The 243065-nt window shown below is 45.6% G+C and overlaps 1 protein-coding gene across 1 annotated transcript; it reads right to left on the reverse strand.

Annotated features, from left to right (window-relative positions):
- Positions 1-383: 383 nt before the first annotated feature.
- LOC143805878 (cytochrome P450 2G1-like) lies at positions 384-220396 on the reverse strand. The gene is made up of 9 exons (XM_077285619.1): positions 220150-220396; positions 216701-216863; positions 150510-150659; positions 146621-146781; positions 98990-99166; positions 94430-94571; positions 31965-32152; positions 5815-5956; positions 384-2589 (listed from the first exon to the last, which is right to left on the reverse strand). Exons 1-9 carry the CDS (start codon positions 220327-220329, stop codon positions 2396-2398), a joined length of 1497 nt encoding a protein of 498 aa, XP_077141734.1. The 5' UTR covers positions 220330-220396; the 3' UTR covers positions 384-2395.
- Positions 220397-243065: the final 22669 nt, after the last annotated feature.

Raw genomic sequence — 243065 nt, forward strand, 5'->3', positions numbered from 1 at the left:
AATATATTTTGATCTAAACTATCCATTGTAGCTGTGGCAGAGTGTTTGGATTCGTTGTCCTACTGGAGGTTGAACCTACTGTATGTCCCAGTCTCAAGTCTTTTGCAGCCTCTAATATATTTTCCTCCAGGATTGCCATGTATTTTGCTCCATCTATCTTCCCATCTACTCTAACTAGACTTGCTTTCCTATCCCTGCTGAAGGAAATCAAATTCACAGCATGATCCTGCCACCACCATGGGTGAAGGTGGGATGGTGTTTTCAGGGCGATGTGCAGTGCTATGTTTCCCCCATACATAGTATTTTGCATTTGGCCAAAAAAGCTCTACCTTGGTCTCACTTGACCAGAGCACCTTTTTCCACATGCTAGCTGTTTCCTCTACATGGCTTTTTGCAAGCTGCAAGTGGGACTTTTTATTGCTTTCTTTTAAAAATGTCTTTCTTTTTGCCAGTCTTCCATAAGGCCCAGGTTTGTGGAGCACAATATGTGTCCTGTGGACAGAGTCTACCACCTGAGATGTGGATTTCTGCAGCTCCTTCAGGGTGACTATGGGTCTCTTGGTTATGTCTCTAATTACTGCTCTGCTTTCTTGGGATATCAGTTTAGGTGGACAGCCATGTCTTGGTAGTTTTGCAGTCCATACTGCTTCAATTTTTGGGTGTTGAGATTAACAGTGCTTTGTCGAATGTTCAGAACTTGGGCTATTTTTTTTTTTTTATAACCTAAACCTGCTCTATTCTTCTCTACAACTTTATCCCTGACCTGGCTTGTGTGTTCCTTGGTTTTCCTGATGCGGCTTGATCCCTAATGTTCTTATACAAACCTCTGATGCCTTCACATAACAGCTTTAGTTATACCAAGAATGAATTTCACACAGGTGGACTCAATTGACTAATTATGTGATTTCTAGAGGCAATTGGTTACTTAGGATTTTATGTAGAGGTACATGAGGCTGAATACAAATGCATGTCTTAATTTTCTGATGTATTTTTTATAACATTTAGATGACCATGTATCATTTTCTTTACACTTCACAAATACTTGCTGCTTTGTTTTGGTAAACACATAAAATCCTAATAAAATACATTTATGTTTGAAGGTATACCGTATATGCTCGAATATAAGCTGACCTGAGTATAAGCCGAGACTCCTAATTTTGCCACAAAAAACTGGGAAAACTTAATGACTCGAGTATAAGCCTAGGGTGGGAAATGCAGCAGCTACCGGTAAATGTCAAAAATATAAAAAAATAGATACCAATAAAAGTAAAATTAATTGAGATATCAGTAGGTTAAGTGTTTTTGGATATCCATATTGAATCAGGAGCCCCATATAATGCTCCATACAGTTCATGATGGGCCCCATAAGATGCTCCATACAAAATATGCCCCATATAATGCTCCATAAAGTTTATGATGAGCCCCATAAGATGCTACATACTAAAATATGCCCCTTATAATGCTGCACAAATGTTGATTATGGCCCCATAAGATGTCCATACAGACATTTGCTCCATATAATGCTGCACAAATGCCAATTATGGCCTCATAAGATGCTCCATACAGACATTTTCCCTGTGTAATGCTGCACAAATGCAGATTATGGCTCCATAAGATGCTCCATAGAGATATTTACCCCATATAATGTTGCGCAAATGCTTATTGTGGCCCCATAAGATGCTCCATAGACTATTCTGCCCCATGCTGTTGCTGCAATAAAAAAAATTACATCCTCACCTCTGGTCACTCAGTCACCGGGCACCGCTGTGTCTTCCCCGTCCTCTGCACTGACGCTCAGGCAGAGGGCGAGCACTAACCACGTGATCGTGCCCTCTGACCTGAGCGTCACAGACAGATGATGCGGAAGACTGCGCCCGGTGGTGGAACGAGGAGAGGTGAATATCTCCGTGCTCCCCCTCCCCATTATACTCACCTGCTCCAGGCGCGGTCCCTGGCAGCTTCTTTGATGGACTCTCCGGGCACGGCAGCTCTTCCAGCTTTGAGCGGTCACATGGTACCGCTCATTACAGTAATGAATATGCGGCTCCACCCCTATTGGAGTGGAGTGCCGTCTTAATTCATTACTGTAATGAGCAGTACCATGTGACCGCTCAAAGCTAGAAGAGCTGCCATGCTTCCATTGGAGATGCAGGGACCCCGCCAGGAGCAGATATGTGACAGCCACCACTCCTCCTCCCAAGCTGACCCCCCAGGGACAATGACTCGGGTATGAGCCAAGAGGGGCACTTTCAGCCTAAAAAAAATGGGCTGAAAATCTCTGCTTATACTCGAGTATATTCGGTAACTTGAAAAAAATTGGAAAGGTTCACGGGGTATGAAGGCACTGTTAATGGCAGTTTGGTCTGTTCATGCAATTACACTGACCTAACTTGACCTAGATTTCCAGGGTACGAGCAATGAATTGAATTTTATGGTGTGGAGGAATATTTTCAAAACCACTTTCTGTTGGAGTGATATCAAAGTCCTTGAGGTCCACTGTAGGCTTCAAAGTGAATTTTTGCAGGATGAAAGTAAAGAAAATAAAAAGTTCCTGGATCACCAACCTTTCGGCGACGCATGCTCTCTTTCCTGCAATGATGGGAATGTAAAGTACAGTAAATTAGCTGAATAAATCGCTCAGATAAGAATGCATTGAAATATTGACATACAAGACTATGGAGAATTTGCAACATTGGTAATATATATATGGACTTAAAGAGGTTTTTAAGAGCTAACATATTGATTTTTAGGAAACGTTATCAATATCAAATCAACGGTGCTCTGACATCCAGCACCTTCATCGATCTGCTGTTTGTAGTTTCCATGGTGGCTGCATGTAAGCAGTGAACAAAGCTAGAACTGCTCAGCTCTGTGTACTTCACACATCCATCTGACTTGGGAGCTGCAAACAGCTGATAGGTGGGGCTCCATCAAATTGGTATGCATGACCTTCATTAAGGCTGGGCCATCAGACCTCTTTAAAGAGAAACTGTCATCTGATCCATGCTGCCCAAACCACTGGCAGCATAAATCAGAGACTGTCAGAACAATTGCACTCCTGTATATTTTCTTCTAAAACAATTCAGCGTTTTAGAGAAATTAACAGTTGAAGATCCAGCTCTTCCCTGGGCTGTTTCAAGTGTTCGACAGGTCTCTCCCTTTTGTATACATAGTGAGAGACCTGTCAGTCACCTGGTGCAGTGCTGGGAGGAGACGGCTGAAGAAGTCCCGGACCAGTCTGGTCACCGGCTACCTAAGATTTGAACAGCATGAATCAGAAGACAGGATCCCTTTAAGTTTGGTGTTCAGAAGACGTAGACTATGCTATGTAACAGCCAATATTTTTGGAAAGGGAAATCAAGTTATTTTCTTTGTAGCTTTATATTTTATATGCAGATGCCATGCTACAGAGTCACAATTTATGGGATTGTCCACCTTGTACAGCTTGGTTTCTAAATAGTAAATACAGGTGCTTCTCACAAAATTAGAATATCATCGAAAAGTTAATTTATTTCAGTTCTTCAAAACAGAAAGTCAAACTCATATTATATAAAGTCATTACAAAAAGAGTGATCTATTTCAAGTGTTTATTTCTGCTAATGTTGATGATTGTGGCTTATAGCCAATGAAAACCCAAAAGTCATTTTCTCTGAAAATTAGAATACTTTATAACACCAGCTTGAAAAAGGATTTTAAAATCTGAAATCTTGGCCTACTGAAATGTATGTTCCGTAAATGCTCTCAATACTTGGTCGGGGCTCCTTTTGCATCAATTACTGCATCAATGCGGTGTGGCATGGAGGCGATCAGCCTGTGGCACTGCTGAGGTGTTATGGAAACCCAAGTTGCTTTGATAGCAGCCTTCAGCACGTCTGCAGTGTTAAGTCTGATGTCTCTCATCTTCCTGACAATACCCTATAAATTCTCTATGGGGTTAAGGTCAGGCGAGTTTGGTAGCCAATCAAGCACAGGGATACTGTTGTTTCAAAACAAGGTATTGCCACTTTTGGCAGTGTGGACAGGTGCCAAGTCCTGATGGAGAATGACATTTCCATCTCCATCACTGTGTCAAGCCACTCATGACCAATAGACAACGCCGGAAGCGCATTACCTGGGCCAAGGATAAAAAGAACTGGACTGTTGCTCAGTGGTCCAAGGTGTTGTTTTCAGATGAAAGTAAATTTTGTATTTTATTTGGAAATCAAAGTCCCAGAGTCTGGAGGAAGAGTGGAGAGGCCACAATCCAAGCTGCTTGAGGTCTAGTGTGAAGCTTCCACAATCACTGATTGTTTGGGGAGCCATGTCATCTGCTGGTGTAGGTCCACTGTTTTATCAAGACCAAAGTCAGCACAGCCATCTACCAGGAAATTTTAGAGCACTTCATGCTTCCCTCTACTGACAAGATTTTTGGAGATGGAAATTTCATCTTCCAGCAGGACGTGGCACCTGTCCACACTGCCAAAAGTACCAATACCTGGTTTACAAACAACAGTATCACTGTGCTTGATTGACCAGCAAACTCGTCTGACCTTGTATTGTCAAGAGGAAGATGAGAGACACCAGACCCAACAATGCAGACGAGCTGAAGGCTATCAAAGCAACCTGGACTTCCATAACCCCTCAGCAGTGTCACAGGCTGATCGCCTCCAGGCCACGCAGCTTGAAGCAGTAATTGATGCAAAAGGAGCCCCCACCAAGTATTGAGTGCATTTACTGAACATACATTTCAATAGGCAAACATTTTGAACTTTAAAATAATTTTTTCAAGCTGGTGTTATAAAGTATTCTAATTTACTGAGATAATGACTTTTGGGTTTTCATTGGCTGTAAGCCATAATCATCAACATTGACAGCAATAAACACTTGAAATAGACCACCCTGTTTGTAATGACTCTATATAATGAGTTTCACTTTTTGTATTGAAGAACTGAAATAAATTAACTTTTTGATGATATTCTAATTCTGTGAGAAGCACCTGTATATAATTCAGAATTGCAAAATACATTCTGGCAGCAACCCTAAACCAGGGAACCTCCATCAATTATGTCAAGATGCCACAAAAGGAGAAATAAAAATGGAAAGTTCCTAGTGTTCTCATACTGTAAGTTCACAAAAGTTCTCTGAGGTCTGGATATCACCCAATAGAGATGAGCTAATTAGCAGAAATAAGATTAGCCAAATTAGCTCTGGCTCCTGTTTGTTCTTCCATCTTCAGTCTTCTTCCCTCTTGGGCTCCTGTCTGGGTCTTATATGATGTCATGACGTGAGGCACCCCATGACATCATGACGTCACATGAGACCCATTCAGTGCCAGAAGCGCCGAAGAATCAGAATGGAAAAGAACACCAGATCCTTAGAGAGGAAATGAACTGCGGATGACTAGGTGGGAATCTGTAAGGCAAGTGCTATGAGTTTTGTTTTTACCCCTGCCTTTCCCTAAAAACAATCAAGGCTGACATTTTATTTAATTTTAGTGAATTAAATTTGCCAAAAAAAATCCATGAAATTCAAAGTGCATTTGATTCACCTTGATTCAATTGAATCGTGATTAAGAGCCATTCATAGCTTTAAAAAATATTTTTTAGATGAAAATAATGAAAATATTTCAACCATATTCACAATAGAGATAGAAAAATTAAAGTTGGAAGGGGGTGGACTGAATACTAGTCAGTGACTTGTATTTGGTTGGCTGCTAATTGCTTTCAAAAAAACATTAGGAGATTCTTTGCATGCCGAGTTTGTCTGAGATTTGAAGACATAGCATAATATATCAGCACCTGTAAGAGGAGTACTGTAAGTATAAAATATACAAACCTGCAGACAATGGCATAAATGCATTATTTTTCTTAAATGTATTGTTTTCATCCAAAAAGTGATTGACATAGAACTCTTCTGGCTTTTCGAATTGTGAAGGGTCCCGCAATACAGTCGTCAACATGGCAAGAACTTCTGTACCCTGAGAAAAAAGATAGAAAGGAAGAATACATGTAACTCATGGGCTGTCATCTGCTGATTGGTTGTGTCATGGAATGCGTTTTATGTCATTCAACAGACTAAAGGCTGCCATAAGCTGTCTCTTATATGGAATCTATCTTCAAGGTTTTGCTATGTAATCTGAGAGCAGCATTATGTAGGGACAGAGATGCTGATTCAGTGATATGTCACTTACTGGACTGTGTGTTGTTATTTCAATACAATCACTGTTTTATCAGCAGGAGATTATCACTAGAAGAATAGGTATATCATGCCTCCTAGTTCTCCTGCTATGTAACCCCACCCCCACAACTGATTGGCAGATTTCCATGTGCACAGAAAGCTGCTAATCAGTGGTGTGGGTGGGGTTACAAAGAGCTCTGCAATTCTACGTCTGCTAGATTTGAGACAGAGAAAAACTGGATTTTATAAAAAATGACAGCATGTAGCCCAGTAAGTGATGCATCTCTGAAATGAAGGTCTTGGTCCCTACTAGTGTTGAGCGATACCGTCCGATACTTGAAAGTATCGGTATCGGAAAGTATCGGCCGATACCGGCAAAATATCGGATCCAATCCGATACCGATACCCGATACCAATACAAGTCAATGGGACTCATGTATCGGACGGTATTCCTGATGGTTCCCAGGGTCTGAAGGAGAGGAAACTCTCCTTCAGGCCCTGGGAACCATATAAATGTGTAAAAGAAAGAATTAAAATAAAAAATATCGCTATACTCACCTGTCCGACGCAGCCGGGACTTCAGCGAGGGAACCGGCAGCGTTGTTTGTTTAAAATTCGCGCTATTACTTGGTTACGTGAATTCCCGGCTTGTGATTGGTCAGGTCGGCCATGTTGCCGGGACGCGGACCAATCACAGCAAGCCGTGACGAAATTACGTCACGGCTTGCTGTGATTGGTCCGCGTCCCGGCAATATGGCCGCCCTGACCAATCACAAGCCGTGACGTCACGGGAGGCTGGACACGCGCTCATTTTAAAATGGGCGCTTGTCCAGCCTCCCGTGACGTCACGGCTTGTGATTGGTTGCGCCGCGGTCAACCAATCACAAGCCGGGAGGCTGGACGCGCTCATTTTAAAATGGGCGCGTGTCCAGCCTCCCGTGACGTCACGGCTTGTGATTGGTTGCGCCGCGGTCAACCAATCACAAGCCGGGAGGCTGGACGCGCTCATTTTAAAATGGGCGCGTGTCCAGCCTCCCGTGACGTCACGGCTTGTGATTGGTTGCGCCGCGGTCAACCAATCACAAGCCGGGAGGCTGGACGCGCTCATTTTAAAATGGGCGCGTGTCCAGCCTCCCGTGACGTCACGGCTTGTGATTGGTTGCGCCGCGGTCAACCAATCACAAGCCGGGAGGCTGGACGCGCTCATTTTAAAATGGGCGCGTGTCCAGCCTCCCGTGACGTCACGGCTTGTGATTGGTCAGGGCGGCCATATTGCCGGGACGCGGACCAATCACAGCAAGCCGTGACGTAATTTCGTCACGGCTTGCTGTGATTGGTCCGCGTCCCGGCAACGTGGCCGACCTGACCAATCACAAGCCGGGAATTCACGTAACCAAGTAATAGCGCGAATTTTAAACAAACAACGCTGCCGGTTCCCTCGCTGAAGTCCCGGCTGCGTCGGAGAGGTGAGTATAGCGATATTTTTTATTTTAATTCTCTCTTTTACACATTTTAACATTAATGTTGTTGCGATACCCGATACCCGATACCACAAGAGTATCGGAATCCCGGTATCGGAATTCCGATACAGCAAGTATCGGCCGATACCCGATACTTGCAGCATCGGAATGCTCAACACTAGTCCCTACACCATGCTGTTCTCAAATCCTTATATACTTACCTTGTAATGTCTTCACATCCTGTTCCATCCAGATGTGTCCAGATCCCAGAATTCCAAGCGACGAAAGTTCACCGACCTCCATATTGGGACACCCAAGTGATTTGTGTCTCAATATGGAAACTGCTGGTGGTACCAGCCTCTTGCCCGATACCACTGGGGGAACACCGTCGCAACCCACACACAAACACACTGTATACCCAGTACGCACCACACGCACACACACACAAACGCACACTATATATGCCGTACACACTACACACTGTATACATCGTACGCACCACACACATACACACACTGTATACGCCATACGCAGCCTCTTGCGCGGTACCACCAGCGGAATACCATTACGAACACACAGCCGCTGGGATCAGCCGAATGATTCACTGACTGCCGCGATCTTTGTACAGAAGGAGCGCATGCGCAGTTTTAATGTGATCTCCGCTATTTGTCTGCACAAAGATGGCGGTGGTCTGATTTACTGTGCCTGCGTGAATTCCACGCAGGCACAGTGAATCATTCGGCTGATCACAGCGGCAGATGCGCGACGTGTCTACAGGAGGGAAGAAGACAGCACAGTGGTGGAGAAAGAGAGAGCAGACAAGGGGGAGATCACATGGGGTACACAGGTCAAAGAAGAGATGACATGAGAGGAGAAGACAGCAGATAGGGGAGAGAGAAAGCGCACAGGGGTGAGAGACAGAACACAGAGGAGAGACAGCTGAAACGGGACAGCACATGAGTGGAGAACACAGCACAGGAAGGAGAGTGACAGCAGACAAGGGATAGCACATGGGGTAGGCAGGTCAAAGAAGAGAGCACAGACTGGAGAAATCAGTACATGGGGAAAGAGAGAGTGGATAGGTGGGTGAGCACATGGGGGGGGGAGACATTCTCAACGCTGCAATGCCTGCCCCCATCGTGACATTACCGCCCTCCCAATGCGATAGTATCGGGCCTCCATCTAGGTATATAATAAACTCCTGGTGATGGATTCCCTTTAAAGGGATTGACTCATCTTCAGGAGCATGCTGTTCCTCTGCCTTTTGCTTTCCTGGGGGGCAAGATGCCCTCCTGATGATTGACAGTTCGTGCGACTAGCCCAAACTGTGCACTCTCCAATGCTGCAAGCAAACACAGTTTTACCTTTGCAGCATCAGAGGAGCACATGAGAAATCCAGTGATCGATTTAGCATTAGACCAGTGATTGCAACCTCTGTGGCAAAGAGCTTGTATGAGCTATTTTACTTGCCTAGGAGACCGTCCACTGCTGATAGACTTCAGAGATGGCCGGTAGCTTAGACAGCAAGCAATAAAAACATAAAAATTAAAGGTAAATAGTTTTTTGATTTTACAAGCAGTTTGGAATTTTATCCATTTATCATGTTAAAATTACCCTTTCAGCTGACAGGTTTTCAAGGTAAACTTAGTAAATTTTGGAGTGTATTTGCTAATATATTTGTGATCTGATTTTTAGGCTATGTGCACACGTCGGGAATTGCTGCCGAAATTTCCGCAGCAATTTGGGAACTCCCTGCCGCGGGAAATACACATGCGGAATTAGCATGCATTTTCCTACTAAACACTAGCGTTTTACAAGCGTAATTAGCTTGCAGAATGCTAGCGTTTTCCAAGCGATCTGTAACATCGCTTGGAAAACTGATTGACAGGTTGGTCACACTTGTCAAACATAGTGCTTGACAAGTGTGACCAACTTTTTACTATTGATCCTGCCTACGCAGCATTGATAGTAAAAAGATATAATGATAAAAATAATAATAAAAAAAAAAGGTTATTCTCACCTTTCGACGGCCCCCGATCTCCTCAGCGGTACACGCGGCGGCTTCTGTTCCCAGGGACGCTTTGCGCGAAGGACCTTTGTGACGTCACGGTCACGTGACCGTGACATCATCCCAGGTCCTTCGCGCAAAGCATCCCTGGGAACGGAAGCCGCCACGTGCACCACTGAGAGGCGGGAGGACACCGTGGGCTATCGGAAGGTAAGTATATCACTATTTTTTATTTTAATTCTTTTTTTCTTTTTTTTTTTTTTAACAGGGATATGGTGCCCAGTTCGTGGAGGAGAGTCTCCTCTCCTCCACTCTGGGTACCATCTGCACGTGATCCGCTTACTTCCAGCATGGTGGGCATAGCCACATGTGGGAAGTAAGTGGATCAATGCATTCCTATGTGTGCGGAATCCCCGCGATTCCGCAAAATTAATGAACATGCTGCGTTTTGTTCCAGAATGCATTTCCGCTCTGGAAAAACAAGCAGCATGTGCACAAAAATTGCGGATTGCATTCTAATAATATGATGCTTAATGTATGCATTTTTTTCACGGTTTTATTGCGTTTTTATAGCAAAAAAACCTCGAAAAAAACCGCAAAAAATCCGGAACATGTGCACACAGCCTTAAGAAGGACTTTTTCCATGTCTATTCTAGGAACTACTTGAATTATCTTTAGCATAAAAAATATGGAGCATCTTTTCTTAGATCTCAGTGGAATACTGTTCCTCTGTTATTTCTCTTAGGTATGTTTGAATGAATTGATAAATTGGGTGTTTCCAGCAGGGGACATGTCCCTCTGTTATCTGACATTGTCCAATGAATGATGGCAGCATTAGACTGTAGGTGCACACTCCTTTCACAATGGGAATGTTAACCCCCAGATTATAGACAATTCACATATTATTCTGGTGGAATAGCAGAGGAATGACTGGTATTTTTGCTATCTCCATAAAAAATGCATATGTCAAGATGGATGATAATTTTCCTTTAAGGCATAGTCATTTTTTGTAAACTTCTGCTATTTATTTGTCCAAACTTCATTGGTTGCCTGGAAACCACTCAGCAGTTTGGTGGATGGGTGTATATCTTCGTAAAATCCAACTTAAAACCTGAGCTCTATGAAAGCATTGGGGGAGTTACAGCCATGTAGAGTCACTATGGGTAAATGTACATGGGGATGGCAATAATGGAAAGCTGCTGATTGGTGTTTTCTACAAGCCTCCTAATACTGCTGAAGGCCTCTTTCACCTGTCAGTGTCTCCGGTACGTGTACTGAGTTTTCTCACGTACCGGAGACACTGACACACGTAGACCCATTCAAATGAATGGGTCTATGCACATGTGCGTGTTTTCACACGGACCGTATGTCCGTGCTGAAAACACGTAGACATGTCCGGTTTCTACCGGCAGCGCGGACCACAATACGGACAGCACACGTACACACGGAGAACAGTGTGCACTCTCCTCCGTGTGCACGTACCGCCTGCAGGAGAGACAGCGCTACACTAAGCGCTGTCCCCCCTGCATGTGGTGCTGAAGGCAGAATTCATCTCTTCTCCCCCAGCGTTCGTTGGAGAGAAGAGATGAAAGATCTTTTTTTTTTTTTTTTTGGGGGGGGTGAAAAATAAAGTTTGCATGTGCCCCCGCCTCCCCCCTCAGTGCGCCGCCTGGCCCCTTGCCGCAGAAATACTCACCTAGCTCCCGCGATGTCTCCTCTGTCCTCTCCGCGCTGGCAGCTTCTCCTGTGTGAGCGGTCATGTGGGACCGCTCATTACAGTCAGGGAATATTCACTGACTGTAATGAGCGGTCCCACGTGTGGTCCTCAGGCGGCACACGGGCGGCACACGAATGCCGCACATATGTGCCACTTGAGCACACGGACATACGGACACGGATATCTCCGGTACCGGTTTTTCCGGTACCGGAAATATCAGGACGTGTGAAAGAGGCCGAACAGGTAGAGGAGAAATGCTGCAACAAATAAAAAAGGCAGCAAACAGTAATAGAGTTCTTATAATGGAGGATTTTAACTGTCCAGACATTCAATGGGACATAGAATCTTCTGGTTGTGCTAAAAGCTACAGGTTCTTATCCACAGTTTAGGACAATTGTCTCTCTCAGCTGGTAGATGAGTCTGACCCAATCAGGGGAGGTAATCTGCTGGATCTGGTTCTGTCAAATAAACCAGATTCAATTTCAGGACTACAGGTCAGGGAGCATTTGGGAAGCAATTACCATAACATGGTAAGTTTCAATGTAATTTTCAATCAAACATTCAAAAGGGGAAATGCCAAAACTTGAAACTTTAGGAGAGATGATTTCAACAAATTAAGGGAAGACTCTGCCAAATAATTTAATAGATAACAGTTTTTATTAAACAATTAAAAAAAACAAATTGCATTCAGTGGGTAGATACACATAAATGGACCTGACAACACAGGTATGATTACTCCATATGTTTGGTTAGGACTGAAATTAATAACAGAGCAGATATCCTTCAACAATATTTTTATTTAAATAGACCTAGGAGAGTGTACAGTTAGTGCTTATAAGGCTCTATATGTAGGTGAGTTACATCCTATTTACTCAAAGTGCAGTATGTGTTAATTATAATTTTTGTTGATATCAGTATAAGTGTGCAAATTAGGGAAAATAATTTGCCAGATGCTTCCGTCTGTTTATAGGTTCAGTGATATTTGGAAGTGCCATCGTTAGCTAGGTCAATTACTTTAGGTTATAAATTAAGGGAATAACTTAATCGTGTAGACTGAGACCATGTCATGGTAATTGGGCATACAGAACATAAATGTTGCATTTTTAAGGAAATACTACTATAATCCTGCCAAAAACCTATATCCTCTGTTAATAAAATGTTGACCAGTTTAATGACGATTAAGAACAGAATTATTGAAGACAAAGAAAAGGCTGACATGTTAAACAGGCACTTTTCATTCTTGTTCACCAATGAACTGTCTGTTACAGGGATCATTCAACAATGCAAAAATCAAAGTTCACTACCTGATATATCTAGTTTAACACAAAAATAAATACACCTACATTAGGGCAATTTAAACATTAACAAAACCCCCGGCTCAGATGGCATTCATCCACAGATAGTGAGGGAATTTAGCTCAATAATTGACAGACTGCTGTATCTCACATTCTTAGACTTTCATGTAACAGGGGTGGTGCCACAGGATTGGAAGATGGCTCACATGGTACCAATATTTAAAAAAGGTAAGAAGGTGGATTCAGGCAACTACTGGGGGAAACTATGTGCAGATGGGTAAGGAATTGGCTAAATGACAGGAAACAAAGAGTTGTCATAAATGGTACGTTCTCGAAATGGGATATAGTCAGCAGTGAGGACCGCAGGGATCTGTGCTAGGACCAATTATTTTTAACCTATTAATGACCTTGTGGATGGGATTGAGGGCAAAGTGTGAGTCTTTGGCAATGACATCAAGCTATGTAGGATATTAAAATGTTACCTTGACATTACAATATTGCAAAACGATCTGAAAAAGATGACTGAATTGGCAAACATTTGACAAATGAGATCTAATGTAGATAAATGTAAAGTAATGCACCTGAGTAATCCTATTGATGCATATACATTAACTGGGAGCATACTCAGTACTACAGAACAGGAGAAGGACTCGAGTATTCCAGTATCAAATAAGCTGAGTAGCTGCAAAAGCAAACAAGATTTTAGGGTGTATAAAAAGTGAGATAAAATCCCGCAATCCCAACGTATTGTTACTAGTGATGAGCGAGTATACCTGTTGCTCAGGTTTTCCTGAGCATGCTTGGGTGATCTCCGAGTATTTATGACTGCTCGGAAATTTAGTTTTCCTTGCCTCAGCTGGATGATTTATGGCTGTTAGCCAGCCTGAGTGCATGTGGGGGTTGCCTGGTTGCTAGGGAATCCCCACATGTAATCACGCTGTCTAGTAGCCGCAAATCATCTAGCTGTTGCAAGGAAAACAATCTCCGAGCAGTCATAAATACTCGGAGACCACCCGAGCGTGCTCTGGAAAACCCGAGCAACCAGTATACTCGCTCATCGCTAATTGTTACCCCTTTATAAATCACTAGTGAATCCACATCTAGAATATGAGATCCAGTTATGGGATCCACATTTTAAAAAGGATATTCAGAAGGAATGTCAGAATGTCAGGAGGATGTGTTCCATCCCAAGGTCTGAGTGGGTCCTGGTTTCCCCTATGTTAACCAAATGTGCCGTCAGCAAGATGTACCGTCCCTGCCAGCAAGCACTTGTCCACATGTAGGTGATTAGGTGGACTTTCCCAGTAACTGCACTCTTGAGGGCACAGCTAATGTTGTGGCACACATGCTTGTGTAATACTTGGACGGCACACCGGGAGAAATAGTGGCGACTGGGGACCGAATACAGAGGGACGGTTGCCGACACAAAGTTGCAAAAAGCTTCCGTCTCTAAGGTAACATTTCAAGCGCAAGCAGTCGAGAAATGTGGGAATTTACTAGTGTGGCCTGTGAGGCGCTGGGCTGCGTATTTGTGCTTGACTTCCAAGGACTGGGGTATGGACATCTAAAAGCTTCACTGAGACAAGGACGTGCTTGATGATGGTGCTAGTTGAGTGTGTGCAATGACAGGTGCAGGGCAGGAGGCATTATCACATGCACCATGGACAGGGTATTAGCTTGCATAACAGTGGAAGAAGCAGTGGTGTCACCCACAGATGTGGTGCCCCTGAGGGTCCAGTTGCCACAGAGTTACTGCACCTCAGCCAAAGGTGTGGTACTCCGCACTCGTGTAAGGAGGGGACACTACCCAGTACCCACACACTAGCATCCAACACTAGACCTTTCCAGGCCAGGGAGGGACTAGGTAGAAGGTGTGGGTGGAGAAAGTAGAGAAGAGGAAGAGTTGTCATGGAGACAGGATGGAGGAGTTAGAGAGTCTGTGAGAAGTGGATGAGAGCCCTGGGGCCTAGCTCTACCTGTTGAGAGCTGTAACATCTCTGCTGCATCACCAACCACCCTAGTGGACCTGAATCGCAGTGTCGGCCATTCTCTTATTGCAGAACACCACGGGTGGCATCACAAACTAATCCCCTATAGACTTCCCTTCCTCTTCCTTTAATTGACTTTTATTGGATGCCCAGGGCCATGGACTGGGTCACCGCTGCCGTGACCACCCCCTTAAGTACCATTGGACCCAGCCTGAGTACCCCACAGCCCTGGCGGACACTCCACAGACACTGTTCCTTGACCCTGGGGTTCATCCCACAAAGTCGGGTGCTTTGCTGCCATGTGCCTGATCATGCTGGTGGTGGTCAGGCTGGTCATTTTGCTCCCTCTGCTGATGCTGGCCTGGCAGGTAGTGCAAATGGCCTTTTAGGGGTTATCGGCAGAATCTTTAAAAAACAACCAGACTCGGGAAGACCTAACAATTGGACTGGCAACTTCTGTCGTGTTGATGTTATGGGGAACGGTTGCCCGCCTTCTGTCTGCAGCCACTACACTGCTTTTTCCTGCCTGATGGAGTGCTACACCTCCCTCCCCCTGTGTGCTGCTGTCCTCATTCTGCATGTCCTCCATGTAAGTAAGAGGGTGGTGCTGTTATGGACAGTAAGGAACACACTGTCACTTTAAGAGGCTGCAGCCCCTTGTCTGGCGTGATGGAATGTTCTTCTTCTCCCCTGCAATAATCGTTGTAATGAACTAGTCTGTGCAGCGTGTGTGAGCTGAGGCTGGTGCAGAGAGGACTTTTTGTGCTGATAGCTGAAAGAGAGAAGAACTGTGTCCTGATATAGCTGCAAGAGAGCCACGAAGATACAGAGGAAGGGATTTACAGTTTCCAGGAGCATCCCTAGGATCCAGAAGCAAGGAGAAGACCACGTTTCACAGAGCTGACAGAAAGCCGTGCGCACCACCATATTAGACTGCTGGGGGCCCCCTGGGACTGGACCTGATCCTCCAACATCACCGTGAGTTTGTTCCTGTTTGGTGCACCTGTTGGGGCCTAGTGCAGGCTTCAATAGTCAGTACACGGGAGCTGTGTGGCCTGCTTAGTAAAAGCCAGGGAGGTTATACATAGAGTAGCATCATCACTCGTTTATTGTTTACATTTGCTTGTTAGACATATTTTGAGTCTGCAATAGTTGTAGAACCTTGCTGTTTTACGGAAAAGTTAAAGTTCATAACTCTTGTAAATTGTCTGTTGCCATTGTATATTCCTGTTTGCATCTTCCTCATTCCCTTCATTCCTTGTCCTCCAATAAATCTACCCTTTGTTGTTTGCACCTCATCTTGTGTACAGTAGTCTTCCTGCACCGTGATGGTCCCCCGGCCATCGCTTCAAGTGGCGCTGTGCGCAGGGTACTGTCACCAAGATGGAGGCAGCAGACAGCAATGGCGGGAATGCTTATGGTAATGGAGATGCTGTGGACATTGGTGGCACCCCTGCAAGGACACTCCCTATGGGCACCATATTTAGTTTGCTACCAATGTTTGATGGCAAGAATATGCCACTGTCCGACTGGGTGACCCAGCTGCAAAGCACCCTGAAGATTTATAACATCAGCCCAGACATTGAAGTGGATATTGTGTTAACTGCCCTAGAGGGAGAAGCCCGTAGAAATGTCTGCCTACAACCAGAACTCACCCGAAGTACCCTGAAGGAGCTAGTGAAGTTCCTGGAAGAGATCTCCGGCGAGACTGCTAGCGCCGGACACCTCCATGCCAAATTTTTCTCTATGCTGCAGCGGGAAGAAGAAGGAATCTCTCAGTATGCAACAGCACTGCAAGAAGTGTTAGTAGAGGTGCAGAGAAAGGAGGAGGATGGATTTGGTGGCATGGGCTCTAAAGACCGGATACTCCCAGAGCAATTCATTCTGGGACAGCACAGCACATCCTTGAGGTGGGCACTGTCAGAACGGGTCCAGGCAGATCCAGCTCTTACGTTTCGTCAAATCCTGGCAGAAACAGTGGCCCGAAGTAAAGAAGAGAGCTATGCATCTGGGGTGATGCGTGTCCAGGGCGCCAATACCAGAGGGGACCCAAACCATCAGGAGGTGCTGGTCCAGGTGGTGCAAGACTTGCAGCGGTCCCTTGTCAACATGCAAGAGAAACTGACCCAGATGGAGAGAAGAGTGGGGGAACTACAACAGTCTAACCCACCGTACTCATGCAACCATTCTTCAGCCCGACCGATAAGGGATCAGTGGGAGCAAGCCCAATCCCATCAGGCATCGGAGGCACGAGGACAGGCTCGAGGTACCCCTCGGGGAGGAAGAGGCATCCAATGCTGGGAATGTGGAGGACAGGGGCACCTTGCCAGAGATTGTTGGAACTATACTCAAGGCCAGTGGAAGCCGCCATTAAAGCACCAACCCCCGCAGTAGTGCGGCACTCTGTGGGGGAGGCAAGAAGAGAGGCTGCTCCATATCATAATGGACACTTGATTGTCGGATTGCCGGAAAGAAGCAGGGCGCGTCCGAGGGTGAGTATATACCTAATAGGATTATACTCACCCTCGGCTTCTTTCCGGCAGCCTTCCTTCCTAAGAATGAGCGCGTTCAGGGCCTTAGATGACGTCACGGCTTGTGATTGGTCGCGGCCGCCCATGTGACCGCCACGCGACCAATCACAAGCCGTGACGTAATTCTCAGGTCCTAAATTCCTAGAATTAGGAATTTAGGACCTGAGAATTACGTCACGGCTTGTGATTGGTCGCGTGGCGGTCACATGAGCGGCACGCGACCAATCACAAGCCGTGACGTCATGGAAGGCCCTGAACGCGCTCATTTTAAGCAAAGAAGGCTGCCGGTTATCAGCGGTAAGGTCCAGGCTGCGTCGGAGAGGTGAGTATATCAATATTTTTTATTTTAATTCTTTATTTTACACATTAATATGGATCCCAGGGCCTGAAGGAGAGTTTCCTCTCCTTCAGACCCGGGGAACCATAGTATCCCATTGCACTGCATTGGGTTTCGTGTTTCGGCCGACCCCGACCCCGACTTTTTTATAGGATCGGCTGATTTCACTCGACCCGACTTTTGAGAAAGTCGGGTTTCGTGAAACCCGACCCGATCCTATAAAAATAAAAGTCGCTCAACCCTAGTACTGGGAATGAATATCCTACGTGAACTCGATCAGATTATGTTTACCAAACGGGGACCTGGATATTGGAAGAAGGCTACTACACATAAGCCTACCCAAGAAGCCCTTCAATGACTGATCCACGTCTGTGGGACGCAGAAGAGTGTGCCATCTTTTTAGATGGTAGGGGTCATCAGGGCTCCTGGTAAAGAACCTGTAATCCTACCTCCCGAGCGAGAAACTATAGTATACCTTCCACTGGGGACTCACCGCAACCTTGATGGGTTGGAAGTGGTTGTTCAGCCTGTGGTAGGCAGAGGAGTGGACCAAGAAGTCATGATAGCTCGTACGATAGCTGTGGTCCAGCGAGGACATGTCCCCATAAGAGCTTTGAATGTGGGCCCCGGGGAGGTCACCTTGCCACGAGGGACAAATCTGGCCCTGGTGTACCTACATAAGGGTGAAGTGGTGAGTCAGAAGAAGATATCTTTTTCACCGAAAGAAGGCGCGGATTGGACCCTAGCAGTTACTGCGGGAGACGAAGAGATGCCATCCCCGGAGTGGAGTGGACGGGTCATCCTTGATCAAATGGAAGTGGATGTGAAGGCTCTGGGCCCTGAGCATGTGCAAGCAATAGAAACTATGCTGTGGGAAAATCAGGTCACATTCGCCCGTCACGCCGAAGATTTCGGCTGTACTGAAGCCATCACGCATGAGATACCGACTATGGAAGCTTGTCCAATTCGAGAGCGATACCGGCATATCCTGCCCAAGATGTATCAAGAGGTGAAAACATTACTGAGGCAGATGCTGGATTCAGGAGTGGTGCAGAGTAGTCAGAGCCCTTGGGCAGCCCCGGTGGTGCTCGTCAAGAAAAAGGATGGGACCCTCCGGTTCTGTGTAGATTACAGGAAACTCAATGCCTGCACTGTTCGGGACTCGTACCCGTTGCCCCACATCGAGGAATCCTTGACAGCATTGGGGAAAGCCAAGTACTTCTCCACCCTGGACCTAGCAAGCGGATACTGGCAAGTAGCCGTGGCAGAGAAAGACAAAGAGAAAACCACCTTCATCCTCCCTATGGGGCTGTTCGAGTTTACCTGGATGCCCTTAGGGCTCTCCAATGCTCCAGGCACATTTCAACGGCTGATGGAAAAGTGTTTGGGAGACTTAAATTTTGAGGCTACCCTGATCTATCTGGATGACATCATTGTGTTTTCGGCCTCATTCGAAGAACACCTTGCCCAACTTGGACAGGTACTCGGAAGACTGCAGGCTCATAACCTGAAGCTGAAGCCAAAGAAGTGCCACCTCTTCAAGAGAGACACCGAGTACCTGGGCCACATAGTGTCACAAGATGGAGTTCTACACTCGCCAGAAAAAGTGGCTGCTATCCAGAAGTGGCCAGTCCCTCGGACCGTGAGAGAACTCCAGGCCTTCCTGGGACTCGCTGGGTACTACCGCCAGTTTGTTAAAGACTTCGCAAAGGTGGCGGGTCCTCTCAATGAGTTGCTGAGGGGGACCGCTGGAGTGCCGAAGACCGAGTGCATCCCCTGGGCACAGGGACAAGACAAAGCCTTCCAGGCTATAAAGAATGCCCTTACTTCAGCCCCGATTTTGGCCTACACAGACTTCGATCAACCGTTCCTGTTATACACAGATGGTAGCCTTCATGGACTCGGTGCAGTACTTTCTCAGATACAGGATGGACATGAGAGAGTCATCGGGTATGCCAGCAGGTCCCTGCGAGACAACGAAAGAAACCCTCACAATTACAGCTCCTTCTGGTTAGAGCTCCTGGCCATGGTATGGGCCATGACGGAAAAGTTTGCAGGCTTCCTGACAGGTACCAAGATTCAAGTTCAAACAGACAATAATCCCCTGGCCCACCTTGAGAGTGCTAAATTGGGGGCCTTGGAACAACGGTGAGTGGCTCGCCTAGCCAAGTTCGACTTTACTATCGGTTATCGCTCTGCTACCGAAAATGCAAATGCTGATGGGCTGTCAAGAGTGACTGTGGAGACTCCAGTGGGGGATCTTGATGAGCAACTCGAAGAGGAGGAAACCCCAGACTTTCGTAAGTTTAAGCCTCCATGTTTGATGTTACAATTAGGTTTGGACAAATTAAAAAATCGCCAACTTTCGGCAAAGTCGGATTTCACGAAACCCGACCCGATCCTAGTGTGGGATCGGCCATGCGGTCGGCGATCAGCGTGCCAAAGTCTCGTTTCGTATAACGCGTTCAGCGCCATTTTTCAGCCAATGAAGGAGGACGCAGAGTGTGGGCAGCGTGATGACATAGGTTTCGGTCCCCACCATCTTAGAGAAGGGCATAACAGTGATTGGCTTGCTTTCTGCGGCGTCACAGGGGCTATAAAAGGGCGTGGACGCCGACCGCCATCTTACTTCTGCCAATCGTAGCATAGGGAGAGGTTGCTGCAGCTTCATCAGAAGAAGGGATATAGTTAGGGAGGGAAGATTAACCCCCAAACTGCTTGTGGTGTAGCGATTTCCACCGTCAAAAACCCCCTTTGTTTTGCAGGGACAGTGGAGGCTATATTTTTGTGCATCAGCTCTGTAGCTTATTAGGCTGCCTTATAAGGCTCCCTGATAGCTGCATTGCTGTTTGCACTGCTGCTGTGCAAACCAACTGCTTTTTCAAAAGCAAAAAATCTTGTTGCTCCTTTCTGCACAGTTACCTTGTTTATTTGTCCACACTTTTGTGTGCAGCAGTCCTTTTTATTGCTGCCATACTTGTCCTGAGATCATTGTAGGTAGATTGAAATTGTACTACAGTCCTTGTATTTTTTCATATATCTTCCAGCCACTTGCTGCCACTCACATTGCGTTGTTTTATACACTGAGCCAGAGTTTTGGTTCAGTCTCCCCCCCAAAAAAGAGAGATTCAAATTCTCACAAAGTGGATATATTTCAGTCCTGTTAGTTTGTCGTATATCAGCCAGCCACCTGCTGCCACTCACATTGCGTTTTTTTATACACTGGGCCTGAGTTTTGTTTCAGTCTCCCCCCCAAAAAAATGGAGATTCAAATTCTCACAAAGTGGATATACTTCTGTCCTGTTAGTTTGTCGTATATCAGCCAGCCACTTTCAGCCACTTACATTGTGTTGTTTTATACACTGGGCCTGAGTTTTGGTTCAGTCTCCCCCCAAAAAAAGGGAGATTCAAATTCTCACAAAGTGGATATACTTCTGTCCTGTTAGTTTGTCGTATATCAGCCAGCCACTTTCAGCCACTTACATTGCGTTGTTTTATACAATGGGCCTGAGTTTTGGTTATGTCTCCCCCCAAAAAAGGGAGATTTAAATTCTCAACAAGATTATATACACCTTCTACCTTGTTTTACAGTACCATATAACAGTTGTTATTTTGGTTAGATTTTCCAAAAAATGAGGAAGTCTGGTGGAAGAGGCCGTGGGCGTAGGTTGCCAGCTGGTACTGATGGTGGTGGTGCAACTGGTGGTAGTGGCAAAAGCACAATAGCACCTAAGGCTGGAGGTGTTGAGCCAGCGTCATCGTCTAGCTACACAAGGCCTCGAAGGCTCCCTTATCTGGGAGTAGGAAAACATCTTTTAAAGCCGGAGCAGCAGGAAAAAGTCTTGGCTTTCCTTTCTGACTCAGCCTCTAGCTCTTTCGCCTCCTCTTCAGAAAGTTCCAAATATAAAAGCAGCGAGTCATCAGTGGATGCTCCCGGTCAGGAACAAGACGTTTCCTTGTGTCCTTCACCCAAACCAAAAGTGAAGGATGCGTCAGGCGACACTACAGGTTACTCCATGGAGCTCTTTACACATACCGTGCCTGGGTTAGAAAGGGAAATTGTTAACTGCCCATTACAAGATTAATCGGACATGGAGTGCACTGATGCACTGCCACAGATAGATTATTATGCTGTTCCATTGACTCAGATCACTACATTGCCCTCGCAGTGTACTGAGCCAGAATCTGACCCTGATGAGACTATGGTGCCACGTCCCGAACGCTATAGCACCTTACACGATGACACAGAGGAAGGTGCACATGACATTGAAGAGGAGGTGATAGATGACCCAGTTGTCGACCCAGATTGGCAGCCATTGGGGGAAGAGGGTGCCGCTGCCAGTAGCTCAGAAGCAGAGGAGGATGATCCGGAGCAGCCATCTACATCGCAACAGCTGTCATCTGGCAGGCCCGTATCAGGCCAAAAACGTTTGTCAAAAACAAAAACAGTTTTAGGACAGCGTGGCCATCCGGTGAAAGTAGCACAGCGTGCAATGCCTGAAAAGGTATTCCATAGTAGGAAGAGTGTAGTGTGGCAATATTTTAACCAAGATCCGAATGATCAGTGCAAAGTTATCTGTAAGAAATGCTCAAAGACCTTTAGCAGAGGGAAGAATCTTCAAAATTTAAATACAACGTGCATGCTTAGACATTTAATCAGCATGCACTTGCAAGCCTGGAGTAACTGCCAAATGTCCCATACCGTTGGTGCACCTGCTCAGAATGAAGGTAGTCAGCAATGCTACATTGCTTCCCTCACTGTAAGCCCACCAGTTAGGACACCACCAGCAGCAAATGTGGAGGTATCGGCGCAAGGCCAAAGCAGTCAGGGAATCACAAGGTTCTTGGTAGGAAACACTGTATGTAGGCCAACATCAAGAATACCATCACCAACACTCTCTCAATCCGCCATGTCCACCCCCACCGCTAGTTCCACCATATGCAGCTCACCCTACAATAGACTCTCATTAGGAAAACAAGTACTCATCCTCTCATCCGCGTACACAGGGTTTGCTATACTAATCTCGTTAGAGATGATGCCCTACCGGTTGGTTGAAAGCGAAGCTTTCAAAGACCTGATGGCCTACGCAGTACCACGCTATGACCTACCTAGTCGGCACTTCTTTGCGAGAAAAGCTATCCCAGCCCTTCACCAGCATGTCAAAGACTGCATTGTCCATGCACTGAGGCAATCATTCAGTGGAAAGGTGCACCTCACAACAGATGCATGGACCAGTAGGCATGGCCAGGGACGTTACGTGTCCATCCCGGCGCACTGGATTAATGTGGTGGATGCAGGGTCCACAGGGGACAGCCATAGTGGGACAGTTCTGCCTAGCCCACGGTCTAGGAAACAGTTGGCAGTAGGCGTTCGCCACCCCTCCTCCTCCTCCTACAGAAGCGAAAGCTCGTCCACAGAGCGCAGTAGCACGACCACTCCATCCGCAGCTGCCAGTGTTGCACACGAGGTGTTCCATTATCGAACAGCTAGTGGTAAGCGTCAGCAAGCAGTGATACAAATGAAGTGTTTGGGCGACAATAGACACACGGTGGAAGTACTGGCCGAGTACTTGCAGCAACAAATGCAAACATGGCTGGGCAGTGAACTTGAGGCAGGCAAGGTCGTCAGTGATAACGGAAGGAATTTTATGGCTGCCATAGCCCTTTCAGAACTGAAACACATACCTTGCCTGGCTCACACCTTGAACCTGGTGGTGCAGTGCTTCTTCAAAAATTATCTGGAGTTACCAGCCCTGCTTCTGAAGGTGTGAAGACTTTGCTCGCACATCCGCTGGTCGCCCGTACACTCCAGCCGTATGCAGAACCATCAGCGATCGCTGAATCTTCCCCTGCACCGCCTAATAATCGACGTTGCAGCAAGGTGGAACTCCTCACTGCACATGGTTCAGAGGCTGTGCGAACAGAGGTGTGCTTTAATTAATTTGTGGGAGGATACACATACACATACACGGGCAGGCACTTGGATGGCAGACATGGAGTTGTCTGGTGTGCAGTGGTCGAAGCTAAAAGACCTCTGTCAAGTCCTTCAGTGTTTTGAGGAATGCACACGGCTGGTAAGTGCAGACGATGCCATCATAAGCATGAGCATCCCACTAATGCGTCTGCTGATGCAAAGTTTGATGCACATTAAGGAACAGGCGTCTGCAGCCGAGGAGGAGGGAAGCCTTGATGACAGTCAGCCATTGTCTGCTCAGGGAACTCTCCTGGACGAGGTGGCAGACGAAGAGGAGGAGGATGATGGGGAACACAGCTAACTGCTGAGCTGATGGCAGTCAGTGGTCACGCACCCAGAAAAGCACACAAACACTCCTCGCCGGTATTCTAGGGGCTTATTTCAGCCAGGTCCCTGAATACACACATACAGGCGCGACCACAAATAACAAGCTCATGACATGAGGTGATACTAGCGCATGGCCGTGCGACCATGCAAACCTTTTATAGCTGAAGCAGCTTCAGGACCTTCCTAGGGAACAATGGAAGATGCTACAGTACCTGAGCAACTTCAGGACCTTCCTAGAGGACCAATGATAGCTGCTGCAGTACCTGAGCATGTGACCCCTGACCTCCAATGAGAGGTCTTACATTGGGCATGCTCAGTGTGTGCAAGGCAGGACTTAGTCCCAGAAAAGCCTGCTCGCCGCTGACCTGTGCAGGCTACACAGCAGAGCCTGGAAAGGCGGCAGTAATCCTTTGCACAGTATCAGACCGAGCGAGACGCTGGGACCGACGTCTCCACTGAGCAGGCTCCACTGCGGTCGATGTAGAATGGGAGACCGTAGCAGACATGGCTTGATATTCCCCCTGTGCAGCAGCGGGAACTCGACTCCTAACATTACCCCCTCTCCTAGGGCAACCCTCCTTGGGCCTCGCTACACTCAAAGGCTGCAATGAGGAGCGGAACCCGAATGTGCTCCACAGGTTCTGTCCTCTGGGCCATGACCCTTCCAGTCCACCAGATAATATTTCTTGCCACGTACCACCTTGTATCCCACGATAGCATTCACCTCAAACTCATCCGTGGATGAACCCGATATCCCAGCAGATGACTCGGAAAAACGGGACAAATAGACAGGCGAGAGAAACGTGAAAGGTGTCGGTGATACCAAGGCGTGGAGGAATAGCCAAACGGTAGACCACAGGGTTGACCTGTTCCAGAACCTTGAAAGGGCCTATGTAGCAAGGCGCAAACTTAGTTGACTCAACTCGCAGCTTGATGTTACGGGCGGAGAGCTACACTAAGTGGCCACGAGCAAAGGTCGGAGCGGAGCGCCGTGGTGCATCAGCAGAAACCCTCATTCTCTCCTTGGAGGCCCGGATGGCATCCTGTGTGCAGTCCCAAATGTCACAAGCCTCCACCGCCCAGTCTGCCATTCTAGAAATCGGTGGACGACACGGGCATGGGCACAGGAACACGCGGATGCTGGCTGTAATTAAGGAGAAAAGGAGTCTGCCCAGTAGAGTCGGCTACGGCGTTGTTTAAAGCAAATTCCGCCCAAGGTAGCAAAGATGCCCAGTCATCCTGTCTGGCGGAGACAAAATGTCGTAAGTATGTGACCAGAGTCTGGTTGGCCCTCTCTACCAACCCATTCGTCTCGGGATTATATGCAGAAGAGAGTTTTAGCTCAATGCTGAGTAAACGACAGAGTTCTCTCCAATACCGAGACGCAAACTGAGGACCATGGTCACTCACAATTTTGTCAGGCATGGCATGTAGACGGAAAACATGTTTGATGAACAACGCTGCTAAAGCCCATGCAGAAAGTAACCGTGGAAGCAGAACCAAGTGCACCATCTTAGAAAATGGTCGGTGACTACCCAAATAACTGTACAGCTATGAGACTTGGGTAAGCCTACCATGAAGTAAATCTCGACCATCTCCAAGGGCCTGTCTGCCACTGGCAGGCGGTAAAGTTGCCCAGCAGGCCGTTGCCGAGGAGACCAATTCTTGGCACAGGAGACAAACGCCCGAATATAGTCCCCGACGTCACAGGCCACATGCGGCCACCAGTATGTCCTTGCCAAGAACTCAGATGTCCTCTTGATCCCAAAATGTCCACCCACCCTGGAGGAGTGAGCCCAAGAGAACCTCTGGTCGCAAATTAGATGGAATGAAAGTCTTACCTGGGGGCACAGACTCTACCGAAACTGGAGCCACAGTTCTCAGGCTCTCAGAAGGGACAATAAGCTGAGGCTCCTCCTCCTCCGATAACACTACAGAGCGGGAGAGAGCATCGGCATGCACGTTCTTCTCCCCAGAAAAAAATGGAGGGTAAAATGGAACCGGGAGAAGAAAAGGGACCATCTAGCCTGATGAGAATTTAGCCGCTGGGCTGTCTGTAAATACACCAAGTTCTTGTGGTCTGTGAACACCTGGAAGGGAAAGCGAGCTTCCTCCAGAAGATGTCTGTACTCTGAGAAAGCCAACTTCATAGCTAGCAGCTCCCTGTCCCCAATGGAATAATTCCTCTCCGTTGGTGAAAAGGTCTTAGAGAAGAAGAAGCAAGGATGCTTCCGACCTTGAGAATCCTTTTGGAAGAGGACTGCTACAGCACCAACGGATGAGGCATCCACCTCCATAATAAATGGCTTATCTACATCGGGGAGATGTAGGATTTGGAGCGCTAGCGAAGTGTGACTTAATCGAGAGAAAGGCCTTGGAGACCTCCTCCGACCATAACTTGGGATTTGCTCCCTTCTTGGTGAGGGCAACCAAGGGAGCTACCAAAGTTGAGAAGTGGGGAATGAACTGGCAATAGTAATTAATGAACCCCATAAAGCGCTGCACTGCTTTGAGAGAATGGGGTTCTTGCCAGTCCATCACGGCCTGTAGCTTGGCAGGATCCATAGCCAATCCCTGGGCAGAGATGATATACCCAAGGAAAGGCAAGGACTCCTGCTCAAACACACACTTCTCCAACTTGGCAAAGAGGGAGTTAGCCCGTAGGAAGTCGAAGACCTTGCAAACATCTCTCCGGTGGGAGTCTATATCTGGAGAGTAGATGAGAATATCATCCAGATAAACTACGACTGAGGTGGAAAGCATATCCCGGACAATGTCGTTTACAAAGTCTTGGAAAAAGGTTGGCGTCTTACAGAACCCGAAGGGCATCACCAGATATTCATAGTACCCATCCATGGTGTTAAAAGCCGTCTTCCATTCATCCCCCTCACGGATACGAATCAGGTTGTAAGCACCCCGCAGATCTAATTTTGTAAATACCCTTGCTCCCCTTAGCCTATCAAAAAGATCAGATATCAAGGGTAGTGGGTACTTATTCTTAACGGGGGTTAAGACCCCTGTAGTCTATGCATGGACGCAGATCTCCACTCTTCTTCTGTACGAAAAAGAACCCAGCCCACACAGGTGACACTGACTTCTTAATGAATCCTCTTGTCAGATTCTCTTTGATATACTGTGACATTGCCTCCATCTCCGGGAGAGGCAATGGATAGACTCGAGCCCGGGGAGGCTGAGCACCAGGCAAGAGGTCAATAGGACAGTCATAGGGGCGATGAGGCGAAAGGGTCTCCGCAGACCTTTTGGAGAACACGTCCGCATAGGGCCAATATTGCTTGGGAAGAGAGAATAAATCTGCGGGTACCTCAGATGTAACAACCTGAACGCTTTCCCTCTGACATCTACCCCCACAAGATTCACCCCATCCTAAAATTCTGCCTGTGGACCACTCGATATGAGGAGAGTGATACCGTAGCCAAGGCATCCCTAACAGGATCTCATCAATTCCCTCAGGAATGACAAGCAGAGATATAATCTCCTGATGAGATGACGACAAGGACAGAGCTGAAAGGGATGGTCTGGTGCGTCATCTGTGAGGGCAGTGTCGACCCATTCACCACTCGTACAGTTACTGGTTGAGCTAGCATTAACAGGGGTATTGCTTGACGTTGGGCGAAGGCAGAAGACATAAAATTGCCCTTCAAGCCAGAATCCACGCAGAGCTCTACCGTGTGAGTGAATGAGCCTATTCAGGAGGCAAATGTCGCTGTGTCTAGTGTACCTCCACCTACTACCACTAGACACTGACGTTTCCTCGACCACTGTGAACATCTGGTGGCAAGATGTCCTGACTGCTGGCAAACATGGCAGACCTTGAGTGCATGATCGGTCCGGGACTTAGATCCCGCTCGCGACACTTCCATGGCATTATGTGACTCAGGAACCTGGACCGGAGATTCCAAAGGTTTGGCGAAGGTGGGAGCCAGCCAAAACCTCTGCCTACACTGGGCCCGCTCTAACCTCCGCTCGTGAAAACGGAGGTCAATACAGATAGACAGTGACACAGCTATTAACTCCTCCAGTGTGGCGGGAATCTCCCTTGAGGCCAGAGCGTCCTTCACATGGTTAGCCAGCCCTCTCCAAAATATAGGGATAAGGGCTTTATCTGACCACTCCAGCTCAGATGCTAGGGTGCGGAAGTGGACGGCAAAATGGCTGACCAAAGACGAGCCCTGAGTCAATGCCAACAGTTGGAGTGCTGTATCATGGGTGACTCGCGGCCCTAAAAAGACCTGTTTCAGAGTGTTCAGGAACAGCGGAGCACTCTGCACCACATGATCGCCACGCTCCCACAGCGGTGTAGCCCACTCCAACGACCTGTTTGACAGGAGAGACACAATAAATCCCACCTTTGCCCACTCTGTGGGGAAACGTGTGGCCAGGAGCTCGAGGTGTATAGTGCACTGGCTCATGAAACCCCTACAATATTTACTATCACCAGAAATTTTTTCTGGCAGTGGAAGGTGAGATAGAGTCGGAACAGGGGTGGCAGAGGACAAGGTTGCTGCAGCCACGCTGGCAGCCTGAACAGTAACTGCGGTAACATCCACAGCTGAGGTTGTGCGCTCGAGAGCCGCCAACCTACCCTCCAGCTGCTTGATGTACTGCAAGGATTGCTGCTTGTCCGCCACTTACTAGCCAGACCCTGGCGCTAGTATTGTGTTAGGGTTGGCGGAACGCACCGAGTATATATATATATATGTATAAATACGTGCGTTGGCAAACCGGGGTCCACCATGCAGGAGAGGAACCTGCTGCTGGAAAATGGCGGCGCTATATGGCAGTAAAAGAGAACTCTGTTAACTTCACAGAGTCGCTAGAAATAAGATGCTGTGCCCTGTTAGCGTCACAGGGGAACACAGCTAACTGCTGAACTGATGGCAGTCAGTGGTCACACACCCAGAAAGGCACGCAAACACTCCTCACCAGAGGTGCAGGTATTCTAGGGGCTTATTTCAGCCGGGTCCCTGAATACACACATACAGGTGCGACCACAAATAACAAGCTCATGACATGAGGTGATACTAGCGCATGGCCGTGCGGCCATGCAAACCTTTTATAGCTGCAGCAGCTTCAGGACCTTCCTAGGGAATAATGGAAGATGCTACAGTACCTGAGCAACTTCAGGACCTTCCTAGAGGACCAATGATAGCTGCTGCAGTACCTGAGCATGTGACCCCTGACCTCCAATGAGAGGTCTTACCTTGAGCATGCTCAGTGTGTGCAAGGCAGAACTTAGTCCCAGAAAAGCCTGCTCGCCGCTGACTAGTGCAGGCTACACAGCAGAGCCTGGAAAGGCAGCAGTAACCCTTTGCACAGTATCAGACTGAGCAAGACCCTGGGACCAACGTCTCCGCTGAGCAGGCTCCACTGCGGTCGATGTAGAATGGGAGACCGCAGCAGACATGGCTCGAGATTCCCCCTGTGCAGCGGTGGGAACTTGACTCCTAACACCATGCGCCCAAGTTCTTGCATCTGGATGTAGCCTTCCAGAACTCGGTCAAACTTTTGGCTGAGCAAATGACTGCTGGGTTCAACATGTTGAACAAAAGCATCCTTGAACTCGGCAGTCGTCTGGATAGGATGCATTCAGATGCAAGTAGGTCGCCGAATCATTTTTTTTTTCGGGCAGTCCTCGCATGCATGGAAAATCTAACTCCTGATCAGCAGATGCATGTAATGCAAGGCTGTCATGTTGCTCTAACGCAGGCCACCTTTCAAGCCCCTCCACCTACCCCCGTAGTTCCTCCCACACCTCCCTCCAGCCACTGTCCCTCCTACCAATCCGTTCCAGTTCCAAAATCTGCCCCAGTTCCAAAATCTGCCCCAGTTCCAAAATCCGCCCCAGTTCCAAAATCCGACCCAGTTCCAGATGCCTTCGCCACAGTTGCCTTCCCTGTTACATATTCCTTCCCTGGCCCAGCTTCCTGTACCTTATAATTTCCCACCTACACCAACCCAACTCCCCGCCCAACCTGTCCTGCCTGCTCAACTTCATGTTTTCTCCACCCCTTCCACTTCAGATCAACCCAACCCGATCGCCTTTCCCTCACTATCGATGTGGTCCACCCTGGCAACCCCTCCGATACTATCTCCACCCAACAGTTTACAAATTTGTAAATATTTGTTAGAAAAAACATTTTTTGGTTTAAAAAAGCATTTATTGTCAATAGCATTTATATAACACTTTGTATAAAAGGTACAAAACATACAACACTATTTTTAATGGTAAAATAAGGTTGATTTAGGAAAAAAACTTGGGTAAGCTACAAAACTTGGTGTAATACAAAAAACATGGTATAATCACAAGTGTAACTTCAGCAATAAGTTTAGTACACTCAACATACATTCTATAAAATCACAAACATATCAAACCCTGTCATCCTGCCATTCAACTCTTCCTCGAGGTGACAAAGTAATCAGCAAATTTGTCCCTCATTCGGGATACTGCCACAGCACTCCGAAAAGTTATATTTTGATAATCAAGCAAGGTGGTTTCAGACACAGTTTCCTCCATGGCAACCTCTTCCTAGGATAGGACAAAATTGTGCAGGACCACGCAAGCCTTCACCACCTCATCCACAGTCTCAGTTTTCAGTTTGATAGCGGTCAACAGTACTCGCCATTTTGCTGTAAGAATCCCAAAGGCACACTCCACCACTCTTGCGCTCGAGTTAAGCAATAATTAAATACTATTTTTGTTTGCGTCAATCCACTACTTGCATATGGCTTGAGCAGGCGTGGCGAAAGTTGGAAGGCTTCATCACCAACACACACAAATGGCATTGGTGGGCCAGAGGTTCCAGGGAGTGGTCTTGGAGGTGGAAAATGAAATGTGGCTCCGTGTAAACGACGCCCCATTGCAGACATTTTAAAAACCTGCAAATCATTGGAGTGGCCATATGTACCAATATCCACCGCTATGAACTTGCATTCGGGGGCTGCAATGGCCATCAGCACAATTGAAAAATATTTTTTATAACTAAAATATTCTGAGCCAGATCCAGCAGGTTTAACAATCCTTATGTGCTTGCCATCCACTGCACCCAAGCAATTAGGAAAATGGCAAATCTGTTGAAAATTATTGTCAATCTCTAGCCACCTCTTCGCTGTTGGATGTAGGATGTACTCCTTCAGTAAACAATACCACAATGCCCAGCAGGTCTGTTTTACTATCCCTGATATTGTAGAAATCCCAAGCCGAAATTGATAATGGAGGGAGGAAAAGGATTCACCAGTTGCAAGGAATCTATTTTCTATGCCTTTTTTAACAAATTAATACAAACTACCAGCAACAACATTGCAGTTATAAGTCTGCTGAATGATAAACCATAAAAAAAAAGGCTTACCGAAGAGTCACCATCAGACGCTCTGCCGGTGATATGGAAAAGCAGCAATAGGTGTCCTTTCTCCTGATAAGCTCTCCAACCCATTCCACCAAAACATCAAAGTTTTCAGCTCTCATGCGCACATAATTGACGAATTTCTCTGGGTTTTGCCTCAATTCCATATACAGCGTTGAATAGACCCTATGGGTCAATTGCTGTGCAGTGATCAGATGGATCCAAAGACGTCAGCGACGCCGCAAAGTATGCGCTGTCTTGCTTCCCCCCTTTCCCGAACAATCACTGCCAACCTATTGGCCTCAAAAGCAAAATCTGCATAGATGGTCACAATATTTGCTAGAACTTCTTCCATTTCTGCCACTTGCTCTACAACCTCTCACAGATGGGGTATTAAAACACTCAATATATAGCTTTCCATTATTTTACAGTAGCCAATCCCGTTTGGGAGCCTCCCATTTAGAGATATGAAAAAACGCATCCGTTGAAAAAAATGGCTGAAACGGATGTAAAAAAGGATGCGACAGATGTAACTGATCCTGTTTTTCGACGGATCAGTCGAAAAACGGGATCCGTTGTTTTCGTTTTTCACTATTTTTGACGGATCTGACGCGATGTCGGATTGTGACTGATGCCAGAAGACGGAAGTATGACAGAGGCCTTAATAGTTTCGAAATTTTGAAAGATCTACATAACTGGGTGAATATTGCCCAGTTATGTTTCCCCATTGTTGAAACCAACAAAGTTGGAAGCCCTCTTGAAAAATCCATCCTTAGTCTTGATGTCACTTCATGAATTGCACAGGCTTACCTTGGGGATGCTGTAGCCATGAATGTTCACATGCTTTGTGGTGCATCGAGGTGCACCCAATGGCATGACATCACTATATCTCTGCATCTCATGTAGGAAAGCAATTGTATATTGCATATGTTTCCTGTCATCTGCCCTGGGCTCCTTCTCTCGTCCAATCACTTGGTCAATCTCTTTATGTACTTTATCTGTAGGTCAATAAATAAAATGTACAGATAGTTGGCTTTTGCTGTTTTAAGCTTCTGCAATGTCTTATATAGAAATGAACAATGAAGGAGATAGATATGAAAAAAAAGGAATGAATATCCCAAAACTAATTTTGGCCAGATTCACTCATATCAGTAGAAATTTTGTCCAGATGGCCTGCATTGTTCTGGATTAACCCCTTAGTGACAGAGCCTATTTGGTACTTAATGACCGACCCAATTTTTACAATTCTGACCACTGTCACTTTATGAGGTTATAACTCTGGAACGCTTTAACGGATCCTGCTGATTCTGAAATTGTTTTTTCAAGACATATTGTACTTTATGTTAGTGGTAACATTTCTTCGATATTACTTGCGATTATTTATGAAAAAAAACAGAAATATGGCGAAAATTTTTAAAATTTTGCAATTTTCAAACTTTGTATTTTTATGCCCTTAAATCAGAGAGATATCTCACAAAAAATAGTTAATAAATAACATTTCCCACATGTCTACTTTACATCAGCACAATTTTGGAAACAAAATTTTATTTTGTTAGGGAGTATAAGGGTTAAAAGTTGACCAGCAATTTCTCATTTTTACAACACCATTTTTTTTAGGGACCACATCACATTTGAAGTCATTTTGAGGGGTCTATATGATAGAAAATAACGAAGTGTGACACCATTCTAAAAACTGGACCCCTCAAGGTACTCAAAACCACATTCAAGAAGTGTATTAAACCTTTACGTGCTTCACAGGAACTGAAATAATGTGGAAGGAAAAAAATGAACATTTAACTTTTTTTTGCAAACATTTTAATTCAGAACCATTTTTTTTATTTTCACATGTGTAAAAACAGAAAAGTAACCATAAATTTTGTTATGCAATTTCTCCTGAACACGCCAATACCCAATATGTGGGGGTAAACCACTTTTTGGGTGCGCCGCAGAGCTTGGAAGTGAAGGAGCGCCGTTTGACTTTTTCAATACAGAATTTGCTGGAATTGAGATCGGACGCCATGTCACGTTTAGAGAGCCCCTGATGTGCCTAAACAGTGGAAACCCCCCACAAGTGACACCATTTTGGAAACTAGACCCCTTAAGGAACTTATCTAGATGTGTGGTGAGCACTTTGAGCCCCCAAGTGCTTCCCAGAAGTTTATAACGTAGAGCCATGAAAATAAAAAATCGCATTTGTTTACACAAAAATGATCTTTTCGCCCACAAATTCTTATTTTCCCAAGGGTAACAGGAGAAATTAGACCACAAAAGTTGTTGTGCAATTTGTCCTGAATACGTCGATACCCCATATGTGGGGGTAAACCACTTTTTGGGCGCACCGCAGAGCTTGGAAGTGAAGGAGCGCCTTTTGACTTTTTCAATGCAGAATTGGCTGGAATTGAGATCGGACGCCATGTCACGTTTAGAGAGCCCCTGATGTGCCTAAACAGTGGAAACTCCCCACAAGTGACACCATTTTGGAAACTAGACCCCTTAAGGAGCTTATCTAGATGTGTGGTGAGCACTTTGAACCCCCAAGTGCTTCACAGAAGTTTATAACGTAGAGCCGTGAAAATAAAAAATCACATTTTTTCTACAAAAATGATCTCTTTGCCCCCAAATTTTTATTTTCACAAGGGTAACAGGAGAAATTAGACCACAAAAGTTGTTGTGCAATTTCTCCTGAGTACGTCGATACCCCATATGTGGGGGTAAACCACTGTTTGGGCGCACCGCAGAGCTTGGAATAGAAGGAGTGCCGTTTTACTTTTTGAATGTAGAATTGGCTGGAATTGAGATCGGACGCCATGTCGCGTTTGGAGAGCCCCTGATGTGCCTAAACAGTGGAAACCCCCACAAGTGACCCCATTTTGGAAACTAAACCCCCCATGGAACTTATCTAGATGTGTGGTGAGAACTTTGAATACCCAAGTGCTTCACAGAAGTTTAGAATGCAGAGTCGTGAAAATGAAAAATATTTTTTTCCCCACAAAAAAGATATTGTAGCCCCCAAGTTTTTATTTTCACAAGGGTAACAGGAGAAATTGGACCACTAAAGTTGTTTTCCAATTTATACCGAGTACGCTGATGCCCCATATGTGGGGGTAAACCACTGTTTGGGCGCACGGCAGAGCTCGGAAGGGAAGGAGCGCCGTTTTGGAATGCAGACTTAGATAGAATGGTCTGTGGGCGTTATGTTGCGTTTGCAGAGCCCCTGATGTACCTAAACAGTAGTAACCCCCCACAAGTGACCCCATTTTGGAAACTAGACCCCCCAAGGAACTTATATAGATGTGTGGTGAGAACTTTGAATGCCCAAATGCTTCACAGAAGTTTATAATGCAGAGTCGTGAAAATGAAAAATATTTTTTTTCCACAAAAAAGATTTTGTAGCCCCCAAGTTTTTATTTTCACAAGGGTAACAGGAGAAATTGGACCCCAAAAGTTATTGTCCAATTTATCCCGAGTACGCTGATGCCTAATATGTGGGGGTAACCCACTGTTTGGGCGCACGGCAGAGCTCAGAAGGGAGGGAGCACCATTTGACTTTTTGAGCGCAAAATTGGCTGTCGTGTTTGGAGACTGTTATGATCCGGTGACTTTGGAGTCGCATGAACTTTCTCTGGAGTAGGTGGAAACTGTACTGACCGCAAAACCTGAACTAACACCGCAACTAGAAGTAGCCGTGGGGTGTGCCTAACAAACCCTAGACACCTCGACACAGCCGGAGGACTAAATACCCCTATAGATGGAAATAGGAATACTACCTTGCCTCAGAGCAGAACCCCAAAGGATAGGCAGCCCCCCACGAATATTGACTGTGAGTAGGAGAGGAAAGACACACGCAGGCAGAAAACAGGTTTCAGCAAAAGACGCCACTCTAGCTAAATAGGGAAATATAGGACAGAATACTAAGCGGTCAGTATTAAAACCCTTCCAAAAATATCCACAGCAGATAATACAAAAAGTTCCACAATCTAACTAAAGACATGGAATGTATATCTGCCACTCCAGAGAATCCAACAAGACTGAGAAAATACTGACACAATCTAAGTTGGACAATAAAACACTGAATAGCACAGAATTATTAAGCACTCAGCATGTGTGCCACAGAAACAAAACCAGACACTTATCTTTGCTGATTTGGCAGAAGGCAGAAGGAACCAAACCAGGACCAAAACCTCCCACAACCATGGACAACTGGCAAGGACTAATGAATCCTGCACGCCTAAATACCCCAGTCAGAACTGCAATCAGCAGATACACCTGACCAGGACTGCAACTCAGGGACAACTGCATTATTACCTACAACCACCGGAGGGAGCCCAAAAGCAGAATTCACAACAGGAGACCCCCTGATGTACCTGAAAAGTGGAAACCCCCCAATTCTAACTCCAACCCTAACCCCAACACATCCCTAACCCCAACCCGATCCATAATCCTAACCACAACCCTAACGATAATCACAACCCTTACCCCAAAACAACCCTAATGTCAACCCTAACCATAACCCTAATCAAAACCCTAAATCCAACACACCCCTAATCCTAATCTCAACCCTAACCTCAAACCTAACCCTAATCCCAATACACCCCTAATCCTAACCTTAACCCTAATCCCAAACCTATCCCTAATCCCAAGCGTAACCCTAATGCCAACCCTAACCCTAATACCAACCCTATTCAAAACCCTAACCCTAATCCCAAATCTAACCCTAACTTTAGCCGCAACCCTAGCCCTAACTTTAGCCCCAACCCTAGCCCTAACCCTATCCCTAAATTTAGCCCCAACCCTAACCCTAGCCCTAACTTTAGCTCCAACCCTAACCCTAGCCCTAACTTTAGCCCCAACCATAACCCTAGCCCTAAGGCTACTTTCACACTTGCGTCATTCGGCATCCGTCGCAATCCGTCATTTTGGACAAAAAAAGGATCCTGCAAATGTGCCCGAAGGATGCGTTTTTTGCCCATAGACTTGTATTGCCGATGGATCGCGACGTGCACTGTTATGACCTGGTGGTTAAGGAGCAACACTGATATGACCTGGTGGTTAAACATGGGACGAGCTCTGAGGAGGTGGTATCTTTACTGACCGCAGTTCCTAATCCTAACGCCAACACTAGTAATAGCCGTGGGATGTTCCTGTCACTCCCTAGACACCTCGTCACAGCCTAAGAACTAACTACCCCTAAAGATGGAAATAGAAAGCTATCTTGCCTCAGAGAAAACCCCAAAAGGAAAGATAGCCCCCCACAAATATTGACTGTGAGTAGAGAGGGAAATGACATACACAGAAATGAAATCAGATTTTAGCAAAGGAGGCCAATACTAATCTAGATAGACAGAATAGAAAAGGATACTGTGCGGTCAGTATTAAAAACTAAAAATCCACGCAGAGTTTACAAAAATGATCTCCACACCGACTCACGGTGTGGAGGGGCAAATCTGCTTCCCCAGAGCTTCCAGCTAGCCAGAAAATATCATAATGACAAGCTGGACAAAAAGAAACATAAGGAGCTGAGCAAAAGTCCACAGCAAATGGACAACCAAAGAACTAGCAAGAACTTATCTTTTGCTGAAATGGACAGGCCATATGAGAAATCCAAGGAGAGATCTGAATCCAACCCAGAACATTGACAGCTGGCATGAACTAAAGACCAGAGCCAGGTTAAATAGGAAGGCCAGGAGAAATGATAAGTAAAGGCAGCTGCTATGGCCAAACTCAAGGAGCAGCAGTTCCACTCGAAACCACCAGAGGGAGCCCAAGGGCAGAACTCACAAAAGTACCATTCACAACCACAGGAGGGAGCCCCAGAACGGAATTCACAACAGTACCCCCCCCTTGAGGAGGGGTCACCAAACCCTCACCAGAGCCTCCAGGCCGATCAGGACGAGCCAAATGAAAAGCACGAACCAAATCGGCAGCATGGACATCGGAGGCAACAACCCAAGAATTATCCTCCTGGCCATAACCTGTTGTGAATTTGGATTCTGGGCTCCCCCGGTGGCTACTGGTGGAATTGAACTGGTGTCTTCATCTTCTCTGTTCACCTGTTCCCATCAAGATGTGGGAGTCGCTATATAACCTTGCTGCTCTGTTAGTTGCTTGCCGGTCAACAATGTTATCAGAAGCCTCTCTGTGCTTGTTCCTGCTCCTAGACAACTACTAGATAAGTTGGACTCTTGTCCATGTTTGTTTTTGCATTTTTGTTCCAGTTCACAGCTGTAGTTTCGTTACTGTGTCTGGAAAGCTCTTGTGAACAGGAATTGCCACTCTGGTGTTATGAGTTAATGCCAGAGTTTTAAAGTAATTTCTGGATGGTGTTTTTGATAGGGTTTTCAGCTGACCATGAAAGTGTCCTTTCTGTCTTCTGCTATGTAGTAAGTGGACCTCAAATTTGCTAAACCTATTTTCATACTACGTTTGTTATTTCATCTCAACTCACCGCCAATACATGTGGGGGGCCTCTGTCTCCTTTCGGGGTATTTCTCTAGAGGTGAGCCAGGACTAATATTTTCCTCTGCTAGTTTTATTTAGTCCTCCGGCTGGTGCTGGGCATCTAGAATCAACGTAGGCATGCTACCCGGCCACTGCTAGTTGTGCGTTAGGTTTAGTTCATGGTCAGCTCAGTTCCCATCTTCCAAGAGCTAGTTCCTATATATGCTTATGCTATGTTCTCTTGCCATTGAGATCATGACAGTTTGACCGGCCATCAAAGTGTTAATTGTTTGGGCTGAAGCAGGAGAAAAAGAAGTGTTGAAGGGAAATTTTTATTTTTTTTTTTCTCCCCTCAGAGTTTTGCTGCCTAGCCCTTAATTGCTGTCTAGCTGCTTCTTACCTCCTCTTAACCCTTGAATGGCTCTGTGTCCACCTGTTTGTAATGGATCTTCAGAGTGTAACTGCAGGTTTGCATAATCTCGCCACGAAGGTACAAAATTTGCAAGATTTTGTTTGTCATGCACCTGTATCTGAGCCGAGAATTCCTTTGCCGGAATTTTTCTCGGGGAATAGATCCGGGTTTCAGAATTTTCGAAATAATTGCAAATTATTTTTGTCCCTGAAATCTCGCTCTGCCGGAGACCCTGCACAGCAGGTCAGGATTGTGATTTCCTTGCTCCGGGGCGACCCTCAAGACTGGGCTTTTTCATTGACACCAGGGAATCCTGCGTTGCTCAATGTGGATGCGTTTTTTCTGGCCTTGGGGTTGCTTTATGACGAACCTCATTTGGAGCTTCAGGCAGAAAAAACTTTGATGTCCCTATCTCAGGGGCAAGATGAAGCGGAAATTTACTGCCAAAGATTCCGTAAATGGTCTGTGCTTACTCAGTGGAATGAGTGCGCCCTGGCGGCGACTTTCAGAGAGGGTCTCTCTGATGCCATTAAGGATGTTATGGTGGGGTTCCCTATGCCTGCGGGTCTGAATGAGTCCATGACAATGGCTATTCAGATCGATAGGCGTTTGCGGGAGCGCAAACCAGTGCACCATCTGGCGGTGTCCACTGAGAAGTCGCCAGAGAGTATGCAGTGTGATAGAATTCTGTCCCGAAGCGAGCGGCAGAATTTTAGACGGAAAAATGGGTTGTGTTTCTATTGTGGTGATTCTACTCATGTTATATCAGCATGCTCTAAGCGCACTAAAAAGCTTGGTAAATCTGTTTCCATTTGCACCTTACCGTCTAAATTTATTCTATCTGTGACCCTGATTTGCTCTTTGTCATCTATTACCACGGACGCCTATGTCGACTCTGGCGCCGCTTTGAGTCTTATGGATTGGTCCTTTGCCAAACGCTGTGGGTATGATTTAGAGCCTTTGGAGACTTCTATTCCTCTGAAGGGGATTGACTCCACCCCATTGGCTAATAAACCACAATACTGGACACAAGTAACTATGCGTATTAATCCGGATCACCAGGAGATTATTCGCTTTCTGGTGCTGTATAATCTACATGATGATTTGGTGCTAGGATTGCCTTGGCTGCAATCTCACAACCCAGTCCTCGACTGGAGAGCTATGTCTGTGTTGAGCTGGGGATGTAAGGGGGCTCATGGGGATGTACCTGTGGTTTCCATTTCATCATCCACTCCCTCTGAAATTCCTGAGTTCCTGTCTGACTATCGTGACGTCTTTGAAGAATCCAAGCTTGGTTCGTTACCTCCGCACCGAGAGTGCGATTGTGCCATAGATTTAATCCCGGGTAGTAAATACCCAAAGGGTCGTTTATTTAATCTGTCTGTGCCTGAACATGCTGCTATGCGAGAATATATAAAGGAGTCCTTGGAAAAGGGACATATTCGTCCATCGTCATCTCCCTTAGGAGCCGGTTTTTTCTTTGTGTCAAAAAAAGACGGCTCTTTGAGACCATGTATTGATTATCGGCTTTTGAATAAAATCACTGTTAAATATCAATACCCATTGCCGTTGCTGACTGATTTGTTTGCTCGCATAAAGGGGGCCAAGTGGTTCTCTAAGATTGACCTTCGTGGGGCGTATAATTTGGTGCGAATCAGGCAGGGGGATGAGTGGAAAACCGCATTTAATACGCCCGAGGGCCACTTTGAGTATTTAGTGATGCCTTTTGGTCTTTCTAATGCTCCGTCAGTTTTCCAGTCCTTTATGCATGATATTTTTCGCGATTATTTGGATAAATTTATGATTGTGTATCTGGATGATATTCTGATTTTTTCGGATGACTGGGACTCTCATGTCCAGCAAGTCAGGAGGGTTTTTCAGGTTTTGCGGTCTAATTCTTTGTGTGTGAAGGGTTCTAAGTGTGTTTTTGGGGTACAGAGGATTTCCTTTTTGGGATATATTTTTTCCCCCTCTTCCATTGAAATGGATCCTGTCAAGGTTCAAGCTATTTGTGATTGGACGCAGCCCTCTTCTCTTAAGAGTCTTCAGAAATTTTTGGGCTTTGCTAACTTTTATCGTCGATTTATTGCTGGTTTTTCGGATATTGCTAAACCATTGACCGATTTGACTAAGAAGGGTGCTGATGTTGCTGATTGGTCCCCTGATGCTGTGGAGGCTTTTCGGGAGCTTAAGCGCCGTTTTTCCTCTGCCCCTGTGTTGCGTCAGCCTGATGTTGCTCTACCTTTTCAGGTTGAGGTCGACGCTTCTGAGATCGGAGCTGGGGCAGTGTTGTCGCAGAAAAGTTCTGATTGCTCCGTGATGAGGCCTTGTGCCTTCTTTTCCCGTAAATTTTCGCCCGCTGAGCGGAATTATGATGTTGGGAATCGGGAGCTTTTGGCCATGAAGTGGGCTTTTGAGGAGTGGCGCCATTGGCTTGAGGGGGCCAGACATCAGGTGGTGGTATTGACTGACCACAAAAATTTGATTTATCTTGAGACCGCCAGGCGCCTGAATCCTAGACAGGCGCGCTGGTCATTATTTTTCTCTCGGTTTAATTTTGTGGTGTCATACCTACCGGGTTCTAAGAATGTTAAGGCGGATGCCCTTTCTAGGAGTTTTGAGCCTGACTCGCCTGGTAACTCTGAGCCCACAGGTATCCTTAAGGATGGAGTGGTATTGTCAGCCGTTTCTCCAGACCTGCGGCGGGCCTTGCAGGAGTTTCAGGCGGATAGACCTGATCGTTGCCCACCTGATAAACTGTTTGTTCCTGATGATTGGACCAGTAGAGTCATCTCTGAGGTTCATTCTTCTGCGTTGGCAGGTCATCCTGGCATTTTTGGTACCAGGGATTTGGTGGCAAGGTCCTTCTGGTGGCCTTCCCTGTCACGAGATGTGCGAGGCTTTGTGCAGTCTTGTGACGTTTGTGCTCGGGCCAAGCCTTGTTGTTCTCGGGCTAGTGGATTATTGTTGCCCTTGCCTATTCCTAAGAGGCCTTGGACGCACATCTCGATGGATTTTATTTCAGATCTGCCTGTTTCTCAGAAGATGTCTGTCATCTGGGTGGTGTGTGACCGTTTTTCTAAGATGGTCCATTTGGTTCCTCTGCCCAAGTTACCTTCTTCTTCCGAGTTGGTTCCTCTGTTTTTTCAAAATGTTGTTCGTTTGCATGGTATTCCTGAGAATATCGTTTCTGACAGAGGGACCCAATTCGTGTCTAGATTTTGGCGGGCATTCTGTGCTAGGATGGGCATAGATTTATCTTTTTCGTCCGCTTTCCATCCTCAGACGAATGGCCAGACCGAGCGGATTAATCAGACCCTGGAGACATATCTGAGGTGTTTTGTGTCTGCTGACCAGGATGATTGGGTTGCTTTTTTGCCATTGGCGGAGTTCGCTCTCAATAATCGGGCCAGCTCTGCCACTTTGGTGTCCCCGTTTTTCTGTAATTCGGGGTTTCATCCTCGATTTTCCTCTGGTCAGGTGGAATCTTCGGATTGTCCTGGAGTGGATGCTGTGGTGGAGAGATTGCATCAGATCTGGGGGCAGGTGGTGGACAATTTGAGGTTGTCCCAGGAGAAGACTCAGCTTTTTGCCAACCGCCACCGTCGTGTTGGTCCTCGGCTTTCTGTTGGGGATTTGGTGTGGTTGTCTTCTCGTTTTGTCCCTATGAGGGTCTCTTCTCCTAAGTTTAAGCCTCGGTTTATCGGCCCGTATAAGATATTGGAGATTCTTAACCCTGTTTCCTTCCGTTTGGACCTCCCTGCATCCTTTTCTATTCATAACGTTTTTCATCGGTCATTATTGCGCAGGTATGAGGTACCGGTTGTGCCTTCCGCTGAGCCTCCTGCTCCGGTGTTGGTTGAGGGTGAGTTGGAGTACATTGTGGAGAAAATCTTAGACTCTCGTGTTTCCAGACGGAGACTCCAGTATCTGGTCAAGTGGAAGGGATATGGCCAGGAGGATAATTCTTGGGTGAATGCATCTGATGTTCATGCCTCCGATCTGGTTCGTGCCTTTCATAGGGCCCATCCTGATCGCCCTGGTGGTTCTGGTGAGGGTTCGGTGCCCCCTCCTTGAGGGGGGGGTACTGTTGTGAATTTGGATTCTGGGCTCCCCCGGTGGCTACTGGTGGAATTGAACTGGTGTCTTCATCTTCTCTGTTCACCTGTTCCCATCAAGATGTGGGAGTCGCTATATAACCTTGCTGCTCTGTTAGTTGCTTGCCGGTCAACAATGTTATCAGAAGCCTCTCTGTGCTTGTTCCTGCTCCTAGACAACTACTAGATAAGTTGGACTCTTGTCCATGTTTGTTTTTGCATTTTTGTTCCAGTTCACAGCTGTAGTTTCGTTACTGTGTCTGGAAAGCTCTTGTGAACAGGAATTGCCACTCTGGTGTTATGAGTTAATGCCAGAGTTTTAAAGTAATTTCTGGATGGTGTTTTTGATAGGGTTTTCAGCTGACCATGAAAGTGTCCTTTCTGTCTTCTGCTATGTAGTAAGTGGACCTCAAATTTGCTAAACCTATTTTCATACTACGTTTGTTATTTCATCTCAACTCACCGCCAATACATGTGGGGGGCCTCTGTCTCCTTTCGGGGTATTTCTCTAGAGGTGAGCCAGGACTAATATTTTCCTCTGCTAGTTTTATTTAGTCCTCCGGCTGGTGCTGGGCATCTAGAATCAACGTAGGCATGCTACCCGGCCACTGCTAGTTGTGCGTTAGGTTTAGTTCATGGTCAGCTCAGTTCCCATCTTCCAAGAGCTAGTTCCTATATATGCTTATGCTATGTTCTCTTGCCATTGAGATCATGACAATAACCCTTCCACTTGACCAGATACTGAAGCTTCCACCTCGAAAAACGAGAATCCAAAATCTTCTCCACTACATATTCCAATTCCCCCTCAACCAACACCAGAGCAGGAGGATCAACGGAGGGAACCATGGGCACCACATATCTCCGCAACAAAGATCTATGGAACACATTATGAATGGAAAAAGAAGCTGGAAGGGCCAAACGAAAAGACACCGGATTGATAATTTCAGAAATCTTATAAGGACCAATAAAGCGAGGCTTGAACTTAGGGGAAGAAACCTTCATAGGAACATGACGAGAAGACAACAAGACCAAATCCCCAACACGAAGCCGGGGACCAACACACCGACGACGGTTAGCAAAACGTTGAGCCTTTTCCTGAGACAACGTTAAATTGTCCACCACATGAGTCCAAATTTGCTGCAACCTGTCCACCACAGAATCCACACCAGGATAGTCAGAAGGCTCAACCTGCCCCGAAGAAAAACGAGGATGAAAACCAAAGTTACAAAAGAAAGGCGAAACCAAGGTAGCCGAACTAGCCCGATTATTAAGGGCAAACTCGGCCAACGGCAAGAAGGTCACCCAATCATCCTGATCAGCAGACACGAAGCATCTCAAATAGGTTTCCAAGGTCTGATTGGTTCGCTCCGTTTGGCCATTTGCCTGAGGATGAAATGCTGAAGAAAAAGACAAATCAATGCCCATTCTAGCACAAAAGGACCGCCAAAACCTAGAAACAAACTGGGAACCTCTGTCAGACACAATATTCTCCGGAATGCCATGCAAACGAACCACGTGCTGAAAAAATAATGGAACCAAATCAGAGGAGGAAGGCAACTTAGGCAAAGGTACCAAATGGACCATCTTAGAAAACCGGTCACAAACCACCCAGATGACAGACATCTTCTGAGAAACAGGAAGATCAGAAATAAAATCCATGGAGATATGCGTCCAGGGTCTCTCAGGGATCGGCAAAGGCAAAAGCAACCCACTAGCACGGGAACAGCAAGGCTTGGCCCGAGCACAAGTCCCACAGGACTGCACAAAAGAACGCACATCCCGTGACAAGGAAGGCCACCAAAAGGACCTAGCAACCAAATCTCTGGTACCAAAAATCCCAGGATGACCAGCCAATACTAAACAATGAACCTCAGAAATTACCTTACTAGTCCATCTATCAGGAACAAACAGTTTCCCTACTGGACAGCGGTCAGGTTTATCAGCCTGAAACTCCCGAAGCACCCGCCGCAAATCAGGGGAGATGGCAGAAAGAATCACCCCCTCCTTGAGAATACCAGCCGGCTCAAGGACTCCTAGAGAATCAGGCAAAAAACTCCTAGAAAGGGCATCAGCCTTCACATTCTTAGATCCCGGAAGATACGAGACCACGAAATCAAAACGGGAGAAAAACGGGGGGCGTGGCTAGCAGCTGAAGGAGCAGGACGTGTCTCCATTAGGCTCCTCTGCTAGCTGAAACTATCCGTCTGAATCTGCGGCTTCAATAGCCCATCCATTAGCTCCAAGAGCTTAATACAACTACTGATTAACCCAGGAAACTACCCTGCCTCTTTGGTCTCACAAAATTGGATCAAAGTGCGCTCCAAGTCTGAGGCCTGCACACAGACACGAGGCCTGGGGGGGGGGGAGTTCCCCTCTCACCAGAGGTGTGCTGCAAGCGACGCCTGGCTCAGAAACCCAGCTGGACTCACTGATAGTGAAATCCCCTGGTACATTCTACAGGAGAGACTCCGGCTCGTCGCCTGAGGGGCTCTGCGGTGCCCAAGAGACAGATCTGCGGTGCCAGGAGGAGGTAGGAAGAACGGTGAAAGGAAGTACACCTCGCGACGCTGCTGGCGGCACTACCCGCCGAGGCCCCTGCGACCTCTCCATGCTCCCCGCTGTGGACGCGCTGTATAGATTCCCACCGAGAACTTACCCGGCGGCGGGACGCACCGGGAGTAGCCGCGCCACCTTTGCGGCGGGACCCCCGACCAACTGAGTTGCCGGCGCTGACTGGTGAGAGCTGCGGCACTGGTTGCGGGGTGGCTGCATCTGAGTGCGCCCTTCATAGCCCCTGGTGGTATCCCCTGCCGCCAGCTCCAGCCTTCTGACGCCAGTGGACTAGGTGCCTGTAGCAGCCCACGGGAAGCTTACCAGTGTGGAGCGCGCTGCCTCTCTGGCCTGGAGCAGGGACCCGGCTGAAAACGACCTGAAAGAGATTGGAGGTAACTTATACCCTTTCTGCCTCTTTTTTCCCGCCACTCACCGCCATTTTAGCAAGCCATTCCTTTATCTGAAAGCTCCTTGTGACAGAGTCACTGGAGCTTGTAACCTACGGGAGGGAAAGATTTTTTCTCCAGAACTGAACAACCCACTACAGACTTGTAATTCCTACTGTTTCATACCTATCAGGGGCAGAGACTCCATAACCCTGTTACATGTTATGTGTATGCCTGAGATGCCAACTTTACATCTTTCAGAGTACACTAACGAATAGCATAGAAGGAAGAGCAAAATCTCTTTGCTGAACTGCTCAAAACAAAAGAAGCTATTACATGGTATTCTTCTGCCACCTAGTGGTAACATAAGATTCAAACTTTGACAAGATACTAAATGTGCCGCAATATCTATATCACTACCCAGGAATTGTGCTTTTGTTAACCAACGATTTAGCATTATGTCCATCCATTTAGTGGTAATGTCCACCACTAACATGCCCACCTAGCTTTTCTCTTCTTATATGCACGAGTGATGATCTCAATAGCACGCGCTATAATAATAAAAAACGATGGTTAAAATAAATAAAGAGCGTGGTAAAAACCTGGATACCGCCCTATACCAAGGCAAGCAGGGAGAGATGGACAAATTTTTGAAACAAAAATCGGCATCGAACAGGGCCACCCCAAAAAATTCTTACTCTAATACAGGCACGGAGGATCGTGATGATGACTCTGACTCAAGTGACGGGGCCTCGGGCAGTGACATGGCCCAATCTGACTCTGGCAAACTCTCCAAATCTTTCCTAAAGAAATCTTTAGCCCAAGCCATGAAACCGCTGATTGCAGAAATATCTGGCATGAGAGCAGACCTACTCCAAATTGGCAACAGGGTAGAATCACTTGAAACGTCTCAGTCCTCTCTGATTACCCACTCTAATCACATGAAAGACCACTTAGACTTTCATAGAGCACAACTGAATACTTAATTTCTTGCCCTGGAAGACCAGGAGAATCGAAGCCGCAGGAAAAATATAAGAATAAAGGGTCTGCCCGAAAGCGTCGCCACAGAAATATTGGAAAAAGCAACAAAAGAGATCTTTGCCCTTTTAATCCCACAGGAGAGATGCAACCAGATTGTTATAGAAAGGGTACACAGGTCCCTCAGACCCAAACCGAAATCTACAGACCCTCCAAGGGATGTGATATGTGGCTTGTTGAACTACCTTGACACCTTCGCTATCCTATCAGCTTCGAGAAACTCCAAGTCTCTTTCTTACGAGGGGACACCTATTCAGTTATACCAAGACATAGCTCCGTCAACTCTAGCAAAGCGAAGGATCCTCAAACCTCTCCTGGATGTTTTGCGCTCCAACAAAATACTCTATAAATGGCTGTTCCCGTTTGGCTTAATGATACACGGAGGTGGAAAACAGGTCACAGTTAGGAGTCCGGGAGATTTGCCTAGAGTGTGGGACACCTTCAACTTAGCCGAAATGGACATCCCCTCGTGGTTGCCTCTAGATATGGACCAACTCTCACCCTCTCCTCTTCATACCTTCGCTAGTGGCCAGGGCGATTGGTCACCGGTGAAGAGGCACATGTCCCCTAAGCAGGGGAAAAGCAGAATGAAGAAAAAACCACCCCCCTGAGTTAGCTTAACATCTCTTGGACACGTCACACGACTCATGGTCTACTGGCCTGAAATATATGATAGCTCTGTTCTTTTGAATATGTTATTTGAATGTTTTGCATTACTTGATAATAGTTCTCTCTCCTTAAAATTCACAGACTGCCACTCGTGCACTTATTATTTTGCCTATCTGCAATGGGAGGAAGTTCTGACCCCCCGCCTCTGCAGCGGATAGGTATCTTTTTTGTATATATAAGTTGTATTACTTGCTTGTTCACTGTTAATAATATTGACCTCATTGATTTGTTGGCATGGAAAGCATACAAAAAGCTTTTCAACATGTTACTTACACAACATGGCAAAGGATGACACTTCAGCCACCATAGTAGTGGCTTCTTACAATGTCAAGGGTATAAGATCACCATGCAAGAGAGGTCAAATCATGAATCTTTTGCACTCTAAGAAATCCCATATAGTCTTCTTACAAGAGACACATTTTAAGAAAGATAGAGTCCCGGACACGTCTAGATCTCGCTACCCAACTTGGTTCCACAGCACATGGGGTTCAGCCTCCAGGGGAGTGAGCATAGCTATCAAGAAAAATGTACCCTTTACCCCACATGATAGCCTATCGGACCCAGAAGGTAGATACATTATGCTAAAAGGCCTCCTGGCAAACACTAGGGTCACCTTGTGCAATCTATACGCCCCAAATAAAGACCAGGTTAGCTGGTTATGTAAAACACTAAACACAATAAAATTGTTCTCTGAAGGTCTTTTAATACTGGGAGGGGATTTTAATGTATCCCTAAACCCATTCTTAGACACATCCTCTGGCAGGTCTACTATCTCCCAAAAAACTCTGAAAAAACTTCATCTCTCTCTACAAAATCTAAATCTTATAGATCCCTGGAGATCTCTTTTTCCTTCCCGTAAGGATTATACTTTTTTCTCCCATCCACATAAGTTACCATAGGATTGATTATCTACTAATACAATCACCGAACCTACCATTAGTAAAATCCGCAGAGATCGATATCATTTCCCTATCTGACCATGCTCCCATTTTCCTGGAGTTGTCCATTTCGACGTTACCGTTATCCACTAGGTCATGGACACTAAATGAGACACTGCTCGACTCTAGTTTTCAGCTCACAAAGTTATCAAGCACTCTCGACCTTTACTTCCAGGAAAATATACACTCAGGCCCACCCATACCTATAGTGTGGGAGGCACATAAAACGGTGATAAGGGGAGAACTCATTGCACTAGGCTCACATTTAAAGAGAGAGAGGCTGAAACAGACATTATCCATCTTACATCAGATTAATTCTCTTGAAAAGTTACACAAAAGGTCTCAGGCAAAAGGGGCACAAGAAGAATTGTTAACTCTTAGGAACGATCTTAAAAATCTTTTGAACATCCAATCAGCCAAAATCTATATGAGGAGCAAACAAAGGTTCTATCTCCATGGCAACAGAAGCAGTAAGCTTATGTCTTCTTTGCTCAAGAAACGCAAGGATAAGACTTTTATCGCTCAGCTTAAAGCCGAGAATGGCTCTTTGCTGTCAGAAACTGCCGAAATTGCCAGGGAGTTTAGGTCCTTCTACGAGAATCTCTACAACCTAAACACACCAGATCTTATGCAGGACCCTGCAACAGCTATCGAGAAAATTAATGATTTTCTGGCTCCTTTAAAACTCCCTAAATTAACTAAAGAGGGTCACCCTCTGCTGACATCCCCTGTCACCTCTAAGGAAATTTTAGACACTCTCTCTACTATTCCTAACGGCAAGGCCCCGGGCCCAGACGGTCTCCCCATCATTTATTATAAAAAACTCATAAAACCTCTATTGCCCCAATTGGTCACCTTATTCAACTCCTACCTTCAAGGCCAACCTATACCCCAACAATCTTTAGAAGCCTTTATTACTGTTTTGCCGAAAGAGGGAAAAGACCCCAACCTTTGTTCTAGTTACAGGCCCATATCGCTACTAAACACAGACATCAAACTGTGGGCAAAAATTTTAGCGGGAAGGCTCAGTAACATTTTACCCAAATTGATCCACTCAGACCAGGCAGGCTTTGTTAAGGGTAGAGAGGGCAGGGACAACTCGACCAAAATCATACAGGCTACAATGTTCGCTAGGAGTCGTAATGTCCCTTTGGTTCTCCTGTCAACGGACGCTGAGAAGGCGTTTGACAGGGTGAGCTGGAGATTTATGGAAAGAGTTTTGATCAAATTCGGCCTGCCAGAGCAATACATTTCAGCAATTCTCTCCCTCTATTCCCAACCTTCAGCTAGAGTCCGAATTAATGGCACCCTGTCTAATAGCTTCCATATTAATAATGGGACTAGACAGGGGTGCCCGCTATTCCTGTCATTATTCATATTGGTAATAGAGACGTTGATACAGAGCATTAGACAAGGGGAAGGGATAGAGGGACTGAAAATTGGCTCCGTGGAACTTAAAACGCTAGCTTTCGCAGACGACCTGCTCTTTCTCATCTCTAACCCGCTTCAAGCCTTCCCAGCCATCCTCAAGATATTTCGTCAATTTGGCCTTCTCTCAAATTTTAAAATTAACACGGAGAAATCTGAAGCGCTGAATGTCACTCTTTCAAGATCCCAAATAATTTCTCTCAGCACTAAGACCCCTTTTTCATGGGCCAAGTCCTCCATTAAATATTTAGGAATTTTAATAACCGGAAACCCTCTGGACCTCTTCCAGGCTAACTATCCCCCATTGCTAAAAAGAGTGGAGGCTTTAATGCAGTCTTATGGATTGTCCACACTATCCTGGATGGGACGCATTAATATATTTAAGGCATACATCATGCCAATAATACTATATAATTTAAATATGGTTCCTATACATATACCTTTGACCTTCTTCAAGAGACTAAAATCAATTATTTCCAAATTCATTTGGAAGTCAAAACCAGCCAGGTTACCCTATAAATCAATATCCTATCCCATTTCCTCGGGGGGACTGGGAGTACCTGATCCATACCTTTATTATAGAGCTATACATACTCAGAACTTTCTTTTCCCTCTTTTGAGATGCATTCAACACATTGTGGGCCAGCTGTACTGTTATGACCTGGTGGTTAAGGAGCAACACTGATATGACCTGGTGGTTAAACATGGGACGAGCTCTGAGGAGGTGGTATCTTTACTGACCGCAGTTCCTAATCCTAACGCCAACACTAGTAATAGCCATGGGATGTTCCTGTCACTTCCTAGACACCTCGTCACAGCCTAAGAACTAACTACCCCTAAAGATGGAAATAGAAAGCTATCTTGCCTCAGAGAAAACCCCAAAAGGAAAGATAGCCCCCCACAAATATTGACTGTGAGTAGAGAGGGAAATGACATACACAGAAATGAAATCAGATTTTAGCAAAGGAGGCCAATACTAATCTAGATAGACAGAATAGAAAAGGATACTGTGCGGTCAGTATTAAAAACTAAAAATCCACGCAGAGTTTACAAAAATGATCTCCACACCGACTCACGGTGTGGAGGGGCAAATCTGCTTCCCCAGAGCTTCCAGCTAGCCAGAAAATATAATGACAAGCTGGACAAAAAGAAACATAAGGAGCTGAGCAATAAAGTCCACAGCAAATGGACAACCAAAGAACTAGCAAGAACTTATCTTTTGCTGAAATGGACAGGCCATATGAGAAATCCAAGGAGAGATCTGAATCCAACCCAGAACATTGACAGCTGGCATGAACTAAAGACCAGAGCCAGGTTAAATAGCAAGGCCAGGAGAAATGATAAGTGAAGGCAGCTGCTACAGCCAAACTCAAGGAGCAGCAGTTCCACTCGAAACCACCAGAGGGAGCCCAAGGGCAGAACTCACAAAAGTACCATTCACAACCACAGGAGGGAGCCCCAGAACGGAATTCACAACAGTGCACTGGATCAGTTGTGTTTTGGCGGACCGTCGGCACAAAAAAATGTTCAATGTAACTTTTTTTGTACGTCGCGTCCGCCATTTCCGACCCCGCATGAGTGGCCGTAACTCCGCCCCCTCCTCCCCAGGACATAGATTGGGCAGCGGATGCGTTGAAAAACTGCATCCGCTGCCCACGTTGTGCACAATTTACACAACGTGCGTCGGTATGTCAGGCCGACACATTGCGACGGCCCCGTACCGACGCAAGTGTGAAAGAAGCCTAACCCTAAATTTAGCCCCAACCCTAACCCTATATTTAGCCCCAACCCTAACCCTAAATTGAGCCCCAACCCTAACCCTAACCCTAACCCTAATTTTAGCCCCAACTGCTTTCTCCTGCCAGCCGGCAGATGGTGACAGATGGCGGGCGCACTGCCCATGCGCCCGCCATTTTGTTTCCCAAAGAAGATGCCAGCGGCCAGGAGAAGAAGCAGGAGGACCCAGGGACATCGGTGAGTATAATAGGGTCCCCGATTCCCCCTATTTCTCTGTCCTCTGATGTGCGATCACATCAGAAAACAGAATTACCGATCGCTTTTTTTTTTTGCGACCGCCGGTAAACAGTTAATTACCGGCGATCGCAAAACAGGGGTCGGTATAACCGACCCCGATCATGTTCTTTTGGGTCTCGGCTACCCCTGGCAGCTGAGACCCCAAAGATCCTCCCTGTGCCGGCCGGCCATTTTTTTTTTGACGGAAAAAGATGGCGGCGCCCATCGGGAGCCACGAGGAGCACCGGGGGAGACAGGTGAGTATCGGGGGGCTATCGGGGACCCCTTTCCTCTGTCCTCTGATGTGCGATCACATCGGAGGACAGAGAAATTAAAAGGGAAATCGCTTTTTTTTGCGATCGCCGGTAAACGGTTAATTACCGGCGATCGCAAAAGCGGGGTCGGTAAAAAAAACCCCGAATCATGTTCTCTGGGGTCTCGGCTACCCACGGCGCTGTGGTTTAAGTACCCTTAGCGGCCGCCGTTAAAAGGCATATCGGCGGTCGTTAAGGGGTTAAAGCAAATTAAAGCGCAACACATTTAACATTTCACAGAATCTCAAATTTTTTGCAACTTAGGCTAAAATTTTATTAATCAAGAAATGATTTGCTCATCTGAAATAAGCAATAATTATTGGAGATGATTTTCACATCGGCAACTCAAAAACGGTAATGCAATAGCAGTTGGGTATTATTTACTATATGGTATTCATAAAATAATAGAAAGGTTTAAGGGTTTTTAGGATTACAATATTGTAAGCATATCATAAATATATACACATGATCAAAATTGTTCGTATCCCTCGTTTAACCCCTTAAGCCCCGAGGGTGGTTTGCACGTTAATGACTGGGCCAATTTTTACAATTCTGACCACTGTCTCTTTATGAGGTTATAACTCTGGAACGCTTCAACGGATCTTGGCGATTCTGACACTGTTTTCTCGTGAGATATTCTACTTCATGATATTGGTAAAATTTATTCGATATAACTTTCGTTTATTTGTGAAAAAAATGGAAATTTGGCAAAAATTTTGAAAATTTCACAATTTTCCAACTTTGAATTTTTATGCCCTTAAATCACAGAGATATGTCACGCAAAATACTTAATAAATAACATTTCCCACATGTTTACTTTACATCAGCACAATTTTGGAACCCAATTTTTTTTTGTTAGGGAGTTATAAGGGTTAAAATTTGACCAGAAATTTCTCATTTTTACAACACCATTTTTTTTTAGGGACCACATCTCATTTTAAGTCATTTTGAGGGGTCTATATGATAGAAAATACCCAAGTGTGACACCATTCTAAAAACAGCACCCCTCAAGGTGCTCAAAACCACTTTAAAGAAGTTTATTAACCCTTCAGGTGTTTCACAGGAAATTTTGGAATGTTTAAATAAAAATGAACATTTAACTTTTTTTCACACAAAATTTATTTCAGCTCCAATTTGTTTTATTTTACCAAGGGTAAGAGGAGAAAATGGACCCCAAAAGTTGTTGTACAATTTGTCCTGAGTACGCTGATACCCCATATGTGGGGGTAAACCACTGTTTAGGCGCATGGCAGAGCTTGGAAGGAAAGGAGCGCCATTTGACTTTTCAATGCAAAATTGACTGGAATTTATATGGGACACCATGTTGCGTTTGGAGAGCCCCTGATGTGCCTAAACATTTAAACCCCCCACAAGTGACACCATTTTGGAAAGTAGACCCCCTAAGGAACTTATCTAGATGTGTGGTGAACACTTTGACCCACCAAGTGCTTCACAGAAGTTTATAATGCAGAACCGTAAAAATAACAAATCATATTTTTTCACAAAAATGATCTTTTCGCCCCCAATTTTTAATTTTCCCAATGGTAAGAGAAGAAATTGGACCCCAAAAATTGTTGTGCAATTTATCCTGAGTACGCTGATACCCTATATGTGGGTGTAAACCATTGTTTGGGTGCATGGCAGAGCTCGGAAGGGAAGGAGCGCCATTTGACTTTTCAATGCAAAATTGACTGGAATTGAGATGGGACGCCATGTTGCATTTGGAGAGCCCCTGATGTGCCTAAACAATGAAACCCCCCACAAGTGACACCATTTTGGAAGGTGGACCCCCTAAGGAACTTATCTAGATGTGTGGTGAGCACTTTGACCCACCAAGTGCTTCACAGAAGTTTATAATGCAGAGCCGTAAAAATAAAAAATCATATTTTTTCACAAAAATGATCTTTTCGCCCCCAATTTTTTATTTTCCCAATGGTAAGAGAAGAAATTGGACCCCAAAAATTGTTGTGCAATTTATCCTGAGTACGCTGATACCCTATATGTGGGTGTAAACCATTGTTTGGGTGCATGGCAGAGCTCGGAAGGGAAGGAGCGCCATTTGACTTTTCAATGCAAAATTGACTGGAATTGAGATGGGACGCCATGTTGCATTTGGAGAGCCCCTGATGTGCCTAAACAATGAAACCCCCCACAAGTGACACCATTTTGGAAGGTGGACCCCCTAAGGAACTTATCTAGATGTGTGGTGAGCACTTTGACCCACCAAGTGCTTCACAGAAGTTTATAATGCAGAGCCGTAAAAATAAAAAATCATATTTTTTCACAAAAATGATCTTTTCGCCCCCAATTTTTTATTTTCCCAATGGTAAGAGAAGAAATTAGACCACAAAAGTTGTTGTGCAATTTGTCCTGAGTACAACGATACCCCATATGTGGGGGTAAACCACTGTTTCGGCGCATAGCAGAGCTCGGAAGGGAAGGAGCGCCATTTGACTTTTCAATGTAAAATTGACTGGAATTGAGATGGGACACCATGTCGCGTTTGGAGAGCCCCTGATGTGCCTGAACAGGGGAAACTCCCCAATTCTACCTGAAACTCTAATCCAAACACACCCCTAACCCTAATCCCATCTGTAACCCTAACCACACCCCTAACCCTGACATACCCCTAATTCTAATCCCAACCCTGTTGTCAATTTTGTCCTGAGTACGCTGATACCCCATATGTGGGGGGTAACCACTGTTTGGGCACATGGCAGAGCTCAGAAGGGAAGGAGCGCCATTTGGAATGCAGACTTAGATTGATTGGTCTGCAGGCATCACGTTGCATTTGCAGAGCCCCTGATTTACCCATGCAGTACAAACCCCCCATAAGTGACCCTATATTGGAAACTAGACCTCCCAAGGAACTTATCTAGATGTGTTGTGAGAACTTTGAACCCCAAAGTGTTTCACTACAGTTTATAACGCAGAGCCGTGAAAATAAAAATCTTTTTTTTTTTTCAGAAAAATGATTTTTTAGCCCCCAGTTTTGTATTTTTACAAGGGTAACAGGATAAATTGGACCCCGAAAGTTGTTGTCCAATTTGTCCTGAGTACGCTGATACCCCATATGTGGGGGGAACCACTGTTTGAGCGCATGGCAGAGCTCGGAAGGGAAGGAGCGCCATTTGGAATGCAGACTTGGATTGATTGGTCTGCAGGCGTCACGTTGCATTTGCAGAACCCCTGATGTACCCAAGCAGTACAAACCCCCCCACTAGTGACCCTATATTGGAAACTAGACCTCCCAAGGAACTTATCTAGATGTGTTGTGAGAACTTTGAACCCCAAAGTGTTTCACTACAGTTTATAACACAGAGCCGTGAAAATAAAAATCTTTTTTTTTTCAGAAAAATGATATTTTAGCCCCCAGTTTTGTATTTTTACAAGGGTAACAGGATAAACTGGACCCTGAAAGTTGTTGTCCAATTTGTCCTGAGTACACTGATACCCCATATGTGGGGGGGAACACCTGTTTGGGCGCACGGGAGAGCTCGGAAGGGAAGGAGCACTGTTTTACTTTTTCAACCCAGAATTGTCTGGAATTGAGATCGGACGCCATGTCGCGTTTGGAGAGCCCCTGATGTGCCTGAACAGTGGAAACTCCCCAATTCTACCTGAAACTCTAATCCAAACACACCCATAACCCTAATCCCATCTGTAACCCTAACCACACCCCTAACCCTGACATACCCCTAATTCTAATCCCAACCCTAATCCCAACCGTAAATGTAATCCAAACCTTAACCCTAACTTTAGCCCCAACCTTAACTTTAGCCCCAACCCTATCCCTAACATTAGCCTCAACCCTAACTTTAGCTCCAACCCTAGCCCCAACCCTAACCCTAGCCATAACCCTAGCCCTAACCCTAGCCGTAACCCTAGCCCTAACCCTAGCCCTAACCCTAACCCTAACCCTAGCCCTAACCCTAACCCTAACCCTAGCCCTAATGGGAAAATGGAAATAAATACATTTTTTTAATTTTATTATTTTTCCCTAACTAAGGGGGTGATGAAGGGGGGTTTGATTTACTTTTATAGCATTTTTTATATCGGATTTTTATGATTGGCAGCTGTCACACACTAAAAGACGCTTTTTATAGCAAAAAAGTTTTTGCGTCTCCACATTTTCAGACCTATAATTTTTCCGTATTTTGGTCCACAGAGTCATGTGAGGTCTTGTTTTTTGCGGGACGAGTTGACGTTTTTATTGGTAACATTTTCGGACATGTGACAGTTTTTGATCACTTTTTATTCCGATTTGTGTGAGGCAGAATGACCAGAAACCAGCTATTCATGAATTTCTTTTGGGGGAGGCGTTTATACCGTTCCACGTTTGGTAAAATTGATAAAGCAGTTTTATTCGTCGGTCAGTACGATTACAGCGATATCTCATTTATATCATTTTTTTATGTTTCGGCGCTTTTATACGATAAAAGCTATTTTATAGAAAAAATAATTATTTCGGCATCGCTTTATTCTGAGGACTATAACTTTTTTATTTTTTCTTTGATGACGCTGTATCGTGGCTCGTTTTTTGCGGGACAAGATGACGTTTTCAGCGGTACCATGGTTATTTATATCCGTCTTTTTGATTGCGTGTTATTCCACTTTTTGATCGGCGGTATGATAATAAAGCGTTGTTTTTTTGGCTCGTTTTTTTTTTTTTTCTTACGGTGTTCACTGAAGGGGTTAACTAGTGGGACAGTTTTATAGGTCGGGTCGTTACAGATGCGGCGATACTAAATATGTGTACTTTTATTGTTTTGGTTTTTTTTAGATAAAGAAATGTATTTATGGGAATATTATTTTATTTTTTTTCTTTATTTAGGAATTTTTTTATTTTTTTTTTCTTACACATGTGAACATTTTTTTTTTACTTTTTTCCTTTGTCCCAGGGGGGACATCACAGATCGCCGATCTGATAGTTTGCATAGCACTCATCAGATCGGCGATCATACTTTCATCAGAGCAGGCTGCTCTGCAGCCTGCTCCGACCCGGAAGTACTCCCTGCAGGACCCGGATGCAGCCCCGCGGCCATTTTGGATCCGGGGCCTGCAGGGAGGAGACGCTCGGTACAAGGTGAGTACATCACCTTGTACCGATCGTGTCAGGGAAGCCCGCAGGGAGCCTCCTCCCTGCGCGATGCTTCCCTGTACCGCCGGTGTGCCGGGGGTTAATGTGCCGGGGGCAGTCCGTGACCACTCCTGGCACATAGTGCCGGATGTCAGCTGCGATAGTCAGCTGACACCCGGCCGCGATCGGCCGCGCTCCCCCCGTGAGCGCGGCCGATCGCTGTGACGTACTATCCCGTCGGTGGGAATTAAGGCCCACCCCACCTCGACGGGATAGTACGTCATATGGGATTAAGGGGTTAATGACAGATAATCCCACAATGGTCACAGAAATAACTTGAATCTGACAAAAGTAATAATAAATAAAAAATCTAGGAAAATGAACAAATGAAAGTCATACATTGCTTTTCAACCATGCTTCCACAGAATTAAAAAATAAATAAAACTCATGAAATGGGCCTGGACAGAAATGATGGTACCCCTGAAAATAATGTGACAAAAGGGACATGTTAAATCTAGGTGTGACCAATAATTAGCATTATAGGTGTCTACAATCTTGGAATCAGTGAGTGGGCCTGTATAGAGGAATACAGATACTCACTGTACTAACTGTGTTGTTCGGTGACATGGTGTGTATCACACTCAACATGGACCAGAGGAAGCAAAGGAAAGAGATATCTCAGGAGATTAGAAGAAAATTATAGACAATCATGTTAAAGGTAAAAATTATAAGACCATCTCCAAGCAGCTTGATGTTCCTGTGACTACAGTTGCACATATTATTCAGAAATTTAACCCCTTCACAACTTTGCCCTTTTCAGTTTTTTGCGTTCTCGTTTTTTGCTCCCCTCCTTCCAAGAGCCATAACTTTTTTATTTTTACGTCAATATGGCCATAAAAGAGCTTGTTTTTTGCGGAACAAGTTGCACTTTTCAACGACATCATTGGTTTTAGCATGTTCTGTACTTGGAAACAGGAAAACAATTCCAAGTGCGCTGAAATTGCAAAAAAAAGTGCAATCCCACTTGTTTTTTGTTTGGCTTTTTTGCTACGTTCACTATATCCTAAAACTGACTGGCCATTTTGGTTCTCCAGGTCATTACGAGTTCATAGACACCAAACAAGTCTCAGTTACGTTTTATGTAAGTGGTAAAAAAAAAATTTGCTAATTTTTTTTTTTTTTAGTTGCACAATTTTCCAATACCTGTAGCGTCTCCATTTTTCGTGATTTGGGGTCAGGTGAGGGCTTATTTTTTGCGTGCAGAGCTGGCATTTTTAATGATACCATTTTGGTGCAGATATGTTCTTTTAATCGCCCGTTATTAAATTTATTGCAATGTTGCAGTGACCATAAAAACGGAATTCTGGCATTTCAAATTTTTTTCTCGCTAGGCCATTTAGCGATTAGGTTAATCCTTTTTTTTAGTGATAGATCGGGTGAATCTGAATGCGGCGATACCAAATATGTGTAGGTTTGATTTTTTTTTATTGTTTTATTTTGAATGGGGCGAAAGGGTAGTGATTTAAACTTTTATATTTTTTTACTTTTGCCATGCTTGAATAGCCTCCATGGGAGGCTAGAAGCTGGCATAGCCTTATCGGCTCTGCTGCATAGCAGCGATCATCAGATCGCTCCTATGCAGCTGTATTGCAGGCTTGGCGCTCATAGCTATCCGGCATCAGCAACCATAGAGGTCTCAAGGAGACATCTGGTTGCTATGCCGATGTATCGCTGACCCCAATCATGTGACGGGGTCGGCGATGCGCTCATTTCTGGCCGTGCTGCCGGAAGCGCCGGTTTAAATGCCGCTGTCAGCATTTGACAGCGGCATTTAACTAGTTAATAGTGGCGGGTGATTCGCGATTTCATCCGCAGCTATTGCGGGCACATGTCAGCTGTTCAAAACACCTGACATGTCCCGGCTCTGAGGTGGGCTCAGCGCCGGAGCCCACATCAAAGCAGGGGATCTGACCTCAGCAGTAATAGTACGGTGGAGGTTGGTAAGGGGTTAAGCTCCATGGGACTGTAGCCAACCTCCCTGGACGTGGCCGCAGGAGGAAAATTGATGACAAATTAAAGTGCTGGAAATACGAATGGTAACAAAAGAGCCTAGATAAACTTCTAAACAGATTAAAAGTGAACTTCAAGGTCAAGGAACATCAGTGTCAGATCACAACATCTGTCGTTGTATGAGCCAAAGTGGACTTCATGGCAAATGACCAAGGAGGACACAGTCTCCTTCAGCAAGAAGATCGTTCGGTACAGTCGGGACCAGCTGCTTGGAAAGAACCGCCAAACCAGGGATTGAAGCTTGAGGAGGTCAATTTGCATATTCCAGGTGCCTTCTGGGAAAAGCGAAGAGTCTCCCTCAGCAAGAAGATCTTTGGGTACAGCCGAGACCAGCTGCTTAGAAAGCATTGCCAAACCAGGGATTGAAGCATGAGGAGGATAATTTGCATATTCCAGGTGCCTTCTGGGAAAAGCGAGGAGTTTCCCTCAGCAAGAAGTTTGTTGGTTACAGCCAAGACCAGCTGCTTGGAAAGAATTGCCAAACCAGGGATTGAAGCTTGAGGAGGCCAATTTGCATATTCCAGGTGCCTTCTGGAAAAAGTGAAGAGTCTTCTTCAGCAAGAATATCGTTGGGTACAGCCGGGACCAGCTGCTTGGAAAGCATTGCCAAACCGCACGCCTTACGGAGCGTGAATTTTTTGCCTTTGGTACATTATTGCAAGAAAGCTTGGCTGATTGAGTAGATTACACAAGAAGGAAAAGACTCAGCAGATTACACAAGAAGGTTACACATAGTAGATTACACAATATGGAAGACACACAGCAAGGCAGCAGGATCTAGGAGCAACATGGCAGATGTGACAACCTACATGGTGAGCTGCAACTTGTGCTATGTTCACAGATCGACTAGAAGAATCCAACTTCACCTGCCAGAAGTGTAGACTACTGGCCCTTTTAGAAGAAAAGGTGCGGGGTCTGGAAGAAAGAATTGCAACTTTCAAACGCATCAAAGAAAATGAAGACTTCCTAGATAGAACAGAAGCATCTCTACTGGTCACAGAAGGTGACGAAAGTGGCAGCAAACCTCCAAAAGCAGACTAGTGGAAGCATGTGAATAAAAAACAAGAAGACCATGTAGACATCACCAACCACACAACTGAAAAACCAATACCAAGGCCTTGTGGAGGACGAAGATGGCACTCCTAAGGATGAGGCACTACCAGAAAGCAAGGAAGAAAAGGGCACACAACATCACCCAGAAATGACAACAAAAAGTACAGCCAAGAAGTGAAGAAGAGTGGTAGTGGTGGGAGATTCACTACTGAGAGACACAGAAGCAGCCATCTGCAGACCGGACATAACCGCAAGAGAGGTATGCTGCCTCCCAGGTGCAAAGATCAAGGATGTGACTGATAGGATACCAAAGCTCATCAGTTCCAAGGACGTCCATCCATTTCTTCTGATACATATTGGCACTAATGACACGGCAAGGAAGGACCTACAGTCAATCTGCAAGGACTTTGAAGAGTTGGGAAAGAAAGTAAAGGAACTGGATGCACAGGTAATTTTATCTTCTATCCTTCCAGTAGATGGGTATGACACCAGGAGATTGAACAGGATCCTTGATGCAAACAACTGGCTAAGACGATGGTGCAGACAACAAGGATTCGCATTCCTGGACTTTGGTGTGAATTACCTGCATGATGGACTCCTTGCCAGAGATGGACTACGCCTCAACAAACCTGGGAAACACACATTCGCCAGAAGACTAGCTTCACTCATCAGGAGGGAGCTAAACTAGAAGAAGAGGGGATGGGAAGAAAAGCATTACACACGAACATGAAGCCAGAAAATATACAGATGAAGGATATGATGTTATGATTTGTGGCAAAAAAAGACCCTAGACAACATACTCCGAAGGGAGGTAAGAAAATTTCTAAAACAATCCACAGGGAGGAGATTGGAACAAAACAAAAATCGTCTAAACTGCATGCTTGCAAATGCCAGAAGCTTGACAAACAAGATGGAGGAACTAGAAGTAGAAATATCTACAGGTAACTATGACATAGTGTGAATAACCAAGACATGGTTAGATGAAGCTATAACTGGGCAGTTAACTTAAAGGGTTACAGTCTGCTTAGAAAGGATTGTAAAAATCTGTAAAGTCTTGTCTAAAGTCTGCTTTAAGGGAGGATATTAGTAAAGGGAATGAGGATGTCGAGTCCATATGGTTCGAAATACATGGAGGGGAAAAAATTTAAATTCTCATTGGGGTCTGTTTCAAACCTCCAAATATAAAAGAAACCATGGAAAGTATAAAACTAAGTCAGATAAATGAAGCTGCAGACCATAAAGAGGTCCTTGTCATGGGGGACATTAACTACCCGGATATTAACTGGAAAGCAGAGACCTGCGAAAACCATAGAGGCAACAGATTTCTGCTAATAACCAAGAAAATTTATCTTTCACAATTGGTGCAGAATTCAACCAGAGGAGCAGCACTTTTAGACCTAATACTATCTAATAGACCTGACAGAAAAACAAATCTGCAGGTCGTCGGGCATCTAGGAAATAGCGACTACAATATTGTACAGTTTCACTTGTCTTTTGCAAGGGGGACTTGTCAGGGAGTCACAACAGCACTGAACTTTAGGGAAGCAAAGTTTGACTACCTTAGAGATGCCCTAAATCTGGTTGACTGGGACAATGTCCTCAGAAATAATACAGATAATAAATGGGAAATGTTTAAGAACATCCTAAATAGGCACTGTAAGCGGTTTATACCTTGTGGGAATAAAAAGACAAGAAATAGGTAAAACCGAATGTGGCTAAACAAAGAAGTAAGAGGGGCAATTAACAGTAAAAATAAATCATTTAAACTACTAAAGCAGGATGGCACCATTGAAGCTTTAAAAAAACTATAGGGAGAAAAATACTTTATGCAAAAAACTAACTAAACTGCCAAAAAGGAAACAGAGAAGCACATTGCTAAGGAGAGTAAAACTAATCCCAAACTGTTTTTCAACTATATTAATAGTAAAAGAGTCACAAGTGAAAGTGTAGGCTCCTTAAAAACTTGGGAGGAAAGAATGGTTGTAGATGACAAGGAAAAAGCTAATGTATTAAACACCTTCTTCTCCACGGCATTTACGGTGGAAAATAAAATGCTAGCTGAAATCCCGAGAGACAAAGAAAACCCTATATTAACCCCTTTCTGCCATTGGACGTACTATTCCGTCCATATGGGGTGGGCCCTACTTCCCAAGGACGGAATAGTACGTCCAGCGCGATCAGCCGCGCTCACGGGGGGAGCGCGGCCGATCGCGGCCGGGTGTCAGCTGACTATCGCAGCTGACATCCGGCACTATGTACCAGGAGCAGTCATGGAGCGTCCCCGGCACATTAACACCCGGCACACTGCGGTCAAACATGATCGCAGTGTTCCGGCGGTACAGGGAAGTATCACACAGGGAGGAGGCTCCCTGCGTGCTTCCCTGAGACGATCGGTACAAGGCGATGTGCTCACCTTGTACCGATCGTCTCCTCCCTGCAAGCCCCTGATCCAAAATGGCCACGGGGCTGCATCCGGGTCCTGCAGGGAGGTGGCTTCACAGCGCCTGCTCAGAGCAGGTGCCGGGAAGCCTGGAGCTGTGCACGTCAGATCGCCGATCTGACACAGTGCACAGCAAAGTGTCAGATCGGCGATCTGTCACTTTACTGTGATGCCCCCCTGGGGCAAAGTAAAAATGTAAAAAAAAAAAAAAATTACATGTGTAAAAAAAAAATACAATTCCTAAATAAATAATAATAAAAAAAAATATTGTTCCAATAAATACATTCCTCTAAATAAATAAAAAAAACAATAAAAGTACACATATTTAGTATCGCAGCGTCCGTAACTACCCGACCTATAAAACTGTCCCACTAGTTAACCCCTTCAGTAAACACCGTAAAAAAAAAAAAAAAAAAACGAGGCAAAAAACAACGCTTTATTATCATACTGCCGAACAAAAAGTGGAATAACATGGTGTTTATGAACTCGTAATGACCTGGAGAATCAAAATGGCCAGTCAGTTTTAGGATATAGTGAACGTAGCAAAAAAGCCAAACAAAAAACAAGTGGGATTGCACTTTTTTTTGCAATTTCAGCGCACTTGGAATTGTTTTCCTGTTTCCAAGTACAGAACATGCTAAAACCAATGATGTCGTTGAAAAGTGCAACTTGTTCCGCAAAAAACAAGCCCTTTTATGGCCATATTGACGTAAAAATAAAAAAGTTATGGCTCTTGGAAGGAGGGGAGCAAAAAACGAGAACGCAAAATACTGAAAAGGGCAAAGTTGTGAAGGGGTTAAATTTCTGAATAATATGTGCAACTGTAGTCACAGGAACATCAAGCTGCTTGGAGATGGTCTTATAATTTTTACCTTTAACATGATTGTCTATAATTTTCTTCTAATCTCCTGAGATATCTCTTTCCTTTGCTTCCTCTGGTCCATGTTGAGTGTGATACACACCATGTCACCGAACAACACAGTTAGTACAGTGAGTATCTGTATTCCTCTATACAGGCCCACTCACTGATTCCAAGATTGTAGACACCTATAATGCTAATTATTGGTCACACCTAGATTTAACATGTCCCTTTTGTCACATTATTTTCAGGGGTACCATCATTTCTGTCCAGGCCCATTTCATGAGTTTTATTTATTTTTTAATTCTGTGGAAGCATGGTTGAAAAGCAATGTATGACTTTCATTTGTTCATTTTCCTAGATTTTTTATTTATTATTACTTTTGTCAGATTCAAGTTATTTCTGTGACCATTGTGGGATTATCTGTCATTAACCCCTTAATCCCATATGACGTACTATCCCGTCGAGGTGGGGTGGGCCTTAATTCCCACCGACGGGATAGTACGTCATAGCGATCGGCCGCGCTCACGGGGGGAGCGCGGCCGATCGCGGGCGGGTGTCAGCTGACTATCGCAGCTGACATCCGGCACTATGTGCCAGGAGTGGTCACGGACCGCCCCCGGCACATTAATCCCCGGCACACCGCGATCAAACATGATCGCGGTGTACCGGCGGTACAGGGAAGCATCGCGCAGGGAGGAGGCTCCCTGCGGGCTTCCCTGACACGATCGGTACAAGGTGATGTACTCAGGGCCGGCCTTTGCCCTGTGCGACCTGTGCGGCCGCACAGGGCGCCAAGCAGTGGCGTAGGAAGGGGGGCGCAATGCGGGGGGCGGCACAATGCGGGGGGCGGGTCGCCGGCGGCGCAGAATTTACCTGTTCGCATGTCGGCTTCCGAAAAATGGCCGCCGCGATCTCCATCTGCGCATGCGCGGCATCCCGCGGCCATTTTCCTGAAGCCCCAGGCAGCAGAGCACTCCACCTGCGCACGCGCGGCCTCAGGAAGATGGCCGCCCCCACCGATAACCAGACAGAGCAGGATCGCGGTCAGGTAAGCAGAACTTGTTTTGTTTTTTTTTTATTGAGAGCGGCGATCGGGGGGGGGGCCCAGGGCAGAAAGCTGGACACAGGGGGGCAGAAAGCTGGACACTGGGGGGCAGAAAGCTGGACACAGGGGGGCAGAAAGCTGGACACAGGGGGGCAGAAAGCTGGACACTGGGGCAGAACGCTGGACACAGGGGGGGGCAGAAAGCTGGACACTGGGGGGCAGAAAGCTGGACACAGGGGGGCAGAAAGGACATTGGGGCAGAACGCTGCACACGAGGGCAGAACGCTGGACACGGGGGGCAGAACGCTGGACACTGGGGCAGAACGCTGGACACGGGGGCAGAACGCTGGACACTGGGGCAGAACGCTGGACACTGGGGAAGAACGCTGGACACTGGGGCAGAACGCTGGACACTGGGGCAGAAAGCTGGACACTGGGGCAGAAAGCTGGACACTGGGGCAGAAAGCTGGACACTGGGGGGCAGAAAGCTGGACACTGGGGGGCAGAAAGCTGGACACTGGGGGGCAGAAAGCTGGACACTGGGGGGCAGAAAGCTGGACACTGGGGGGCAGAAAGCTGGACACTGGGGGGCAGAAAGCTGGACACAGGGGGGCAGAAAGCTGGACACAGGGGGGCAGAAAGCTGGACACTGGGGCAGAACGCTGGACACAGGGGGGGGCAGAAAGCTGGACACTGGGGGGCAGAAAGCTGGACACTGGGGCAGAACGCTGGACACAGGGGGGGGGCAGAAAGCTGGACACTGGGGGGCAGAAAGCTGGACACTGGGGGGCAGAAAGCTGGACACGGGGGGGGCAGAAAGCTGGACACTGGGGCAGAACGCTGGACACAGGGGGGGGCAGAAAGCTGGACACTGGGGGGCAGAAAGCTGGACACTGGGGGGCAGAAAGCTGGACACTGGGGCAGAACGCTGGACACAGGGGGGGGCAGAAAGCTGGACACTGGGGGGCAGAAAGCTGGACACGGGGGGGGCAGAAAGCTGGACACAGGGGGGCAGAAAGGACATTGGGGCAGAACGCTGCACACGAGGGCAGAACGCTGGACACGGGGGGCAGAACGCTGGACACTGGGGCAGAAGGCTGGACACGGGGGCAGAACGCTGGACACGGGGGCAGAACGCTGGACACTGGGGCAGAACGCTGGACACTGGGGCAGAAAGCTGGACACTGGGGGGCAGAAAGCTGGACACTGGGGGGCAGAAAGCTGGACACTGGGGGGCAGAAAGCTGGACACTGGGGGGCAGAAAGCTGGACACTGGGGGGCAGAAAGCTGGACACTGGGGGGCAGAAAGCTGGACACTGGGGGGCAGAAAGCTGGACACAGGGGGGCAGAAAGCTGGACACAGGGGGGCAGAAAGCTGGACACTGGGGCAGAACGCTGGACACAGGGGGGGGCAGAAAGCTGGACACTGGGGGGCAGAAAGCTGGACACTGGGGCAGAACGCTGGACACAGGGGGGGGCAGAAAGCTGGACACTGGGGGGCAGAAAGCTGGACACTGGGGGGCAGAAAGCTGGACACGGGGGGGGGCAGAAAGCTGGACACTGGGGCAGAACGCTGGACACAGGGGGGGGCAGAAAGCTGGACACTGGGGGGCAGAAAGCTGGACACTGGGGGGCAGAAAGCTGGACACTGGGGCAGAACGCTGGACACAGGGGGGGGCAGAAAGCTGGACACTGGGGGGCAGAAAGCTGGACACGGGGGGGGCAGGAAGCTGGACACAGGGGGGCAGAAAGGACATTGGGGCAGAACGCTGCACACGAGGGCAGAACGCTGGACATGGGGGGCAGAACGCTGGACACTGGGGCAGAACGCTGGACACGGGGGCAGAACGCTGGACACTGGGGCAGAACGCTGGACACTGGGGCAGAACGCTGGACACTGGGGCAGAACGCTGGACACTGGGGGGCAGAAAGCTGGACACTGGGGGGCAGAAAGCTGGACACAGGGGGGCAGAAAGCTGGACACAGGGGGGCAGAAAGCTGGACACTGGGGCAGAACGCTGGACACGGGGGGCAGAACGCTGGACACTGGGGCAGAACGCTGGACACGGGGGCAGAACGCTGGACACTGGGGCAGAACGCTGGACACTGGGGCAGAACGCTGGACACTGGGGCAGAAAGCTGGACACTGGGGGGCAGAAAGCTGGACACAGGGGGGCAGAAAGCTGGACACAGGGGGGCAGAAAGCTGGACACTGGGGCAGAACGCTGGACACGGGGGGCAGAACGCTGGACACTGGGGCAGAACGCTGGACACTGGGGCAGAAAGCTGGACACTGGGGCAGAAAGCTGGACACTGGGGCAGAAAGCTGGACACTGGGGCAGAATGGAGAAACGGGGCATGATTGGAGACACGGGGCAGGATGACAGACATGGCGTCATGACTGGAGACACTGGAGGCAGGATTGGAGACAGATGGGGCAGGATCATGGGGCAGGATGGATACGATGGAGACAGATGGGGCAGGATGGGAAGATCATATGGGGCAGGATGGATACTCATGAGGGCAGGATGGGAGAACATATGGCTGGAGCCAGGAATGAGACACACGGGGGCCAGGATGGCGAATATTATTACCACAGGGGCTAATTAAGGGATATTATTACTGCAGTGATGTATTTATTTTATTTTTTGAGTATACTGTTTTAAATGGAGGGGCAGTCCTATTACTGTGAGCGTGACACTATGTCGCCTTCTTCATGTGGTGTAATGTAGAAGTTGGGAAAATTAAGTAATGTGTTCTGCAAGTGGAACTCGTGATAACTGTTATTTCCTGCAGAGACGAGTCCTGGCTGGATGAAGTGATGGCGGTCTGTGCGGGTTGAAAGATGAAGGACTTCACCTAGAGATGTCACTGGTGAGTCAGTGTGTTACCTATACACTGTATACTATATACTGAGGTCCTGTGTATGTCACCGGTGATCACTGTATTACCTATACACAGACGCTGCATACTAAGTACAGATCTCCTGTGTATAATGGCACTTATGGTGATAGTATTGTGGGTTTTTTTTATTATTGATCAGTATTGTAGTATTCAGTCACTAAGTGGTGGTAATATGTGGTCTGGTCATGATGTTGTGGTATTTGTTCCTTGTATTTGATATTATTCGATCACTGTGGTGGTAATATGTCATCTGGTCATGGTGTGGCAGTATTTGTGCCTTGTAGATAGTATTATAGGTCACTGCGGTGATATGGTGTCTGGTCTGTCTATTGAACATCAGCTGAGTGAAGAAATAGACTTGTTGTCCTGACTATTTTTGGTAACCTTTGTGTGTATTGAGCCCGGGGGGGGGCGCCAAACTCGGGAACAGCCCCGGGCGGCAAAAGCTCTAGCTACGCCCCTGGCGCCAAGGCTCGTTAGCATACAAGGTGCGCATTTATTGAGCTCAGCAGATTAATGTCACATTACATCACAATGTAGATGCTTAATGGCCTGAGGGCGCCCGCACCTCTTGTGGCGCCCCCCGCCGCGCCATTTGCGCTATCTGTATCTGCTGCTCGCCTGCTCCTGCCCAGTGCCGCCCGCCCGGCGCCCGCCCTGTCGCTCGGCTCTCTGCGTGTGATGTAATGTCACACGCGCAAGCCGTTCTCCCCGCTGGGCAGGGACAGCACGCAGAGGAACTTTAGTTCCGCCTTCTGCTGTCCCCGGCGGGAGAGAACGGCTGCACAGCGTGTGACATTACGCCACACGTCCCCGCTCGTGCCCCGCCGCTCTCTTCCCGGCACTGAAGAGCAGAGCAGAGGTGGACCTGAGGAGCCAACTCAGCCAAGCAAAGCGTGAGTAACCACCTCACATGGCCCAGGCCTCCACTATGCTGGCGGTCGCCCCGGGGGGGGGGGGGGGTTGGGGTGCAGCTTGCTTTTTTGCAGTGTGCGTGTGGGGGTGGGGGGGTGGGGTTGGGGTGCAGCCTTATTTTTTGGTGTGTGTGGAGGGTGGGGTGGGGTTGGGGTGCAGCTTGCTTTATTTTTTGCAGAGTGTGTGGGGGGGGGTGGGGTTGGGGTGCAGCTTGCTTTATTTTTTGCAGTGTGTGTGTGGGGGGGTGGGGTTGGGGTGCCGCTTGCTTTATTTTTTGCAGTGTGCGTGTGTGGGGGGGGTGGGGTTGGGGTGCAGCCTTATTTTTTGGTGTGTGTGTGTGGGGGGGGGGGTTGGGGTGCAGCCTTATTTTTTGCAGTGTGTGTGTGTGGGGGGGGGCGGGGGGGGTTGGGGTGCTGCTTTATTTTGCAAACGTATTATGTGTGGGGGGGGCGGGGGGTTGGGGTGCAGCTTTATTTTGGAAACGTATTATGTGTGTGGGGGGGGGCGGGGTGGGGTTGGGGTGCAGCTTTATTTTGGAAACGTATTATGTGTTGCCGCAAGCAAGGGGCCCATCCGCAAGCATGGTCGCTGTGACTGGGTCCGGACACTGTGGCTGGGCACCATTGCTGTGACCCTTTTGCAGTGGGGCCCATTGTGTGGCTGGGCACTGTGCTTGTGGCAAAAATAAAAAAAAAGGACACACCATGGATGCGGGCGGGCGGCACTGGGCCCCCCCAAGCCACGGGCCTGGGTGCTTCCGCATCCGTCGCATCTATGGTGTGCATATGGCTCTAGGAACACAAAAGGGTGTTTAGCCTGATTTTCAGGCGTCCTATGGGTCTACCATGTAACATACTACTATGTCCAGGGCAGAAGGGGCTAAAATAGCCCTATGGTGCCTAACCTAACCATGGCAACCGGGGGGGCAATTGGGGGTTAGGTGCATTGCTCAGGAGCCACCCTACTCTCACTTCCTCCCGCTCCTCTCTGCTAAATGTATTCATCCATCCTTCTCCTTCTCCTTCTCCCCCTCCCACTCTTCCCAGACTTTGTGCAGTGTACAGTGGCTTACTTGTTTCTAGTTACTTATCACCTGCTCACCTCTGCCACCTTAGGTTTAAATGAGCAGATAGATGGTTATAGTAGTATGTGGACTGCACTAATAAGACTTTTGGTCCACACCTAACCTTTTCAGGGAAGAATAACATTTGTCAGGCAAGATGAGCCCTAAGAAAGCATCTGGTGCACAGAACAGAAAGCGAAAGGCCTTAGCAGAACAGGCAAATCAAAAGCAAGCAGGGTCTTTAAAAAGACTGTTCGAAAAATCTTCTGAACATGGTGGCACCAATGTACCGAGCACTGCTGAGTAGGGTTGAGCGACTTTCATTTTTTTAAGATCGAGTAGGGTTTTGGGAAACCCGATTTTGTCCAGAGTCGAGTCGAGTGCAGTCGGCCGATTATCGCTAAAAGTCGGGGATCGACCGAAACACGAAACCCAATGCAAGTCAATGGGGAAGCATAGTCGGCAGTGAGTGGAGGCCAGGAAAACACCTACAGTGCCCATTTTAATGCCAAAAACATCCATTCTTGTTTCTGAAGCTTGCCAATCTTAATTAACTGTATAATAATAGTTGGGCATAGGGAATTGGGTGAAAGTTGTGGGGGGAGTAGGGCTGGCTCAAGTTTTTCGTGGGCCCAGGAAATGCGGACTACGTCACGGCGGTGTTGCAGGGAAAGGTAAGTATTTAAAAGTTGCAAGTGCTGTGATCCTGAGCAAGCAGGGGGGGGGCCCACTCGTTCGCATTGCCACTGGCACAGGGCCCCTCAAAGTACGGCGGTGTGTTTGCATGGCGGGGGCGCCTCCCACCAGCAGCGACACTTTTGCGTACTCTGAGGGGCCCTGTGCCAGTGACGTCGCCAACGAGTATGCCCCCCCACCTGATGAAGGAACCTGCACTTTCATCTGCACCTTCCTCTTTGTCCCTGTGTAAGGTGGTATAACATGCGGGAAGGGGAACCTTACTTTCAGCAGGGACAGATTCTGGCTGTGTAGAGTACAAGGGGAATGTAGTGGTCTAGGTCAATGTACCAGCAGACTCATTTAGCAGTGGCTGGGCAATGGGCAGGATGAGGAGGAAACAGATATAGGGCCAAAGAATAAAGTAGGCTACATGCAGTTCAAAATTGGTAACAGGACTAAACAGGCGGCATTGCTTTGTTCAGTGGAGTAGCAAACCCAAGAGCAGCAGACACTGTTTCAAGGGCCTAACCACACTAGTAGGCCAAATGCAGTTTAATATCTGATAGTATAGGGCGAAAGCCAGAATGTGGAAGCTCAGCTTTGTTCAGTTGAGGACAACACCAGGGAGGGGCAGACACCTTTAGTAGGCCGGAAAAGCCTATTGCATTTTTTAAAATGGTAATTTGGAGCAGAAGGTTGAAGCTCAGCTTTATTTACTTGAGGGCAACACCAGGGAGGGGCAGAAGCCGTTAGTAGGCCCTAACCACCATTTTTTTTTTTTAAACCACATAATGAGAGCCGGAAGGTTGAAGCTCAGCTTTATTTAGTTGAGGACAACACCAGGGAGGGGCACACAGACAGACACCTTTAGTAGGCCTGAAAAGCCTATTGCATTTTTCAAAATGGTAATTTGGAGCAGAAGGTTGAAGCTCAGCTTTATTTAGTTGAGGGCAACACCAGGGAGGGGCAGAAGCCGTTAGTAGGCCCTAACCACCATTTTTTTTTTAAAACCACATAATGAGAGCCGGAAGGTTGAAGCTCAGCTTTATTTAGTTGAGGACAACACCAGGGAGGGGCAGAAGCCGTTAGTAGGCCCTAACCACCATTTTTTTTTTTAAAACCACATAATGAGAGCCGGAAGGTTGAAGCTCAGCTTTATTTAGTTGAGGACAACACCAGGGAGGGGCACACAGACAGACACCTTTTGTAGGCCTGAAAAGCCTATTGCATTTTTCAAAATGGTAATTTGGAGCAGAAGGTTGAAGCTCAGCTTTATTTAGTTGAGGGCAACACCAGGGAGGGGCAGAAGCCGTTAGTAGGCCCTAACCACCATTTTTTTTTTAAAACCACATAATGAGAGCCGGAAGGTTGAAGCTCAGCTTTATTTAGTTGAGGACAACACCAGGGAGGGGCAGAAGCCGTTAGTAGGCCCTAACCACCATTTTTTTTTTTAAAACCACATAATGAGAGCCGGAAGGTTGAAGCTCAGCTTTATTTAGTTGAGGACAACACCAGGGAGGGGCAGAAGCCGTTAGTAGGCCCTAACCACCATTTTTTTTTTAAAACCACATAATGAGAGCCGGAAGGTTGAAGCTCAGCTTTATTTAGTTGAGGACAACACCAGGGAGGGGCAGAAGCCGTTAGTAGGCCCTAACCACCATTTTTTTTTTTTAAACCACATAATGAGAGCCGGAAGGTTGAAGCTCAGCTTTATTTAGTTGAGGACAACACCAGGGAGGGGCACACAGACAGACACCTTTAGTAGGCCTGAAAAGCCTATTGCATTTTTCAAAATGGTAATTTGGAGCAGAAGGTTGAAGCTCAGCTTTATTTAGTTGAGGGCAACACCAGGGAGGGGCAGAAGCCGTTAGTAGGCCCTAACCACCATTTTTTTTTTAAAACCACATAATGAGAGCCGGAAGGTTGAAGCTCAGCTTTATTTAGTTGAGGACAACACCAGGGAGGGGCAGAAGCCGTTAGTAGGCCCTAACCACCATTTTTTTTTTTAAAACCACATAATGAGAGCCGGAAGGTTGAAGCTCAGCTTTATTTAGTTGAGGACAACACCAGGGAGGGGCAGAAGCCGTTAGTAGGCCCTAACCACCATTTTTTTTTTTAAAACCACATAATGAGAGCCGGAAGGTTGAAGCTCAGCTTTATTTAGTTGAGGACAACACCAGGGAGGGGCACACAGACAGACACCTTTTGTAGGCCTGAAAAGCCTATTGCATTTTTCAAAATGGTAATTTGGAGCAGAAGGTTGAAGCTCAGCTTTATTTAGTTGAGGGCAACACCAGGGAGGGGCAGAAGCCGTTAGTAGGCCCTAACCACCATTTTTTTTTTAAAACCACATAATGAGAGCCGGAAGGTTGAAGCTCAGCTTTATTTAGTTGAGGACAACACCAGGGAGGGGCAGAAGCCGTTAGTAGGCCCTAACCACCATTTTTTTTTTTAAAACCACATAATGAGAGCCGGAAGGTTGAAGCTCAGCTTTATTTAGTTGAGGACAACACCAGGGAGGGGCAGAAGCCGTTAGTAGGCCCTAACCACCATTTTTTTTTTTAAAACCACATAATGAGAGCCGGAAGGTTGAAGCTCAGCTTTATTTAGTTGAGGACAACACCAGGGAGGGGCACACAGACAGACACCTTTTGTAGGCCTGAAAAGCCTATTGCATTTTTCAAAATGGTAATTTGGAGCAGAAGGTTGAAGCTCAGCTTTATTTAGTTGAGGGCAACACCAGGGAGGGGCAGAAGCCGTTAGTAGGCCCTAACCACCATTTTTTTTTTAAAACCACATAATGAGAGCCGGAAGGTTGAAGCTCAGCTTTATTTAGTTGAGGACAACACCAGGGAGGGGCACACAGACAGACACCTTTTGTAGGCCTGAAAAGCCTATTGCATTTTTCAAAATGGTAATTTGGAGCAGAAGGTTGAAGCTCAGCTTTATTTAGTTGAGGGCAACACCAGGGAGGGGCAGAAGCCGTTAGTAGGCCCTAACCACCATTTTTTTTTTAAAACCACATAATGAGAGCCGGAAGGTTGAAGCTCAGCTTTATTTAGTTGAGGACAACACCAGGGAGGGGCAGAAGCCGTTAGTAGGCCCTAACCACCATTTTTTTTTTTAAAACCACATAATGAGAGCCGGAAGGTTGAAGCTCAGCTTTATTTAGTTGAGGACAACACCAGGGAGGGGCAGAAGCCGTTAGTAGGCCCTAACCACCATTTTTTTTTTTAAAACCACATAATGAGAGCCGGAAGGTTGAAGCTCAGCTTTATTTAGTTGAGGACAACACCAGGGAGGGGCACACAGACAGACACCTTTTGTAGGCCTGAAAAGCCTATTGCATTTTTCAAAATGGTAATTTGGAGCAGAAGGTTGAAGCTCAGCTTTATTTAGTTGAGGGCAACACCAGGGAGGGGCAGAAGCCGTTAGTAGGCCCTAACCACCATTTTTTTTTTAAAACCACATAATGAGAGCCGGAAGGTTGAAGCTCAGCTTTATTTAGTTGAGGACAACACCAGGGAGGGGCAGAAGCCGTTAGTAGGCCCTAACCACCATTTTTTTTTTTAAAACCACATAATGAGAGCCGGAAGGTTGAAGCTCAGCTTTATTTAGTTGAGGACAACACCAGGGAGGGGCAGAAGCCGTTAGTAGGCCCTAACCACCATTTTTTTTTTAAAACCACATAATGAGAGCCGGAAGGTTGAAGCTCAGCTTTATTTAGTTGAGGACAACACCAGGGAGGGGCAGAAGCCGTTAGTAGGCCCTAACCACCATTTTTTTTTTTAAAACCACATAATGAGAGCCGGAAGGTTGAAGCTCAGCTTTATTTAGTTGAGGACAACACCAGGGAGGGGCAGAAGCCGTTAGTAGGCCCTAACCACCATTTTTTTTTTTAAAACCACATAATGAGAGCCGGAAGGTTGAAGCTCAGCTTTATTTAGTTGAGGACAACACCAGGGAGGGGCAGAAGCCGTTAGTAGGCCCTAACCACCATTTTTTTTTTTAAAACCACATAATGAGAGCCGGAAGGTTGAAGCTCAGCTTTATTTAGTTGAGGACAACACCAGGGAGGGGCAGAAGCCGTTAGTAGGCCCTAACCACCATTTTTTTTTTTAAAACCACATAATGAGAGCCGGAAGGTTGAAGCTCAGCTTTATTTAGTTGAGGACAACACCAGGGAGGGGCAGAAGCCGTTAGTAGGCCCTAACCACCATTTTTTTTTTTAAAACCACATAATGAGAGCCGGAAGGTTGAAGCTCAGCTTTATTTAGTTGAGGACAACACCAGGGAGGGGCACACAGACAGACACCTTTAGTAGGCCTGAAAAGCCTATTGCATTTTTTAAAATGGTAATTTGGAGCAGAAGGTTGAAGCTCAGCTTTATTTAGTTGAGGGCAACACCAGGGAGGGGCAGAAGCCGTTAGTAGGCCCTAACCACCATTTTTTTTTTTTAAACCACATAATGAGAGCCGGAAGGTTGAAGCTCAGCTTTATTTAGTTGAGGGCAACACCAGGGAGGGGCAGAAGCCGTTAGTAGGCCCTAACCACCATTTTTTTTTTTTAAACCACATAATGAGAGCCGGAAGGTTGAAGCTCAGCTTTATTTAGTTGAGGGCAACACCAGGGAGGGGCAGAAGCCGTTAGTAGGCCCTAACCAAAGTTGAAGGCCAAATGCAGTTTAATTTCTGATACTATAGGCCGAAAGCCAGAAGGTGGAAGTTCCGATTTAGACAGTGGAGGACAATTTGAATTAGGGACTGCAGACAGACTTAGTAGGCTGTCCCCTGTGGACCATGCATCCACCACATTAACCCATTGCGCCGTAATGGACACGTAATCTTCCGTGGCCATGCCTACAGGTCCATGCGTCTGTTGTCAGGTGCACCTTTGTACTCACAGATTGCCAGAGTGCATGGACAATGCGGTCTTCTACATGCTGGTGGAGGGTTGGGATGGCTTTTCTCGCAAAAGAAGTGTCGACTGGTTAGCTTGTAGCGTGGTACAGCGTAGTCCATCATGGCCTTATTAATAGTAAATAAAATATATAACTAGGCTCTATGAACTTTTAAATAGGTTCCAGGGGTACACGGGCAGCATTGGTGTGGTCAGTGGAGGAGTATTGCAAGTAGGGGCTGCAGACAGGCTATCAAAGGCCTAAAATAACAAACAGTAGGCAGTCATGGCAGTTTTACATCGGTTACATGGATACACAGGCAGGCACTCCAGGCAGCATTGTGGTCAGTGGAGGAGTATTGCAAGTAGGGGCCGCAGACAGGCTATCAAAGGCCTAAAATAACAAACAATAGGCTCATGGCAGTTTTACAGCGGTTACATGGATACACGGGCAGGCAGCTTGGTGGTCAGTGGAGGAGTATTTAAAGTAGGGACCGCAGACAGGCTTCAAAGGCCTAACATAAGAAAATGGGCTGGCTGTAGGCACTTTATAATTGGTTCCAGGGGTACACGGGCAGCAGTGGTCTGGTCAGTGGAGGAGTATTTAAAGTAGGGACCGCAGACAGGCTATCAAAGGCCTAACATAACAAACAATAGGCTCATGGCAGTTTCACAGCGGTTACATGGATACACGGGCAGGCAGCTTGGTGGTCAGTGGAGGAGTATTGCAAGTAGGGGCTGCAGACAGGCTATCAAAGGCCTAAAATAACAAACAGTAGGCAGTCATGGCAGTTTTACATCGGTTACATGGATACACAGGCAGGCACTCCAGGCAGCATTGTGGTCAGTGGAGGAGTATTGCAAGTAGGGGCCGCAGACAGGCTATCAAAGGCCTAAAATAACAAACAATAGGCTCATGGCAGTTTTACAGCGGTTACATGGATACACAGGCAGGCACTCCAGGCAGCATTGTGGTCAGTGGAGGAGTATTGCAAGTAGGGACCGCAGACAGGCTTCAAAGGCCTAACATAAAAAAATGGGCTGGCTGTAGGCACTTTATAATTGGTTCCAGGGGTACACGGGCAGCAGTGGTCTGGTCAGTGGAGGAGTATTTAAAGTAGGGACCGCAGACAGGCTATCAAAGGCCTAAAATAACAAACAATAGGCTCATGGCAGTTTCACAGCGGTTACATGGATACACGGGCAGGCAGCTTGGTGGTCAGTGGAGGAGTATTGCAAGTAGGGGCCGCAGACAGGCTATCAAAGGCCTAAAATAACAAACAATAGGCTCATGGCAGTTTTACAGCGGTTACATGGATACACAGGCAGCTTGGTGGTGAGTGGAGGAGTAGTGCAAGGAGTGTCTGTCCCAGTACTCCCAAAATATAAATAGATGTTAATGTCTCGCAAAACAACCAAAACAAAAAAAAAAGGTGGCATACTTAGGTACAGGGGTGGGCTCATCTACTGAGTTTCTGACATAGTAATTTGGCAGTAACTATTTAATGGTGCCAATATAGGACACAGACACAGACTACTTTAAGTTGCATCATAGATGTCTACAAATTTGTATTGTCAGTGCCAGACATTGAATGATGTCAGCGAATAGACTAAAGATTGGTGGAGCTGTGCGACATAATTTTGCACGTGGTAGAGCACATTTTGAGCTGGGGTAGGGGGGAACTCTCTTGAGGCCGGCGGGACCGCCCCAGGGCCCCTCATGTTACAACGGTGTGTCTGACGTTGGGTGCGCACCACCACCGCCAGAGACACTACATTGTACTATGAGGGACCCAGTAGCAATGCCGTCAACCAAAAGCGAGCACACCCACCTCTTCAGACAAACAGCAGTCTCACGGGTGCTTGCGCCAAGTCGCGATACCACGGCCCCGTGTGGGGAGTTTTGCCATTTAGGGAGGTGTAAACATGTCGTATGCTGTACAATCAGCTGCAGCAAATTAGACATTAGAAAAGTAATTCACAGGCAAGAGCTTTTCATAGGAAAGCTAGGTGTCGGCCGGGCAAGGTGGGGCAAAAGATTTCGAAATCCAGTTGTGGTTCATTTTAATGAATGTTAGATCGTCAACATTTTGGGTAGCCAGACGAGTCCTTTTTTCGGTTAATATTGAACCTGCAGCACTGAATACTCTTTCTGATAGGACACTTGCTGCCGGGCAAGCAAGCTCCTGCAATGCATATTCTGCCAATTCTGGCCAGGTGTCTAATTTGGAGGCCCAGTAATCAAATGGGAATGACGGTTGAGGGAGAACATCGATAAGGGATGAAAAATAGTTAGTAACCATACTGGACAAATGTTGTCTCCTGTCACTTTCAATTGATGCAGCAGTACCTGTCCTGTCTGCGGTCATAGCAAAATCACTCCACAACCTGGTCAGAAAACCCCTCTGTCCAATGCCACTTCTGATGTGTGCACCCCTAACACTCCTAGTCTGCTGCCCCCTGGAGCTCGTGTGAGAACGATCACGTGCGCTGTGTGCTGGGAATGCCTGAAGCAAACGGTCAACAAGAGTTGATTGTTTGGTTGCTAATATTAGTTCCAAGTTCTCATGTGGCATAATATTTTGCAATTTGCCTTTATAGCGTGGATCAAGGAGGCAGGCCAACCAGTAATCGTCATCGTTCATCATTTTCGTAATGCGTGTGTCCCTTTTTAGGATACGTAAGGCATAATCCGCCATGTGGGCCAAAGTTCCAGTTGTCAAATCTCCGGTTGTGATTGGTTGAGGGGCAGTTGCAGGCAAATCTACGTCACTTGTGTCCCTCAAAAAACCAGAACCCGGCCGTGACACGCAACCAAATTCCTGTGCCCCCGGGAAAGGTTCGGCATTAAAAATATACTCATCCCCATCATCCTCCTCGTCCTCCACCTCCTCTTCGCCCGCTACCTCGTCCTGTACACTGCCCTGACCAGACAATGGCTGACTGTCATCAAGGCTTTCCTCTTCCTCTGGTGCAGACGCCTGCTCCTTTATGTGCGTCAAACTTTGCATCAGCAGACGCATTAGGGGGATGCTCATGCTTATTACGGCGTTGTCTGCACTAACCAGCCGTGTGCATTCCTCAAAGCACTGAAGGACTTGACACATGTCTTGTATCTTAGACCACTGCACACCTGACAACTCCATGTCTGCCATCCTACTGCCTGCCCGTGTATCCTCCCACAAATAAATAACAGCACGCCTCTGTTCGCACAGTCTCTGAAGCATGTGCAGTGTTGAGTTCCACCTTGTTGCAACGTCTATGATTAGGCGATGCTGGGGAAGGTTCAAAGACCGCTGATAGGTCTGCATACGGCTGGCGTGTACAGGCGAACGTCGGATATGTGAGCAAAGTGCACGCACTTTGAGGAGCAGGTCGGAGAACCCAGGATAAGTTTTCAATAAGCACTGCACCACCAGGTTTAAGGTGTGAGCCAGGCAAGGAATGTGTTTCAGTTGGGAAAGGGAGATGGCAGCCATGAAATTCCTTCCGTTATCACTCACTACCTTGCCTGCCTCAAGATCTACTGTGCCCAGCCACGACTGCGTTTCTTGTTGCAAGAACTCGGACAGAACTTCCGCGGTGTGTCTATTGTCGCCCAAGCACTTCATAGCCAATACAGCCTGCTGACGCTTGGCAGTAGCTGGCCCATAATGGGACAACTGGTGTGCAACAGTGTCATCTGCCGATGGAGTGGTTGGCAGACTGCGTTCTGTGGAAGAGCTGTAGCTTCTGCAGGAGGACGAGGAGGAGGAGGAGGAGGGGGTGCGAACGCCTACAGCCAACTGTTTCCTAGACCGTGGGCTAGGCACAACTGTCCCTAAATTGATGTCGCCTGTGGACCCTGCATCCACCACATTCACCCAGTGTGCCGTGATGGACACATAACGTCCCTGGCCATGCCTACTGGTCCATGCATCTGTAGTCAGGTGCACCTTTGTACTCACAGATTGCCTGAGTGCATGGACGATGCGCTGTTTAACATGCTGGTGCAGGGCTGGGATGGCTTTTCTGGAAAAAAAGTGTCGACTGGGTAGCTCGTATCGTGGTTCAGCGTACTCCATCAGGGCTTTGAAAGCTTCGCTTTCAACTAACCGGTAGGGCATCATCTCTAACGAGATTAGTCTAGCTATGTGGGCGTTAAAACCCTGTGTACGCGGATGCGAGGATAAGTACTTCCTTTTTCTAACCAGAGTCTCATGTAGGGTGAGCTGGACTGGAGAGCTGGAGATCGTGGAACTTTCGGGTGTGCCGGTGTACATGGCAGACTGAGAGACGGTTGGAGACGGTATTGTTTCCGCCGGTGCCCTAGATGCAATATTTCCTCCTACAAAACTGGTGATTCCCTGACCCTGACTGCTTTTGGCTGGCAAAGAAACCTGCACAGATACTGCCTGTGGTGCGGAAAATGGTGGCCTTACAGTGACGGAAGGGATGTTGCGTTGCTGACTAGCTTCATTGGCCGAGGGTGCTACAACCTTGAGGGACGTTTGGTAGTTAGTCCAGGCTTGAAAATGCATGGTGGTTAAGTGTCTATGCATGCAACTAGTATTTAGACTTTTCAGATTCTGACCTCTGCTTAAGCTAGTTGAACATTTTTGACAGATGACTTTGCGCTGATCAGTTGGATGTTGTTTAAAAAAATGCCAGACTGCACTCTTCCTAGACTCGGATCCCTTTTCAGGGATTGCAGACTGAGCTTTAACCGGATGGCAACGCTGTGCTCCAACAGGTTTTGGCTTTGACACGCGTTTTGGGCCAGATACGGGCCCGGCAGATGTAACCTGTTGCGATGTTGATGCCTGCTGCGGCCCCTCCTCCACCTCCGCTTCTGAACTACTGCCGCCTGCACCCTGTTCCCCCAATGGCTGCCAATCGGGGTCAATAACTGGGTCATCTATTACCTCCTCTTCGAGCTCGTGTGCAACTTCGTCTGTGTCACTGTGTCGGTCGGTGGTATAGCGTTCGTGGCGGGGCAACATAGTCTCATCAGGGTCTGATTGTGGATCTGTACCCTGAGAGGGCAATGTGGTGGTCTGAGTCAAAGGAGCAGCATAGTACTCTGGCTGTGGCTGTGCATCAGTGCACTCCATGTCAGAATATACTTGTAATGGGCATGGCCTGTTAAATGTTTCACTTTCTAAGCCAGGGACGGTATGTGTAAAGAGCTCCATGGAGTGACCCGTTGTGTCGCCTGCTGCATCCTTCTCTCTTGTTGTAGTTTTTGCTGAGGAGGACAAGGAAGCGACTTGTCCCTGACCGTGAACATCCACAAGCGACGCGCTGCTTTTACATTTACCAGTTTCGGAAGAGGAGGCAAAAGAGCTAGAGGCTGAGTCTGCAATGTAAGCCAAAACTTGCTGTTGCTGCTCCGCCTTTAAAAGCGGTTTTCCTACTCCCAGAAAAGAGAGCGTTCGAGGCCTTGTGTAGCCTGACGACGAAACTGGCTCCACAGCTCCAGACTTAGGTGGAATATTTTTATCCCCACGACCACCTGATGCTCCTCTACCACTACCATCATTACCAGCTGACAATGAACGCCCACGACGACCTCTTGCACCAGACTTCCTCATTGTTTTAAAATCTTAACCAAAGTAACTTTATTTGTTGCTGTCAAACAACTTACACGGTGAGCTATAACTTCAGTATGATTTCAATATCCCTTAACAGGTTGGTGAGACCACAAGGAAAATCAGGCACAATGTTACACACTCTGTTTTCTGTGGCACAAAATCACAGAGATGACACACACGCAGGACTGTCACTCAAGCACTAATGTCAATATTAATCTCCCACCTAATTTATTTTTTTTTTTTTCTCAGGGAGACTTTAGAAACCAAATAATATTAAAAAAAAAAAAAAAAAAGGCTTTCTATGGCCCACAATTAGAGAGAGAGAGGTGGCACACCCAGGAGTCAAGACTGGCACACAAGCTGAGAGGGCAATATTACTCTCCCACTGTTTTTTTATGTATTTTTTGTTTTTTCAGGGAGACTTTAGAAACCCAATAATATTTAAAAAAAAAAATAAATAGGCTTTCTATGGCCCACTGAATGAGAGGGAGAGAGGTGGCACACCCAGGAGTCAAGACTGGCACACAAGCTGAAAGGGCAATATTACTCTCCCACTGTTTTTTTAGGTTTTTTTTTTTTTTTCAGGGAGACTTTAGAAACCCAATAATATTTTAAAAAAAAAATAAATAGGCTTTCTATGGCCCACTGAATGAAAGGGAGAGAGGTGGCACACCCAGGAGTCAAGACTGGCACACAAGCTGAAAGGGCAATATTACTCTCCCACTGTTTTTTTATGTATTTTTTGTTTTTTCAGGGAGACTTTAGAAACCCAATAATATTTAAAAAAAAAAATAAATAGGCTTTCTATGGCCCACTGAATGAGAGGGAGAGAGGTGGCACACCCAGGAGTCAAGACTGGCACACAAGCTGAAAGGGCAATATTACTCTCCCACTGTTTTTTTAGGTTTTTTTTTTTTTTTCAGGGAGACTTTAGAAACCAAATAATATAAAAAAAAAAAAAAAAAAAAAATAGGCTTGCTATAGCCCACTGAATGAGAGATAGCACACACAGCAGTGGCACACAAGCCCTGACTGAGGCCAATATTTTTCTCCCACTGATTGATGTAGTGTTTTTGTGTTGAGGTAGAATTTAGAACACAAATCACGGAAAAAATAAATAGGCTTTCTATGGCCCACTGAATGAAAGGGAGAGAGGTGGCACACCCAGGAGTCAAGACTGGCACACAAGCTGAAAGGGCAATATTACTCTCCCACTGTTTTTTTATGTATTTTTTGTTTTTTCAGGGAGACTTTAGAAACCCAATAATATTTAAAAAAAAAAATAAATAGGCTTTCTATGGCCCACTGAATGAGAGGGAGAGAGGTGGCACACCCAGGAGTCAAGACTGGCACACAAGCTGAAAGGGCAATATTACTCTCCCACTGTTTTTTTAGGTTTTTTTTTTTTTTTTCAGGGAGACTTTAGAAACCCAATAATATTTTAAAAAAAAAATAAATAGGCTTTCTATGGCCCACTGAATGAGAGGGAGAGAGGTGGCACACCCAGGAGTCAAGACTGGCACACAAGCTGAAAGGGCAATATTACTCTCCCACTGTTTTTTTAGGTTTTTTTTTTTTTTTCAGGGAGACTTTAGAAACCCAATAATATTTAAAAAAAAAAATAAATAGGCTTTCTATGGCCCACTGAATGAAAGGGAGAGAGGTGGCACACCCAGGAGTCAAGACTGGCACACAAGCTGAAAGGGCAATATTACTCTCCCACTGTTTTTTTATGTATTTTTTGTTTTTTCAGGGAGACTTTAGAAACCCAATAATATTTTTAAAAAAAAATAAATAGGCTTTCTATGGCCCGCTGAATGAGAGGGAGAGAGGTGGCACACCCAGGAGTCAAGACTGGCACACAAGCTGAAAGGGCAATATTATTCTCCCACTGTTTTTTTAGGTTTTTTTTTTTTTTTCAGGGAGAATTAGAAACCAAATAATATTAAAAAAAAAAAATAAATAGGCTTTCTATGGCCCACTGAATGAGAGGGAGAGAGGTGGCACACCCAGGAGTCAAGACTGGCACACAAGCTGAAAGGGCAATATTACTCTCCCACTGTTTTTTTAGGTTTTTTTTTTTTTTTCAGGGAGACTTTAGAAACCAAATAATATTAAAAAAAAAAAAAAAAAAATAGGCTTGCTATAGCCCACTGAATGAGAGATAGCACACACAGCAGTGGCACACAAGCCCTGACTGAGGCCAATATTTTTCTCCCACTGATTGATGTAGTGTTTTTGTGTTGAGGTAGAATTTAGAACACAAATCACGGAAAAAATAAATAGGCTTTCTATGGCCCACTGAATGAAAGGGAGAGAGGTGGCACACCCAGGAGTCAAGACTGGCACACAAGCTGAAAGGGCAATATTACTCTCCCACTGTTTTTTTATGTATTTTTTGTTTTTTCAGGGAGACTTTAGAAACCCAATAATATTTTTTAAAAAAAATAAATAGGCTTTCTATGGCCCACTGAATGAGAGGGAGAGAGGTGGCACACCCAGGAGTCAAGACTGGCACACAAGCTGAAAGGGCAATATTACTCTCCCACTGTTTTTTTAGGTTTTTGTTTTTTTTCAGGGAGACTTTAGAAACCAAATAATATTAAAAAAAAAAAAAAAAAATAGGCTTGCTATAGCCCACTGAATGAGAGATAGCACACACAGCAGTGGCACACAAGCCCTGACTGAGGCCAATATTTTTCTCCCACTGATTGATGTAGTGTTTTTGTGTTGAGGTAGATTTTAGAACACAAATCACGGAAAAAATAAATAGGCTTTCTATGGCCCACTCAGTGAGAGATGGCACACACAGGGATGGCACTGTAGCAGAAATGCCAATCTTAATCTCCCACAAAAAAAAAAAAAAAAAAAAAAAAAAACTGTCCTACAATTACTATCTCCCTGCAGTAATGTAAGCCAGGTATGGCAGGCAGCAATAGGAGTGGACTGATGCACAAATTAAATAAAAAGTGTGGACAAACAAAAAAGATAGCTGTGCAGAAAGGAAGGAACAAGAGGATATGTGCTTTGAAAAAAGCAGTTGGTTTCCACAGTGGCGTACACACAGCAATACAGCTATCACGGAGCCTTCTAGGGCAGCCCAATGAGCTACAGCGCTGAGGGGAAAAAAAAAAAAAAAATAGCTTCCACAGTCCCTGCACACCGAAGGTGGTGTTGGACAGTGGAAATCGCTGCAGCACAAGCGGTTTGGTGGTTAGTGGACCCTGCCTAACGCTCTCCCTGCTTCTGACGAAGCGGCAGCAACCTCTCCCTAAGCTCAGATCAGCAGCAGTAAGATGGCGGTCGGCGGGAACGCCCCTTTATAGCCCCTGTGACGCCGCAGACAGCAAGCCAATCACTGCAATGCCCTTCTCTAAGATGGTGGGGACCAGGATCTATGTCATCACGCTGCCCACACTCTGCGTTCACCTTCATTGGCTGAGAAATGGCGCTTTTCGCGTCATTGAAACGCGACTTTGGCGCGAAAGTCGCGTACCGCATGGCCGACAAGCACAGGGGTCGGATCGGGTTTCATGAGACGCCGACTTAGCCAAAAGTCGGCGACTTTTGAAAATGATCGACCCGTTTCGCTCAACCCTACTGCTGAGGAATCAACATCAGATATTCCACAGCAAGAATGTGAAATAAGGAGTGGTATGGATACAATCCCATTGGAGCCAGGGGAACCATCAACGTCATTGAAAATTAGGATCAGCGAAGTTGACCAAGAGTCTACCATAGCAGACGTTTATGAGGTTGCAGTAGAACAAGATCAGTCTACCACACCAGCCCTCACATCAGAAGGGGATAACACATGCCAGCATGTGGAGGGCATTGATGAGGCTGAAAGCAGTGAAATTTCTGCAATCATTGACTCAGATCCTGCACTTTGGCCTACATTAAATTCTTCATCAATTGATCTAATCGTAGAAGCTGGCCCTGTGCAACTTAAAAATATAGAATTTAAGAGAGATGAGAGGAATCGACATTTTTCAGAGGACTTTTACTCTAGAATTTTGGACAATGGCGTGAAACGAGCAAGAAAGTGGTTGGTGTACTCCAAAAGTTTGAACAAAGTATTTTGCTTTTGTTGCAAACTGTTTGATAGAAGATCCCGTACGGCACTTGCATTGGATGGATCACAGGATTGGAGCCATATGAGTCAGATGTTAAAGGCCCATGAAACTTCCATTAACCATTACTCAGCAGAAACAAAGTGGATAGAAGTTCAGCTTCGCATGAAAAACAAAAAAACAATTGACCATCAGTTACAGAGCAGAATACAGAAAGAGCAGCAGCACTGGAGAAACGTACTGGAAAGACTCATGTGTATTACTCAGTTGTTGGCTGAACGGAACTTGGCATTTCGAGGATCTTCTGATCGTCTATACACCGCAAATAATGGAAATTTTCTTGCTATAGTACAGTTATTAGGAAATTATGACTTTGTAATGGCAGAACATCTGCGACGAGTCAAGTCAAAGGAGACATCTGACCACTACTGTAGTAAAACTATTCAAAATGAAATAATTAATTTGATGGCCAAAAAGGTTATTAGTGAAATTCTTGAAAGATGCAAAAAGGCAAAGTATTATTCCTTAATTCTTGATTGTACAACTGATCTAGCCCATCAAGAGCACATGTTTTTTACCATCCGTTTTATTGATGTTAAACTTGGGTTATGCCAGATCAGGGAACATTTTCTTGGATATGTTGCTGTAACAGACACAACTGGTAGAGGATTATCAGATATTATTCTTAATTTCCTAATTAGCAAAGAGCTAGATATTGATGACTGTCGTGGCCAGGGCTATGACAATGGTGCCAATATGGCAGGCAAAAATAATGGTGTTCAAGCCAACATACTAAAAAAAAATCCAAGGGCGTTTTTTGTACCATGTGGATGCCACAGCCTCAATTTAGTGGTTGGAGATGCAGCAGAATCTAACATAGATTCTATAACCCTGTTTGGAATTATTCAGCATGTATATACTATTTTTGCTGGGTCAGCCAAGAGATGGAAGGTTTTGACAGACCATGTATCAGGTCTTACTGTAAAACCTCTATGTACCACAAGATGGGAATGCCGGATAAACTGCCTCAAACCACTGATCCAAAATCTAGCAGGTATACAGGAGGCATTATTTGCCCTTTCTGAAGACAGCAGTACAGAGCCAAAAACAAAACATGATGCTCTAGAGTTGTCCCAACATATCCTTAATTTTAAATTCATGGTGTCCTTAATTGTGTGGTATGACATATTATTTCAAATCAATATTGTGAGCAAAGCTTTGCAAAACCAGACCGCCAACCTCATCACAGCAGCAGACATGATTGAAAAAACCCATGATTTTCTTAAGAAATTCAGGGAGAATGGTTTTGAAGGCTCTTTCCAAAGAGCAAAGAATATAGCAGAGGAAAATGGTGTGGACCCCATATTTAAGAGTACCTCACGTGTTAGAATTAAAAAACCCACTTTTAGCTATGAAGGACGGGATGAACCAATTGTGGATGCAAAGCAGAAATTTAAGGTTGAGTTCTTCAATGTGTTGGTGGATACTGCTTTAAATTCAATGGAGGAGCGTTTCCAGCAACGCAGTATTCATAATAAAAAATGGGGCTTTTTGTACGATATAAAGAGCCATGAATCACGGGAAGACTTGTTGGCACATAGTGTAGAACTGCAGAAGTCTCTGACTTATGGCAATAAGTCTGACATAAATGGTGCTGAACTTTCTGATGAACTCTGGCACATTCGGAATGTGCTCCCTGATGATGTTGAGACTCCGCTGCAGATACTTGGTTTCCTCACCAAAAAAAGAGTTTACAGAGCACTTTCCACAAACCTGGACTGCACTTCAGATTCTGTGCACCATCCCGATTTCTGTGGCCTCAGGAGAGCGCAGTTTTTCAAAACTTAAGCTCATTAAGACATATTTAAGGTCCACTATGACAGAGAGCAGGTTATCCTCACTTGCAGTCTTGTCAATTGAAAATGATGTGTTGGCATCTCTAGACTTAAATGAAACTATTGATGAGTTTGCCAAAGTAAAAGCACGGAAAGTTGCTTTTTAAATCAGTTTATGTAGCACGTTATTATGTTCTTGTTGTTGCTGGATTACAGTATAGTGCACTTTATTTTTATTTTTTTGTCTTGAAGGTTGAAAATTGTGCACATATTTAATGACAGTTTTTCTCATGTATGTTGCATATTTATTATATTATTTATATTTGATATTTTAAGATATTTTATTTAGTATTAAGGTGGATCAAAAGTCATAGAATGACTCTTGGTCCGCACGGCACCCGACCTGCTGCCACCCGTCCGGAACTCTTCTCCATGCTGGCCATCATCTCTGCACTCCGATTGGCTGTCAGCGTTGGGCTGACAGCCAATCAGAGTGCAGGGCGGTGTTTGGCCTTGCAGGCCGCCGCTCTGCACTCTGATTGGCTGTCAGCCCATATGGCTTTGGACCAAGCGTCATTTTTTCCTTTTGGTCCGCTTTAAAGCACTTTATAATTCCCGTTATTGCAATATTAGTGTTTCTTCAAGTGTTTTGCAGGGAAACACAAGTTTTCTAAGTAAACGTGTTGTTGTGAATATTAAAGAGTTATTGTTTTCTTTCAAAGTTTGGAGGGGGGGGGGGCGCCGTCCTGCAGTCTCGCACAGGGCGCCTTTTGGGCTAAGTCCGGCCCTGGATGTACTCACCTTGTACCGAGCGTCTCCTCCCTGCAGGCCCCGGATCCAAAATGGCCGCGGGGCTGCATCCGGGTCCTGCAGGGAGTACTTCCGGGTCGGAGCAGGCTGCAGAGCAGCCTGCTCTGATGAAAGTATGATCGCCGATCTGATGAGTGCTATGCAAACTATCAGATCGGCGATCTGTGATGTCCCCCCTGGGACAAAGTAAAAAAGTTAAAAAAAAAATTTTCACATGTGTAAGAAAAAAAAATAAAAAAATTCCTAAATAAAGAAGAAAAAAAAAATAATATTCCCATAAATACATTTCTTTATCTAAAAAAAACAAAAAAACAATAAAAGTACACATATTTAGTATCGCCGCATCTGTAACGACCCGACCTATAAAACTGTCCCACTAGTTAACCCCTTCAGTGAACACCGTAAGAAAAAAAAAAAAACGAGTAAAAAAAACAACGCTTTATTAACATACCGCCGATCAAAAAGTGGAATAACACGCAATCAAAAAGACGGATATAAATAACCATGGTACCGCTGAAAACGTCATCTTGTCCCGCAAAAAACGAGCCACCATACAGCATCATCAAAGAAAAAATAAAAAAGTTATAGTCCTCAGAATAAAGCGATGCCGAAATAATTATTTTTTCTATAAAATAGCTTTTATCGTATAAAAGCGCCGAAACATAAAAAAATGATATAAATGAGATATCGCTGTAATCGTACTGACCGACGAATAAAACTGCTTTATCAATTTTACCAAACGTGGAACGGTATAAACGCCTCCCCCAAAAGAAATTCATGAATAGCTGGTTTTTGGTCATTCTGCCTCACACAAATCGGAATAAAAAGTGATCAAAAACTGTCACATGTCCGAAAATGTTACCAATAAAAACGTCAACTCGTCCCGCAAAAAACAAGACCTCACATGACTCTGTGGACCAAAATACGGAAAAATTATAGGTCTGAAAATGTGGAGACGCAAAAACTTTTTTGCTATAAAAAGCGTCTTTTAGTGTGTGACAGCTGCCAATCATAAAAATCCGATATAAAAAATGCTATAAAAGTAAATCAAACCCCCCTTCATCACCCCCTTAGTTAGGGAAAAATAATAAAATTAAAAAAATGTATTTATTTCCATTTTCCCATTAGGGCTAGGGTTAGGGTTAGGGCTAGGGTTAGGGTTAGGGTTAGGGTTAGGGCTAGGGTTACGGCTAGGGTTAGGGCTAGGGTTAGGGCTAGGGTTATGGCTAGGGTTAGGGTTGGGGCTAGGGTTGGAGCTAAAGTTAGGGTTGAGGCTAATGTTAGGGATAGGGTTGGGGCTAAAGTTAGGGTTGGGGCTAAAGTTAGGGTTAGGGTTTGGATTACATTTACGGTTGGGATTAGGGTTGGGATTAGAATTAGGGGTATGTCAGGGTTAGGGGTGTGGTTAGGGTTACAGATGGGATTAGGGTTATGGGTGTGTTTGGATTAGAGTTTCAGGTAGAATTGGGGAGTTTCCACTGTTCAGGCACATCAGGGGCTCTCCAAACGCGACATGGCGTCCGATCTCAATTCGAGACAATTCTGGGTTGAAAAAGTAAAACAGTGCTCCTTCCCTTCCGAGCTCTCCCGTGCGCCCAAACAGGTGTTCCCCCCCACATATGGGGTATCAGTGTACTCAGGACAAATTGGACAATAACTTTTGGGGTCCAATTTATCCTGTTACCCTTGTAAAAATACAAAACTGGGGGCTAAAATATCATTTTTCTGAAAAAAAAAGGATTTTTATTTTCACGGCTCTGTGTTATAAACTGTAGTGAAACACTTTGGGGTTCAAAGTTCTCACAACACATCTAGATAAGTTCCTTGGGAGGTCTAGTTTCCAATATAGGGTCACTAGTGGGGGGTTTGTACTGCTTGGGTACATCAGGGGCTCTGCAAATGCAACATGACGCCTGCAGACCAATCAATGCAAGTCTGCATTCCAAATGGCACTCCTTCCCTTCCGAGCTCTGCCATGCGCTCAAACAGTGGTTCCCCCCACATATGGGGTATCAGCGTACTCAGGACAAATTGGACAACAACTTTCGGGGTCCAATTTATCCTGTTACCCTTGTAAAAATACAAAACTGGGGGCTAAAAAATCATTTTTCTGAAAAAATTTTTTTCACATGTGTAAGCCCGTAGAAGCTCAGAGGAGCGAAACGATCGTCTTCATTAGGAACCACAGTTCTCCCTGTAATATCCTGCTTTTTTAATATGAAGCTGCAATAAAGGAAGACTTTTGTACAGATGGTGAGTGCTCGTTTTCTTGCTATTACTGCTATATAGACATTGTTTCCTGTTTTCACGAGCACCCGATTCTGTTGTGGCAGTAACAACGCCTGGTTATTTGCTAGTGAAGCACAGGTGGGTCGATGCTGATAGTGCGTCAAACTTTTTTTCTTTTTTGTTTTCTTTCGCTGAAAATGTTATCTTGTCCCGCAAGAAACGAGCCGCCATACAGCATCATCAGCGAAAAAATAAAAAAGTTATAGTCCTCAGAATAAAGCGATGCAAAAATAATTATTTTTTCTATAAAATAGTTTGTATCGTATAAAAGCGCCAAAACATAAAAAAATGATACAAGTGAGGTATTGCTGTAATCGTACTGACCCGAAGAATAAAACTGCTTCATCCGGAACTGTATAAACGACCCCCCAAAAAGAAATTCACGAATAGCTGGTTTTTGGTCATTCTGCCTCACAAAAATCGGAATAAAAAGAGATAATAAAAAGTCATGTACCTGAAAATGTTACCAATAAAAACGTCAACTCGTCTCGGAAAAAACAAGATCTCACATGACTCTGTGGACCAAAATATGGAGAAATTATAGCTCTCAAAATATGGTAATGCAAAAAACATTTTTTGCAATAAAAAGCGTCTTTTAGTGTGTGACGGCTGCTAATCAAAAATCCACTAGAAAACACACTAAAAATAGTAAATCAAACCACCCTTCATCACCCCCTTAGTTACAAAAAAATGAAAAAATTTAAAAAATGTATTTATTTCCATTTTCCCATTAGGGTTAGGGCTAGGGTTAGGGTTAGGGCTAGGGTCAGGGTTAGGGCTAGGGCTAGGGTTAGGGCTAGGGTTAGGGATAGGGTTGGGGCTAGGGTTAGGGCTACAGTTAGGGTTGGGGCTAAAGTTAGGGTTAGGGTTTGGATTACATTTACGGTTGGGAATAGGGTTGGGATTAGGGTTAGGGGTGTGTCAGGGTTAGGGGTGTGATTAGGGTTACAGTTGAGATTAGGGTTAGGGATGTGTTTGGATTAGGATTTCAGTTATAATTGGGGGGTTACCACTGTTTAGGCACATCAGGGGCTCTCCAAACGCGACATTGCGTCAGATCTCAATTCCAGCCAATTCTGCGTTGAAACAGTAAAACAGTGCTCCTTCCCTTCTGAGCTCTCCCGTGCACACAAACAGGGGTTTACTCCAACATATGGGGTATCAGCATACTCAGGAAACATTGGACAACAACTTTTGGGGTCCAATTTCTCCTGTTACTCTTGGGAAAATACAAAACTGGGGGCTAAAAAATAATTTTTATTTTCACAGCTCTGCGTTATAAACTGTAGTGAAACACATGGGGGTTCAAAGCTCTCATAACACATTTAGATGAGTTCATTAGGGGATCTACTTTCCAAAATGGTGTCACTTGTGGGGGGTTTCAATGTTTAGGCACATCAGGGGCTCTCCAAACGCAACATGGCGTCCCATCTCAATTCCAGTCAATTTTGCATTGAAAAGTGAAATGGCGCTCCTTCCCATCCGAGCTCTGCCATGCACCCAAACAGTGGTTTACCCCCACATATGAGGTATCAGCATACTCAGGATAAATTGGAGAACAAATTTTGTGGTCCAATTTCTTCTCTTACCCTTGGGAAAATAAAAAATTGGGGGAAAAAAATCATTTTTGTGAAAAAATATGATTTTGTATTTTTACGGCTCTGCATTATAAACTTCTGTGAAGCACTTGGTGGGTCAAAGTGCTCACCACACATCTAGATAAGTTCCTTAGGGGGTCTACTTTCCAAAATGGTGTCACTTGTGGGGGGTTTCAATGTTTAGGCACATCAGGGGCTCTCCAAACACAACATGGCGTCCCATCTCAATTCCAGTCAATTTTGCATTGAAAAGTCAAACGACACTCCTTCCCTTCCGAGCTCTCCCTTGCGCCCAAACAGTGGTTTACCCCAACATATGGGGTATCGGCGTACTCAGGACAAATTGTACAACAACTTATGTGGTCCATTTTCTCCTGTTACCCTTGGTAAAATAAAACAAATTGGAGCTGAAGTAAATTTTTTGTGTAAAAAAGTTAAATGTTAATTTTTATTTAAACATTCCAAAAATTCCTGTGAAACACCTGAAGGGTTAATAATCTTCTTGAATGTGGTTTCGAGCACCTTGAGGGGTGCAGTTTTTAGAATGGTGTCAAACTTGGGTAGTTTCTATCATATAGACCCTTCAAAATGACTTAAAATGAGATGTGGTCCCTAAAAAAAAATGGTGTTGTAAAAATGAGAAATTGCTGGTCAAATTTTAACCCTTATAACTCCCTAACAAAAAAAAAAAATTATTTCCAATATTGTGCTGATGTAAAGTAGACATATTGGAAATGTTATTAAGTATTTTGTGTGACATATCTCTGTGATTTAACTGTATAAAAATTCAAAGTTGTAAAATTGCGAAATTTTCACCATTTTTGCCAAATTTCTGTTTTTTTCACAAATAAATGCAGGTAATATCAATGAAATTTTACCACTATCATGAAGTACAATATGTCAGGAGAAAGCAGTGTCAGAATCACCGGGATCCGTTGAAGCATTCCAGAGTTATCACCTCATAAAGGGACAGTGGTCAGAATTGTAAAAATTGGCCCGGTCATTAACGTGCAAACCACCCTTGGGGGTAAAGGGGTTAAGGGTCACCAATCTAACCCAAGAAGAGGTGCAAAACCGGCTAAATAAGATTAAAATAGATAAATCTCCGGGTCTGGATGTCATACACCCACGGAACTATGAGAACTAAGCAATGTAATAGACAAACCATTATTTCTTATATTTAGGGACTCTATAGTGACGAGGTCTGTTCCAGAGGACTGGCGCATAGCAAATGTGGTACCAATATTCAATAAGGGCTCTAAAAGTGAACCTGCAATTTATAGGCCAATATGTCTAATTTCTATTGTTGGTAAAATATTTGAAGGGTTTCTGAGGGATGTTATTCTGGATTATCTCAATGAGAATAACTGTTTAACTCCATATCAGCATGCATTTATGGTGAATCACTCCTGTCAAACCAATCTAATCAGTGTTTATGAAGAGGTAAGCTATAGACTGGACCACGGTGAGTCAATGGACGTGGTATGTCTTGAGTTTTCCAAAGCATTTGATACCGTGCCACACAAGAGGTTGGTACACAAAATGAGAATACTGGGTCTGGGGGAAAATGTGTGTAAATGGGTAAGTAACTGGCTTAATGATAGAAAGCAGAGGGTGGTTATAAATGGTATATTCTCTAACTGGGTCTCTGACCAGTAGGGTACCGCAGGGGGTCGGTGTTGGGACCTATTCTCTTCAACATATTTAATAACGATCTGGTAGAATGTTTAAAAAGTTAAATATTGATATTTGCTGATGATACAAAGCTATGCAAAGCAGTCAATAGAAAAGAAGATACTATTCTGCTACAGATGGATCTGGATAAGTTGGAAACTTGGGCTGAAAGGTGGCAGATGCAGTTTAACAATGATAAATGTAAGGTTATACACATGGGAAGAAGGAGTCAATATCACCATTACACACTGAACAGGAAACCACTGGGTAAATTTGACATGGAGAAGGACTTGGGGATCCTAGTTAATGATAAACCTACCTGGAGCAGCCAGTGCCAGGCAGCGGCTGCCAAGGCAAACAGAATCATGGGGTGCATTAAAAGAGGTCTGGATACACATGATGAGAGCATTATACTGCCTCTGTACAAATCCCTGGTTAGACCACACATGGAGTACTGTGTACAGTTTTGGACACTGGTGCTCAAGAATGATATAATGGAACTAGAGCGAGTACAAAGAAGGGCAAAAAATTAATAAAGGGGATGGGGAACTACAAAACCCAGAGAGACTAGCAAAATTAGAATTATTTAGTCAAGAAAAAAGACAACTGAGGGGCGATCTAATCACCATGTATGAGTATATAATTGGCTAATACAAATATCTCTCCGAGGATCTGTTTATACCAAGGAATGTTACGGTCATAAGGGGGAATTCTCTGCTTCTGGAGGAGAGAATTTTCCCCCAACATAGAAGAGGATTCTTTACCATTAAGGCAGTGAGAATCTGGAATTCCTTGCCTGAGGAGGTGGTGATGGCGAACTCAGTCGATGGGGTCAAGAGAGGCCTGGATGTCCTCCTGGAGTGTAACAATATTGTATTTTACAGTGATTAGGTTCTTTACAAGGATGTAGATCTGGGGATTTATTCTGACGGAATATAGGCTGAACTGGATAGACATGTCTTTTTTCGGCCTTGCTATGTTACTATGTTACCAAAAAAATCATAAAATAGCCAGACTGGAATTTGCCAAACTACATGTTGACAAGCCACAAAGATTCTGGGAGAATGTCATATGGACAGATGAGACAAAAATTGAACTTTTTTGGCAAGGCACATCAGCTCTATGTTCACAGACTGAAAAATGAAGTATATCAAGAAAAGAACACTGTCCCTACTGTGAAATATGGAGGAGGCACTGTCATGTTCTGGGGCTGCTTTGCTGTATCTGGCACAGGGTGTCAGAAAGCTTGGTCTCAGTCGCAGGTCATGGGTCTTGCAACAGGATAATGACCCAAAACACACAGCTAAAGACAACCAAGAATGGCATTGGAAAACAGTGGACTATTCTGAAGTGTCCTTCTATGAGCCCTGACCTAAATCCTATTGAGCATCTTTGGAAGGAGCTGAAACATGCCATCTGGAAAAGCCAAAATTCAATCACGAGACAACTGGAGCAGTTTGCTCTCAAGGAGTGGGCCAAAATACCTTTCGAGAGGTGCAGAAGTCTCATTGACAGTTACAGAAGTCGTTTGATTGCAGTGAATGTCTCAAAAGGTTGTGCAACAAAATATTAAGTTAAGGGTACCATCATTTCTGTCCAAGCCTATTTCATGAGTTTTATTTTTTAAAATTTCTATGGAAGCATGGTTGAAAAGCAATCTCTGACTTTTATTTGTTCATTTTCATAGATTTTTTATTTGTTATTACTTTTGTCAGATTCAAGTTGTTTCTGTGACCATTGTGGGTTTTTCTGTCATTAAACGAGAGGTACCAGCAATTTTGACCACATGTGTAAGTCCTCAATATCAGATCAATGAGAGTCTAACTCTAAGTTCAGGCACTCGACTTTTTGAGGGGGAATGGTGAGATGGCCAATACATCATCTCTGAATTATAGATATAAATTTTTCATTTTGCATGTTATCTTCCTGTTCTGCAAAAATCTATTAATGTCTTGGAAGTAATATGCCATGACCGGAAAACATATTGCAGCCATGTGAATGACACTTATCACTGTGAGAAATTTTCTAGGGCACATTTGGTTGCCATGAAACTGTTTCTGAAAGGCCATTTCAAACATTTAAAAGGAAATATGTGGAGGTACCAGATAGTATACACCTGACTACTTACCTTGTATCTCAGGATACTTTGCAAGTATTAAGAGACCGAAGCTTATTGTAATTGCAGTAGTCTCAGCACCAGCCAGAAACATGTCATATATAGTTGATTTGAGATTCGGTAGTGTAAAAACTGTATTGACATTCTTCTCTTCCTTTGAAAAAAAAACCCCAAAGGTGTTAATCATTTTTCTTGAGTACAACTTGGCCATGGAGAACATAAAGGGAGTCTGTAAACAAAAGTTGACTATTTAAACCAAGTGCAGGCGGTCATAACATCTTTGGCATGGTAGATCAGTATAGCTCACCTCCACACGACAATTGTCAATTGTCAATCAAGGAAGACGGTGCAGTTGGATGCAAATTAACTAGGTTGGAAGGTTCACTTAACTGCTAGCCATGCAAAAGGTGCACTGATGTGCAGGTACTTTCTTATAAATGTACAGGTCCTTCTCAAAAAATTAGCATATAGTGTTAAATTTCATTATTTACCATAATGTAATGATTACAATTAAACTTTCATATATTATAGATTCATTATCCACCAACTGAAATTTGTCAGGTCTTTTCTTGTTTTAATACTGATGATTTTGGCCTACAACTCCTGATAACCCAAAAAACCTGTCTCAATAAATTAGCATATCAAGAAAAGGTTCTCTAAACGACCTATTACCCTAATCTTCTGAATCAACTAATTAACTCTAAACACATGCAAAAGATACCTGAGGCTTTTAAAAACTCCCTGCCTGGTTCATTACTCAAAACCCCCATCATGGGTAAGACTAGCGACCTGACAGATGTCAAGAAGGCCATCATTGACACCCTCAAGCAAGAGGGTAAGACCCAGAAAGAAATTTCTCAACAAATAGGCTGTTCCCAGAGTGCTGTATCAAGGCACCTCAATGGTAAGTCTGTTGGAAGGAAACAATGTGGCAGAAAACGCTGTACAACGAGAAGAGGTGACCGGACCCTGAGGAAGATTGTGGAGAAGGACCGATTCCAGACCTTGGGGAACCTGAGGAAGCAGTGGACTGAGTCCACTGTGTGCAGGAAATGGGCTACAGGTGCCGCATTCCCCAGGTAAAGCCACTTTTGAACCATAAACAGCGGCAGAAGCGCCTGACCTGGGCTACAGAGAAGCAGCACTGGACTGTTGCTAAGTGGTCCCAAGTACTTTTTTCTGATGAAAGCAAATTTTGCATGTCATTCGGAAATCAAGGTGCCAGAGTCTGGAGGAAGACTGGGGAGAAGGAAATGCCAAAATGCCTGAAGTCCAGTGTCAAGTACCCACAGTCAGTGATGGTGTGGGGTGCCATGTCAGCTGCTGGTGTTGGTCCACTGTGTTTCATCAAGGGCAGGGTCAATGCAGCTAGCTATCAGGAGATTTTGGAGCACTTCATGCTTCCATCGGCTGAAATGCTTTATGGAGATGAAGATTTCATTTTTCAGCACGACCTGGCACCTGCTCACAGTGCCAAAACCACTGGTAAATGGTTTACTGACCATGGTATTACTGTGCTCAATTGGCCTGCCAACTCTCCTGACCTGAACCCCATAGAGAATCTGTGGGATATTGTGAAGAGAAAGTTGAGAGACGCAAGACCCAACACTCTGGATGAGCTTAAGGCCGCTATTGAAGCATCCTGGGCCTCCATAACATCTCAGCAGTGTCACAGGCTGATTGCCTCCATGCCACGCCGCATTGAAGCAGTCATTTCTGCCAAAGGATTCCCGACCAAGTATTGAGTGCATAACTGAACATTATTATTTGATGGTTTTTTTGTTTGTTATTAAAAAACACTTTTATTTGATTGGACGGGTGAAATATGCTAATTTATTGAGACAGGTTTTTTGGGTTATCAGGAGTTGTAGGCCAAAATCATCAGTATTAAAACAATAAAAGACCTGACAAATTTCAGTTGGTGGATAATGAATCTATAATATATGAAAGTTTAATTGTAATCATTACATTATGGTAAATAATGAAATTTAACACTATATGCTAATTTTTTGAGAAGGACCTGTAGATGTTGCCCTAAATGTGTTTACATAAGGCTGTAATGCGTCAATATATTTTACTTCATATGCAATATAATCATAATTGGATCTTGGGCCCAGAGCAAAGTTCTACAGAGTGAAGAGACAGCTGACGCAATTGGCCCTGGTGCCCAAGGAGAACCAAAAGTGCTATCATGTGTTCCAGATTTTGCGTTGAGGTCTGGATAAGGATGATGGGCTGTTTGTTTTGGTACTGTCCATATAGACATAAAACAATAGTTGTGGTTGGAGATGACCAAATGTATTCATGTCTAATTTAATTCTCATTTACAAAAATTTGCATTCCTTAGAACAGTGTTCCCCAACTCCGGTCCTCAAGAGCCACCAACAGGTTATGTTTTCAAGATTTCCTTAGTATTGCACAGGTGATGGAATTATTGCCTGTGCAGGTGATGCAATTATCACCTGTGCAATACTACGGAAATACTGAAAACATGACCTGTTTGTGGCTCTTGAGGACCGGAGTTGGGGAACACTGGTTTAGAACATAGATTTTTTCAATTCACTCTATGCGAATTCAGAAAAATGGCACCAAGCTTCAGCTGCCATTTTGCTGAACAGCAGACAGCAAGGCAAAACCATAAGAAAAAAAATAGTACACACCTCTTTTTGCTCACCTATCCCGTTGTCCCCATAGCCCCTTTTTTTTGTCCTTTTCCCTATATCCCATTGCATGTGTACTGTTCTCTTCAATCCAGGCCATGGTTTCCATCTTGATCTCGCCCCAAGATGTCTCAACACACAGTATTGTCATTCAGATGTATAGTTGAAATGGAGCCAAAGCCAGGACTGAAGAAACTGAAGAGGATAGGGGAAATAGTAAAAGAAGAGGAGCTGAGGACCAAACTGCAGGCTCTGGAGACAGCGCCACCAATGAATAATAATTTTTTTGTATTTACTCCCATTGGTTATTATTAGTGTTGACTCAGGACCTGACTATGTGACACCTGACCACTGCCGTAGTCCTGAGGTTGCAAAGCAGCGCCTGTCAGGACACAGTACAGTAGCTGTGCTGCCACCCAGGAGAAGTTTTCCCATGTAGACAACGCTACATCACTGGTGAGTTTTTTTCACTGCACCTCCACACCAGTCACACACTGCACAGCAACACAAACCTCCAATGTAAGAAACATAACAAAAGTGAAAAAAAACAAACACACACAAAGTGATATATATAAAGAAGATTACAAAAAAGATTGATACCTGCTGTCACTGATCAGGATCCTGCACAGGCCGCTCTGTGGTGTGTGCTGGCCCCGGGAGTGATGACTATAGATGAGCGAATTTGTTCGGATTTTGGCCCTGAATCTGATTTTGACATAGTCGGGCCATATTCGAACACTACTGGGGCCAAATGTATGTCTTATGCTCGGTTCCAAACATATTAGGTAATTTCTTCTCTCTTTGACTCTAATGTAGTTCGTCTGTGTTCGACGAATATTGCAAAAACAATATTGGAGTCTGATCGTATTCGGAACCAAATCCGAATACAAATTTGCTCATCTCTAGTGATGTCACTGTGATCTCTGACCACAGGACCACTGCGTTGTGTAATAATCTGCATCCCCTGGTGGAGGTTGCAGGTTACACAGTGCGGGAAGCAGACGCCGGGGGATGTGACAGACATCAGAAGGTGACTATGTAGTGTTTGGTTTTTTTTACATTTACAATGGTAACCAGGGTAAACATCGGGTTACTAAGTACAGGGCCGCGCTTAGTAACCCAATGTTTACCGTGGTTACCAGCGTAAAAGTAAAAAAAAAAAAAACTGTACATACTCACATTCCGGTGTCCTTCAGGTCCCTTGCCGTCTGCTTCCCGCTCTGACTGAGTGCCGCCGTAAAGTGAAAGCAGATCACAGTGGTGACATCACCGCTGTGCTCTGCTCTTACTTTCCGGCCGGCAGTCAGTCAGAGCGGGAAGCAGACGGCAAGGGACCTGAAGGACACCGGAATGTGAGTATGTACGTTTGTTTTTTTTTTACTTTTACGCTGGTAACCACGGTAAACATCGGGTTACTAAGCGCAGCCCTGCACTTAGTAACCCGATGTTTACCCTGGTTACAAGCGAACGCATCGTTGGATCGGTGTCACACACACCCATCCAGCGATGACAGCGGGAGATCCAGCGACGAAAGAAAGTTCCAAACGATCTGCTACGACGTACGATTCTCAGCGGGGTCCCTGATCGCTGCTGCGTGTCAGACACAGCGAGATCGTATGTATATCGCTGAAACATCACGGATCGTGCCGTCGTAGCGACGTAGTTCCACTGTGAGACGGTACCCTTAGTGTCAGGTCACTCCCCTTATCTTGGACCTCATAGCAGTTCCTTGATCCCTCTGTATGATAGGTAGGTCAGTGCTATTTATTGGACTATCCTTGACCAGATAAGTTTCAATTAGCAGTATATTGCATATCTATCTTGACTAACCTATTATAATATAATCCTTTTCATATGAGTTTTCAGAAAACATAAAAATTGAATTTACAGTCATGTTCAGGTGTCCACTTACTTGCTTCATGCGGAGAAGAAAGCAATCAATAAAATCTTGAGGGCAAGCTGGATCCAGTGTTTTTTGGTGGTTTCTAACCGTTTCTTCCAGAGCATCTTCAAGAGGTTCAAGAAGACTAAATATTTTATTGTGTGGCCCAGGTAAATAATACATGATTCCAGGAAACATATTATACAACTGCAATGAAGAAGTAAAAAATAAATTATTGCAGATGAAATATGTAGAACCCAAGATAGCTTCAACAGTTTACTTATAAAAACTGGACTAGCCTTCTATGTACTTTACAATGACAAGGCTTTCATGGACAGACATTGCACAAACCATCTTGCTCAGCAGGATCCAGGACCAACCTGGTCTCTCACAGATACAGGGATTCAGCGACATTTACAAAGTAACTGGTGGAGTGAGTTCAAAGAAATATTTTAAAAGCCAGGTCAGAATCAGAGAGATTGGAAGGACAAAATATCAACCAATAGCTAAGGCAAAAAAATGAGTCTGAGAACCGGAAGCCAGGCAGTAACAATAGGAAGAGATAAAAGTCAGACCTAGTGTAAGGGTCGGGCAGGGCAGTCGTTGTGGCTGAGGACTGCTGCTCCTGTACACCCTAGCCTTCCCTCACCTGAATATAACGTTTCTTAGTCAGCATGCCTGTGTCTTCAGGTCCAGCATAGCCAGATTCTCCTCTGTGCCACTGAAGGCTGTCTGCAGACGAATTTGTAAGAATAGAGACACAGTCCATTTCAACTTGAAACTGGACAACTTTACTGTCTTCATTTTTCACTACATCCAAGTGTGTCACAGCGTTTACATCAGGTTGCACATTACATACATTAGCAGCTTTCCTGCGCTTCTTTTCACATCCTCCAGTATCCTTCTGGGTAATAACGCCTTAGGCGGTACCGCAGCGTCCACCTTGTCAAGACTCACTATATTTGGGAATTCCCTCTTCTGTTTCGCAATAGATCTAAAGGCATCTGCCCACGTAATGACCTGCCACATATTGGACAATTTACAGCCCTGTACTCTTCCTGGACTGTTTCCTTCCTTCTCTTTCACACTGCTGCAACACTGCTGCTTGACACTGTGCTTCTCTTCTAAAGACACCAGGATGACTGGGCTTCACTGCTTCCTCATACGTTGCTTGCCTGCTGAGACTTCTTGGGCCTAAGACCCATGTGAATGGTAAGGGCGCTCAGTCCCTTCTCTCCTCTAGCTAAACATCTCTCTAGACTTATTAATCAGCAGCCTCTCCTACAGTTAACCCTATCCTACACTATACACTATCTGGAAGCTCTCTACACTATAATGCCCCCAACTAGTCGCCAAATATGAACATTACATTTTCCCTATCAAAAGTACAAAATACGATACATAGAAATACATTGTTATACAGAAAACGGTAATACACTCATTAGTGTAGCAGTACCATTACTTATAGGCAGTAACACATATCATGTGGCAATACCATTATCTAAATATGTACAAATATATATCCATATGTACACACCCAGCCGGGATGTGCTTAAGGGCGGGGTTTAGGACAGCTTACCCCAACCCTACTACACTAGGGTCAATTCAATATGGCATCCAGAGGTTAATTAAATATACTGTTGGGAAAGGAGCCTGGTCAGAATCACAAAAGATGAGCCCATTATAATAGAACCTGGTGGTTTAAATAACGCATTCTAAAAGTTCATTGGTCATTGAACCTGCCATGTTTCACTTATTGAAACCTTTACTTGGCTAACTATTCCTCAAGAAACCCTGTAAATCATATTAGTCACCTGTTTTGATAGAGGTTATGGTAATCAAAATCCATAAAGCTATCTCTTAAGAAGGAAAGTGTCACCCTCACCTTGAGAGTTGAAGCATGGCTTAAATGGGTTGTCCTCTACTAGGACAACCTCTTCTTGATCTAAATGTTTGACACTGATTTAATAGAAAAAGCTTATACTCACTTCCTATGCCGATGCCATTCCAGCCATGTCAACACTCGCGTTCCTGGGGCTGTTGTGCGGTTGTTATGACAGGTGAGTCTTGTGCCCAATCAGTGCTGTCCTCACTGTCTCTACCTTTGTACAATCAAACATCAAGAGGAAATGAGAGAGCTGACTTCCTCATGATGTTTGATTTGTCCATAGGTGGAGCTAGAGACGTCAGCACTGATTGGGCATCAGGCTGATGTTACATTACAACTGCACAAGAGCTCCAGGAATGTGAGTGCCGACACTGCTGAAATGGTACCAGCACAGAGAGTGAGTATAAGCTTTTTTTATTTTATTAGGGCCAATCATGGGGTATGAGACAGGGATGTTCAATTAGTGGACAACTTCTTTAACTATGAATTTGTAAGAAGAAGGATCGGGCTGTGGGTACCTCCTCTGCGCCAGGTCCGGAACTGTCAGGGCTGTCTCCTTTGCTGTCCAGGGAAACGCTTAGTGGACCAGACCTAGACTTGCATCCGGGAGCAGGGGGTGTGGCTAAGCTAAAAAATCCACAGTGTGCGTGGAAGCGGTCAGATTTGGCAGGAACAGACAGTATGCAGCAGAGAGAAGTGAGTGCTCCAGCCCTCGAGCACTGCAGCAGCACCGTCCCGTGCCCGAGCATCCCCGCTGCCACCCTCAAAGACTGTGCACAGAGATGGGTAGAGTCCCCGCTGGCCTTCACAAAACAAGGTGCAGAACACTTCGGGCCTGCTCATGTGCTGCCTGTGTGATCGCTATCTGCACTCTGACCCTCCAGTCTATATTTGCCGAGCCACATTAGGTTCAAGCTGTGCTGCGACCTGTATCCTCTCCACTGCACCTGTATATGGACTAGAAGCTCAGTGGAAGATATCAGAGACTAACCGCTGCTGCCAGAAGATGGATCATTGTTATCTACAGGACTTTACCAGAACAACCCCCCATCAGCCGTTGTTGATGCCATCACTTGTCTTGCAACCCCACAGCCTGAGAACTGACTGACTGGATAAGTTAATCCTACACGAATTATTGGTTTTATTAGATCCGTTGTTCCTCCAACCAGTATATCCTTTACTTCTGAACTGCTTATTTCCCCATTTAACTGTTTACCTCCCTGCGTGGAATATCCCTGTGTTAACTAAAATTGTTAACTCTTGCTCTGTCTCTTGTCTGTCAACCTGCTCTCACTTGGTGTAGTTGGTAGCATACAGTCCACAGGCACCCAGAGACAGACCAAGCGGATGGTGCCCCAAGGGCCAGCATCTCATTGGGGACAATGTTGAGTAACCTCCCAAAATTTACAGGGAACAACACCCTACTATGGGACTGGAGTGAACAGATCAGGGGTATGCTGAGGATGCACCCCATGACCCCCCGCAATGGAGGCAGAGATTGCAATGATGGCCTTGGACGGAGAGGCGAGAAGCTCTGTCATGTTCGGGCCCCCCACGAGCAAGACACCTTCAACAAAGTGTTACAAATCTTAGAGGAAATGCACGGAGACCCCACAAGCGTCAGAGAATTGCACATGTGCTTGTTTAGCCATGTCCAAAGGGACAGGGAGTCCATGACAGTACAAGAATGCACTGCAGGCAATCAATGCTGTGATTACTAAACGATAGGGCGTAGGTGTAGGACCCCCTGTTATATTTCTGCAGGATCAGTTAGTGGCAGGCTTTAGAGATGCGCTGCTTAAACAAGCTTTGCGAGAGCGCTTGTGGGTAAATCTGCGTATGTCGTTTTTAGAAGTTGGGGCCAAAGTGCCTGCACCTGAGCAAGAGCAGGGGCTGATAGTCCAAACAGGAAAGGTCTGGAGTGGGGAGGTCTCCGTTTCACAAGCCACCAAACCAAGCTGGGTGAGAGAGCTTCAGAAAGAGATCCAGGATATGCGAGAGGAATGGTCTGATTTGAAGAAGAAACCTTCAGCAGCCCTGAACTCATCTGGGGGCAGAAATGACCCCAAGCCTCACTGGGAAATGAGAACGCCTCGCCTAGAAGAGCAGCCGACCTGTTACAACTGTGGAGGCACACTCCATTTTGCTTGGGGATGTGCATGATGGGGAAGACCTCTCCACCATCATCCATTAAACTAGGAGGCTCAGTGGCTGGGGGACGCCGCACGGAGCCTGAGCAGTCAAGGATGAGAGCAAGATGACCCACAAGTTTAGTTTCCCTGAGTCCTCTCATTTGGGCTGAAATGGATGGTCGGGCCGTCCACTGCTTAGTTGATACCGGTTCTCAAGTGACCTCTATGCCTGAGACCTACTTCAGAAGTCATTTCCCCCAGACGATTCAACCTGAAGGAGGCCCCGTGATCAAGTTGACAGTGGCTAATCAGTTGCCCATCCCAGTCGCAGAGGTGGTCTGGATGCAAATCACTGTGTGTGGTAAAAATGTGGGCCAGAAAGGAGTCGTGTTGACCATTGGGGACCCTGACAATGGCCCCGCTGTGACTTTAGGGATGAACGTGTTGATAGAACTTGGAAACATCCCGATCAATGAGACAACCGATGTGTTCCTGAATTGGTGAAGCCCTCGCACCCCTCAGAAGAAAGTATTCCAGCAGTTGATCCAGATGGCCCAGGCCGAAGAGACCTCGAGTAAAGGAAAAACATTGGGTAAGGTGATCGTCCCGGCCACCGCCAACCTTGTCGTCCCACCAGGTCAAACTGTGCTCACTCTGCCTATCCAAGCCTGTACCCCCCTCGAAGGAGTCGAAGTCCAGATAGAGCCAGCTTTTGTGGAGCAGCGATGGGTGACCTGCATGGCTAAGTACAGATATAAGAACGCCTATCGGAAAGGAGCTGAGAACCCACATGCTGACGCTTTATCACGAGTGACGCTTGAGAGACCTGGACCTAACTGAGATGAAGAACTGGAAGCTGAAGAAATCCCTGAATTCCGTAATTCCACCAGGACGGTGGTTGCTATGCAGGGACAGAGGAGGAGATGCCTAGAAGATGCACCCTGGGACTATCCCATGATGACAGGGTACAACGTCAGCAGGAAGATAGGGAACTCGCTCGGATCAGGCAATGGGTACCTCTGAAACAACTTCCCAACCAAAGGGAGAGAGACGCCCTGTCTCCAGGAACTCTGCGGATCCTTCGGCAGTGGGAAAGGCTCCAACTGGAAGATGGTCTATCAGAAAGTCCAGTTGACCCAAGAACTTGGAATCACTTGGCAAATTGTGCTCCCCGACACACTGCTTCACCTGGCCGCACAAAGGCTCACAAAAGAGGGGGTCACTTTGGCCCAGAGAAGACGTTCTGGTTGCTGAAGAAGTTAGTCCATCGTCGTCGGCTGAAAGCTGTGGTAGATGAGGCCTGTCGGCAATGCAGAAGCTGTGAGCTAGCTAAACCTCCGGAACAGAGGGGTCTTACACACACCATCATGACTTCTGCTCCCTTAGAGGTATTGATTAGTGATGAGCGAGCACTAAAATGCTCGGGTGCTTGTTGCTTGGGTCGAGCAAATTGGAATACTCGGGTATTAGGCCAGAACAACGAGCCCAATGTAAGTCTATGGGAGACTCGAGTATTTTTACCGCGATCCCCCGGGGGTCCTTTTAAGGTCTAAAAACATCTGAAAATGATGAAATCACTGCTTAAATGACACAGGGACATCATGGGGATTGCCCCTGGAAGCATTCCTGACTCCTAGTTCACAGCTTTAATCAATTTTTTTCGAGATTCATGCCATTTTTCCCGGTGCCACAAAAAACACATTAAAACAAAACTAAAATGGGTTTTGCTTGGGAATATGTCAAGGTACATCCTTTGCAGGTTAATGACTTGCCTGTAAGGCCAAATATTTAACCCCAGACCGATAATTTCCTCCCCCACTTAGGCTTAGTTCAAAAGCAGCGTTTTTGAAGCGTTTTTCAACTTTAACATTGCTTTCAACCACTACAAATGCATTCACTGGGAAATGTCATTGTAACATGTAACACCCCTAGCTGGCCATGTGGTGTGTGACACATAAGCAGACCCATCTTGTTTCATTTACAAAGGAGCGACTCTTAAAGTCACAGAGACTATTTTTAATGATGCATCAGGTGGCATTAATCTTCACTCCACCTCTTAGCCACAGGTGTTTTAATAGCAGCAGGACCATTACCCCTCCACAGAGAGAGAGAGATTTTAATCTAAGAAGAGGATTCACAGTAGGTTCCCATTCAGATGAAGACGTTTATTCTCAGCGAGGAAATGAAAGTCTAGGTCCTGGTATACGAGAGATGTCTTAATGTGGCTACCAGGTACACATGAATTGGCAAATTTATGCGCCAAACGCCCTCATTTTTTCATATTTCTAATGCAGTAATGCAGATCAATTTTCATGTATCATGTTTGCATGTTTTGGCGCCGCAGTTTGCTGCCGAGTTAAGAAGTAGGCCCAAAGTAATGTCATGCCCAATTCCCCAATGTGGGATCCTTTTATAAAAAAATAAAAGAGTGCCATCACAGCCCCCATTGGCCAAAATGAACTGTACAGAGCACGATCACACTGGTGATCTACTGGCAGGTACAGGATAGATTGCAGGAGACCGAGTTAAGAAGTAGGCCCAAAGTAATGTCATGCTCAATTCTCCAATGTGTTGTCCTATTTGGACTTAAAAATATAGTGCCATTAGAGCCCACTTGCCCTAAATTCACTGGCCTATAACAGAACAGAGCACATTCACCTTGGTGATATAGTGGTTCTGGATGATGAGGATGAGGATAAGGAGGAGGATAAGAAAAAAACAGACCAAATCTGGAAGCGTAAACCCATGTGTGGTTGTGAAGAGGTGCATGAGAATACACCTCCCCAAAAGAGAGAATATATATCACTTGGTGGTGTACAGAATTCTTTCCCAATCCAGCCCTTGTTCATTTTTATAAGAGTCAGCCTGTCAGCATTTTCAGTTGACAGGCGGATGCACTTATCTGTTCCACCAGCGGCACTAAAAACCCTCTCTGACAGAATGCTAGCAGCAGGGCAGGCCAGGACCTCCAAGGCATAGAGAGCCAGTTCATGCCACGTGTCCAGCTTGGATACCCAATAATTAAAGGGTACAGAGGAATCACGGAGGATATTTGTACAATCTGCAAGGTACTCCCTCACCATAAACATTGCACTTCTTGTGACAACACCCCTTGCCTCTGGGCCACCATGATGGGAATTTTCTAAATAATTCTGCTACAAGGGCCCTGTGGTACTGCAACATTTTAAAGCACCTCTCACCTCAGACAGAAAAGATTGAAAGTTCTCCTTGTAGCATGGGTCTAGAAGTGTCACCAACCAGCAATGAGTGTCACCCAAAATTTTGATAATGCGAGGGTCATGTGAAATGCAGCGCAACATAAAGTTAGCCATGTGTGGCAGACTGCTAACAGGCAAGATTTCTGTGTCCCCACCAACAGGACAACTGACCAAGCTGTCCTCCTCATCCTCCTCCTCCCTGTCCTCAGGCCATCCCCGCTAAACACCCGCCAATACAGATGTGTTTGTAGTACCGTCTATAGCGCATGAAAATAGCTCCTGTTCTTCCTCCACCTCCTCATTGCCTACCAATCCACGTTGCGAAGTCATGAGGCTGGGCTGATTGTAATCCCCCTGTATGTTTCCTTGCTCCATGTCCTCATGCTCTGCCTGCAATGCATCCTCTATAACTGTGAGCAGAGAGGTTTTCAGAATGCTGAGAAGCGGGATAGTGATGCTAATTATGGTGTCATCGCCGCTCACCATCTTGGTGCAGTCCTCAAAGTTTTGGAGGATGGTACATATGTCTGACATCCATGTCCACTCATGAGGTCTTATGTGTAGAGTATGAACGGAATATCGATGCCCTTGTTGATGTTGGTAGTTAACAACTGCCCTCTTCTGCTCACAATTCCTTTCCAACATATGCAGCGTAGAGTCCAGCGCGTGGGGACATCACACACCAGTCAGTGAACTGGAAGCTGCAAACGCTGCTGAAGCACTGCAAGGGTGGCTGAAGCTGTAGCTGACTTTCTGAAATGGGCAGACGGCGTACTTTCACTAGCAGATCTGGCAGCTCCAGGTAGCTTTTTAGAAAATGTTGAACCACTAGGTTAAGCCCATGGGCCAAGCAAGGTACGGTTGTGAGCTCACCTTGCCTCAGAGCCACCAGAAGGTTACGGCCATTGTCACACATGACCATACCTGGCTGGAGGTTCAGCGGTGTCATCAAAACATCTGACTGCTCTTTCAGAGCTGTCCGCAACTCTTCTGCATTGTGCGGTTTGTCACCTATGCAGATTAGCTTCAGCACAGCCTGTTGCCGCTTGGCTGAGGCAGTGCTGTAGTGCTTGCAGCTTCTGACTGAGGAGTGGATTTCAGAGAAGGAGGATGAGGAGGAGGAGGTGCAGGAACTGTAGACTGTGGGGGCAACCCAGATTGAGGTAGGCCCAGCAATCCTCGTCTTTGGAAGGATGTGTTTCATCCCAAGGTTCCAACTGGGTCCCGGCTTCCACTATGTTAACCCAGTGTGCCATCAGTGAGATGTACCGTCCCTGCCCACAAGCACTTGTCCACGTGTCCATGGTTAGGTGGACTTTCCCTGTAACAGCATTGTTGAGGGCACGGGTAATGTTGTGGGCCAAATTTATTGGATTGGACTGGACTTTGCCTTTTATCCTTAATAAATTTGTAAGTTTTTGGAAGCTTTTTTCTCTTTTTTGGATTACTTGCTCACGTGATGACTACACGATATCTGTGCTTCCCCACAACACATGCTGACAGGTGAACTGGTAAATATTTTTTTCTTTTTTCTGCTAAGTGGTCCTGGAGCCTTGGGTTCAGCCTACAAATTCAGGTGCTTTGCTGCCATGTTGGTGGTGGTCAGGCTGATGCGTGAATGGCAGGTGCTGCAAATGGCCTGTTTGGGGTTATCGGCAGAGTCTTTAAAAAAATAGCCAGACTGAGGAAGATCTCACAGGTGGAATGGCAACTTCACTCATGTTGGTGTTGCGGGGAATGGATGCACGCCTTCTGTCTGTGGCCACGACACTGCTTCTTCCTGCCTGTTGGGGGGATATGCCTTCTTCCCCCTGTGTGCTGCTGTCCTCACTATGCATGTCCTCCTGCCAGGTTGGGTCACTCACTATGTCATCCACCACCTCGTCTTCCACATCCGCACCCTGCTCCTCCTCCTGACTTTCTGGCAATTGTGTCTCATCATCGTCCAACTCTTGTGACACTTTCCCACCATCGCCTTCATGTGACCGAGGCTGGTTAAAGCTTTGGGCAGCTCTACATGCGATATCATCTGTCCCCACTTGAGGTTGACTGACAGAGTCCAGAATCTTGAAATGGAAAACTGAACAGCTCTTCAGATTGTCCATGTGTGGGATTAGTTGTCTCAGTGCACTCGGCATGGTGGGAAGAAGGAAGATCAGGGTGAGGAATATCCAGACCACACTCATGGCTACTCAGACTTGACAGTGTAGAAGACATGGTGTTGGTGGTGGCTAAGTGACTGGAAGCATTAGCCGCTATCCAACCAACAACCATTTCACACTGGTCTGGCTTCAATAGTGGTGTGCTGTGGTCCCCTAGAAACTGGGACAGGAAGGTTGAGCGAGAAGATGTGGGTGTTTGTTGTTGCCCACTTTCACGTTGGCTACGGCCTCGTCCTCTGCATGAACCATCATCATCAGGTCCACTTCCCCGTCCCTTGCCTTGCCCATTTTAAATGGACTACTGCACTATTTCAAATGCTAAACAAAAATGTATTTATTAGTAGTGAAATAATATCTGATCAGTATGCTTGCAAATCGATTTTTCTAACCCAAACACTAGGCAAGCCTCAGCCAGATCTAACAGACTGTATTCAATTTTTGGGGGCTTTTTGGTAAAGTAATTGTATGCAAAATACTGCTGTATAGAAGTAGAGTATCACACAGCTAAAAAAAGAGATACACCGGCCTACAATGACAAAACTTGGAGCACGCAGATATATGACGGCTGTCACGGAAATAACACACTGGCAAATATGTGGCCTTTTTTTGGTTTGATATGCAAAAATGCTGTATATAATTTGGGTAGCAGACAGCAAAAAAAGTATTTCAACAGCCTAAAATGCGCTAATTTGAAGCACGCAGAAATATGAGGCTTGTCACCGAAATACCACACTGGCAAATACAGTATGTGCCCTTTTAATTTTTTTTTTTTTGGCTAAATAGTGCTTTATATAATTGCAGTGACAGACAGCAAAAAAAGGGGTACACCGGCCTACAATGACCAAACTTGGAGTACGCAGATATATGACGGCTGTCACGGAAATACCACACTGACAAATATGTGGCCTTTTTGTTTGCTTGATATGCAAAATAGTGCCGTATAGAATTTGCGTATCAGACAGCCAAAAAATAAGTACACCGGCCTACAATGAGCAAACTTGGAGCACGCAGATATATGAGGCCTTTTTCGGTGAATTTAAAACGCACAAAAAAATAAAAAATGTGGCACAAGGCTAGCACACACAACTATGCTATGTATGCCTGACAAACTATGATTTTTCAACAGGCCTCAGTCTGACAGAACAGACTGTACACTCACCGGCCACTTTATTAGGTACACCATGCTAGTAACGGGTTGGACCCCTTTTGCCTTCAGAACTGCCTCAATTCTTCGTGGCATAGATTCAACAAGGTGCTGGAAGCATTCCTCAGAGATTTTGGTCCATATTGACATGATGGCATCACACAGTTGCCGCAGATTTGTCGGCTGCACATCCCAAAGATGCTCCATACAAGGCAGGATGGATCCATGCTTTCATGTTGTTTACGCCAAATTCTGACCCTACCATCCGAATGTCGCAGCAGAAATCGAGACTCATCAGACCAAGCAACGTTTTTCCAAACTTCTACTGTCCAATTTCGATGAGCTTGTGCAAATTGTAGCCTCAGTTTCCTGTTCTTAGCTGAAAGGAGTGGTACCCGGTGTGGTCTTCTGCTGCTGTAGCCCATCTGCCTCAAAGTTCGACGCACTGTGCGTTCAGAGATGCTCTTAGGCCTACCTTGGTTGTAACGGGTGGCGATTTGAGTCACTGTTGCCTTTCTATCAGCTCGAACCAGTCTGCCCATTCTCCTCTGACCTCTGGCATCAACAAGGCATTTCCGCCCACAGAACTGCCGCTCACTGGATTTTTTTTCTTTTTCGGGCCATTCTCTGTAAACCCTAGAGATGGTTGTGCGTGAAAATCCCAGTAGATCAGCAGTTTCTGAAATACTCAGACCAGCCCTTCTGGCACCAACAACCATGCCACGTTCAAAGGCACTCAAATCACCTTTCTTCCCCATACTGATGCTCGGTTTGAACTGCAGGAGATTGTCTTGACCATGTCTACATGCCTAAATGCACTGAGTTGCCGCCATGTGATTGGCTGATTAGAAATTAAGTGTTAACAAGAAGTTGGACAGGTGTACCTAATAAAGTGGCCAGTGAGTGTATATTTAGGGGGGTAAATTTTTGGAAAAAAAAAATCCAACTAGGTATAGAGTAAAGAAGCTGCAGCAGCAGACAGTTATGGATCTTTGGGAGGGATGCAGGGGAAGCTATGTACGCACATACAGTGCCTGGAGGCCTTGCACTGATGTGGATATGCCGTGCCCTGCCTACCTAGCGCTGCAATATTGGGACCCACAAATTAGCCCTAAAAAGGACTGTTGGTTTCTCAGGAGTTGTGGATGTAAGAGTTGCAGACCTACACTAGCTCTAAAAACCACGATTCTGACCCTATTTCGGCACCAGCTCTCCCTACTCTCACTGAATCAGAACAGAATGCGGCAAGCAGGGGGGTGCCAGGTCTTTTATACTCGGGATGATGCTGTATAGCCAAGCTAATCACTGCATGACCACAACAAAGATGGCTGCGGCGTTTCATGGCCTGGCAGACAATCCCTGCACCGTGATTGGGTCTCCAAAGTCTGCCAAAAATGCTGGGTGGAGACACCAGTTACCACCGAATAATTACGTAAATGCTCGCTGAGTACACCGAGCATAGTGATACTCGGGCGAGTAACGAGCAGTGGTGAGCACATTCACTCATCACTAGTATTGATGATTGACTACTTGACTGCAGGCCCGGCTCATCTTGGATATGAACACTGTCTGGTGATGACCGACCACTTCACCAAATTTGCTGTGGTGACCCAGACACAGGACCAGACTGCTCAGGCCATTTGCAGAGACTTCATTCAAGTGTACGGCTGTCCAAAGAGAATTCATTTTGATGAGGGCGCCTGTTTTCAGGGACGACTGATGGAAAAACTGTCATCTGTATCAGATTGAGAAATTCCGGATGACGCCATACCACCCCCAAGGAACTGGGGCCTGCAAACATTTCAATCATACATTGATTTAGGTGCTGAGGACATTAGATTAAGACAGGAAAGTTGGCTGGCCTGAGTTTGTGGCGGAATTAGTTTGGGTGTACAACAACCGAGTCCATCACACCTCTGGATACACCCCATGCTGTTGTGAACTCTGTTCTCGTACTCCCTCCTGTAGTCAGGAATGGTATTTCTGTGAGTTCTGTCCGTGGGTTCCCTCTGGTGGCTGGAGGTGGAGCTGCTGGTCTTAAAGTGGCTTCCTCAGCTGCATCGTTTAGTACTGGGCTGGTTCCTCTATTTAACTCTGCTCAGATCGTTACTTGATGCCAGCTGTCAATGTATCAGTACTGGTTCAGATCTCACTTGGATCTCCTGATGACCTGTCTACTGCAATAGAAGCTAAGTCCCTGCTAAGCTCATTTTGTTGTTCATTTGTGTGCTGAATATATTTCTGAGTACCTGCTAAGTTCTGTCCAGCTGGCTATTATGATATTGTCTCGCTAGCTGGAAGCTCTGGGTTGCAGAGTGGCACCTACCGCACCGTGAGTCGGTGCGGTGGTTTTTTGCCCACTCTGCGTGGCTTTTTGTAGTTTTTTGTGCTGACCGCAAAGATCCCTTTATCTGTCTTCTGTCTATTTAGTCAGTCTGGCCTCCTTTTGCTGAAACCTGTCTCATTCCTATGTTTGTGCCTTCCTCTTAACTCACAGTCAATATATGTGGGGGGCTGCCCTTTTCCTTTGGGGAATTTCTCTGAGGCAAGGTGAGGCTATATTTCTCTTTAGGGGTAGTTACCTCTCAGGCTGTGAAGAGTCGTCTAGGCAGTCAGGCACGATCCACGGCTAATTCTAGTGTGTGTGATAATAGGATCAGGGTTGCGGTCAGCAGAGCTCCCACTTCCCAGAGCTCGCTCTATTTTTGCAGTTTGACTATCAGGTCATTTCAGGTGCTCCTAACCACCAGGTCCATAACACCATGCACCCTGCTGTTTGGCTGACAAGAGTGAGAGATCACTGAGCTGGAATTGGAACCAGAGGAGGACTAACCACAGATGGGGGTGTCCACCTGGGTCCGTGAACATTGACACCGATTGCAGATCATTGTCTGATCTTATATCGTCTGGTGCAGACCAAGTTCCGGGAGCTGAACATTCTGAGATAACTCCCCTGCGAGAGACAGCTCTTAAGGCTGAGGACCGCGTGTTGGTCCAAAACAAGCGTCCTCAAGGCAAGTTGGAGCATCAGTGGGAAAACACCCCGTAGCAGGTGAAACAAATCGGGAACAATGGTCCTGTTTATGAGATTCAAGCTGAAGGGGAAGAAGTGGTGAATTGCAACATGCTACGTCCTTGCTTGTCATGAGACCTCGACCAGCCAGAAAGAGCACAAGTTGCTCCTGAGCTACCCCTTCCTGCAGCCTTTGACTATGACGAGGAATAATTCTCTGAGGCATCACCCATTGGCCCAGCAGAGGAACAGGAGCTTGAAGCTCCTGAAATGGCTCCTCCATTGAACCTGGGCGCGTCCCCGCCCTTGCCCATTCAACCTGACTCTACTACTCAACCTGTCGACACTACTCAACCTGACGACACTATTTAATCCAGCTTACTCCGCACCAAACGGACAACAGCTGGAGTCCTACCCAACCGATAAGAACAAGACCAATTTATTTGGCAGTGAATTGTTCAAGAGAAGGAAGAATGTCAACGTTTGCTACAGGAACTCTCGCCTGTGGAATGGCAAGCAAGAGGAGAGGGGCAGTGTAAGAAGAAGGACCGGGCCATGGGTACTTGCTCTGTGCCAGGTCCGGAATTGTTGGGGCTGTCTCCTCTGTTGTCCAGGGGAAAGCTGAGTGGACCGGACCTAGACTTGCATCCGGATGCAGGAGGAGTGGCTAAGCTAAAAAAGGCACAGCGCATGGAAGCGGTCAGATTTGGCGGGAACAGACAGCGTGCAGCAGACAGAAGTGAGTGCTCCTGCCCTAGAGCACTGCAGCAGTGCTGAACCGCACCCAAGCATCCCCGCTGCCACCCACAGAGAGTGTGCACAGAGAATCACAGCATTCTCGCTAGCCTTCACAGAGCAAGGTGCAGAACACTTCGGCCTCATGAGATGCTCCGTAGAAACATTTGCCCCAATGCTGCTGCGATTTTCAAAAAAATGACATACTCACCTCTTGTCCTGAGCAGGCGTGGACACCAGCACTTGCAATATTCACCTGTCCCCGTTCCACTGCCGGATGCCGCTCTGTCTTCTGGCTCTCTGCAGTGACTGTTCAGGCAGAGGGCGGCGTGCACACTAAACATGTCATCGCGCCTTCTGACCTGAATCTCATAGCCAGTGGATGCAAAAGATGAGCAGCGCACAGCGGTGGAACAGAAACAGGTGAATATCGAATTGCTCACCCTCCCCCATCATACTCACCCTCCCGGCGCGATCCTTGGCAGCTTCTCAGAGGCGATGGTCTCTCCGGCGTCGGCAGCTTGTTCCGGTGTTCAGCATTCACAGGGTACCGCTCATTAAAGTAATGAATATGTGCTCCACCCCTATGGGAGTGGAGTCACATCCATATTCATTACTTTAATGAGCAATATCACGTGACCGCTGAACATAGAAACAGCTGCCGGCATCAGAGACAATCTGAGAAGCAGGGACCGCGACGGGAGGGTGAGCATGTGACAGAGAGACGGACCGGGGGAGAGGGGTGATAGACCGGTGGGAGTGACTCGAGTATAAGCAGAGAGGGGCAGTTTCAACCTAAAAAAATGGGCTGAAAATCTCGGCTTATAGACGAGTATATATGGTAAGTTTAAATCACCCCCTTTTCACATGTTTGGTATCACTGCATTCAGAATCGCCCAATCTATCATTAAAAAAAGGGATTAAACTGATTGCTAAATGGCGTAGCGAGATAAAAAAAGTAAAAATGACAGAATTACGTTTTTTTGGTCACCTCAATTTGGCATTAAAATGCAATAACGAGCGATCAAAAGATTGTATCTGCACTAGTGTTGAGCGATACCGTCCGATACTTGAAAGTATCGGTATCGGAAAGTATCGGCCGATACCGGCAAAGTATCGGATCCAATCCGATACCGATACCCGATACCAATACAAGTCAATGGGACTCATGTATCGGACGGTATCCCTGATGGTTCCCAGGGTCTGAAGGAGAGGAAACTCTCCTTCAGGCCCTGGGAACCATATAAATGTGTAAAAGAAAGAATTAAAATAAAAAATATCGCTATACTCACCTGTCCGACGCAGCCGGGACCTCAGCGAGGGAACCGGCAGCGTTGTTTGTTTAAAATTCGCGCTTTTACTTGGTTACGTGAATTCCCGGCTTGTGATTGGTCAGGGCGGCCATGTTGCCGGGACGCGGACCAATCACAGCAAGCCGTGACGAAATTACGTCACGGCTTGCTGTGATTGGTCCGCGTCCCGGCAACATGGACGCCATTAACCAATCACAAGCCGTGACGTCACGGGAGGCTGGACTTGCGCACTTTTTAAAAAACGCGCGTGTCCAGCCTCCCATGACGTCACGGCTTGTGATTGGTTAATGGCGTCCATGTTGCCGGGACGCGGACCAATCACAGCAAGCCGTGACGTAATTTCGTCACGGCTTGCTGTGATTGGTCCGCGTCCCGGCAACATGGCGCCGTGACCAATCATAAGCCGGGACGTCACTGGAGGCTGGACACGCGCGCTTTTTAAAAAAACGCGCAAGTCCAGCCTCCCGTGACGTCACGGCTTGTGATTGGTTAATGGCGGCCATGTTGCCGGGACGCGGACCAATCACAGCAAGCCGTGACGTAATTTCGTCACGGCTTGCTGTGATTGGTCCGCGTCCCGGCAACATGGCCGCCCTGACCAATCACAAGCCGGGAATTCACGTAACCAAGTAAAAGCGCGAATTTTAAACAAACAACGCTGCCGGTTCCTTCGCTGAGGTCCAGGCTGCGTCGGACAGGTGAGTATAGCGATATTTTTTATTTTAATTCTTTCTTTTACACATTTTTACATTAATGTTGTTTCGATACCGATACCCGATATCACAAAAATATCGGATCTCGGTATCGGAAATTCCGATACAGCAAGTATCGGCCGATACCCGATACTTGCAGCATCGGAATGCTCAACACTAATCTGCACCAAAATGCTATAAATAAAAAGTCAGCTCGGCATCCAACAAGTAAGCACTAAACTAACCCAAGATCACAAAAAATAGAGACGCTAGGGGTCTCGGAAAGGGACTTTTTTATCTTGTGGAATGGTGTCATGTGTAATCTTCAGTATGTGGAATGCACCATAGGTCCATTAAAAAGAAGGATGAGAAAACACCTCTCACAAGTGGCAAGCCCCGAGACCCTTAAAGGGGATCTGTCACCCCCAAAATCGCGGGTGAGGTAAGCCCGATCTATCCTAAAAGATGAGAAAGAGACGTTAGATTATACTCACCCAGGGGCGTTCCCGCTGCTGGTCCGGGTCCGGCGCCTCCCATCTTCATCAGATGATGTCCTCTTCTGGTCTTCACGCTGCGGCACCTGCGCAGGCATACTTTGTCTGTCCTGTTGAGGGCAGAGCAAAGTACTGCAGTGCGCAGATGCCGGGAAAGGTCAGAGAGGCCCAGCACCTGCGCACTGTAGTACTTTGCGCTGCCTTCCACAGGGCAGACAAAGTACGCCTGCGCAGGAGCCGCAGCGTGAAGACCAGAAGAGGATGTCATCTGATGAAGATGGGAGGTGCCGGACCCGGACCAGCAGCGGGAACGTCCCTGGGTGAGTATAATCTAACGTCTTTTTCTCATCTTTCAGGATACATCAGGGGCTTATCTACAGCATTCCATAATGCTGTAGATAAGCCCCTGATGCCGGTGGGCTTACCTCACCTGCGATTTTGGGGGTGACAGATTCCCTTTAATATCTCAGCAGTGTCTGTCATGAATCCCCAATGGCTAGGGATAGCACAGGATTAGCAAAGTATAATAAATATCGAACGAGCTCTAGGGTGATGGAACCTGGGCTGACCGCTGCCCTACGCCTGACAAACGCAACTAGAGATAGCCAGGGAGCGTGCCTACGTTGGTTCTAGACGCCACGCACCAGCCTAAGAGCTAACTAGTACTGCAGAGAAAACAAAGACCTCACTTGCCTCCAGAGGAATTAACCCCAAAGATATAGTTGCCCCCCACATGTATTGACGGTGAAATGAGAGGAAGGCACACACATAGAGATGATGTATATAGCTTTAGCAAATAGAGGCCCGCTGAAAACTAGAAAGCAGAATGACAAAAAAGGGGACTGAGCGGTCAGCAAAAAACCCTAATCAAAAAAACCATCCTGAGATTACAAGAACCCATGTGCCAACTCATGGCACATGGGGAGAACCTCAGTCCACTAGAGCAACCAGCTAACAAAGAGACATTCTAAGCAAGCTGGACAAAAAACCAAACAACTGAAAATCAGCACTTAGCTTATCCTGAAAGATCTGGGAGCAGGTAGGCAGGAACCAAACAGAGCACATCTGAACACATTGATAGCCGGCAAGGGAAATGACAGAAAGGCCAGGTAAAATAGGAAACACCCAGCCTCTGATGGACAGATGGAAACCAAAGGCCGCAACCCACCAAAGTCACCCAGTACCAGCAGTAACCACCAGAGGGAGCCCGCAAACAGAATCCACAACAGTACCCCCCCCTTGAGGAGGGGTCACCGAACCCTCACGAGAACCCCCAGGGCGATCAGGGTGAGCTCTATGGAAGGCGCGGACCAAATCAGTCGCATGAACATCGGAGGCGACCACCCAGGAATTGTCCTCCTGACCATAACCCTTCCACTTAACCAAATACTGGAGTTTGCGTCTGGAAACACGAGAATCCAAGATCTTTTCAACAACATACTCCAATTCTCCCTCCACCAGCACCGGAGCAGGAGGCTCGACCGAAGGAACAACAGGCACCTCATACCTCCGCAACAACGACCGATGGAACACATTATGAATAGCGAACGATGCTGGGAGATCCAAACGGAAAGATACAGGGTTAAGAATCTCCGAGATCCTATAAGGACCGATGAACCGAGGCTTGAACTTAGGAGAAGAGACCTTCATAGGGACAAAACGAGAAGACAACCACACCAAGTCCCCAACAAGAAGTCGGGGACCCACGCGGCGACGGCGATTAGCAAACTGCTGAGTCTTCTCCTGAGATAACTTCAAATTGTCCACCACCTGATTCCAAATGTGATGTAGCCTGTCCACCACCACGTCCACTCCAGGACAATCCGAAGACTCCACCTGACCAGAGGAAAAACGAGGATGAAACCCCGAATTACAAAAAAAAGGAGAGACCAACGTGGCCGAACTAGCCCGATTATTAAGAGCAAATTCGGCCAGTGGCAAAAAAGCAACCCAGTCATCCTGATCAGCAGAAACAAAACACCTCAAATAAGTTTCCAAGGTCTGATTAGTTCGCTCCGTCTGGCCATTCGTCTGAGGATGGAATGCAGACGAGAAAGACAAATCAATGCCCATCTTGGCACAAAATGTCCGCCAAAATCTAGACACAAACTGGGATCCCCTGTCAGAAACGATATTCTCCGGAATCCCATGCAAACGAACCACGTTCTGAAAAAACAAAGGAACCAACTCAGAGGAGGAGGGCAACTTAGGCAAGGGCACCAAATGAACCATCTTAGAAAAGCGGTCACACACAACCCAGATAACGGACATTTTCTGTGAAACCGGGAGATCAGAAATAAAATCCATGGAAATGTGCGTCCAAGGCCTCTTCGGGATGGGCAAGGATAACAACAACCCACTAGCCCGTGAACAGCAAGGCTTAGCTCGAGCACACACTTCACAAGACTGCACAAAGGTACGCACATCCCTAGACAAGGAAGGCCACCAAAAAGACCTGGCCACCAAGTCTCTTGTACCAAATATTCCAGGATGACCAGCCAACACAGAAGAATGGACCTCGGAGATGACTCTACTGGTCCAATCATCCGGAACAAACAGTCTTTCTGGTGGACATCGATCCGGTTTATCCACCTGAAACTCCTGCAATGCGCGTCGCAAGTCTGGGGATACGGCGGACAATATTACCCCATCCCTAAGGATACCAGCAGGCCCAGTGTCTCCAGGAGAGTCAGGCACAAAACTCCTGGAAAGAGCATCTGCCTTCACATTCTTTGAACCTGGCAGGTATGAAACCACGAAATTGAAACGAGAAAAAAATAACGACCAACGAGCCTGTCTAGGATTCAAACGCCTGGCAGACTCAAGGTAAATGAGATTCTTGTGATCAGTCAAGACCACCACGCGATGTTTAGCACCCTCAAGCCAATGACGCCACTCCTCAAATGCCCACTTCATGGCCAAAAGCTCCCGATTACCCACATCATAATTGCGCTCGGCGGGCGAGAATTTTCTAGAGAAGAAAGCACATGGCTTCATCACCGAGCCATTAGAACTTCTCTGTGACAAAACCGCCCCCGCTCCAATCTCGGAAGCATCAACCTCCACCTGGAAAGGAAGTGAAACATCTGGTTGACACAACACAGGAGCAGAAGAAAACCGGCGCTTAAGTTCCCGAAAGGCCTCCACGGCCGCAGGAGACCAATCAGCAACATCAGCACCCTTTTTTAGTCAAATCAGTCAAAGGTTTAACAATACTGGAAAAATTAGCAATGAACCGACGATAAAAATTAGCAAACCCCAAGAACTTCTGAAGGCTCTTAACAGATGTAGGTTGTGTCCAGTCACAAATAGCCTGAACCTTAACGGGATCCATCTCAATAGTAGAAGGAGAAAAAATGTACCCCAAAAAAGAAATCTTCTGGACTCCGAAGAGACACTTTGAGCCCTTCACAAACAGAGAATTGGCCCGCAAAACCTGAAACACCTTCCTGACCTGTAGAACATGAGAACATGTAGAACATGTAGAACATGAGTCATCAGAAAACACCAAAATATCATCCAAATACACAATCATAAACTTATCCAGATATTCACGGAAAATATTGTGCATAAAGGACTGAAAGACTGACGGAGCATTGGAGAGTCCAAAAGGCATTACCAAATACTCAAAATGGCCCTCAGGCGTATTAAATGCGGTTTTCCACTCATCACCCTGTTTTATCCGCACCAGATTATACGCACCACGAAGATCTATTTTAGTGAACCACCTAGCCCCCTTAATGCAAGCAAACAAATCAGTAAATAATGGCAATGGATACTGGTATTTGACTGTAATCTTATTCAGAAGGCGATAATCTATACAAGGCCTCAGGGAACCATCTTTTTTTGCCACGAAAAAAAAACCTGCTCCCAGAGGGGACGAAGATGGACGAATATGTCCCTTTTCCAAGGACTCCTTAATATAATTCCGCATAGCAGTATGCTCTGGCAGTGACAGATTAAATAAACGACCCTTAGGGAACTTACTGCCAGGAATCAATTCTATAGCACAGTCACACTCTCTATGGGGAGGGAGCGAATTGAGCTTAGGCTCCTCAAAAACATCCCTATAATCCGACAAAAACGCAGGGATCTCCGAAGGAGTAGATGAAGCGATAGAAATCGGAGGTGCATCATCATGAACCCCCTGACATCCCCAGCTTAGCACAGACATTGTTTTCCAGTCCAGGACAGGATTATGAGTTTGTAACCATGGCAGACCAAGCACTAGTACATCATGTAAATTATACAGTACAAGGAAGCGAATCACCTCCTGATGAACGGGAGTCATGCGCATGGTCACTTGTGTCCAATACTGCGGTTTATTCATAGCCAATGGTTTAGAATCAATTCCTTTCAGAGGAATAGGAACTTCCAGAGGCTCTAGACTAAAACCGCAGTGTTTAGCAAATGACCAATTCATAAGACTCAGGGCAGCGCCTGAATCCACATAGGCATCGACGGAAATGGAAGACAGTGAAAAAATCAGAGTCACAGACAAAATGAACTTAGACTGCAGAGTATCAATGGCAAAAGATTTATCAACCCTTTTTGTGCGTTTAGAGCATGCTGATATAACATGAGCTGAATCACCACAATAAAAACACAAACCATTTTTCCGCCTATAATTTTGCCGTTCACTTCTGGACTGAATTCTATCACATTGCATAGTCTCAGGTGCCTGTTCAGAAGACACCGCCAACTGGTGCACGGGTTTGCGCTCCCGTAAACGCCGATCAATCTGAATGGCCATAGCCATAGACTCATTCAGACCTGTAGGCGCAGGGAACCCCACCATAATATCCTTAATGGCCTCAGAAAGACCATTTCTGAAGTTTGCAGCCAGGGCGCACTCATTCCACTGAGTAAGCACCGACCATTTCCGAAATTTCTGACAATATATTTCCGCTTCATCATGCCCCTGAGAGAGGGCTAATAAAGCCTTTTCAGCCTGAATCTCTAGGTTAGGTTCCTCATAGAGCAATCCCAATGCCAGAAAAAACGCATCCACACTGAGCAATGCAGGATCCCCTGGTGCCAATGCAAATGCCCAATTCTGAGGGTCGCCCCGTAGGAACGATATAACAATCTTGACCTGTTGAGCAGGGTCTCCAGAGGAGCGAGATTTCAAAGAGAGAAACAATCTACAATTGTTCCTGAAATTCAGGAAGGTAGATCTATCTCCAGAAAAAAACTCTGGAATAGGAATTCTAGGTTCAGACATGGGAGTGTGAACAACGAAATCCTGTATGTTTTGAACCTTTGCCGCGAGATTACTCAGGCTGGAAGCCAAACTCTGGACATCCATGATAAACAGCTAAGATCAGAGCCATTCAAGGGTTAAGAGGAGGTAAGAAGCAGCTAGACAGCAATTAAGGGCTAGGCAGCAAAACTCTGAGGGAAAAAAAAAAAAAATTTCCCTTGAACACTTCTTTTTCTCCTGCTTCAGCCCAAACAATTAACACTTTGTGGGCCGGCTATACTGTCATGAATCCCCAATGGCTAGGGATAGCACAGGATTAGCAAAGTATAATAAATATCGGACGAGCTCTAGGGTGATGGAACCTGGGCTGACCGCTGCCCTACGCCTGACAAACGCAACTAGAGATAGCCAGGGAGCGTGCCTACGTTGGTTCTAGACGCCACGCACCAGCCTAAGAGCTAACTAGTACTGCAGAGAAAACAAAGACCTCACTTGCCTCCAGAGGAATTAACCCCAAAGATATAGTTGCCCCCCACATGTATTGACGGTGAAATGAGAGGAAGGCACACACATAGAGATGATGTATATAGCTTTAGCAAATAGAGGCCCGCTGAAAACTAGAAAGCAGAATGACACAAAAGGGGACTGAGCGGTCAGCAAAAAACCCTAATCAAAAAAACCATCCTGAGATTACAAGAACCCATGTGCCAACTCATGGCACATGGGGAGAACCTCAGTCCACTAGAGCAACCAGCTAACAAAGAGACATTCTAAGCAAGCTGGACAAAAAACCAAACAACTGAAAATCAGCACTTAGCTTATCCTGAAAGATCTGGGAGCAGGTAGGCAGGAACCAAACAGAGCACATCTGAACACATTGATAGCCGGCAAGGGAAATGACAGAAAGGCCAGGTAAAATAGGAAACACCCAGCCTCTGATGGACAGATGGAAACCAAAGGCCGCAACCCACCAAAGTCACCCAGTACCAGCAGTAACCACCAGAGGGAGCCCGCAAACAGAATCCACAACAAGTGTCTAATCATTGTAAAACAACACATGCTGGCAACACTAATAACCTCAAGGTTACTGCTATTGAAAAAGTCTTTAAGCCACATTTATCACCCCAGGTAACCGTTTTTTACAGTGGCATTGCTTTCCTCTTTGGGATGGTGATGCCTGCTGTTTTGTTCGCATTTACTATACACTTGTAGTGTTCCGGGTCACTATGACCCGGCTTATTAAACCATGATTTTAGACACTCTAACTCCATTTTTTTTATACTTTTTGCTTACTAGACTGTTTGTGAACATGTTTGGTAGTAAAAAAAAAAGAAAAATGAACGAACTAGAAATCTTTTTTTTTTGTTTTTATTCTGAAAAAACAGATCAATGAGCAAAACGAAAATAGAAAACTACACATATTTTGAAATCAAAGCATACCAGTGCTCAATATCCAGCAATCTATCATGCTAAGTGTAGAGCAGTGTATCACACAGTAATAACACTAATTATATGTAATAAAATAAAATAAAAGTATTCCTTTACAATATACAATCTATCAATAGAATTGATTAGTAAAAGCATAACAAGCAACATACCTGTAGAAAACAAAGATACTGCCTGGAACAGAGATATCCTGGAACAGAGGTATGTACACAGCTGCTCTCCAAAGAAACTGAAAGGTAACATGTCTGGGCTAGCATATGTGTACTGATAAGAGCAGAGAAGAACCCTTCTGAATACAAGCAGATAAGCCAGGAAGACAGACTAAGGCTAAGTTCACACGTTGCAGAATTGCCGCTGAAATTTCCGCGGCAATTCTGCGCCTCCTGCCGCGGGTATATCCCATGCAGAATTTGCATGCATATACCCGCAGAAAACTAGCGTTTTGCAAGCATAATTAGAATGCTAGAGTTTTCCAAGCGATCTGTAGCATCGCTTGGAATACTGACTGACAGGTTGGTCACACTTGTCAAACATAGTGTTTGACAAGTGTGACCAACTTTTTACTATAGATGCTGCCTATGCCGCATCTATAGTAAAAGGTAGAATGTTTAAAAATAATAAAAAAAAAAATTAAAAAAATGGTTATACTCACCTGCAGACCTCAGCGGCGTCCGTTCCTATAGCTGTTGTGCGGTGAAGGGCCTGAGATGACGTCATTGGTCGCTTGAGCGGTCACATGCGGTCTCGCGACCAATCACAAGACACTGACGTCATCGCAGGTCCTTCACCGCCCAGCAGCTATAGGAACCGAAGCGGCAGCGTGCAGCGGAGAGGCCGGAAGACTGCGGGGGACATCGAGGGTGAGTATATCGCTATTTTTTATTTTTATTCTTTTATTTTTTACCAATTATATGGTGCCCAGTCCGTGGAGGAGAGTCTCCTCTCCTCCACCCTGGGTACCAACCGCACATGATCTGCTTACTTCCCGCATGGTATGCACAGCCCCGTGCGGGAAGTAAGCAGATCAATGCACTCCTATGGGTGCAGAATCGCCGCGATTCCGCAATTTTAATGAACATGCTGCGTTTTTTTCTGGAATGCGATTCCGCTCAGGAAAAAAATGCAGCATGTGCACAAAAAATGCGGAATACATTCTATTACATAGGATGCTTAATGGTAGCGTTTATAGCGTTTTTATAGCGAAAAACCGTGAAAAAAATGCGAAAAATATGCTACGTGTGCACACAGCCTTACTTAGCAAAAAAAAATTATTTGCAAGACTTTACAGCTCAGTTTTACAAAAAAAAACGTCTTAGACAGCGCGTTCTGAGCAGTCCGTTCTGCGCATAATATACACGTGTAGTGCACACCTAGTGATCTCTCCGGATGCACTCTACATTTTAGAATAGACGGCGCACCAAAAATAATTAATATAAAGCCATTTTTATGGTGTGCAGATCTCAATGCATACCCCCGGTAGAGCGCGTGTACGACCCCATTGAAATAATTTAGGAAATAAATCAATTGATATACAATAGTAGATGCAATAAATAGACCCAACTGAGGTTATAACTCCTTTATTTCACTGAAAATATGGCCTCACAGCTGTAAAAAACGATGTCGGGTCACTATGACCCGAACACAACAAGTGTAACTTTTTGTGTGTAGCAAAAAGTAAACGAAAAAAAAAAAAAAAATACTCATAGGTAGGTCCCCCCAAATGAGGAAAAGTCAAGGAGTCTCAAGTTTTATAGACTTACAGAAAAAAATCTACAGGGCCGCAAAAAGTCTGTTCGGGTCACTATGACCCGAACAGAACAGCAGGGTTAACCGGTAACAAGTACATACAATGCTGTTCTGACTCCAGGCCAGAAGGGGGAGCTCAAGACCCTGATTCAGGGGAACTTCCCTATATATTCTGGCTGGAGGAGGAGTTAGAGGTCAGTCTGTGAGAGGAGAGTGAGGAGTGGAAAGCTGAGGCCATGCATACAAGTGGTTCTGCAGCTCCTGGAAAGAGGAGAGGGAAAGAGAGCAGTCCGTAAGAGACTGATAGGGGAGAAGAAGCGAAGGAGAGGAAGAGCTGGAGGGGAGAGGCGACTGAGTTCCCTCTATGCTGAAGAGCAGAATACCAGAGGCCGGAATTCTGAGGTTGTGCGGGTAACTGCATGCCCCACAGCAGAAACCGGCAGACAGGAAATTTCAAGTCGCCTGTCCACCATTAACACCCAAAGGCACAGCAGCACATAGAGCCTGGAGTCATACCTAGAGACACCTGTAAAAAGACTTGAATTGCCTGCCATGCGGGTAATGTTCTACCAAAATTGGACAGAGAAAAAATGAGGATCTTGTGTGAAGCCTTAGGCAGCAAGGAACTGCAACACAGCGCAGAAAGGAAGGCTTCCAATGCCACCTGGCTAGGGGGATTCCCGAATCGCTTCCAAGCTGGCCAGACCTCACCATCACCTGTGATCCATACCCTGGACTGTGGCTGATTGCTACAGTAAAAGGTAAAGAGACTGCAACTTTGTGTCCTCTGATTCTTTCTGGCAGCACACTATATTTGCCTACTGCACCCGGAGCCCTGGGGATCCAGCTTCACCTGTGGGAAGCCATACTATCCCTGCTGCTGTACCATCATTCCCCAGTGGACCCCTTTAAGCAGCGTTGGTCATCCCTGACTGACTACAACAGGGGGCGTCACGAACACTACTACCATAGACTTTACTTCCATATACTGTGTCCCCTTATATTGGATGCCCAGAGCCACGGACCGGGTCACTGCCACAGTGACACATCCCTTTAAGAACCGGCCGGGTTCCGAGTACCCCAAAGTCCTAGCGGGCACTCCACACACAGGGGGGGGGGAGATTTCAGATGAAAAGTGTTAAATCGTGAATCCTTTTGGATTTTTAGACTGCAGACACAAGTGCCATGATTTAAATGGCTGGATCTAATACTGCAGCTTGATTAGTTATTTTTTCCTAGGGTTTAGACTTTTCAAGAATAAATCTTCTGTGATTTTTTTCGTTAGCCCTAATTAATTTCAGTATTCCTAGCAAGTTTTCTTACTAACAAAATTACCACCAATGTCACGTCTATAGGTTTTATTATTGCGGTTTTTGCAAGTTACTGTCTCATTATTACAAAAGTTTTTTTATGTGAATGCTATATTCTTAATTCATGTTGTTTCATTATGATTAATTGTTTGGAGAGTCTCTGATTGCTCCCCGATGTTTTTAATTAATGCACCTGTTTCTTGTATGTCCTTTTGTATTTAACACCAGCGATGGGGGTCTGTCTTCATACCATGAATAAGACCTGAATGATCGAAACGTGTTGGTTTGGACCACTAGGGACCCCATTCCCATGTTGCATATAGCCTAATAATGGTTTTAAATATGTCTCCAATAAAACTGATGTTTTAATTCCATGAAAATCCACGCTGGAGAATTTTATTTTCTCTCTTCACTATCGGCTTTGGACAACGTATCTGATCAGGGCGGCCCTGTGCGTGGACATACATTGGATTTCGTTTGAGACTGGTGAGCTGACCTATTTTCCCCCCTTTTTCCCCATTCCTCAATATACATATGGGTCTCGAAAAATGGGGCTTTTTTTTTTTTTAACAAACTTTGGATTTTTTTTCACCACTTAAAAAAAAATAACCTATACATATTTGGTGTCTATGAACTCGTAATGACCTGGAGAATGATAGCAGGTCAGTTTTATTATTTGGTGAACGCGGTTAAAAAAAAAATCCAAAAGAACATTGTGGAATTGCCCTTTTTTGCAATTTACCCTCATTTGGATTTTTTCCCAGTACACGATGTGGTAAAACCACTGGTGTGGTTCAAAAGTACAACTTGTCCCTCAATAAACAAGCCTTAACGTGGTCATATTGATGGAAAAATAAAAAACTTATGGCTCTGGGCAGAAGGGGAGCGAAAAACAGAAACGCAAAAATGAAAAAAGGGCAAGGTCTTAAAGGGGTTAAACAATTCTGGACTGCCCATATGATGATGTCATGTGTCTGTAAGCTTCTGATAGGTTTTTTTGGCAACATATGAGTTAGAGATACATCTGTGGAAGTATTTTAATGCACACCTGAAACACACTGCTTTTTTGTGTAACATCATGGGAAAGTGTCAAGAAATCAGCCAAGATATCAGGAAGAGAATTGTGGACTTGCACAATTTTGGCTCATCCTTGGGTACAATTTCAGGATACCTGAAGGTGCCTCGTTTATATGTACAAACAATTATATGCAAGTACAAATAAGATGATAATGTTCAGCCATCATACTGCTCAGGAAGGAGACTGGTTCTGTGTCCTAGCGATGAACGTGCTTTGGTCCAAAATGTGCATATCAACCCAAGGACAAAAGCAAAAGACCTTTTGAAGATGATGGCAGAAGCTGGAAAGATTGTGTGAATACCACATTGAAATGAGTACTGTATCAACATGGGCTGAAAGGCCACTCTGCCAGGAAGAAGCCATTACTCCAAAAGAAACATAAAAAACAAATTAATATTTGAACATGCACACAGGAACAAAGACCTTAAATTTTGGAGACATTTCCTGTGCTCCGATGAAACCAAAATTGAACTTTTTTGGGCAAAATGACCATTGTTACTTTTGTGTAACCATATGTAACGACCCAACAGGGGGGTCTGTTGGCAAACAGCACGACACACACAATGGAATGGAAAGAGGAGAGGAAGGCCCTACTGATAGAGAAATGATGGATGGACACCTCCTGCTCAAAACTGAGCCTGACCCTGCACTCTCCTAATGCCCTTAGTGAGTCATTCCCCCCACCACCATCAGGAACCTCATCCCTCACCATCACCTTTCATGGCCATGGCTAGTGCACTGGCCGGCAAGAGTGCTAGCTTCACTACTGCAGATTGAACAACAAAGGGGACAGTGACAAACACGAGACAGATGAGGAAAAAACACCAAACTCATCTTGATAGCCTCCTCTGCTGCAAATCACCGCACAGCAGAAGATAGGCACCCAGACCACGGACTCAACAAAACCAGCTGATAGACCACAGCAGCCAGAGAGCTCCTTACTCTAGGATTGGTCAATATAGATTGCTCTATCACTGACAGTATACCTAGTAACTCTGCAGTTTCAGCAAGCTGCCAGAAAGGGAAACCGACATTAACCCCTGCTGGTCTGAAAGGAAAAAAATCAACATTTAAATCATAGTGGAACCAGAGCTGCCACAAATCCAAAAATGGATTGAGACAGTTTGGAGAAAAAAGGGAGAAGCTTGGAAGCCTAAGAACACCATCCCAACAATGAAACATGGGGTTGGCAGCATGTTGTGGTGTTATTTTGCTGCAGGAAGGACTGGTGCTCTTCACAAAATAGATGGCATCATGAGAAAAGAAGATTATGTGGCAATACTGAAGCAATATCTCAAGACATCAGCCAGGAAGTTAAAGCTTGGGCCGCAATGGGTCTTCCAAATGGACAATAACATAGCATACTGCCATAATGGTAACAAAGTGTCTTAAGGATAACAAAGTCAATGTTTTAGAGTGGCCATCACAAAGCCCTGATCTCAATCCTATTGAAAATTTATGGGCAAAGCTGAAGAGGTAGGTGCGTGCAAGGCGGCCTACAAACCTGGATCAGCTACACCAGTTTTTTCAGGAGGAATGGGCCAAATTCCAACCAACTATTGTGAGAAGCTTGTGGAAGTATATCCCAAACATTTGACCCAAGACATACAGTTTAAGGGCAATGGTAGCAAATACTAATTAAATATATGTAAACTTTTTACTTCGCAGTAAGTAATAAAAGTGCCTTAAAATATTCTCTATCTCATTATTCTGGCATTTGGCATATACTAATAATTATGGTAATCCTAATTGTCCTAAAATGGGAAAAGTTTATTCTGATTTCATATCAGATATTGGGAAAAAACATGCAGATGTGTCTTTTTATATAGTGTACTTAAACTTTGAATTGTAACTACCTTTTCACTGTGACTTCAACGCATTTCCCCATTCCTGTTCATGGTTCATCAGGACGTTATTAAGAGGTGTAGGGTTGGATGTTAATTTATAAACTCATGATGTTCGTTTCCCATCCTATTAAAAGTATTAATAAAGTATATATTTTTTTATGAATGATGTTGTTTCCTTCTTTAGACATATTACATACCCTCCAATATATCCTTTACACTGTTAATTCAATCCCTATTCAGCTCTGACCTCCTGCTGGGAACAGGTAACTGAAGTAGACTTCATGGCTGCTCTTCAGCAGATAACCTGAGTTCATTATTTACAGGAGACTGAGAAGTGACAAAGTGATAACCTCCAGAGGAAATTTGTTTGGTCTTCAAAGGAATTATAGCAGACTTGGTAGAGTCAAATTCCAGTTATGAATATTGTTTTTTGTGAATGGCGCATGTCCTCTAGTTATGGAAGACATATTTCGGTGTTGTGACGAAGTGACAACATTAAATATCCCCTAGGTATTAATTTCAATTTACTGTTTTTTATTGATTAGTTAGCCAATATTTTTGTATGTGAGACAATTTAGTATTGTTTCTGATATTATAACCTGTTTTTGTCTTTGCATTGATTGATTCCTGTGATTGGTTTCTTGCTACTATATAATGTGACTCATACCACTGTTTCCATATACTATTATTAATGGTGTTTTTCACCAGAAGAGTGCCAGTTTTAATGTTTTCTCTGGACATTGTTCGTCTTAATGAAAATAAATATTTTTTTTTCACTAAACATATGTACATGCTGCATTTCCCCTCCCTCCTTGAAATATAGCAGACTTTGTGGCGCTGGATTCCAGTTGTGAATATTACATTTTTTGCGAGCAATGTAGGTCCTCTAGTTATGAGAAACATTTTTAGTGTTATGATGAAGTGGCAACATAGCGCATTTTCTTACATCACTGAGCAGCCTTCTCTTCAGCTCCAAATTAATATCGGATAGATGAATAATGAGATATATGCCATGTTTGTAAAGCTAAACTCATGAAAGAAAATATGGCATTAATATCTCCTGACTGGGACCTCTAGGTGCACAGATATCCTGAAATTTGGGGATCCCACAATTTATGGCAATCTAGCCACATCCTATTGACTAGCCCCAAGCTGAGGTCACCATGGGAAGGTATGTGGGCATGAATTTTATCTGATAATTAGTCCTGGAAGATACAGTTTGGTGTAGTTCTGTACAATTTTCCAAAAAGGAGAGCTTCCCTCCGATAAGATCTGCGTCATTTCTACTACGCAAGTTTAATACTTTTCTTTTGTTATCCATTTTTATTTTCTGCAATTGTCTAAACTGTATTGTTTTATTCCCCTTTTGTGACATCTTTTGTATTTTTTTTTATAAACACTACCTACTTTTTGGATAAGGTTTATACATTTTTATATCTTCACTCCTATTGCTCTATAAAGAGTCACTGAAGCCATACGCTACCTGTAACAGGGCTCAAAAAAAGATCATTGGGTACAGCCGGGACCAGCTGATTGGAAAGCATCGCTTATCCAGGGACTGAAGCTTGAAGAGGACAATTTGCATAATACAGGTGCCTTCTGAGAAAAGCCAAGAGTCTCCCTCAGCAAGAAGATCTTTGGGTACAGCCAGGACCAGCTGCTTGGAAAGCATTGCCAGATCAGGGATTGAAGCTTGAAGAGGAAATTTGCATATTACAGGTGCCTTCTGGGAAAAGCAAAGAGCCTCCCTCAGCAAGAAGATCGTTAGGTACAGCCGGGATCAGCTGCTTGGAAAGCATCGCCAAACCAAGTATTGAAGCTTGAAGAGGACAAAATACATATTTCAGGTGCCTTCAGGGAAAAGCGAAGAGTTTCCATCAGCAAGATTGTTGGGTACAGCCAGGACCAGCTGCTTGGAAAGCATCGCCCAACCAGGGCTTGAAGCGTGAAGAGGACAATTTGCATATTCCAGGTGCATTCTGGGAAAAGTGAAGAGTCTCTCTCAGCAAGAAGATCGTTGGGTACAGCCTTATGGCGCGCAAATTTTTGCCTCTAGGACATTATTTAAAAAAAAAGCTTGGCTGATTGAGTAGATTACACAAGAAAGAAAACACAGCAGATTGCACAAGAAAGTTACACACAGTAGATGGCCCTTTTAGAAGAAAAGGTGCGGGTCTGGAAGAAAGAATTGCAACTTTGAAACTAAAAGAAAATGAAAACTTCCTAGACAGAACAGAAGCATCTCTACTGGTCACAGAAGGTGAAGAAAGTGTCAGAGAACCTCCAAAAACTAACAAGTGGCAGCATGTGACCAAAAGCAGCAAGAAGACCATGGAGACATGACCAATCACACAACTGAGAAACCGATACCAAGGCCTTGTAGAGGATGAAGATTGCACACCTAAAGATGAAGCACTACCAGCAAGCAAAGAAGGAAAGGGCACACAGTAACGCCCAGAAGTGACAACAAAAAGTACGGCCAAGAAGCAAAGAAGAGGGGTAGTGGTGGGAGACACACTACAGAGAAGCACAGAAGCAACCATCTGCAGACCAGACATAACCGCAAGAGAAGTATGTTGCCTCCCAGGTGCGAAGATCAAGGATGTGACTGATAGGATACCAAAGCTCATCAGTTCCAAGGACATACATCCAATTCTTCTGATACATGTTGGCACCAATGACAAGGCAAGGAAGGACCTACTGACAATCTGCAAGGACTTTGAAGAGCTGGGGAAGAAAGTAAAGGAACTGGATGCACAGGTAGTTTTTTCTTCTATCCTTCCAGTAAATGGGCATGACACCAGGAGATAGAACAGGATCCTTGATGTGAACAACTGGCTAAGACAATGGTGCAGACAACAAGGATTCGGATTCCTGGACCACGGTATGAATTACCTGTATGACGGACTCCTTGTCAGAGACGGACTACACCTCAAGAAACCTGGGAAACACACACTCCCCAGAAGACTATATGTCACACAAAATAGTTATGAAATAACATTTCCCACATGTCTATTTTACATCAGCACAATTTTGGAAACACATTTTTTTTTTTCGTTAGGAAGTTATAAGCAGGGGCGGACTGGCCCGGGTTGCAGGAATGCATATGCCCCCCGGGCCGGTGCCTGAGCAGGTGCACAGGGCCGCTAGAGGACCGGCAGCGATTTTAATACATAGCGCTCCGAATCCCTCCAGCCGGCCCTTTAAAACTCAGCCAGGTCCTGTGTGCGCGCATTGCCCGAGCTGATAAGTGCCGCGGCGGCCCACGCTAGTGCGCGAGCACGGCCGCGGTCCTGAGTCCTGCGCGTGCTCGTCTGCTGCCAGTGTCAGCGCGGGCAAGCAGGAGACCATGCGCGCACATGGAGATATTTGAAAAGGCCGGCGCGCATAGGACGCCTCCACCTGACTGTCTGACGCTGGCCGGCCTGTACCAGCGTCAGAGAAGACTGCTGCTCACCAATGCCTGGGATCCTCTTCACCGCCGACGCTGGACAGGACCCGACCCACCTCAGCTCTTCATCCTCCCGACCTCCCCCCCCCCATCTCAGGGACCTGGGTGAGTCCCAAGATGATTTTTTTAATGTATGTACAGCAGTTGCACTTATATAATGTGTATAGACTGCTGTATATATATTATATAGGTGATGCTGCTGTATATAATCACTATACCACCTATATTATGTATGTATAGCAGTCTATATCTTATATAGGTGACACTGCTACTGATGCGTATATACGTTATATAGGTGATACTGCAGTGTGTGTGTGTGTGTATATGTATATATATATATATATATATATATACACACACACACACACAAGTATGTATACACATATATGTACATGTATACACAGCAGTATCACCTATATAACGTATGTACACATCAGTAGCAGTGTCCCCTATATAAGATGTAGACTGCTATACATACATTACGTAGGTGGTATAGTGATTATATACATCAGTATCACCTATATAATGTATATATAGCAGTCTATACACATTATATAGGCAATACCGCTACTGATGTGTACACTGATGTGTATATAGGTGATACTGCTGTGTATATATGTCGTTATGTAGGCGATACTGGTGTGTATATACACACACAAACACGTACATATATACACAACAGTATCACCTATATATAACGTATATACACATTGGTAGCAGTATTGCCTATATAATGTATATATATATATATATATATATATATATATATATATATATACAGTATAGACTGCTGTATACATGATATATAGTTGATACTATCATTATACAGCAGTAGCAGTATCGCCTATATAATGTGTATCCAACATTTGCAGTATCACCTGTATAATGTATAGACTACTGCATATACTTTGTATAGGTGATACTGCTGTGTATAGTCGCACTATCTATCTGTGTCTAATATATATATATATTTTTTTTTCAGTTTCATCTATATAATGTGTGTACACCAGTCACAGTATCACATACAATATATAGGTGATACTACAACTATACACATCGGTCGCAGTATCAACTATATATATATAGTTATATATATATATAGTTATATAGTATATATAGTTATATACTCTAAGCGAAGTGTTATATACTACTTCTATGTGTTATATACTACGTGGCTGTGCAATATACAACGTGACTGTGCAATATACTACATGGCTGTGCAATATACTACGTGCTCTGTGCAATATACTACGTGGCTGTGCAATATACTACGTGGCTGTGCAATATACTACGTGGCTGTGCAATATACTACGTGGCTGTGCAATATACTACGTGGCTGTGCAATATACTACGTGACTGGGCAATATACTACGTGACTGGGCAATATACTACGTGACTGGGCAATATACTACGTGACTGGGCAATATACTACGTGGCTGTGCAATATACTACGTGGCTGTGTTATATACTACGTGGCTGTGCTATATACTGCGTGCGCTGTGCTGTGTTATATTCTACGTGGCTCTGTTATATACTACGCAGCTATGTTATATACTTCGCCGGTTGTGTTATATACTACGTGACTGTGCAATATAGTACATGGGCTGTGCTATATACTACCTACATATTCTAGAATACCAGATACGTTAGAATCGGGCCACCATCTAGTATAGTATAATGCTGTCCTAATTACCGTATATTGTAGAGATGTGTGTGTGTATATGTATATATATATATATATATATATATATATATATATATATATATATATACAGAGAGAGAGTAGAGATGTTTGTATAGTGTAGAGATGTTTATATAGTATGGCGCTATGTATATAGTGTGGAATTCACACTATATATACACTGCTGCCACATCTCTACACTATATAATATATACACTGCTCTATATTCCTTAACACGGTATATAATATGCCGCTGTGTATTTAATAGATTGTAGTATACCGTATAAACTCGTGTATAAGCCGAGATTTTCAGCATATTTTTTTTGTGTGAAAACACCCCCCTCGGCTTATATACGAGTCGTTGTCCCAAAAAAACGGTGGGGGCTGTGGCTAAAGCCTGGGCCGCTGCTAAGGAGAAATGAATATTCACTGCGCTGGCAGTGAATATTCATTTCTCTTATAGCGTTCACAGCCACAGCCTTCCAGCACACATCCCACTTACCTTCCCTGCGCACCCTCGCTGCATCTCGTTCCGGCGCCAGCAGTTCTTCAGGCCGAGCGATCACGTGTCTTCCGCTCATTAAGGTAATGAGTATTCACCCCTCTCCACTCCCATAGGCGTGGGTAAATATTTATTACCTTAATGAGTGGGGGACACGTGATCACCCGGCTACAGGAGCTGCTGGCACCAGAACGAGATGCTGCGCGAGGGCATGCAGGGAAGGTAAGTAGGATGTGTTTTTTTTTTTTTTTTTTATCGGAACCATGCATACATGAACAATGAAGGAGCTATGCATACAAGGACGGGGATAAGGAGCCATGCATACAAGAATGGGAATAAGAGGCCCATGCATACAAGGACGGGGATAAGGAGCCATGCATACAAAAATGGGAATAAGAGGCGAGGGAGCCATGCAGACAAGGATGGGGATGAGGAGCTATGCATACAAGGACGGGGATAAGGAGCCATACATATAAGGACGGGGAAGCCATGCAGTCAAGGATGGGGATGAGGAGCTATGCATACAAGGACGGGGATAAGGAGCCATGCATACAAGGACAGGGACGGGGGAGCCATGCATACAAGGATGGGGATAAGGAGCCATGCATACAAGGACGGGGATAAGGAGCCATGCATACAAGGACAGGGATGGGGGAGCCATGCATACAAGGACGGGGATGTGGGGACAATGCATACCTGGCTTATACTCGACTCAATAAGCTTTCCCAGTTTTTTAAGGCAAAATTAGGTGCCTCGGCATATACTTGGGTCGACTTATACTCAAGTATATACGGTATATTGTGGAGCTGTGTATACTTCTACTGTCCTGCATAAATGGTGTAATTCTCAGTATCTATTCTTATGTATGTGTGTATCTGTCTATCTATCACTCTGATTAATTGTGAGAAAAGTAGCGTACTCTTTATTGGCCCATGTGGCAACATTTCGGATCCATAACTGCACATTTCTCTGATATGGAAGTGAAATGTTGCCACATGGACTAATAAAGAGTATAAAAAAAAACCTGTTCCATTTTCTTCCACAAAAGTGGTCTGATTCTCTTCTCACTTGCTGTCCGTGTGCAGTCGTTTTTTTTCTCAGCAGATGTTGCAGTCTGATACACGGCGAGTCAGACCATTGAGGAGATGGAGAAATTAATTTCTCCGTCTCCTCCACACTTGTGCTGCGAGAGCATTGGAGCACGGACACTTGGCTCATGCTCACAGCAGAGCGAGAGCTAAGTATCATTGGCATATCACATCGGATGCCATACGCTGCTGTGATTCCACCCTAATGGGCACCTGTATTAAAGGGAACCTGTAACCCCCCCAGGTGTTTTTAATTAAAAGAGCCACTTGTGCAGCACTACTGCTGCATTCTGTGAAGGTGGCTCTTTTAGTTCGGTCCCTTCCAACGCTGAAATACCGTAATCGTTTTTAGAATTTGCCTGTCATACCTGTAGTTTGTCAGGGGGGGCATGTCCTTTCCCCCCTGACACAAACGCCTTCCAGCCATCACTCAGTACTCTGCGTGCCGGGCGCCACCTCCTCTTCCTCCATTAGCGTCCCTGGCGCCTGCGCTGTAAGTTTTTTTCGGGCATGTGCAGTTTGTGCTGCCCTTCAAACATACAGCGCAGGCGCCGGGGATGCTAATGAAGGAAGAGGAGGTGGCGCCCGGCTCCGGAGCAGAGACTGCTGGGCGGCAGGAGGAGCGCTGGTCCCCTGTGAGGGAGATGCCACCTCTGCTGTGACTCCTCTGCAGAGTGGTCACTGGGCGCTGTCCTCCTCAGTCCTCTACCTTCCTCTGGGCTCTCCTCGTCCCCAGGGTGTCCCCGGCGCCTGCCTGCAGTGTAAAGAGCACCATGTAAATGGACCTGTGGTCAATCATGCGCACTGCGGCGCCATTCACATGTGGCTCTTCAAATAACGCCTTTAAGAGGAGTGTTGAGGGGCAGGACAAAGCATAGCAAAATTCACTGATTGGGGATGGGGAGTGTTATAGTATGTGGGCTGGTGGGATTTGTGTGGCAGGGCTGTTTTTTTTTGTCCCAGTCCGGCCCTGTCTGTGTGTGATTATACAGTGTGTGTGCGTGTCATTATACAGTGGGGCTGTGTGTGTCACTATACAGTGGGGCAGTGTGTGTGTCATTAATTATACAGTAGGGTTGTGCGTGTGTGTCATTATACAGTGGGGCTGTGCCTGTCATTATACAGTGGGGTTGTGTGTGTGACTGTCACTATAGAGTAGGACAGTGTGTGTCAATAAATAAATATATATTCGCATGCTTGCAGTAACAAGACCGCCTGTTCCCGGTGCCGGCACCAGAGAATCCTCAGTGCGCACGATATGAGGATTCACACATAGTGACTGTAGACGTGTAGCTTAAGATCCGACAACCCCTTTAAGGATGGGCCGCGACTCATGGGCCACTGCTGTGTGCTTGCCCCCCAGGCTAAAATTTGCCAGCCAGCCCCTGGTTATAAGGGTTAAAAGTTTACCGGTGATTTCTCATTTTTACAACAAATTTACAAAACCATTTTTTTTAGGCACAACCTCACATTTGAAGTCACTTTGAGGTGTCTATATGGCAGAAAATACCCAGATGTGCCACCATTCCAAAAACTGCACCCCTGAAGGTACTCAAAACCACATTCAAGAAGTTTATTAACACTTCAGGTGCTTCACAGGAGCAGAAGCAACGTGGAAGGAAAAAATGAACATTTAACTTTTTAGACACAAAAATTATCTTTCAGCAACAATTTTTTTTATTTTTCCCAAGGGAAAAATGGAGAAAATGGACCCCAAAAGTTGTTGACCAATTTGTTCTGAGTATGCTGATACCACTGTTTGGGTTCACGGCATGGCTCTGAAGGGAATGAGCGCCGTTTGACTTTTTCAAACTAAAATTGGCTGGAATTAAGATCGGATGCCAGGTCGCGTTTGGCGAGCCCCTGATGTGCCTAAACAGTGGAAACTCCCCACAAGTGACCCCATTTTAGAAAGTAAACCCCCTAAGGAACTTATCTAGGTGTGCGGTGAGCACTTTGAACCCCCAAGTGCTTCACAGAAGTTTATAACGTTAAAATAAAGTCGTAAAAATAAAAAAAACATTTTTTCACAATAATGATCTTTTCGCCCCCAATTTTTAATTTTCACAAGGGTAGCAGGAGAAATTGGACCCCAAAAGTTGTTGTTCAATTGATCCCGAGTACGCTGATACCCTATATGTGGGGGTAAATCACTGTTTGGGCACACAGCAGAGCTCGGAAGGGAAGGAGCGCCGTTTAACTTTTTCAAACTAAAATTGGCTGGAATTGAGATTGGACACCATGTTGTGTTTGGAGAGCCCCTGATGTGCCTATACAGTCGAAACCCAACAATTCTAACTCCAACCCTAACCCCAACACACCCCTAACCCTAATCCCAGTCCTAACCATAACCTTAACCACAAACCTAACTCAAACACACCCCTAACCCTAATCCTAACCCTAATCCCAACCCTAACACCAACCCTAACCCTAATCCACACCCTAACCTTAACTTTAGCCCCAACCCTTACCCTAACTTTAGCCCCAACCCAAACCCTAACTTTAGCCACAACCCTAACCTTAGCCACAACCCTAACCCTAACTTTAGCCCGAACCCTAATCCTAATGGGAAAATGGAAATAAATATTTTTTTTTATTTTATTATTTTTCCCTAACTAAGGGGGTGATAAAGAGGGTTTGATTTACTATTTATAGCAGGGTTTTATATCGGGTTTTTATGTTCGGCAGCTGTCACACACTAAAAGTTGCTTTTTACTGCAAAAAAATAGTTTTTGCATCACCACATTTTGAGAGCTATAATTTTACCATATTTTGGCCCCAGAATCATGTGAGGTCTTGTTTTTTGTGGGACAAGTTGACATTTTTATTGTTACTATTTTTGGGCACATGAATTTTTTTTATCTCTTTTTATTACAATTTTTTGGAGGCAGAATGAACAAAAATCAGCAATTCATGAATTTCTTTTGGGTGAGGCGATTATACAGTTCCACGTGTGGTAAAATTGAAAAGGAAGTTTTATTCTTCGGGTCAGTATGATTACAGTGTCCAGAATCCTGACAAACAAGATGGAAGAACTAGAAGCAGAAATATTTACAGGTAACTATGACATAGTGGGAATAATCGAGACATGGATAGATGAAAACTATGACTGGGCAGTTAACTTAGAGGGCTACAGTCTGTTTAGAAATGATTGTAAAAATTGGAGAGGAGGGGTTTGTCTTTTTGTAAAGTCTTGTCTAAAGTCCACTTTAAGGGAGAATATTAGCGAAGGAAATGAGGATGTCGAGTCCATATGGATAGAAATACATGGAGGGAAAAATAATAACAAAATTTTCATCGGGGTCTGTTACAAACCCTCAAATGTAATCAAAATCATGTAAAGTCTACTACTAAGGCAGATAGATGAAGCTGCAACCCATAATGAGGTCCTGGTCATGGGGGACTATAACTACCCGGATATTAACTGGGAAACAGAGACCTGCAAAAACCATAAAGGCAACAGATTTCTGCTAATGGCCAAGAAAAATTATCTTTACCAATTGGTGCACAATCCAACCAGAGGAGCAGCACTTTTAAACCTAATACTATCTAATAGACCTGACAGAATAACAGATCTGCAGGACGTCGGGCATCTAGGAAATAGCGACTACAATATTGTACAGTTTCTCTTGTCTTTCGCTAGGGAGGCTTGTCAGGGAGTCACAAAAACACTGAACTTTAAGAAGGCAAAGTTGGAACAGCTTAGAGATGCCCTTAATCTGGTTGTGAAGCGCCCCCCTGAGCAGGGCAATGGGGTACTCGGCACCGGGTCCTTCGGTTCGGGAATGTCACGGTGGCCCGACCCGGTCCATGGCCCTTTGAGGGGCGTCCAATAAAGAAGAGAGTTTTTATGGTTTTGGGAAATGTTTTTAAAGGGGAAGTTCGTGACGCCACCTGTGGTATTCGATCAGGGTGACCGACGCTGCTTAGGGGTCCGCTGGGGTGATGTTATGGCAGCAAGATGGTATACCTTCCCACAGGTGAAGTGTATCCCCAGGGCTTCCCAGAAGTGTAGGTGGTGATGGTGGATGATGTAAGGTGCAGTGAAGAACGAGGACACAAGGTTGCAGTCTCTTTACCTTTACTGAAGACTTCAGCATCCACAGTCCAGGTTACAGACCACAGGATGTGCAGAGTCCAGCAGGTCTGAAGGCAAATCCAGAGTCCCCTTATCCAGGTGGAAATCAGTAGCCTTCCTCTAACGCCTGTGTGTTGTAGTACCTCCCTGCTGAGCTTCTTAGTAAGGTCCTCACAACTGTTGTAGATGTTCTAGATGTTATTTCTTCCTCTCTGTCCCCCAGATGGTATGGATAGGACAAACCCATATGACTGATGAGACATATGACTTAGAGACAGTTGCTCCCTCGGTGTTCCGGCCACCGGCTACGCGCCTCAGAAGGAGGCAGCCTTTACAGGGCAGAACTCCTTCTGGTGTTATCTCCTTGTGCTATTACTTCATTTCTCACCCTCTACAACGCAATTCTCTTCGAGTCCTTTCTTAGGATGCTGCCGCACGTGGGGCAGGTGCAGCTCCGTGTCTTTCTGTCTTGCTAGGCCTCTGACAGGATCCCACCCCTGTTAGGAACCCTCTGTCTGCAGCTCCGATGCTCCTCCTTTCCCCCTGTCTGCCTGACAGGTGTTGCCTAGACAAAGCCCAGTCAGCTTCTCTCTAACTTTCTATCCAGCCCACCAGTTTTACCCTTCTGTGAGGAGTGCCCTAGTAGATAGGAGCAAGGCTTCCCCTGGTGGTCTGGAGTGTGAAGTGTGGTGTATGGTTTGTGATACCTGGTAGGAAGATCTCCTTTATTGCCATCAGACGTAATGTCACTCCCCCTGGTGGAAGAATGAAATCACTGCAACGACCAGGACTCTGGGGCGCTGCAGTTGACTGGGACAATGTCCTCAGAAATAAGAATACAGATAATAAATGGGAAATGTTTAAGAACATCCTAAATAAACACTGAAAGTCATTTATACCTTGTGGGAATAAAAGGCCAAGAAATAGGAAAAAACGAATGTGGCTAAACAAAGAAGTAAGAGGGGCAATTAACAGCAAAAATAAATCATTTAAACTACTAAAGCAGTATGGCACCATTGAAGCTCTAAAAAAAACTATAGGGAGAAAAATACTTTAACTAAAAAGCTAATTAAGGGTATGTGCACACGTTCACTATTTTTTGCGTTTTTTTGCGTTTTTTCGCTATAAAAATCTGATAAAAACGCATACATATGCATCCTATCACTTAGAATGCATTCAGCAATTTTTGTGCACATGATGCGTTTTTTTCCGCGAAAAAAACGTGTCGCGGTAAAAAAGCAGCATGTTCATTAAAATTGTGAATTTTTCACGTTTTTCCCGCTATTTAATGCATTGGGAAAGCTCCTGGAAAAAAACGTGAAAAAAACGCATGTGGATTTCTGGCAGAAATGTCCGGTTTTTGTCAGGAAATTTCTGCAAGAAATCCTGAACGTGTGCACGTACCCTAAAGCTGTAAAAAAGGAAACAGAGAAGCACATTGCTAAGGAGAGTAAAACTAATCCCAAACTGGTCTTCAACTATATCAATAGTAAAAGAATCATAAGTGAAAGTGTAGGCCCCTTAAAAACTTCTGAGGAAAGAATGGTTGTAGATGACAAGGAAAAAGCTAATATGTTAAACACCTTAACCATGGTATTCACAGTGGAAAATAAAATACTGGGTGAAGTGCTGAGAGACAATGGAAACCCTATATCTAACCCAAGAAGAGGTAGATAAATAGATAAATCTCCGGGTCCGGATGGCATACACCCACGAGTACTAAGAGAACTAAGTAATGTAATAGACAAGCTATTATTTCTTATATTTAGGGACTCTATAGCGATGGTGTCTGTTCTACAGGACTGGCACATAGCAAATGTGGTACCAATATTCAAAAAGGGCTCTAAAAGTAAACCTGGAAATTATAGGCCAGTAAGTCTAACCTCTATTGTTGGTAAAATATTTGAAGGGTTTCTGAGGGATGTTATTCTGGATTATCTCAATGAGAATAACTCCATATCAGCATGGGTTTATGGTGAGTCGCTCTTGTGAAACCAATCTAATCAGTTTTTTTTAAAGAGGTAAGCTATATACTGGACCAAGGAGAGTCATTGGACATGGTATATCTTGATTTTTCCAAAGTGTTTGAAACCGTGTCACACAAGAGGTTGATACACAAAATGAGAATGATGGATCTGGGGGAAAATGTGTGTAAATGGGTAAGTAACTGGCTTAGTGATAGAAGACAGAGGGTGGTTATAAATGGTATATTCTCTAAGTGGGTCTCTGTGACCAGTGGGGTACCGCAGGGGTCAGTGTTGGGAACTATTCTCTTCAATATATTTATTAACAATCTGAGAGAAGGTTTACACAGTAAAATATTGATATTTGCAGATGACACAAAACTATGTAAAGCAGTCAATACAAGAGAAGATAGTATTCTGCTACAGATGGATCTGGACAAGTTGGAAACTTGGGCCGAAAGGTGGCAGATGCGGTTAAACAATGATAAATGTAAGGTTATTGTCACGGGAGACTAGGTGGGCGAGAGCTAATAACCCGGGCCCCTGCAATTTCCCTTAGACTAGGGAAATGCTGACTGACCCTCTACCTGAAGTTTACACTGATGGTGTGCATGTCCAGGCCTCGAACTTCACCCTGCCTCCTGTTACAACCCTAAGCTGAAAACCTCCGCCCTCCTCCCAGTGAATGCAATACACCAATACCCACAGTTAGCACAGACAAGGATAAAGGAAAATATACACCACGCCGCAGTCACTCAGGAATACACTATAAATGTGCAGGGCAAAATAAACACAAATATAGGAAGGAGTAAATAAGACAAAGGAAAATACACCACCAGCAACGATTCTCCAACAACCAGCTCTCCACTCCAGACCGAGATAACAACGCAAGACAGAAGCTATAATCGGCGACGCCCAATGATCAGGAAAGCTATTTAAAGGCAATGGGCATGGCCCAGCTTCCAATCCGAGGATCAGGTAAATTAACCCCGGAACAGCTAGACAAAATCTAGCCGACGCCAATGAGCAAATAGTGGTCAAAAGCGGAACTACCGCTGTCTGTCGGACGACCTGGTCTGAACGGCGTCCCTTTTTAGTCATGTCAGTTAGCGGTTTAGCAATGATGGAAAAATCCTTGATAAATTTCCTATAGTAGTTAGAAAACCCAAGGAACCGCTGAAGTGCTTTCAGGTTATCAGAACGCTCCCAATGCAGCACCGCTTGCACCTTAGCGGCGTCCATTTTAAAACCAGAAGCAGACACAATATAACCCAAGAACGGCAACTCTTGAACAAAAAACACACATTTCTCAAGTTTAGCATACAGCTTATTCTCTCTGAGAAGCTGTAACACCTGCCTGACATGATCTAAATGAGCATCACGGTCGCAAGAATATATGAGAATGTCATCTAGGTACACGATAACGAATTTCCCCAAAACATGCGAGAACACATCATTGATGAAATGTTGGAACACTGCAGGTGCGTTAGTCAACCCAAATGGCATCACCAAATTTTCAAAATGACCCTCAGGGGTATTAAAAGCCGTCTTCCACTCATCACCTTGACGGACTCTTATGAGGTTGTACGCCCCCCTGAGGTCAAGCTTGGTAAACCACTTAGCACCTGTCACCTGGTTGAACAAATCTGGTATCAGTGGCATAGGGTATGGATCACGAACCATAATCTGGTTCAACTCCCTGAAATCCAAACACGGGCGTAATCCGCCATTTTTCTTCTTCACGAAGAAGAACACTGCTGCCACCGGCGAGGATGACGGCCTGATGTGCCCTTTGCTCAAGCTTTCAGCAATATAATGTTTTAACTCTTGTCTCTCCGGACCCGAGATGTTGAACATCCTTGCTTTAGGCAATTTGGCCCCTGGTTTAAACCTGATAGAACAGTCATAGGGACGATGTGGCGGCAACTCTGAACAACCCTTCTCAGAGAACACATCCACAAAATCCAGAAGTGACTCCGGCACGCTTGAAGTCACCGCAGCCACACATGTGGCCAGGCAATTCTCCTGGCAGAACTCGCTCCACTGAATTATGTCCTGAGTTTTCCAGTCAATTACCGGGTTGTGCATAGACAACCAAGGAAAACCCAAAACCACCTGAGCAGGAAGATTCCTGAGCACCTTACAAGTAACCCGCTCGGAATGTAGAACCCCAATGTGGAGTTTCACCTCAGCCACAAATTCAGTAATCTCCCCCTGGGAGAGAGGAGCTGCATTGATGGTGACCACGCGGATAGAATGAGACAGTTTTTCAATCCTAAAACCTGCTGTGCGCGCAAACTCCTCATCAATGGGATTTGTGGCTGAACCACTATCCACAAAAACAGTAATTGGCAGCTCACTGCCAGCGCTAAAAACCTTAGCAGGGAGCATGCATTGAGAAACCACCATGGAGGATATACATAAGCTCAGATTGGTCTCCTCCACACCCTCTGAGCTTAGAAGTTTTCCGCCGTTGCGTTTTTCTTAGTCAGCAGAGGACAGATGTTAATAAAATGACCAATTTTACCACAGTAAAAACAGGCTCCATGCTTCCTGATCTCTGGGGCTCGACGCTTTACATGTGACACCCCTGCGATTTGCATAGGCTCTGTGGGCTCACCTGCAGCAACCTCACGTGAACCTAAACCTTCACCCACAGGCGGTGTCTCATGCTCCCCCTGACGCAGACGGTGATCAATGCGGGCAACCAGACTCATAGCGGAATCTAGAGAAGCAGGAGTCTCGTACATCAGAAGGGCTTTTTTAACCCTTCCAGAAACCCCATGAATAAACTGACTCCGCAATGCTGGATCATTCCGTTGGGTATCGATCCCCCAGCAGCGGAATTCAGAACAGTAATCCTCTGCTACTCGCTCCCCCTGGCGAATGGAGCGTATCTTAGATTCTGCCAGAGCCATTCTGTCAGGTTCATCGTAGATTTTCCCAAGAGAAGAAAAAAAACTCTCCACAGAGTCAAATGCAGCAGAATCAGATGGCAAAGAAAATGCCCATGCTTGGGGATCCCCGCTTAACAATGACAACACCAGGCCCACACGCTGAGCCTCATTACCCGAGGAGATCGGGCGCATACGGAAATATAGTTTGCAAGCTTCACGAAAAGAAACAAATTTACTGCGTTCCCCAGCAAATTTTTCAGGCAAAGGAAATTTAGGCTCAGCAACTCTTTCTGTCGCTCTAGCTTGCACATTAGATACTGCTAGTCCCTGTTGCTGTACTGCCCCCCTCAACTCCGTGACCTGTAGGGACAGCGCCTCCAACTGGCGGGTTATGGAAGTCTTGGGATCCATGACACAACACAAAAAAAAGAAACCCCTTTTTTTTTTTTTTTGTTGAGCCGATTATAATGTCACGGGGAGACTAGGTGGGCGAGAGCTAATAACCCGGGCCCCTGCAATTTCCCTTAGACTAGGGAAATGCTGACTGACCCTCTACCTGAAGTTTACACTGATGGTGTGCATGTCCAGGCCTCGAACCTCACCCTGCCTCCTGTTACAACCCTAAGCTGAAAACCTCTGCCCTCCTCCCAGTGAATGCAATACACCAATACCCACAGTTAGCACAGACAAGGATAAAGGAAAATATACACCACGCCGCAGTCACTCAGGAATACACTATAAATGTGCAGGGCAAAATAAACACAAATATAGGAAGGAGTAAATAAGACAAAGGAAAATACACCACCAGCAACGATTCTCCAACAACCAGCTCTCCACTCCAGACCGAGATAACAACGCAAGACAGAAGCTATAATCGGCGACGCCCAATGATCAGGAAAGCTATTTAAAGGCAATGGGCATGGCCCAGCTTCCAATCCGAGGATCAGGTAAATTAACCCCGGAACAGCTAGACAAAATCTAGCCGACGCCAATGAGCAAATAGTGGTCAAAAGCGGAACTACCGCTGTCTGTCGGACGACCTGGTCTGAACGGCGTCCGACATGACAGTTATACACATGGGAAGAAGGAATCAATATCACCATTACACACTGAACGGGAAACCACTGGGTAAATCTGACATGGAGAAGGACATGGGGATCTTAGTTAATGATAAACTTACCTGGAGAAGCCAGGGCCAGGCAGCGGCTGCCAAGGCAAACAGGATCATGGGGTGCATTAAAAGAGGTCTGGATACACATGATGAGAGCATTATACTGCCTCTGTACAAATCCCTGGTTAGACCACACATGGAGTACTGTGTACAGTTTTGGGTACCAGTGCTCAGGAAGGATATAATAGAACTAGAGCGAGTACAAAGGAGGGCAACAAAATTAATAAAGGGGATGGGGAATTACAATATCCAGAGAGATTAGCAAAATTAGATTTATTCTAGAAAAAAGATGACTGAGAGGCGATCTAATAACCATGTAAAAGTATATAAGGGGACAATACAAATATCTCTCCGAGGAGCTGTTTATACCAAGGAAGGGGATGGTCACAAGGGGGCATTCTCTGGAGGAGGGAAGGTTTTTTCACCAACATAGAAGAGGATTCTTTACTGTTATGGCAGTGAGAATCTGGAATTCCTTGCCTGAAGAGGTGGTGATGGCGAACTCAGTTGAGGGGTTCAAGAGAGGCCTGGATGTCTTCCTGGAGCATAACAATATTGTATCTTACAGTTATTAGATTATTTAGAAGGACGTAGATCTGGGGATTTATTCTGATGGAATATAGGCTGAACAGGATGGACAAATGTCTTTTTTTGGCCTTGCTAACTATGTTACTATGTAAAATGGGGAGTCAAAATAGCCTATATAAACAATTGGTGGTGGCAACTAGTTTTCATCCATCAACTGTCAGTCAATTGAAAAAATTGTTCTGACAATTGGAGACAGTGGAGTTCAGGCTTGTAACAAGCGGGGGGGGGGGGGGGATATCTGTGTCATCATCAAGTACTGTTGCAAAACAATGGGGAGACAAAGAGCGCAATAGGGTCTTATCCACATTACACAGAGGAGAATATATACCAAATTTGCTCACCTGGTTAGGATGAGATTAGAGCATGTAGATAGCGGCTGCTGCAGATCCACAGGTCTTCACCAACCAGAGAAATTAATGTCTCATACCCCCTTCATCAGGAAATGGTATGAAGGGGGCATGAGACCCCTGAAACGCGTTGAATAAAAACACTGTGAATCAACTATACTCTCCTGAAATTCATCTCAGCGGCAGCGCAGAATTTTAACTACAAATCTCCCTTTGAAGACATCATCAAGTACTGTCAATACCTCAACTCTGCAAGGAGGGACAGGGTGGCTTCCTCTGGCAGAGGTGACAAGAGCAGTAGAGGAATATTTTTGAACAAGAATATATAAAAATAAGATCAAAAGATGGTACTAAAGCATAACACAGTTGTTACAGAAATCATTGGACCATCCACATAATCCATGGACATGTCAGGTCCTCCTTAATGACAGCCTCTCCTTGATGCATTTATAGTTCCAAAATTAAATTCCCACCTGTCCCCAAATGGATGAGATGAGTTGAAAAGAACCACGAATATTCTGTAGAATTTTCTGCCACTCTTTGTCATCATAGCATTTGCGTGATCCAAATAATAGGTTTGCAATAACATTAGAAGATGCAAACATCAGAGTGTTGTTGGGGTCAACAGGCTGCCCTAAAGGAAGAAATAATGTTAGCCTTGAATGGAATGTTTTAATTATGCAATAGTTTTGCATGTGAACAACAACAATACAGCAGAAAACAGATTGCTCATTTACTAAAAACAAATGTTTTTGGTAGAAAAATGTCCATACTATCATCATGGCGTTGTCCATGTTTCCAGGGACACATTTCCCATGGTAATGAAACCAAAGTCCCGGTGGGCAAAGGCTTCTTACTATAGTGATGGTTTGGACAACGTATGTGTTGCCCATGCCATCTCAACATATGCTCCATCCTGCACCTGTGATATCCATGACATTCAGTGCACTAATTGTTTTATTATGCACTAGGTTGCTGGTCAATTGAGTCCACCTATATACTTACCTTTCTGTTCCTTTAAAACATGCCACCTGACAAAGCTGGGTAAAACACGCTTTGGGATACTAGGGCATCACCACAGCCAAGCTCCGCTACGCTAGCACTTTGTAAGTCTTTTCAACACTTATGTTTGACCTTTTATTCTCCACAGGAACACAGAATTTAGGCATGTGTAAGGTATAACAGTCGTACAGTGCAAACTGTGCTTGTGTCTGTAGCCCTCCACAGAGTTACTCTGTCATTTTAAATGAAACATTAAATGGCATTATATATTTTCTTTATATTAATAAAGTATTTTTCCTTAGTGAGAAATTCTTTGCACCTCTTACTGTTTTGGTTTATTGGTTTAATTTGATTCTTTGGGAATTGTCTCTGACACTTATTCAATACTTCTTGGCTATGGAATAATTTGTTTTCTAAGATACTATGAAGCCGTAGGAACTTCAGTTGCCCATATTGTCTCTATGCAACCCTTCTCTAAAATTAAGAAATGTATTCTTGACTCCAATGTTTCTATGTCTTTAATAGTTTAACCTCCTACATATAGCTATGGTTTTAACTACATGTCACGATCAATGTTTGGATCTATGACAGATCTGGCCTCTCAGATTAAAGATTTTTTTCCTTTCAGGCTATCGGGGGTTAATGTCAGTTCTCCCCCTGGTGGCTGCTGGTGTAATTACATTGCTGCTGAGTTTGCTGATGCAGATGGTGACCACTCCCACCTTCCTTCAAAAGGTCACCTGATGCATCAGCTGACTGTTCGTTATACAGGTCCTTTTGGATACCATCAGTGCTGAAGTCTGTAGGTTGCTGATTCAGTGGTGCTTCAGCTGAATGCTGTAATTTGGTGCCTTACTCTGCTGTGCGGTGCAATTCAGCAGAGAAAAGCTAAGTGTTTTGTGTTTCTATTTCCCCGTGGTGTTTATCTTACCTTACTTGTGTTGTCTTGGAGCAGCGGTGGGACCAGTGTCTTCACTTGCCAATTCCCTACTCAGGGATAGGAGCAGGGCAAGTGAGGGTTTAGGTATTCTCAGTGACGGGGTGAAAGAACCCGCATAGGGACACTTAGGAGATTAGGGAACAACCTCAAGTGAGTGCAGGAGGTGTCTATTTCCCCATTCCCTATTGTCAGGGCCTACCATTGTTATTGTGTCCCCGGTGTTCCCTTGTTTGTTGGGCTGTTGGTGACTGACCTATGGTTGGGTCGTTTCATACCGGGTCAGTCACTTTCGTGACATTATAACCAACTATCCCATTTTTACTGGTGAGCCATGGGTCAAATGCAGGCCTTTGCCCAACTGCTTCAGACCCTCACCGAGGAGTTTAAGGTGCTGCGTGGTGAGGTGGTGCAGCAGTTGGTGCGGTTTTGAGCTTCGGCCCAGGTGCATGTTCAACCAGAACCCAAGATATCTCTTTCTGACAGGTTCTCTGAAGGGAGAGATACATTTTTGTTTTTTCAGGAAGCCTGTAAATTGTACTTCAGGCTCTGCCCTTGTTTATCTGGGAGTGAGGAACAGCATGTGGGGATTATAATCTCCCTTCTTAAGGGTGATCCCCAATCCTGGGCTTTCTCCCTGCGAGCCAGTTCTCCATCTTTATGGTCGGTGAACGAGTTTTTTGCGGCTTTGGCGCTTGTGTATGGGGATCCTGATGGCGTCTCTCTGGTAGAATCTCGACTGCGTAAAATCAAGCAAGGGGGTCGGCTGGCTGAGGAGTACTGCGCGGAGTTCAGGAGTTGGGCCACTGACACACAGTGGAATAACCCTGCCCTTAGGAGTCATTTTAGGCAGGGTCTGTCTCCAAGGTTGCTGGATACGCTTGTGCAGTAGGCAGCCCCAGGTCGTTGGAGGCTGCCATGTCTCTCGCCATCCGGGTAGACAGACATTTGAGGGAGAGGCATTCACCAAATGTGCCCCAGGTAGTCCTTGCTAGGGAGGAGGACACACCTGAGCAGGCAGACAAACCCATGCAGGTGGGAGGAGTTGGTTCCCAAACAGGTTTGCCTGCTGTTCGCTGTGGTGTGGGGGCATGTTTTTACTGTGGGCAGACTGGTCATTTCATCGGTGTCTGCCCAGCTCACGCCAAAATACCTGTACCACCTAAGAAGCCACGTCCCCCTGGTTGTGTGGAGGGAGGTGAGCGGGGAGTGTATATTTCCTCCATTTTTATGCAACCCTCACCACATGCTTACCCTGAGTGTCAGAGTCCCCTTAGGAGGAGGGGCCAGGGGAGGGTGGTGGTCCCCTCTGAGCATTGTGGGGGTGTGAGTGTTGTGACATAGAGAGACGCCTCTGTTGTCAATTCCTCAAAGAATTCGTCTTGTGGCAAACATATGCATGGCAATAAACATTCAGATCCGGACCTATGTGTGAATGAGTACGTATGGGTGTCCACCAAAACTTCAGATGGAAGTATGCAACTGGGACCTGGAGTTCCAGGGTGATTGGGCCATATCGGATGTTGGCCATTCTCAGTCTGGGGACTTTTCAGTTGGAGTTACCCCCAGTATGCATGTACACAACTCATTCCCCAGGTCGGCGCTCCGAGATTTGTAGCGCCTCCGGAGCCTACGTTGTTGGCATTTCCATCAAGCCGCATTTGCCATAAACCTGAGGTGACTGCTGAGGTGAACTCTGGTGGATCGAGGCATCCTCTCCATAGGTTGTTGTCTGGTGAGGTCCAGGGTTGAGGGTCCAGAGGCCCCTCATTGAAAGAGGGGTACTTTCACGATCCGTGTTTGGATCTGTGGCAGATCTGGCCTCTCAGATTAAAACTTTTTTCCTTTCAGGCTGTCGGGGTTGATGTCAGTCCCCCTTCGGTGGCCGCTGGTGTAATTACATTGCTGCAGAGTTTGCTGATGCAGTTGGTGACCACTCCCATCTTCCTTCAAAAGGTCACCTGATGCATCAGCTGATTGTTGGTTATACAGGTCCTTTCTGGAGACCAACCTAGCAGGAGCAGCTCCCTGGTGTTAGCCAAGTCTGGTGTTGGAGTCCTGTTGCTGTGCTATCTGTGGTGTGGAGTTTAGCAGCGGTGTGCACAAGCTAAGTGCTGAGTTTGTTACCTTGTCCCTTTATTATTTGTGCATTCCCCTTTAGGTATTGTGTTCCCCTCACTTTCATATTGGGTCATCCTGTTTATTTACTTTGATGTGCTGTTTACATTGTTCACTTCCTGGGGTGGGGGTTTAGCTCAGGGTTTAACAGGAGATAGGGACAGGTCAGTGACTTGGGCCTCCCTACCTTCAAGGGTACTCCCAAGTTTATAAAAGACAGGGCTCCCCCTAGCCCGAGGAGCAGCTCACGGACCCAGATTCATCATCTTCTTTTTTCCCCGTGACACTACATTTAACAAACCTACCATTCAATCTTGCGAAATGATCCACAAGGTGCTTTGCCTCTTCTTGTAGAGGTTCTTCTAAACTCTTTTTACCCATTCCAAAATCTTTGAGGGTTGTGAGAGAAAAAAGTCTCAGTTGACTCCAGGTTTCATCATTGGCGAGCGTCAATCCTTAAAAGAAAAGGACAAATATGAAATGTACATAATATGGCTCAATTTGCCAATGAAAAGTTCATTTGATATTCCTTAGTTATAGGTACAAGATATAAATCTACTAAGAAACTCGTATGACATAACCACTAGTGATGAGCGAGCACTAAAATGCTCATGTGCACGTTGCTCGGGTCAAGCAATTTGTAATACTCGGGTACTCGGCCGGAACAAAGAGCCCAATGGAAGTCTATGGGCAATCCGAGCATTTTTACCACAATCCCCCCCCCCCCCGGGGATTCTTTTAAAGGTCTACAAACCATCTGACAATGATGGAAACAGTACTCAAATGACAGGGGAACCATTTTTATAGGCGCACCCAAAAACATACAAAAATGAAAGCAAAACAGATTTTACTGTGAAATATGTTAAGGAACATCCTTTCCAGGGTAATGAATTTTATATAAGGTGAAATAACCCAAAACAAAAATGTTCCTTCACCACTTGGGCTATGTTCACACATAGCGTTTTTGATGCGTTTTTCAACTTTAGCATTGCGTTCAACCAATACAAATGCAATAACTGGGAAATGTCATTGTAACATTTAACAACCTTAGCTTACCATGTGGTGTTTGACACATAAGGAGACACATCTTGTTTCATTTGTGAAGGACTCAAAGTCACAAATCCTATTTTTATAGGGGCATAATTATGCCATAATATTCTTAAATGACCATTATTATACAGTGGGTCTCCTATACTGTTATTGCCTATGCAGTGTGTGGCTGGGCTGCCAAAAATTAAGACGCACCCCAATACCTATTTCACAAGACGTACAGGAGGGCCTCCTGAAAAAAGGTTCCCATTATAAGAAAGTGGGTCTTTCATAGTGTTTGCCTATGCATTGAATGCAAGACCTGCCCTGTCCCAAAGTTACACACATCCCAATAAGCCTCGGAAGAGATGTAGAGGTGGGCCTCCTGAAAAATGTTTCCCATTATAAGAAAGTGGGCCTCCCATAGTGTTGTCCTATGCATTGAATGCAAGGTCTGCTAAAAATTTGGAGGAACTCTAATGCCCCTTGAAAGATGTGGAGGAGGGCCTAAAAAAATGTCCTATTATAAAAGGAGCGGGTCTACTATAGTTGTAATGCCCATACACTAAGTGTATGGGCTATGGGCTGACAAACATTTCACCCTGGGGGGTACACATTTTATTTTACTTTTTAATATTTTTAATGGGCATCATAAACACCCTTGTCAAAAAATAGAGTTGCTGCAGCATCACGTAATACGTTCACCCTTGGGTTCCAATGGTGGTGTCTGAAGAAAAGTGGAGGATGTCCTCCTAAGAATCTATTCCCAAATTAAAGGAGCGGGTCTCCTATATTTTGAATGCCCATACACTAAATGTATGGGCTAACAAACATTTCCCCATGAGGTGTCCAATTTTTTTTTTTTTAAATTAGTTACGGGCATCATAAACACCCTTGCCAAAAAATAGAGTGGCTGTAGTATCACGGAATACATTCACCATGGTATTCTAGTGGTGGTGGATGATGCGGAGGAGGATAACAACACCAAATCGCCAAAATCAGGAAGCATATACCCATGTGTGGGTGTGAAGAGGTGCATTGGAGTATACCTCCCAAAACAAGACACTGTATTGGAGGTTATGCTTCGCTGTTATCATTCGGTGGTGTAGAAAAGTCTGGCCCAATACAGCCTTTGTTTATTTTTGGAAGAGTTAGCCCGTCAGCATTTTCTCTAGTAACTAGTGTTGAGCATTCCGATACCGCAAGTATCGGGTATCGGCCGATACTTGCCGTATCGGAATTCCGATACCGAGATCCGATACTTTTGTTGTATCGGGAATCGGTATCGGGACCATATTAATGTGTAAAATAAAGAATTAAAATAAAAAATATTGATATACTCACCTCTCCGACGCAGCCTGGACATCACCGCTGGTAACCGGCAGCCTGCTTTGTTTAAAATGAGCGCGTTCAGTACCTTCCATGACGTCACGGCTTCTGATTGGTCGCGTGCCGCTCATGTGACCGCCACGCGACCAATCAGAAGCCGTGACGTCATCCCTCAGGTCCTAAATTCCTAATTCTAGGAATTTAGGACCTGAGAATTACGTCACGGCTTGTGATTGGTCGCGTGGCGGTCACATGGGCGGCCGCGACCAATCACAAGCCGTGACGTCATCTAAGGCCCTGAACGCGCTCATTCTTAAGAAGGAAGGCTGCCGGAAAGAAGCAGGGCGCGTCCGAGGGTGAGTATATACCTAATAGGAATATACTCACCCTCGGCTTCTTTCCGGCAGCCTTCCTTCCTAAGAATGAGCGCGTTCAGGGCCTTAGATGAAGTCACGGCTTGTGATTGGTCGCTGCCGCCCATGTGACCGCCACGCGACCAATCACAAGCAGTGACGTAATTCTCAGGTTCTAAATTCCTAGAATTAGGAATTTAGGACCTGAGGGATGACGTCACGGCTTCTGATTGGTCGCGTGGCGGTCACATGAGCGGCACGCGACCAATCAGAAGCCGTGACGTCATGGAAGGTACTGAACGCGCTCATTTTAAACAAAGCAGACTGCAGGTTACCAGCGGTGATGTCCAGGCTGCGTCGGAGAGGTGAGTATATCAATATTTTTTATTTTAATTCTTTATTTTACACATTAAGGCTACGTTCACATTTGCGTTGTGCGCCGCAGCGTCGGCGCCGCAGCGCACAACGCAAACAAAAACGCAGCAAAATGCATGCACAACGCTGCGTTTTGCACCGCAGGCGTCCTTTTTTTAATTGATTTTGGACGCAGCAAAAATGCAACTTGCTGCGTCCTCTGCGCCCAGACGCGGGCGCCGCAGCGACGCATGCGGCGCAAAACGCAAGTGCGACGCATGTCCATGCGCCCCCATGTTAAATATAGGGGCGCATGACGCATGCGGCGACGCTGCAGCGCCCGACGCTGCGGCGCACACCGCAAATGTGAACGTAGCATAACCCCTTCATGACCGTGGGATTTTTCATTTTTCCGTGTTCGTTTTTCGCTCCCCTCCTTCCCAGAGCCATAACTTTTTTATTTTTCCGTCAATTTGGCCATGTGAGGGCTTATTTTTTGCGGGACGAGTTGTACTTTTGAACGACATCATTGGTTTTACCATGTCGTGTACTAGAAAACGGGAAAAAAATTCCAAGTGCAGTGAAATTGCAAAAAAAGTGCAATCCCACACTTGTTTTTTGCTTGCCTATTTTGCTAGGTTCACTAAATGCTAAAACTGACCTGCCATTATGATTCTCCAGGTCAGTATGAGTTCATAGACACCTCACATGTCTCGGTTATGTTTTACCTAAGTGGTGAAAAAAAAAAAAAAAATTGCGCCATTTTCCGATACTCGTAGCGTCTCCATTTTTCGTGATCTGGGGTCAGGTGAGGGCTTATTTTTTGCGTGCCGAGCTGGCGTTTTTAATTATAGCATTTTGGTGCAGATACGTGACATGTCCCGGCTTTGATGCAGGCTCACCGCGGAGCCCTGCATCAAAGCAGGGGACCTGACGTCGGACGTACTATCCCGTTCGACGTAAGGAAGGGGTTAATATGGTTCCCAGGGCCTGAAGGAGAGTTTCCTCTCCTTCAGACCCTGGGAACCATCAGGGATACCTTCCGATACTTGAGTCCCATTGACTTGTATTGGTATCGGGTATCGGTATCGGATTAGATCCGATACTTTGCCGGTATCGGCCGATACTTTCCGATACCGATACTTTCAAGTATCGGACGGTATCGCTCAACACTACTAGTAACCCCCCACGACAGCACACATGGAGGATGTTATCCCTTTCCTAAGAGGGACAGGAAATGACAAAGAGGTTAAATAACCCCTCCCTCATCCTCTCCTCAGTGTTCTTTCCTGTCCCTACTAGGGATGAAGAGGTCATCCCAGGTGTACTGTGCAGGCAATGGTCGCCGAGGGGAAGAAAAACTCATAAGCCGGGCAGCTGGGGAGCAGACTTACCTCTCTTCCCCGACTGCTGCTCCCGTCTCCTTTAGGACTCGGGACACCCGCTACCAGTCCGCACCTTCGGGAAAGGTCTGGGGGCATTCTTCAGCTGGAGGCCTCTCGAAGTTATCCAGCCCCTCTCCTCCTCCAGCGCTGTGGCCAGCATGTCGCGTGGTGAGCAGAGACTTCCAGTCTGAAGCCGGCAGCAGGATGTAACGTCAGACGCTGGCCGGCTTCGGCATACAGGAAATGTCCTTTTGCGTTCCACACTAGAAAGCATAATGAATACGGCGTGGATGGTGTCGGGGGGCTACCATACCACATACCTGGACATCGGAAGGAGGAGGTCCTCTGATCAAGAAGACAGGTGCTGCAGTCCGGTCGCCTATATAAGAGCCTTGGACAGGAAGACATCTTAGGTAGGACCACTGTGTGGTGAAAATCAGCATGGAGATGTCAGCTACCTTACACTCTGCAGATCCCAGCACCATCCCGGCCCCAGTAAGTAGTCTGGCCCTGGGTGTCCACTTCCTGATGCAGGCTGCAATCTTATGATTCCTTCTCCCCTTTATTGCAAGGGGACAAGGAACCTGCATCAGGAAGCAAACCTAAGACTTCACGCAAATGTGCAGTCTTTACGAAAAGATTGTCCTCAGTACCCATGCTACAAGAACATCTTCAGACGACAGTCCAGATCTTATCCCTAGGCTGGATAGTGAATCACAAAAAAATTGGATATGGTTCCATCAACAACAAAAACATTTTTAGTCCTACTAGACTCACACAGCCAAACATCTTTCTTGCCTAGACAAAAACCAATGTTACTAACAGCAAAGATAAAGATGTTGCAGGGAAAAATAAATAGTATCATTAAGATGGGCTATGTCGGTTCTTGGATCCATGACATCCTGCATCCAGATGGTAGCAAGGGCACAAGCCTACACCAGGACACTTCAGACTCATATCCTGGCAAACTGGGATGGATCCCCAGAATCTTTAGACAACAAGATCTGAATACCACCACAGGTAAAGTCCTCATTGACATAGTGGCTACAAAAGAAGAACTTAACCAGAGGAGTTCCCTGTTGCAAGACCCAGCGATCACTATAAGAGTAGACGCCAGCGAGAGAAAATGGAGAGCCATGGTATCCCAGCACATACTACAAGGATGCTGGTCAAATGAGATAAGCCAACGATCCTCAAATTCTAGAGAACTAAAAGCGGTAGGTGAGGTCCTCAAAGCAGCAGTAACTTTGGTCCAGGATTCTCATGTCAAAATATATCAGACAACATGACAACAGTTGCCCAACGTCGCCATCAGGGAAGTACAAGACATGAGGATCTGAAAGCAATATCAGCCAGAATATTTTCATGGGCAGAAGAACACCTTCTCTCACTGTCTGCTCTACACATAAAAGAGGAAATAAATATACAGGCCGATTTCCTGCGCAGAACAAAGATCAATCCAGGAGAATGGGGTCTAGACCCAGAATTCTTCCAGATACTGACCAGAAGCTGGGGCCAGCCAGAGGTGGACCTGTTCGTAAGTGGTCAGAACACAAACATGGACCAGTATTACTCACTAGATCCATGCGATCCCGGCCTAGGGGTAGACTCGTTAGCCCAACCATGGACATTCAAGCTGGCTTATGCCTTCCATTACCGATTCGAACAAGAGTCCTACAAAAAAATAAGGAGAGGAAGGGTCAAAGTAATCCTGGTGGCTCTATTCAGGCCCAAAAGAAGCTGATTTAGAACCCTTACCAACCTAAGAGTAGATGGACCGATAGAACTACCTCCGGTCAAGAACCTTCTCTATCAAGGGCTAATACTTCATCCGGATCCCGAGAGATTACAACTGAAAGCCTGGCTTCTGAATTCTCAACTCTGAGGACCAGAGGGCTGCCAGAAAAAGTAATTAGGACACTACGAAAAAGCTGAAAGGCAGTGACCAACTCCATCTACCAAAAGATATGGAAGACCTTTATCACATGGAGTGCTCCCAAACGGCCTAACCCACACCAGCCGAACTTACTACAGCTAGGAGAGTGGGTGAACTACAGGCTCTCTCAATCAACATGAAAATCCTAGAAGACCGACTTATTCTGCACCTGGATCCATCTTTTCTTCCAAAGGTCGTCTCTGAATTCCACAAGTCTCAGGAGATCATTCTTCCCTCCTTCCATCAAGAGCCAAGAAGTGAGGAAGAACAGTTTCACACTTTGGATGTTCAGAGAATAGTACTTCATTATCTCCAAGCTTCGGAGAAAATTAGGAAGGACCACAACTTGTTCATTCATCTTCAAGGCCAGAATAAAGGGAAGAAGACTTCCAAGTCTACGATCGCCAACTGGATCAAGAGAGCAATCTTGGAGGCTTATCAAGTCCAGGACCTTCTACCGCCAGAGAAATTTACAGCCCATTCTACCAGAGCAACAGCTGTCTCCTGGGCCGAGAAAGCCAGTGCTTCCATCGAGCAAATATGCAGAGCTGCTACATGGTCCTCGGTCCATACATTTACCAAACATTGCAGGCTAGACCTGATGTCAAAAGAGGACTTGGCCTTTGGAGAAAAAGTCCAGAGAGCTATAATTCCTACCATCGCCTTCATGTGACCGTGGCTGCTCAAATAATTGGGCATCGATACATGCGATCTCATCTTGTCCCGCTTCAAGTGGACTGGCCGAGAGTCCGGAATATATAAATTTAAAAGCGAACAGCTCTTCGGAGTGTCCAAGTGTGGGATCAATTGTCTCAGGGCACTTGGCATGGTGGGAGGAAGGAGGATCAGGGTGAGTAATATGCGGTCCAGTCTCACAGCTACTCAGACTTGATCGTGTGGAAGTTGTGTTGGTGGCAAAGTGACTAGAAGCATTATCTGCTATCCAATCAACAACCTTTTGACAGTGCTCTGGGTTCAATAGTGGTGTGCTGTGGTCCACTAGTAATTGGGACAGGAAGGTCGAGCGAGAAGATGTGGGTGTTTGTTGTGGCCCACTCTCAGTTTGCCCACGGCCTTGGCCTCTGCATGCACCATCAGCATCACGTCCACTTCCCCGTCCCTTGCCCATTTTAAATGGACTACTAAAATATTTTCCACACGTTCACTACAAATGGCTGAAAACCAGTTCAAAGGAGACCTCAAATGCCACACTTTTTAGCCCACAGATAGAGGAGGCGTGTGACGGATATACCAGACTCTTCAACATATGGCCTTTATTTGTACATATTTTTTTTTTACCCCCAAATAGTCTATTGAACTAGGGTAAGACAAGGCAAAAGAGGCGAATGTAGCCTTTAAATGCCACAATTTGTAGCCCACAGATAGATCTGGCTTCTGACAGAGATAACACACGGTTAAATATGTGGCCTGGATTTTTTTAGGGGGCCACCAAAATTGTGTCAATAAGTAGGTGCAGCGCCCCAGAGTCCTGGTCGTTGCAGTGATGTCATTCTTCCACCAGGGGGAGTGATATTACGTCTGATGGCAATAAAGGAGATCTTCCTACCAGGTATCACAAACCATACACCACACTTCACACTCCAGTCCACCAGGGGGAGCCTTGCTCCTATCTTCTAGGGCACTCCTCACAGAAGGGTAAAACTGGTGGGCTGGATAGAAAGTTAGAGAGAAGCTGGCTGGGCTTTGCCCAGGCAACACCTGTCAGGCAGACAGGGGGAAAGGAGGAACATCGGAGCTGCAGACAGAGGGTCCCTGACAGGGGTGGGATACTGTCAGAGGCCTAGCTAAACAGAAAGGCTCGGAGCTGCGCCTGCCCCACATGTGGCAGCATCCTAAGAAAGGACACAAAGAGAATTGTGTTGTAGAGGGTGAGAAATGAAGTCATAGCCCAAGGAGAAAACACCAGAAGGAGTTCTGCCCTGTAATAGGCTGCCTCCTTCTGAGGCGCATAGCCGGTGGCCGGAACACCGAGGGAGCACCGTCTCCAAGCCTTGCTCCAGAGGCTGGCAGGACAGTCAATTCCAAGTTGGCTGCCCCACCTTAATACCTAGGAAGACAGGGTGGCAACTTGTGGGGGTCAAGGTGTCTCTAGGGTCCCTATAAACAAGCCTCAGGCCATCAGTAATACAGGTTTGTCCTATCCATACCATCTGGGGGACAGAGAGGAAGAAATAACATCTAGAACATCTACAAGAGTTGTGAGGACCTTACCGAGAAGCTCGGCAGGGAGGTACTACAACACACAACAGGCGCTAGTGGAAGGCTACTGATTTCCACCTGGATAAGGGGACTCTGGAATTGCCTTCAGACTGGCCGGACTCTGCCTACCCTGTGGTCTGTACCCTGGACTGTGGATGCTGAAGCCTTCAGTAAAGGTAAAGAGACTGCAACCTTGTGTCCTCGTTATTCACTGCGCCTTACATCGTCCACCATCACCATCTACACTTCTGGGAAGCCCTGGGGATACACTTCACCTGTGGAAAGGTATACCATCAGGCTGAAAAACACCAAAAAAGGAACAATCCAAGAAAAAACACCAAAAACAGGCAGAGATGCTTACCTGTCTGAATAGGCCTCAATACTAATGCACACAGTGAACACGCCACATACAGTTTTTATCTTAGTGCACGGGTGCACCACACGGCCAAACCCTTATTGAAGGCTGGCTGTCTCGTCAGGTATTGCACCTGTGCATTTGCTATTTCATTTGGGTCCGCTGCATCCTGCTTGTGCATTAGTATTGAGGCCTATTCAGACAGGTAAGCATCTCTGCCTGTTTTTGGTGTTTTTTCTTGGATTGTTCCTTTTTTGGTGTTTTTCATGTTAGTGTAGGACTGGCAATAAGTAAGGACCCTTGACGTGGGTTGCCAGCTTCCATATTATGGCCAGAATATCAACCAATACCTTACATATATTTATATGTTTTGTTTTTGCACGTATATCTTTTTGCAGGGTGCAGCTGGGCCCAATTGGTTCTGTACACTGTGGCCTCTGTTCACACGGGATGCATTTTGGCACTGGGCAGCCCGCCATAGGGCGTTATTAATAGGCTGGAGCCAGATGCCTGCATTCCCTGTGTGAACACGCCACATACAGTTTTTATCTTAGTGCACGGGTGCACCACACGGCCAAACCCTTATTGAAGGCTGGCTGTCTCATCAGGTATTGCACCTGTGCATTTGCTATTTCATTTGGGTCCGCTGCATCCTGCTTGTGCATTAGTATTGAGGCCTATTCAGACAGGTATACCATCAGGCTGCCATAACATCACCCCAGTGGACCCCTAAGCAGCGTCTTTCACCCTGAACGAATACCACAGGTGGCGTCACGAACTACCCCTTTAAAGACCTTTCCCAAAACCATAAAAACTATTGCTTTTATTGGACGTCCCTCTAAGGGCCACGGACCGGGTTGGGCCACCGTGACATCCCTGCAGAATACTGAAGGACCCGGTGCCGAGTACCCCATTGCCCTTGCGTGGGGGCGCTCCATAGGCTTTGACACTACCAAAAAAAAATATTTGGAGGACTAAAATTGTAAAATATTTCGCACAATGATATGCGATGCGTGTGGCGGACAAATCAGTGTTAAATATATGAACTGTAGCTAAATATTTTTTTGCAACCTAGATATTTTTAGGGGAGCTAAATGTTTTTAGCTGACTGAATTTTCTGCTCACTCAGATGCGATACCTGGGACGGCCAAAGCCGTTTAAAATTGCTGGATTTTCACGCTATAGTGTTAAAATGATCTAGCTGTAGACTGCAGTGTCAACAAGCAAATGGAGAAAAAAAGGGGGTCTGGATTGCTTTGGAATAAAATAAGCAGTATTAAGGTGCAAAAAAAATAAAAAAAACATTCCTAGCCACTGATACCTGGAGCTAGATATATACTGTGCAGAATAATTAGGCAAGTTGCATTTTAGAGGATTATTTTTATTATTGATCAACAACTATGTTCTCAATGAACCCAAAAGACTCAAATATCAAAGCTTAATATTTTTGGAAGTTTTTTTTAGATTTGGCTATCTTAGGAAGATATGTTTGTGCAGGTAACTATTACTATGCAGAATTATTAAGCAACTTAATAAAAAACAAATATATTCCCATCTCACTTGTTTATTTTCACCAGGTAAACCAATATCACTGCACAAAATTTAGAAATAAACATTTCTGACATGCAAAAACAAAACCCCAAAAAATTAGTGACCAATATAGCCACCATTCTTTATGATGACTAGTGTTGAGCGATACCGTCCGATACTTGAAAGTATCGGTATCGGATAGTATCGGCCGATACCCGAAAAGTATCGGATATCGCCGATACCGATACCCGATACCAATACAAGTCAATGGGACACCAAGTATCGGTAGGTATCCTGATGGTTCCCAGGGTCTGAAGGAGAGGAAACTCCCCTTCAGGCCCTGGGATCCATATTAATGTGTAAAATAAAGAATAAAAATAAAAAATATTGATATACTCACCCTCTGACGCGCCCTGGTTGTTACCGCCAGCCTCCGTTCATAAGAATGAGCGCTTGAAAGTCCTTAGATGACGTCGCGGCCTGTAATTGGTCGTGGAGCGGTCACGTGACCGCAACGCGACCAATCACAGGCCGCGACGTCATCTAAGGACTTTCAAGTGCTCATTCTTATGAACGGAGGCTGGCGGTTACAACCAGGGCGCATCAGAGGGTGAGTATATCAATATTTTTTATTTTTATTCTTTATTTTACACATTAATATCGATACCGATACCGATTCCCGATACCACAAAAGTATTGGATCTCGGTATCGGAATTCCGATACCGCAAGTATCGGCCGATACCCGATGCTCAACACTAATGATGACCCTCAACAGCGTTTCATCCACAGATTCCGTCAGTTGCTTGATCTGTTTACGACCAACATCACGTGCAGAAGCCACCACAGCCTCCCAGACACTGTTACGAGAGGTGTACTGTTTTCCCTCCCTGTAGATCTCACATTTTATGAGGGACCACAGGTTCTCTATGGGGTTCAGATCAGGTGAACAAGGGGGCCATGTCATTTTTTCTTCTTTGAGACTTTTACTGGCCAACCACGCAGTGGAGTAGTTGGAGGAATGTGATGGAGCATTGTCCTGCATCAAAATCATGTTTTTCTTGAACGATACCGATTTCTTCCTGTACCACTGCTTGAAGAACTTGTCTTCCAGAAACTGACAGTAGGTCTGGGAGTTGAGCTTCACTTCATCCTCAACCCGAAAAGGTCCCACAAGTTCATCTTTGATGATACCAGCCCATACTAGTACTCCACCTCCACCTTGCTGGCATCTGAGTCGGAGTGGAGCTCTCTGCCCTATACTGATCCAGCCTCTGGCCCATCAAGAGTCACTCTCATTTCATCAGTCCATAAAACCTTTGAAAAGTCAGTCTTCAGATATTTCTTGGCCCAGTTTTGACATTTTATCTTATGTTTCTTGTTCAAAGGTGGTTGTTTTTCAGCCTTCCTTACCTTGGCCATGTCTCTGAGTATCGCACGCCTTATGCTTTTGTTACTCCAGTAACGTTGCAGCTCTGGCAAAACTGTTGGCAAGTGGCATCTTGGCAGCTTCAAGCTTGATTTTCCTCAATTCATTTGCAGCTATTTTGCGTCTTTTTTGCCCAACACGCTTCTTGCCACCCTGTTAGCTATTTGCCATGAAACAATTGTTTGTTCAATGATCACTAGTGATGAGCGAGGACTAAAATGCTTGGGTGCTCGTTGCTCGAGTCGAGCATATTGTAATACTCGGGTACTCGGCCAGAACAACGAGCCCAATGCAAGTCTTTGGGAGACCCGAGTATTTTTACCGTGATCCCCCCGGGGGTCCTTTAAAGGTCTAAAAACATCTGCAAATGATGGAAACACTGCTCAAATGACACAAGGATCTCATGGGGATCGTCCCTGGAAGCATTCCTGACTCCTCGTTCACAGCCTTAATCATTTTTTTTCGAGATTCATGCAATTTTTCCCGGTTCCACAAACACACATGAAAACGAAACCAAAACGGGTTTTGCTTGGAAATATGTCAAGGTTCATCATTTGCAGGTTCATGACTTGCCTGTAAGGCCAAATATTTAACACCAGACTGAAAATTTCCTCTCCCACTTAGGCTTAGTTCAGACGCTGTGTTTTTGAAGCGTTTTTCAACTTTAACATTGCTTTCAACCACTACAAATGCATTCACTGGGAAATGTCATTGTAACATGTAACAACCCTAGCTGGCCATGTGGTGTGTGACACATAAGTAGACCCATCTTGTTTCATTTATGAAGGAGTGACTCTTAAAGTCACAGAGCCTATTTTTACTGGTGCATTAGGCAGCATTAGTCTTCTTAAAGGGCCATTATGAAGCAGTGGGTCTCCTAAGCTGTTGTCGCCTATGCTGTGAGTGGATGGGCTGCCAAGAATTATGACGTACCACAAAACCCATGTCATAAGATGTCCACGGGGGAAACCTGAAAAAGTGTTGCATTGAATTCAAGGCCTGCCCTGCTACCAATTCATATGCACCCCAATAAGCCTTTGAACCCACATAGTGGATGGGCCCATGAAAATCCTCTTCACAATATGCATTTTGTGCTCCATACTCCTTTGTTTTACACATTGGCAGGAAGGCGAGCCTTGCTGCATAGTCATATGCACCCCATTAGGCCTTGGAACCAACATACTGGATGGTTCCCTCTTTGCACAGTTATTTACAGGAGAATTTGGCAATTGTGTTTGCCATGTTTTGAACACTAAGGTTCAGATACGACTTTAAATAAGGATAATTCTAGCACTACAAGGCAATTTCATTGCAAACTACAAAATTCAAGGATTCCTAAGATTGAATAGTTTGAGTGCGTAGATTTTTGTATATGTTAACAATAACATACAAAGGATAATAAGTACATATAAATATACTGATTACGTATATATGAAGATTAACTACATACAGTATAGTTAAAACATCACCAAGAGGCTTTTAAACATCAGAAACATCATCCGTCTGGAATATCAGAGAAGCAACACCAAGACAGAACCGCTGGGAGATTACCTACTCTGCATGGGCGTCCCCAATTATGCAGGTATCAGCACACTATACATGTACAGGTACCCCAGTTTTGGCATCTGTCTTAGTCATGTTTCTCTGGTCTTATATAGTGAATAACACTATGTAGTAACTCTAGTTTCAACCAGACCTTCAAGTGGCCACTTTTCAAGGTTGGTTGAAACTGAGATATCATGGAGTCATCAGAGGAGGGGCCATAAACCCCTAGAAAATAAAAGCCACAAGGATTTAGATCAAATCACCACTGGTATAGTTTCAGTAAACCTTAATGTTTTACAATGACAAACAGCAAACATATAGAGGCTTAGAACTGTTTGTGAAGTGAATAAACAAACATTTATCAAGATTGTGTAACTATGAGCATTGTCTGTCACATCTCTAAATGTTTTACAAGAAATGCAGCTATGTGATTGTCTGAATGCATTCGGTATACAGTATTTCAATCTTATTTACAAATCACCATTTGCATATTCTCCATTTGAAAACCGGCAGAAAACTTCACACAAGGCAATGTAATAGAAAATATATATATCTTTATTACACACTGATCGTATAAAAAAGCACAGCAATTCCCACAATACAGGAAAAGAAAGGTGGAGTACCTCTGAGCATCAACCCCTAAATCCTACTACTTATTGCAACAGTAACTTACATAGTATACATAAGAGAAAAAGTTGATATATAGAGTTCAGTAAAACTCAAAGTGCCATACAGGATAGTACAGTGCAATTAAGCACAAAGGTACATATTGAGTAAATGCCATATATGTATATCCAAGTAAGGGATATCTCTACAGCAATATAGCAGAAATCCTGTATGTGCACAATGTGAACAGGCATGTAACACCATAAGCAGACTATATGAAATCAAGTGCATAAGGATCAAGGTATAGTTACCAATTGGGGGAGCGCACAGAAGACCCACCACACCCGACGCACGTTTTGCAAGAAATCCTTCGTCCAGGGGTGGTTGGGTACTGGCCGGTTAGAGTATATATATATACAGAGAACCAATGAGAGAGACAACAAATAATGAAACCTAGCCTGTCACCTGTAGAGGCTAACGATGATTGGACAGCAGACTATGTACAAATAAAAGAAACACCGACCGCGGCAGACCAGCTTTAGTGACCCCGGAAGTATAAGGATCATTGCCGGGTATCTGTCTAGCGCATGCACACCTAACGTCTATGTGAATGAACACACGGCATCTACGCCATGTAAAACAAGGGGTGCGGCGGCTCACAAGATGTCCAGATGACATATGTAGTGCCACCCATAGAGGGAGCCGCCCACAGTACAGATCAGCTATACGTGCGGCCAAATAAAAAAAGGAAAAGTAAAACTCCTGTTACCAAGATGCATTACCGCTTCAAAAAACGGAAAAAGGCCGAATATAACCCAAAAGTAAGGATCGAAAAAAGACATGAGACACCAACCTACAATGAAATTAAAGTTTAGAACAGTGTATCAAAGAAAAATGTATAAATATTTAAAAGAGTATATACAAATTGGTGACTCCCTATGACAGAAAAAAAATAATAAATATTTTATTATATGAAGTGTATTGTGTCCAATGTTAGCAACCAGGCAACACAAAATACTCAAGCTACTTACCGGTAGCGGTGTTTTTCAGGAGCCCATGACAGCACTAACGAGAGGTGATCCTCCCTTCAGGGACAGGAAACCTACAGAGATAAAAGGGCGGCATCTCTCTCCCGCCTCAGTTGGATTACAGAGCATGAGAGGACCTCCTTGGTTAGTAGCACATAAATGATACATTGCACCCTGTGATTAAACTTAACAATTTATATAAACAAGTGGTGATAAGTCATGCCAGCATAAAGGGAGGGAATATTGGAGTGCTGTCATGGGCTCCTGAAAAACACCGCTACCGGTAAGTAGCTTGAGTATTTATTCAGTCGCCATGACAGCACTAACGAGAGATTTACAGAGAAAAGAGTCTTAGGGAGGCACCCTTCTACCAAACGTGAGATCAGAGGAGCCACCCAGATCAAATCTATAATGCTTAAAGAAAGTAGATGGAAATGACCATGTGGCCGCCTTACATATATCCTCAATCGACACCTCCGACCTTTCCGCCCAGGATGTCGCCATGGCCCGAGTGGAATGAGCTCTTATGCCTTCCAGGACTTCTAGGCCACCTGCTGAATAAGCCAAAGATATCCCTTCCTTAATCCATCTACCTAAGGTGTTTTTAGACACCCTAAACCCTTTCCTAACTCCCTGAAAGGATACGAACAAAGAACTATCTTTTTTCCAGGGGACTGTTAAAGTTATATATCTGAGTAGACATCTTTTAACATCTAATGAATGGAGTTTGAGTTCTTTTTGATTTTTAGGATTAGGACAAAAAGTGGGGAGATTTATCTCCTGAAGTCTGTGGAACTTTGATGCTACCTTTGGAAGGTAAAGGGGATCAGTTCTTAAGACTACCCTATCGTCTCTAAACTGAATGTATGAAGGCTGTCTAGAGAGGGCTTGTAAGTCACTAACTCTTCTTGCTGATGTGAGAGAGACCAAAAGAGCTGTTTTAAAGGACAGGATTTTTATAGGAGCAGATTCTATAGGCTCAAAGGGGGCTTCAGTTAAAGCTGTAAGTACCAAGTTTAAGTCCCACGGGGCTAGTTTTTCCTTAACAATGGGTCTTGACCTAGCCGCTGCTTTGATAAATCTAGCAATCCAGTAATTGTTAGCTAAATTACAATTGTATAATGCCCCTAAAGCTGACACATGGACTCTAAGGGTGCTTGTAGCTAGACCCATCTCTAGACCTCTCTGCAGGAACTCCAGAATTTTAGTAATACTGACTTTTTGACCAATCTCTGATCCTGAAACTGTCAAGAATTTTTTCCAGACTCTAACAAATATTTGTTGTGGAAACCTTCCTGCTTTTTAGTAAAGTATTAATCAGTCCTTGTGAAAACCCCCTCTTTCTCAGTAATGTCCCTTCAAATTCCACACCGCCAGATGTAAATTGGACACTCGTGGATGGAGAATTGGACCCTGGGAGAGGAGGTCTGGGAGAATCCAGGGCTGAGAAATGGACATTTTCCTCAGCCACGGAAACCACGACCTCCTGGGCCAGAACGGCGCTATTAGGATTACCCGAGCTTTGTCCTCCCGTATCTTCCTCAGAACAACCGGGATCAAGTTCAATGGGGGAAAGGCATAGGCTATGTTGAAATGCCATGGGATTAGGAGGGTGTTCACTGCGTACGGATTGTCTCTGGGGTTTAGGGAGCAAAACTGGTGACTCTTTTTGTTCTCTTTTGCTGGCGAAGAGGTCTATATCCCCATAGAAGTGTGATTTGGTTGAATACGGTCTGATTGAGAACCCAATCTCATTGCCTGAGTTTTCTGCAACTTAAGTAATCTGCCATGATGTTGTGTTCTCCCTTTATATGAAGAGATGTGAGCGACCGTAGATGAGTTTCGGCTATCCGAAAGATACGACCCGCCACTTCCATTAAAGATCTGGATCGGGTTCCTCCCTGACGATTAAGATAAGCTACGGTTACCTGATTGTCTGAAAATAGCCTGATGTGACGGCCCTGTAAGGACATAAGGAAATAACTCAGAGCTCGTTCTACCGCCAATAATTCTTTAAGGGGGGAGGACAAGCTTTGCTCGGAATGCGACCAAACTCCCTGGACCCACATATCACCCATATGTGCTCCCCATCCCCTGGGGCTAGCATCTGTGGTCACCACATGAGATATATGGTTTATCCAGGGAACACCTGTCCACAGGTTTGGCTTGTGTAACCACCAATGTAAGGATTGCATAGAAGCATGAGACAAGGAAAAGGTACTATTGCACAGTACATCCCACTGTAGGACTCTGGTGTGGTACTGGGCCCAAAGAACCGCCGGGATACAAGACGTGAGTGAGCCTAACAGTGACATTGCCCCTCTTAACGTGACTGATGGATTGTTAACAACCTTGAGTATTTGCTGTTGAATTTTGTCTACCTTTGTGTCTGGTAGGCGGCATTCTTGCAACCTGGAGTCTAAGATGAGACCCAGGAATTCTTGTATTCTTAGGGGCTGTAACCATGATTTTTTTAAATTAATAATCCATCCCAACCTTTGTAAGGCTGCAATTACTTTTGCTAGTTGGACCGAGCAGTGTGATTCTGAATTTCCTATTATCAATAGGTCATCCAGATATGGAACCACTAGAATATCCTGTTCATGAAGATGTGCCATGACCTCCACCGTTATCTTCGTGAAAACATGAGGGGCAACTGCAACTCCAAAGGGGAGTGCCCTGTATTGGAAGTGTTTAACTGTCCCGCCTAGTGAGACTGCTACCTTTAAAAACTGCTGGTGGTCTGCGTGTATGGGGACATGATAGTAGGCGTCTTTAAGATCTAAGATGACCATGAAACACTTGTCAAACAATAGCTTTATTGCTGTTTTTACAGACTCCATTTTAAACGATTGGACCCATAAGAACTTATTCAGGCCTTTAAGATTGATGATGGTACGAAAAGAATTGTCTGGCTTTTTAATCAAGAGGGGGAATAAAACCCCTTACCTCTTTGTGCTTCAGGAACTTCTACCAATGCACCCTTTTGTTGAAGTTCCTGGACCTCAGACTCTAATGCCAGCTGTTCTGCAGGTGAAGAACGAACAGGTGTTAAAAGAAATTTATCATGAGGAATGTTCTGAAAATCAAACTTTAGTCCTGATTTAATAATGTTTAGGACCCATGGGCTACTGGAAATATTTAGCCACACCGGATAGAAGGCCAAAAGCCTGCCTCCCACCCGGTCCGGCAGTCATTGTGGCTTTCTGTTGTCCCGAGTTGAACATGTAACCTCTACCTTTATTCCTATTGGTGTCATATCTGGACCTTTCTCTATTAGTTCTTGTACGGTCAAACCATCTTCTATTAGTACCCCGTCTGTAGGAGGGTCTTCCTAAGTAAGGGAAACGTTTTACTATCCCCTGCTTTCTCCAATTGTTCATCTAGAACTGACCCGAACAAATGCGCCCCTTCACACGGAATACTGCACAGTTTTGATCAAGCCTGCATGTCACCTGGCCAACTTTTTTGCCAAATGGCTCTACGAGCAGCATTAGAAAGGGTCGCTGATCTGGCTGCCAGCTTCACAGAATCTACAGATGCATCTGAAAGGTAAGCTGCTGCTCCTTGAACTATAGAAAGAGAGGATAAAATCTCATTCCTCGGAGTCTTGTTTTTAAGTTGATCCTCAACTGTCCAACCACGCCATCATAGAACGTGCTGTACAGGTGGCTGCAATTGATGGCCTGAGAGCTCCTGCTGACGTTTCCCAAACCCCTTTAAGGAACACATCAGCTCTCCTGTCCAACGGGTCATTTAAAGTTCCCAAATCCTCATATATAGAGAGGATTTCTTGGAAGCTTTGGCTATGGCTGCATCGAGTTTTGGGGCTTTATCCCATGCTGAAGATGCTGCCTCCTCAAAAGGATATTTCCTTTTAAACAATGGCGGAAGAGAACCTTTCCTCTCAGGTTTCTTCCACTCTCGTAGAATAAGGGAGTTCACCTTTTCAACCACTGGAAAACGTCTACGAGATTTCCGGTCTAGACCTTTAAACATGACATCCTGCATAGATTTTTCTGACGTGGTCTCTTCAATTCCCATAGTATTATTTACCGCCTTGACCAGGCAGTCTATCCGGTCCAAAGAAAAACATGAATGACCAGACTCAGTCTCTGAAGAAGATAATGAAGAAAGAGGAGAATCTGATGTTAGCTCCCCTGAATCACTGTCCTCAATTTAAATCGGGGATCTGGGCTCTCTTCCTCTAATCTCCCTATCCTGGGAAAGGGATTTGACCGAACCTCTGACCTCCTGCCTGACCATCTGTTTCAGGCTGGTAACAAAGTCTGGCGTCTCCTCCACTACCAAATGCTGAATACAAGGTCCACATAGCTTCTTTATGTGTTTGTCCGGTAAAGGAACTCCACATTCAGCACATTCTCTATGTTTAGTCTTAGTGGACCGTTTCTTTCCCTGATAAATAAGGAGAGAGGGAACATAAGGGAAGACATATCACCAAGTGAACTTTCTCGGAGATCACTTACCCCTAGAAAGTAACTGAGTGGTACCGTAGACTGCGGGGGTCCTTCACAGCTGGTGCATCATCCTTACGGCTTGAAGATCTTCCAGGCTTAAGTTTCTGGCTGGTCCTTTCCCTTTCCGGGTGGCAGCCACTGGACCTTCGCTGAATATTCGACACTTGGGGCTCCTCAAAGGAAAGACATTGCTGCTCTGGAGATTGCTGCAGCACCTGGGACTCTATTTTCCAATATGGATAAGAAGCATGCAGTAGCCCATAGGGATCTCTTAAATAGCCTGGTCCCACTCAGGTACATCCCCTGCATGGGGTCAGCAAGCCAATCCTGGTGAACTGCCTGGTACACAGTATATGGGAGGCCCCTCCCCTACGAGACGGCACCCCCATTGGTACCCACTCCCGCCTGCTGTGCCAAGCATCGCTTCCTTATCCCAACTATCCACCCCACCTGCCATAGGAACCGCCAAGCGCCAGCATTTCCCCGTTGCTCTACAGGGCGCCGCCATATTTACCGACACAGCCTCACTGCGCATGCTCCATTGTCGCTGGCTGACACTCAATAGGGCCTGCCCTTTCCCGTGCATCATTTCCAATGCGCCCTGCTGCTCCCGAAACGCCGCCTGCGCTGCCTGCAATCGACATTCGGTACCCGGTTGGAAGGGAATGCTAGCACCGACGTGTAGTCCTGGAAGACAGGGCATCTCATACAACATGCACCTTTACCTGTAGCGATGGGACACCAAAAGACAGCACTCCCCCTGAAGGCTGCTTTTTCCTTGCTGCCTGCCTCCACAGCCCTCTGTGGTGCGGCACCTCCAGAACTCCAATCAGCACCGAGGAAGGGGAGCTCCCGCTCTCCTGGTTCAGTCTGTCGGGTCTGGGCCCAGTCTTTTATCTTGACCTTCTTCATAAGGTATGTCTGCAAGGTCCCCTGTCAGGGACAGGAAATCAACTGATGCGGGAGAGACGTGCCACCCTTTTATCTCTGTAGGTTTCCTGTCCCTGAAGGGTGGATCCCCTCTCGTTAGTGCTGTCATGGCGACTGAATAAAAGGAGCTTTTCAAGTGAGCTCTTTAACCCCTTCACCCCCAAGGGTGGTTTGCACGTTAATGACCGGGCCAATTTTTACAATTCTGACCACTGTCCCTTTATGAGGCTATAACTCTGGAACGCTTTGACGGATCTTGGCGATTCTGACATTGTTTTCTCGTGACATATTGTACTTCATGATAAAGGTAAAATTTATTCGCTATAACTTGCGTTTATTTGTGAAAAAAATGGAAATTTGGCGAAAATTTTGAAAATTTTGCAATTTTCCAACTTTGAATTTTTGTGCCCTTAAATCACAGACATATGTCACGCAAAATACTTAATAAGTAACATTTCCCACATGTCTACTTTACATCAGTACAATTTTGGAACCAAAATTTTTTTTTGTGACGGAGTTATAAGGGTTAAAAGTTGACCAGCAATTTCTCATTTTTACAACACCATTTTTTTTTAGGGACCACATCACATTTGAAGTCATTTTGAGGGGTCTATATGATAGAAAATACTCAAGTGTGACACCATTCTAAAAACTGCACCCCTCAAGGTGCTCAAAACCACATTCAAGAAGTTTATTAACCCTTCAGGTGTTTCACAGGAATTTTTGGAATGTTTAAATAAAAATGAACATTTAACTTTTTTTCACACAAAATTTATTTCAGCTCCAATTTGTTTTATTTTACCAAGGGTAACAGGAGAAAATGGACCCCGAAAGTTGTTGTACAATTTGTCCTGAGTACGATGATACCCCATATGTGGGTGTAAACCATTGTTTAGGCGCATGGCAGAGCTTGGAAGGGAAGGAGCGCCATTTGACTTTTCAATGCAAAATTGACTGGAATTGAGATGGGACGCCATGTTGCGTTTGGAGAGCCCCTGATGTGCCTAAACATTGAAACTCCCTACAAGTGACACCATTTTGGAAAGTAGACCCCCTAAGGAACTTATCTAGATGTGTGGTGAGCACTTTGACCCACCAAGTGCTTCACAGAAGTTTATAATGCAGAGCCGTAAAAATAAAAAATCATATTTTTTCACAAAAATGATCTTTTCGCCCCCAATTTTTTATTTTCCCAAGGGTAAGAGAAGAAATTGGACCCCAAAAAATGTTGTGCAATTTGTCCTGAGTACGCTGATACCCCATATGTGGGTGTAAACCATTGTTTGGGCGCATGGCAGAGCTTGGAAGGGAAGGAGCGCCATTTGACTTTTCAATGCAAAATTGACTGGAATTGAGATGGGACGCCATGTTGCGTTTGGAGAGCCCCTGATGTGCCTAAACATTGAAACTCCCTACAAGTGACACCATTTTGGAAAGTAGACCCCCTAAGGAACTTATCTAGATGTGTGGTGAGCACTTTGACCCACCAAGTGCTTCACAGATGTTTATAATGCAGAGCCGTAAAAATAAAAAATCATATTTTTTCACAAAAATGATCTTTTTGCCCCCAATTTTTTATTTTCCCAAGGGTAAGAGAAGAAATTGGACCCCAAAAAATGTTGTGCAATTTGTCCTGAGTACGCTGATACCCCATATGTGGGTGTAAACCATTGTTTGGGCGCATGGCAGAGCTTGGAAGGGAAGGAGCGCCATTTGACTTTTCAATGCAAAATTGACTGGAATTGAGATGGGACGCCATGTTGCGTTTGGAGAGCCCCTGATGTGCCTAAACATTGAATCTCCCTACAAGTGACACCATTTTGGAAAGTAGACCCCCTAAGGAACTTATCTAGATGTGTTTTGAGAGCTTTGAACCCCCAAGTGTTTCACTACAGATTATAACGCAGAGCCGTGAAAATATATATTTTTTTTTTCTCAAAAATGATTTTTTTAGCCCCCAGCTTTGTATTTTTACAAGGGTAACAGAATAAATTGGACCCCAAAATTTGTTTTCCAATTTGTCCTGAGTACGCTGATACCCCATATGTGGGGGGGAACCACTGTTTGGGCGCATGACAGAGCTCGGAAGGGAAGGAGCGCCATTTGGAATGCAGACTTAAATGGATTGGTCAGCAGCCGTCACGTTGCATTTGCAGAGCCCCTGATGTACCCAAACAGTACAAACCCCCCACAAGTGACCCCATATTGGAAACTAGACCTCCCAAGGAACTTATCTAGATGTGTTTTGAGAACTTTGAACCCCCAAGTATTTCACTAAAGTTTATAGCGCAAAGCCGTGAAAATAAAAATTCTTTTTTTTTTTCACAAAAATGATTTTTTAGCCCCCAGTTTTGTATTTTCACAAGGGTAACAGGATAAATTAGACCCCAAAAGTTGTTGTCCAATTTGTCCTGAGTACGCTGATACCCCATATGTCGGGGGGAACCACTGTTTGGGCGCATGACAGAGCTCGGAAGGGAAGGAGCGCCATTTGGAATGCAGCCTTAAATGGATTGGTCTGCAGGCGTCACGTTGCATTTGCAGAGCCCCTGATGTACCCAAACAGTACAAACCCCCCACAAGTGACCCCATATTGGAAACTAGACCTCCCAAGGAACTTATCTAGATGTGTTGTGAGAACTTTGAACCCCCAAGTGTTTCACTACAGTTTATAATGCAGAGCCGTGAAAATAAAACATCTTTTTTTTCCCACAAAAATGATTTTTAGCCCCCCAAATTTTTATTTTCCTAAGGATAACAAGAGAATTTGGACCCCAGAAGTTGTTGTTCAATTTTTCCCGAGTACGCTGATAACACATATGTTGGGGTAAACCCCTTTTTGGGCGCACGGGAGAGCTCGGAAGGGAAGGAGCACTGTTTTACTTTTTCAACGCAGAATTGGCTGGAATTGAGATTGGACGCCATGTCGCGCTTGGAGAGCCCCTGATGTGCCTGGACAGTGGAAACCCCCCAATTCTACCTGAAACCCTAACCCAAACACACCCCTAACCCTAATCCCAACGGTAACCCTAACCACACCCCTAGCCCTGACACACCCATAATTCTAATCCCAACCCTAATCTGTCATGATTCCCCAATGGCATGGGAACATCAGAAACACAAAATAACAGACTAGCCCTCGGGTGATGGAAACTCAAGCTGACCGTGACCTAAATCTACCACACAACTAACAGTAGCCAGGAAGCATTCCTACGGCTGCCTAGATGCCATGCGCCAGCCGGAGAACTAACTACGCCTGGAAGAGGAAGGAACAGACCTGGCTTACCTCTAGTGAAATTCCCCAAAGATGATAGTAGCCCCCACATATATTAACGGTGAGTTCAGAGGAAAAGACATACACAGTATGAAGGAAGATTTAGCAAAGCGAGGTCCACTTACTAGATAGAGGAAGGATACAAAAGAGGACTTCACGGTCAGCTGAAAAACCCTTTCAAAAACCCATCCTGAAATTACTTTAAGACTCCTGTGTCAACTCATGACACAGGAGTGGCAATTTCAGTCCACAAGAGTTTCCAGTAACAGGAAATGACAAACTGTAAACTGGACAAAAAATACAAAACAAAAAGGACAAGAGTCCACTTAGCTGATCAGCAGACTGGTAGCAGGAACATGCAACTGAAAGACTCAGGTTACAATGATGACCGGCAAGGAAGTGACTGGAGAGCAAGGCTAAATAGGGAACTCCCAAAACTGATGGAAGCAGGTGAGCTGAGGCAGAAAAGAACACACAAGTCTCCAGTACCACCAGCCACCACTAGGGGAGCCCAAAAAGCGGATCACAACACTAATCCAAACGTAAATGTAATCCAAACCCTAACCCTAACTTTAGCCCCAACCCTAACTTTACCTCCAACCCTAGCCCTAACCCTAACCCTACCCCTAACCCTAACCCTAAACGTGACTGAAATACGTGGCACTGAAATACGTGGCACTGAAATACGTGGCACTGAAATACGTGGCACTGAAATACGTGGCACTGAAATACGTGATACGTGGCACTTAAATACGTGGCACTGAAACACGTGGCACTGAAATACGTGGCACTGAAATACGTGGCACTGAAATACGTGGCACTGAAATACGTGGCACTGAAATATGTGATACGTGGCACTTAAATACGTGGCACTGAAATACGTGGCACTTAAATACGTGGCACTGAAATATGTGATACGTGGCACTTAAATACGTGGCACTGAAATACGTGGCACTGAAATACGTGGCACTTAAATACGTGGCACTTAAATAAGTGGCACTTAAATACGTGGCACTTAAATACGTGGCACTTAAATACGTGGCACTGAAATGTGATACGTGGCACTTAAATACGTGGCACTGAAACACGTGGCACTGAAATACGTGATACGTGGCACTGAAATACGTGGCACTGAAATACGTGGCACTGAAATACGTGCAACTGAAATACGTGGTACTAAAATATGTGGCACTGAAATACGTGATACGTGGCACTGAAATACGTGGTACTGAAACACGTGGCACTGAAATACGTGATACGTGGCACTGAAATACATGGCACTGAAATACGTGGCACTGAAATACGTGGCACTGAAATACGTGGCACTATGACTGTCAGAAAATGTTCATTAAACGGTTAGGGGTGAGGTTAGGGGTAGAGTTAGGGTTAGGGTTTGGATCCCTTTATCACCTTGATGGTGGTGGGTGGCTTTTCAGTGTGTTTTCTGTTTTTTTTCGATAAAAATGCATGCGTTTTTAACGCAAACAAACGCATGTGCTTAAAAACGCAAGAAAATACTGCAGGTTGTATTTCTGAAAATGAACGCATGCAGAAAAAAACCGCATGCGTTTGAAAACGCGACCAAACGCGTACAAAAAAACCGCATGCGTTTTCAATGTTAAATATAGGGAAAAAACGCATGCTTTTTTTGTGCAAAAAACGCTGCAGACAAAAACGGAAGTGTGAAACCAGCGACGCTTTTTATAGCAAAAAAGTTTTTGCGTCTCCACATTTTGAGACCTATAATTTTTGCACATTTGCTCCACAGAGTCATGTGAGGTCTTGTTTTTTGCGGGACGAGTTGACGTTTTTATTGGTAACATTTTCGGACACGTGACCGTTTTTGATCGCTTTTTATTCCGATTTTTGTGAGGCAGAATGACCAAAAACCTGCTATTCATGAATTTCTTTTGGGAGAGGCGTTTATACCGTTCCGGGTTTGGTAAAATTGATAAAGCAGTTTTATTCGTCGGGTCAGTATGATTACAGCGATATCTCATTTATATCATTTTTTTTATGTTTTGGCGCTTTTATACGATAAAAACTCTTTTATAGAAAAAATAATTATTTTGGTATCACTTTATTCTCAGGACTATAACTTTTTTATTTTTTTGCTGATGATGCTGTATGGTGGCTTGTTTTTTGCGGAACAAGATGACGTTTTCAGCGGTACCATGGATATTTATATCAGTCTTTTTGATCGCGTGTTATTCCACTTTTTGTTCGGCGGTATGGTAATAAAGCGTTGTTTTTTGCCTCGTTTTTTTTTTTTTTTTTCTTACGGTGTTTACTGAAGGGGTTAACTAGTGTGGCAGTTTTATAGGTTGGGTCGTTACGGACGTGGCGATACTAAATATGTGTACTTTTATTGTTTTTTTTTTTTTAATTTAGATAAAGAAATGTATTTATGGGAATAATATATATTTTTTTTTTTTCATTATTTTGGAATATTTTTTTTTATTTTTTTTTACACATTTGGAAATTTTTTTTTTTACTTTTTTACTTTGCCCCAGGGGGGGACAATACAGATCGGTGATCTGCCAGTTTGCATAGCACTCTGACAGATCACCGATCTGCGAGAAGTACAGGCTGCTTCACAGTGCCTGCTCTGAGCAGGCGTCTGTGAAGCCACCTCCCTCCCTGCAGGACCCGGATCCGCGGCCATCTTGGATCCGGGTCTGGAGCAGGCAGGGAGGGAGGTAAGACCCTCGCAGCAACGCGATCACATCGCGTTGCTGCGGGGGGCTCAGGGAAGCCCGCAGGGAGCCCTCTCCCTGCGCGATGCTTCCCTGCATCGCCGGCACATCGCGATCATGTTTGATCGCGGTGTGCCGGGGGTTAATGTGCCGGGGGCGGTCCGTGACCGCTCCTGGCCCATAGTGCCGGATGTCAGCTGCGATATGCAGCCGACACCCGGCCGCGATCGACCGCGCTCCCCCCGTGAGCGCGGCCGATCGGCTATGACGTACTATCCCGTCGGCGGTCATACGGGCCCACCCCACCTCGACGGGATAGTACGTCGGATGTCAGGAAGGGGTTAAGGTACACAAATGTTATGAAGTGTTTTCCAACAAGGATGTGGTTTCACCAATAAGGGGTACTTTTTTGTAAAAATAGACTAGTGCCATCACAGCCCCCTTGCCCAAAATGCACCATACAGAGCACGTAAACCCTGGTTATCTAGTGGCAGGTAAAGGGCACATTGCAGGAGACAAAGTTAAGAAGTAAGGTTATAGATAAACTTGGCACACACGTGATGAGATGCTTGTGAGAATTTAATTTAAGGAGAGTACATACAATAGACGTTTCGGTCATAGACCTTCATCAATGTACCTCTCTTAGGGGTTTGCTTGTTTATAGATTTTAGGAGATTTAACCCCGTTAAACATCAGGATCAGCTCTGAATACAAGCCATATATGGCACCAGAGATGTGTTGTCTGGACGCGGCATCCACCGCTCGTCAGGACGAGCGGTGGATGCCGCGTCCGGACAACACATCTCTGGCGCCATATATGGCTTGTATTCAGAGCTGATCCTGATGTTTAACGGGGTTAAATCTCCTAAAATCTATAAACAAGCAAACCCCTAAGAGAGGTACATCGATGAAGGTCTATGACCGAAACGTCTATTGTATGTACTCTCCTTAAATTAAATTAAATTCTCACAAGCATCTCATCATGTGTGTGCCAAGTTTATCTATAACATTATACAGTTTGGGCACCTACTTTGTGCACCACTATCAATAGTAGTGCCTACAGCTATCTCTCACAAAAGTTAAGAAGTAGGCCCAATGTTGGGGTGTGGGTCCCTTAGACTTGTAATGGAGTGCCTGGCCTGACAAGCATTTGCTCATAGGTGGTTAATTTGTAAAAAATTGTTCATGTGGATCCTAGACACCCTTTCCCAAAAATTTACTTTCTGTAGCAGCAGGGAACACGTGAACCATGGTGTTCTAGTGGTGGAATATGAGGAGACATTGCTGAAGCCCTCATTAAAAAATAGGCCAAATGTAAAGGATTGTGTCTCCTACACTTGCAATGCCCATACACTAAGTGCATGGGCTGACAAACATTTCCCCATGGGGGTGGCAATTTTTGAAAAAAAAAAATTGTTTACGGGCATCATAAACACCTTGCAAAACTGTAAAGTGGTTTCGTACACAGTTGCTGCTGTGAAGGTGCAGGTTTGTAGTAAAAATATGGCGGACGAATCGTTGGATGAAGTGATCAGGAAAAAGAGCATGGTGATGACAGGAATGGGAACCTACAAGATTAATAACAGCGGTGGCTATGGGAGGTATGATATCCAGGATACAGCCTACAATGATTAGTCGTTTAGCCACCACCAGTTACCAGAATGTGTTTCATGCCCGTCAGAAGATCGGTGTAACAGATGCGCGTGTTTGACTCGGCCTAAAAAATGCCTGTCAAAAATATGTTGCCAAACCAAAGACGCACGTGTCTGTCTAAAGGGCAAAGTGCAACATGTTCGTGAGATGCTGAATTATAGAAAGCAGATCAGTGTTGGAGGAAAACCAAACAAACTGATGGATGCTTGTGAAAAACTAAGTTTAAAGGGAACCTGTCACCCCCAAAATCGATGGTGAGGTAAGCTCACCGTCATCAGGGGCTTATCTACAGCATTCTGTAATGCTGTAGCTAACCCCCCGATGTTACCTGAAAGAGGAGAAAAAGAGGTTATAATATACTCACCTGGGCGGTCCCGCTGCGGTCCTTGGTCAAATGGGCATCTCAGGTCTGCTCCGGCGCCTCCTATCTTCGTTCCATGACGTCCTCTTCTGGTCTCCGCGCCACGGCTTCGGCGCAGGCGTACTTTGTCTGCCCTGTTGAGGGCAGAGCAAAGTACTGCAGTGCGCAGGCGCCGGGCCTCTCTGACCTTACCGGCGACTGCGCACTGCAGTACTTTGCTCTGCCCTCAACAGGGCAGAAAAAGTATGCCTGCGCTGAAGCAGCGGCGTGAAGACCAGAAGAGGACGCCATGGAATGAAGATGGGAGGTGCCGGAGCGGACCTGAGACGCCCATCGGAGCGGGACCGCCCCTGGGTGAGTATAATCTAACGTCTTTTTCTCCTCTTTCAGGTAACATCGGCGGCTTATCTACAGCATTACAGAATGCTGTAGATAAGCCCCTGATGACTGTGAGCTTACCTCACCATCGATTTTGGGGGTGACAGGTTCGCTTTAAAGAGGAGTGCACGAGGAGGGGGACAAGGCGGGTCATCTCCATTCTAGAATACTGGTGGCACAGAGAGACTCCACACATTGTTGCTTTGAAAGGAAAGGATGGGTCAGAGCATACTGGTCGTGTGGCAATTTGGATGTGATGATGGAGTATTATTCGGATCTTTCTAAGTCACGGGTACAACCAACAATGGAGGAGGTGGATGGTTTTCTGGCAGAGGATCAGCTTCCTAGACTTTGTATGGTTGATCAGGGACTTCTTGAAGAGCCGTTTAATTTGGAGGAGCTTGACGCCGCACTGGCCTCTATGCCTAATGCTAAAGCCCCAGGGGTGGATGGTATCCCAGGGGAGGTGTAAATAAAATGTAAAGAGTAGGTAGTAGGTATTGTTTCATGTTTTGTTGGAGGTGTATGCTGCTGGTGTGGTGGAGGGTGAGTTGTCGTGGTCCATGCCTGTGGCAATAATTGAAGTGTTGGCATAACAGGGTAAGGATCCGACGGATCCAGCTTCTTCTCGCCCAATCTCATTATTAACCATAGATATCAAAATCTTGACCACAATATTGGCTAATCATCTTAACAAGGTGATAACGACACTAATAAACCGGGAACAGTCCGGTTTTATACCCAATAGTTCTACAGCATGTAATCTTAGACAATTGTTTCTCAATATGCAGGTAAAGTCAGACAATATGGGTCAGAGGGTTGTGGTGTCTTTAGAGGCCGCAAAGGCTTTTGATAGTGTGGAATGGCATTATTTGTGGGCGGTTATGAAGGCTATGGGTTGTGGCGAGAGATTTATAATTTGAGTGCAATTGTTTTACGACTCTCCAAGATCCAGGATACGGTTAAATGGGCTCTTGTGGGGCGGGATTTCCCTTTGTATAGGGGAACACGGCAGGGTTGCCCCTTGTCTCCTCTCTTGTTTGCAATTGCTGTTGAGCCCATGGCAGCAGTGATACAGAAGTATAGGAACATAAAGGGATTTAGATACAGAAACTATGAAGAAAAGATTGCCCTGTATGCGGACGATGTGTTACTGTTCTTGGAAGATGCGCAGTAGTCTTTGGGTGCTGTTCTTAGCAGCATTAAAAAAATTGGTGCTCTTTCCGGATTATCCTATTAAAGCAAATAACCCTTATAACCTTATGATGACATAGATAAAACATTAAGTTTATTTAGATTCAATTTTAAAACCATGAGACAACTACAAACAGATACCCACATAAATCACACAACCGTGCACTCTAAGGGTATGTGCACACGTTCAGGATTTCTTGCAGAAATTTCCTGAAGAAAACCGGAAATTTTCTGCAAGAAATCCGCATTTTTTTTTTTCCGTTTTTTTTCCGTTTTTTTCGCGTTTTTTTAGCATTCTGCAAGCGTAATTAGCTTGCAGAATGCTAAAGTTTTCCAAGCGATCTGTAGCATCGCTTGGAAAACTGACTGACAGGTTGGTCACACTTGTCAAACATAGCGTTTGACAAGTGTGACCAACTTTTTACTATAGATGCAGCTTATGCAGCATCTATAGTAAAAGATAGAATGTTTAAAAATAATAAAAAAAATAAAAAAATGCTTATACTCACCCAGACATCTCCTCACCGGCGTCCGGCTCCTCTTCCTATAGCTGGTCTGTGCGCACAGGACCTTCCGTGACGTCACGGTCACGTGAGCGGTCACATGACCGCTCACGACCAATCACAGGACAGTGACGTCATCGGCAGGTCTTTCGCCGCACACCAGCTACAGGAACCGAACGGCAGCATGCAGTGGAGGCGGGAAGACATCGAGGGTGAGTATAGGACTGTTTTTTATTTTAATTCTTATTTTTTGACCACTTATATGGTGCCCAGTGCGTGGAGGAGAGTCTCCTCTCCTCCACCCTGGGTACCAACCGCACATAATCTGCTTACTTCCCGCATGGTGTGCACAGCCCCGTGCGGGAAGTAAGCAGATCAATGGACCCCTAGGTGTGCGGAATCCCCTGCAATTCCGCATTTTAATGAACATGTTGCTTTTTTTTCCGCGATGCGATTTTTTCGCGGAAAAAAAGGCTACATTTGCACAAAAAATGCGGAATACACTTAAAATAATAGGAGGCATATGTAAGCGTTTTTTTCGCGTTTTTATCACGTTTTTATAGCGAAAAAACGCGAAAAATACTGAACGTGTGCACATGGCCTAAAGATACCCTGCTGATAAAGCCTCTAAACAATTCCTACCTGTCAGTGGAGGTTGGCACCCTACACACAGATACGAGAATGGCGCCCCCACTCACCGACGGCTGACCCTATGACTCCTATTATACACCCTGCAATAAGTGTCTCATATGCGCCAGCATTTATAAAAAAACTGGAAAATGATAGGCGGGATTAAGGAGCAATTGGTATATTATAGGCCTGTTTGTGGCAGGGTGAGATACACGGACAAAGACAATAAGTGTAAAACAAAAAAGTGCTCGTGCTTAAAAGTACATCTCACTACCTCTGACCCCTGCTGATATACTCCCTGCCTGACTGTGGGGGTTGGCACCCTACTTGACAGCGGATATGGCACCCCCACTCCTCGATGGCTGACCCTGGGACACCCTACCGATATTCTAATAATAATTTTAGCATGGGTGATAATAACCACAGATATAAAACCAAAAAGGCAAGGCAAAAAAAACGCAATAATCAGCTCATAATCTTAAGCTGAAGATTACATGTATATACATGACATGATAGCAGAGAGTGAGAAACGATACTTATCAGAGATGATATTGCATACGCCTCTACGCGTTTCGCCTCAGTGGCTCATCAGGAGGCCATGATGTATAGATGCTGCATGGAATCAAACTTGATCCACTTATATACATGTATAAATATACGTCTGGGCGGTGTCTAAACCCAAAACTCTAGAGCCACAAGCCTGTCAGCCATAACATTGTAGCCCATATAACCTGCCAGATATAACAAATACTCTAAACCGACCGCCCACGGTCCTGGACACACATACTAGTGCGGTATTCTCAGGCTCTACATATGAACAATCAATAGCATACAACACACCAATTACCTACCTGCCCCATGCTGCTAAACAGGAAGTTCACTCGGCGTGGGTGTCAGCTGAACCGCACAGCACTGCGCATGTCAGAGCTTAAAGAAATGACGTCACTATGTGTGTCAGCTAAAACAGCACTGCACTGCGCGTGCACAAAAATACTGATGATCCAACTGCACCTCACTCGTGAAATAAGCCTGTCATATGCGTGTCAGCTAGAACAGCACCGCACTGCGCACGCGCAAGAATGCTACCGATCCAGCTGTACCGTATTCGTGAAATAAGCTTGTCACTGCACAGAATACAGGGTTGATGTAACCACAGAGAGGAGGGAAATCGCCCCCTCAAGATAAACTCTTATAGATCAGCTACATTAAGAACGTCGGCTAAAGGAGAAGAACTTACAAATATGGTGATATTTTGATAAGTGGTATTAATATCCATAAATTCAACTGTGCCATGATAGCTTTACAATCCCATTAAATTAAATTTGGCTAAAATCACCATAGATGTATATCGACCATCTTATTACAACTCATAGCAAAGCATTTTGACTAATAACATGTATATAGTGAAGATAGAATATTAAACAATCTAAATTAAGATAAGAATAGGAGTTGATATCTCAGATAACCACAGCTAATACTGTGTATCCCCGTTATAAACAGGGAATATAATAATGGCATAATTAGCAACAGATTTCCAATAGCGGCACCCGCACATGAGTCTAAGCCTGTTTCAAAGGACCCCAACCTAACAGTGATCAAAAAGGAAAATTCCCATTGTATATCTATACTTACAGAAAGCATGCATAAGAGACATTTTCGTTAAGGCCCTGTGGGGCTATGCTGTTGATATGATAAATCCATGCACATTCCTTCTGTAATAGGAGTCTATCAAAATTACCTCCCCTCGGGTTAGGTGTATATTGCATAATACTCCAGTGTGGCTGCCTCAGAGTATATTTTATAGGATCAAGACTCTATTTAGGGACTTAATTTGGAAGGGTGGCCTGGCGGGCATCAAATTGGAACATCTGCTAAGGGCGAAGGAGAACTTAAGCGGGGATAATCACTGAACACGCGGTAGGGAAAGGCCCATTGTTAGCCAGTCTGGAAGCAGGCAGATTCAGAATTAACCCCAAACAATTCCCAACAATAGCTATGATGGGGAAAGTGTGGCAGAAAATTAAGTATTGGAGGGGAGTAACGGAATTTTACGAGATATAAGCCAATTTGGTTTGATCCTAGGTTAGCAGAGCTCATGAGATTGCGGGGTTTGGTCAGTGGAGGCACATTGGCATTTGGTTCATGTCTCAGTTGCTTAATGGGGATGTTCTTAAAACATTAGAGACACTTAGGACTGAGTTTCCTTTGTCCCAGAAGGTGTTCTTTCAGTATTTGCAGTTGCGACACGCCCTAAATTGTCAAAAGGAGGGGTCGCGAGTGATTCTGCACTCCAATAGCTTGTTGAATCTTATCGTGTCTCAGATGAGTACGAGGGGGTTCATTACCATGATGCACAGGGGTCTGTTGGATACCTTTTTATTGAGACATCCATTAAGGCTAAATGAAAAATGCATGGCGGACGTGGGTCCTTTGCCAGAGTCCCAGCGGGAGTCTATACTTTAATACATCACCAGGGCGTCCTTGAGTGAGGCTAAGAGGGTGTCGGAGTTATACCTGGTGTATAGGGTGTACAGGACCATGGCATGGATGAGGAAGGCAGGACTGAGAGGTGACTCAAAATGCCGAAGGTGCGTTGAGGACGATGCAGATTTCATACATATGATGTAGTCGTGTGCTCGCCTACAACCATTTTGGATGAAGGTGCTTAACTTGATTCAAGAGGTGACAGGGGTAAATGTGGCACATAACCAGCTGACTAGCTTTCTGGGTTGTATGGATGATATTGCTACGGATGAATGTGGAAGGCTGATTATTGCAAGATTGTTGTATGCTGCGAGAAAGCTTATTGCGATTTACTGGTTGGCTGAAGAACCACCAGGGGAAAAAGAATTTAATAATAACAATTTTATTTTCCTTATGGAAAGGAATATCTACATCAAGAGAGGTCAGAATACAAAATTTGAAAATGTGTGGGGTGGATGGATGGATTACCCAGGCGTGACGCCTGCTGAGTTATGGCAGAGTAGAATGGGGGTACTTTAGTTGCTTCTGGAGGGACTTTAACATGTACTGTTGTACAATTTTCAAGAGGTGATGTTGTCAGTTGGTTGTATTAGATAATGAGTAAAGGACCTGTTTTCGTAAAATAAAAATGTATTAATCGATTTTGTATTAGTGGTACCTGTCTGGAAAATGTGTCAGACTGTGTTTCTGCGTGTCATATGCTTTAATACAAAATTATAACATTTAAAAAAATAGGAGTGCACCGTCCGTAACTATAAACACACACGTGGCACAAGCTTCTTCATCTACACCCATACATATAACCAATAATATCCAAATGTCACAGTCGCAAATTTGTTCTAGTGTAACGAACACTGTTAAAGGAATGGCACCACCAAGCGTAGATAACCACGACCCTGGGAAACACCAGATTTCCTCTTTACAAGATATGGACGATGATGGTATTGATGATGACTTTGAAATTAATTTACCACATACACACCAAGAAGATGAAGATAACAGCTGCAAAAAATGTGCAACAAAAAGGAGGTGAATGTCTGGAAAATCATTTTCTCTTGGGCAAACCTTCTCTCTTATTAAACTGGTACCGAATGATGCATACACAGCTCTCATGACTATTTAGCTTGAGATGATTGAAAGATGATGTATTCTGTTTAATCCATGTCCACTTTTTGAAAGCAAGCATAAAAGAAGGATAAAGTAGCGGCAAGACGTGTGATTTGGGTCAGTAATGAGGTAATGTCAAGTACAGATAGGTAGATCTGCATGTCGTTGGCATACTGATGATATTGCAAACCGTGCCATTACATCAGCTGTCCCAGGCCGAAGGTGTAGATGGAGAAGAGTAGGGGTTCTAGAACTCAACCTTGGGGAACACCGAAAGACTGTGGTCGAGGTGAGGAGGTGGTGTGGGAGAGGGAGACACTTAATGTCCCCGTAACACACAGGTTGTTTTTTAAAGACTCTGCTGATAACCCCCAGAAGGCCATTTGCACCAACAGCCAGGCCCACATCAGCAGGGGTAGCTAAACTCCCATCCTAACCACCACAAGCATGATCAGGCACATGGCAGCAAAGCACTTGACTTTGTTGGTTGAACACAAGGCTCCATGGCCATGTCTGCGGGTGATACCACTGCTTCTTCCAATGTTGTGCATGCAAGCAAATCCCCTGTCCATGGTGCATGCAAAGATGCCTCATGCCCTGCATCTGCAGTTCCACACAAACTCAACTAGCACCCTCTACAAGCACGTCCACGTCCTTGTCCCATCGCAGCGTTCAGTTGTCCATACCCCATTCTTTGGAACGCAAGCAGAAATAAGCAGCCAATGCCACAATATTAAATTCACACATTTCTCCTCTGCTTGCGTGCGAAATGTTGCATTTTATGCCCGTGTGAGACCTAAGCTTTCAGCAACCTGAAGGTGGTTACCATCACAAGGTACTCATTACCCAGCTTCTACAAATTTTCCCTGTCTTCTGTCATGACATTTGACAAACAAGCACATATCCCACAACATTACCCAGGCCCTCTACAATGTTGTTACAGGGAAAGTGCACCTAAACACGGACACTTGGACAAGTGCATGTGGGCAGGGATGGTACATCTCACTGACGGCACACTGGTTAGCGTAGAGGAAGCCATGAACCAGTCGGACATTGGTAGACCATGTTGCAGATGTATGGACACAGTGTCAGGACTCTGAACATTTTTTACCTTTTGTGCATTACTGCCCTTTTCCAAGATGGCGCCTTCAGTCTGTGCTAGAGTATTCTGCCTTGCATCCAGCTCCTGACCTCTGATTACTCCCTAGCTATACACCTGCTCCTGTGAACCTGTGTGGTGATCCTGCTACTCTGCTCTGAGTTCCTGCTGCATACATAAGTTTCCAGTAATCCCCCTTCATCTGCTACTCGTGTTTACTTCCACTTGCATTTGCTGGACATGTAAGCTGCTGCTGCTTTGCATTAACCTGAGACTATTAACCAGGCCTCCCTGGTTGAGCTAAGATATGATTTGAACTGCCTATAAGCATATCTATCTGTGTCTGGACTAAGACAAGGATTTATTCGTGTCAAGTATCCTCAAGAATAACTGTGCTTTATAGACTTTCTGCTTGATTGTATTTTGCTCTGAAGTTTCCTATAGACTGCTAAGCTGTGTTTATTATTTGCACCAAGTGTTGTGGACTTGAGTTTCTCTCTGCACCTGTTTGAATCACCGTGTGATAATATAGACTTTACCACTTATAAAACTGTGTCCTGTAGTTGTCTTGTTCCACGCAAAGAGTCTCCTGAATTATCCCCTATAATTATTACACACAGGTTGTGGAAGACTGTCTGTCAAAGTTAGGACTGTAGCCTCTGGGCAATTGGAAGGCAGTGAAGGGTGTAACGCTTGCGCCGGGACTGGTTGGCTCGGGCGTCTGGGGGTGTGGCCCCACTGGATCCGTGTCCCAGCCGATGACCTGGGCTGCCACGCTGGTGTCCCAGATGTCTATCCGACATTCCTGATGTCCTTCCTGTGTCCGATGTCCTGATACCCATCTGCCAGCCAGTGTCACAGCCGTGCTTGCCTGCCTGTGTCCTGTCCCTCAGTGGGATCAGCATCCACAGCCAGACTCCATCCTGGAGTGGTACCAGGTAGGTACCTGCCGCACAAGTCAGACCTCACCATCAGAGGCTCCAGCGAACACCTAGGAAACTACTTAGTTACGCCCCTTCCAGGGAAGTCTGGTCAGTGGTCCAGTGGGGCCACACCCCCAGACACCTATGCCAACAGTCTCGGCATGAGCGTTACAGATTGCTCAGGCCATGGTCCCCACTGAGTCCCATTGCCAGCATAGGCAAATGAAAGAAGTTTTTACCCAGTCTGAAATCCAGTCCTTCACTGCTCCATCCACATTCTGTTCCCACTAGGGACGCTCGCTCCACATCGTTATGTCTAGCGACATGGAGGCGTCAGCTCAGCTGCGTCTGCGGTCACAGCCGTAACAAAGGGCCTGGCAGAGAGGAGAGGCTGGGGAATAACAGAGGGACATTTGGTTTACTCAGGCATCAGAGTTTAGGATAGATTGGAGTGCAAGAGTGCTCTAGTGCAAGAGTGCTAGAGGGGAGGCCAGAGAGTAGAAGGTTGCAATAGTGTAGGCGGGAGATCATGAGGGCGTGCACAAACATTTTTGCAGTTTCTTGGAATGTACGGATCCTGGGAATGTTTTTGAGTTGTAGCGGCCAAAGGCTTGGATATGTATCTTGATAGAGAGTGCAGAGTCGAGGATCACTCCAAGGGCCCGAACATGCGGGACAATTTGTACCGGTGTGCAGTCCCGGCATTACACAGGCACGTGTCCCACAACATTACCCGTGCCCTCCACAATGCTGTTATTGGGAAAGTCCACCTAACCACATACACGTGGACAAGTGCTTGTGGTCAGGGACAGTACATCTCCCTAAAGGCACACTGGGTTAACATAGTGGAAGCTGGGACACAGTCCAACCTTTGGATGGTGCACGTCCTCCAAACCCCGAGTATTGCTGGCCCTACATCAATCTGGGTTGCCACCACAGTCGACAGCTCCTGCATCTCCTCCTCCTTCGCATCCTCTTCGGCCTTGACTACCAACATCAACAAGGCCGTTTGTATTCAGTTCTGAGTTCACACATAAGATCTCAGGAGTGGACATGGATGTCAGACATATGTACTATCCTCCAAAACTTTGAGGAATTCACCAGGATGGTGAGCGGCAATGATGCCATAATTAACATCTCCATCCTGCTTCTCTGTGTTCTAATATAAATATTTATATAGCGTCAACATATTTACAGTTTGAAACACAACAGTCCTAAGTAAAAATGATAATAATACAATAATCACATAGAATTAAAACAACCCTGCTCGTGACATCTTACAATGTACACTAAGTAACAACGAGAACAATAATTAAACCTCCCCAAAAAAACATCCTGCTCATGACAACTTACTATCTACAATGAGGTGGGGGAGATAAAAACTACAGGGGAATGTATTTACAATGATATTACTGAGGTTTGTTGAAAGTTGTGGAGGCCGGAGGACAAGGAGAGCATGGTCAGTTGTAATCTTGGTGATGATCAACTGTTAGCAGTCTTGCATGCATGCCTGAGTTTGTTCCGCTGCCTTTCCAGTCACCCTCACGTTCTTAAAATTTTGGGTGACAGGGAATACTGATTGGTGACACTTCCAGACCCACGCTTCAAGGAGAACTTTATTTCTCTTATTCCAGAGGCAGACAGGTGTAGTACAATGTTGGAGGACCATAGGGCCCTTCTTGCAGAATTATTAAACAATTCCCATCTAAAAAACGCTTGCAGAAGAGGTCACAGTTCGTTGGCCAAGCAAGTAGTACAGGTGAGAGAGACACAACTCCAATCCAGCAGAGGCAATGGAACACTGACAAAGTTTGGGGAGAGTTTTCTCCCACCCTTCTATCGCCCTGGCCATGAGGCGTGGAGGACTGTCACAAGGAGTGCTTTGTTTTGGAAAATGCTGAGGGAGTACCTTGCTGACCGTACCAACGTCCTCTGTCATTCCTCTGTGCACTTTAATTATTGTTTTGAAAGCTGAACACCGAACATGAACTGTCTCTCTACTGCAAACGTGTGCTGTACTCACGGTCATGGAGCGCACGGTGCCTCGCTTTCTGGCGGTCACTGTGAACATGGCTCCTCGCTTTCTGGCAGTAACGCTTTTATTGGCGGGAGCACACGCCTTCATAATACAGAGACAGAAACCACCGGAGACTAGACGGAGGTGGACATGACTTGGGGATGGGTGGACAGAGAACTCCTGCAGTGTCAGGGAGTATAATACTGGAGTTATCACCTCACATTATAGCTGATAGGAGTACATTCACCTCTCACATCATGTATTAGTGTAGTATCTGCTCCTACATCATATATGGGATCAATTTTACCTCAGAAATTCATGTAGTCGCCATGTTCCCTCATGTGTACCTCCCTGCAGACATAGCTGATATACTATTCCACATTCATCATGTATTAGTGTAGTATCAGCTCTTACATCTTATTTGGGAGCAATATTACCTCAGAGATTCATGTAGCTGCCATGTTCCTTCATGGGTCTGTTACAAGTTGCCTCACACACTGCAGGGACAGCTCCTGTGTGACCTCCTTACAGACATGGCTGTGGTGTCACATTTCTGCTGTATTATACAGAGTCTTCATGAGTTTTAGTTATCTGTATGATAGGTCAGAGCATTGACACATACAGTGTCTGCTATTGCGGCTCTGGGCAGTTACAGGGACTAGTCACTGGTGAGGGGGGGCAGTAACGGGATGGTATATATACACCATATATATGTGATCAGTGGCGTAACTACAAAGTTATGGGCCCCGGTGCGAACTTCCAAATGGGGCCCCCCCCGCCATAAAATTCAATGTAAGCCCCATAGACTTCAATGCAGCCCCCCTCATAGTATAATGCAGCCCCTCCATACAGGGGCAGTGACAAAGACACGAGCAAATGGTGACGAGGGGGCAGAGGAGAGGGAACAAGGGGGCAAGGAAGACAGGCACTAGGGGACACATGGGGGCTAGGAGGCAGGGGAGAAGGATACAAGGGGTCTAGTGGGCAAGGGAGACTGACACAAGTGGGCAAGGGAGACTGACACAAAGGGCACACGGGGACTAGTGGACAAGAGAGACTGGCACACGGGGACACGGACTAGTGGGAAAGGGAGACTGACACACGGGGAATAGTGGGCAAGGGAGACTGACACACGGGGACTAGTGGGCAATGGAGACTGACACACGGGGACAAGGGACAAGCACAAGGGGACAAGGGAGACAGGCACAAGGGGACACATAGGGACTAGTGAGCAAGAGACTGACACAAGGGGACAAGGGATACAAGCACAAGGGGACACACAGGGACAAGTGGGAAAGGGAGACTGACACACAGGGACTAGTGGGCAAAGGAGACTGACACAAGCACAAGGGGACAAAGGAGACTGACAGAAGCACAAGGGGACATAGGAGACAGGCACATGGGGACACACAGGGACTAATGGGCAAGGGAGACTGGCACACGGGGACACAAGCATAAGGGAGACAGGCTCAAGGGGACACACAGGGACTAATGGGCAAGGGAGACTGGCACACGGGGACAAGGGACACAAGCATAAGGGGACAAGGGAGACAGGCACATGGGGACACACAGGGACTAATGGGCAAGGGAGACTGGCACATGGGGACACAAGCATAAGGGAGACAGGCTCAAGGGGACTCACGGCCCCCTGACCTGCCAGAGCCGCTTGCAGCTGCGACCGTAGTAGTTACGCCGCTGCCTCACACACACACATACTACAGATATCACACACACACTACAGATATCACACACACACATCATACTACAGATATCACACACACACACATCAGTTATTACACACACTACAGATATCACACACACATCATATTACAGATATCACACACATACTACAGTTATCACACACACACACTACAGATATCACACACACACACAGACATACTACAGATATCACACACACACACATCATACTACAGATATCACACACACACACACACACTACAGATAACACACACACACACTACAGATATCACACACACACACACACACACACACACACATACACACACTACAGATATCACACACACACACACACATACACACACTACAGATATCACACACACACACATCATACTACAGATATCACACACATACTACAGTTATCACACACACACTACAGATACCACACACACACACCAGAGATACCAGCTCATATACACAACTCACAATCTCCTCTCTGGTACAGGGGTGGCTGATGTAAACCGGCTGCAGCTCCTCAGCTTCTCCTGACTAAGGCTAGTTTCACACTAGCGTCGGGAACAACCCGTCGCTGTGCGTCGGGCCGACGTTCCCGACGCTAGTGTGGTCTCCGCCGCACAACGGGGGCAGCGGATGCATTTTTCCCACGCATCCGCTGCCCCATTGTGAGGTGCGGGGAAGTGCGGGGAGGTGGGGGCGGAGTTCCGGCCGCGCATGCGCGGTCGGAAAAAGTGGACCGTCGGGAGCAAAAAACGTTACATGTAAGGTTTTTTTCTCCCGACGGTCCACTACCACACGCCCAAGCGTCGCAAAACGGACGCGACGTTTGGCAATGCGTCGCAAATGCGTCGCTAATGTTAGTCTATGACGAAAAAACGTATCCAGCAAGAACTTTTGCTGGATGCGTATTTTCGGCAAAACGACGCATTTGCGACGTATTGCAGTTAACGCTAGTGTGAAACTAGCCTAAAGCGGCTCTGTCCCGCACCTCCCCCCTGCTCTCGCCTTCTGTCCCGGGGTTATTTTGGCTTTCTCTTAAAGGGAACCTGTCACCCCGTTTTTTCCGTATGAGATAAAAATACTGTTAAATAGGGCCTGAGCTGTGCATTGCAATAGTGTATTTTGTGGACCCCGATTCCCCACCTATGCTGCCGAAATACGTTACCAAAGTAGTCGTTTTCGCCTGTCAATCAGGCTGGTCTGGTCAGATGGGCGTGGTGTCTTCCCCCAGATCTTGCTTAGTTTTCCGTTGGTGGCGTAGTGGTGTGCGCATGCCCAAGGTCCCGAATCCACTGCACAGGGGAGTGAAAATAGCGTGATGTGCGACATTTCATTGGTGATCGGTGGGGGCGGCCATCTTCCTTTGGCCGCGCGTGCGCAGAAGCGGCGCTCTGCTGGCCGCGGCTTCAGGAAGATGGCCGCAGGATGCCGCGCGTGCGCAGATGGAGATCGCGGCGGCCATTTTCCTGAAGCAGAGATGCGACACCTCGTACACACCCGTCTCCGCTCCGTACACCCCCGGCTCCGCTCCGTACACCTCGTACACACACGGCTCCGCTCCGTACACCTCGTACACACACGGCTCTGCTCCGTACACCTCGTACACACACGGCTCCGCTCCGTACACCTCGTACACACACGGCTCCGCTCCGTACACCTCGTACACACCCGGCTCCGCTCCGTACACCTCGTACACACCCGGCTCCGCTCCGTACACCTCGTACACACCCGGCTCCGCTCCGTACACCTCGTACACACCCGGCTCCGCTCCGTACACCTCGTACACACCCGGCTCCGCTCCGTACACCTCGTACACACCCGGCTCCGCTCCGTACACCTCGTACACACCCGGCTCCGCTCCGTACACCTCGTACACACCCGGCTCCGCTCCGTACACCTCGTACACACCCGGCTCCGCTCCGTACACCTCGTACACACCCGGCTCCGCTCCGTACACCTCGTGCACACCCGGCTCCGCTCCGTACACCTCGTGCACACCCGGCTCCGCTCCGTACACCTCGTGCACACCCGGCTCCGCTCCGTACACCTCATGCACACCCGGCTCCGCTCCGTACACCTCATGCACACCCGGCTCCGCTCCGTACACCTCATGCACACCCGGCTCCGCTCCGTACACCTCATGCACACCCGGCTCTGCTCCGTACACCTCATGCACACCCGGCTCTGCTCCGTACACCTCATGCACACCCGGCTCTGCTCCGTACACCTCATGCACACCCGGCTCTGCTCCGTACACCTCATGCACACCCGGCTCTGCTCCGTACACCTCATGCACACCCGGCTCTGCTCCGTACACCTCATGCACACCCGGCTCTGCTCCGTACACCTCATACACACCCGGCTCTGCTCCGTACACCTCATACACACCCGGCTCTGCTCCGTACACCTCATACACACCCGGCTCTGCTCCGTACACCTCATACACACCCGGCTCCGCTCCGTACACCTCATGCACACCCGGCTCTGCTCCGTACACCTCATACACACCCGGCTCCGCTCCGTACACCTCATACACACCCGGCTCTGCTCCGTACACCTCATACACACACTGCTCTGCTACATCCACCCAAACCCCTCCTGACCTCACACAAAAGCTTACCCTCCTCCAGCATGATGACAAACAGCACTGCACTACTGTCCTGCACTACACGGAAGCCCTTGATCATGTGACTCCAACTCCTCCCCTCCTGTGACCTCATCACAGGTCCTGTGCGCACAGAGCAGTGGCAGCTATAGTAGTGGTGTGCGGCTCTCTGCGGTGGAGGGGCTCTGCTGCGGGTCAAGTGCAGTCCCACCCGTGATCGCGAGTGCACGCGCAGCAGGGCCTGTAAGGAAGAATTATTTAAAGGGCCGGCGGCCCATTTTGTAGCTTAGAGTTCTTAGGAGCCCGCCCAGTCTGCTGGACTGGGTGGGCCCCTAAGCACTGCGGGCCCCGTCGCAATTGCGACCCCTGCGACCGCGGTAGTTACGCCCCTGTATGTGATGGTAAGAGGCTTCACTTCATGTCTGTGCATTGCATGCTGCTGTGTGCTGATTCCCCCCCTTCCCATTAATGGAGTCTGGTGACCTGTATGTGACCTCATCTCTGCTACAGTACAGTCTGATGATGCTGGGTGTACAGATCCAGCATAACAGGTTACTCTCACTATATATATGTGATATATGAGTAAAGGCTCCATCTCTGTGCAGTACAGTCTGGTGGTGCTGGGTGTACAGATCCAGCATAACAGGTTACTCTCACTATATATATGTGATATATGAGTAAAGGCTCCATCTCTGTGCAGTACAGTCTGGTGGTGCTGGGTGTACAGATCCAGCATAACAGGTTACTCTCACTATATATATGTGATATATGAGTAAAGGCTCCATCTCTGCTACAGTACAGTCTGATGATGCTGGGTGTACAGATCCAGCATAACAGGTTACTCTCACTATATATATGTGATATATGAGTAAGGGCTCCATCTCTGCTACAGTACAGTCTGATGATGCTGGGTGTACAGATCCAGCATAACAGGTTACTCTCACTATATATATGTGATATATGAGTAAAGGCTCCATCTCTGCTACAGTACAGTCTGATGATGCTGGGTGTACAGATCCAGCATAACAGGTTACTCTCACTATATATATGTGATATATGAGTAAAGGTTCCATCTCTGCTACAGTGCAGTCTGATGATGCTGGGTGTACAGATCCAGCATAACAGGTTACTCTCACTATATATATGTGATATATGAGTAAAGGCTCCATCTCTGCTACAGTACAGTCTGATGATGCTGGGTGTACAGATCCAGCATAACAGGTTACTCTCACTATATATATGTGATATATGAGTAAAGGCTCCATCTCTGCTACAGTACAGTCTGATGATGCTGGGTGTACAGATCCAGCATAACAGGTTACTCTCACTATATATATGTGATATATGAGTAAAGGCTCCATCTCTGCTACAGTACAGTCTGATGATGCTGGGTGTACAGATCCAGCATAACAGGTTACTCTCACTATATATATGTGATATATGAGTAAAGGTTCCATCTCTGCTACAGTACAGTCTGATGATGCTGGGTGTACAGATCCAGCATAACAGGTTACTCTCACTATATATATATGATATATGAGTAAAGGTTCCATCTCTGCTACAGTGCAGTCTGATGATGCTGGGTGTACAGATCCAGCATAACAGGTTACTCTCACTATATATATGTGATATATGAGTAAAGGTTCCATCTCTGCTACAGTACAGTCTGATGATGCTGGGTGTACAGATCCAGCATAACAGGTTACTCTCACTATATATATGTGATATATGAGTAAAGGCTCCATCTCTGCTACAGTACAGTCTGATGATGCTGGGTGTACAGATCCAGCATAACAGGTTACTCTCACTATATATATGTGATATATGAGTAAAGTTACAGTCTGATGATGCTTGGTGTACAGGTCCAGCATAACAGGTGACTCTCACTATATATATGTGATATATGAGTAAAGGCTCCATCTCTGTGCAGCATGCTTATCATGTATACAGACTTTGAGTACATGTTAGATCCTGGGTCTCCGGGTTATTTTCCTTGCTGCACATATAATCTGTGCATGACTTCCAAATCCGTGCTTTATTTCTGGAGATATGGCAGCCTTTAGTCCTATTGTGTTGCATGCTGTCCTGCCTAATATATCCATCCCTTTTTCTGTATATTGTCCCCTTCGTATGTTTGCAGGATCGGGTTATACCCACTGAGCGCTTATTTATATTATCTAAGATGGTGGATAGCACAAGCCTGAGGGGATTACCTGGAGCCTTACTATATATATTTTATCAGGTGTCAATAATTGTTCGGGGAGTAATTCAGCACATGGCGGGGTGGTGAGTGGGGCACTAATAAGGCAGCACATGGCGGGCAGTGAGTGGGCACTACTAACGCAGTATATGAAGGGCAGTGAGTGGGTACTACTAACGCAGTCATGGCAGGCATTGAGTGGACACTAATAACTCAGCACATGGGGGCAGTGAGTGGGCACTAATAACTCAGCACATGGCGGGAAGCGAGTGCGCACTAATAACTCAGCACACGGCAGGCAGTGAGTGGGCACTCCTAGTGTGATGCTGCACCTTACTCTGGAGAACACATCATGGGCCCATTTTTTCAGCCCTGTCTCTCATCTATTGTATGTAGGTAGCGTGACTGACTGGGGACACAGACCTTGCCTTTTTCTGCACATACACTTATGGCTGCAGGCAGCTTATACTAGACCTACATATTATATTTTCTTACGATGTATGTGCAGCTGGTGATTAGAGAGCCTTTCTGTAACTGCTGTAGAGGAGCAGGCAGCTTCTTTATTGTTACAGCATGTAACACAGCGTTTCCCATCATCGAATTTCTGACCTTATGATGGGACATTTTCCAGTATCAACTTGTAATATACCTTGGTTGTAAGCTTACATGGTGTTTTCATCTTCACTTATCCCACATCTTGTGCAGTTGGGGGGGGGGGGGGTCCTTGAAGTTGGTTATAAGTTGGTCTGGAGGATCCATTGGGATATGGATTCCTCTTTTTGGAATTTAATTTGGTTCTTGATCTGGTGAATGGTACATGGGATTTTCAGCAAGGGTTTGTTGAATCCTCAGGAAGTTCAAGTGAACATTGGAACACTGTGGTTGTGGTGCTCCCGAGCTAGTGGGGTAACGGCTGGGAGTAATTGTTGGTACATTTTGTGTTCACTTTTTGTTTCGTAATCACCAGATCTTATGAGCTTCAAGGACTCCTCCCAGCATGTTAATGTTCTTTATGCTTTGATGTTTTATTGTATGCTTAATGTTATATTACCTAATTTGGTGGATAGCACAGACTGAGTGGATTACATGGAGCTGGGCAGTTGGGGGGGGGGGGGTCCTTGAAGTTGGTTACAAATTGGTCTGGGGGATCCATTGGGATATGGATTCCTCCTTTAGGTATTAAATCTGGATCTGGTGCAATGTGGAGGGGAGTTTCGGCAAGGGTTTGTCGGATCCTCAGGAAGTTCAAGTGAACATTGGAACCCTGTGGTTATGGTGCTCTCAAGCCAGTGGGGTAACGGCTGGGAGTAATTGTTGGTACATTTTATGTTTGGTAATCGCCAGATCTTATGAGCTTCAAGGACTCCTCCCAGCGAGCTAAGGTTATTTATGCTTTGTTGGGTTCTTGTATGTTTTAATAAAGGTGTGTATTACAAAAAAAGTCACTTTTCTTCTTCTTTTTAGTTTCTTTTTTTAGTGGGTCTTTGAAGCTAATTATAATTTGGTTAGTAGGGGTAACCATCTCAGGTATGGACCCTCTGTTTAGGGGGGTATTCATCATAGTATGACCCCTTGTGTGGAGGAGTAAACATCCCGGGTATGGCCCCTACATGGAGGGGTGTACATCATAGTATGACCCCCTGGTATGGAGGCGTAACCATCTTTATCATGGCCCCCTGGTGTGGAGGAGTGACCATCATGGTATGGCCCCCTGGTCTCCAGAAGCATTTATATCTTACAAAACCCTGTTAGGGTAAAGTCCCTGTGGTCATGGCAATCATTTTACATGCCTACAAATTAAATTGGGTCCTATGAGCTAGGAACAATAGCTGGAACAAAAAAAAAAGTAGGCATGCATTTCAATACGATCTGTAGCTTCAAGGATGCTCTTTTTTCATGTGACTTGAGAAGGCTGAGGCACCGATTTTGACTGGTTATATTGACCAACTCCTGTTTCTTTCAAGGTTGTCGTCTGGACAATGCAGTAATCTGGGGTATTAAACTGAAGAGCAACGTACCTAATATGGGTGCCCTGGAGTCAGTGGGAATGACTAAGGGAAAAGTAATAAAGTGCCTCCCGATGCCCTTGAGCCAGTGGGAGCGGCTAAGGGTGAAGTAATCAAGCGCATTAACATGAAGGGCAATGTGCCTATTCCCAATGCCTTTGTCCCAGTTGGAGAGGGTTAATGGTATATGTTATCAAGTGCCTGTAAAGCAATTAACAATGGATTGGCAAAGTTATTAATAATGCCTTTGTAGACTTTTCTGCTATAGGCTTATTTCATTTACTATATCCAAATATTACAGAAATTATTTAAATTATTTAATGATCAGTTATAATGTCGATATTATATTGTGTATGGCTTTTAATTACTCCTTGTTTATAGTATCTTTCTCTTTATATACACTCATCACTTTTTGGGTAGTAATAGTAAGTGGGTTTAGGAATTGGTTACTGCATAGCACAGCTACTTTACGTAATGGTGGTTTCTAGAACTAAAATCTGTGAATTGGTGAGTTATTAGAGCTGGCTACAATTAATGTGGTATAATAGTTTTTGAGGCATGACAGATGTCATTATACAGGTAGTCAGACTGTAGCTACCCCTTTATTATGGTTTAGTTTCCGCTTTTCCCATTATAGGATCCTCATTGCAGGATGTTTAGAGGCTGTTATTTTGCTGTAGTTACCGTATTATCAATCATAATTTGGTAGTGTTGCATTGTAACTATACAGCAAATAACCTATACCCTTAGTTTATAAAGTAGATAAAAACATGTACCTTTATTTAAACAAGCTAAAAACCATGAGACAACTACAACAGATATACACATAAAACACACAACCGTGCTCTCTAGCAAAAACCCTGACTGGGGTACTGCATAACCACTGCCTGCCAGCGGAGGTTGGCACCCTAAACACAAATGCGAGATTGGCGCCCCCACTCGTCGGCGGCTGACCCTATAACTCCTAACATGCGCCCTATGCCAAAAAGTGTACCATACACACTGTCATAGATACCTGACAGGAAAGTTGTTATTCAGACAGCATAGATAGATGGTAGATATATGTAAATGTAGAATTATTTTTCTACCCTTAGCAGGGCTGCATGTGGCAGGGTGAGAGACACGGACTGAAAACACAGGTGCAAAAAACAAAAATGTGCTCGTGCAAAAAACAACCACTCGCTACCTCTGTACCCTGTCCAGAGATGCCCTGCCTGGCTGTGGAGGTTGGCACCCTACTGTACAGCGGATATGGCGCCCCCACTCAACGATGACTGACCCTGGGATGACCCTATGGATATGCTAAAGCTCAATCCAACCTGGATAAACAAAATATGGGGTATAATTAGAGATATAGTTTATCCCATAAAGCAGGGCAGGCAGGCAGGAACATAACTCCACAGGTCAATGGACAAAAAGTTGAGACATAACCGATATTGAACATCATATCTCATTACAGAGGATAAGAGCCGATACTTATCATATTGATGAGCTGAACACCTCAACGCGTTTCGCCAAAAGGCTCATCAGGAGGCCCAGATGCGCAGATGCTGCATGGAATCAGAACCGATCTGCTTATATACACGTGTAGCTTGTTATGTACTGCAAGGCGGGGCTTATGTGGCTGGGCACTAGAGCTAGACTCGAAAGCCGCCATGTTGGTGAAGCCGTACTAAACCCTCCATCAGCATGCCAAACTCTATGAGCAACCACTCACTACGGCAATATCACTGCATGGTTAGAGACACACTTACTATTACCATGTGTTGTGGAGAATGACCGGTAAATAAAGCGACCGCTCCTTATCTACCTCATGCCGCTGGAAAATACCGGATGCCGGTGTGTGCGCCAGCCGAATCGCATGCAACTGCGCATGTCCGGAAGTCCAGTCTCTTATTCCGCAGTCAAGTAGTCGGTATACATATGTTTTAGGACTGCGCATGTCAGAAATCTACTGTGCCCTAGAGCACGATGGCTGACACCGGCATGCATGTAAGTCTGCGCATGTCCGGAAGTCCGGGTAGTCACACTATGATGCGATCATCAGTATACATGTATTGTGGAACAGCGCATGTCACAGATCTCCTGTGCAGTAGAGCGCGGTGGCTAGCAGCCATCATACCGTAGCCAATGCTGCTTACTACATGCAAACCGCGCACGGGGACTTTTCATTGAAGATATCAGACTCAGCAATCCGGACCCTATCATCATAACATAGCATAGATAGAGAACTGAGATAGAGAAATGAGAGAGTGAGAAAAGTCCTATCCAAATACTGGGATATCCTAACCTTGGATCCCGACTTGGCAAACTGTATAGGCCCTAGGCCTTTGATCACTTACAGAAAGGGGAGGTCTTTGAGAGACAATTTAGTGCACAGCCACTTTAAGAGATCAGTTGGTGGTGGCACATGGCTTGACCGGAGGACATGTGGCTTCTTTAGGTGCGGGGGTTGTGTAAATTGCAAGTATATGAAGCCAGGGAAATTTGTCACGAGTTCCTCCACGGGTGTAAAATACTACATTCGGGATTTTACAAATTGCAAGACTAGTGGGGTAATCTACATAGCCACGTGCCACTGTCCCAAAGATTACGTTGGGAAGACAAAGAGGGAATTCAGGAGACGTGTAGGAGAACATATTGGGGACATCAAGCATAAGAGTGATACGCCAATAGCTAGGCATATGAATGATGTGCACTGTGGCAACACAAATGAAATATCCTTCAGTATCATCGAGATGTATACTCCGAATTTGAGAGGTGGGGACTTTGATAGACTCCTTCTGCAGAAGGAATGTGCATGGATTTACCGTATTGGGTGTTTAGCCCCACGGGGTTTAAATGAATACATTTCATATGCATGCTTTTTGTAACCGGCTACATCCTTTTCTTTTCTGGGTGTCTGTTTTTAGATTTAACTAAGTGGGTACCGACATTGGAGATTTGTTGCTAGTCATGCTACCATTAAAATTCCAGTTATGGAATTATGCAGTATTCATCTGCAAATATATAAGATATCATGGTTTATTAGTCATCTGATGGTGTTTTAAATGTACACTATTTTGTATATACATGTGGGTTTGTTAATTCTGCAATACACCAGCATTACACATGTACAAGGGGGGCTATAGGCGCTTTATGGCTCATTATATATGAGATTCCAAGAACGTATTAAATATTCCACATCATTTTGCTGGGTAACTTAGCAATTCATTTTCATCTGCGTCTCTACTACTCCGGTGTGTTTTTGTTCACCTATCATCAAAACAATAGTAGTTCTGCATAATATTTGAATGCGTCTGTCTAGTGTAATAGGTGTTGCCTTTATAATAAGTAGCAATCAGCAGGCAAATACACCTCGTGCTGACATAACAAATGTGCAGCAGTTCTCTATCTATGCTATGTTATGATGATAGGGTCCGGATTGCTGAGTCTGATATCTTCAATGAAAAGTCCCCGTGCGCGGTTTGCATGTAGTAAGCAGCATTGGCTACGGTATGATGGCTGCTAGCCACCGCGCTCTACTGCACAGGAGATCTGTGACATGCGCTGTTCCACAATACATGTATACTGATGATCGCATCATAGTGTGACTACCCGGACTTCCGGACATGCGCAGACTTACATGCATGCCGGTGTCAGCCATCGTGCTCTAGGGCACAGTAGATTTCTGACATGCGCAGTCCTAAAACATATGTATACCGACTACTTGACTGCGGAATAAGAGACTGGACTTCCGGACATGCGCAGTTGCATGCGATTCGGCTGGCGCACACACCGGCATCCGGTATTTTCCAGCGGCATGAGGTAGATGATAAGGAGCGGTCGCTTTCTTTACCGGTCATTCTCCAAAACACATGGTAATAGTAAGTGTGTCTCTAACCATGCAGTGATATTGCCGTAGTGAGTGGTTGCTCATAGAGTTTGGCATACTGATGGAGGGTTTAGTACGGCTTCACCAACATGGCGGCTTTCGAGTCTAGCTCTAGTGCCCAGCCACATAAGCCCCGCCTTGCAGTACATAACAAGCTACACGTGTATATAAGCAGATCGGTTCTGATTCCATGCAGCATCTGCGTATCTGGGCCTCCTGATGAGCCTTTTGGCGAAACGCGTTGAGGTGTTCAGCTCATCAATATGATAAGTATCGGCTCTTATCCTCTGTAATGAGATATGATGTTCATTATCGGTTATGTCTCAACTTTTTGTCCATTGACCTGTGGAGTTATGTTCCTGCCTGCCTGCCCTGCTTTATGGGATAAACTATATCTCTAATTATACCCCATATTTTGTTTATCCAGGTTGGATTGAGCTTTAGCATATCCATAGGGTCATCCCAGGGTCAGTCATCGTTGAGTGGGGGCGCCATATCCGCTGTACAGTGGGGTGCCAACCTCCACAGCCAGGCAGGGCATCTCTGGACAGGGTACAGAGGTAGCGAGTGGTTGTTTTTTGCACGAGCACATTTTTGTTTTTTGCACCTGTGTTTTCAGTCCGTGTCTCTCACCCTGCCACATGCAGCCCTGCTAAGGGTAGAAAAATAATTCTACATTTACATATATCTACCATCTATCTATGCTGTCTGAATAACAACTTTCCTGTCAGGTATCTATGACAGTGTGTATGGTACACTTTTTGGCATAGGGCGCATGTTAGGAGTTATAGGGTCAGCCGCCGACGAGTGGGGGCGCCAATCTCGCATTTGTGTTTAGGGTGCCAACCTCCGCTGGCAGGCAGTGGTTATGCAGTACCCCAGTCAGGGTTTTTGCTAGAGAGCACGGTTGTGTGTTTTCTGTGTATATCTGTTGTAGTTGTCTCATGGTTTTTAGCTTGTTTAAATAAAGGTACATGTTTTTATCTACTTTATAAACTAAGGGTATAGGTTATTTGCTGTATAGAGACTTGATTATTAACCTAAGCTGTAGCATCAGCACTTGTTTTCTTGAGTGTTGCATTGTTAAAAATAATCTGTTATAGCCCTGGAATTTTGTTACTCATATGCACAGTCATTCTATAGCAAGCAGAACTGGTTGATGACTTTATTAGGCATGGGTGATGGGGGTCGAGTCCATTCAAGGTGTGAAATGGCCTCGCTGGTGGTGGTTTAGGAGTCAGGTGGAAGTTGCAGATAAGTTAAGGTGGACTCATTTTAACTAAGTCTAGTTTCACACTAGTGTTTGTAGCAGCTGCGGAGGGCTGCGGACTTCCTCCGTGAAGCCCCGCCCACGGCCGCACCTCCGCCGCTAGCTCCGCCTATTTCTGCATGCGGCCGGCATGCGACCTGTGTACCTATCTTTAACATTAGGTACGCAGGTCGTGCGGCTGTATGTGGATGCTTCTGCATGCATCGTTTTGACGATGCGGAAAAAAAAGGAAATTGCTACAAGCTGCTAATCAATATACAATGAACAGCGCTCCATCCAGGTGTAAAAATCTTCAAAGTAAGCTTTATTGAGCCATGGTACAGCAGCGACGTTTCGACCACAACATGGTCTTTATCAAGCATGATAAAGACCATGTTGTGGTCGAAACGTCGCTGCTGTACCATGGCTCAATAAAGCTTACTTTGAAGATTTTTACACCTGGATGGAGCGCTGTTCATTGTATATTGATTGGTCTGACGAGATCCAGGACGGTTCCCTGGATGTGGAACGGGCGCCCCAGAAACATGAGTGCTGTCAGCCTTTGCTTTTTTTTGCTACAAGCTGCGTCCTACACTGGTTGCCGCATTGTCAAAACGACGAATGCGGAAGCATCCGCATACAGCGGCATGACCTGCGTACCTAATGTTAAAGATAGATACACAGGCCGCATGCCGGCCGCATGCAGAAATAGGCGGAGCTAGCGGCAGAGGTTCGGCCGTGGGCGGGGCTTCACGGACGAAGACCGCAGCCCTCCGCAGCTGCTACAAACGCTAATGTGAAACCGACCTAATAGAGGATGTAAAACCTCTTGGTGGTGAGCAGGCTCAGCTTTGGTGGCCAGCCTCAAGGACATTCTATTGGTAACATCAATCAGGGGCAGTTAAGCACAGGAGTGAGGATAATAGGGTCATTGGTGCCCTGAAAGTTTACTGGCTCTGCTTGAATGGCAAGCCAGTGCGTGCCGCCCCTTTATGGTTGTCTGTCCTGGTGCTGTATGTCAGACAGCGGGGGATATCGCAGTACTTGTGAATCCCAATGTACTAGCACTCCACCTGACTCCTACTGTGATTAGTTAATCCTGTGATTTGAATAAAAGCTGTGGCCATTTTGACAACCAAAATAATGTGTTTTGCGTATTTATTTTAGTACCTAGTTTTACAGTAGTTATGGTGGTTTTAAGATGGAGTGGGGTCCATCCCATATCCAAAAGTCAAAAGTGCAACACCGCAAAAGCATTCACACACTGCTCCTCAGACTTTCTATGTGCGCAGTGACTGCCTCTAGGCAGAAGATGATGATGGTGGTAGTTGGAGCATTTAACACAGTCATGAAGCAGCCATAACAACTTGAAAGAGAAGTATTTTTAACAAGATACCACACTGTTCGATATGTGGCCTGTATTTGTTAATTTTGTAAAGTAAAATAGTGTACCGAACTAGGGTAACAGACATCAAATAAAGCTGAATGTAGGCCTGAATTTCCACATTTTGTAGGCCACAAATACATCAGACGTCTGACAGCGAGACCACACTGGCAAATATGTGTCTTTTTTTTTTTTATTTCGGAAGCTAAATAGTGCTGTATAGAATTAGAGTATCAGAAAGCAAAAAAAAGGGGTACACCGACCTACAATGAGCAAACTTGGAGCACGCAGATGTATGACGGCTGTAACGGAAATACCACACTGGCAAATATGTGGCCCTTTTTTTTTGGTTTGATATGCAAAATAGTGCTGTATATAATTTGAGTATCACACAGCCACAAAATAAGTACACCGGCCTTCAATGACCAAACTTGGAGCACAGAGATATGAGGCATTCTTCAGTGAATTTAAAACACCAAAAAAAAATAGGGGCGCAAGGGTAGAACACATACAACTATGCTACGTATGCCTGACAAACTATAATTTTTCAACAGGCCTCAGTCTGACAGAACAGACTGTATTTTTTTTTTTTTTGGGGGGGGGGGAATTTTTGGGGAAAAAGAAAAAAAAAAGTATATAGCTAGTAAATAAGTTGCAGCAGCAGCAGGCAGTTATGGAGCTTTGGGAAGGATGCAGTGGGACCAATGGACGCACATACAGTGCCTGCATGCCTTGCACTGATGTGGATATGCTGTGCCCTGCCTCCCTAGTGCTGCAATATCGGGACCCATGAATTAGCCCTAAAAGGGACTTCTCAGGAGTTGTGGATGTAAGAGTTGCAGACCTACACTACCTCTAAGGGCTCATTTCCACTGGCGAGAGACAAATCGGTCCGTAATCTGGACCGAAAAAAGGGATGTAGCGTATGCGATTGTCATGCGAGTGTAATGCGAGTGCAATGCGATTTTTAATCGCACCATCCGTTTTACATCCGTATGACATCCGTATGCAATCCGTTTTATTTCTCTGCAACTATTTTTCTACAGTCATTTACAGGACCATGGACAGTGTTCTAGGCCACAGAATGGTGTTGTATCCGTAAAAAACGGACGGAATACGGATGGTCCGTATTCCGTCCGTTTTTTTTCTCGCACCCATTCACTTGCATTGGCGAGTCTCGTCCGAGACTCGCAGCAAATCGCAGCATGCTGCGATTTTTTTCTCAGTCCGATTTCGGCTGAGAAAAAAAATCGCAAATGAAAAGACACCTATTGAATAACATTGGTCCGAGTTGTCCGTTTTCCTCGCCAGTGGAAATGAGCCCTAAAAATCATGATTCTGACCCTATCTCAGCAGCAGCACTCGCTGAAACAGGAACAGAATGCGGCGAGCAGGGCGGCGCCAGGTCTCATACTCGAGATGATGCTGTACGGCCCAGCCAATCACTGCACGACCACAACAAAGATGGCTGCAGTGTTTCATGGCCTGGCAGACAATCTCTGCACCGTGATTGGGTCTCTAAAATCCACCAAAAAACGTGGGGTGGAGGCTGCAGTTACCGGCGAATAATCAGCGAGTACCCCAATACTCGGGCAAGTAATGAATAGTGGCGAGCACTAGTGATCACGCTTCAAAAGTTTGGCAATTTCAAGACTGCTGCATCCCTCTGCAAGACATCTCACAAGTTTGGACTTTTCAGAGCCCGTCATATCTCTCTTCTGACCCATATTGCCAAAGGAAAGGAAGTTGCCTAATAATTAAGCACACCTTATATAGCTTTTTGATGTCATTACTACAACACCCCTCCTCGTTACAGAGATGCACATCACCTGATTTACTTAATTGGTAGTTGGCTCTCAAGCCTGAACAGCTTGGAGTAGGACAACATGTATAAAAAGTATCATGTGATCAAAATACAACTTGCCTAATAATTCTGCACACAGTGTATAATTAATAGGCAGCAGCAGACAGTAATGGGCCCTTGTAATATATGCAATGATATCTACAGTATATAGCCACATATAGTGCCTGCATGCCTTGCACCAATGTGTATATACGCACATACACTCCCCTGCCTACCTAGCACTGCAATCTATATACTCCTTAGAAGGACTGTTGGTTTAGCTGGATATGTGGATTCAACGATGGTTTACCCACACTAAATAATAAAAGCACAAATCTGACCCTATCTCAGCAGCAGCTCTCCCTACACTGTCTGATTCCGGAGCATTTTGTGCCGAGCGTCCGGTGTCTTATAGAGCTGATGACGCTGTGCGGCCACCCAATCACTGTAATGCCACGAGAAAGATGGCTGCTGCATTACAGTGCATGGCACACAATCCCTACATGTTGATTGGCGCTCTAAAGAGCTTAAACAAAGTCCAGCTCACCATAATCGACATCATTGGAAACACGGAGCCGCTGTGTCAGGGCATGGAGGAATAAAAAAATGAAGAATCCAGCTCAACGAGGTAGTGAAAAAACCTTTTCTTTATTCACTTAGAAAATGTGCTCGGTAGGGTTGAGCGAAACGGATCGTTCATTTTCATAAGTCGCCGACTTTTGGCAAAGTCGGCGTCTCATGAAACCGAGCCGATCCCTGTGTGGGGTCGGCCATGCGGTACGCGACTTTCACGCCAAAGTCGCGTTTCAATGACGCTAAAAGCGCCATTTCTCAGCCAATGAAGGTGGACGCAGAGTGTGGGCAGCGTGATGACATAGATCTCAGTCCCCACCATCTTAGAGAAGGGCATTGCAGTGATTGGCTTGCTTTCTGCGGCATCACAGGGGCTATAAAGGGGCGTTCCCGCCGACCGCCATCTTACTGCTGCTGATCTGAGTGTAGGGAGAGGTTGCTGCAGCTTCTTCGGAAGCAGGGATAGTGATAGGCAGGGTACATAAAGCCACAAACCGCTTGTGCTGTAGCGATTTCCACTGTCCAACACCACCTTTTGATTGCAGGGACAGTGGAAGCTACATTTTTTTTCCCTCAGCGCTGTAGCTCATTGGGCTGCCCTAGGAGGCTCCCTGATTGCTGCGTTGCTTTGTGTGTACGCCGCTGTGCAAACCAACTGCTTTTTTCAAAGCACAAATCCTGTTTTTCCTTCCATTCTGCACAGCTATCTTGTGTGTTTGTCCACACTTTTGTGTGCAGCAGTCCTTTTTACAGCTGCCTGCCATACTTTTCTGAGATAACTGCAGGGAGATAAATATTGGCAAGTCTGCCTCCGTGCCATTGCTGTGTGTGGCATCTCTCTCTCATTGTGTGGCACCGAAAACACTGTGTAATACTTGGCCTTTTTTTTTTTTTTTCTAAATTCTCCCTTTTCCAAAAAAAAAATTAGTGGGAGATAAATATTGTCAAGTCTGCCTCCGTGCCATTGCTGTGTGTGGCATCTCTCTCTCATTGTGTGCCACTGAAAACACTGTGTAATAGTTGGCCTTTTTTTTTTTTTTTTTGGGGTACATTCTCCCTTTTCAAAAAAAAAAAAAAATATTGGGAGATAAATATTGGCAAGTCTGCCTCCGTGCCATTGCTGTGTGTGGCATCTCTCTCTCATTGTGTGCCACTGAAAACACTGTGTAATACTTGGCCATTTTTTTTTGGGGGGGGGTACATTCTCCCTTTTAAAAAAAAAAAAAATTATTGGGAGATAAATATTGGCAAGTCTGCCTCCGTGCCATTGCTGTGTGTGGCATATCTCTCTCATTGTGTGGCACCGAAGACACTGTGTTATACTTGGCCTTTTTTTTTTTTCTTCTAAATTCTCCCTTTTCCAAAAAAAAAATTAGTGGGAGATAAATATTGTCAAGTCTGCCTCCGTGCCAATGCTGTGTGTGGCATCTCTCTCTCATTGTGTGCCACTGAAAACACTGTGTAATAGTTGGCCATTTTTTTTGGGGGGGGTACATTCTCCCTTTTCAAAAAAAAAAAAAAATATTGGGAGATAAATATTGGCAAGTCTGCCTCCGTGCCATTGCTGTGTGTGGCATCTCTCTCATTGTGTGGCACCGAAAACACTGTGTAATACTTGGCCATTTTTTTGGGGGGGGTACATTCTCCCTTTTCAAAAAAAAAAAAATTATTGGGAGATAAATATTGGCAAGTCTGCCTCCGTGCCATTGCTGTGTGTGGCATCTCTCTCTCATTGTGTGCCACTGAAAACACTGTGTAATACTTGGCCATTTTTTTTTGGGAGGGTACATTCTCCCTTTTCAAAAAAAAAAAAAATTATTGGGAGATAAATATTGGCAAGTCTGCCTCCGTGCCATTGCTGTGTGTGGCATCTCTCTCTCATTGTGTGGCACCGAAAACACTGTGTAATACTTGGCCATTTTTTTTTGGGGGGGTACATTCTCCCTTTTCAAAAAAAAAAAATTATTGGGAGATAAATATTGGCAAGTCTGCCTCCGTGCCATTGCTGTGTGTGGCATCTCTCTCTCATTGTGTGGCACCGAAAACACTGTGTAATACTTGGCCATTTTTTTTTTGGGGGGTACATTCTCCCTTTTCAAAAAAAAATAAATTATTGGGAGATAAATATTGGCAAGTCTGCCTCCGTGCCATTGCTGTGTGTGGCATCTCTCTCTCATTGTGTGGCACCGAAAACACTGTGTAATACTTGGCCATTTTTTTTTGGGGGGGTACATTCTCCCTTTTCAAAAAAAAAAAAATTATTGGGAGATAAATATTGGCAAGTCTGCCTCCGTGCCATTGCTGTGTGTGGCATCTCTCTCTCATTGTGTGCCACTGAAAACACTGTGTAATACTTGGCCATTTTTTTTTTTTTTTAGGGTAAATTCTCCCAGAAAAAAAAAAAATAGTGGGAGATTAAGATTGGCATTTCTGCTTGAGTGCTGGGCCTGTGTGTGCCATCTGTCTCAAATTATTGGGCCACAGAAAACCTAGTGTGTAACATTGGGCCTGATTTTCCTTTCAGTGTCAGGCACCTATAAAGGTATATATAAATCCTACAGAAGTTTGAGTTCACCTTATAAGTTGTTTTACAGTAACAAATAGTGTTGCTTTGGTTACGTTTTGCAAGCAATGAGGAAGTCTAGTGGAATAGGTCGTGGCCGTGGGCGGTCATTGTCAGCTGGTAATGATGGTAGTGGTGGTGGAGCATCAGTTGGTCATGGTAAAAGCAGTACAGCACCTAAGTCTCGAGTTGTTGAGCCAGGTTCGTTGTCTGGCTACACAAGGCCTCGAACGCTCTCTTTTCTGGGAGTAGGAAAACCACTTTTGAAGCTTGAGCAGCAGGAACAAGTATTGGCTTTCATTGCTGACTCTGCCTCTAGCTCTTTCGTCTCCTCCTCGGAAAGTGCCAAATGTCAGAGCAGTGCATCGTCAGTGGATGCTCCCGGTCAGGGACAAGTCGCTTCCTTGTCTTCTTCACCCAGAACAAGAGAGAAGGATGCGTCAGGAGACACAACGGGTTACTCCATGGAGCTCTTTACACATACCGTTCCTGGGTTAGACAGTGAAACAGTTAACAGGCCATGTCCATTAGAAGTTGAATCGGACATGGAGTGCACAGATGCACAGCCACAGCCAGATTACTATGCTGTTCCTTTGACTCAGACCAGAACATTGCCCTCGCAGTGTACTGAGGCAGAATCAAACCCAGCGGAGACTATGGTGCCCCGTCACGGACGCTATACCACCGGCTTACACGGTGACACAGACGAAATCGCACACGACATAGAAGAGGAGGTCATAGATGACCCAGTTGTGGACCCCGATTGGCAGCCATTGGGGGAACAGGGTGCAGGCGGCAGTAGTTCTGAAGCGGAGGAGGAGGAGCCGCAGCAGGCATCAACATCACAACAGGTTCCATCTACCGGGCCCGTATCTGGCCAAAAACGCGTGGCAAAACCAAAACCAGTTGGAGGACAGCGTGGCCATCCGGTTAAAGAAGCTCAGTCTGCAATGCCTGAAAAGGTATCCGATAGTAGAAAGAGTGCAGTCTGGCATTTTTTTAAACAACATCCAAATGATCAGCGCAAAGGCATCTGTCAAAAATGTTCAACAACTTTAAGCAGAGGTCAGAATCTTAAAAGTCTAAATACAAGTTGCATGCATAGACATTTATCCACCATGCATTTGCAAGCCTGGACTAACTACCAAACGTCCCTAAAGGTTGCAGCACCCTCGGCCAATGAAGCTAGTCAGCAACGCTACATCCCTTCCCTCCCTGTAAGCCGACCATTTCCCACACCACCTGCAGTATCTGTGCAGCTTTCGTCGCCAGGCCAAAGCAGTCAGGGAATCACCAGGTTAGTAGTAGGAAACACTGCATGTAGGGCACCGGCAAGAATACCATCTCCAACCCTCTCTCACTCACCCATGTCCACTGGCACCACCGCTAGTTCCACGATCTCCAGCTCTCCAGTCCAGCTCACCCTACATGAGACTCTTGTTAGGAAAAGGAAGTACTCATCCTCGCATCCGCGTACACAGGGTTTGAACGCCCACATTGCTAGACTAATCTCATTAGAGATGATGCCCTACCGGTTAGTTGAAAGCGAAGCTTTCAAAGCGCTGATGGACTACGCTGTACCACGCTACGAACTACCCAGTCGGCACTTCTTTTCTAGAAAAGCCATCCCAGCCCTCCAACAGCATGTTAAAGACCGCATCGTCCATGCACTCAGGCAGTCTGTGACTACAAAGGTGCACCTGACAACAGATGCCTGGACCAGTAGGCATGGCCAGGGACGTTACGTGTCCATCACGGCACACTGGGTGAATGTGGTGGATGCAGGGTCCACAGGGGACAGCAATATTGGGACAGTTTTGCCTAGTCCACGGTCAAGGAAAGAGTTGGCTGTAGGCGTTCGCCCCCCCCCCTCCTCCTCTTCCTCCTCCTCATGCAGAAGCGAGAGCTCGTCCACACACCGCAGTCGCACATCCACTCCATCCGCAGCTGCCACTGTTGCACACCAGGTGTGCCATTATGGGACAGCTAGTGGCAAGCGTCAGCAGGCTGTATTGGCAATGAAGTGTTTGGGTGACAACAGACACACCGCGGAAGTTCTGTCCGAGTTCTTGCAGAATGAAACTCAGTCATGGCTGGGCACTGTACATCTTGAGGCAGGCAAGGTTGTGAGTGATAACGGAAGGAATTTCATGGCTGCCATAGCCCTTTCCCAACTGAAACACATTCCTTGCCTGGCTCACACCTTAAACCTGGTGGTGCAGTGCTTCGTGAAAAGTTACCCGGGGTTACCCGACCTGCTCCTCAAAGTGCGCAGACTTTGCTCGCATATCCGCCGTTCGCCCGTACACTCCAGCCGTATGCAGAACTATCAACGTTCTTTGAACCTTCCCCAGCATCGCCTAATCATCGACATTTCAACAAGGTGGAACTCCACACTGCACATGCTTCAGAGACTGTGCGAACAGAGGCGTGCTGTTATGTTTTTGTGGGAGGATACACATACACGGGCAGGCAGTTGGATGGCAGACATGGAGTTGTCAGGTGTGCAGTGGTCGAAGCTACAAGACCTGTGTCAAGTCCTTCAGTGTTTTGAGGAATGCACACGGCTGGTTAGTGCAGACAACACCATAATAAGCATGAGCATCCCCCTAATGCGTCTGCTGATGCAAAGTTTGACGCACATAAAGGAGCAGGCGTCTGCAGCCGAGGAAGAGGAAAGCCTTGATGACAGTCCGCCATTGTCTGGTCAGGGCCGTGTAGAGGACGCGGTAGCGGGCGAAGAGGAGGAGGAGGACGAGGAGGATGATGGGGATGAGTACTTTTTTAATGAGGAAGCTTCTCCTGGGCCAACAGAAATTAGTGGCGTTGCAAGGCCGGGTTCTGTTTTTTTAAGGGAGACAAGTGACGTAGATTTGCCTGTAACTGCCCCTCAAACCAGCACAACCGCAGATTTGCCAACAGGAACTTTGGCCCACATGGCGGATTATGCCTTATGTATCCTCAAAAAGGACCCACGCATTACTAAAATGATGAGCGATGACGATTACTGGTTGGCCTGCATCCTTGACCCTCGCTATAAAGGCAAATTGCAAAATATTATGCCACATGAGAACCTCGAACAAATCTTAGCAACCAAACAAGCTACTCTTGTAGACCGTTTGATTCAGGCATTCCCAGCACACAGTGCGGGTGATGGTTCTCACACAAGCTGCAGGGGGCTACATGGCAGAGGTGTTAGAGGTGCACAGATCAGAAGTGGCGTTGGGCAGAGGGGTTTTCTGACCAGGTTGTGGAGTGATTTCGCAATGACCGCAGACAGGACAGGTACTGCAGCATCTATTCAAAGTGACAGGAGACAACATTTGTCCAGTATGGTTACTAACTATTTTTCAGCCCTTATCGATGTTCTCCCTCAACCGTCATTCCCATTTGATTACTGGGCATCAAAATTAGACACCTGGCCTGAATTGGCAGAATATGCGTTGCAGGAGCTTGCTTGCCCAGCAACTAGTGTGCTATCAGAAAGAGTATTCAGTGCTGCTGGTTCAATATTAACCGAAAAAAGGACTCGTCTGGCTACCCAAAATGTGGATGATCTCACCTTCATTAAAATGAACCACTCCTGGATTTCAAATTATTTTGCCCCACCTTTCCCGGCTGACACCTAGCTTTCCTATAAAAAGGTCTTGCATGTGGACTGGTCTTACTGAGTGTTAAAATCTCTTAATTTGCAGCAGCTGTTTGACCACCATACGACATGTTTACACATCCCCCAATGGGAAAACTCCCCCCACGGGGCCGTGGTCTCGCCACTTGGCGCAAGCACCCGTTAGTTACAGTGCTGTTTGTCAGAAGAGGTGGGTGTGCTCGCTTTTGGTCGACGGCACTGCCACTGGGTCCCTCATAGTACAATGTAGTGTCTCTGGCGGTGGTGGTGCGCACCCAACGTCAGACACACCGTTGTAACATGAGGGGCCCTGGGGCGGTACCGCCGGCCACAAGAGAGTTCCCCCCCCAGCTCAAACTGTGCTCTACCACGTGCCAAATTATGTCGCACAGCTCCACCAATGTTTAGTCTATGCGCTGACATCATTCAATGCCTGGCACTGACAATCAATACCAATTTGTTGACATCTATGATGATAGTTACAGTAGTCTGGGTCAGTGTCCTATATTGACACCAGTAAATACTAATTTACTGCCAAATTACTTTGTCATAAACTCTGCAGATGAGCCCACCCCTGTACCTAAGCATGCCACCCTTTTTTTTATTTATAGTTGTTTTGCGAGACATTAACATCTATTTATTTTTTGGGAGTACTAACTGTGTCAGACACTTCTTGCAATACTCCTCCACTGACCACAATGCTGCCTGGAGTGCCTGCCTGTGTATCCATGTAACTGATTTTAAACTGCCATGCCTGCCTATTGTTTGTTATTTTAGGCCTTTGATAGCCTGTCTGCGGCCCCTACTTGCAATACTCCTCCACTGACCACAATGCTGCCTGGAGTGCCTGCCTGTGTATCCATGTAACCGATTTCAAACTGCCATGACTGCCTACTGTTTGTTATTTTAGGCCTTTGTGAGCCTGTCTGCGGCCCCTACTTGCAATACTCCTCCACTGACCACAATGCTGCCTGCCTGTGTATCCATGTAACCGATTTCAAACTGCCATGACTGCCTACTGTTTGTTATTTTAGGCCTTTGTGAGCCTGTCTGCGGCCCCTACTTGCAATACTCCTCCACTGACCACAATGCTGTCTGCCTGTGTATCCATGTAACCGATTTCAAACTGCCATGACTGCCTACTGTTTGTTATTTTAGGCCTTTGTGAGCCTGTCTGCGGCCCCTACTTGCAATACTCCTCCACTGACCACAATGCTGCCTGCCTGTGTATCCATGTAACTGATTTCAAACTGCCATGACTGCCTACTGTTTGTTATCTTAGGCCTTTGTGAGCCTGTCTGCGGCCCCTACTTGCAATACTCCTCCACTGACCACAATGCTGCCTGGAGTGCCTGCCTGTGTATCCATGTAACCGATTTCAAACTGCCATGACTGCCAACTGTTTGTTATTTTAGGCCTTTGTGAGCCTGTCTGCGGCCCCTACTTGCAATACTCCTCCACTGACCACACCAATGCTGCCCATGTACCCCTGGAACCTATTTAAAAGTTCATAGAGCCTAGTTATATATTTTATTTACTATTAATAAGGCCATGATGGACTACGCTGTACCACGCTACAAGCTAACCAGTCGACACTTCTTTTGCGAGAAAAGCCATCCCAACCCTCCACCAGCATGTAAAAAACCGCATTGTCCATGCACTCTGGCAATCTGTGAGTACAAAGGTGCACCTGACAACAGACGCATGGACCTGTAGGCATGGCCACGGAAGATTACGTGTCCATTACGGCGCAATGGGTTAATGTGTTGGATGCATGGTCCACAGGGGACAGCCTACTAAGTCTGTCTGCAGTCCCTAATTCAAATTGTCCTCCACTGTCTAAATCGGAGCTTCCACCTTCTGGCTTTCGGCCTATAGTATCAGAAATTAAACTGCATTTGGCCTTCAACTTTGGTTACGGCCTACTAACGGTGTCTGCCCCTGCCTGGTGTTTTTCCTCAACTGAATAAAGCTGAGCTTCCACCTTCTGGCTTTCGGCCTATAGTATCAGAAATTAAACTGCATTTGGCCTTCAACTTTGGTTACGGCCTACTAACGGTGTCTGCCCCTGCCTGGTGTTTTTCCTCAACTGAATAAAGCTGAGCTTCAACCTTCTGGCTTTCGGCCTATAGTATCAGATATTAAACTGCATTTGGCCTTCAACTTTGGTTACGGCCTACTAACGGTGTCTGCCCCTGCCTGGTGTTTTTCCTCAACTGAATAAAGCTGAGCTTCAACCTCCTGGCTCTCATTAAGTGCTGTGTTTTCAAAAATTGGTGGTTAGGGCCTACTAACGGTGTCTGCCCCTCCCTGGTGTTTGCCCTCAACTGAATGAAGCTGAGCTTCAACCTTCTGGCTCTCATTAAGTGCTGTGTTTTCAAAAATTGGTGGTTAGGGCCTACTAACGGTGTCTACCCCTCCCTGGTGTTTTTCCTCAACTGAATAAAGCTGAGCTTCAACCTTCTGGCTTTCGGCCTATAGTATCAGAAATTAAACTGCATTTGGCCTTCAACTTTGGTTACGGCCTACTAACGGTGTCTGCCCCTCACTGGTGTTTGTCCTCAACTGAATAAAGCTGAGCTTCATCCTTCTGGCTCTCATGAAGTGCTGTGTTTTCAAAAATTGGTGGTTAGGGCCTACTAACGGTGTCTGCCCCTCCCTGGTGTTTTTCCTCAACTGAATAAAGCTGAGCTTCAACCTTCTGGCTTTTGGCCTAAAGTATCAGATATTAAACTGCATTTTGCCTATTAGTGTGTTTGGGCCCTTAAAACAGTGTCTGCTGCTCCTGGGTTTGCTACTCCACTGAACAAAGCAATGCCGCCTGTTTAGTCCTGTTACCAATTTTGAACTGCATTTAGCCTACTTTATTCTTTGGCCCTATATCTGTTTCCTCCTCATCCTGCCCATTGCCCAGCCACTGCTAGATGAGTCTGCTGGTACATTGACCTAGACCACTACATTCCCCTTGCACTCTACACAGCCAGAATCTGACCCTGCTGAAAGTAAGGTTCCCCTTCCCGCATGTTATACCACCTTACACAGGGACAAAGAGGAAGGTGCAGATGAAAGTGCAGGTTCCTTCATCAGGTGGGGGGGGGCATACTCATTGGCGACGTCACTGGCACAGGGCCCCTCAGAGTACGCAAAAGTGTCGCTGCTGGTGGGAGGCGCCCCCGCCGTGCAAACACACCGCTGTACTTTGAGGGGCCCTGTGCCAGTGCCAATGCGAACAAGTGTGCCCCCCTGCTTGCTCAGGATCACAGCACTTGCAACGTTGAAATACTTTCCTCTCCCTGCTCCACCGCCGTGACGTAGTCCACGATTCCTGGGCCCACTAAAACCTTGAACCAGCCCTACCCCCCACAAATTTGCCAAATGACCCCCAAGTTCCATTGAACAACTATTATTATAAAGTTAATTAAGATTGACAAGCTTCAGAAACAAGAATGGATGTTTTTGGCATTAAAATGGGCACTGCAGGTGTTTTCCTGGCCTCCACTCACTGCCGACTATGCTTCCCCATTGACTTGCATTGGGTTTCGTGTTTCGGTCGATCCCCGACTTTTAGCAATAATCGGCCGACTGCACTCGACTCGACTCTGGACAAAGTCGGGTTTCACAAAACCCGACTCGATCTTAAAAAAATGAAAGTCGCTCAACCCTAGTGCTCGGTAGATGATGAATATCATGAATAAGGGTGCTTGATCACCAGAAACGCGTTCATATCGTATTTTACTCCTTGTTATTGGTGATGTTTTTATCCTCCACCGAGCACATTTTCTAATTGAATAAAGAAACGTTTTTTTCACTACCTCGCTAAGCTGGATTCTTCATTTTTTTTTCATCTCTCTAAAGAGCGCCTAAAATGCAGAATGGAGACCCTAACTCCCGCCAAATAATCCCGGAAATGCTCTGTGCTCGCCGAGTACCACAAGTATAGCGATGCTTGGGCGAGTATCGAGCATTACCGAGTAAGCTCGCTCATCACTAATAACCACCATTAGCAACAAATTTATTCCCAGTAAACTTACCTCCATTGCAAAGCATACGCTCTAAAACTGGTGAACTGGGTCGATTAGTAAAAGCATCTCCCAATTCAACTAGTGCCTCCTTTACCGTCGGGTATCCAGTCAGAATCAGCGTAGGTGCTGAGCCAAAGTAGAAAGTATAAATGGGGCCAAACTTCTCAGCCAACTGTGAAAGTAAGTATCAGAGACATTTTTAGAGGATAACTTTTTTATTTTACTATTGCATACTTTAGCATTGTGCATAGTAAAATTAGTTGTCTCATGTTTGTAAAGCTATGTTCACATTTGCGTTGTTGTGTGCTGCGTCGGCGACGCAACGCACAACGCATGCACAACGCATGCATAACGCAGCATTTTGTGACGCATGCGTTAATTTTTTTAACGCAAAAAAATTGCTACAGGCAGCGTTCTCTGCGCCCTGACAGTTGCGCCAAAAATGATGCATGCGTCACAAAACGCGAGACAACGCATGTCCATGCGCCCCCATGTTAAATATAGGGGCGCGTGAGGCATGCGTCGCCGCAGCTGTGCCCGACGCAACGCAAGTGTGAACGTAGCCTAAATGGTTAAAATGCACAAACACTTGAGTCTAACGTCAGGGTGGTGCATTGTTGGGGGTTGCAGTGAAAATTGAAATATTTTGTGGGATTTCCACTGAGGACACCTGTCTATAGACTATCATGATGCAAGGTTATGGACATGTTTTTCAAGAACTTTTTTTTACAGTTGGCCAAATAACAATGTTAGACTTAGGGTATGTTTCCACGTTCAGGAAACGCTGCGTTTTTGCCGCGAAAACGCATGCGTGGTGCGTTTTTTCGAAACGCAGCATGTTGCTACTATGAGCAAAACACGCAGGTACACCGCAGGTGACCTGCCAGTGACCTCAGGTGCAGTTTTGGTCAGGATTTTACCTGCATAAAATCCTGAACAAAGCCTGAAGCAAAACTGAACGTGGAAACATACCCTAAGGGTATAGCTCCACGTTCAGGATTGCATCAGGATTTGGTCAGGATTTTCCATCAGTATTTGTAAGCCAAAACCAGGAGTGGGTGATAAATACAGAAGTAGAGCATATGTTTCTATTATACTTTTCCTCTGATTGTTCCACTCCTGGTTTTGGCTTACAAATACTGATGGAAAATCCTGACCAAATCCTGATGCAATCCTGAACGTGGAGCTATACCCGTAGGGTATGTTTCCACGGTCAGGAAACGCTGCTTTTTTGACGCTGCACAGAGCTGCAGCGTCAAAAAAGCAGCGTCCAGATGTTCCAGCATAGTGGTGGGGATTTTATGAAATCCCGTCTCCACTATGCGTGGAAACCCGCACGCGGCAGCCCTGCGACTCCGGACATGCTGCGCGTCTTTTCAGATCGCAGCATGCCCGTACACCTTGCGGGGACGCAGCGTCCCCGCAAGGCATATCACAGGGCCCTATGGGAGCAAGCGATCATCCCGGATGTGAAGAGTTAACACATCCGGCATGAAAACGCAGCGTTTCCTGAACGTGGAAACATACCCTTAGGGTATGTTTCCACGTTCAGGATGGCCGGCGGTATCGCCGCAGCGGCGAAGCCGCTCGGCGCTAAGCCCCGCCCCCTTTCTGGGACGCGATCATGCCGGATGTGTTAACTCTTCACATCCGGGATGATCGCTCTCTCCCATAGGGCCCTGTGATATGCCTTGCGGGGACGCTGCGTCCCCGCAAGGTGTACGGACATGCTGCGATCTGAAAAGACGCGCAGCATGTCCGGAGTCGCAGGGCCGCCGCGTGCGGGTTTCCACGCATAGTGGAGACGGGATTTCATAAAATCCCCTCCACTATGCAGGAACATCTGGACGCTGCGTGTTTGACGCTGCAGCTCTGCGCAGCGTCAAACAAGCAGCGTTTCCTGACCGTGGAAACATACCCTTAGTGGCCAACATCGTATACTACAAAAAAACATCCTGCACAGTTCCACAAAAGCAATGTCACAATACCTGAGGCTGGTTTCACACTTGCGTTTTTGTCTGCAGCGTTTTTTGCACAAAAAAACGCATGCGTTTTCCCCCTATATTTAACATTGAAAACGCATGCGTTTTTTTGTACGCGTTTGGTCGCGTTTTCGAATGCATGCGTTTTTTGTCTGCATGCGTTCATTTTCAGAAATGCAACCTGCAGTATTTTCTTGCGCGTTTTTTTTGCCGCGAAAAAACGCATGCTGTCTATGTAAACGCATGCGTTTTTAAGCACATGCGTTTGCGTTAAAAACGCATGCGTTTTTATAGGAAAAAAACAAAACACACTGAAAAGCCACCCACCACCATCAAGGTGATAAAGGGATCCAAACCCTAACCCTAACTCTACCCCTAACCTCACCCCTAACCGTTTAATGAACATTTTCTGACAGTCATAGTGCCACGTATTTAAGTGCCACGTATCACGTATTTCAGTGCCACATATTTAAGTGCCACGTATTTCAGTGCCACGTATTTCAGTGCCACGTATTTAGTATTTAAGTGCCACGTATTTAAGTGCCACGTATTTATGTGCCACGTATCACGTATTTCAGTGCCACATATTTAAGTGCCACGTATTTAAGTGCCACGTATCACGTATTTCAGTGCCACGTATATCAGTGCCACGTATTTCAGTGCCACGTATTTCAGTGCCACTTATTTAGTATTTCAGTGCCACGTATTTCAGTGCCACGTATTTCAGTGCCACGTATTTAGTATTTAAGTGCCACGTATTTAATTGCCACGTATCACATATTTCAGTGCCACATGTTTTAGTGCCACATATTTCAGTTGCACGTATTTCAGTGCCACGTATTTCAGTGCCACGTATTTCAGTGCCACGTATTTCAGTCACGTTTAGGGTTAGGGGTAGGGGTAGGGTTAGGGTTTTCTTGTTTTTTCTTGTGTTTTCTTCTGTTTTTCTATAGAAACGCATGCGTTTTACCGCGTTTCCATGCGTTTTTCACACATGCGTTTTTTTAAAAACGCATGCAGATAAAAACGGAAGTGTGAAACCAGCCTAAGTTGACACTGTGTTACAGTGACTAAAGCCACATTATATACTTAAAATAATGTAACAACATTGCTATAAATGTAAGATTTATGGTAGTCATAAGCCTCAAATGCAAAATCATCTGTGGCTCCCAGCTCAGCAGATGTGACTGATGGTCCTACCAGACAGGTTGGCAGTAATATTCTTGGTATAGAGCTATTAGTTGGTCTTTTTATAGTGGTGTTGGTCTACTATGTATGTATGTGCAATAGATCCATCTGAAATGGTATCAGATTGATATATGACTAGGTAACACCACTGAATAAATGGATGTCTAATATGTTATAGTGTCCATGCCAGCAGTAATTTCTACATCTACCTATAGGTTATGGTGATTATCATATTGCAACCTCACATGACAAACTGTAAGAAGAAGCTGATACTTGGAACAAACTTACCTTTTTTAAGCATTCCACCATTCCCCCAGACCCGATCAGGAGAAAGTTGCCCAAAATTGGCAATGGGAGAGGTCCAGGTGGCATCCTTCTCCTCTTCCATAAATGTTTATAGAAAAATAAGGTGATCATAAAAGTAATGACACCGACCAAGATGATCAAGGCATTCTGCTGGTCAAACATGTCTCCATGCAATTACTTGCATCTACTTAGTGCTCTCTCTATTTGTTCTGTATGTGCTGATATTTTGGATACAGTGAGGTTACATTGGATCATCCCCAAATATTGTGTGAACGTTTCCTGGGGCTGTGCTTTGCAGCTGGCTCTGATTTTGCAGAACCTGCATAATGATTACATCTTCCAAAACAAAGTAATAAACAGAGCAAGAGCAAACATGATAGTTTGGAATTTCATGATGAAATGATTAGTGATGTGGTTGAGCCAGGCATGCTGGGGAACTGTCCTGGGTCTTTTTCTGTCTTCCAACTTGACCAGAGCTCTGGCATATTTTTTGTAAATGTATAATATTTTCTAGAGTATATTCCACAATTGTCCATTACAATAGTATCATATAAAGTAAATATTGTATTTTTTATTTAGTATAAATTTTGGTCCAGACTTATTTAACGACTCAGAATTCAAGAATGCACAAAGTTCATGAGTTTTCCTATTTTTATGTTGTACGGTAGAGGAGTCTGTGCCTTGCTGTGTTCTGTACTTGAAGATCCCACATATTTCGCTTCCCCGGGCAAATTTAATCCTAACCATTTCTTGGATTCTGAGGGAAACTTTAAAAGAAATGAGGCCTTTGTACCCTTTTCTTTAGGTAAATATGCACAAGGCAGAATTTCTATGGTTTCTAAAACCCCATCCTTACATTAAAAATTAAAATTCAGCATGAACACACGATCATGCGTCAGACTTTCAATTCTTAGGATGTTCACGTTCTTGCTGAAAAGTAAAAACAGTACTACATATTTCTTGCTTTCCATGCAGAATTGGCAAGATTTTCTTACTAAATGTTTTTCTGACTTATTAAATGGAAAAATGGCAGCATGCAAATTAGCAGACATATGGAGTATGCAAAAACAAGGGTACGGGGCATTGGAAGAATTATAAGTCATATCCATTTTAATTCAATTTGATCCACCAATCTGTTTCAGTCAGTGTGAGGGACCCGCCATTACCAGCTCTTACTTCAGCTGGATGTACATCCTCAGACGCACATTCAGCTGGAGTATATTGCAGTGCACAGACCCATTAGCTCTGTGCACCACAATACAGGCGGCTGGCTAATCAGAGGGCAGTATCTGACTTTGGCATGCATGTGACTGGGGGTGCATGGCAGTGACATCATACGTTCCCTGTCGCTTGCAGGGTGAAGTCAGCTGCTAAGTTCTGAAGAGGACATCAGAAGGAGGAGCAGAGGGAAGGTGAGTATTTATATATTTTTAAATCAGTGAGTACACGGTGCCCATAGTCATAATGTTACATGGATGACTATGGGCTGTGCATTAAAGTACATGTATGACTATGGGCTATTAAGAAAGTAGCTAATTTACTCAATTATATGCAATATCTTCCACTTGGTGTTGTTTTAGACCATATTAGCTGAGGTCCACACAGTTGATGATCTAAGTGCTACCTGCTTAGAGGAGATATACTAGTGCACCCCTGTCATGTGTACAAATTTTAATAAAACTCCTTCATTGTTGGTAAACAAAGGAAATAACTTATAAAATCCAACATATAAGATATTATCCATTGAATGGACAGGAAAACTCTCAGCTCAAGTGTTAAAATAAAGACTGGAATTGTGACCATAGATGGATAAGTGACCGTGATGGGCCAGAGTGGTGATATCAATTCATGAGGAATGCCCCCCCCCCCGTGGAATAATTCAGTGTTTCACTGCTATGGTCACGTGTCCATGTGTGACAAGCCATGGCAATGCTGATGACAGCAAAATACAGCAGTCGGCCGTGGTGATTTGTAGAAGGATATGGCCTAATGCTAGGAGTCAGGAGAGATTTTATACATAACAAAATACAAAGTTCTTCTGTATATTTGATGCTATTTCCTTTTGTCCCCACAGGGAAGAGATTATGTATTGGAGAAGGATTGGCCCGCATGGAGCTCTTCCTGTTCTTTACATCCATTCTTCAAAATTTCGTTCTGACATCACAGAAACAGTTTACAGACTCTGATATTTACCCCAGAATGGCTGGTTTTGCCAATGTTCCTATTCCTTACCGGATGTCTTTTGTGTCACATTGACAGAGAAACTCTTGGAGGACCATTTCCGTCCTACACACTTGAAGTCAGTGGTCTACATAGTCCACACTAGTGTGGTAGGACCTTATTGGACATGTGGGAGGACCTAATTGGATGCTTTTAAGGAATCCTATAACTGAGAGAGAATTGATATGTAGACATTGAGCACCTGTAGATATATATTACAACTTGTTGAAAAGCCACTCTATACTGTATTATTCACTGTACATTATGTAAATGGGCAAAAAGTGCAAATTTCTCTGGATAGTTTACAAAATCTAAAATATAGCTGTGCTTAAAAAGTTCAGAAATATTGAATTTGCACTTAAAAATGATTCTGAAATGTGACTTTTTACATTTTTATTTCTAGCCTATTATGTACCTAACAGTTTCCAAATATCACAAAACCTTGATAAGGGTATGTTCACACTTATCATTTTTGCGGTGTTTTTTTTCTGCACCAAATATCAATGTGATGGCAGGAAAAACACTGTTTTACATGTGTATTTTTGCAGTGCTTTTACTTACCGTATATACTCATTTATAAGCTGAGTTTTTCAGCACATTTCTCTGTGCTGAAAACACCCCACTCAACTTATACATGAGTCAATTGCCCCAGAGGGCCAAAGGGGGAGGGGGAGCGGCGGCCCAGCATGTCACAGAGGCAGGAGCGGGCGTCATGGACTGGCAGCGTCGGCTGGGCGAACACATTTACTTAACCCCGATGATATCCCCTGAGGAGTCACAAACGAAACGCGTCGGGATAATGGGGGAGAACATCCACCGCCATCAGCAGTAATACAAAGCGGGTGAGATCGTTCTTTATTATTCCTGCACAAACCAGCCACGACTAATGGATTCTTTATGTGGGCCTAATAAGAATATGGTACAGTCCTGGATAGACTGAATATCGATCTAATTCTGGCAATAGTTTGAATCCATAGTTGTATTCCCAGATCTGCAGGTTATAAATAAAATAATGTTTTCTGCGATACTGGGCTTATAAAAACCTCTTGGTGGTGCCATTTGATTTAAGGTCCCTATTGATATATTATGATACTCTATGCCCAGTTTATAAGGTATTGGAGATCAGTGAGGTTTTGTAGCGCTATTGTACCCTATTTTGGAAAGAGAATATAAGGGTATAGCGTTCTGATAAGGATTTTCAGCGCTAATTTTGGTTCACAGTATTTGTGTGTTTGTTTTGTTATATGCACCTTGCACTTTTTTATGTAAGTCTTTGGCTTTTTGGCTTTTAAATTTAAAAAGTAAAAGTTACATTTTATCCTATTTAAGTTCATGATATAAATTTTGGGATAATACCATCGGCTGAGTTATACATGTGTTAACATACCCTAAATCAAGGGGTTTTGGTCCTAATTGTCTTGTCATGCAGGGTAATTTTAGTTACTAGTGAGACTAAAGTGGAGTTGGAAACCACCTCTCTCATTATCTCATAAAATTAGTATATATAATTATGTAATGCATGTTCTGTAGATAAAGGACAACTGTCTGATGTACAGTGGGAATGGAAAGTATTCAGACCCCTTTAAATTTTTCACTCTTTGGTAAATTCAAAAAAGTTCATTTTTTTTCTTATTAATGTACATTCTGCACCTCATCTTGACTGAAAAAACAGAAATGTAGAAATGTTTGCAAATTTACAAAAAAGCTGAAATATCACATGGTCATAATATTCAGACCCTTTGCTCAGTATTGAGTAGAAGCACCTTTTGAGCTAGCACAGCCATGAGTCTTCTTGGGAATGATGCAACAAGTTTTTCACACCTGGATTTGGGGCTCCTCTGCCATTCTTCCTTGCAGATCCTCTCCAGTTCTATCAGGTTGGATGGTGAACGTTGGTGGACAGCCATTTTCAGGTCTCTCCAGAGATGCTCAGTTGGGTTTAGGTCAGGGCTCTGGCTGGGCCAGTCAAGAATGGTCACAGAGTTGTTATGAAGCCACTCCTTTGTTATTTTAGCTGTGTGCTTAGGGTCATTGTCTTGTTGGAAGATGAACCTTTGGCTAAGTCTGAGTTCCAGAGCACTCTGGAAGAGGTTTTCATCCAGGATATCTCTGTGTTTGGCTGCATTCATGTTTCCTTCAATGGCAGCCAGTTGTCCTGTCCCTGTAGCTGAAAAACACTCCATAGCATGATGCTGCCACCACCATGTTTCACTGTTGGGATTGTATTTGGAAGGTGATGAGCAGTGCCTGGTTTTCTCCACACATACCACTTAGAATTATCACCAAAAAGTTCTATCTTCATCTCATCAGACCAGAATCTCATTTCTCATACTCTGGGAGTTTTTCATGTATTTTTTAGCAAACTCTTAACGGGCTTTCATATGTCTGGCACTGAGGAGAGGCTTCCGTCAGGCCACTCTGCCATAAAAGCCCGACTGGTGGAGGGATGCAATGTTAGTTGACTTTCTTCCATCTCCCTATTGCAGCTGTGGAGCTCAGCCACAGTGATCTTGGGGTTCTTCTTTGCCTCTCTCATCATGGCTCTTCTCCCACGATTGCTCAGTTTGGCTGGATGGCCAGGTCTAGGAAGACTTCTGGTGGTCCCAAACTTCTTCCATTTAAGGAGATTAACACTATAGGATTACCAGGACAGCTCTCATGCATCCTGATCCAACTCAACTTCCAGCAAGGATTACGAGCATACTGTCATTATACTGTATAATGTACAAAGAAATCTGAGGTATGGGCAGGGTTAACTTTATGAGCTCTGCTACATGCTACAGATTTTCCCATTACTGGGATAAGAGATGATTGTTGGTTCTTATAAAGTTCAATGGAGCAGGGAGGAGAGAGGAGCCAGAGGCAGGCACATATGTTCTATTGCAAATCCTTTGAAATGTCAGGTACACTTTAAAGGGACCCTATCATCTATAACTAAATTTATGCTGCTCACACCACTAGCAGCAAATGTCAAAGCCTGACTGTGAAATAGCTGTCGGATGTGTTTTTCTCTGGAATGCTCCAATGTGTCAGACAAAATAAAGTTTGGAATTCCTGCCAGGGACCATGGTCAGAGACCTGACTCGCTGTTCTCGTTGATTGACAGGTGACTCCCTATATACATGGAGCGCCCCCAGTAGGGCTATGGTGTACTCGGTACCGGGTCCTTCGGTTCTCTCGGCGGGGATGTCATGGTGGCTGACCTGGTTCATGGCCCTAGGGGAACTTCCATTGTAAAATAAGGGGAAAGGTCTTTAAAGGGATAATGTTCGTTACACCACCTGTGGTATTCAGTCAGGGTGACCGACGCTGCTTAGGGGTCCGCTGGGGTGATGTTATGGCAGCTAGATGGTATACCTTCCCACAGGTGAAGTATGTCCCCAGGGCTTCCCAGAGTGTAGATGGTGGATGGTGAGAGGCGCAGTGAACAATGAGGACACAAGGTTGCAGTCTCTTTACCTTTACTGAAGGCTTCAGTTTCCACAGTCCAGGGTACCAGACCACAGGGTAGGCAGAGTCCGGCTGGTCTGAAGGCAAATCCAGAGTCCCCTTATCCAGGTGGAAATCAGTAGCCTTCCTCTAGCTCCTGTGTGTTGTAGTACCTCCCTGCTGAGCTTCTCGGTAAGGTCCTCACAAGTATTGTAGACGTTAAGTCTCTTTCTCTCTGTCCCCCTGATGGATAGAATAGGATAAACCCGTATGACTGATGGCCTGAGGCTTTTTACAGGGACTCTATCACGCCCCGGCCCCCACAAGTTGCCACCGTGCCTCCTGGGTATAAGGTCGGGCAGCTAACGCGGAATTAACTGTCCTGCCAGTCTCTGAAGTAAAGCGTAGAGATCCTTACTCCCTTGGTATGCTGGCCACCGTATTCTTGCGCCTCAGAAGGAGGCAGCCTTTCACAGGGCAGAACTCCTTCTGGTTTCCTCTCCTTTTGCTATGACTTCGTTTCTCACCATCTGCAACACACTTCTCTTCTAATGTCTCTTTCTTAGGATGCTGCCGCACGTGGGGCAGGCGCAGCTCTGTGGACCCTCGTCCTCCTCAGACCGCAGTCTGGATCTGACTGGAACTCACTCCAGCCAGCTTCTACCTCCTTCTCCTTCCTTCTGCCTAACTTCCTATCCAAACCACCAGTTTTACCTAATTGTGAGGAGTGCCCTAACTGATAGGAGCGCAGCTCCCCCTGGCAGCCTGGAGTGTGAAGTGTGTTGTGTGGTTTGTGATACCTGGTAAAGAGATCTCCTTTATTGCCCTCATGCGTAAAATCACTCCCCCTGGTGGAAGAATAACATTACTGCAACGGCCAGGACTCTGGGGCGCTGCACACACAAATGGAAGAGACCCGTCAATCAACTGGAGTGGTGCGGGGAGATTCCGACTGGGGGCTGAGCCAGACTAGTCACGTCTCTTATGTTTTCACTGAAATGCCAAAGCGCTTCATAATAAAAAAAATATACATGGCTGCAATTGAGCAGAAAGTCTCAGTTTTCTAGTTGAAACTAGGAGGAACAGAGTCTATTTTCGAGCTGTTTACCCTCCATTCTGAGTTAGCTGCAGAGGGTGCGTGGTACAGGAAGGAGTTAAACTGCCTGTCGTAAACGGGATTAAGGCACATTTGAAGCAGCGTGTCATCCCAAGTTACAGAGGTAAACAGGGTCGGACTGGGGTGTCTGGGGCCCACCAGGGGAATGGACTCTAGGGGCCCACCCTACAGCTATATGCAAATATCTGTCATTATAGTGGAGCATCGGCTGTAAAACACCGCCGGCTGCTGCACATCTACTGTGTGCCCCAATAACTGGGATGTATAATTTCGGTAGTTTACATTAATGGGGTTCTTGGTTAAAGCAAGTTATCACCGATCCATGGGCTCCACAGGATAGGTGATCGCTTAGGTCCGACCATTAGAAACTGCACCGATCGGGAGAATGGGGAAGTTTTATCCCTGACAGGACACTTTTATCCCTATTTTAAAATGCAGCGGCAGGTGGGATTTCTGACCGCAGCTCCATTCATTCTCTTTGGGGCTTCCAGAAAAAAACAAGTGCAGCCACAGAGTGAATGAATGGATCAGTGATCTAGTCGGCCATGCCACTCCAGTCTAATGGGGATAAAAAGTTCCACATTTTGCTGAATGGGTCCATGCAGTCAGACCCCCACCAATCAATACGTTATCACTTATCCTGTGGAGAGGTGATTACTTTTTTCCACAGGAAACGTAAGTGCATCTCCGCCGCTGTGTACAAAGCATTAAAACTCTAATGGAAATAAAGAATCTTCTCCTAATTAATATCAGAGAGAACAAATGACCGCCATACACAACACAATCCACTATACCAAGACCAATAATACCACATACAGGAAGAAATACCGCCACACCATGACCAGATCACATATTACCACCACATAGTGACCGAATAATATGACATATTAGGGCAGCACGGTTCAGAGGTTAGCACTTCCAGTAATGTCCTCATCATGGGCCCCTTTATTTAATGTACCCTCCCTGGACCCCTATGTCCGTCCCTATGGTCACTACCTTGCCCAACTACAGAGGTGGGGATTCTTCTCACCTTCTTGCGCTCCCCAGCATCCTCTTTTGGCTTCATATTCGGCGTGGTCGTTACAATGGCTGCCGACTGCAGCTGTGACAGGGCGCTCTGCTCTGTGACAGGCCGTGCGCTGACGTCACATAGCAGTAACATTGAAAGGTCGCCGGCCTATCAAAGGCTGCAGGAGTCATTTAACAAAACTGCTATGTGACTGCAACACATGGCCTATCACAGTAGCAGCCGGTATTCATCTTGATGTGCGTTGTCGCCAGGGTCGGCTCCAGGTTTTCATGGGCCCCTTTAACACCCACGTAGTATATTGCCCAGCCACGTAGTATATTGCCCAGCTATGTAGTATATTGCGCAGCCACATAGTACATTGCCCAGTCACGTAGTATATTGCCCAGTTACGTAGTATATTGCCAAGCCACGTAGTATATTGCCCAGCCACGTAGTATATTGCCCAGTCACGTAGTATATTGCCCAGCTACGTAGTATATTGCGCAGCCATGTAGTATATTGCCCAGCTACGTAGTATATTGCACAGCCACGTAGTATATTGCCCAGTCACATATATTGCCCAGCCACGTACTAAATTGCCCAGCCACGTAGTATATTGCCCAGCCACGTAGTATATTGCCCAGCCACGTACTATATTGCCCAGCCACATAGTATATTGCCCAGCTACGTAGTATATTGCGCAGCCACGTAGTATATTGCTGAGTGACGTAGTATATTGCCCAGCCACGTAGTATATTGCCCATCCACGTAGTATATAGCCCAGCTACGTAGTATATTGCGCAGCCACGTAGTATATTGCCCAGGGACGTAGTATATTGCCCAGTCACGTAGTATATTGCCCAGCCACGTAGTATATTGCGCAGCCACGTAGTATATTGCCCAGCCATGTAGTATATTGCCCAGCTACGTAGTATATTGCCAGCGACGTGGTATATTGCACAGTGACGTAGTATATTGCCCAGTGATGTAGTATATTGCCCAGTGACGTAGTATATTGCCCAGCCACGTTCTATATTGCCCAGCCACGTAGTATATTGCCCAACTACGTAGTATATTGCGCAGCCACGTAGTATATTGCCCAGTGACGTAGTATATTGCCCAGCCACGTTGTATATAGCCCAGCTACGTAGTATATTGCGCAGCCACGTAGTATATTGCCCAGTGACGTAGTATATTGCCCAGCCACGTTCTATATTGCCCAGCCACGTAGTATATTGCCCAACTACGTAGTATATTGCGCAGCCACGTAGTATATTGCCCAGTGACGTAGTATATTGCCCAGCCACATTGTATATAGCCCAGCTACGTAGTATATTGCGCAGCCACGTAGTATATTGCCCAGTGACGTAGTATATTGCCCAGGGACGTAGTATATTGCCCAGGGACGTAGTATATTGCCCAGTCACGTAGTATATTGCCCAGCTACGTAGTATATTGCCCAGCGACGTGGTATATTGCCCAGTGACGTAGTATATTGCCCAGCTACGTAGTATATTGCCCAGCGACGTGGTATATTGCACAGTGACGTAGTACATACAGCACAGAGCCAAGTAGTATATTGCACAGCGACGTAGTATATTGCCCAGTGACGTAGTATACAGCACAGAGCCACATAGTATATTGCGCAGCCACGTAGTATATTGCCTTCCTCACTGTGTCACGTCACCTGATTTCCTGAGGACCCCTTCCCCACTGTGTCACCTAATTTCTTGAGGGCCCCCTGTGTGCCCCTTTGGGGCCGTTCCCCAGAGGTGAAATGGTGGGAGAGGTGACCCCACAGTAAATTAGGAGACAGTGGGGGGTACCACAGGAAATTAGAAATTTTCTATGGGGGCCCGGACCCCCACCTTGTGTCACCTTTAGATTGCAGGTGGGCCTCCCATGCCATAACTGTCTCAGTGGCTGTGTAGAACTATGCTGCAGGGTGCAGGCTGCCTGCAGGCATATTTTACTCTAAGTTACACATTACATTAGTGTACTACATTACATTAATACTGACAAATGTCCGGACCCTCAGCTCCAGCCTTTCCGACTCCGACTGTATGATATTGCAGAGACAGTGCTGCTTGGGAATGACAGCCGAGCCGACCAATCACAGCACAGCTCATTGTCTGAGGTGTGCTGTGAGGTCACACAAAGAAAACTAATGCTGATTGGCTGCATGTCAGCCAATCATTAGAAAACCGTAGTCCACACACAGTTTGGATGATTAAGAGGAGGCGAGGCAGAGTCTAGATCATAATGCAATGCATGGTGTGGTATGTGACTGGTGGTGGTGGGGCTGCTGAGCGGCGAGCCTGAGCCTGTTGTGTGCTGCGCAGCGCATGCGGTGCGTCCGTGTGTGTGTCAGTCTGTCTCCTCTCTCAGCTCAGCCTCACACAGTCAGTCAGCTGTTCCTCTGACTGTGCTGGCTGGCTGAGAGGTCGGCATGCACACACCCGCACGCTGCGCACGGGCCGCTCTTATGAATGATCAATAGCATAGATAGCAGCGCCAGCACAGTCGGCAGCAGAGCAGACAGTAGCCAGCGCAGGCACTGAGTGAGGTGATGAATCATGTGAAGAAGGAGCTGCCGCGCGGCTGCACTTCTTCACATGATCACATTCACATCACATCAATTCTTCCCTACAGCCTGTGCGCCGGGCCCCGGATGATGCAGCCTGGGCAGGAACAAATGAAGGAGGCAGGCAGGGCCGGGGGGCGGGGCCCACCGGAGGATTCTCCGGTGTCCCGGTGCCCCAGTCCGACACTGGAGGTAAAATTGTCTCTGCAACCAAGTACAGGAAATTATGCCTGCTTGTGAAAAAGAGACAGAGAGTCAGGAGCATAGAGAGGTGGCACCTGAAGTAAGGAGAGACTACTTAATCCTTGGTGAATAGCTGATGTGCCCTATCACCCAGGAAGCCTGTGTACGCCTGGATGGTGAGGAGATTATGAAGTACGTGGATAGCGAGTTATTTGTTGAAAGACGGAAGATGATGAAGGAGTTACCACTAAGGACGAGAGGTCTGTAATATGAAAGTGGTAGTAAACCTGCTGAAAAAGTGTGTTCTGGAAGACAGCCAGCAGCAGTATCATTGGGAGACAGTGAAAGGAGCGGACCAATGCTGAATCAGGTCCAGCTATCATGTGTGGAATGTTTTGCAAGAGAACTACAGAAAACACCAAATATGTTAATTAAACATTTAAATCAAATACTGCATCTGAGTAAAGTTCTTTATTACCGCTGTTTAGAGTCTGTGTTGTGTTTGTGCTCCTGTCGGGGCCACCTGTGAGTGTACAGTACTGGCGCGTACTGTCTGAGGAAAACTCGGACATCACATTGACCAATGTAATCAAATAGGGATGTTCAGAGGACATTTTGTGTGAAAAAATTCACAGCATGCACCATTCTCTTCCGTATATCTGATGAGACTCGTCCATTCAAGTATCTGTGTGCGCCAACAAAACCTGATCCCAAACTGATCAACCGTATCGCATCCGATTTTTACTGATGGATACATTGCCATTATTTAGCTTGGAAACTGTATTTGATCATGTAAATTTTGAATTCTTGATGTACCAATACGGACACTACATGCATGTAAAAAATGCACCCAGATGGCACATGGATGAGAATTCAGATGACAATATGGATGAAAATCATCCGAGTTTTTGGGGTGAAAATCAGAGAATTTTTTATGTGCTCTTCTGACACCATTGGGGCCTACCATACTAGCTTAGTGCACCTCTTACAAGCACTTTGTGTGAGAGAATCTAGTACCATTTTTTCTTTAACTGCATTACCCGCTTTGTCCAATCCCGCTTGTTAGAAGGGGACCTCCAAAATAAATTGATGAAGTTGATCCACTTTCCTAGTGACTGGTTAAGAACTTGGAAGAAAATAAGACATTTGTCTGCATTTCAAACTGAGGAAACCATATTAAATATTGAAGAATTACTAAAAGTGGCTTTATCATATAGCCCCTTAAAGTTCTGGAGGCCCCAACAACTGCTAGAACAGAAGCTTGGAGTCCACCAATTCTTTATACTTCAGAAACCGCTGAGCACCACACTCTTACATTAGAATAACCTATAAAATGAACGTGCCCGTTATCTGAGATATTCAAACTTTTCACCTAGTACACAAATTGACTTTTTTCACCGAGTACCTCAACTAACCTTCAGCATTTCTGGCAATCCTGGTCGGGCAAAAGGTTGTGAAAAGATAGAGACAATAGAAAATATGATAAGAGAATAAACAGTGGCTTGACAAATATACTCGTGTTCTTATCAACGATTTAGGTTCAATCTGTAATTGATTTTTTACTTATGAACCTAAATTAAACACTAACAAAAAAATAAGGTAAAACTATGATCACAGAAATTCCAATAAACAATTGCTCCACTGGCAAACAAAACTGCACACGTGTACCGTAATATTGTACTGACCAACTCATGAATTTCACAATTGCGAGACATTTGAAAAATCCATTTACTGTTTAGATGTACTGTACAATGAACGGTTTTATCTTCATGTTTTAAAAATTGTCAAAGAGCAGGAAATTTTATTTTATAAAATAAAAAACAAGCTTCACCTTGATTCAGCTCAGTGCATACAAGTCATTAGACTATGACAGGCACAATGCATGTTGAAAAGTGAGCAAAAGTAAGTTCCAGCACCTGTAATGCTGGGAGAATGTTGATGGAGAAATACAGACCACTGAAAAAAAAAATTGGATGGTAAATTAGAGAGCATGAAAATTGGGATAGTATCTGGACATATTAAACTGGTATAAAGTCTGGCAAGAGCTTAGAGCTCAAAAAAACTACCTCTGATAGATTTGGTTCCAGTCTCTCCATGTAGTAGGTCCCAGAAGAACTCCGTCCTTCACCTCTTAAGCCTATACAGGGATCTAGAGTTACATTGGTGTTCCCTAGGTTGCATCCATAGAGTTGCTGCTTGCTGGCTGGAAAAGAGCCTGAGGGTCAGCCGGTCTATACTAGAAAGGACAAACCAGGGACAGAATCATAAGACAAATTTGAAATGAGTGGAATAGTTGGTGTCAGTTACCAGGACAGTCAAAATTAAACTCAGAGAGTCCAGGGTCAAAGTCAGTATTTGGCCGGAGTCACACTAGAGCGTAATACGGATGAGTGCTATGCGATAAAAAATCGTATAGCACTTTGACCAATGTTAATCTATGGGGCAGCTCCCATCATCCATTGTTTTCTCAGCCGTATTATACGTGCGAGAGAAATCTTGCTGCGATTTGCAACGTATATCGGCCGAGACTCGCCAATCAAAGTATAGGTGCGAGAAAAACTCGCACAGCACATGGACCATCAGTGTGACTTGCGAGAAATACGCACCGGAGTCCTATAGAAAAACCGGCAATTAAGGGCGCTGTAATGTAAAATCACACTGACAGGTTGAAATAGAATAGATAAAATAAATGTCTACACATATTATACGTAGATATATATATACTAGATGGTGGCCTGATTCTAACGCATCGGGTATTCTAGAATCTAGAATATGTATGCGTAGTGTATAGCACAGCCCACGCAGTACATTGCGCAGCCCACGCAGTACATTGCGCAGCCCACGCAGTACATTGCGCAGCCAAAGCAGTACATTGCGCAGCCAATGCAGTACGTTGTGCAGCCCACGCAGTACATTGCGCAGCCCACGTAGTATATTGCGCAGCCCACGTAGTATATTGCGCAGCCAACGCAGTACATTGCGCAGCCCACGCAGTACATTTCACAGCCCACGTAGTATATTGCGCAGCCCATGTTGTATATTGTGCAGCCCACGTAGTACATTGCGCAGCCCATGTAGTACATTGCACAGCCCACGTTGTACATTGCGCAGCCCACGTTGTACATTGCGCAGCCTACGTAGTATATTGCGCAGCCCACGTAGTATATTGCGCAGCCAACGCAGTACATTGCGCAGCCCACGTTGTATATTTTGACAGCCAACACAGTACATTGCGCAGCCCACGCAGTACATTGCGCAGCCCATGCAGTACATGGCGCAGCCCACGCAGTACATTGCGCAGCCCACGTGGTATATTGCGCAGCCCACGTAGTACATTGCACAGCCAACGTAGTATATTGCGCAGCCCACGTAGTATATTGCGCAGCCCCACGTAGAATATTGTGCAGCCCACGTTCTATATTGCGCAGCCCACGATGTATATTGCGCGGCCCACGTTGTACATTGCGCAGCCCATGTTGTACATTGCGCAGCCCGCGTAGTATATTGCGCAGCCCACGTAGTACATTGCGCAGCCCACGCAGTACATGGCGCAGCCCACGCAGTACATTGCGCAGCCCATGTGGTATATTGCGCAGCCCATGTAGTACATTGCACAGCCAACGTAGTATATTGCGCAGCCCACGTAGTATATTGCGCAGCCCACGTAGTATATTGCGCAGCCCACGTTCTATATTGCGCAGCCCACGATGTATATTGTGCAGCCCACGTTGTACATTGCGCAGCCCATGTTGTACATTGCGCAGCCCGCGTAGTATATTGCGCAGCCCACGTAGTATATTGCGCAGCCCACGTAGTATATTGCGCAGCCAACGCAGTACATTGCGCAGCCCACGTTGTATATTTTGACAGCCAACACAGTACATTGCGCAGCCCACGCAGTACATTGTGCAGCCCATGCAGTACATGGCGCAGCCCACGCAGTACATTGCGCAGCCCACGCAGTATATTGCGCAGCCCAAGTAGTACATTGCACAGCCAACGTAGTATATTGCGCAGCCCACATAGTATATTGCGCAGCCCACGTAGTATATTGCGCAGCCCACGTTCTATATTGCGCAGCCCACGATGTATATTGCGCGGCCCACGTTGTACATTGCGCAGCCCATATTGTACATTGTGCAGCCCACGTAGTATATTGCGCAGCCCATGTAGTACATTGCGCAGTCCACGTAGTATATTGCGCAGCCCACGTTGTATAGTCACGTAGTATATTGCCCAGCCACGTAGTATATAGCACAGCCCATGTAGTGTATTGCCCTGCCCATGTAGTATATTGCCAGCCACGTAGTATATTGCCCAGCCCATGTAGTATATTGCCCAGCCACGTAGTATATTGCCCAGCCCATGTAGTATATTGCCCAGCCACGTAGTATATAGCACAGCCCATGTAGTATATTGCCAAGCCTATGTAGTATATGGCCCAGGCACGTAGTATATAGCACAGCCCATGTAGTATATTGCCCAGCCACGTAGTATATTGCCCAGCCCATGTAGTATATTGCCCAGCCCACGTAGTATATAGCAATGTGGGCATGATATCATATCCCTGTTAAAAAAATAAAATAAATTAAAAAATAGTTATATACTCACCTTCCGCAGCCCCCGGATCCAAGCGAAGCGGTTACCGACGCTGCTCGTGCGCTCCGGTCTCAAGAATGCATTGTGGTCTCGCGAGATGATGACGTAGCGGTCTCGCGAGACCGCTACGTCATCATCTCGCGAGATCGCAGCATGGACCGGTTACCGGAGCGTCGCGAGCGGGAAAGGCCTGTTGTCGATCTGGGGGCCGACAGACAGTGATTATATAACGTTTTTTTTTTTTATTATTATTTTTAACATTAGATAATTTACTATTCATGCTGCATAGGCAGCATGAATAGTAAAAAGTTGGTCACACAGGGTCAATAGCAGCGGTAACCGAGTGCATTACACCGCGGCATAATGCGGTCCATTACCGCTGCCATTAACCCTGTGTGAGGACAGACTGGAGGGGAGTACGGAGCGGGCACTGACTGCGGGGAGGAAGGAGCGGCGATTTTTCCACCGGACTGTGGCCGTTGCTGATTGGTTGTGGCAAAACAGCCACGACCAATCAGCGACTTGGATTCCATGACAGACAGAGGCTGCGACCAATGAATATCCATGACAGACAGACAGAAGGACAGACAGAAAGACGGAAGTGACCTTTAGACAATTATATAGTAGACTAGATGGTGGCCCGATTCTAACGCATCGGGTATTCTAGAATATGTATGTATGTATATAGCAGCCACATAGTATATAGCACAGGCCACATAGTATATAGGAGCCATATAGTATATAGCAGACAAATACTACGTGGCTTGTGCTATATACTATGTGGCTGCTCGTACATACATAAGTACATATTCTAGAATACCCGATGCGTTAATACAGGCCACACAGTATATAACAGTGGCCACGCAGTATATAACACAGCCCACGTACTATATAACACAGCCCACGCAGTATATAGCAGCCACGCAGTATATAGCACAGCCCCCGCAGTATATAACACTGGCCACGTAATATATAGCACAGCCCACGAAGTATATAGCAGCCACACAGCATATAGCACAGCCCCCACAGTATATAACACTGGCCACGTAATATATAGCACAACCCACGCAGTATATAGCAGCCACACAGTATATAGCACAGCTCCCGCAGTATATAACACTGGCCACATAATATATAGCACAGCCCCCGCAGTATATAACACTGGCCACGTAATATATAGCACAACCCATGCAGTATATAACACTGGCCACGTAATATATAGCACAGGCCACACAGTATATAGCAGCCACACAGTATATAGCACAGCCCCCGCAGTATATAACACTAGCCACGTAATATATAGCACAGCCTACGCAGTATATAGCAGCCACACAGTATATAGCACAGCCCCCACAGTATATAACACTGGCCATGTAATATATAACACAGCCCACGCAGTACATAGCAGCCTTGCAGTATATAGCACAGCCCCCGCAGTATATAACACTAGTCACGTAATATATAGCACAGCCCCCGCAGTATATAACATTGGCCATGTAATATATAGCACAGCCCACACAGTATATAGCACAGCCCCCTCAGTATATAACACTGGCCATGTAATATATAACACAGCCCATGCACAGCCCACGCAGTACATAGCAGCCATGCAGTATATAGCACAGCCCCGCAGTATATAACACTGGCCACGTAATATATAGCACAGCCCACGCAGTATATAGCAGCCACACAGTATATAGCACAGCCACCGCAGTATATAACACTGGCCATGTAATATATAATACAGCCCACGCACAGCCCACGCAGTACATAGCAGCCACGCAGTATATAGCACAGCCCCCACAGTATATAACACTGGACGCATAATATATAACAGCTCACGCAGTATATAGCAGCCACACAGTATATAACAGCCATGTTAGTATATAGCACAGAGATGTAGTATATAACAGAGCCCACGCAGTATGTAACACAGCCCACATAGTATATAGCAATGTGGGCACTATATGCATGGTTAAAAAAGACTTAAAACAAAAAATAAACATATACTCACCTTCCGAAGGCCCCTTGAATTCCTGGCGCCGGTGTGCGGTGCACGCGGTAGCTTCCGGTCCCAGGGTTGGTATGCGCGCATGACCTGTGATGACGTCGCGGTCACATGACCGTGACATCATGGAAGGTCCTTCTCGCATAGCATCCTTGGCACCGGAACCTGCCGCTTTCATTGCCAAGGACAGCGGGCAACGTCGGAGGGTAAGAATAACCTTTTTTTTATTATTCTTATTTGTAACATTAGATCTTTTTACTATTGATGCTGCATACGCAGCATCAATAGTAAAAAAGTTGGTCACACAGGGTTAATAGCTGCGTAACCGGAGTGCGTTATACCGCGCTCCGGTAACGCTGGCATTAACCCTGTGTGAGGGCTGACTGGAGGGGAGTATGGAGCGGGCACTGACTGCGGGGAGGAAAGAGCGGCCATTTTGCCGCCAGACTGTGTCCGTCGCTGATTGGTCGTGGCAATGGTCATTGAATGTTTTGCCATGACCAATCAGCGACTTGGATTTCCATGACAGACAGAGGCCGCGACCAATGAATATCCGTGACAGACAGAAAGAAAGAAAGAAAGACAGAAGGACAGACGGAAGTGACCCTTACATATATATATATCTACTATATAATTGTCTGTCATTGACACACATATATACATATCTTTATATTTCATAGAGAGATAGATAGCAGAATAGCCGATAATTCAATTATCGGGTTCTGTAACATCTTTGCAGAACCCGACAGGATATGAGACATGGTTTACATACAGTAAACCATTGCATATCCGTTAGATTTATATATGTCCCTGACTAATAATATTAGTAGTGTGTGTGTAAAATTTTGAGCTGTAGGAGTTAAATTAAAGGATTAATTCATGGAAAAAACTGGCGTAGGCTCCAGCACAATTTTCTCCGCCAGAGAGGGAAAGCCAGTGACTGAGGGCAGATATTAATAGCCCAAAGAGGGACCATAGTTATTGCCCCCCTGGCTAAAAAAAATCTGCCACCCCGGACATGAAATCATTAGCGTAGGAAAGTTTCTGAACATTTTCCCATGCTGTCCAGTTCACCTCAGATCAGGCTGTGAGTTTGCGCATGCTCAGTGATGTCAGCGGTAGTTGGCCCCACCTGACCTGAGGTGAACTTGACAGCGTGGGAAAATGATCAGAAACTTTCCCTCACTAATGAGTTTATGTCCAGTCAGGCGGGGAGGCTGCACAGGCAGCTTTTCATTCATTGCTCTGTGATTTACAGCCCTGCCGGTAGTATTAGCACCGCTCCGGGTTGTAAGCTATTTAACCCCTTGAGATGGGTTGCAGCGTGGGACTTGACTGTACAGCGGACAGGTATGGGATAGTGTTGCTTTTTTATTTTTAATTTTTTACAGAGAAATGAGGGCTTTGCTTGGATTGAGAGTGTAATAAAAATGTTAAACCTGTGTGTTTAATTATTTAATTAAAAGACTTTATTCTTAATGTGTGTGTATATTTTTAACCCTTTCATACTATTGGATTAATAATGGATAGGTGTCTTATTAACATCTCACCATTACTATCCGGGCTTAATGTCACCTTACAATAGCAAGGTGACATTAACCCCTTACTACCCCATATACCACCACTACAGGGCAATGAGAAGAGAGAGGCTAAATGCCGGAATAGGTGCATCTTACAGATGCGCCTTTTCTGGGGTGGCTGGGGGCAGATTATTTTTAGCCAGGGGGAACAAATAACCATGTCCCCTCTCTAAGCTATTAACATCTGCCCTCCGTCACTGGCTTTCCCTCTCTGGCTGGGAAAATTGCACAGGAGCCCACACCAGTTTTTTCCGTGAATTAATCCTTTAATTTAACAACTACAGTTCCAAAATTTGACACACACACACTACTAACATTATTAATCAGTAGTGTTGAGCATTCCGATACCGCAAGTATCGGGTATCGGCCGATACTTGCGGTATCGGAATTCCGATACCGAGTTCCGATACTTTTGTGGTATCGGGAATCGGTATCGGAACCATATTCATGTGTAAAATAAAGAATTAAAATAAAAAATATGAATATACTCACCTCTCCAGTGGCCCCTGGATCTTACCGCTGTAACCGGGAGCCTTTGTTCCTAAGAATGAGCGCGTGAAGGGCCTTCGATGACGTCGCGGCTTCTGATTGGTCGCGTGACCGCTCACGCGACCAATCAGAAGCCGCGACGTCAGCCGCGACGTCATCGAAGGTCCTTCACGGACTCATTCTTAGGAACGGAGGCTCCCGGTTACAGCGGTAAGGTCCAGGGGCTACCGGAGAGGTGAGTATATGGATATATATGGATATACTCACCTCTCCGGTGGCCCCTGGATCTTACTGCTGTAACCGGGAGTGTGTTTAATATTCGCTGTATCGGAATTCCGATACCGAGTTCCGATATTTTTGTGATATCGGAAATCGGAATCGGAAGTTCCTATAAGTTCCCAGGCATGTGTGTGAGAAGAGACTCTCCTTCAGGCCCTGGGATCCACATTCATGTAAAAAATAAAGAATAAAAATAAAAAATATGGATATACTCACCCCTCCGACGGACCCAGACCTCAGCCGTGCAACCGGCAGCCTCCGTTCCTAAGAATGCAGTGAGTGTAGGACCTGCGATGACGTCATGGCTTGTGATTGGTCGCGTGAGCGGTCACATGAGCGGTCACGCGACCAATCACAAGCCGCGACGTCAAAGAAGGTCCTTCACTCTGCATTCTTAGGAACGGAGGCAGACGCTTGCAGCGGTGACAGCCAGGGGCCGTCCGAGGGTGAGTATATCCATATTTTTTATTTTTATTCTTTATTTTTTACATGAATATGGATCCCAGGGCCTGAAGGAGAGTTTCCCCACCTTCAGACCCTGGGAACCATCCAGGATAGCTTCCGATATTTGTGTCCCATTGACTTGTATTGGTATCGGGTATCGGTATCGGTGATATCCGATATTTTTTGGATATCGGCCGATCCAATCCGATACCGATACTTTCAAATATCGGAAGGTATCGCTCAACACTACTGATGTACCATCAATTTCAACATAATTTTTTTATCTGGAAAAATAAATACAATTAGATAAATTCTAATCCTTAAAGACTGGTATAATCCCTCTGTGCACATGTTGGACATTGTTCATATCTGCATTGCGGCTTCTGATCGCCAGCTCTGTTGCATGATGGACACCAACAATACTCAAAAGACCCTATAGTCTTATAATGAGGTCGGTTAGGTTTCATTGCACCACAGTGCCAGGTCTGCTATGAAGTGGATGCTGCCATTTTCCACTGGATCCTTTTGACTTACAATGTCTGCCTCTAAAGTTCTTCTGTATTGTCCTTCATTATGACTTAAAACACAGCCTCAGATGCAAATGTAAATGGAGCATGAAGTCAGTTTGACGCAATTGTGTTTTATGGTCCAAGTACGAACTATGATGAATGGACTGGCCATGATTATCCTCTCTTTAAATGAACAGCCCCATATGTAGCACCCCAGGTAACCGGTTGCTATAGCGATATTGCTTTTCCTTCGAAGAAGGTAATGTCATACTCAGAGGCAAAGGAGTTCTCTTCACCAGGTAACGCACCCACATACAACACATTGTGAATCCAGGCCAGGAGGGGGAGCTCAAGACCTGGATTCAGGGGAGCTTCCCTAAAATATGGATATATGTCCTGGTCTGGAGGAGGAGTTAGGGAGTTGGAGTTAGGACACTGAAGTGGAAGGACGTCTGAAACAGACGGAGAGGCTTGGCAGCCATGAGGGAGCTGCAGCCTCTGGGAAAGGAGAAATAACCTGGAAGGGTTGGATGTAGAGTAGCTGGAGCGTAAAGGAGCAAAGGAGAGGAACAGGGCTCAGAGGGGAACTGTGACCGGGCACCCTTATAGCCGAAGCGCAGTACCGGGTACTGGGAGCCCAAGGCATTTGTGGGACTCTAAGGCACAGTGCAGAACCGGAGGGCCAAGAACTGTATGTAATTAGCCCACACCATGCCTGAGACGCAGCAGCACCTGAGGAGCCCGGGGCATGATAGAGTTCCTGTAAAACGGTTCAAGCTGCCCATCGTGCAGGTACCTGTCCCAGGACAGGGGGAAAAGGAGGACCCTGTAGAGAGCTTCAGGCAGCAGGGACTTCATTTATAATGGCACTAGAAGGAAAGGGTCACGGACCGCACATGGAGAAGGGGACACTCCATTGCCTCTGAGCTGGCAGGGCCATTCCACCACCAATGCCTGGTGCCCCTGGACTGTGGCCTGCCAACTGCAGTAAACCAAGGAAAGACTTACAACTCGTGGAACAAAAGAACCTGTTAGCCAAAGCCCAATCCCGCACAATTAAACCTCCGAGTAGAGGACCCATTAGATCTGGAACTGTTGTCTCCTTTAACTTGAACAGAGGATGGGGATTTATAAGAGAACAAATCGGACACAGAGAACTGTTTGTCAACCGTAGGGATGTGGAATCGCACCTCTTAAGGGGACACCCTGACCGTGATTTATACCCTGATGACAAAGTAACCTATACCCGGCACCACGGAGAAAGGGGATATTATACCCTACTTGTTAAAAGTTGCCATGGACTACATAATTACACCCGTGTAACCACTGAAAGTGGACAGCAAACCGGGCTACACAGACTTTGGAACTTGAAAACTTTCTTAAGGAGTCACCTGATGACCCCTGTGTTAATGAACTTCCCCAGTCAGGAAGCTGTACATGCCGGGACCTGCCCTGGAAGAAGCAGAAGTAAAGAACATTCACCTGCGTAAAATAACTACTATATATGTTGTTTTGATGTTTGTTTCTTTGCAATACATATGGACAAGATGTTCTCTGGAAACTGTTTTCTAAATAGTTTGGCACCTGTTCCGGAGCCCCTTTTCTTAGATATTGCCGCACGCTGGTAGTGTGAGCAGGACTGAATATGTATACCTGTTTTGCTTTACAGGAGCAGAACTGCATGGCACAGAAGAGACCAGGATTGGTCAATGCGCCTTGCGTAGCGTATTACAATGTTTGCACTTTTACCTGTGTGCACTTACTGTATGTTATTGTTGCAACGTTCAAGAATTGTACCTCCCATAAAGGGATGCTTAAGTTAACCTGTTGACATGCAGGTCTAAAAATGTTCTTAGCCTTTAATTCCAGTTTTTTCTTTTCCCAGTCCAGGAGTACTGGTGTTAATGGGGGGGTGGGGGGGAACGGTGTGTGTAGCACACCAGGTAACTGGTTGCTACAGTGATGTTGCTTTTCCTTCGGGGGGAAGGTAATGTCATACTCAGAGGCAAAGGAGTTCTCTTCACCAGGTAACGCACCCACATACAACACATTCTGAATCCAGGCCACGAGGGGAAGCTCAAGACCTGGATTCAGGGGAGCTTCCCTAAAATATGGATATATGTCCTGGTTTGGAGGAGGAGTTAGGGAGTTGGAGCTAGGACACTGAAGTGGAAGGACGTCTGAAACAGACAGAGAGGCTTGGCAGCCTCGAGGGAGCTGCAGCCTCTGGGAAAGGAGAAATAACCTGGAAGGGTTGGATGAGGAGTAGCTGGAGCGGAAAGGAGCAAAGGAGAGGAACAGGGCTCAGAGGGGAACCTCATAGCCGAAGCTCAGTACCGGGTACTGGGACCCTGAGGCTTTTGTGGGACTCTAAGGCACAGAGTGGAACCAGAGGGCCAAGAAATGTATGTAATTAGCCCACACCATGCCTGAGACGCAGCAGCACCT

This window comes from Ranitomeya variabilis, chromosome 2, assembly GCF_051348905.1.
Source record: "Ranitomeya variabilis isolate aRanVar5 chromosome 2, aRanVar5.hap1, whole genome shotgun sequence".
Classification (NCBI taxonomy): Eukaryota; Metazoa; Chordata; class Amphibia; order Anura; family Dendrobatidae; genus Ranitomeya; species Ranitomeya variabilis.

Excerpts from the sequence above, each read along its gene's own strand:
- LOC143805878 (XM_077285619.1), bottom strand. The coding sequence starts at position 220,329 with ATGTTTGACCAGCAGAATGCCTTGATCATCTTGGTCGGTGTCATTACT. Across the intron at positions 32,153-94,429 it reads AAAGTATCCTGAGATACAAG|ATAAAGTACATAAAGAGATT; the intron begins GTAAGTAGTCAG and ends ATTGACCTACAG. Across the intron at positions 2,590-5,814 it reads ATTTATGCCATTGTCTGCAG|GAAAGAGAGCATGCGTCGCC; the intron begins GTTTGTATATTT and ends CCATCATTGCAG.